Here is a 272,791-nt window from a genome sequence, read left to right on the forward strand (position 1 = left end):
AAAAACCTAAAAAACTCTTGCCATGAAAATACACTGTCCACAATCCAGCAGAATCTACTTTCTCATCTCTTCTGGAAGACTAACTTTGTAAAAAGCTCAGCTGCATTGTTTGGCTGGGCAGGCTTGTCCAGCCAAAGAGCTGCAAATGCCGACGTGTTTGTACTGCGTGGAAAACAGTGCTTTCATGTCCATTGCTATATAAAGATCCCAAACATTTGTAAAAAATCTACATCTGTTTTGCTATGTATGTAGTTCAGAAGCTTTTGTGAAGCTGCACAACGTGTGTCCAAAGCCGCCTTTGATTTTCTGAAAGATCACTTGATATTTCCTCGTTGCATTTCCAAATAATCTGAAGCAGAATAGGAAATATGCAGAAAACATCTTATTACTTTTTTTTTCCCTTTTGATACAGATTTAATAACAGAACCCAAACTTCAGAGCCATCTGAGTGCCCAGCTTCTTTTTTCACTTCTGCGCTTGCCGTCAGTGAGATCTCTCTCCATTAAGGTCCCAATACATGAGGTTTGAAGAGTCATGTAAGATGTGTCTGTTAAAAAATGAGTGACTTTTACAAAAATTAATTATTAACAGAGATCTCAACATTGGACTGTCTTGATGCTGGGCTATTTTGGCTGGGCTAGTAGACATGCTTCTGGAAGAATGGGCCCAAGAAGCAGAATTTTGTAAACGGAAAGACTGGGAAAAAAAAAAAAAAAACCACTAGAGGAAATACATACATCAATTCCAGAAAAGCTAAAACCTCTCAGGGAATGGCAACACACAAAACTCCATTATAGTGGGAGTGAAGGGAACCAAGGAAGGGTGGTGATTGCCCATGGGTTAATATGAAAAGTCCAGAAGAGGACATGGCATATAGCTATCCCCAAGGAAACTGGCCTCCCAACAGGGGCCTGTTAAACATGGGGCTTTTAGTGCCACTGCTGCTTTCATGCCTCTTATGCAAGGTAGAAATAACCTGCAGAAAAGACTGACATGAAGAAGCATGAAATGAGAACTGAATGGCAAAATCTTGTAGTTGGAGCAGTAGTCACATTGACTATTATACACTATTCCATCAATCTAAACAATTGCAAAACTGTCAAATAACAAAAATAAAACTCTGCCATCTGCTCACCCCAAAATCCTGGCTCAGCAGAAGGCCTCTGCACACAGCCCTGGGGACACCACCATGGGACAAAGCTCTCCCCCCAGCAGAGCCATGAAAGGCTTTGAGCTTAACCTCCAAAACTGCAAAGTGCTTGTTTTGTTGTCCATGGATAATGCTTTAATCTGCCGGGTGAAAGCTGGATGTTGCTCTCTTTTATTCTGGCCATACACAATTGCAACGCTCAAAAAGAAAAGCCCCTCGCCCCCCCCCCCATTCCCACTGCTCCTCGGAACTGCTGATGCCTGGATGGGCAGCCCCAAGGCGGGGCCACCGGGTTTTATTTAATTCACTGCTGCAGATGATGCCTTTAGTGCCACAAACTGCCCTGGAGTCAAGTCCTAATCATCTGGGGTGGGGTGTGATTATGTTCAGTTCTTCCTCCCAAAACCCCCCAGACATAATTCAGATCCAAACTGGAGAGACAGGCAGGCACGCAAGAGGGGAACCCAGCACTGCATACTCCCCCCAAAGCCATGTACAGGAGCAGCTTTCTGCGCGAGGTGCGCAAGGAGAAATATGAAAGGTCCGATGCCTACGATGAGCTGCGAGGCTCCCCCGAATTCGACAGCTTGGCCCAAGCCCGGGGTCTGGAGAACCTGCAGGAGCTCAACGAGCGTTTCGCCAGCTACATCAACCGGGCACGCGTCCTGGAGCAGCGCAACACCATCCTGCGGAAGCAGCTGGAGACCTTCCAGCGCATGGACGAGCTGGTGGGCTTGGACGAAGCCTTCGCCGGGCAGATTGAGTTCAACCGGCAGCGAATGCGGGAGCTGGCGTCTGACCGGGCCAAGCTGGAGCGGGAGGAGAAGGATGCCCAGCGCATGCTCGATGAATACCGCAACAAGTAAGGCTTGTGAATGGAGGAAGAGAGGCAGTATCATTTCCATAGCAAATCTTTGTAGTAAGGATGGGTTTGGTCTCACCAGCTGCTTCTCGTGCACAGGTGATGTCTCTCCATGTGCATCAGACTTGTAGCCAGGGATGGCCTGTAAACGCATTGTGAAAAGCAAGGTTCCAGGACTTAGGAAGCTCCAGTTCTGTGTTTCATGGTTTCACTGCTGCTACCCTTTTTCCTTGAAAATAAGAGAGGGTCTTATATTAATTTTTGCTCTAAAACTTATTAATTTTTTATATGTATAGCTGCCTGGACACTATTTAAATTGACTTTTTTATTAACTGTAACTAGGGCTTACTTTTAGAGTAGGGCTTATATTTTGAGCATTCTCAAAAATCCTGAAAAATTTTGCTAGGGCTTATTTTTAGGGTAGGTCTTATTTTTGGGGAAATAAGGTAGACAGGCAATTGCCCTTTCCCTTCCATGGCAGCAACTCCTTGGTGTGGCACCCATTGGTTGCTGTTGCTCATCAGCTCTAGGAGGATTTTGCTCTGAGCTGCAAAGAGGGAATAACCTAGTTAAAAAACAAACGGCTTGAAGCAAGTCTTATGCCTGAGCAGTAAAGTTACGCAATTCCAAATATCTCCTGGGATGTGTGGGAGATCTCTGATAAAGTCTTATTTACAGGCATTGTGAGGCACCTGGGCCAGTCTATGCCACCAACTACAGATGTGGAATGAAAAGAATGTAAATAATTTTTTTCCTGGTTTGTGAAATTTGCCTAATTATCCTCTTCTTCCTTGCATGTTACTATTTGCATCTTGTGTTACTAAAGCAATAGCTGTAAGAACAGGGTTTCCCCACCTTCACCTTTCTTTAACCTCCATGGCACCACGATTCAAAGAGCAAGAGCCTTAGAGGGTGAAGCACATCAGAGCCTCCGGACACATCTAATCTCTTCCCTCCAGCAACAGACAGTTTTGGCCATGTTGCTTAGTTGATTACACAATGAGACTTGGTGAGTATTGCTCTTGAAAGGTCTGCTCACAGGAGAGAAGGATCTTGGTTTCCTGTTATATATGGGTCAGGTTTCCCCCCCACCCCAAATGTATATTCGTCTGGTTCATTCAGGAAAATATGGCAGCAGCATGGAGGCTGAAGCAGAGCTTTTAATCCTGCCCACCAAAGTGTGAGGGGTGCACTCTGTATAATATGCTTTAGCTTAGTTAGAAACAATTCTCACTGATAGTGATGGGAAGGAAAACAGACAACACAGTCTTGATGGAAGTGCAGCCAGTCCCAGACAATGCTTGCCACAGCCACCAGAAATATTTTTAGTAAGGCAGCAAGTGAATCCTCTGGAGTGCTGTCTAGCTACTGCAGAAATACGTGTCCCTCAAGACTTCATCCCTTGTCTCCATCACTGACATTTTATCTGACCTTACCCAAATGATATGATTTTTTTTTGTCTGATCCTTTACTGATTTTCCCCTCATCTGGACTAGTAAGTGTAAGACATGATAATATTTTCCTTTTCTGTCTCTGATCATTTTTCAACTGGAAAGAGCCAGAAAACAGATACGTGATAATTGACATCGAGGGCATCTGTGTCTTTCGGCCATTGTCCCATGATGTGTTGCTATCAGCAGCCGTACAGTCCTAATGTACCCTCATCCTGTCCCCACCCCTGCATGCTGCTCGGCACACACCGCCCCATCTCCTGTCCTGCCACAGATATTTCTGGGGCAACCCTGAGATTTGAAGCAAGAAAATGAGCTGGGTGGAAAAAAACATCTTCAACCCAGTTTGGAGAGCTGCCACACAAACAGCCCATGGGGGCTGTGAGCTGTCACAGCTATAGAAATGCCAAGTCCTGATCTCTCTTTCTCATCTGACAGCAGAGAATCGCCCATCGGGATGCACTGAGGCTTAGTGCTGGAAATGGTCGGATGTCCACAATGCCCTGGCTCGGTGCCAGCAAGTAATAAGCACCTGATTAAGCAGTTTTGTATAGTGGTATTTATGAGCAGGAAATTCAGCCATGAGCCAATGCTGTAATTTAGCTGTTGGCACTGATGCTTGTTTGTGTGTTTTTATTACACGGTGTCTATGAGATTTTGACTAAACTCCAAGTTTAGTCAAAATTAAATACTTAAATGTCTAGCTGCATATTAGTAAAAAATTATCTACAAACTATATAGAAACATATAGCGTTATGATATACTTGGGCATGCTACATTATCTGTGTCTGGAATATTTCAGGCAGGGGAAGAGCCAGCACACTAAAATACACACCTCTCTCTTTGGTTTTGATAATTTTCAAGAAAAACTGTCCAGAAAACAATTAGAAAAACGTACCAGAAAATATTAGTTTGTACCAGCAATATTTTAACACATTCCTGCATCCACCTAAGCAGTTTATGGATTAACTGGCAGTATGGTTCCCCAGCAGCAGGGTTAGTGATCTCACACAGGATAATTTACTTTTTATTAGAGGTGCTTTATGCAATTTATAAATAGGTAGGGAAGAATACAAGACATTGAAACTCCTGGGGCAGGAAGCACCCAGAGAAGTGGGGTGTTCTTTTTTTGAAAGTGAGATTTTGGGGGTAGTTAGTGACTTGTTAGAAAAAATGGACGGTGTCTTGTCATACAATCCTGGGGTGGGTGCTCAGCAGCTGTAAACAAAAGTAAAAAGGAAACTATGACTATATCAAAGCCAACAACCTTGCAGTTTAAAAATCAAAGGTACACAGGGCCATTACAATGGAAGAGCAGTGGCTACCTTTGTGACAAATTCCCTTCAGTTTACATCAAAAAGTGAATATTGGTTTTATTTTTTCCTTTTGCGAGCTGCAGAATTTGACTTGAAGACAAACATGGAAGTTTTTTTAGCATCTGAAAAAAATGGATCGGGTTTTGACTTGCAGGCATTAAAATAAAGCCAGCGCTCTGACACCAGGTACTCTGCCTTCTCACCCTGTTTCTAGTTCAAAGCCATCCTGATGGCTATGATTTAGATAGTTAAACTTATAAGTAAAGCTCTCTAAACAAAATATAAAGGAGTAATCTTCTGTGCTGTGTTAGGGCCTTGCCATGTTGCTGAAACTAGAAGGATTCCTGTGCCGAAGAGCTGCTCTCCTACCTGGGCCTGCGCTACCCTTGCAGATGCCTTTCCCTGTACTACCAACATACAGGTTTCTTGCTTCGGTTTGAAACATAGAGGTGTCTGCTTTTGGCACACCAGGACTAACAAAATCTCTTAGAGTAGAGCATTGTGTACCAGTTAATTCTCAAATGTCTGTGCCTTTCACTAATGCAAAGAATTTTAGCTCTTAGAACCATTTTTTAATGCTCATAGTTTGGGAAATAGATTTATGCCTATAACTAGACCTTTTAAAGCTACATTTAAACACAGCAGGGCCTGGGACTGTGCAATTAAATGTGCATGAACCATTGAAAAGTAGGTCTTACATTAAAATTTATTTTTAAGTCCTCTATAGGCACATTCACAGCTTTTCATATCAACATGAATAATTCGGACTCTACCAATGGAGAATTCTTTCTCTTGAAGCTGGAAAAAAAAAGCATTACTAGGAATTGTTTGGATGCATCTCATAAAAAGACTAATTATGCTAATTTTATTGACCATCATTATTACAGCAATGTTGCATCTGGCTGTGGGAAAGGACTGTGTTTCTCTCTCCATGATATTGGGAAAGATGTAGAAACCCAGACTTTAGTACTCTTGACTGAACAGGATTAATTAATTTTAGAAATTAAAAGTCTTACTAACCGATTGTTTCATTTAAAATTCATTCACTAATCTTGTGGGTTTTATATATGCCATATGATTCTTTGGAAATAGCTAGACATAGAAATTTGCCCTGTGTTCTCCAAGCTGCACTGCGTGGTGATGCTCAGAGGAGCTGACACCCTTTGGGACCACAGTGGAGATCCAGCACCCATGAGGGGGAACAAAAACAAGTAGGAAAATGTGATAGCTGGGATCTGCAGAGCAGTAGAGACTCTGAGGCCAGTGAGCATCAGCAAAGCCATTTTTAAGAGCAGTGTGCAGGGGTTGTGTCCATGCTGCTTCTGTGGTGATATGGAGAGTTTAACCTGCTGCAGCACAGGTGAGGAGTTCCTCCCTGCCCTCCACCCGCTCCTCTTGCCCCACGGCTGTCAGCTGCTCAATAGCAGCTTTTTGATAACACAGGTAGCAATCACTTCATAAATCAGCAGAGCCCTCACGGGGCTCATCCTAGCTTCTGGTGTTTAACAAACCAAGCATTACTGGCTTGTCCATCATCGTTGTAGGACCAGCATTTTGCAGTTTGTGTTCTCTTTGGTATGCAAATTACTGTTGCCTCTATTGAGAAAAGGCTAGTGAAGTACCTCAGGGAAACTGAAAAGGAGGAAAGCAGCTTGAAAGTTTAACCTGGGCTTGCGGCAAGCCAGGTTTCATATCTTGCTGGAAGAGTTCAGCATGGTTCAACAGAGAGACAACATTTCCCTTAATATTAAGAGCACAGGCTTGACATGGAATAGAGTATCTGACCATTGAGCATCATGAGGATGTGTTATCACTGTTTTCTTTGGAGAGGAGCCAGCCCTTGCACTGCAGCAGAGACAGAGTCTGAATAAAAGGGCCTTGCCCTGAGGACCCCATCTCTTAAGAGCCCGTCTGTCAGCAAGAGACAGGAAGAGAGATGTACAGTGCTGCTGGAGCCGTCCTTTCCAGGTAGAGAAACCAGCCTGGCAGTGGGTTTCCCTCCTGCTCGCCTGTTACCATCACCAGCCTAGTGCCCTGAGCTATAGTGGAGTTCAAGGGGTTTAACAAACGTCTGTAAATCTGTTAGTGCCCCAACAGAGAGCTGCTAACCTAAGAGAGGTGAGGGAATGGGAACCTTTGAAGTGTAATGTACTTTCTTTGAGCCCAGCATCCCCCTCCACTCCATTTTTGTTTCCCCTCTGTGAAAAACAATATCTTTTTTTTTTTCCTTTATTATTTTTTGTTCCAAACAGTCAGAAAAGTTAAAAGCAGTCCTCCTTCAAAGAGTAAGCACACAATATTAACTCTCTCAAGGCTGCCAGGTGGATATATGGCCAGGTGACACAAGAGGTATTTGGGTGATTTGAGAGTGAAGGAAAACATAGCTGAATATTTTGGTCATTGAAATAATTGAGTGAGGATCTAGCAACTTGGCAGCTTTGAGCAGGTTGGAATGACATTAGGGCTGAGATTTAGAACCTGACTCTATTTGGGCATGTAAACCCAGCCTTTTATTGTAGCTATGTATTTGATTTTCACAAGCTGCTGCAGAAACCGAGTAAATGAAGTGTTTATTGTCCACTGCACGCAAAAAAATTTATAAGATAGAAAGAAAATTGGTTGGAGGTAAGCTACTTAATAAACGGGAGAAACAAAGGCAATCTCACTTTTAAAGCTGAATATTCTTGGTTATATCCTTGAAAGCAAAGCCTGTGTTACTACAATTTGGCAAAAACACATTGTTTTAGTTTTGTCAGAAAATAGCACTTCAGTTGAGGAGGCCCAATGATTTGTAGGAGTGATAATGAAATAAAATCTCATAATTTTCACTTGTTTCTTTGCTGTTCATGGTAAGAATTTAAAATAGGCCAGCGACCAACCCTGCTACTATGAGATTTCAAAAGAAGGGAAAGTTGGGAAACCAAAGCACTAAGTTGAGTCCATTTCTTTGTTCTGCCAAGTTCTTTCTTTGTGGTCCTGCTCAGTTCACAAGTGACCCCATCCCTTCAGCTTTCCAAGACATATTAAAAGAGATGAGAATAACATTGGCTGTTCGTCCTGCAAGAGATAAATGAAAGAAGTGGGGTTAACAAGACTATTATAATTTGATCCTTGATCTGTTCAGTCTAAGAACTGACACGTTCCCTGTTGACTGGAGCAAGTCCCCTGGGTGCCACTAGCATATGTGGGCTTAACTGATGGTTTCAGAAGACAGACAAGTGCTTATGTTCAATTCTGAATTTCAGCCAGGGTTCATGCTTATGTTGATGTCCATTGTTTGTACTGCAAATGAAGGATATTCACCACCAAAGCTGACTTGTCACCCACCGCGAGGGTTTCTTGTAGGGAGTAAGAAAGGAAAGCTTTTTATATTTCTGTATATCTATTATTTTAAGGAAAACAAAGGGATAAACAGGAATAGACTGTATTTATGTGCTTTGGCACTGGAAGGAGATGGAGTTTGATGAGCTGCTTGTTCAGTACTGATGGCAAAGCCTTGTACTATGAGATGCTTCTGGCTGTGTTTGTTTTTTTTTAATGGAGTCTCATTAAACTGTGTCTCCTATTTTATATATAGTTTATTTACGGAAAGGAATAAACGACAGTAATGAGCAATTAAGAAATTTTGTACTGTGCAACTAAAAGCATTTCCTAGAAGATAATTCTAGAGGGATTTTTTACAAGGTCCAGTAGTGACAGGATAAGGAGCAATGTCTTTAAACTGAGGGTGGGTTTAGATTGGATATAAGGAAGAAATTTTTATGATATGGGTGGTGAAACACTGGAGCGGGTTGCCCAGAGAAGCTGTGGATGCCTCATCCCTGGGAGTGTTCAAGGTCAGGTTGGACGGGGCTTTGAGCAACCTGGTCTAGTGGAAGGTGACACTACCCATGGCAGGGGGGTTTGACTAGATGAGCTTTAGGGTCCCTTCCAACCCAAATCGTTCTATGATTCTATGAAAATACAAATACAGAGCCATAATTCTTAAAAGAGTATGTGCTATTTCCTCAAATCAAAGGTACACAAAATATACATCCATTGTTCACTCAGTCCAGGAACATGGGCACAAGGCACGTGTGGACATTTTGTAAATGCATAAGAATATTTGACTGAATGTAATCCTTACTAAGAGTCACACATGATTTTTACCAAGCTGAAGTATTAATTGCTATTAAAGGGGACATAAAGCTTGATTTATTAAAGCACCCTAATATAGCATTATTCATACATAGTCAATATATGAAATTGCAACCTTTGAGTTTAATGTGTTTATCATGAAAATGCTTATTGAACAGAAAACCAAGTACAATGTAATTAAATGCTAATGTGCCAATGTAGCAAATACTCACATAGTAGCCACTGATGAATGGCTGTCACTATAGTCCAATGCCAGTCGAATATACTTTTATTGTCAATGATCTATTCTCGGGCTTTCTCTGAAAAAGTGATAGCAAATGTCTTCCATTGTCTTCTGCTACATAAGTTGAGGACAATTAGTAAATTCTGGAATTACTCTTAGCATCTGAGAGAAAAAAAAAACAGCTAATGCCTAAATAAATCTTTTAGGCCTTTTCAAGATTCATATTCTGCTTCAGTGTGAAGCATATGTTGTGTGTGATATTGCAGATGACAGTGCAGTTTGCAAAAGGATGAACCATTGACATTCATCTCCTTTCTTCTATTTGCAGGTATAGAAATGAACGTGAATATCAGCAGAGGCTAAAAGAAACCCTTGAACGTCTTAATAAGGTAAGCCTGGGAAAATGGAAAAGGAAAGGTCTTCATCATTTATTCCTCTGATTTAATTTACTACAGCAATCTTATTTGAAGAAGCAGTGGGAAGATAAAATGTCAGAGCAAGACATTTTTTGTCATCATACACCGATGAAAAGTTCTCTTTCCCCTCCAACCCCTTCCCTAAGCCTCGTGCAAAGGGCTGAACCTTGGCATGTGCAGTGCCCTGCTCTGGACAGCCCTGTTCATTTTGGTCATGTAGCACATGCCATCTGCAGCCCACAGCCTCAGCTGTGCTCAGGACCTCATTCATTTTTCAGTAAGACCGAGGACTAGGAGGATCTACTGCACAGCACTCCTTTAGAGCATCAGCAGATGGCTCCTGCATTCATTTCAGGACCGGGAGTTGACATATCTTTTCCTTCTTCCACATCCAATGTTAGCTTTGCTAATTCACCCTTGCTGAAGACCTGGCACACGTTTAGATGCCTTTAATCATTCTTTTTAACTCTTAACACTGTTTTTTTACACTCAGAAGACAATTTTTCCGAGTTAGAGTCTACACACAAAGGTAGGAAGAGTCCATTTATTAGTTGTAATGTGCAGTAAATTCATGTATTTAAGAGTCTGGAATATGACTGGAGAAAACATATTTTTTGCTAAATATTTCTTTTCCCCCTCTTTTCTTTTTTTTTTTTTTTTTTTTTAAATACAGTTATTGTGTTAAAGTATATTTAGAACTGATATCATGGCATGAGGAAATGATGATTGCATCCAGGTCTTGAAGTCTGTTGGATCTCAAAGCTCCTCAGTCCCTCACAGGATATGGTCAGTCCTTCCCAGGACAGACCCACAGCTTCCCACCAGACTTCCAAGCAAAAGAAAAGCTGCAAAACCCCCTGATTTGTTCCTTTCACAGTGAAACATGTGCAGTGTTTACATTGAGCTGCACTTTCCTGAATTAATGCTATGCGAATATCATAGCTTGAAGAAAGTGTAAAAGTTTACTAACATATTTAGGAAGTTTCCAAACCAGGTCTATGACAGTGAGAAAGCCTGAGTCATCTGCTTGCTACTTGCTTTCATCTGAGTGAAGAAAGTTGTATGGTATCTTTCCCCAGTTCTGTTTCTCACAGCTTATCCTTCATCTTCTGTTTTGGAAAACAATTGTGGGTGAATTAAATAGAGACTTTTATTTCCCCACTACAAATGGCAGGAGCCATTCTGCTTGAGCACTGTCATATCAATACTATGCATGTTTTATATTAAAAATAAGTGAGCTTTTCAGCATTTCTGTCTCCCGTGAGCTCTAGACATCCTGCATCGCTGCTGTTTTCCAGTGTACTGGCAGGGCTCTTGGACACCCTGCAAACTCTTAAAAAATATTTGTGGAGGCAAATATTTTTTAGGTGGTAGTTGGAGGTGGTGGGTCCAGCTTCACTGTTCTTCTCAGCCTATCTGTAGCTAGAGAAAAGTGAATTAATTTGACAACACCAGGCACATCTGACAAGATCTTGAACTGTGGGGGGTATTTTTATTCCAGGCTGCATCTGGGCTGCCCTTGTTGCAGCACCTCCTTGTGTTGGGGAACCAAATGCTGAAGAGAACACAGCTGATTTTCTGCACAGTGCCTAAGACGTAGCCCGAAACCTGCATGTCCAAATGTGATTTTGCATCTTTTCTGACAGATGGCGAATCAGTTTGGAAAATCAGCACACAGTGGTTCTAGAGGTAGCTGAGGGATTTGTCTTCCAAGGTAAATGAAAATGCTGCTTCAGCACATGAATCAGGGTTCTGGAATCAACACCTAAAGCAGAAAGGTTTTTCAGAAGTTGAGTGAATAACGAATACTGCAAAGTTCCGAAGAAAATGCGTAGGCGCTGCACTGTTCTAATAGAAAGCATCATCAATGAAGCTGGTGTATCTCAAAGCAGAGCATAAAAACAAATGTATTTTTCCCCTTTGAAGGAACATTTGGCAAGCCAAATGCTGCTTTTGCTTATTACATGCAGAAATATTTGCTTGTCTGTATTATCTAAGGACTTTGGGGCTTTTTTTGGCTCCCCCCCAAGCCTGGCAACATGACCATTGTCCTGTTGATCTTCCCCTCAATAGGAAGGCAGAAGAGCACAGAAAAGCAGCGGGCATTCCTGATGACTGGCTCGGAATGTGCTGGTCTGGATGTGTCTGAATCAGCTGCTGTCTCACAAAGCAGAGAGACCGCTGGAGAGGCTCAGCAGCATAATGAGACAGCTGACATCTACGCATTTTTGGAATAGCTTGTGCTGTGCATGTGCAGAAAGAAAAATCCCCTTCCACCAGTCATATGCTGCACCCATAGATTTCAGTCCTTTATTTGCAACCTGTGTTCCCCTCACCGACACACATTTACAGCTGGTAATTTTAATTTTAATGAAATCACAGCGCATAGGTAATTTTAAAGGGACACCTTTAAATTCTTCCCCCTCCCCCTTTTTTTACACACTTTAAGTTAAATGCAGAAATCAAGACTTTCTTGAGGCAAATCGCAAACTCTTGGAGGAACTTAAAAGTTTTGTAGAGTTGCAGGGAATAATCTGTTGACAACTTCCAAGATACTTTCTCAAAAGTGATATTTTACAGTATTAGTTAATGATAACCCTAACCAAGAAGACATGCATGAAGTAGAAGAATAAAGCTATTACTTTCACACTTACATATTTGTAAAATATATTGCCAAGTTCCATGGAAATTATTCTATATTCAAGGGCTTATATTAAGCAGCATAACACAGGAAAAAATCTAAATTAGACCTTTGAAAATGGAGATTTCGCTGGATTTAAGTACTAGTGCCACTCACACCTATGTACTTTGAGATCATGACTGCTAGTCATACACCTTGTCCTCTGATTAACTGGACGTTATGAACTTCCTTCCTCACAAACCCCAATATTAGGAATTTCTGCAGCAAACTGACCTTTAGTAGACTTGCTCATCTGTCATTTTTGTTCTTAGAAGTGGCTCCAAACGTGACAAACATTTGTGATACTGAAGAAGACACCAAAAGAAGAAGAGAAAATACTTTGGACCATCCTGTGTTTTTTTCAATAAGAGATTACTTACTGGGGATATTAAAAAGTTGTCAGGATACCTCAGGTCCTGCCATAAACCCTAGAGAAATCAACACCTTAGTCTGTTGATGTCTTCTGTTTAAGATTCATGCACCATTGCAAGCTTTTATTGTCAAAACCTGGTATTTCGTAGCATCTATTACTTGGTTCCCAGCATTCATAAATCATATGGTAAACATATTTTGACAGTGCCAGTGCCAACCTGTATCATACATTAGGTCTGTACAGAAAAGCAGCATGTATAATAAGAGAAGATGATGAATAAGGTGCCTGTTGTTTGTTGATTCCATAATACTTTCGTTTCTCTAGGCTTTAACTCTCCACACAGGTTTCTAAGCATGTGCAGTGATCCTTGCTATGGCCCAGTGGCTGCTGTGGTTTTGGTGCTCCAGCTGCACAGACTGACCGTACTGTGTGTCTCTGCGTTGCAGGAAGCTGATGAAGCACTGCTGTGCAATCTGGAGCTGCAGATCGAGTCCCAGTTCCTGCAGGATGACATTAATGCCACGAAGGACAGATACAAGAAGGTAACTGACTGAATTTGCCATTTTCGTTGTATCTTCCTTCTAGAGACGCCTGTGAAGCTTTCCTTTGTCCGCAATCTCTTCCAGTGGCAAATTAAAACAAATCCCGTTTGTGTTTTGGTGGGTAAATATAACACTGTATATTTTCAGTGGGCACAACAGTTGAAGTGTGGAGGTCAAGTCCAATGGCTGGCTGGTCGCAAATGTCTGAATTGACTCCTACAGGATCCAATGTCTACAGCTGTAGCCATGTCTTGAATTTGTTAACCTCTTATTATGATTTAACCTAACAGGCTGGTCAAACTGTCCTGTATTTCATGCTAAGCAGCTATTGCTTTCATCAGAGGAGGATACCCAGTTTTCTGGGACAGAGCATTCCAGTTAATCAGCAGACATGAGCCTGTGGCTGTATGATTAAGCTGCAGCCAATTAACATATGCAGCCCCCTTCTGCTTCCTAGGAGAGCTGTGAGGCCTGGTATCAGGCCACTGTCCCGTCTTTGCTGCTTTTGAAAGAAGAGGCTCACTTTTTTGCATCACATGGAAAGGTTTTGTGGTTCTCATTTTGAAAATCTCCTGTGAAATCAGAAATCACAAAATCCTTAATTAAGACTGTGAACTATGTCGTCACTTAGCCAAATGCCTGTAATGTACCATTAGCATGATGAACCTGTTAGCACACATGCACTCAAAATCAGGTCTAAAACCACACTCCAAAACCACATCTGAACAGGAACTGGACTTCTATGTACTGAAAGATATAAATATCTAGGAACAAGCCCCAGAAGTGGAGTACATTGAAGGGAGCACCTTGCTATGGCATTTTCTGATGAAGGTGTTTTCTACTTCTCCACAGAACCTTATGGAAATCCAGACCTATGTCAGTGTTTTGCAGCAGATTATCCAGACAACCCCTCGTGTGTCCCCTATAGCCACTGGCATATGTGAGGTAAGTGTTACTGTTGGTAAATACATGCTGCTCCAAGTAAGAAAGAGACAATGTTTACTCCTAAAGCATCCCAGATCCTCTAACTCCAACTCCAGGGTTAAATGAAAACTGCAACAGCTATGAGTAAGTACTGAATACTGAATATAAGAGAAAAAACTACCTGTAGTTTTGAAAAATGAAATTGATCAGGAGAAGAGAGATTGTGTTAGTCAGGTGTGCTCTGGCAAATGTGCTAGCCCCAAAAATGGCTAGTTCAAAGGCAGCAGAAGTGGTTGAGCTGCCTACCTGAGGAGGAGCTGGCAGGATATATCAGTATTTACAGAGAGAGAAAATCTTGTCCTGGAGGGGCAAGATGTGGTAAAAAGTTGTAAGTCAAATATATTGTTATAGAGTAGATGAAAATTTGGTGATTCCCACCAGTATGAATGGCTATGCAAAGAACATTTATTAGTTGGAAGAAGATATGAACAGCTACATCTACAGGGTCTAATTTCAACATAAGCTGTACTTCTACAGTCCTGCCATCTGAAAACCTTTATTCTTAAAGCCATGCCACAAGGGTTTACTTGAGGTTCAATACCCATCTTTGTCATTGTCTTTTGTAATTTTCTGTTTGTCTTTGCAGTTTATTTCCAGTAGTAGAATATCTTTTAGCTCTTTTTAAAAGAGTGAAACATACTTTCCTGTATTAACATTTTCTTCCAACCAGGAAAAACTGATAGCGGAGAGAAGGATCCCTGTTCTGCAGAGCCAGCTGGAGGAATACAAGAGCATCCTCTGCCAGCTACAGGCACAGAAATACAAACTGCAGACAGAGGTACTGCCATAACTAACCACAAACACCACTGTAGTGCTTGTGAACACTGCTCTTTTTATGGCCACATGGTCTTTAAGAGGGTCAGCTGGCTTGGAGACTTGGAGGTGTGTTTTCATTTTAGTTTTCCACCTTTGTCTTCAGCTGTTTCACTCCCTTTCTCTCGGTGGCCCAAATCATCAGGTTTAGATGGCCAGGGAGGGCTGTAGGTATCACAGCTACAGCGAAACTGTCCTGGCCTAATGGAGTGGCTGGTGGGAGAAGGTTTCCACTTTGCAACTAGATTCCTGCAGGATAGAGTCAGCAGGAGGCTGTGGACGGAGAAGTCACGTGGGGCTGGTCTTGCTTTCTTTCTCACTGAGCTTGGACTGGAAACTGGCGCCTTGAAAAATGATGGGGCACCTCCAGGGCTCCTTTCTGTCAGTGCTGAGCTTGCTGTGAGAAAGACTGGACAGACTTAGTAATCAAAAGTGAACATCCTTTGAAATAGGTGTTACGATACATTTGGCATCCTACGTTCATCCCTGTCACTACTAAGCACTAAGTCAATGCCAAAACCACTTACTTTTTGCCAATTCCTGATTTGCAGAAAATGACTGGTCAGGACTTTCGTATGTTGCTCCTGCCCATCTCTCAGCCAAAATTGCTGTAAATCAACCTTCCTCCTCCAGCCACTGTCTCCGAGCAAGCATTCAGTGCTGGGACAAGGGCTGCAGAGATGGAGGAGCAGCTAAAGGCTACAGTGAAGAGAGACCAGACCTGAATAACTGCCAATGGCAGGTCTGCCTCCATGCAGTTGAACATTTCTTAGTGGATCCAGGGTGTGAAAAATTATATACTGGCATAAAACGCCTTTTGGTGATACTTTGGACTCCTCTGGACAGCCATAGCAGTAGCTATGAGCATAACTTCTCTCAGTAGGGCACTCGGGGACAGTGCTAACCCCAGGTCTTTTTCCCTGGTTTCTTTCTCATGTGTGATGCTTTGGTGGAAAGGATGCATGTGCTCTGGGAAGGGCAAGAATCAATATACTGATAAGTGAGATAATGACTCAGTATAGGGACAAGGGGAGAAAATCAACCTCCTGCTGGCAGACGGAGAGAGGCGCTCTTTGGGGAATTAATCATGCTGCTTTCAAAATCAAATCTTCATGTCCCATTTAGAAAGAGTTTATTAATATATTAATTCTTATGCCTTGAGTTTAAAAGGGTGAAATAACTTTATGAGTGGAGGTCGATGGCATGGTTTCTTGTGATGGTGAAGGCTCAAGCTGATGACTGAGGTGTCCTGGAGCTCCTTTGCTGTCCTGTGTCTGAGTCTGATAACCATGTTGGTTATCGACCCCACTTCATGAGCACCAAACGCTAAAGGGGTTTGTGGAACCTGTCGGTCCCCTTGTGCTCTGCAGTATAGCCAAACTAATACCAAGGGACTTAACTCCTAAATTTAGGCCCTTAAAAGGTTTTTGAAATTCTTGCCTGTAACATATAGAAATAAATCAATTATTAAAGAATCCATTAGTCAGTTATTGCCCCATTAGCTTTTTGCGAGTGCATCTCTTTAAAAGCTGTTTGAAAAGGGAAAAAAAATCTTAAGTGATAAAGTAACTATAATAAATAGCTGAAGATAGCAGAAGAAAGTGAGAGCAGAATTACACTGCCAAAATATCCCACCTGTAATTCCTGGTCCTCGTTTTTGCAAGAGACTCATCGCCACCTCCTGGTCAATGTGCACTCCAGTGACTGGCATTGAGGCCTAACTGCACAGCACTTATTTTTATTGCTACAGTAAAAAAGCTGAGGAACTGAATGCACAAATGCAGTGAAATTGCTGCTGTGTTTCATCAGTGCAGCCTCACACATCATAATAAAATGTCTTGCCTTTAATTACCCTTGAAATGTGGGGATGCTGGATGCTTCAGAGCTGCTTCTTTCACCCACCAATTTTGTTTACCAGACAACCATGCTAGAGCAAGCAATTAAAAACACCCAGGAGAGTTACGACGATGAAATTCAGCTTTACAATGAGCAGATTGAAAACCTTAGGAAGGGGATAGAGGAGGCCGAGAGGACCTTGGAGAAGTACACGACCGACTGTCGCCAGCTGGTGATCTACCAGCAGTCCCTGGAGAACGAGCTGGAACGGTACAGGCGTATCATCGAGAACGAGGAGAGCCGGTAAGGCTGGATTTCTGGGCTCTCCCAAAGGGGCCGGTGATCTCTTTTGTCTCCTTTCAAAAATGTATGTTTCAGGACATTTGATCCACCCAAAACTATGTCCATTTCACACCTTTCACTGGTAGATATCCAGGGACAGGAATCTAAATAGATGCAAAATCTGGTCCAGCCTCTGCCAAGGAAAGGGTTAGAAACATTTTGAGCTGCTTCTTTCCATACAGCCCCATTTCCATAGGCTGTCCTGGTGTCAGTACATAGAGGTCAGGAGCACATGAAAGCAAACCGAATGCCCTCTCCACGGCCTGGGTGTCAGCGAAGCTGCTGGGATGTGACAGGCAGGTTGGTCTTGCAGTGCACAGACAGCGAAAATGTCCTGTAAAATGAAACAGTCTTCACAACAAGGAGGGGGGCGAGGGGGCGGAAGAGGAGACTGCAAGAAATTTACAATGATTTAGGTTGCGTTTAAACCTACATGAGGAGCACTGGCTCCCTCTAATGTCAGCCATCAGCCTCACACAGGGAAAGGAGCTGGGCTGTCACAGCAGTGCCCAGTGCTGCCTGCGCAGGCAGATGCAGCAGGACCAGGCTCCTGAACACCCAAACCACTGCTCTGGGTTGTCCAGAAGATGCAAGGGAAGGACATTCACTACTAATCAATCTCACACGTGGGGAACAGATCTTTCACCAACTTTCAGTGTCTCGTTTTGGACACTGCATTCTGGTTAGGAGCATCCCATCAGGGTAATTCTCAGCTCCAAAAATCAAAATGTGGATCTCTTGTATATCTACACAGAATATATATCCTTCCTAGAGGCCAAAATATCTGAAGTTCTGGCAGAACGGACTGGAAAGGCCACAGGTTTGCATATAGGCCAGCCTCTCAGTTATAATTTTTAACCCTTAATACCACTGACTCCTCAAATATTTACCAAGAAAGACTGCTCAGTTTTCTTCTTGCCCTTCTGAAGTCAGGCATATGCAGGTAACGTTGTAATGGCTACCAAATTTCTTATTTTACTGGCCAGCATTTACAGCTCTTGCTGACCTCTGGTAGGCATGGATTGACTGTTTGCCCATCCAAAATCTTTCCAAGTACTGTGCTAAATTACAAACCTGTTGCAATGGCTTTTAATTACTAGAGTAGTTTACCTAATGGAGCATCCCACATGTCCTGCTGGTGGAAACAGTTCAACTCCTGTGAAGGTGCTGTGGCTGTGTCTATTTTCCCCAGGCAAGAAACAGGCTCCCAGTGTTCTTCTTGACTCCTCACCACAAAGAAACACATTTCTTTAACCTCCATGCTTCATTTTGCACAATTTCACTTGCTCTTGATGGAAACGAGGGGGAGAGATCTGACCGATGCGCGTCTTCTCCGGCAGGTTAAACTCTGCTATAGCAGGAACGCCAGTCACACTCTTCACGCAGATCTATAGACCTGTCCAGCCTCAAGCTTCAAGGGGAAGAGGTAAACCTGTGACATATCTTCCTGTGTCTGTCAAGAGCAGCATCATTGTATTTTTAAGCTGTTTTTCCATTTGTCTTCCATGCAAACACCAGCCATGACAGCTTGACTCCAGGCTTGCTAAGTAAATGAAACAGTTTCAGCTTACCTCAGCTGGCTTTGGGACAAGTTGTCAAAGGCCAAACCCACAAACTAGTTTCTTTGTTAATTTTGATAACTTACTACTTAAGCCAATCAATAGAGTGAAGTCAGAAGGCACCTGAAACTGTGGCAAGACTGACTTGTTGGCCCACACTTCAGTTCTGTACAAGGAGCATCAGGGCATGTTGAGTGCTGCAGGCAGGCAGAGGACACTTTTTTGGGCCTGTTTACATGCCATGGCCTGGTTCCCTCTGAATGGTGTTTCTTCCGTGTTGTATGATTGCTTGTTAGAATGAGGATGCTTGTAAACCTGGTGACGAGGAAATGGCCAAGACTAAACAAGCAAGGCTCCTCTTAGCAAAGAGGGGAGCTGATTTATAGAGAGGTGCTCTAGGTACTAACATACTGGATGGCTTGCTATAGCTTGAATCCAAGGCTCACCAGGGTTTTACTAACAACAAACTGCCCCTGAGAATAGAGATAAGCTGTCAAATGAAGCTTTTCTTTGGGGTGCAGCTGTAATTTTTCGAACTGCTCTGTGAACTGCAGCATTTTTCTATTATATGGGTCCATAATGCCTGAGGCCAAATCCTCAGCAGCTGTAAGTAACTACTGTGCTGCAAAGTGTTGTTTTATACCCGCTGAGGATTCGGTCCGTCTCTTACCACACGTGCAAGGCAAACAGGGTGTTTTATGTGCATTACTGCACCTGTGACATGGGACAAAACAACTGCCTGTGGGAAAGCGTAGTAATAGCTATCTATATCTTTGTTCCCCTAATTCCCAGCACCACCCTCTGCCTCCTCTGCTCTAGCTGTTCATGCCATAGGAATCAGTAGCCTGCCTGTGTTCCTGCTGAGCTGTCATGGGGTCTGTGGTTGCTGACTGCCCAGGAGACCAGAGTCCCAGCCTGTGGGCTGGGATTTCCTCTGCACGGGCCTCCAGCTCCTCCATGTTTGAGTGATGCCAAAATGATGTTCCTCAGCACCGCACCGCTGGCGGGGCAGCTGCTTAGCTCTGAGCCTGCTGGCCGCTCGCTGTGACATGCCTCCCTGCATCTGCCCGTGCCCAAAACTGCTGGGAGAGGAGGTGCCTGGCTCACTCTTAACTCCCCTGGACACGAAGGCAAGGCGCCCCCATGCTGTGCCCATCTTCAGAAGCACTGGAAGAGCTGGGGATGACCCTTACCTTTCCCATCAGGCCTGCACTGCTCACGCAGCAAGGCTGCATTCAGAGGGAAGGTTTCAAATAGGGCTTTTGTTTTTTTTCCCTCCCTAAACCCTAGCAGGAGTTGTAAAAGCCAGAGAAGCTAGTTAGTCCTACTGCCGTGCCATGCAAGACTTTGGGCACCTGGCTTCAGTCTCTGCCTTAGGAGATGAGGTTTCTTGTCTAGTGAACAGGGCCAAACCCTGTCACGATGCCTGGGAGGAAGGTGCTTAGCCCAACTGCAGCAGCAGCCGGAGGTGAACGCTTCTGCTGAGCATTAATGCCGGCCTGAAAGGTGAACTTTTTGTGCAGCTGCTTCTCTTACACAAACAGTTGTTCTGTCCCCACGCTGCCTGTGGCAGTGGCGACCTCAGATGCAAATTGACTACTTGGCCAAGGGAGCTCAGGCAAAAGAGGAGGCTGTTTAATGTGCTAACAGAAGCTATGCTCACATGTGCTGCTGCATTCAGCTCTCTACATGCAGCAGGGCAAGCAAGAGGAGGCTCTAGCATTTGCAGCAATTGTGTTCAGCACTGTTTGTTGTTTGCTTTGTTTTGTTTTTTCCCTAGATATCACCCAGGCCATGCAAGATATTGCCAGTGTGAAGCCCAGACAAAAAGCTCTGACAAAGAAAATTGCCAGGAAAAAGGAGCTGATGTCTAGAGACATAACTGATGGTCTCTCGCCTGAAAGAATGTACGAAAGAACTCTGGAAGGTTTTGACCAAGACCAGCTGGAGTTTGTGCACGAAGGCTCAGTCACATGTGAACCTGGGCAGGAAGGATTAGAACTTGCTGAGAAAGAAATGGGCCCAGAGGATGTACCTGATGGAGCCCAGATAAGTAAAGCCTTTGACAAATTTTGTAACATTGTGAGGGAGAAAATAAGAGTCTGCAAGAAACCAGAGCCAAAACCTGAAGGCTATCCCAAAGGGCGTTATGTGCTGGTGACAGGGGAGGAAGGCTACGAGGAACCTTCCGTCTTGGCCCCCTCCATCCCACCTGTGGGAGGGATCACAGTTTCAATCAGCAACGGGAAGGTGATGAACGGTGGTGAAGTGGAGCCCATCCCAGAGCTGCCCGAACCTGGTGAACCAGCAGAAAAAGAGAAAGAGCTTATCTGTGAAAGAAGGGAAGAGTTTGAACTCCAAGAAGAAGAAAAAGAAGACGTGCTTGAATGGGGGAAAAAAGCGAGAGGAAAAATTGAGCAAATCATAAAGTATCCAGACATCTCTGAGCCTGAGACAGTTCCTTCCCCTGGTCTGGTAAGCCCAGCCGAGCCAGGAGTCCTTCGAGAGACAGAATATGACCGAGAAGATAAGCAGGGCCTTTTGTTCCGGGAAGCAGGCTTGCCTAGCTCCATGAGCTACGAGAAGGTGGAGGTGGTGGAGTCCATCGAGAAGTTTTCAGACGACAGAATCCAGTCATACGAAGAGACGGCGATGATTGTGGAGACAATGATAGAGAAGACAAGCAAGAAGAAACCAGGTGACAAAGGCTCTTAAGTGACACGCCCCCCCCTTGATAGTCAACTTGTCTGGCATAGTTATTAAACGACTGTTTTTTTTCCTGACCGAATGATACAGTAGTGAGATTTTTGCTGTTTGGTATGGAACAGATTGAAACCCTGATGGCAATTCTGTCTGATGTAGGCTCACCTTTGGTGCAACAACCGTTGGAGCACTCCAGGGCAACAAGTAATAGGCACATCCTATGCAACTGATTTTCATGATTAGGACAAGTTGAAAGTAATTATTATTATGGAGCTGCCTGGCTTTCCACCGTATCTGGAACAAATTTGTGTATTCCTCTACTGCTCCTATAGCTGCCGTACAATTCCCCATCTCTCAGACAGCTGCAAATGTTAACTTGTGACATCTGGTTCATTTAATAAAAGTTTTGCCTTCTACCGAATATCCCCGCTGTGGGTTCGTGTTGCCTTTACCATTGACTAATAGTCCCTGCTAGTAAAAGTCAACTGACTGGGTGTACAGGAGTTCTTCCAGGGGAAGGGATGGACACCTCTTAAATAACCTATTCCAGATCTCTTTGATTTACAGCCCTTAAATAGAGAGGAGCTTGGCAGACCTTTCTTTTTGGATCTAAAGACAAACTGTATTTGAATTAAGATCTTACTGTGTATCATCTTCTCAGAATAAAACCTGAAATTGCGGCAGACTGGAGGATAACTTGCAAAAGATACTAAAGTCATTGTACTTCACCAACACGACTATGATATTTATGAACGCCAACAACCTTTTGAGCAGACTGCAGCCAACTCAAAAGACTGTGTGTTTTGGTATTTTTTGTGAAGTAGCTCCTTGGCCCGTAGCAGTTTACAGAATCCAATGCTGCTGTGGGATCCTGCTGCAGCCCAGGCAACTGTGGTCCCCCATGGGATTGCTACAATGAGTGGTGCCTTTCCATGTCCCCATGCCCAGGGATGCAAAAAGCAATACTGCAACAGCCTCTTGCAGCTTCCAGAAAGCTTCGATTCAGGAAAAAAAAATCCTTCACCTCTCTATGCGCAAATACCAAGCACTATTTAAAGTGCTGGTGCATCATTTAGGCACCAACTTGACTTTAGATGTACCAATAATCCTACTTAAGGCAGGTACATACTGATGTACTTCCTTAGTTTGGGCTCTACATATTTCTTCTCCCATCCCAGTTCTCAAAGTTTGCTCTTCAGCTTTTGGCATTGTTATGCCTTTTCTTTCCTGCCTGATTACTCCTGTAAATAACATTTGAGCTGACAAGCCTGAGTGTCACGACTACCTTCTCATATCACCCAAGGCTTTCCTTTGATATTGTTGGTGTGTGTTTTCTTTTTTATTAGTGACATCCAGTGCAGGTGTAGTATTTAATCTGCTCTATCATATCTACTAAAGTGGCACCTTCTTTGAAGCAAGGACAGGTGACCCACAGTCACATTTTTACTTAGGATTGTTGACACTGTTTTATTGAAATGCTGTGGAAGTATACGCCAGACATGGCTTACTAGGGTGTATGCTGCTTTTCAGTTTAATTTATTAACAGTGTAAATAACTGCAGAGAAGGAATTTATCACTGCATATGCAGGCTGCAGCTTCAGTCAACGCCACGGAGGCAGCACTTCAGGAGAGCCTGGGTTGGGTGTCTGACGTGACTATCCCGTCACCTTTGGCTGTTCTCTGTGTGGAGTCACCACTCTCCACTGCTGACACAGAACATGTTTTTTTCTGATGCACATAAACCTTGTTCAGCAGCTGGACAGGATAAATATGTGGGTTTACTGGCACGTTTTCTTTAAGACATCTCTTACTGCATTGCATAGGCAGCAACTTGAGGTGCAAGCGGTGACTCGAGCTGGTGCTCAGCTGCACTACAGCCACCAACATCAGAAGTCAAGGACCATGAGGAACTGAAGCCTAAATTCTGCTGCAATCTCTGACCTGCTTTCCACAGACATGACGGTTGCCAGTAAGGCTGCAGATGATGGGCATCCAACCTCCAGCATTCTATTGTTCCTAATGCCAAGAAGTACAGTAAATGTTATGAGTTATGGGCTCACCTCGGCTTTAAATGCAGACTCTCAATGACGTGTTTAAATGCTGATGGTGGCGGTGAGATACTTGCAAGCATCGATTCAGGAGCACCTGGGACAAGACGTAGGTTACCCCAGACACATTCTTGCCTTTGTGGCAATCAGAACTAGATCAGGCGGTTCTCTGCCACCTTTTACACGGTAAGAAATTCTAAAATGCAATGTACCCTGTGTCATGCGATCATGTGAGATAAAAAAAGTACCTAAACGTGTGGGTGAGAAGTCAGGAGGAAGAGGGGAAACAGGGTTGTGTGGATCAAAGTGTTCCAAACAGTGGAAAAAAAAAACCCTGCTGTAGTATTTCCTTGGGGCCAGAACTGCTGATGAAGAGCAGTGCAAAAACATCACTGTCTCCTCGCATGTCCCCTTCCCCACCAAGAGCAGTGGCTCAGTACCCACATTGCCATGTCTCGGCAGAGCTGCCCTTGGACCTGGCGTGTTTTAACCACCCAGTTACAGCCAAGGCTCTTCCTCGCCCACGGCCTTCATCTTCTCTGTCCCACTGTATCACAGAGTTAGCGTAGAGCCTGTCAGGCTGCCTCTGTTGCTACCACCTCTTTTGGAGGACTGTGTTTATCTTCTCAGTATACATGGGCTACAAATGTATTTATTAGAGTAAAAAGCAGAGGCATAGGAACTCATCCCACATTCAGCAGCATAGCACTGCCTGTGCACCTTTGGGTTGGCAATGATGATAGGACCTGCCAGTTTGCAACAGCTCTTTATTTTACTCATATTATAAAACATCATCACAGGGCTTTAGTTAAACAGTGTTCACCTGTTTCAAATAATGAGCTTCAATTTTTCCCCTTTATTATAAATACCAATAAAATTAACTTTATTTTCCATCAGCAATACCATAAAAACTTAATCTAACTGGACATACTTTTGCAGTGATCTCCTGATGCAAAAATCCTGAAGAATCTGAAGTAGATCTCTATACTGTATATACACTTAGTTTTATATATACTTATATCAAAACTCACCATTTCTTTATATCACTCATTATCGTGATCTTTCACTTAATAAATTATGTCAGCATTATGAAAATATGAACAACCATCTAGTTATTTTGCTGCTTTATAAGATATTTAATGATTGAACAGAGAACTTCAGGATTACATTAATGCAATGGGGAGTCATGTACATGGTCATATAAGATTTCCACACGGACTTTTCTTATTCCAAAACTTTTCCCGCACTTTAGAAAAAAAATCTTCAAGTTACCTCTTTCTTTAACACGTACACACAAAAAGTAATGATGTGTGTATATGTAGAATACATTACATACCATATGTAATTCTATACATATTTATAAGCAAATACATGTAACATACTCTGAATATACATATTGTATGTAATATATATTGAGAGAGAAATACCAGAGGTGTGTCATAAGCATTTAGACATACAGGTGTATGCATATATATATATATGGTAAATTCTTCCCTCTGATATGTATGTGCTGCTCTTGCTGAGAACTGGGTGCGTTCCACGGAAACCCACCCGCACCAGTGTGATCCAAACAAAGACACAAACAAACCTGTCCCCAACCCCTTTAACTCCAGGAGTTTTGGCTCGTGCCGCATGAACTACAGTTCATGCTTTGAAATGGGCCCCTCTTGTCCTTGGGTTAAGTTTTAGATGACCAAATTAAACACAGTTGACACTATAATGTATTGAAACAAATAACAGAGCACTTAAAAATCACATGGGTCCTGATTCTTTTCCTGCCAATGCCTGTTTTATCCCAGCGTGACTCAATCATCTGAAGGGACTGCGGCACACACACCGAGGAACCTGTGAGTAGTGCGAGGCTTCTTGTCTTGGCTTTACAGTATAATTCACATAGACTTTGAGTAGGTTTAGCTGTTTATTATTTTGCATTTAGATTTGTAAAGGGAAGAACAGGCCTCATGGAAAGATAAAAGATGGATATTCACTAGAATAACAGCACGGATTATACATTCTTAAGTGAAACGTGTGCACTGTGTAACCTTTGGGTTACGTTTTTCATTTGTTAGATAAATACTGAATGTGTTTCTACTACTATACACCTGATCAACCAGGACAACTCTTATTAAAACATTTTAGATTAATACTTTGCATATTAAAAATACATAATACAATTCTAAAACTAGTCACTGCTAAAAAGTAGATCTTAGATCCTGCAAAGATCCGAAGCACGTGCTCATTTAGCATTCGAGTAGGTCCACTGATGGCCTTTACTGTGCCTAAATATTTGCAGAATCAAGACCTTTTATTATTCAAAGGTTAACTTTTGGATCTCACACCTGAGAACACAGTGGTTACTACCACGAGTAATCCCCACCAAGGAGAGTGTTATATCTTGCAGCAATAGCCGGCACATGCTCCAAGGGTGGGAGAGACTGACTTTACTCATGTATGAGTGAAGGTGGGACTGACTCTAAACAGCCAAGAGCAATGATTACCAACAAATCTTCCCAAACATACTACAGTTTATTTCCCAAGAAGGCCAACTTTGCATTACACATTAATAACTTAGGCAAATTCTTCTCCTTAAATATATTTGTATAACATAAAAATAACTAATCTCTTTTTAAAAAATGAAATTTGAATTAAAAATTGCCTTGCGACTGAAACTGCGTATTTCAAATTTCCCCCCCCGCCAGCAATTTACTGACAGCTTGTAAACCCCAGAAAACACGGGTCTGTGGTTGGAAATGCTGACGCTGCCTCATCTTACACCGCTGTAGCACATCTTGCTATAGAGACTTTTGCACACAGGTTGCCAGAAATCCTACAGCTCATTGCCCACGTGCTCATTCTGCTGTAAGACGGTAAATTGATTTAAATTGCCAAAATTGAAAAAAAACCCCAACAAAATAAACTGAAACTTGTGCTTCTAGAATGCCCTGACCCTGTTTGTAAAGCACTTCCCCTTGTCATCTGGCTTTGGCATTGCTTTGCCTTCATTATTGCGTGCCTGTCAACCCATTCTGTGGCTGAAGTGTTAGTGTGTGTGTTGTACAAGTGTATATTTTAAAGAAAACTCTCAAAATAATTGGATTTCTGCAAATCGGACTGATAAATTTTCTTCAACTCTGGATTATTTATTTTTGTAGGGTCTAGTGCTACTTTGGTTGAACCCAATGGGGAAAGTCCCACTGAAGTCAATGATTTAAAAGGAGCTGTTAGATGTTCAAAGGCCTCTCCAGCCAACCTCTTTGTGATTCCCTCTCTCACAATCATTTTTTAAAACGTGCCCATTATCACCAACTGCCAATGTTAAAATTCAGTCTTTTTTTTGTTGTTTTTTTTTAATACAAACAACATTTACCACAAAAATATGAAGGTAAAAGCTATCAACTTGTTTGCAGGTTATTACCTATTCGTATGACACAAAAGAAAAATCATTTACAGTCACAAACTGTACATAGTATTTGGTGGGGGGACTATATTGTGGTTTAGAGTAAAAAAATGATTGCTTCAGTGGTAATTAAAATAATTATTGATGAGATAGAAGACTTTAAAATCAAGAAAGTGTGATAATTTGGCTACAGAGACGATCATTGTAATATGTCTAACACAGAGGTTTGGATAGTAGAAAGGTGAGCAGAGGGATCTGGGGAAGGAAAGACACCGTCATGCAGAACAGCATTAGTTCTTGCTCAGTATACTCTTCAGGCTTCTCTCCACTGCTTCATCTAGTTCTTCTTCCAGCTCTTCCTTCTTGGACATGGCCAGTTTGGACTGATAATCTTTTACTATTTGGTCTATATATGGTGCGCTCTGGGTCCCGTGCAGCATCAGTGTCCACTCCTTCAGCACCCCCCGCTGCGGCAGGCTGCCCACAAACCCAATCTCTAGAGCCCAGGTGCCTCGGGGGTCTTCTCCCCAAGTGTGTGTGGTCATGAAAGGCCATTTGTCAAAACCCACCTTGGAGTCGTCATCCCTGGGACGCCGGCTCAGCAGAATGGACTTTGTTCCCATTGGCGAGGTCATGTTGATGTTGAGGTCTCCTCGCCTGGTAGAATTCACAGTTATAACTGCTTGGACGTGTTCAAGGTATCGGACAAAGTTTTCCTTCCCCTCACAAGCATCAGTTGTAAGTGTGAGGACCAGCTTGCCACTTGGTGGTATCTTTCTGCAGGTCAAAAGATAATTAAGCAAATTAAAAGAATAAGATGGCATGATATGCCTCAGTCTAAAACTACTGGGTTTTGGTGCCTCACAGAAAAACCTGTACTATATTAATTGTTAATACATGGAAATGTAAGAAAACAACAGGGGAAAACTTAGCCAGAAAAGAACATTCTGTTTTTAGAAAATGATATCAAAACCTTAATTTGAAATTACATTATGAAATGTACACCTACACAAAGAGAGAAAGAATACAATTAAGAAGTACATGCTGCTATTTAATAAATATTAACATATATTTAATAGCTGCCTTGTCCCTACTATATTGGGTAATTGCATAATAATGTGTACATTCAGTGGCAGAACCGTGAGCAGCCGTGTCAGACAGTCACCTTAACAGGCAGCAGTGAGCGGCTCGCTGGAGCCAGAGCAGCCAGTTGCTCAGAACTGGTGCAGTCACACTCAAGCCTACATCCTTGTTTTAATTTGGAAACCAGCACAACCACGAGATCCCAGTTTCACCTCATCTGAAAAATATTTTTCCACTAAAATTGCTATCCCTGAACTGCTCCCATACAGGAGGACACACAGAGAGGAAAGAAGTTGCACTTCACTGAGTTGCCAAAGTGCTACACCTCGAAGTCACAAGTTCCTTGGTGGTTGTAATTCAGTCCTTATGAAGATGAACTCACAGCAGCTGAAGGACATTTGTCCCAAGGCTCATCAGAAGGCTGGATCCACACATGGACACAGGCCCAAGGCTGCCGAGCGCCTATGAAACCCCTCGGGGGTCTGGATGACACTGCCAATTACCAGCTGCCTCAGAAACTGGCTGGCAAACTACACTGAAGTATAAACATCTTGATCAGCCTGCTGTGAGCAGTGTGATGCTTTCCTCTGTCTAGAATACTTGCAAGACAAGAATTACTGTGATCATTAAAAAAGGGAGTGAGTCACAAAAGACTGCAGTCAGCTTGTCGTTACCTCTTCCGGTGGCTTCTCCATGACCTACATTTTGCATTAACCACACTGTGGCAATGAATCCCTCCTTTTCAAAAGAAAAGAAATGAGCATCAGCCTTTCCCTTTGCTAATGAAATAGTGCATTCTTTGGAGACCAGTGAAAGCGTTTCATCCACGCCTAGCTTCCAGGAATTATTTTCTTCTTGAGATGAGCTCCAGGTATTACAGCTTAGTACATCACTAATTGGCTCAGGCCAGTCTCTTCCCCACCTTCATACAGTATTGCTTTCTTGGGAGTATTTGCAGAGTATAAAGACATTCAAGTCCAGGTCCTCATGGCATTTAAACACCTTAAATGAAAAACCTGAGTTGTTCTGAATCTTACAGGTGCCCTTAGAGCAGAAGCTGGTATAACATAAATATTGTATGGTTAAAATACCTGAACATGTGATACCCTCAATATTTATTTAGTGTGCCAAAGCACAAGGAAAATGCACTGTATGCAGCCAGAGGTGAAGGATCATAATCCCACAGTTGCCATACACTTGCAATTTCTCTACATGGGAAGCATCATCCTCAAAGCCACCTGAATTCATATCTCACAGCAACCTCACAGAGCGGACAAAAACATTTGCCAAAAAGTGTTTCATTCCCACAGTTGTGATAAGCGCTTCTACCTCCTCCAGTAAATGAGGGAGGACACCACAGCGTGAGCCTTTTCTGTCTAGCAACAGCAAAACCCAAAGAAATAAGAGCAGTGTTATCACTCCGTCTGCTTTGCAGACAGCCTGACAGCTGCAGCTTTTCTCTCCACCTTCGTAAGTGCTGCAGTGCAAAAGTTATCTCAGCTCTCAAACATATGAGAAAAGGTTTGCTCTGTTTCCCCCTCTCCTATTAATTAGAATCCAATACTCTCTGCCTTGCTAGACTAATTACTATAGTCCAGCTGAATTTCCCCAAAGAAATAAAAAGAACCAGGGGCGGTCGAAAAAAAGCCTGCAACGAGAGGAGCAGAAGAGGGTTTTCCACACCCTCACAGTGCAGCGCTGCCCAACTGCTATATATGTGTATAAAACATAGTCACTTTTGCATGAACTGCGGTACCCAGCTAGAGATGAGCAGGGGTTGCTCAGCGCTCCCTGGAAACACACTCTGGTGCTCCTGTTCCTCAGCTAATCAACTATCGTGTCCTAAATCATATCTCCCTGAAAAAGCCAGATTGAGACTTGTCCATTTTTTTTCTTTTTGCTGACGCAACAAAAATCCCTTTTCAGGGACAGTTGCTATTGCTAACGAGCGTCTCTACATGCAGCAGAGAAATGCTGCACTAAATACTGATTGCTTTCAGCACGCTGTCTATTCTAGGCTGTCAATGATTTCCTGGTCGGTTCCTGCTAATTGACAACACTGCTCTGGTACACACCTCTGGATCAACCTACCTAAATCAATATTGAATATGTATTTTACATATACCAATATCTATACTAACATAACCACATAGAGAATATATATAGAAAATGTTGCTCCAGCAAAGCCAAACCAGAAAAATACCCCAGTTATCCATGGCTGAAGTGCAGTGTAGTTTTAATTTCCAAGGAGTCTCTGGAGATGCTGGGACCGAGTTTTATTTACTATGTAATTCAAAAAATGTAGATATTGCAAGTCATTATGCTTATTATCTCCTGTCAGTGACATTTTCATTGGGGGATGTAAATATTACTGCAGTCCTATTAACATATAGATGTGTTAGGTAGTTCTGGGGGGCACCCATGAGGACCACACAATGAGATGACATTGCAGTCAAGTTAGGAGGTTGGCTGGTGACCGACTTGGTTGAACTTCACAAATCTGCATTAAAAAAAGGTTGTTCTGGGTGCTGCTCAAAAGATACCCATACAAGGCAGCGTACTTCTCAACCATGGAGCTTGTTGGGAAGCTTTACTGCAGTTCCAGATCCTTGAGCTGGAGGAAATACACCATCACCTCTGCTCTTCTATGTGTTCAACAGCAGAAATGGGACAGAAAAACAAAGGGAAAGGAGACAATACTATGGCAAAGCAGTTGCCCCGCTCTGGCTCAGTCTGCACAGTGTCTAATGCATGGAGCCAAGCCTGCAGAAAGAAATTTCCTCTCTTCTTCTAGGATGATCCTCTTTTCAATAACCAGGGCTGTCCTAAGATAAATGCGAACTTTTGACTGCATTTAAATTATGAATAAACTAGAAAGAGCTCAAAATTAGCTTCTGCAGTTTCTCATTTGGTTCCTACCTGTGCGCATGCGTAGGCCAGATAAATTAAAACTCAGATCTGTGCTGTGAAACCTTGGATCCTGCAAATATAAACCCATCTGGAAGGCTGGGAACAAACTTACACTTTGCCTGGCTGAGCTATGTGCCAGGATGGCATAATGGTTTGCTTTTCTTTTCCAATAGAATAATGATGCCTTCAAAAATGGCACGGAAAAGTCATATTTCAAATGGTATAGACATAAATTGGCCACTATTAGATTAGTGTTTCAAATAATTAAATTGAACTATAGCTGTTGTAGTCAATTAGTATTAATTCATTCACTTGTTGACTCATTCACTTTAGCACATGAAGGTAAATCAGAAAATAATTTGACTACCTAGCCTGCAATTAGAGATTTGAGGAACATAAACCAAACATAATTAAATGCTGTAGTCTTCAAACTGAATCACTGGTACCTATAGATGATTGTTTCAGTCTTCTGGAGATAAAACTGTCTGCTGGAATATGTCACAAGGAGATACGACCAGGCTGACAGATGCTTCATGTGGCAGCAGTTTATGTAATTTACAGTGCCAGCCTCCCAGATTTTCACTTGTGCACAGGCTCTTAATTCACAGGAACTTTGGCACAAACATACCTGTAAGCACCCAGGAGAAAGGGATGTTGCTGCTACCCCTAGTGATGATGAGCTGTGGAATGTACTCCTCCAGCAAACCGAGAGTTCAAAGACCATGTAGTTGATTTTACCGTACTGAAATAATTGGAATGCTACCGGTAATGTTAGGCTTTCTTAGAAAAAAAATCCTCGTTATGTTTCTTTGACTCTCTATGCCTTTGTCAATGTCTTTGCATGCCTGGAAGAAGCCAAACATATACTAAACCATCCACTTACTCAGGTTCCTGTATTGACCCTCCAACGCAATGGAATCTCTCGGGAACAGTCTTCCAGTCTTTCGCCATCTTAACCATCGCTCCTGCATCTAGGACACCGTAGCCAAACAAATGGTTGAATTCCAGCCCAACGCCATTTCTGCGCCATTGATGAACCTCATCGTGAAGCTGGTTCCTCTTGGAGGTGAGCACTGTCAGATGCTGCATGTCTCTCCATGTCAGATCCACACTGGGGAAGAGCAACATGGAAAACAGCACAGTATTTCCAAGCAGATATTAAAGAAAGTGTGTTTGAGTAAGTCTGCTTCTCTGAATCACACAGAAGTTTTATCTAGACATATCAATAATAAAGCTTCTGTTGATTTCAGCAGGAACAAGACTAGGTTTTAATTGTATAGTACTTCCCCAAAATATACTCCCCAAAATTGCAAAATAATTTCTTATTGTTTCTCTGTTCTTAAAAACAACTGCTTTTAATCACACATGACAGATCCACCATGCAATTTTTAAGATGATGAGTAGGATATTAAACCAGATCCTGAGAAGAATACAAAGAGGAAAGGATGATGACAGAACTTCACCCAGCCCTCTTCTTAAACTGCCCTCCTTCTCCTTGGCTGCTCATGTTTCCCATGGGCTTTCTAAGGTTCACCCAGAGGTGACCTGATGAAGCTGTTGAGCTATTATATAACAGCCAAGGTCTTAGTAATTCTGGTGGTCTGGTAATACAGATATACGGGTGTGGGTGGCTGTAGGTTTGCATTGTAAGGTATAGCCGAGGTTTATCACCTGTGATAAGCATGGATGGATGCAGTAAAGTAACATTTGTCTAGATTTGCTGGTTATTTTTCATCATCAGCTCTTGTCTTCCTAGATGTGCAGTGATTATGCTGACAGGAAGGACACTTGTAAGTTATTATTCTGGAAGCTTTAGAACTGACACTCTAAGGCTACATAACTAAAGCTATTCCAGTTGTTTCATGATGAACTCTTTCAACGTTACAATATGTCTGATTCAAACCATCAACATCAAAGGATCTGCTTTTCAGCTTTCTGTGCCCCAAGTAATAAGCATGTGTGCATGCTGAATGTACACCAGAATAGCCACTGTCATCTCTCCGCGGTGACACAAGATAGCTGAAAACCAGGTATCACTTGCATCATTCTTATTGAAACCTTTAAAGAGCTGCTACATATTTTAAACCCATACTTTCCATTTCACAGATTGATGTGGTTTTAGAGACATGTCAGACATATATTGTATATGAGCTGAGGGACATATGACAGACAGCAGTTGTCTGCATGGACAATGGTGAACCAATCCTATGAAGGCTCTTGCAACTCAGCCTGGGTAGTTCTGCACTCACATGGAGGTTTAACAGAGCCAGCCTAGAAGAAGAGGGGACACTAACGGTTCTTTCTGTCTTCCCCTCCCTGCCCCTGCCCATCTTCTCAGCAAAGGCTGGAAACCCAATGGCGAACCAGGGGTAATAGTCTGATTTCTACTCGTGATAGTTTGGCAAGAGTAATTCCAGTCTTCATGGGCAGTCCGAATGAAGAGGGATGGTAGTTACTACTGAGATATTAAGGTTGTAGTCCAGGTTAAACATGCAGTGGCCAGAAAACTATTTAAATCTTTACATTTTTATGGCCATGATTATTTATTACATCATGGCTGTCCCACTGAATGAATTCAATAGTAGAAGGATTAATCATCCAAAGTTAAACACTTGGCGTGTGTGTTTTATGTTTATAAAACCTGAAAAATGAAACCTGGTCCAAGTTTCACACAACAATCATTGCTCTGCTAATGACAGAAACTTTGTCTCCTCTGCCAAATCTTCATTCTTCTGCATACTGTTGAAGAAAACTATGTACACAGTGCTCTCTTCATGCTATGGTTACAGAACCTAAAGCTGTACACTTGAGGAAATGTTGTCTCACTTCATAAAATAATTTAACACAAAGTGAAGACATGGTATAGGTTATTGTAAGGAAAACTCTTCTGAATCATTAGAGAATAATGAAGCAAGATATACAAGAGGTCTCCAATGCCATGAATACCATGGAGATGATATGGATATTTACCCTTTCACATAACAGAGCAATTATGTAGCACAGAAGCAAATTACCAGGAACGGGTTAAGAAAAAAACAAAGGAAACATTCCCCACCACCATCACCAAAACCTATTATTACTGTAGAACTGATTGCCACTGGATGATATAGGTGCCAAATACAGACAAGCTGAAAAGAGTAAAATTCAAGGAATATAAATCTGCCTGTGACTATTAAGAAGAACAGGCTGACTGCTCTCTCTTCACACCACTGGTTGCCAAAGCTGTTGCTGAAAGACTGCTCCTAATCCCCGTTTGTTGTACTCTCCCCTCAGCATCACTGCAGACAGCATGTGGCACAAGATGAACTCCTGTTTGATACCACAGGTTTGGTTTATATTTTTGTAGGCTGGGCGTCCCACACTGGATATGTGAAGAAACGAAATCATCTCTCCATCCAAACAGTGCTGGGGAAGACAAACCCCTGGAAGCAGTGGATGGAGAGGACACAGAGAGAGCGAGTCAGCCAAAATCTATCTGCTCTATGGCTTTGGCGAGACTGTCACTGCATCGGTAAGATACCACACACATCACTAGGGCAGCAGGCAGCTTGTCAGCTGCTCCTTCTAGCCCCGTGCCACAGCCAGACAACTTGTCTGATGAACAACGTTAAAGAAACCGCAGGCGCTCTCCTCTCTAGAGCTCACAAGGCATTTCCCAACAGCATACTTAGCCTCCAGGGCCAAGGCGAACACTCCGGCTGCTTCAGGGGCGGCTGCAGATGTTCCTGAGTGACGCAGGGTGCAGTTGCCATACAGATCCGTTGTAGCCTGCAATAATATTAGACGTAATCAATGAAACCAGCTAGCCCATTTTTCTTGCAGCTCAGAAAAATACAGAAACTGGAGTTTGCGCCCTTGCTCTTCAGAGTAATTGTGTGTTTGTTCCTGGATCTGTTTTCTTTAGAATAGTGTATCAATTTAAAACCACGGTGAGACATAGCTACAGAAGGCATGAATGCAAGAATAAATTATTATGTAGTAAAAGAGTGTTTATTACCACTTAGAACTCAAACTTCTATAGATGTCATTCATGTTCCATAAACACAGTTTAAACAGAGGCCTTAAATTACCTTGTTGTTATCAGAAGGATTTGAAACTACAACTTTTAACAGTATTGAGCTTCCTAACATTTGTGCAACTCTAGGACCAACAGTAGTACCAGGCTGCTATCCTCTATGCAGATTAGTCACTAGAAGAGACTAGAAGGAAGCCTTAGAAGTACATTTTATGCTCATAATTACAAAGGTGCCACAGATCATCTTGGCTGACAGCAGCACAGAGCTGATATCAAGACAGAAATCGGTGTTTCTCCATCTGCTACTGCACAGGGTCATTTTGGATGCTAGGAGTTTGTCTTTGGGGTTTGAAACAGGGCAAAGGAAAATGTATAGAGGTGTTTAGCAAAGACTGACCTTGAATTACTACACCTGAACTTTCCACTCTGTGGACTAGACTGTCCTGGCTAGTCTGAAGGTGCTGAAGAGCAGCAATCAATACAGCGGACGAGAATCCCAGTTACACTCAAACAGAAACTGCCCATTTTCCAGGAGCAGGTACAGCCCTGTAGAGGACCTGAGGACAATGCTCTGCACTGCTCAAAATGAGACTGTGTGTCTGTGGGTAAATCTGAACCCCCACATTTCCTCCGTGGGTGACTGAATGTCTTTCTGCTCTGTGCGGTTTCTAGCACAGCAGAAGTCTGGTTCGCGACTGCTCTGCCTGTACCAGTAAGTGTCATCTCAGATATTGGCACCTTTCATTTCGATTTTTACAGAGACCTTTTGTCACACTGTCCTCTGGAAAGAGTGCAATCGAACTTCTAAATCTGATTTCTGGCAAAGGAAAGCATGAACTATATGAAGCTCCAAGAGATGGAAGATCATTGCTGTTCTCAATATGAACCCCACATCTCCTCAGCTGACAGTTTTGGCATGACCACGTACTGCAGATGAGAAAATATCCATCTCAACAAAGAACCATCTGCTGCTCCGAAGCAAAGAGAGTTGTAATAGGTCATGGGAGCGCACAAAGACAGCAGCGACAGCACAATAATATCTGGACTCACCACGCCAGCCTCCGGATTTCTCTTCCTCCCATTACTAAAGGTGGAGGCTAATGTTGAAGAGCAGCTTTCATCATATAGGGCTGTCCGTCCATCATTTATAGCAGAATTGATGGAGATCGTCCACATGCTCGATGCATAACCGTCGCAGTTACAGTCATCATAGCTACCCCCATCTCCAGAGGCCCACACGTAGATGCTTCCTTTGCCACCCCGGCCCTGTGAAAGGGGAAAATCGACTCTCTTGGGTTAAATTGCAAATAGGAGACAGCAGCTACTTTAAACTGTACATTTAATTGTAAAGCTAAGCACCTATAAAGGAGAACACTGGTCAAAACAAAACATACATCAACCTTAAGCTGAAATAACATGGACTTGTGCAGGTTATTAAATCTGGTTAACTGGCAGCCACAGGCAGTTCTGCAGCCTTAGGTACACAGCGTATTTCCATTTAGCTCCTGTTTTGCTTCATGCCCTGAAGGGTCCTGTGCCAGATGCAAAGACATTTTACGGATTCATTAGCGTTTATGTCAAGGTCTAAGTGGTAGGAGGAAAGCGTTCTTTCAAAAGGGATACAGGTCATCTCACACAATGCGTTTGTAAGATCCAATTAGGTTCAGCATTGGGTAAAACACTCTGTAAAACTGGCACCTTTTTCTCTCAATAGATTTTTCTCCAAAGGTATCAGTGACTCAGAGTTGTTTTTCTGACAAACCAGCTTCTACTATTAAGCAGAAAACTAAGTTATGAGACCATATAAGTCATCTACAGAAAGATGGTCTACCAGTTACACTGAGAAGGTGGGAGATGGATGGGAGAGACACAAGCTGAAGGGCAGCTAAAAAGGCTTCCCGCTAATTAAAGGAAAAATCTGTATCCCCTTCCAGAGAGGCAAGAAGTGGGAAGGGATCAACTCAGCTCCTCATCCCAGACCAAGGAAGAAGCAGAGGCTGCCTGGAAGAGGGTTAGACCTGAGAACCGTGGCACTCAGGGAAAGATCAGTGCTATGGAACCCAAAGCTCAGATCTCTAGTATTCCAGCACAGCCACCATTTCTCTCCGTGTTTAGCTTCACGTAACCCAACATTTACTTCTACAGCACCAGAAGGGCTCATGGTCCCAGTTTAACACACTGTTTATATGCACTGGGCAGAAAGTAAGAAAAAAATATCTCCTCTGGCCTCATCATTGTCCATCATTAACTGCAAGTTAAGGAATATATAAACACAGCAACCTGCAATGGTATTTTAATAGGGAACCTTTTCTGCCAGGAATTTAAATCAAATCTGAGTTCCCAGCAGTAGCTTCTATTTTTCATCATCCCCCACTGAACAGAGCAACCTCATTATTTCAGGCATGTTAGTGAGTTGCATTATAATCCACTGAATTGCACAGCAGGTTTGCTGCCACTGGAGTACGTAACATCTCAGGACATAAGATTTTCATAATAAAGATGATGGCTATGAAAAAGCTTATTGAAATCAGTCTAAGAACTCCCACAAAGATCTGAGCTCGATCATTTGAGTTTTAAGGGAGGAGGACACTGTTGCAAAAACACATACTCCAAGAACAAAATAATTCCAGGAAATTATTTTAAAAAAATTTAAAAGATCGGCATAACAAGAACAGTTATGTCTTTTTTCCCCTCGACTTTTTCCAAATCCCACCTTGTGCTCTTGCTGATAGCCCACAGGGCCCAACTCTGGGCTTTGGCCCCACTTCAGAGGCTACATCCCAAGCTTGACACCGTGCCCGCATCCACCTTCACGCCACCTTGCCACCATCTGTCTCCTTTGGACAGCCTTGGTGGCAGCTCGAGCACATCTCTCTGTCCCAAACAGGCAGGCTGCTGCCCAACGCAGACAGCAGGTGGCTGCTGGTGCCAGGAACAGGAACCCGTTTTTAAACAGCCTTTTCCTTACAGCCATTTTAAAGGGAGAGGAAACACTTCCTTTTCCTGTGATAGATTCACAAAAGTAGCTTGGTGCTTGCAAGCTGGCCTCTGCAGCATTCATCATGGGGAAGCAGACTTAGCCCTCCTTGGCAAATTGTTTCACGCAGCCAAAACTGGGTATTGCTGTGAAGCATTTCATTCAACCCACAGGTGAGATTTGTGGCAGAAAATGAATGTAACAGATTGCTGGTGGGGAACAGGAGAACCCATAGAGAAACTGAAATTTGGACTCGAGTCCGTAGGTGGAGTTTATCCTGCTGGGTGCTGCTCAGGACGGGCTTTCTGCATGTAATTACTGTAATGTGAGAATGGCCTGAGGATATCACTTCTAGGAGAGTCACATACCCAAGCATGGCTTAGTGTTAAAAACCTGTAATTCATACCTTAATACTTAATTTCAGTTGCCTTTCCCTCTTAGCTAGGACTGGAAAGAGGAGAAAACACCACTGGAATAAACTAATAGCAGCCCATTGTTTGCAATGATGCTCAGGACTTGCTGCTCACATTTCGCACAATCAGACCTGGAGCAGTAGGACAGTTTACACAGCAAACTACTATGCCTGTATAGTAGTGGTCTAAACCTGAAAAATCCCAGTTGGGTCACCTGAGTGTCATATTTAAAGTGAACTGAAAGCTCCTCTTTGCATCTCAAACTTACATGAACCAAAAAAATCTCAGCGGTGTCACTCAGCTTAGGCTGCTGTAAATTCAGGGCAAAATCTGGACTGGAGAGGGTGGTAGTAATACAAGCCTACAAACACCAGAGGGAGCCTGAAGGAAGACTCAGGAAGAAGAGAGAAGACTAGAACAATAATAAGATACATTTTAAAGAGTCTCTCTCCTCCGGAATCCTATTGAACCCTGCTCATTTACCCCAAAAGTGACACACCATGTGGCACACACACTTCTGAGCCATCTCAAGCTGTATCTTGCTAACAGCTGAAAATGGATCTTGACGCATTTAGTACTAGCCCTAGAGAGACCCACCTATCAATTCACGCTAAACCAGAACTGAATCTTGGGCAAGGCTACATGGACAAAGTCACAGATAGCAACCGAGAAGCTCTCTTTGCAGAAACGGCAGGTGTTCTATTTCCAGTGTTCTCCGTGGGATGTTGTGCTACCAGCAAAAAGTATTCCTGAGAAATTGCATTACCCCCTTTCTCATCTTCTGAAGAGCACAGTCCCAGAAAATTTCCACTGAACTACCTTGCAAAAGTGAGAATGCAGCCAAATTCACTTTATGTAACTTTAGGCACATCCTGAGCTCTTTTTTCCCTTGTTATTGTGTTCATTCATCACGCTTGCTGGGCTAGTACTTCTCAAAGTTTTCACTGCTTGATCACACTATCCAGATAAAAATGAGTGGTATTTAATAAACCCACTCCCGTCTGGGCATCGAGGTTGCTAAAGATGGATGGAAGGAAGATCACAGGCTTTACAGCATGTTCCTGATGCCCTTTGGCTCTGGCCTAATCCTGCAGTCATAGGTGAACAGTACAAGCTAAAAACAAAGAACAGGCTCCTGCCCTGAAAAGCCAAGTACCAGGGAACAACAGCATCAGGACAGCAGCACGCAGATGGGCCCAGAGTAACAGGAAAAAAAAGCAGCACCTGACTGTCAGGGGGTATTTCAAGATAAGGAGAGCCAAATGGCTTGCTGATGTTTATAGACTGTCCCATGTCTAAGGAAGAAAATGCACACAGAGCCCATTTGAAGAAAATATGAAGAATTACAGAACTGGAAAATGCTTTCTGTAACAAATTCGAAGCACATATTATTTTATAAGCTCCTTTCTTTTTGTGCAACATATGATAGCTATTTTGTAATTCTCCCCCTTAAGAAAACAGAAATGTTTCAGCACCCTCTATATAATTTAATAGCAATTTGTGTGCCTGCTATGCTAAGAGATAGGTTGGTGTTCCAGGAAAAGCAAAAAATTCTATAGCTTTTTCAAGTCTTTGCGACGGGTCCTACTGACTTATGAATAGGACTCGAGTTATTTTCCATCCCCTATTAATTCTGACTGTATTTTCATCTAAAACGAGTGTTTCTTTCTCTTCAGGACAGAATTATTTGAAAATCCTTATGTGTGTTGTAATTAAAAACCACATTCTTCAGTAATGATTGCTAATTCTCTCAGAAAGCCTAGTTTGCAGTCCAGGGTATGGTGTGCCCAGAACACACGGCTCTGCCTGGACACACTTTGCAACGCTGGCTCTGCAGGGAACATGAAATTGCCACCGTGCCCCCAGGATGGGCCGTGCCAAGGACAGACTGTGGAACAGCTGTGGGACCATTTGCCCGCTGTCATGACTTGGCCGGGGAGCATCAGGCTGGGTTCTCCAGACATCTAGGAGCCTATGCAGAGTCCTTGCTCTGCCTTGGTCTCCGCATCACTTGGGTACACGAGCGGTCTGGCGATGGGGTGTCAGCCAGCTGGAGGCAGCGAGTCCTTGGCACTGGTGTCCTGCTGCTCATCCTGTGCGCTGCCAGGGTTTTCTGGAGCCTGCCTGCGTGTTCCTGCATCCCTGACACGGTGCCAGCTGGACAGCCCATAGAGCCCTCGCTCTCCTGGCTCCTCCAGCTCCCTCTGCATCTGCCAGGCTGATCTGCTCAGAGCAATCTGGTAGCCCATGACTTGTCACGCACCGGAACAGGCTGCCCAGGGAAGTGGTGGAGTCTCCATCCCTGGAGGTGTTTAAAACACACATAGATGAGGTTCTTATGGACATGGTTTAATGCCAAAGTTAGGTTATGGTTGGACTCGATGATCTTGAGGGTCCCTTCCAACCAAAATGATTCTATGATTCTACGATTCCCGGATCCCTCTGCTCCTTTGCTGTACTGATTTCTTGTGGAGCGCTAAAATCTAAAGCCCAATCTGGGCAGAAACACATGCCTGACAGTAAGCTCACACATGCCAGTCAAGTAAGCTCACTTTAACCACACAGCCACCAAAGTTTAAAGCAGGAAACATATCTGGATTTCCAATTTTTGCCATGGCACACATTCCGGGGGACAGCTGCCTTGTTTGAGCTGAATGCCTTAACACTTCTCCCACCTCCACCACTTCCAAAAGCCTGGAGCTGCAGCACTGTACCCCTGGCGAAGTCCAGGATGTCCAGCACACTCCCAAGTTGTGGGGTTCAGCACAGAAGAAACAGCAGCTGGGTTATCACACTCAAATCCAGCACTGCTGAAGGTGCTGTCCCTTTGCTGTTGGCCTGCCCAGCTCTCACGGGTTCGATGGGGAAGGAGGAAAGTCTGTTTTGGCAGGAGCAAGAACTCAGCGGAACACTTGGCTGCTATGCAGAGGACAACGGTCCCTTGGAACCATGTTTCAGCCGTGCTTCTCCTGGTTTTGTCCCTTTCATATTCTGCTGCCTTCAATAACTGGCTTGTCTGGTTCCTCCTAGCAGATTTCTGAAAATATCTGGCTCAAGTAATAATCACCCAAGTACAAGAGATTGCTGCATACAAGGTTCTCAAAGAACTGAGCCCTATAATTGTTAAACCCTAACAAAAGGCTTTATGTAAGTTATTCTAGACCTGGCCAGAGAAGAGTACTGAACTCCCATCCACCCCCCCCCACTTAATTGTGTAACAATACCTCCTTTGGCTAAAAATACAGGGTGTCTCAAAAAGACGGACTCAATTCAAAGCAGCTGTGGGGTCACCATCTTGTGAATCACCAAGGCTGGGGCTGTTTGTGCCCTGGGAATCATTCAAAACTCTATTTCCCGCCCTTTCAGGTGCTAAGAGGTTCATCCATGGGCAGTTCATGGTTGCAGAGATACAGTGATTTCAAATTGGGTCCATCTTTTTGAAACACGCTGTAATGCTTGACCCATTTTCTACATTTAAATTACTGTCGAAGCTGGGTGGGCTTCTATTAACTGAGAGAAACAAATGGCAAGTTACACTTTTGGTGAAGAGGCGGCATTAGTTTTCAATTAGGGTTCAGTCCAGCACGGCAACGGGGCAGGAACTTTGAAAATGCTGAGATAAAACCGAGTAACTATCCATTCCTTTTTCTGTTGGACTCTCGGCTGCATACTGTACGTGATAATTTGTTACTGTATTCCAACAATTCTGCAGGTGTCATTCTGGTATTGATAATACTTGCAAAAATCCATCCTGTATTTCTGAGCTAGATTACCACTGAGAAAAAGATTCTAAACATCCGATTTACTTTTTGCCAGTGATGATGCTGGTTTCTGTCCCCAGAGCTCCCAATTGGCGTGATGAACCCTGGCCTCACAGTGTCACCTGTGGCTCTTGCAACACTGTGCAAAGGTCCCAGCTGGCAGCACCAGCCTTGCTGCTGAGTTGTGGCACAGAGATTGGGCAGAAACACTCTTGGGGTCAGACTGAAACAGCTAAATCTACATTTCGAGGCTACATTATTGTCTTGCCTCCTTAGAAAACAGTAATTTACATGTCAATAAAGGAAATATTTACATTTGGAGCCTACAAATATTGCCGTGTTGGCCCATGATAGAGCAGCTTTCTGCTCTTTATTGTAACAGTCATTTGAGTCTTTGTGAAGGGCACTATTTTACCATGTCACAGGCCCATGCAAAGCACAAACCTACAACAGCCAAGGTCCTCAGCTGACCAAAGCATCCCTGAGGAGGCCAGTATCACAACAGAAATCAGTGGCACTTGGATATTTGCCCCCATCCTGTCCTCATAGAATCATGGCATCATTTTGGTCAGAAGAGAGCCTTAAAATCATCAAGTCCAACCGTAACCTAGCTCAGGCACTAAAGCATGTCCCTAAGAATCTCATCTACATGTCTTTTAAACACCTCCAGGGATGGTGACTCCACCACTTGCCTGGACAGCCTGTTCCAGTGCTTCACAATCTTTTCCGTGAATAAACTTTCCTAATATCCAGTCTGAACCCCCCCTGGCACAACTTGAGGCCACGTCCATTTCCTGAGCTGTGGCAGGAAAGCAGACGGTCACAGACCGATCTCCAAACCTGGGTCATGTACTCAAAGGTTGTGTACCCCATCGTCAGGTTGGAAAAGCTGGTCGTGCTGTTTTACAAAAGCCTGAAAATATCCCGTGAGGTGAATGAGGTGACTTCAGAATTCCAAGCAGATGTAACATACTTGGTGTGAGGTTTTAACGAGGTTTGATTTTATCTTATATGAATAAGACAAGGCACGGAATTATAATGCATATTCCAGACACAATAGCAATACAATAGTAAAGAGCTCCCAGGTTCTAAAGAAGCTTGTAAGGCGTCCTCAGAAACTGAGTAATCAGATGGTCGCCAGACAGAACATAAAGCAATTTCCCTATCCTCATTTGGCTGTTGAGCAAATGAAACAATAGAACTGCATATACTTTATTAATGTGCTATCTTCAGCATATTTCAAAGAACAATAACACAATGTCTGTGGCCTTGGAGAGAGGTAAATGAAAAATATTTCTTTTCATTTTTAACACCGTCCTTCCTTCTCTCATTGGTAAGCCCAATTACAGACCCATGATGAGACTATAAATTCTTAATACTGCTCCCCTGGCAATTTGTACTTGTGCAGCATTTTCTTAGGTAGAACCATATTATATAAGCAATAACATTTTCACCAGCACAAGCACAAATGGATCGTGACTTATATATTTTGGCTTAGCTGGCAAAGTCTCAAGAAATTAATGCAGTCCAAAAGCAACTCTTCACAACCTACTAATATAAAAGCCTACATGGTAAAAATGCAACAGATAGAGACCAGCTTAGCTTGATTACTTCTTGTTACTGCCTTAAATTCCAATAACTGAAGCTGGAAAGAACTGGACTCACGAAACAGCAAGTAAGAAACATTTACTGGATATTGCATTAAAAACAGGATGTACCACAAAATGTGGGTGGAATTAGTTCTTGAGCTAGTTACCTTTTCCTGTTTAAGATGACTGCTGATACAATTCTGGACGCAAGGTACCAGAGAATAAAAAGTCTATATTTAAGAGAGTTGTGCTGTCTCAGGAATCCATCCCTACCTCCCCCCAGCGTGGCTCAGCACAGGTCATACAAGGGCTCTGTATATCACGCAGTATCACTTTGGCCATACTATATCTAAAACAATACCATCAGCTCATTCTCCTCTCAAATGAAAGTACTTCTCACTCAGATAAGACAGCTGGGTGTGCTCAACACCAACAGGCTGCTTGTTCCTAAGTCCACCGTCCTGGTTTCTTACTCTGCTCCGCATTTTAGTTTGTATTTCTGCACCTGCGGTAAAACCCCTCCACAGCTTACCAAAGAAAGATATCTGCAAATATGTGACAGTGTGATGAGGAGTGACGAAACTGAGCACATAAGCAGGGCCAAGATATCTCAGGACAGCTTAGAACCATGTTAGGTTGGTGATTTACTGAGACTGTGAAGAAACATACACCTTTCTCCCTAGACCCCAAGAACCTGCTGCTGATTATAGGTGAAGCTCAGACAGAGTCTAGAGGCCAGGTAACAAAATCAATTTTTTGCTCCCGACAAGTGTGTTTGAAGAAAGACCGAGCGTGACAGAGCACACTCCCTGGATCTCTCTTTCACCAAACGGAACAGCATTTGTCCCTTTGCCTGTTGGGGTGTCTCCAATGGACACCTGACTCTGCCTAGCACAGTCCTCTGTTACAGCTGGCACCCACCATCAGCTTCCTCACAGCCACGGGCGAGTGCAAGACCTCCTCATTAGGCAGGTACTGGATATGAGTTTCAACCTAGTGTTTAAATACCTGAAGTTTCATTAAGTCCTTTCCAACTGCGTCCCCAAATACGTGTTGTCTAGCAGCTGGAATTGGCATTAAGTGAGATTGTTCATTTGTGTCAAACCGACGCTGGTAATTGCCGAACTGCTCATGGATGTTTGTGTGCATGGAACTCTTTCAATCCCTGTCCTGAATCGGCTGCTAATTCAGCTGCGAGCTCATTTCTCTTTGCAGCCCAGCTACCACTATTCAGTGACCCAGTCATGCTGCTGACTGCTGCCCCGAACTAAAGTAATGAGATAACACAGCGAAGCACAGATTGAACTAAAAATGAGTGCAATTGTGGCTTAAGAAGAACAAGCAACTTGAGTCCCCTTCCCATACCTTCTGATTACAGGTATTACACTGACACCAAGTTCACACACACGCCATCCCCTTTGTTTTCAGCCTCAGAAAAGCAATTAGTAAAAGAGCCCATAAAGGGGTTGCCACTGTGATGGACAGATTCTGCTGTCCTTAATGACGCTGTTTTAGTGCTGCCTTTATTTATGCTGTTTACCTTACAAGCAAAGAGCTCACCGAGGTGAATGTATGATTAAAACAGAAGGTAAGAATTAGCTTAACAAATGTCAGGACTGGGAAACAGAGGAGGAAAGGTAAGAAGATGGGCTTAGTCCACCTGGTTATGACTGCACAGCTTCAACACATAAAAACAGACACACAAACCAGAAGTCTCACAGTTTCTGCAGTTGGCATCATCTTCTTGTTGTCAGTGACTCATTATCCCTGGCAGCTCTGGAAGGAGGACTTCAGAAGGGCATGACAGTAGAATTGAGTTTAGGGGAAGGATGAAACTCTTGCCAGTGGGTTTCTCCTTGGGCTGGGTTCCCAAGTATGGGGGCAACAAGGTAAATATTTGTCAACTCAGTTAACTGCATATTCCTTGTCAGAATTTTCTATCACTCCAACTTATTTATTTCTAGTTTACTGCATCAGAAGCAAGGATATTAACCTTGCTCTGTGCAAGAGATCTTCCATTTCCTTCTAGGATATTTGGAAGTATTGCTTTTAGTTTAATGACACGTTTTTATTCTCAGCATGTTGCTTCCTCCCAGCCAATATTTCAGCTTCATCACTAATTCATGAACCATCACTCTGGTGAGAATCAGCCCTAGACTAAGAAAAAGAATTTTCACATTTATTTGCCTCTCAGTTTATAGAAGATACTTTTCTCTTTAATAAGAGGGCCTTTTATTCAGAAAAATGATCATAAATTAGATTTACATTTGTACAGTCAATAGGAAATTTGATGCATATATTATAGACCTAAACTAGGTAAAAGGGTATTATATCAAAGGCTGGTTAGTCTTCCTTTACATGCAGGAAAGTGCAGTGTTTTTTATAAAGCACCACAGAGAGCACCCAGCATCTTGAAATACCTTTAGAAAATATGGCTCTCCACAAAAAGAAATTAGAACAAACTATACCCAAAAACCCCTTCTATGACAGGAAATGTAATGAGCAAAATAAGGGCAGATAAAGCTACCATCACCGTGCAAAGGGTGTTATCTGGGGTGGAATTGTCTCTTCATTCCCACACATACTGCCAGGAGACAGCTGGGATGCTGCCACTCTAAAATTACGTGTAATTGTCCCCAAACAACAATATCTTTCTTAGGTACAGTCCAGTATTATTCCTCCTGCTCTTTAATTCTGCAATGGCTGTTTGACCGAACATGTTTCCTAATGCAGGCTCTCCTGTTCATTTTATGCTTTCTGATCAAGTATCAGATCCCCATTCTCCCTCCTCAAGCATTCAACCTGAGAGACCTCAGGGCCCCTTCCAGCCTTAATATAGCAAATTATTTCTTAAAGAGAGTTACACACAGTTTTGAGGGGAAGGAATTAAAACAGTAATATGCCCAACACTCCCAAGTATGAGACTATGACCAGGCAATAAAACAGAAGAGAAAAATCCCTTCTCCTGCACTTAACATTCAAAGAGAAGGTTAATTCCAGTGTAAGTCCACAAACTCAACCATACGGTGATACAATAACAAGTTAATAGAAAGATCTTTTAAATACCAAACTGCAAAAAAACATGACTACAAATTAAAATCTGCTTTGTTTGAGAGGGTGAAATACCTCTATTTAGTTTAGTTTTCAATCACCTGTCAGGGTTAGTAGTGCATTTTCTGTTACTTTAGACAAGTTCTGCATGGGAGGAGAATAACACAAAAATTATACGGGAATTCTACATTCAGAGTTTAACTCTGCTCCAACCAACGTTAGTGGAAGATCAAGTATCCACTAACTGTAAGATATCAAGACGTGGCTAAAATATATCAACTGTGTGACATACCTAAGAAAGATTCTACCCAAGACAGGAGTATTAAGAAGGTCTTTATGGAAACTCTAGATAAATGAAAGAAAGTCATGAGAAGCTTATGTTAGATGGCTTCACAGCAACTTTGAGCTCATCAAAGGTTTGTAAAGTTTATACTACAAAACTGAGCAGACTCAGGAGAAGTTTGTGACAAGTCTTGCCAAGTTATTGCAGTACTTTTTGAGGGGTGAGAGCATGAAGGTGACTAATCCATCTATTATAGGCAAAACATTTGAGGTTCAGGATTCGAGAAACGTTAGATGCTTCACTACCTACCACAGCAGTAGATTTAATTATCATGTCACAAAACATGGTAAACTGAACGTGCTGCTCACAACGAGGTGGTGATGAGGAGTGGGAGAAACTGGCACAAGTAAGAGGAGGAAATAATTTGGATGGAAAAATGAGTAATTGCAGAGCTCCCACACAAAACCACCCCAGATGTGCTGGGGAATTTCAGATCTTTTCATGATGGATACCCATCTATGTTCAACCAAGGCAAGGAGGCTCATTCCCTACAGCACCAAGAGCAGCTGTGGTTGTCCTGGCTGCATGACACCAAATAGATGGAGACAGAGCCATGCAAGGTTGGTTTTGGACTGGTCTGTTTTGGTTTGTTTTTTTCTATTTGAGTCGTGGCACACATTTTACGCGACCTTCTAATAGAGTACAGCTTCAACAGATTCCAGGATGACACTGAGTGTCTTCAACAAAGACCACAGACTGTTCCTAGAGGGAGTTGGAAAGGTGGGAATAAACAAGGAGGCTTCTACTACTGGAGAATATATCGTTCCATGGACACCTGAGGAGTTGTGATTCAATCACAGCTATAGTAATGACCACACATGAGTGACCTGAAAGACACTACAAATTGAAAATTATAATTAAACTGGGGGCACACCAAAACAGCCAATGTGAGGTCAGTAGCACAGCTGGCATGTTTCAACCTGCGGAATATTTACAGCATCAGGCTCCTCCATTTTGACTGCATGGCATACGAAAAACATTTGTAAACTGACCAGAGATAAACACAGTTCCATGCAAGACAGCACTGTATCCTGAGACTACGCAATAAAAGCAATGCAGCAATATTGCTGAGAGAATATCAGTGGACCTGGAACATGCTGAAAATTGTGATAGTTTACATAATTGCATTGTGTTCTGCAACGTCTATGGAAGGCCCACGTATTCCCAAGTCACTGGTTTCAGCGCATGTACGTATCATTCTGCCCCAGTACCCAGCTTATTTAGTAAGACTGTTACCTTGTTCACACCATCTGCCATCGCTTGCAGTGTTAGCTCTCTAGGTCCATCCACAGTTTTCCCATTATCAGTTGGTCCCCAGCTGGCACTATATATGTCTATGACTTGAGGCATATGACTGATGGAGGAAGCCTCAATAATGTCTGTCATAAATGGCTGATCGAGCATTCGAATACCTGTAGATTTAATCAACGTAAACATGAATTATGCATTACCCACCACAAGATGAAATCTCAGCATCTGGAGAAGTCCCTCCGTTACAAGTATTTTAATTCACTGGCAGTTTAACCTGCTCAGTAATTCCGTGCTTGCCATTCCCATTTCACCAGGGTGTGCTTACCCAGCAGGACGGCAGCATTAAACACCCAGCCACAGCAATGCAGTGTGGCCCAGAAAGAGAAAGCACTCGTTAGCTTTACAATTACGTAGTATTTTCCATCTACTATTTGAAAACACTTTTAAAACAGTAGTATTCATCAATCTCAACATTTCATAGCATTTAAATAATATTAATAGTATTTAAAATATTATTTTGTAACAACTAGGGAAAAGAATTAAGGCCCCTCCCCAATCTAATTTATACTCAGTGATGTCCTGACACTTCATTAGTTTTTCAAGTAATTTTTCTGTTTATTTTGGTTCTACTCCAGAATTTAATCAGAGAGGGGAAACACACTACACAATTTCCTGGAAAAATATCATTGTGTCAACATGCAGACACAGTAGCAAAATATCACCAGTATTTGGAGAAAAAAGCAAACTAAAACCTGCTTCCTTTAACTCCTACTGCAATAGAAATTGAGTTAGAGTTTAAGCAATACAATCCTAGGACATGTCAACTTCATAAAACCCCAAAGTGTTGGCCCTAAGCAAGGCAGAGAGTGTGACAGAGCAGCGCAAGCCCTCACATCCATCATGTCCCACACACAGGACAGATCCACTGAAAGTCAGTCTCTCGGTGGCCTCTGGGTGAGGCCTGAGTAACCACGGACACATCCCACCTCTCTTTTGTAGCCCTGAGTTGAAGTTCAGTTTACCCCAACAGTTTTAGGACACAAATGGGACAGAAATTAATACCGCACAGTGTGAATGGCAGTGATGACCCTGATTTAGAAGCCACTGCTTTTTCTATATTCAATACAAAACCCATGTGCCAAATGTGAGGCTGGAAAAAGTGGTAGAAACTTTAAATAGAAACCAGATGAAAACTGGATATTCCTGATCTGCTCATTCAAGCTAGAAATTATGAAGTCAAATTCTATGAGAAATCCCTTCACATGATTATACAATAAAGATCTGCACTGTAAACACAGAATTAATTCCTGACCCCAGCGAGGTGGGGGAACAACAGGAGGAGCCTGGAGCAAAAAGCGAAATAACACGATACCCCAGATTGTTTGCTACCAACTTCCAGTTCCACCTGCACACATGGACCCTGCATCGTGTTAGCAGCATTCTCAGCTCTAATGGACCTCCAGAACCTCAGTGACCAGGTGGTGGTGCTACAGGTGCACACTGTCCCCAGGCAGGACCGGCTGGCACTTCCAAACACCTCTAGGGATGTTAGCACCAAGCAGACAAGTATGGAAGATTATTTGCAGGTCATCAGAACAGGCCTTTTGATTTTTAAGCAATCGGCTTGAAGTTGTAGAGTTATACCAATAATGCAGATGAGATCCATTCAAAATCCCACATCTCAATTCACACACCTCTGAAAGCAGTTATTGCTAGAATATAAACATTATATGTGCCATCTCTGGAGGGGACATCACTATTACTGAAGAAGGGGACATCACTAGACCTGCGTGGCCAGTTACTGGCTCTCAGTGATATCTCTTGGGGTAACAGCTTAGCAAACATTGCTTGCTGCCCTTCTAAGTGGAGATTCAGCTTTCGATCGTGCAGGTGGTAGGTGGAACGCAGTCTTCTCCTGACTCTCAACAGCACGTTGGCATCCACACTGGAATTTTAGTTGGACTGGGGAATGAAATGACATTCATAATCATCTATCTCTGCTTGCTGCACCTTGGTTCTCATCACGGAACAGTCTTAGTGTGGGAAAACTGGATTTCTTTAGATTAATTAAGTTGACACATGCTGTGCAAGAGCCTAACTCACTCCAATCCGTGCATTCAGTCTGTCAGTGCAGACATGAGATAGTTAGAAGTAAAAAAACCCAATACCCCCGAGGTGTGAATGCTGGGTACTAAGCACCACCCATTGCATCCTGTGCACCTGTTCCCACCACTCTGCATTGCTTATTAAAATAGAGGAAACCAGTGACTGCAGAGATTTACAGCACTGCAGGGCCTGCCCTGTGAGAGTCTAAAGAATAAAAGCAGCATGGAATTTGCCTTTTTAAGCACTGTTTCCAAGTGCAGCAGGAATTTATAGTTTACCCCCTGCAAAATGAGATTCACAAATGATTCTGCAACAACACAGGGAAGAAGCATTGAAAATCAGTATACAAACAGGAGTTGGCATAAGAAGGAGCATATCTGATCCTTTGCGATGTTATTAAGGAGCCTATATAAGGTCCTCAATTGAAAAGTCAAAGCCACGGCGAATTTCTTCTCCTCTGCTACTGCGAAAAGTAATAAACACATGGCCCAGTGCCAGCCTGTAGTCCTGTCCTGGGCAACACTCCCTGTCTCTGCAGAAGTTCTGCCTGAGGCGCAGTGCTGTAAGGACCTTATGCACCTTGAATGGCTACCATACCTGCCACCTTGGAGTTGTACGCGACTCCCACGCCGCAGATGTTGTTGTTGGCAGCTGCAGACACCTCTCCTGCACACCTCGTCCCATGGCTGCAAAAGAGAAGACAGAGATACCATATGAACCTCACCTAATGCATGTCCTGAACTGAGCTGGATCACCACGATCTTGGTTTTGCGTCACAATCGGCTTCCAGCACTGCCAAGGAAACCAGTTCCAAGGGAAACTGTTGGCTGCAGTACTCGGATATGTGGATGAGCAGGAGATAATCAACTTCCCCTCTGCGGTATGAGCGATGCTTGCTCTGAGGGTAACATGCATACTTATGCTTCATTTAGTCCTATAGTTATCCAGACCTTTTCTTTTTAACTCTGTCAAACAGGTTCTGCCTTGTTAACAACTATTAGTCAGTAGAAGCAGGCCCTTGACAGAACAGTGTAAAAATAACATCAATATTAATTCCTTCATTTTTGTGACTTGACAGTGTGACACCCACTTTTTTGAACCCCACAGAACAAAGTCTGATTGCCTTTTTGCTATTCAAACACGTAGCAGGAGCATACCCCTGTCCACAAGAGAAATGCTATGGTAAGAGGTGGGGTGGCAGAAGGGAGCAGAGCGGTGGGCTGGCTTGCCAGACCCACGGTATATGCGTTCCTGTCCTCCAGTGCCTCATTCCCAGGAGAATTCCCAGGTGCTCCAGCTGTCAGCTCACAGAGCTACAGCTTTCTACTCAGACGGGACATGCCTCTGCTCTGACACGGAGGTCCAAGTTCGGGCTCACACATGGCATCTCACAAACACCTGGCATCTCTGAATTGCTTTACAGTCCTGCAGGAAGGCAGATCACATTTTCCTTTCTCCTAATTCATCACAGAAATTAAAACACAGAGAACGTAAGTATGGACAGTATAATCTAGTTTTAAAAAATACCACAGCAGCAGAGAAACTAGTAAAACCCATACTGCTGTCAAGTTTAAGCTTAAGATGTTGAATCAATATCCTACTGCTCACATCAATCCACTCTGTGTATTAAAACTGGAACTGCTCCTATAGCATGCTAAGAATTCAGGCAATTAGCAGTGCTGTATTATAATATAAAGGCTATGCAGAATACCAAATGAAGCATCCCAGAAGGGATGTTTTGTTTTAATCATCTTTTTTCTCTCTCTCCCTTTAAGCATCTCTGGCAAAGGTGAGTGTAACATTAATAAGGGAGTGAGAAGCAACACATTATTTTTCCTGCTGTACCTTGGAAGTACCCGGATATTTTTAAAGGCAGCTCCATGAAAAAAAATGTCTGGCCTCAAATGTACACAGTGTCTTGATCATGAAAGGGTGAAGAACTCATGCAAGTTCCTTTTATAAAGGGGGCAGAGAGGAAAGCAATGCAGATTTCTTATTCAGCTGCTGGAGAAATTTCTTTCAGCAATCAAGCAGGTTTTCCCTCATGCCCTTGTTCAAGCAACTGTGAAAAAAATAGACTGTTGCCAGGCATTCATTATCTGCTCACCTGTGGGCTAGCTACAAGCCACAGAGCAGAATAAATGGCTTTGTTAAAAAATTGAAAAAAAATCTTGATTGATGCTGGGGTGCAAAAAATCAGTGACGCTGCCAGGTGAGCTCTTTCTCTCATAGAGGGAAAAACTGCATTAGGACCTTCCTGGTGAACAGGTTTTAGCAGAAGGTCGGCTCCCCCACCTCACCTGCCCACTGGCCCTCAGGAGGGAGACTGCAGGCAGACCTGTTCCAGCAGCTCTACATCTAGATACTGTGCTGCCGACTGGAGAAAATAAATCACATGTGAGTTAGTGGAAATGCATTTGGTCGAATTATTAATGGCAAACAGCAGACTTTTCCAATTTAGCCCTATTTGCTGTTCATGTGTCACCGATAAAAACATTGTAGTTTCTATGAAGTGACCCGTGTCATAGCACAAATCACAGCTTTTCTCTCTAACGTTCACCTCTTCGCTATTATTTCAATGCTTAAAACAAGGGGATAGAAAATAATTATTTTAACCTATGAACAAGTTACTTCAGAGGTAAACCATATAGTAGCGAGCAGGACAAGTTTTCTATAAACATTATATAAATACAAACATTTCACATGAACATTTGTGAAAACCTAAGGTGGGAGAGAAAGGGTAACTCAATTGAAAGTCAGTTTGCCTTCAGGTGTTTTAAATAACATATCTGTACTAGTTAAAAAAATGTCACTTTGCTCTGTCTTTGAAAACTATTTCTATTTCTAAAACCCACTGCCAATGTGACTGTGCACGTCTTTTTATTGACACATTTTTTAAAAGTGTCAGAGGTCGCACGGGTTTTCACTGAGGTTCCTTTTCATCTGCTTTGAAATGCGTCTGCAGAGAGCAAAGGACAGGATCCGTCCTTCCCAACTTCAGCTGTCAGCAGGGGAGGGCTGTACAGAGCTCAGTCTCAGTCACTGGACTGATGTGCCTGTCTTGACCACTTTAGTTGCTTGCACTGGGCAGCAGTGAAATATGCAAAGCTCAAACGGACACTTTTGTGGAGTAAAAGCCATCCCCTTTTTACTCACATCCATTGTCAGCTCCTGAGCATTTGGGTCTTTGTATAAGGGAAAGCGTTCCCCTGTTTTGGGGAAGGTGTCGCTACGCCTCCGCCCAAATACACGAAGAACCAGCACTAGTGCTGTGGCTCCTCCTTGACACTTACCTTGTAACACTGCAGGTAGAAAGAGCTGCTAAATCTGTTTATACACATTCTCAATGATTATGTTGTTTCCATTGTATTGATTGAAAAATTAGGAGGATGGGAGCAGGTGTTTACCCTGTTAATGAGCACTGTCTGGAAGCCAAGGGGCATTCTTTCCTTGGCTGAATAGTATTTTGTTTGGATCTATAATGAGTAAGGAACATTTTTACCCCTGAAGAATATGGGTTTCCATGATAGTGAATAATTTTTGCCCAGCTAACTCTTATCTGCGTGAGAGGATATACAGAATACAAAGGCTACAGGAGTGAAAAAAAAATACTGGTTATTTATATCATGGCAGAAATTTGTAATCTGCACGCTCTGAGATGGGGAACCCTGAGTTGTGCCTTCTGCCTGCTCACAACAAGAAACCAGAGGGCTGTGCAGAAAGGCCAAGCTATCTCTGACTCCTGTGGGTACCTCTGTACTATACAGCATAGTACACACCAAGATGCTGAATGTGGTTCAGGAGAGTGGGTGTAAAACAGAATCACAGAATCACAGAATCGACTGGGTTGGAAAAGACCTCAGAGATCATCGAGTCCAACCCTTGGTCCAACTCTAGTCCGTTTACTAGATCATGGCACTAAGTGCCATGTCCAATCTCAGTTTAAAAACCTCCAGGGACGGCGAGTCCAGCACCTCCCTGGGCAGCCATTCCAATGCCTGATCACTCTCTCTGTAAAGAATTTCTTTCTAATATCCAGCCTAAATTTCCCCTGGTAGAGTTTAAGCCCATGCCCCCTTGTCCTATTGCTAACTGCCTGGGAGAAGAGACCAATCCCCACCTGGCTATAACTTCCCTTCAGGTAGTTCTAGAGAGTGATGAGGTCACCTCTAAGCCTCCTCTTCTCCAGACTAAACAACCCCAGCTCCCTCAGCCTCTCCCCATAGGTCTTAAAACATCACAGGCAGTTCCCAAAGTGGCTCCTGAAAGCCACTGAGTGCTATGGAGCTACCTCTGCTTTTGGAAACACGGCTTGGCTGAGTTTCCTTCACCGCTCCCACTGCTCCTCAAGCTCAAACACAGCTCTGCCCCACATTGTACCCACTGTCCCCTGAAGTGGTTTGGTCCCCAAGCTGTGAGACTGAACACCGTCAGTATGGAAGCAGAGGAATAAATCCCTTGGCTGCCCTGTCACCTCTGTGCCTGTAACATCAGCCGAACTGCCCAACTGCAGTTCCCAACCCAAGCAACCACACTCTCTCTTTCCAAAACTCACCCGAAGGCCAGTGGCTGTTTGATGGAAAGGGCAAAGTGCTTCCAGCAGCCTTAAAAGCACAAAGCGGAAGGGGAATCTGTGCTTCTAAGCAGAGCAGCTGCGATTAATGAAATACTCCATGCAAAAACCTCTCCTGATTTTTCTTAAAGTCTAATGACACTTCACACATGCAGCTGGCAGCTCACAAAAGCTCCTTGGTTCATCTCTTTAAAAAACAGTCCTCTGCTTCTTGTTGCACAAATCACTTCAATTGCTCACACAGAAATGTATTCTTTATAGAAAAGGGATATTACGCTATCCTGTTTTGAGTCTGATCCTTCTGCATGCATAAAATTAAATGGGAGATACATCACTGACTGCAAACGGGGCAAAACGGAGCCTTTATTGCAGGTTTCTCTGAATGGCTTTTCTGTGTAACTGTTCCCTATTCAGACACACCTTTGCAGCTACACATATGGACAGAGAGACTGTCATAAGCAGACAGTTGTAACCTACCAGTAATAATAATCCAGGAGTCAGAAATTATGGCAAAGGCTTATATACGAGAACAACAGCTTGATTAAGAGTATATCCAAGAAATATGCAGAGAAAAACACAGTCAAAACTACTTCTGAACAGCTGGGTATGGTGTGTTGGTTTGCATCTGAGCCTGGAGAAAACATGAAATCTTGCACCTGAAAGCCTTCTGGAGTTGTGCAGGCGGGAAAGGGATGCTTTACTGAAGGTGTTGTTCCCATTATTTACCTTGCAAGGCAGAAAATTCCCTGTCTCACCAAAGAGACCTCAAGGTTCATCAAAAAGAATGCTACACTTTCTACATATCATTTTTTTCTGGAAAAAATAAAGACAGAAATCACCAAAGGAATTTCTGCATTGCTTTTCTCTTCCTGACTTGCTGAGCTGAGCTCCCCATCCCCTCAAGAAAAGAAACAGAGGAAAGTGTTGCAGTTCTCTGAAAACCGGAATCATGTTGTTCTCAAAAATTACAGATCGGCCACAGATGACCATGCTGCTCACCCTCGATTCCTCACCTGGGTGCCTGAAGTTGGAGACCAGAACTCTTGCCCAATCCAGGATGCTTGAGGCCCGTTTTAAGAGACTTTAGAGGTAACTCTGCCTCCAGGGCCACCTTGCAGAAGACGTGAGGACTACAAATTCTGCCCCACTATAAAATACTTAATAGCAGCATAATCAGTGTTAATGGGGCTTGGCAGAACACACTTAGTTTTATGAAGTTCCACACTGAAAATGGCACAAGCTACCATTAGCCACTAAAGCTAAATTTAATTTTCCTCCGTGCTGCCCCAAAGCTAAGTGATATCTTTCTCCTACAAAGATCCTTTGCATAAATAAAGTGAGAAAGGCAGCAGACCTTCACAAATTAGAGCCCTAGACTTTCTCCAACTTTCCATTCACTAATTGGATTCATCCTAATTTAAAAGTGTCCGATGTCCTTCTCTGAAATGAAGGAGAAATCTCATTGCCATCCTGCTTTGGCTGAAAAATAGCAGGACTACAAAGGAGGACATCACAGCTCCCAAATCTGTTTGATCCATTCCGGGAAGCTTGTGCCTGAGGTAGAAGCACAGCTGCTCCACTACTTTGTTGTGTCACTCTGACAGAACTAAAACTGATTTCTTTAGAAACAAAAACAAAAAACCCCATATGAAACTCAGAGGCCATCCACACCAGCCATACTAAGTTAGAGATGAAAACCACATCAAATAGGCCTGAAATACCTTTTGATAAGCGCTAAGACTGACCCCTGAAACCTTTAGAATTTTTCAAATCCTCAGGGGTGCTGCTACGCAAATGCTGGCAACTGCCATTATATTTGCATCTAGAAGACTTCTGGAAATTTCATTAAAAATATCCTGAAACAATTTTTACAAATGCAGAGACCATGAGCAGTGTGCCGCAGAGCCAGAGATGCTGGATGCTGAGATCACCAGGTAATAAACACACCTACGCGTGTGCCTTGCACTCTGCTCCCTTGATGCTGTTAAACCTTCCCAGGAGCAGTTAGCCTGACAGAAGAGGCTTTTTCATGGGACAGGTGTAGAATCCAGGGCATGGAGTTTTATTAAAAACTGTTGACGCACATGTCTGTTCCATTCTGACCAAAAACGAGCTTTGAGAAAAAAATCTGAAGACTTTCCCTTTGGGCCATTCTTATTTACACTATACCTTGAGGACTAGACCTTCTCCTGCTGGTAACTCTTCAGAACATACTAAAGGAGTGAGTCTTGGGCAATCATGGTCTGTTCAGGAGAAGTAACACAAGCAGCACAGCTGCGCTGTTCATTTCAGGTTTATGAACACAACAGAACAGGTTCCCAGTCCGTGTACGTGGTCTTTAATTCCTGCAGCAGCTAGAAATATCTCAGAATCAGGCCCGAAATGCTACTACTGTACACCATTCTTAAGGTGAAAAGACAGATTATAACATTTAATTGTTTTTAAACTGGTCATTCTACACCCTGCTGCTTTTCTGCCTTCTTAGTCTACAACTGGATGAAAAGACCTTTTCCTGTCTTGAGCTTACTCCCTCTAACATTACCTGGCCGTCAATACTGCTTCAGACACAGCAGATGGGAAACCAGTCTATACAGATTTACTGTAATGTCATAGGATACTGACTGAAAAAGGTATGTGGCCATCACCCGTTCAAACAACCTACATATAGACTCCTCTGAAGCAGCAACTCCATTTATAGACTATAAAATAGCCATCCAGTGCTAATTAGAGGTTACCTAAAAAAAAAAGTCAACAGTAACCTCTAATTTTCAAGCAGTAGTGTGACTGCATCTTCTCTTCTGGCAATGATTTAATTTAGGAGGAAACAGGCATTCCAGAAATACCAGCACGTACTTGTAATTTCTTAAGCAAAGCAAAGTGAAGAGCAGGCTGATCAAAATCCATTTACCTGTTAAACCAGTCATCTGTATAGCGAGGGTAGGGGTAGGGATCGTTACTGCTGAAGTCGTAGCTGGCTTTGGCATTCTGCAAAACACAAAGAAGTTCAGTAAGTCAGCAGAAAAACAGATGTGCAGGGCAAAGTGGAACACAAATGGAACGGGGAGCTGAGAATCGTTAGCAAACTTCATCCTCTTCGTTCTGCAAGATGTATCTGGATGCAAACCGGTCCCTCTTGTGCTGTGCAATTTCCCACACCAGCAAACCTGGGGAAAGATGCTTTCTAGAGGGCAAAGTCTCCTGCACATCCTTAGTATTTCTAAACACTGTGGGTAATTGTGAGGTGGTGAGAGCTCAGGTTATTACTGAGGAACTCTTCACCAACACTTACAAAGAGCATTTATGTGTTATGCTAATTGGTGTGGCAGGACAAAGGTTAAATCCTCTTTTCCAAACAGTGGTGGAAGTGACCAGACACTTGAGACTTGCATCTTATAATTACTCTTGAAAAACTCATTTGTGGTACTACAACAAACAGACTTCTAAAAGCATTTCAATGCCTAAGAATGTAAACTACTCTAAATTCAAATGTGAAAACTGCATTAAAGGTCAGTACATATGCCTGGAAATCCCTTTGCATAATTTCTTGGTCCTTTAGTTGTCAAACAGCTTCACAAATGCAGCTTTCAGGCACTTTTGAAAATGTTATCCCACGTCTCTGCTTTTCATATAAATCTAAATCATTCCTGATTTTGCCCGATCAGCAGAGTTAAGGACACTCAGCAACTTTTTGATGCTCTATCTGAGAAGCAACTGGAAAGTTTCAGAAGTCAAGTGCCATCTACTTTCTTCTCAATTAAAAAATAAAGGGTGACTGAAAATTGAGCTTTTAAATATATTTAAAGCTTCCTCTCAAGTGTACGTTCACAGAAATTATATTTTAATAAACACCATACTCAAGGAATAGAATTATGTTAATTCTTAATTAATGTGTGCTTGTATTCTTTTTTTTTAGATTTGGCTAAGCATGCTATTGAAGATAATTTGAGAGTCGTGTATGAATAGCTTTGCTCCTAAAAACATCTCCCTTCAGCAAATTCTCAGTTCCTGGGTTACAGGAACAAACAGTCCATTGGTAGCACCAAAGCCTTCAGGTTTTGCATTCAAAAACCCTAACTCTCAAAAACTCTCGTGCCAGAACAAAACAGGGACGACATTGTCCCTGAACCTTGAAGGGTAAAACTAAGTATCTTTCAAGCTACTGCACAGCAATTTTTGGGTGTTCAGAAAGCCTGGGTGTTTATATTCAGCAGGGATGATAAATATTTTGCAGCATTTGAATGGAGCAGAGATTTGTAGAATGTCTATCACACGGCTTGATGCTGTTCTCCAGCTCAGACACAGCTGAATCCCTCTGTATCTTTATTGATCCCTCCATATCTCTAAACTAAGATTTTCAGCCTGAAGGTGCCTTCCAATAATATCAGCTGTAGCCACAAATTCTCTGTGCTTTAAGTCTCTGCACCCAGGTGTATGTTTAATTTATCTCTTTTAATTACCGCAACTGCTTATACAGCACTTTGGATTGCATAATTTCTATGAGCTAAGAGTAAACAGAACATAACTTTTCAGCCAGGGAAAGAAGGAGAATTTGACAGTAGTTTGTAAATCATGAATAGCACAGAGAAGGTGGTCAGGCAGTTATTATTTACTACTTCTCATAATATAAGAACTAGTGGGAATCCATCGAAATTACTAGCAGCAGAAAACAAGAAGTACTTTTCTCCAGAACACATAATGAGTTACAAAATTCATTGCCTCCCAGCAATATAGAAGTTAAAAGCCTAAATGCAATCAAAAAGTGGTTAGACAAATTAACAGAAGATAAATCTGAAAGGGTATAAGGTGCTGTGCCTTCCTCTTGTTTATCAGCAGTCACCATCCACACAGAATTACTTATAAAGAATGTCTATTATATAATAAAAATTGTTGGTTTGCTATCAGAGAAAGAAACTGTTTTGTACTTTAAGGCATGTCTCTATTTTTGCCTCCTAGCATCCTGTACCTCTTCCCAAATAAGATGCTAAGAGAAAAGTACTGGATCAGATGATGACATTCTTTAAATCATTTATTAACTAATAGCTTGCATACCACGTACGAATGGATTACTTCTGCCTGTGTATAAAACAATGCTTTCCTTAAAAATAAGCTTAGACTGGCATTTTCCAAAGAATTGCCCTGTGCTTTCTAAAATACAGGCAATAAAATCTTCTTTGTAAAACATTCATTCTGTGAAATATGACAATAACAATAAATCAGTTGTCCCTTGTGTTGCTCAGATCTGTAATAAAATTATGTACCTTGAATAATGCAGCAAGCCCATAAATTTTTATATAGCTTTACAAGCCTCTGAAGAATAATTCACATACTCTTTTCCTCCCTAACACAAGAAATGTGCCTGTACTTCCACGCTAGTCCAGCAGACAACCAATTAAAGACACACGTCCCACTAGTCACAGGCTGATTCTTCATGATGTTAAAGCACCGATGAATTTACCCCAAAGATTTGTATCTTTTAAAAGAAGAGAAACATTTTTAACACGTGGTATCTGGTCTTATCCTCTTCAGGCAACAGCAAATCCTTAGAGATCTGAGGCAGAAAGATACCTTTTGCTTGTTTGATTTCTTTACTGATCCAAAGAATGAGCAAACCCCTGGGCTCATATTACAACATATAACATCTCGGAGAAACTGTACTAAAATAACACCGACCGTCATGTGGTGGAGAAATGAAATTCCGCTTTGTACACACAAGCTTAAGAAAATGGAATATGCTCACCAGGAGGCAAAGAAGGAGGCAACGTGATATTTTGTCTAGGAGGGATGCTATAAGGCTTAAAGGTCATTAATGAAAAACAGAGGCACTGTTTTTAAGTCAGCAGTCATACAGTAAGCCATCTCCTCCACCATGGGAAGCATGCTGCTCTATTTTGTTTTGGTTTGTGTTTTCTTTTCTTTTCTTTTCTTTTTTTTTTAAATGGAAATGAAGAAAAAACTGCAACTTCTCAAATAGTTCTGCCTCTACATGAACTAATTTACACATTCTGTTTTACTATCCAGCAAATTCAGAGCTGCATTCAAGACCCTGTCGACACCACGCATATATCCACAAAGTCATGGGCTGTGTTCAAAAATATTAACCTTAAAGAGCAAATTCACTGCCGGTGAATATTGTCGTCTCCCTCCAGAAACATGAGTCTCTCACCCAGTTCTTGCAGGTACATCACAAAAGTAAAAATACTCAGCCAGACAACACCAGACAGATCTTGAATAATGAATAAGACAGCAGCACACTTTTCTGCCATCCTTCTCTTGAAAACAGTCACCAAATAACACATCAGAGCATCATTTGTAACAGATGGAGTAAGGAAGTCTCCTGGGTCCTGAATAATACCTGAGGTGCACATAAGCCCTCCCAGTATTCTGCTTTCAGTTGTTTATTATACCAGCGGCCCTGCTTGGCCACAGAACAAGCAAGGACAGAGCACACCGGAACGGTGACTTCTTTTTGTGGGTATCACTGAAAAACCTCGTACTTCAATTTCCTTAACACTCAACATGCACCTGGGATTAGGTCAAAAGAAAAACCAGTGAAGTTATAGCCGAAAGAGGATAAACTGACTACAACCAACAGGTGACTACAGCTTAATTTTTACCAGTAAAATTATTTGAGGTAACAAGTGGTAACGATTCTAATAATCCAGCTATTAGAATTTATCGGAAGACACATTCACTGTCTCACTTCTGATGCAGCTGCTTATTTTGCAAAGCTGAAACCTTTTCCTACTGCTTAGGTTTAAACACATACAAACAAACAAAAAGTGCAGCCTAAAAAGACATGAGGTCTCCTGTTAACATTTATATTTATCTTCATTAAGGCAGCATTATTTTTAAAGTAACAGTTACGAAGAAAAATTGCATCACTGTGATCATCTTACATTGTGTTCTTTTTGTACATTAGACAGATTTCCTTTGTCAAGTAACTGATTATCTTCTCTACATAAGACTTGGTGCTACAACATCACACAACCTCTTATTTTACTTTTTCTCCTCTAATTTCTTTCCTATCTCCCTTGCAGACAAAACCAGAAAGGCGACATGAGTTACATGACTTCAGCATCTCCAAAAGGGAGGCTGCAGGGAAACAAACTATTTCACAGGGGGATAATGCACCTGGCTGCACAGCAGTGATGTTACCAGCGAGGTACATCTAAGTACTAACTTTTTCAAGCCTCAAAGAACAGAAGAAATTATCAATTCTGTTCTTAGACACCAAGACCATTGAACGTTTTCCCAGTAAACAAAATGAAAGTCCAGACGCATCCAGCTAAATGCCATCTAACGCACTGTGGCCGTTCGCTAATGCTTGGATCAGAGGTACATAGTCAAACAGGACAAAAAAAGAAGCAAAAAGACTAAAAGAAAATATAGGCTGGGCAGAATTTTTAAGAAATGGATAATTGCTTTTTTCCTAATAAGCTTTATAAATAAAACGAGCACATTGAAATATCCTCCATTTCTTCTTCCCTGCATCTTCACCTGATACTAGAAAACACATAGGAAATTGAGGCAGGCATGTGATTTTATTAAAAAGCAAGCAGCCAAATGAACTTGTGCTTATAACAATTCACCTCTTGGCATTCTTAGTCTGCTCCGCAATTTCCAGGTTGATGTGGAGGAAACCTGAAGCACGTCACCAGTTGTTAATTACTTAAGAGTCAGAGCTCTGAAGGCAAAAGCAAGTTAACCTACAAGAAAAGAAAACCTATTTGTGCACTGCCAAACACTCCTCAGTTTTCAGAGGGAGTGCACAAGAATCTTCAAGCTGTACCTGCAACATACTGAGGAGGTACTGAATGTCCACAGCGTGGCACGTTATTAAGACCATTAATTTCATAAAATAAAATAAGTAACTAGCTACTGATAAAGATTTTAATGGCAAGTAGCCAATTTAAAGCTTTAAAGCTTCAGACTATGGAATGAACTCCTTGATTTCTTTAAATGGGGGGGGAGAGGGAGGGAAAGAAAAAAACCTGGCATTTGAGTGGCTAGAGATATATGAGCCATTGGATTATTTTATCTTAATGGCAAATACAAAGAGTGCAATGTCTTTTTACTGAAATTGAATTTTACTGAAAAATACTGTGAACACACACCTCATCTAGCTTTAGTGTTCCATTTTATTAAAGACCTGGCCCGCATTCTCTTTCCAACACATGGATTTTTTTCCCCCTTCAGATACTTTGGTTATATATTAGTGTGACCTTCTGAAGTTGAGAGAGTAATAGAGGTATGAAGCTGGCAGCAGAGCAATGAGATCCAGGTCCATTATTCTTAGTTATGTTCCTGTAAGAAATAACTGAGAAGTTTATCAGTACATCAAACACATGTTGAGTGCTGAGCTGCAGCAAAGGTTGTGTTTGCAGAGCTTTGATGGCAGGCAGCACTTAAGAGCCTCTTGGCGGGATGAGCTTTAAGAGAAGGGGAGCCCTCGTTCCTCCCAAAGCCCACCAAAATCTGCCACGAGATCTCCCACCAAATACGATAGGCAGGATTCAGTATAAAGGTCTCTTTCTTACACATCATGGCATGGATAAAAGACAATTTTGGCCATCAGTGGAAGGAAACCTACACCTCAGAGTTTGCAGTATAAACTCAGCAGTCATTTAAACCCAGTTGTTTAGCATGACATGAGCAAGAAAGACACTGAGGTGCTGAGGAGAGTTCAGAGGAAGGTGATGAAGCTGGTGAGGGGTTTGGAGCACAAGTGTGATGAGGAGCAGCTGAGGGACCTGGGGCTGTTCAGCCTGGAGAACAGGAGGCTGAGGGGAGACTTTTTTGCTGTCTACAACTACCTGAAAGGAGGTTGTAGCATGGAGGGGCTTGGTCTCTTCTCCCAAGTAGCAAGGGAGAAGACAAGAGAAAATGGCTTCAAGTTGCACCAGGGGAGGTTCTGATTGGATATTAGGAAACACTTCTTCATGGAAAGGGTTGTCAGGCATTGGAAAAGGCTGCCCAGGGAAGTGGTGAAGTCACCATCCCTGGAGGTGTTAAAAAAGGTGTATAGACGAGTCTCTTACGGACATGGTTTAGTGCCAGAGTCAGGTTATGGTTGGACTCGATGATTTTGAGGGTCTCTTCCAACCGAAATGATTCTATGACATGGTCTGGGTGAAGAGTGGCCACCTGAGCTGGGAGAGCAAACACTTCCCCGCTGCTGTGAGTGCTCTGCAGGCACCAACACCCACATCGGTCTCTGCAACCGCAAAGGCATCACAGTCAGAGTCACTAAAAGTGGATCAATGATCAGCAGTGCTTACAGCAAAGTGCAGGGATACTGAGCACACGGTTATAATGGTGCTCATAAAACAAACTTGGCAGAATATTAAGGATGATGACCACTTGAACAGGTTAAATCAATCCTGTTGTTACAAAACAGGTAAATGGCAGCCTTGCAAAGAGGGAAATCAAAGTGAATTAGATGGTTTGGGAGCTGGCTACAACAGACAGACCTGGTCTGTGGTGGTTATGGAGAGGGGAGGACAGGGAGAGCTGTTCTAGTGATACAGAGGAACTGAAAGCAAGAACAGACGAGACAGAAAAGCGGTTGGGTATTTTCCTTCTTCTGAAAGGTTTCTCAGCTGACAAGAGAACATTAACAACTGCTAAACATGCGTTTCACCTAAGTTGCACAAATATGGAAGATGATGAATGGACACATGAAAGTGATACTGTAGGTGAATCAAAAGGAGGTGAACATTGCAGAGAAGAGAGTCAAAAAACATAATGCCATCTATTATCTACATTTCTTTTGTCACAAAAAGCAAACACAGGTTGATTTACAGGCCTCAGAGTTAAAAGATCTTGAAGATCTATGCTCTTTTATTCCAGTCGCATGCTGACCTCATTAGCATAGTGTGAGAGCATCCCAGAGGAGTATTAACAATGTGACTAATATATGTCAAGACATGCTGTGTTCTCAGGGATTTTAATGGACCAATTTATGTGCTTTTGCATTAATTAAAAAGTTTGCATCACTTACTCCATCTGGAATCAGCAAAAACAATGGACAACTAAACCCAAAATTTCAGGGAGAGAAAGTGGGACCTTCAGAACAGACATTCTCATGTAAACCCACACATCCTATATTTTGCAGCTGTTTATGATTTTAAATAGCACATGATCATTCCATGTTCTTCTCTTAAAGATTAGTATCTTTGATCACAGCTCATATTTTCACAGCAATTTACTGGATACGTAAATTTAAGAAATGTCCTAGACATCTTGAGCTGACAGAAAGATTCACCATTCCCTCCATCAGACATGGTATCGCTGTTCACTAATTCTGCAGCTGAGTTAAGCACCACTGAAATAAAGTGATTCAGTTTCCCACAAGGATTCTAAAGAACATGTGCTAGCATTGAAATTATTAACTCCCTGAACATGGCGCATCCTTTGTGCTCTTCTTGGTACGTATTCGAAGAGAGAATCACCTCCTTTCATAAAATCCAGACCACAACCTGTCTGCAGAACATTTCCAACAATCCCCAATCTACTTCAAGGCTTATGATTAAGGACGGCACAGGGAACGTGTGACTGAGGTATTCGCTACCGTATCTATTTAACTTTCACCAAACAGCTCCACAACACTGGAAGTGGCCAAAGTTTCATCAAATACAAGTTCCTCTCTACAGTAAAACATGTAACCAACATGGTTCTGTGATTCCATGTTATCCCAGGCAGTCATGTTTCCACAGCTCATTTGCTCAGTTGAAGCTATGAAGCCTATACCTGTTAATGTGGTGATTAAAATAAAAGGAATACACAGTAGAACAAACATTATAAACCTGTTATTTATATGATCTGCCAAATTTCTCATTGCTCTGAACTTAATGGTAAAAATACCAGTGATTTCAATGAGCCCAACATTTTATTAGACATTGTGCACTGCTATTCAGTTCCCCTGTAAAAGATGTTCATTATGCTTATTGCTTCTGTTGGGAACGCAACAGAAATGAAGACCATTATATTTAAATCAAAGCAATCTGAAATAGGGCAGGCGTTTAAAAATACCTTAACCACCTACATAGCTACTGAGAAGTAAAATATTAATATGAAGAATACAGATGCATACAACTAAAATCAAACCATGCAAAGTAAACACCCATGTGAAGATGAAATGCGAGGACAGAAAAAACGGAATTAACTTCAAATGAACCAAATTAATTTACAGGCATAGTGAAGGAGAGGTGTTTAAAGCACTGGAGATCATTTGCATCTTTACCTACTGTATTTATGCTATTATGGTTTTGCAGAAGAAAGCGAACTCCTTGTGCCTCCCTGCTCTCCTCTTCTGCAAGTCTAGCTTATTCAAAGGCTTGGCTGAAACTCCTTTTAAAACCAGTTGCATACTCACTAGTTAACAGTGGGTTTGAGACTCTCCTTGCCAAAATCATTGGCAGGACTGAAAGTATCTCCCTAACACCTGTCAAATTTTGATGAGGCTTTGTGAGGGACTAATGTTCCCCACACGCACCATCTAATTCAGGCTTCCCTGGGGACACCCTGGGTAGCCAAAATGTAACTACAGCATGTATTTCATAGTTAACTTCCATTTCAATGCTGATGGATATTCAGGGACGTCAACACTGCTTAGTGTCTTAAACAGCACGAGGAGTTAAAATAACTCATCTTTGAAAAACAGAAAAAATAAATAATCTTCCAAATAGAAAAATACTCAAAAATGATTTTGCCTTTTACAATCCAAAATGTGGCATTTTGGCTTTTAGGAAACAGAAGCTCTTTATTTGATTTTGTTGAAACTGGCTTTAAAATTAGATGGTGTGCTGCCTCCAGGGGACCGAGTATCTGACCCTGCTCTCCCAAGTGGACCATGCACCAGAGTGGGATTTTGTTGCTGCTATTTTAATTCAGTGTGTTCTAGAAGCCAAATATTTAAAATGAGGTTGAACTGATCAAAAATAAAAATATTTTGCTTTTATCTTCCCATAGACACTTTGATTTTCTAAAACACTCATATTTTCTAGCAAAATATTGTTCTAATGGAAGATTTCTGGCCAATTCCAAAAGCTAATTGGTCTGCAGGAAGGGAGGTAATAAAACACCAATACAAAGCAATACCAGATCCCTTCTAATAACGTTTCTCGACTTTTCTTGTCCAAATAGAAGAAGAAAATATTTCCAAAAACTCACTTGGAGATGCCCTGGGGAGAGGCACAAGCCAATTTCCAATGCACCATGTAGAACTGATGCAGATACGTCCTTATCTGCTCTCTTCCACCCCGTGCATTTCTCATTTCAACAATCTTAATTTACTTTCCACGGATGATGCCTTAAGTGAAAATTAATACCACCGCTTAATGATTAAAGCGATTAGCCACCTTGCACTTTCTCAGTGTGCAGCTGATTAATTAAGTACATTGATTATAGAGAAAAATAAATGCTGTGGACAACGTGTGGTCTTAAGCTTGCACAGCAAGTGTCTTTGGCACTATCTCACGTTGTTTGCACATCAGGAGTGCATTTAACTCGAAGATTTTTCCTTTCAGGTGGGTCTAATGTAGAATAAAGCTGGCAACCTTTTGCAGCATTCATTGCTCTGAAAACAATCTCAGGCAAATGTAACTACAATACGTATCTTTCTGATTCTAAAGGAACTGTACTCTGAGGATATTTTATAGCCAGTATAAATCAGTGCATCCCCCTGAAGAGGCCAATACCAGTGTCAGCTCCAGCTGTATAGATGGTGCTGAGCAGCAAGGCCCAGAACTTGCTGAGCATTCAGGGCCCAGATCTCTCATAATAGGTTTAACAAAGCAGTTATCATCCTTCAGTGGGAGAAATACAGTGTTCATGTGCAAACACAGCTCTGTATGTGAGACAAATCACATCTGCTTAAGGTAATCATACCTCCTTCACTAGTTGCAGCCTTCTTTGAAAGAAAAAGCCTCTTCCTACACACTTGGGCCACCTGAAGTGATCCAGAGGAGAAACAGCCTTCAAATTCTTTTTGTTTTTCCATCTCTTTAATTGAGTTGAAAGCTAGAAAGCTGTGATAACACCTATGATTACAAAACATGTCCTTTACATAGCACCATGGCCTCTCTCTCCTGTTAGCAGTGCTCATATTAAGTCACTATAAGGCAGAGGAGCTATACAATAATCTGATCTAAACTGGAGCACACGAGCTCCCCTGCAACAAGTACATGCAAAACCAGTTACTGGCAGGAGCAGGGGAGGAGGAGAAGACTGTTTGCAGGATCCCAATATGTTTTATAAGATGTGAAGCATTTTCTGTATGGTGAAGCCAGCGCAGCCCTCCAAGTACAGAGAGAACCTCATTTGCCTGGTTAATCTTATCAGAGACGGCATCATCTCTTTTTCAGCCTTTCCTATGTTCAGAGAAAAAAACAGATTGCATATAACAGAGAGATGAGCCCAGAAGCTGATCCTGCACAGAATGACAGAAAAAAATAGCCAAGTCTCAGACAGATAACTTCATTCTCTTCCCAGTAACTTCTAATTTATGCCAGTGAAACTTCATTGTCTTGCATGTCTTGAATGATCATCTTCTAAATGCTAAAACCAGCCTCCTAGCTGCCAGAAGCCATCTGAGCAGCATAAACAGCCCAGGAGAAGGCCATCAGTTCCGGTTGCTAAGGCATCAGTCAGCCTGGCATTTAAACACCCAATCCATCCTTCTATCCTGGCAAAAAAGAGGTTTCATTTTGTCTCAACAATTTCTTGATGAAATTTCTGCCACAATCTACTTCAACAGCATCCATCAAACAGTGTGCTTACCAGATTTTCAGTGTTAGCAGAAGGATGTTTGTGAATTTATCCCAGGCTTTGGTTGATAATTTTTAATTGTTATGCTAGTGTTTATATTAGAAAACCTATTAGCAAAAAATCCAACACCAAAACAACCCCAAACCAAATAATCTAAAATCCAATTAGTGTGGAAACATCTGAATCAGTTTATTTCATCCCTTGTTTTTAATCTGTGTTATTTCAATATCGCAATTAAAAACAGGTACTAGCATCAATGGCCAGCACGCAGAGTTTGCCCACAAAATACTTTTGATGTTATAGCACTAAAGCTTTTATTGACATTCAATGTCTAGTGCATGTGCTCATTAACCCTTTGAAATGCAGTAGAAAATGGCAGTGTAGCTGTCGCAGTCTCCTCAAAAATCACGCCATCAGAACCAGATCTCATAAAGTGAGCTGAAATCATTTGCTGACGCCAGGCAAGGATGAGCCCGACTCTGTTATGGTTTAGCTTTACACTCCCTGTGGATCCCCTGGGCCGATATTAATGACAGTGCAAAGACCCTGGGAGCTTTTCAAGGTCTTCAGAGGGTTTCCAACCAATTTCTGTCTTGGAAGGGCCACCAGTTACAGCTGAACTCTATTTGACTTGGGCAATTACCTCAGCTGGGATTCTAGTGGGGCAGATCGTCAGGGTCAAAGTAGAGGGTGTTTCAAAAAGACAGACCCAATGTGAAATCACTATCCCTTTGAAACAGGGTCCACCCTTCTGAAACACCCTGGAGCATGGTTCAATAGATGTCAATGGAGCTCTGTCAACTTAAAAACCCTGCAGTTAAGCCCCAGTGATTTTAGTGGAGATACTGATGATTTATACTAATAAATCATTAAGATCAGGCTCTCCACCTTCAGAACAATTTTCAGGCCTTTTTGGTAGCATGGAAGGAGGCCAAGACATATTCAGAAATTCAGATTAATGAAGGAAACACAAACTTTATAAAAGGAAGAAGATCCTTTATGCTGTTGCTAAGCTTCACTGCACATGTTGCAGTGTATAATTTATTGCCTGTACTATTTCTTATTTCTTTTGTGGCTCTAAAGATTATTCAATGATGGTTTTGTTTCTCTAGCCAACAATGGAAATTGCAGTTTGTAACAGAAGTAGAACATTTCCCTGCTTCGCTGCTTATGTGATAAGATAATTATTCCAAAAATATGCTCCAGCAAGGCGGGTGGAGCTGTTATCACATTAACTGGTGACAAGTTACTAAAAGTTGTGAGGGAGAGACTGCTTCGTGTTTCAAGATGATGCCAAAACTTGAAAGAGAAGACAGGTAAGACTACATGCTGTTCACATTTGAATAAGAAATGACAGATGACAGAAAACTTCAATTAACACTAGGGTAACTCCAGAAAGTCTTCCCTCATTCCTTCCCTTCCATATGGGATTTTTGCTCAGCAAATCCTTCCTCGCATACAGCTCGACTGAGAGCTGCTAAGGACCTTGGAAGATGGAACATAAGGTTGTATCATAAAGACACATTACAGAGAAGAAAAGTTAGGGGAAGGACAGCAATGAAGTGCTGCTAGGAGGAATGCATGTTTGTTTGTGCACGTTACATCTGTGTAATTACACAAATTCCAAAATATTTTCTCATCTGAATATGTTACATTACTATCTATTAATATTACTAAAAAGTTCTGCATGGTTCTCATTGTACAGGTATCAGTACTTTGTAAAAAAGTTACCTATTCAGACAGTCCCCTCCAGTTTTCCTACATTAAGTGTTTGTCTTGTTCTTTCACCCTCCCCACCTTTCTGCTTCAGGCAGAGTTCAGACACTGAAACCAACAGTTTTTACTCCTGGCCCAAGTCTCTTGGTGGGATCCTGATTTTTCTCACTACTGCTAATCATGGGCAAACCCACTTACGTGAGATGATCAGCTCCCTGCTGCTATAAGTGGGATAATGCAGCTACATTGACCTTCACCAGCAGACACCGGCCAAGTACAAAAGTCCTGCAATACAAACTGATACGAGAGAGATCAGCTTATGTTTTTGTTCATGGCAAAACAAAGCTCCATTTGCTCTCTTAGTTTTTTCTTTAAAACAATCTGCTAAAATTTGTAATGTACACCCCCCACAGCTGCTGTTCTCCTCTTTTATTAGGTATGTCTAATATGCAGCCCTTGTTACTTCACTCCTCTTTCTCACTCAGATGCTGTATCTTGGAGAAGTCAGCACTGAAAATTGCTGGCTTTGTATGTACAGTCTGAGTTGAAAGAAAACCACGGAGTACGTTAGGCTTCAGCTTTTTAATCATCAGTTCATAATGAAGAGTTCTCTTTGTGGGGAAAAAAAACAATTTCCTGAGGCTGAACCTCTGCAGGGTTTCCAAGGCTCAGAAGAAAATATCGATCATTTGACAACGAGTCCCTCTGCATTGACGGTGCAGAATGGAAAATTCCAGCTTTGCCATAACCCCCCAGTTGCAGAAAAGCAAGTAGCTGTACTGCACAGCAAGCTGGGAGCACGCATACTCCTTTCCATGTATATAAAGTGCCTTAAAAAGAGAAATGGATGATTTAAGCAGTGAAGCTCAGAAACTGCAAAGAAAAATATGGATAGAAGTGCACTCCATATGACAGGTCATAGTTCAGCAATTTTTAGGAGACAATACAATTTTTTTTTCTTTAAAAAGCTCTTTCTTTTCCCTGACTCTCCATTTTGTCTAAGTGCTAACCCCAATTAAACTGTTCAAGTGAGAAAACCAGCAAGTCAAAAACATAAAAGCCAAATTAAACTGAGTAACCAAGGCCAAGTTTTTATACTTGGAAATGCTCAAGTGCCAAAAACACCACCTCTGGGAGGCCTTCTAATTGCTCCCCATTTTCCAAGCAAGATGCACCGACATTGCCAGTGTACATAGATATTTGCAGACTTGAGAAAAATGAGGTGTAGGCTTTTAATTTCCTAACAATAACCAGTCTAACTTAAGAGAAACCTACCCGAAAGTGCAAATGTCGTGGAACGCCAAACGTGTGGTATAGGAACAGTACAAAGGTGACCGCAATTGCTATGTCAGCCCGAAGCGAGTTAACAACTCATTCCTTAAGACTCATTTCATCGCATTTTTACATCTCGACTGATGTTCCTTCAGCTGAATTTAAGTCTTTGTCTTTAGTTCATGCCCAAATTACTACCTATTGGGAAAAAAGGCCCCTGTGGTCTCTGAGACACAGCAGATGCTGTCAGATCAAGATCTCCAAGGACTCACGGCAGCTGTCGCAGCTTTGCGGTGAGAGCAGGAGGGGCCAAGTGCAGCTGAACCGAGCTCTGCAACCGCCCAGGCGAGGGAGGAGATGGCAGATTTGAGCAGCAGGAGCACGAGTTGCCCTTGCCCTTCAGCCAGCCGCCTCTCAGACACAGCAACCACAGCCAGCTCTGCACAAGCAGGTGCCAGCACCTTTTGCTGGTTACCTTGCATATAGGATGCTTATCTGTCAGCATGTTTCCTCCCTGTGTCCTCTGGTATATTCCAGCATGGAATTAAAAGTGAATCTTAGGGGAAAAAGATGAACTATGTATACTTTATGTTTGATTGGGTTTTTTTCCCGAGTGCTGTGACAGCCTAGAATCACAGATTTCATGTGATAGCTCATATTTCTGTATTTACTTATTAAAAGCATTGGGGTGGTATCTCCTTTAAGACTGTGATCTTTCAGATGGGGCTTCTGCTGCTCCTTTAATGACTGTCTTACCAGCCACTCGTTCCTCAGTCTAATCTCCCCTGTGTCTGGCTATTGATCTGCCCTGCACAAGCCAGGCCTAATTCTGCATTTTGCATTGGCCAGACAATCTTCTTTTGTCCCTCCGCAGCCTCATCATTGCTCCACTACTGCTCCTTGCTTGGACAAACTCATTCCTACACAAACTTTCCCAAGATTGTCATCTCAAGATCAGTCTCCTCACAAACATGACTGCCATTAAAGGTTTGTTGTCCCCATGCCCAGACAGCTTTTCTTCTCCAATTCTCATCCCAATATTTCCTTTTTTAACTCTAGGAGTTCTATCCAGCTCCACTATTTTCTGATTTCTAGCATCGTATCTGTGCATTGTCATTCTCTGTCATTTTCCATTAATTTCCAGAATACATACTGTTGCCAGTCTAAACCAAATACATTTCTGCCAAGCCTGACAAATATTTGTCCATCAAACAGAAAATATTTTTAGAATAAAAAGAGAAAACACTGTATTACTGAGAAATCTGTTTCTGGTTTCTGTGCATGATCCTAGGTCCACTGTTAACAACAGAAATGTTCCTATTTGACATTTTATCAGATGTGTTGTACAGAGTTTTTGTTTATTTGAAACATGGGGTTTAGAACCAGAATATTCCCACATACTTCGTCCACACCTGCTGCTGAAAAGTGAGTAAAGAGCATGTGTTGTTCCCAGATCATATGATAAAACCTATACCAAAAGCACAGTTCCTGCAAAGAAAAAGGCCTATCTTTGTTTCTGGAAAGATCCTTCTGCATTATTACTCTTGGTTGAAAGCTTTGCAGCTAGGGCACAGGGTTTAATAATCCGCTATCAATTTATTAAGCCAGTTAATAAGGAGTGAAACTGGCTATCCTGCACTTTACCTCTCTGGTCAGCTACTTCCCAAATTCCTCACCCAAAGTCAACCCCTTTGACTTTGAATTTATTCTCTACCAGAGGTGTTTTGCTACTTGCTACAACAAATAGGTTTTCATCCTGTATGTTAATATTTTCAAAACTGAAAATATGTAAAAATAATTGTCTTGCTCTTTCTCATCTCATGCTTTTATCAACATTTCCACTTGTTCTTTTCACTTCATTGCAATTTCAAACTAAACCACATTGCTCAGCTGAAGAAGCCTGGGCTTCCCTCGGGAAGCCACTGACTGCAGGAGAATAGCAAGACCTAAAGCAGAGACCCTGCAAACCCCCCAGGAAGGAGCCAGAGCTTCTTGACACCCATTACCCGATGGGCTGCCACAAGCAGGATGTGAGAGCAGCATCCCACAAAGGCAACCTACAGCCCTTGGTGCTGGGACCCCTTGTAGGCGCTTGGAAATAGGAGTGATAGTGCCAATGGGGTGTTGGGGAGCACCTGGAAAAATTAGGAAAGATAAAAAATCCTCTAGTCTGAAAGTCTGAAGCCTGAAGCAGGTTTGAAGAACAATCAATCATCACAGCGTGCAGTGAGAATACACAATCTGACCTGCACATGCTTTGAAGCACTGGATCAAATCACCTGTTATCAAGGAATTAAGCTGTTCCTGGAGGTTTCAAAGGCTAATATGTGTCTTGCCACAGCCCACAGCTCCATGGCCCTCCGAGTGACAGGTGCATTCTGCATCTTAATAGCAGGATTTAGAGCCAATTCCCAGGTTACACATTTTTGTCCTAAATCCAATATTGCAAACTGCAGCTTATTTAATGTGAGGCAGCACTGTCACTCCTTCACAAAGAACCCTGTCACCTTTCCATTCCTCGCACAGGCAGTCCCATTTTCAGTCTGGTTCTTCCAATGTGAAATGTATCATCTGTAAGATCAGCAGTTCAGCTGTACTGAATTCCACTCATTATTTTAAATATTAGAATCATAGAATATCCTGAGTTGGAAGGGAACCCCAAGGATCATCGAGTCCAACTCCTGTCCATGCATATGACAACCCCACAGTTCACACCATGTGTCTGAGAGTGTTGTCCAACTGCTTCTTGAACACTGTGAGGCTTGGGGCTCTGACACCTCCCTGGGGAGCCTGTCCCAGTGCTCCAGCACCCTCTGGGTGAAGAACCTTTTCCTAATGTCCAACCTGAACTTCCCCTGGCACATCTTCCTGCCATTCCCTCAGGTTGTGTCGTTGCTCACCAGAGAGAAGCGATTGGCTCCTACCCTTCCCTCTTCCCCTTGTGAGGAAGCTGTAGCCACCATGAGGTCCCCCCTCAGTCTCCTTCAAGCTGAACAAATCAAGCTGCTCCTCATACAGCTTCCCCTAGCTTCCCCTCTAAAACCTTCACCAACTTCATGGCCTCCTCTGGACACTCTCCAGTAGCTTCATATCCCTTTTATCCTGTGGTGCCCAGACCTGCACACAGTGCTCCAGGTGAGGCCGCACCAGTGCAGAGCTGAGCGGGACAATCCCCTCCCTGCCCAGCTGGCCATGCTGTGCTTGATGCACCCAGGACATGGTTGCCCTCTTGGCTGCCAGGACACACTGTTGGCTAACGCTGAACTTGCCGACGACCAGAACCCCCAGATCCCTCTCCGTGGAGCTGCTTTCCAGCATCTCGTTCCCCAGTCTGCATGTACAGCCAGGGTTGCCGTGGCCCAGGTGCAAAATCTGGCACTTGCTTTTCTTGAACTTCATATGGTTGGTGATGGCCCAGTTCTCAAGTTTTTCCAGATCCCTCTGCAGGGCGCCTCTGCCATCAAGAGTGTCAACAGCTACACCCAATTGTGTCATGGGCAAACCTGCTTAGTATTCCATCAAGTCCTGTGTCTAAGTAATTTATGAAGATATTAAAGAGTACTGGCCCTAAGATGGATCCCTGTGGAACTCCACCAGTGACTGGTCACCAGCCTGACATAACCCCATTTACTAGAACCCTTTGAGCTCATCACACTGGGTTTCACTTATGCAAATGTTACCATATCCCTGGGACTGGGCCAAAGCTTCTAGTTCATCTTGCTTTTCCCTCATGCTACCTGCATTAATGTAGAAGCACTTCAAGTGTGGTTCATTGTGTCCATCACTTCGTGGCGCAGTCTGAAGAATATCACTATCACACACAGCTCCTTGAGCTTTGGCGTGCCATCCTCTTGCTCATCGCTGACTAGCCTGGTGCTGCCCCATTCCGCCTTACAATCTAGTTTAAAACTCTATCTATTGTAGCAGAGAGACTATAACAATAAGAAAACTCACATTTTACAGAAAAAGTCAGCATGTACTTACATAGTTTGATGCAAGGTCAGGATGTAGATAGTCAATTCCTGCAATAACATAATGACAGAACAGAAGCCAAAGGTTACAAGTTTCAAAAGATTTTCTAATGATCACAGAACAAAACAAGATTCCTTTGCAACCACAGGAAAATTATTATGATGCTGCAAATGGCAGATGAGCAACAAAAGTTTCAATGAAGAACCATGTTATTTGGGTGCTCTCTTCCAGAGTTACTAGAAGTGAATATAAGCCAAATCACCTCCATGTCTAAAAGCTGTATCTGACAGGCGAATAGCTTTATTTGATGTGAAGTTCAAATAGTTTGTTGTCATGCCCATCACAGTCATGCCTAACTATTCTGAAAGCGAAGTTCTGCCTCTGTGGGATCAGTGAAATCAATATACAGATGTCTGAGGCTGCTTTCTTACTTCCACAAAACCCTTGTCTTAGGAGTAAGCAGATGAGGAACAGAAGTGAGGACAGACCTCATATGCGGATCCAGATATCTTATTTAGTTTCAATATTATTCAGTCAGCATAAAAGGGCAACATTAGAAATTTAGCCCAAAGAAAAGCATTGAGAGACTGCATAGAATTCCTGTACTTCAGCAAGGAACCCGTGGGTATAACAGCTCTGACTTCAACTGTACCTTTTATCTTCATCTTCCCTGAACTTAGCCTCAAATTAGCAATATTTTAATATGCAGGTCTTTATGGACATTCAGCATGAAAGTGTTTAATTATTTCAGCTGTCAAGTATGACTTTGAGAATAACATAACTCAGAAATCATTTTCTTAAGTACTTTTTGCACAGCAATTACATCCCCCAGTCAGCGCCTACAGAAGTCAAGGGGAGTCTTTCCTTTAGCTTAATGGCCATTATGGTGTGCCCTGGAAGATACCTGAGTGATAATTGCAAACTACTTTTAATGTTTGGATATCCATGCTTCAGTATCCCTACTGAAGACTTTATAACATATTTTCCCTGAAGACCTCAAAGTCCTTACAGAGGCTGGTAGTCTCCCCACTACGAGCAATCCATTACTGCTTTTTCATCTTTTTTTTTTTTTTACTTTGATTACATGGAAAAAGTAACTTTAATATTTTAAATTAGCACTCAAGTCTTCACTTACCATCGTCCATAATTCCTATGGTTACTCCCTTCCCTGTGTATCCCAGCTCCCATGCTTCAGCTACATTAAGGTCAAGTCCAGGAGTCCCATCTGCTTGACCAGTGTTAATCTAATATATTAGTGAAAAAGAAAAATAGCTTTTTTAACTTGACAGACATATTTCTACAGCCACTGAATTCTGCTTTATGTCTCTGCATGTATCTTTGGCATGGAAAATAGATCCCATTTGCTCCAGAGTGCGCATTTGTACATAATCGTATCTACTACAATAATATGCTAAAAACAAACAAAACAAAACCGTGGGTAAATTCACTTCTTTGTGGTCAACAAGATTTGGTTAAATACTGAATCTTTTGGACACAAAAAAGAACCTTTTTACTTAAGCATGTCAGAGCGGTGGGTCAATCCAGAAAAAAAGTTAGACTAATGGATTTTACAGAGGATATTGTGGTTTTTTGTTTTTATGAGCACTATATGTTTTTTCCTTGCAAGCAGGGATCTACTGAAAATCACAACCACTGGGGTTTAGTACCAGAATCAACCAAGTTAGCCCTTTGTTAAGAAGGGAAGTTCACTCCATGAACTTCAAGGGTCCTTTCCAGCCTTGTGTGTGTGCGATGCTGTGGTTCTACAGGACAGGCAATCCCTTGTATTTTCAGACATTACTCATGTTCACCAACCTCATTCCCAAATTTCTCAAGTTCCGTGGGAAAATTAAGGTGTTTTTTGCTGTTCCAGTTGTAAAAATTGTCCATTTTGTGTCAGACAAACTCTTCTCAAAACACATCTTAGTATACTTTATAATTTAAAAATTGTATAGCTTCATAATAATTCTGTTATTTTTATCACTGCGACATTTTGATTGAAGTACCAGAAAGAAGTGAATTAATATACACTTTAGTTTATCATCTCATCAAGGATGAAGTCCCATCCATGCTAATGTGCCCTTGTTCACCTGAAAACTTGTCTTAGAAAAAACCAAAACAACCATATTGGATGGGTTCAGAAAACATAAAAAATGGATTAAATGTCAAGAGAATAAGAAATACTATGCTTAAGCAAAAAGGCAGTACTGCATTTACCAATATTTCATCCTAAATACGCTGCAACATTAAAACTTACCAAAATAGAAAAATATCATTCTGGTTACTTTTATGTAAAAAATTGTTTTTTCTTTTATGATTAAAGACTTCTCCGTATAAAATATGACATGTTAAAAATGAAACAATTTAGCAAAATATTAATTTCTTTTGACATTCACTTAAGCCAACATTCATCAGCTTTCAGCTGTTCTGCTTTTGACAAGAGAAAATCAATTAATATTCAAATTTCCATAAGAAAAGAAAAACCGTGACTTTTTCTAGCCAATGCGCTAGAACTTTTTGTTGTAATTCTACAACAATGTTTTACCTGGCAACAGCTCAAAGACATGATTCATAGGCAGTTTTAGGGGTCACATCAGCACACCAGGAATGCCCACAGGACACCAATATAGTTCCCTTTCAAGCCTTCTAAGGATCTTTCCGTTGACTGAAATGAAATTCAGCTCTTGAAATGTGCTGGGTCTTCCCAGCATAAAAGAGCTACAGTTAAAAACAACAGGACAGAGCCTTGGATCCATTCCCAAGTTCTTGTCACATATTTGGAAAGAACTCTTGCAAAACATTGCAATAGCACTGAATGGCTTGAGTGCCAATTATTTAGTTATCACTTACCAGGTACCATTGCTTCGTAAATAAAGGATCATTCATGTTGATGTCAATGTCATTGATGTCCCTGTATCCTCGCTTCCATCTACTGAAGCCTTCTTGTTGCACAGCTTTCTTTACCTGGAAGGGTTAATTATTACATTTTTACCTCAACATTCTTAACCACAAAGATTCTTTCAGCCTTGTTCTCATGATGGATAAGGATTACGAAATCACAATTTTTGTGTCGGTGTCACTTATTTGCAACTTCTAAACTTGTGGCTGATTTCAGTCAAAATTTGTGAAAGTTCAGAGAGCCCAAGGACAACTACAATGGCTACATGGCGAAGACATACTCAGAAATGTCCTATCTGGGAGGGATGCTACAGCTTGAACGTGTTTAAGACACCTGATAGAAAGATATCATAGCGTCATAGCATAAGATAGATATCATTAGTGTCAGGGATCTTCTTGCCATACTTTATTACAGCCATCGATACCAAACCCACTGTTGTTATTAAAAGCTAAAATGATTTAATTAATTCCCAATATGTCACTGCTCCAAGCTGCAAGGATGCAGGTCTCAACCACACTTCTATTTTTCTTCAGAGCATTTTCAGAGCATCAGATTTCATTTCCTGCCAAAGAGAAAGCTGGGAGAAAAATACCTGGGATTGCGTGCTTTCATCATTCTCCTAAGGATCTCAGAAACACATCTTGTAGAGCAATCTACTTTCAGGTATTACCCTTGCAATAAATAAGTGATAAATAAATACAATGGCAAGAAAAAAATGGCAAAAAGGCCACTAAACTGATCAGATTGGCTAAAGTGTAAAATATGAAAATACTGGTGATGGAACACAAGTAGCCATAGTTTTTTAGAGATCCTTTCCTTTATGAACAGCAAATCCACAAAAACAATTAACTAAGTACGGTAGAGAACAAGAAAGGTTAGACACACAAATAACTTTGGAGACAGGAACTACAAATGTCAGACCATAATAATCTTATTTGTACCCGTTTAAAAGAGCACTCCTAGAGGAGATCACTGAATACGTGTAATTGTTGTATGTGCTAACATGTTCCCAGACCTTGCAGGAGTGCTGTCAATTTGGCGTGCTCTTCTTGTACTCTTTAGCCTGACACCTGGAACCAAGATGACATGAGTCCCAGCATTTAATTTAAAAAAGAAAAATAATTTTTACAAAATCTAATCCTCTTGTTCAAGGAGAAATGCTTAAAACCATGAATTAAATACATCTTGAGGTGCAGCAAGAAGGCAGCAAAACCCATAACACTTCCTTAAGCATTTTGGGTTTTTTTAAATGCATAGTTATTAAATAATTCTACTAACGCAGAGAACTGCTTCTACATGTGTGGTTTTGGCATTTCTGATTGAGAGGACATATACAGGAGTTGCACCAGTAACTCATGTAGCATCAGGTAAAAGCAACAAAGGAGAAAGTCATCCAAACGCTAAAGCTTATGTCAGTTGAGTCATTCTTTAATGTGTCCTTCTGTCTCCGTTAATTAAAGCTGGAGCCTCTAAAGAGGCTCGGTGAGGTGCCTAAGGCTGAGATGAAACTTGAATCTAACGGATGGGGGTTAAAAGCTATTTTCCTCACAGCTATATTGCTTCATTATAACCCTAAAAACCAAATAGCAATCCATAGGGAGCAGGATGGGGCAGTGTGTCCTGAAAAGGCAGTATCAAATGTTTCTAAAATTGCACTTGCGTGGATGCTAACTCTTTAACTAAAGGTACAAAAATATACTATTTTGAATTGGTAGGTTCTGTCATTTATATATGTGCTTCCATTAATTCTGCAAGTTCATTAAAAGTGGGGCAGGCTGAAAAGAAAGAAAAAACATAATACAAAATATGCTGGAAAGAGGACAGTGATTAAGTAGGACCTATACTAGTCTACTTAGTGGTGCCAGGTATCTGTACAGCATAAGCAGGTATAAGCACACTGATACCTCTAAGATAAGGCTCAGTGATGCCATGGAGACAACAGAGCAATCACCTGTCATTACGCCTTCCTCCATTACCACCCCTGCCTCTCTGCTTGCGACTGCGAACCCCGAGCTGTCACCACAGAAAATCATTATGAACAGAAGCCAAGTCTCACTCAGGGAGATGCCAGAGAAAAAGATTTCACGCGCCTGTGCTCCCACGCAGGCTCGCTGGCTCTGCAGGACCTGCTGCATTAAGGCATGGAATTAGGATTTAGTACAAAAGGATTTCTACTAATTAAAAAGCAACGCTGCAGAGCCCTGGCTTTTCTTTAAGACAACCTGGAGGAAGGGGCGGGGGGGGCAACAATTTGCAGAAATAGCACAGGCTGGTTTCCCTCTTCAGGATCATCTAATTTGTCTGATTTGTTCCATCTTCACAATAATTAATTTTTTGTATGATATTACATTATAATTTCCTGAGACAAGGAAATATAGCCCTTAAGGAGGTATAACCTTCTCTGAACTAAACCAACTCTGTAGGCTGTTTTCTGAATGTTTCACACAGATAAAAGGGTACAGGATGCTACAATCCATGGGTGTAACAGTTTCAGAAATTCTGAGGCATAGTGAAACAAGGGGTTTTTCCTTATGTTGGCTAATGATGGTAACTCACATAATTGCATTGAGAAAAGATGAGACATTTCTGTCATAAAATGAATTGCGAGGTTTGGGCAAGGCCAGGGTAGCTTCCTAATTACATAAGCTACAAATTGCCTTGTATAAGGAATCTCAGCCAGCATGAGGTAAGAACTTGCTTTTCTCCTCAGGAAAATGTGCGTAGAAAGCAATTATCCCAAGATCAGATAACACCCTTACAGTCCATAAAAAATCCCCCAACAAACAAATTTATCATTGGAAAAGGATGATCCAAATCCAATGACTTGAGTGGGGAACTGCCTGTTGAGGGCTCAGACAGCTGACTCAGGAGAATCTTCTTGCCAAATGAGTATCCGCATTAGAAAAATACTGGTTTTCCAATGCTAGAAACTTGTGCTTTCATATCTAGCTGAGATCAGGAGAGAGACCACATCTGATTCTGCTTCTATTTATGGTTTTCTTTTTATGGAAGAGTAGGCCTCCCTGTGGCATCAGTAACGTAAATGCATTAAGTACCACATTGCAGGTATTATGTTTCGAAAACACATACAAAAGAGAACATCTTCACTTCTGCAATGGTAGAAAATCATTGGCAAACATTCTGATCTTAAAACCACCATAATCCCACATACTGGTGGCAAGTTCAGACCTGGAATCCAGCCCTCAACCCAATGCACAAGGCAGCCTCATGCCATCTTTTAAATACTTGTTTCTCTAACTGAAGCAGGAAAAGTAGCCTTTGTAAGACTCAGGCTTTTGATAATAGCATCTCTAAATGATCTGAGTCTGCGAAGCATGATACTTATTAGAACCTTTTGAAGGAATGAGATTTTCTTACTAAAATAGCATGAATTCTACTGTTTCAAAATTAGCCTTGTTTATCAGCAGTAACAGCCTTTTGTTTATTTCATACTTAATTCATTTATTTCTTCTTCATTAGGGTACAGGATTAAGTGAGAGCAAAATCTGAGCATCTACTTTATCAGCATGTGACTAAATAATGTAAAAGTTACTAGGTGTCTTGCAATCAGAATGCAGGTCATGTATCAAAGAAGGTAGCCCACGGATGATAAGATCCTTACAAGGAAAAAAGGTTCAAGTATTGATTTTTAATATAGTTGTACTTATGCATGGCACATAAAGTCACTCGGATGATAATAAACCAGCAGGATACTGCTGCAGAACAAATTAACAAAATAATCAATTGACTGCAATACTGCTCCGGGAGGGCCAGAAACCACAGCACTCGAACTGTGCACTCTGAATGCCAAGATAATCAGCTCCTCGATTCGACAGAACAGGGTTAATTGTACTGGTGAGCTCCTGCAGTTAAATGACTCTGTTACATTGAGCATAAATGACAGATTTACTAAATTATACCAGTGGGTGCACAAAAGTGGAACAGTACACACAACCCCAACCTCGAGAATCCAAGAACTTCAGAACAGAAGAACTGGGGCCAAATTCCAGAAAGAAAGTCTCAATGATGACATCTAGTAGGCATGGCTTGCATGGCTTTTTTAGAAACAAAACATAACAGTGTGATGATCAACCAATGGGAGCAGTGGTTCTTTTTCCTCTAAAGCCTCATGGTCAGCACGGGTTTGCTCCTGAAGGTGAAGGGAGAAGTTGTAAACTGACAATTTGTATTTTTGAAGAAGTCAGGCTGCTGGTTGGACACAGGGCCTATGAAATGTATCGAAGATCAGTCTCCCATGAAGGTGTTTGGAACCGCCACAGGAACCACCTTCAGCCAGGGGAAAGCTGTCCTAGCTGTTGCTATCATTAATTTCTGAGATCCAAAGGAACGTGACAGCAACAAAAGATGGAGGCAGAAAAGTTTGAGTGAGGCAGTTATACACACACCTAATTCTCTTTAAAAATTAATGACAATGGGATATCACATATCCACAGCAGCTTTTCCAGGGCTTATCCATAAATGACAACATCTCTGTGCCTAAACACTATACAGAGTTAATGAGTGAGTGTGTCTCTTCAACCTCTGATTTCTGTATAAGTAAACAAAATGTACTTTATTTTTACCGTCCAGCCCATCCACAAAACATAAAAGAGAGATATCTATTAGGGAAATACTGATCCCATTAGCAGAGTACACACTCTTCACCTGTATTGTCCAACAGCTGCCTGTGGTAAGAAGCTCTGAGGATATCAGAGAGAAGCACCCGTCTCACATTCTTCTACATTTTTGTTAAAGCCCCAAAGTAATCCACTACAAAATAAAAAGAAAAATGCTGACCTTCCTCACAAGCAAAAAGAAAGTATAGACCTTCTTGAACTGTAACTGAAGTCACACAAACCAAATAAAACTGAATCACTTTTAAATGGCAATTTAAATTAATTTAAATGGCATTTCTGCTACTGAACCAGTAACCTGGGAGGGGAGGCTGTTAGACTCCATCCAGCCACAGCAATGCAGAAATGGATGCCTTTCGTCTTGACAAAGCAGGATCCATCTGCTTCATTTCAAACTTTCTGAGCCTGTTTCAAGGCCCAGAAAGAATGATGAGGGATGTCAGGGGGCTTGTGAGTGCTGGTTGAAACAGTATCATTAGATATCAAGGACCTGCTGATTTTTTTGGTTATTACACTTAGTTACATGTTCTGGACCAGTTCCAGTTTTTCATTTTCTCTAACCAGCCCCATTTGTTTCCACAACAATATTAACTTAATACAGACCACCAGCAGATACTAAAACCTCTTGACACACTGTCCCCAGTCATCCCTCTTGGGATGTCTTCTCAGTTTTCCTTGAATCCAGCCTGTGGTCTTCGAATGTCTTTCCCCTCTGTCTGGATATGATATTGCAAAAATGCAACATTCCTGGTGGAAAAAGACGGGGACAAAATACTGCAACCATCAAACTCTGACCGTGAGTGCCTTGCACAGCAAAACCTGGCATAGTTGGGGCTGCTCAGTAACTTCTCTGCAAAGATCACTGAAAATTGTAAGGTACATTTAGGAAACTACCTCAGAAGTTCAGCGTCCATCAGGCAACAGTAAAATAGAAAGGTGAACAGCCTGAGCTCAAAGGTTCCACTCAGGCAATCAACCTATTTCGACTGAAAGACAATTTAAAGAACTCATGTTTCAAACAAGTTCACATTTTTTTAAAAAAATATGCAGGAACTGACTTGCTTCTGCCTGATTTTATGACCTTTCATCTTTCTGATACTAGTTCAGCGCTTGGTAAATAAGGAGCTTTCAAAAATAAAAGAAGGGGAAAAGAAATCAATATTTTTGTCCATTTAGCAGGCTTCTCACAGTTCAGTGACATTCAGGAAGCGGTGAGTAAAGAGACAAGGAATCAATGTGTAAGAGGAGGCTGCAGATCATATTCAGCCTGCTCGACTCAGGGATCAATAGCGCTCCTCTGGCTTCTGCTTTGAAATGCGAGTTGTTCAGGCTGCAATGTGAAATGAATGCCAAGTATGGACGATCTGCAATGGAAAACGCTGATTTGTTAAAAAAGAAATTTTCATAGGATCATGCCCTCTTTGAAAAAGGCTCGGTGTTTGTTTTTTTTTTCTCTAGGGTAGAATTCAAGAGGAAAGTCTGAAACAGAGAAAAATCCTTGGTTAACTCGACATGCAGCCTACTGCTTGAAGAACAAGCAAACTGCTTCACACCTCTGCTCTCTCCCCAGTTTGGCGTGAGGGCCATATCCAGATCTTTACTATCACAGGTGTTGGCTATTCTAGGAACACTGTTCTTATTTCCATTTCTTTTCACTGCTTAGACAAGCCAAAAAGAGAGCAGGAGCATTTCTGAAATCTTAACAAGTTCCCAAAGGAATGAAAAACTGCTTCTTGTTCTGCACGGAGAAGCTGGCATTACACTTTATGGTACATTACAGAAAAGTCCAAGGAGTTTATATTTCAAAAAAATGTCTTATTGCAAGACAGCAGGACAGTCACTACAGCTACAAAATCAAAGATCTCAGTAAGAATGAAGTTCCCCAGAGGTGGGCTATAACTGCATGCATTACATTCTCCATTGGATCTGGAGACTGCAAACCACAGGGACACTTCATCAGCAGCTTGTGGGTAAATTTTGCACTTTGCTGTTTCACTAGTTACACCGGGCCACAAAAATAATCAGTCTCTCCAAATTAATCAGAATAATGATGTCTCAGCGCAAGTGTAAATAACAGTATGCCTGGTGACAGAAAAGAAAATTGGGCCCCATGCACGTAGGGCACTATTGACTGCAGATTCTCCCTTCTTAGCTGCAAAAATAGTTGCCACATGTCACAGTTTTCCCCTTTCTTACATCCCTTTGCCTAGCACTGCAGATATTATTTTCTTAAAACATCATGCTTGAAAAAAAAAAACCCAACAAACCAACTTCTTTTTCCTCGACAGTAAAAGTCTTTTCATGGAGTGATTTTCATTTATTACAAAGGCCACCATCACCCTTTGAGGTGATACCCAAAGGAGGTCTAGGTTTATATTTGCAGCCTCTCTGTAGTATAAAAGGGTTTTAGTTTAAATGGGAAGCAGGCCCAGTTCATCTTTAAGAGCACAAAGCTTCTGGCATTGAGACTAGCTTTTGGATACATCTACGCAGCACGAAGAAGAGAGGTGCTCACATGATGCTGAATCTTCTAATTTAATAATGCCTTTTTTGTCATCATTTGTTCATTTATAACTTTGGACTGTTTCTTATATTCCTGGGCAGTCTTCCAGAAAAGGACTTTTCTCTTGCTCCACAATAGCTTACTACAAGGAGAGAGCTACTACAGAGTCCGCCTTTACATAACCTTCTTTTTAGAGATTTTGTTAGTACGGCTGCTCCTTCTACACAAGGCATGAACATCTGATACATCCCAAGAGAACAGGAGGGCTCATGGGCTAAAGATTCCTCTAGCTGTTGATTTTAAGGCAATTTATTTCATGAAGCAAGTCTCCCAAATAAGTGGGGACTGTGAGAAAACATCACTTGGAGAAAAATCCGTTCAGTTTGGTTTGTATGGGAAGACTCAACTGACAGGTAAAGTTATTCTCTTTGTTGAAGCATACCCTTGACTCATCCTGATGCAGAAAAGACTTCTTTAAAATGTGTGAGTATTTGTGCTAATGCCAAAACACATTTACAGTCATAAAGCATCATTTGTAGCAGTTTCACCTCTAACGTCATGTATTTCCTTTCTAAAGACACCAATTTGCTTGACAGACATCAAGTGTACTCCATATGGACAGACTGGAAGAGCCTTGCAATATGCCTGTGTAGGTATGCATCGTCATTTAGAGAAAATGAGTCAGCACAAGATAAAACCTTAAAGTCAGTCTGCAGTATGTGCTGAAAATAAAGCCCCTGGTCTTTAAAGTGCTTCTGCACTTAAAAGGTGGCTCCTGACCTGTGCTACAACTCTTCATACTTCCACTTCATTCTCCACGGCCTACTTCCCACTCAGATTTCATCTTATACGTCATAATTGGCCTTGAAACATCTGCTTTGAAAAATAAAGTTCCGCATTTTCTGTCATGGAATTACTGGGATAGATTAGCCCCTTCCCACGTTAAGAAAAAAGTATGTCATAATGTCATACTCATTGAAGAACTGCATGCTGTCCCGTCCTTTATGTGATTTGCTTTGCTGTCCGTGTGGACTCCTTTTCTAAACCGTTTCTAAGTCAAAAAAACCCCAAGTATTTTTATATAGCTGCCCCAAGCCAAAGGCAGTGTTCAGTCATGGTAACAGTGGTGGGTTCCTCTCTCATGCACTGGGGCTTAGAGTAAAAGTTTACTTCAGCTTCCTCTGTCATTTAGGGCCCTTACAAGCAGGTGAGCCCCACTGGATCCAGTGGCAGTGACAAAATTTTCATACAAAAGTGTTGCCAGAATCTCAGCTGAAGAGCAGCTTCCCAGAATAAAAATGGTATCATGGCACTAGGAGGGAAGGCAGACTGACATCAAGTGCTGTTGTCCTACATGCAGTGCAGGAACCAAGCTGAAAATGAATTTTATTTCAATTCATTTAAGAAAGTCTGAATTAAAACAGTTACTTAAAACTGGATATGGGTCCTCAAAACCTGGACTCATGGGGTGACGGTGATGAAAAGTTTGGCTGCACCATATAGAATATAGGCTTTCTCAAACCTGGGTTCAGAAAGGGCACATGTGGCTTTCACTTTCTTCTTCCTGGCTGCAGCCGTGTGAGTGCCCCACAGAACACAATCCTTTCTCTTTTCTAACCTATTCTGCACTGTCTTTGCCCAAAACAATCCTTCCTTTCCCTTCTTCTGCTCTGTGAGCAAACGATGCAGTTTGAATGTGGGGAGAACACCTCCTGAAGAGGCATCTCTTGGAGTGGCCATGGAAGGGAGCACCTCTGTGCAGAACATTGCAAGTGGTCACATTATCTTCTTGCAGCAGCTCCTGCAGCCTCTGGTAGGACTGGGGTCCCCAGCACCGCCCATCGCCGACAATGCTTCCCCAGCCAGGTGGTAATGACATCTGCAGAAAGCCCATTTAGCTTTAATAAAAACCAAAGCCTATTTTTACAAAGCTGCCTGCCCGGAGTGATATAGTGACAACTGCCAAAAAGTCTAAGCTTACTGTAATATTTCAAACCTGCAATACTTAAACTTCAAGGTTTGCGTGAGTGGTAGTGATATATTACTGAGCCTTTCTTGACCATTTTTAACGCCTTCACATTTCTGCTGCTATCTCAGTGAAGATGAGATACAGAATTGCGAACCACCGATCTTGCTAAAGTGCTGCCTGGTGGGAATTACATGGGCTGTACAATGTCTTCTCTCAGGAAATTTCATAACTAGAAGCCAGACACAAAACAGAAGCCAATCTTATGACAGAGGGAAACCGCAATTGTTCTGCTGCTCACATTCACATATCTGTTCCTGCACCGAACAGCGGAGTGGTTGTTTATAGCATAGCTACTTCTTTATTCTATTACCGTGAATACATTGGATGGAAAAGACAAGCAAGCTTGCTCCTGTGCTTGCCTTCCCCAGCCCCGTAGGAAGCGACTGATGATTTTTATCGATCGGGCTGTACGCCGTAAAGGTTGCAATTGCACTTCTTCAGCTCCTAGATTCAGAGGTTTATGGATCCCCATCACAGAGCACATTAATAAAATCAGCAGACGTTTATGCATTACTGCTGTACAGCATTGGGTTAGCAGCGCATAGCTGCCAGGAACAGGCCATCTGCCACAGAGGAAGCATCAAAACAGAACTGTTCCTAGAGAACAATTTCTTTATCAAGAGGAAAGGTAGGAAAAGCTGGGAAATAAGAGATCGGTCTGCAAAAAGGGAAGAAACAGCCGATGTCGTATTGTTCTGGCCTATTCCCAAACCAGTTTTTAATTTGATATCTTCAAAGGACTGGCCTTGATCCTTGTCAAGACATGCTGTATATCAGAATCTTTTAATCTTCAGATGTTCTCCTCCAATTCCTGCCTCGGAGCCTGCGGAGAGCGCAGCTGCAGAGCTCCCTGGTGCCCGGCACCATGGCAGAGAGCACGGCCAGCGCAGGGAGATCTATGTCAGGGGACTTTACCCATCTCACCCCAGAATCTGGCTGCCATCAAGTGGCAGAAAACCACCCTTCTGCCCCTCAACTCCCAAACTGCCCAGCACCGGCTTGAGCAGCATCTTGAACCCACGTTCCTCCAGGCAAAGTCTACAGCTCTTGACAAAAAAGTCACCAGGACAAGAGCGATTTGGCAAAGGGATCACATCTAGTGTGAGACAGTAGATAGGAGACCTAACACAGAGTAGCAGCAAGGTCAGCAAAATGGGGAAAGAGATGCTGGGGCACAGCAGAGCCCACAGAGATTTAACAAGCAAGGACAAACCTGTGAAACTCAGACAAGTATTAATACACTCAGTGTTTATCCCAGCTGAAACTCTACTTAGCTCGTTACAGAGACAGAGCAGAACAAGGCACAGAAGCGTGGTCTGAATATTCTTGATGGGTTTTGTCCACAACCCCCTTAGAAGAGAGGCTTTTTCCATCACTGCCCCTGTTTCTCCAGCAGCCTGTCCTGCTGGCTGCTGGCCAAGCCTCTCTCCAAAGCACATCTGCACAATTAAAATTATTTTCAAAAATCTGAGAAACAAAGGAGGTTCTGCCTTGATTTCAAGGGTCCAGGACATCTGACTGGTTCACATTTGTCACAGGCCCCTCCATTTATCCAGTGCCTAGAGCAATGCAACCCAGTCCCCAAAGACTACAAAATTCATTGTTAATTGGAGTTGCTTGTGCATCAGCAGGGATTTTTGGAGCCAGAACTTTCCCTTGACCCTGCTGGGTCAGGGTACAGGCTGCTTTAAATGAAGTGATAAAATTATCATCCTGCTGCAAATTTTTTGAACTACTGCTGCTTTTTTAGCCAGAAATGAGGGAGTATCTTTTCAGCTCAGTTATTAGCATAAAATAATTAGACTTTGGAGTATATTTTCCTCCCAGTGCACATACATAATTTGCATCAATATTAATAGGAACCTCTCTGTTCAAACTCATTGAAAGGAGGCTGTACCCCATGGGACTGAGAAAGACTAAACCCTAAATATGCTTTTGCTTATCACCGAAGATTGCCACACACTCCTGCAAACTGCTATCCTCATTATATACTTCTTGCTCTTCCTAGTTTATTTCCATTGAGACAAATGTTTAGCAAATCATGGAACAAAATAATTTGCTCAGGCTTCACACAGCAGGCAATCAAAAATGATGCATGCAAATTCTATGGAAATCGCTCTTTGTGTCCAAACTTTGAGACCAAATTCACACTACGGTTTCCAAAGAATAAAAATTGAGGAGAAAAGCATCCCTGATGAAATAACATTTCTTAGGTATGAAAAGTGATCAATCTGTGGTTAATACTAACAGTGCCTGCTGGACGCATATTTAGAGGCTCTTCATATTTCCAATGAGCCAGCATTAACTTGTGTAACGGCAAGCACTGGAGAAGTGGCTTGAGATCACCAGTACTTCACAGAGTAACGAAAGGGACATCTGGGGAAATAACCTACCCCAGCAGAAGGACTGTCTTTAGGACAGTTCGAACCGATGCCTGGATGGGGATATAAAGTCCTGCGTGTCTTGGGCCACTGCAGTCTGAAGAAGCGTAAAACATCCAGCACTAAGTGACAGAATGATGGACTTGGTGAGCTGTTGGCAACGTAATGACGTCAGAGATGATGTCCCTTGTTCTGGGCCTCTCCTTTAAGAAGGAGAGCTGTACCTATGAATGAGCATCACGAAAGGAAAATGACAAACAGCCAAGCACTGCCAAAGGTACAGTGGAATTATGTAACAGATGAAGCTGGTTGTGGCTCAAAATGTCTTTTTATGAGACTTGGGGTAACAACAGTACTCTGCAAATTGGGAAACGTGAACAAAAAATAGAAAAGAAAAAACATCGCTGAGAAGGACTAAAAATTACTATTGTCCCACCTGGGTAGGGCCTGTCATCATTCCTAACTTCCTTCAGAGAAAGGGCCAACCCAGCTTAAGTTATTCCCTCATTTCACCTCACCACATGCCACTCTGGACTGAACCGCAAATGAGATCAGGGAAATGCTCTAGCTTAGAAACAATCTTTTTCTTTGCATGGTACTTTATAAATGCAATCACATTCCTCATCCCAGCACCAGCTACCTCTGCAACAATAAAAGTGGGAACGGTGTCAGAGGAACAAACAGTGAGAGCAGAGGCAAGAATACCAAAACTCAGGAACAGCACTGAGAAAAACATGAGGTGAAACCACCACAGTGGAACAACAGTGTGCATTTGGTATCAGCTTTTTGGCTGAGATTCAATTCTCCAGAAGTGCAAAGACCCAGGTTCCACCTCCTCTTGCCCAAGGGTAAATACAGACTCACTGCATTCATTTCAGGGAAATTACTTCACATTTTCACTGCTGCAAATTGGAGCAATGTCTATCTCTTGTGTTTAACACCATCCCTGTGAGGAGAAAAACTGTTAAAAGCCTCCCTCCGGTTGAACGCAAGTTCAAACTTGCTGGGCTGAACTTGTGAGGACAAATTATTATTCTTTGCTTCAGGGAAGAATGTCTGTATCTAAAGAAGGAACCAAATCAGAATATGCAACCCACTGGTGAGGAGGGACACTGAGTTACTGAGGAAGAATGAGTAAGTAGAGACGCCCAGAGGAGGTGCAAACTGCGAAGCCGGAGCAGGATGCAAAGCCTTGTGAATTGGCGCGTTCAGGTTCTTCAAGCAGCAATGGCACATGGACATGATCTGCAGACGTCCTAGTGCAGACACAGTGCTAGTGTGTCTTGTAAGCAGGGGCTCACAGGTGGCTCCTCTCCAGCATTTCCATCTTGGAGCTTGTGGAGGGGTCAGCATAAGCATCTGTGACCAGTTCCACAGAAATAGTGCAAAGAACCCAGTAGGATCCCCACCTGAGGCACATGTTGTCCCTTCATGTGCTTCTCCTCCCTCCCATTGAAGCCAGATACCCCCTTCCTCCACAGTTTCCTACAAGTGATGAAAACTGTCCAGGGGAATTTATCTTCCCTTTACTATAACTCAAATGTGGGCAACTTGTAGAGAGGAAGAAAGCACAAGATCCTCATACCTTACACAAGCATGTAACTGAGATTATGGTTTGGTCTGGGATGAAGGAAGAAGATGCTTATTTTGTTTGTTTTCCATTGACATCTGTTATGAAAACAGAGTCCTGGAAAGCTACTGCATTGTTCAGTAAAAATGTGTCGAAGGTCCTTATGGAAAATATAGCTGAAAAGAAAAAATCCCTTTCCTGTTGTCAACTTTCACAACAAAAAATAAAGGTAGTACTGAGAAAATTTCTCTCCTATTCCTCCCTCATGTGTCCCCTCTCAATTTAACTCAGAACTTGATTTAAAAAACCCACATAAATCTCAAGGAAATTATTCATCCTGTCTTTCATCAAAATCACTAGTTTCTCTAGTCACAGTGGGTAGATAGATGGCTGTGGTTTCAATCAGGCAAAACATATTAAAGGAGGTTTCAAATCACCTCACGAAGGGGACAAAAACTATTTATCATTTAATTCCACATCTTCATCCGAGGGAAATACACACAAAGACGACAGTGCCTTGGCCTGGAGGCAGTGCTGAGGTTTGGGATCAGTGCTAAGGAGATGCCTGGTCCTGGTGTTATAACATACACGATGCCCCGAGCACCTGGGGCAGAAGAACTGACAGGAGCTGAATTTCACTTTCCTACCTGCAGAGGCCCAAGAGAACTGTCATTTCCATGAGAAAATGTTATAATAAAAACTGTGCGACACCTACGCAACCCTAATTGCTAAGAAACCACTGATACGTCTCTCTGGCAAACCATCCTTTCCCCTGCCATCAACACAAATTTGGGGTCAGTAGCGTAGTCTAAAGTAGCACAAACACACACAATTCCCTGACTTTCTGCTTCTTTCCATCTGCAAATGCAAAGGTGGTGGGGAGCGGACTTTGCCTTTTGGGAAACACTAAACCTATATATTTCAAACGTATAATCTGCAGCACATCCAGCCAAGTAACTCGTGTATAGAGTATGCAAAAAATAATTAGTTGCTTGTTGGACAGCAAAGCATTAAACAGTAAATGAAAAAAATGTTACTTAGGTTACAGTCTCCTGAGCACAAAGACCTCTCACGCAGATCTCTGTTAATGCCAGAGAGGTAAATGTGTTTTCTCCATCTGCTGCTGGATGAGGAGGCGTCATCTGGGAAAAGCTGGAATGAGCCAAAGGGAAGCAAGGACAGGAGCAGAGGCAGGACCAGCAGTGCTGGACTATGCCCAGGGACAAATGCCTCCATACAATTCTGTTATTATTTTATGCTTAGATAGCCTCTAGCACAGTAATTTCCCCTGAGCCTCCAGATCATGCATGTGGAAACACTAGATGACAACAGTAATTACAGTTTAAGGTTACTGTCCTTAGTCTAAGTCCTTTGGGCTTCAGAGGATCTCTACTAATCTCATGGTTTTTATTTTTTCCCCACTATTCTCATCTCAGTTTTCTTACTGCCCAGGTGCTGTAAAGACCACAAATGGCTGTAATCCAACCTCCTTGGTTTTTTTCTTCCTTCCCTTTTTCCCAGAACAGGGCATCTGGAATCTACTCCTACTTTTGCTCTGCTTCACTTTATGATCTTTTGGAAAATTTAAAGGCCCCCCCCTCTATTTCTTTCCAGCAGTTGTGAAATGGGTATAATCCATGTTTCAAACATGCTCTGAAACCTACAGATTATTTCATTATACTGTAAAAGACCACAAATTATTTCAGATGGACAGATTATTCCAGTGGGAGATCTCAAGCACTATATCACCAAAGCAGTTCATTTCTCACTTTCATCTATTTTGTAGGCAGTCAGAAAGTATTTGGGTAGATTTATATGACTTTCTGTTTTACACTGAATTATTCATTGTTGGCAAGTCAGGTAGGTAATTCACCTTGCACATGCTTCTCAAGTACAGTGCTAATAGTGCTCAGAAGAAAAGCACAACAGGTAGATTTTTCTGACAAACAACATTCTCAGGCAAGCAGCTGTCTACCGAAATACGTCCTTTCTCTACGCAAAAATGTTCAGTATTCTACAGTGAATGGCAGGACACCAGTACACGTCAGTTTGACTCATACTCCTAAAAGCAACGTCCTTTTTCATACCTTCCCATTTCCACCCAGAATTTGCATTTCTTTCATATACTCAAACTTTCTTCCAAACCTCACCGTCACATGAAAGTGAAAACATTTCATAATTAAACTCCAAATTCCACTGAACTGAAATAAAACCAGTTTTTTTGCTATGGCAAGTTGCTTAAGCAGAAAAGGCTTCTTTAGACAGAGAGAACTAACCAAACTAACTAACCAGACTAACATTCATATCTTCTTTTTCAGGTTCTTCTCCAACTAGCTTCCTGGAAGTAAATAAATAAATAAATAAATAAATAAATAAATAAATCTCCATACCTCATCTGCTGGACATGTCAAGTTAACTATTGTTTGGGTTTGGGTTTTTTCTTGGGTTTTTGGTTGGTTGCTTTTGGTTGTTGTTTGTTTGTGATTCTGTGTGTGTGTTGTTGGGTTTTTTTTGGTTGGTTGGTTTTATTGTTGTGGTTTGGTTTTTGTTTTCAGTGAATTCTAGCGTAGTAGTTAATACAGCTTTCCTCATTTGGAGGACTGCATCATTCACCTCCCATTACCTCCTCAAAACGGAGAGGTTCTAAGAGAAATCTCAGCCTCCTTACATGTTTTTAGAAGAGGCAGGGTGAGTTGAGATCCCCTGGATTTGTTTGTGATAAACTCTTCTGGCAGTTTTGGATCAAAATGACTTCCTAGACTAACATCCAAACAGGGCTAAAAGAACCTTTTGATGCAGATGTTCAGCAAATTGTCATTGTTCAGCAAATTAGCAACAGAAACAGCTTGTATCAAGCCCCTTTCCTTCCATTTTTCAAACTGGCAATGAGGCAAACACCCAGGGGAGATTTACCAGAATTATTAAAAACTGGTATTAGAAAGCAAGGGGTCTGCACAGCTGAGAGAAGCTCCAGCCCTCACAGTGCCACCACTGCCTTTGAGTTCATTCTTAGCCATTTAGATTCAGTTAAGAAGAGCAGTGAAGTGAGCAGCGAGTTACCTATTTTTACAAGCAGAAGGCTGGAGTTCTGGCCAATAATCAGATGTTTGTTTCAGAGGTTGTCTCCCACCGGCTGGTTTTCCTTGCATGAAACACACTTTTCACATCGTTATGGAAAATGGAGTCAGACCTATGGGTGTCTGGAAATAGGATACTCATTTGGAAAGAAATAATGAAACTGCAGAAAACAGACAAAAATTATCATGAAACAAAACCTTACAAAGGTTCCAACCAGAAACACTGAAAAAAAATTAAACTTTTTAAAATAAAATTTGTTTGGTGCAATAAAATATTTTTGCCCCGAATCAAGTATTTTGAACATGAAAATGCAGATTCTGTCTCTGTTACTTTGCAATTGCATCATCAGAAATGAGTTGAAGTCTTAAAATAAATAATTCCTTTAGGAGAATATTCATTTTAGTTAGTTGATTGCCCAATGGACATAAGCTTTTCAACAACATGCCCTGCACAACTTGGGAAAGGACCCTTGAGATTTCTGACACAGGATTATGGGTAGACCACGAAACATGAAAAGTTTAACATGGGGGTTTCCCTTCCTCTTTTCAGAAAACAAATCGAAACAGAAATCCTCTTCCTAGAGCAATCAAGTGAATTATTCCAAGAAAAGCTCTTGTTCCTAAACAAATAAAATGGATTCTGATGAATGTTTTCCCAGGAGAGCATCCCAGTTGAGAAACTGAAATAAAGCAAACACCGTTCAATTATATCAGGATCTCCTGGCCTAAGAGAATCAGCATTTTTGTCCAAACTCTGGCAGAGATTGCTTGTTGCCCCACGGTATCAGATCAATAAGATGTGTGAGGCAGGTCATTACAAGAAGAGTTCAGCTGGTTCTGAGTTGGTTAAGAAAAATGTTACAATAGTACCTGTACAGTTTATAAAAGGTATCTCACATTTTTAAGACACACTGCAGACACTGACTAGAACACAGCTTCTCCAAAGAGCAGAGGGGCTGGGATAGCAGCTGCCAGCTGGAGAGAAAATGTCCCCAGGCATCATAATGGTGAGTCTGGTGGAACCACAGGTAGGACAAAAGGGATCCAGAAGCTCTGCAGAAGAAGGCTGGATGAGCACCAGGGAAATCAGTGGCCTAGCACACCGGCTCAGGATTGAGTTTATCATATTTGCCAGATGATAAAGTCAAATTAGATGGTGTCCTGGTTTCAGCTGGGATAATTTTCTTCCTAGTAGCCAGTATACTGCTGTGTTTTGGATTTAGTACGAGAAGAATGTTGGTAATACACTGTTGTTGCTAAGCGGTCAAGGAGCTTCTCATAGTGGCCTGCCAACAAGGAGGCGAGGAGTGCACAAAATGTTGGGAGGAGACCAGGCAGGACAGCTGACCTCAACTGACCAAATGGATGTTCCACACCATATGATGTTGTGCTCAGCATATAGAGCTAGGGGAAGAAGAAGAAAGGTGGGGACACTGGTAGTGATGGTGTTTATCTTCCCAAGTAACTGTTAGGCGTGATGGAGCCCAGCTTTCCTGGAGATGGCCAAACACCTGCCTGCTACTGGGAAGTGGTGACTGAATTCCTTGTTTTCCTTTCCTTGTGCGTGCAGCTTTTGCTTTACCTATTAAACAGTCTTTATCTCAACCTATGGGTTTTCTCACTTTTACTCTTCTGATTCTCTCCCCCATCCCAGCGGGAGGGAGTGAGGGAGCGGCTGCGTGGTGCCGAGCTGCCAGCTGGAGTTAAACCTCAACAGATGGAACTGCAGTCAATGGCTTAGCCTCGGACTCCAAGACAAAACACAGGGCATCTCCTTGCCCCAGTGGCTCATTTTATTTTTCAGGTTCTTGGTGAGGATGCAACAAATGCATCTGGACTTCCTCCAAAGAAAAGAAATAAGAAAGAGTGTGCAGAGGTGGTGAGGAAGAGGAGAACCAGCTTTCTATGTTCAGCGGAGCACTGCAGTCTTACATAAGCTAGAGTAGAGCAGTAATCAGCTTAGTGATACTCTGTGAGACCAGGAGCATAAAAATAATAATTAGATCAGGCAATTCTGGTCCTTCTGTGAAGACTTCACATTTGCAAGGCTCATGGATCCCTTACTGTGTATTCCTCTGTATGAAAGAATAATGCTTGGAGTCAATAAAAATAAAATGGAGACTGACTATTTACATTCATAAAATATTAAATCTGTAGACATAATAGCATATTTCTTTTCAGCGCTCAGACAGTAGATGGCTATCAATATAAAACATAAAGCTGGATCTTCACAGAAATGTGGCCATTCAGTTTTCACTTCCTATAAGTAAAATCGTAATATTGACCCAACTCCATTTGTCATAGTATGGAACAGATACTAACCAACTCATTGGGAAAAATATGCACCATGAAGATGTTAAGGTATTCTTAATCTTTCCACAATGTCTTATTCTACTTAGTCCTGTTCTCCGCCTCAGTATGGAAGTTTACAAGCCCAAGAGAAGCATTATTCAACTTCACCAACCCCTGACATACATATTAGCATTTTAATTACTATTGGCTATTCTCAGCTGTTAAAGGCACACATTTTGCTGAAAAGCCATGTTCCAATGCAGCACCAAATAATTACTGCAGTAAACTATTCAGAAACAATTTAAATCTAAACCCTTAATTCATTTCCATTGTATCTTCAAATACTGCAATCAACTTTCTCTGACCTTTGTGAACCCCTTTTTGTAGTCATGGAACACGTCATGCATGCAAGCAATGATTTCACAGATGTATTTGTAACTTCTTGTTGGCTTTTGGACTGTTGAGTTGGTGGCAAAAAAACAATACTATACTTAAGACATTGCATACATACTTTAAAGATCTGGAAGTACAGAATGCTTGTAGCAACAGTGTTTTGGAACAAATTGCAATAAACCAATAGATTGAAATGCTGTTCACAATGAAAACACTTATCAAATTTTAAACAACAGTAAAGCACATTAAATGGGATGTGTAGATGCACTACATAATGCATTTATTAGGTGATATAGTAACATGTCATTATATAGATTCTTTGAGTTTGCATCTGCTAGTAGAAAGGTGGTTTGTTTTTAACGTCACAGCCTTGTGATAAGAGCCCTGGCCAGATACCCCAGAAAACTGCACCAAAAAGAAGTTCCAGTCCTATGTTCTTCTTGATTTCACTGTACATATTCAGCTGCACCACCTTTTATTTACTGCCCATGTCATATACAGTGCACACAAGAAACAGAGTCACTGTTTCAACAGTGCATTTTTCTGAAGTCAAGAAATAATAGAAATAAACCGCCACAAATCTATTTTGTTTTATTTTAAATCTATCACATCAGAGTCTAAAATACATGGGCATCATATATTATCAGGTACATTATTTTAACTAATTCTATATTCTTCCCAAAGCATTTGTCAATCAACATATTTCCAGTCTTTCAAAAGGGTTTAACTCAAAGGCAGTTTTCCAGTCTCTAAATTTTCTGTTAGGCTTAGAGAATTGCCAAAAAAAAATAGACTCCAAATGTCTTGAATAGCTCCTGAGGAAGTTTTTCTAGCATACAATTTACTCATATTGAAAACAAGAAGGTAGAGCTGAATACACACACTTTCTATAATGAAAGTGAAGTTAACCCCAAAGATGGGCTTACACATCCGAGTCTGGATCCTGTCACAGCTCTGTGAACAGCAAAAAGCTTTGTTGTTGTATTGGTATTTTCTAAAGTGTTGGCAGCTTGGGAAGGGACAGTATTTTGAAGCCCCACATTTTGTGCCATCACTGGATTCCTGGATCCAGTGAATGGTGAAATGTCCATGACCTTCAATGTCTGTCAGCTCAGCACACCAGAGCCCTGCATTTCTTATTCAAAACCAAACCAAGCTTGTCGCAAACAAATGCAAACCTGTGTAGCACACCAGGTTCCATGTTAATCCAAAGTCACTGGCTCACACTGGCCATTCCTCTCAACATCCTACTAACAAAAAACCTCAACAATACATTCTCACTACTGCCACTGCTTGTGTTGTAATATTAAACAGACCCCACTCAAGATTTAAGGCCGGAAATTGCACAGACAAATAACAAAGGCAAGGCCGGCTCCACAAAACAGAGACTTTTCTTCAGGCAGGGAACAAGAGGGAGACAGGAAAAAGCAGAGAGAGACCAGGGAGTGATGATGCAGTCAAGAGAACAGACGTCAGTGATAAAGCAGAAACTTCACTAATGCCAGTTCAGCAGTTCGTGGGCAGCAGAGTGAAGGCTGGACATGGTGAGCTGTCTCAACAGGTTTTTGTAAACTTACTGAACTTCCATGTGGTTACAAGTATTTTTGAGGAATAAAAGCTCATTTTATTGCCTTACCCCAACCTTACCCCGCATACCATGCTCAGCAATATGAAAATGATATGTGAGTGGAAACAACTTCAAGAAGAGGAATCAGCCACCCCCAAGCCAGTTACGATCACTGTCCAACCTTGTCTCAGACCCACTGACCACGTGGCCTCCACAGCCCCCAGTGGCACCAGGACAGCAGAGCACCAGCGCTTTTATTTTTGGAAAATTCTGTGTGAATTTGCAGAGCGCTGTATTATCAGTCTATTATCTTGCAGTGCATTCATTTGTATTTCCTCTAACAGAAATACTTTCAGCTTACCCTGTAATTTTAGTTATACACTATTTCTATAAAAGACACATGAATGTTTGAGTTTTATGTCACTTTGATAGTCTGTTACTTTATTACGTGCAGCTAATGGTGCTTTTTCATATAATACACCTATACAAAACTTCCAATAGTCTCTAATGTTGATGGATCTTTTTCTTCCTCCCTGAAGCCGTCTTTCTAGTTACTAATAGAAACAATAGATCAATTCCGCTTAGCTTTTACATCATGCTGGATAGAACGGCATTTGCTCCAGTAGCAAACTGTTTGAAATATTTACTATTCCATACTCAATAGCGTTGTGATATTTTACATTTGAACTCTATTGCACATCACAAATACAATATACATGCACAGTCCAAATATAAGCCAGCAACAGCACACTTACTATTATGAATTTAAACTCAGAAACTGGGAAATTCTTCAGCATATGTTTAATATATTCTGCAGTGAAGGGGACTACTGTGTCAAACTAACTGACAGCTTAAGTATCTGAGTGACTCCAGGCCTCATTATTTTTTTATATCAGAGAATTCTTTTTATTATAGAAACTAACTCCTACACAAAAGTCATGATATCTCAAAGATCAGCTCAGTGCTTTACAGTTGGAGTCACTGCTGGTCAGCTATGCAAAACCCAGCTGAACAGGGCTTTTTGTGAGCAGCACATCTCCATCAACCCTTGCTGCGCACACAGAGAGTCTACAAAGGCCAGGGACAACAAGAAACAGGCCTCCCCCAGATTCAGATTCCAAAAAGTAATCACAGGGAATTTAGCAATCATTACTTGCAGTGACAACAACCACGCTATCTGTACAGTAGAGTCATGAATCAAATTTGCTGCTTCACTGAATTTCCAGTTTTTTTCTTTTGACATTATCACAAACACAATGTCATGGCCTGAAGAAGAGTTTATCCCCTATGCTCCGGATGCACAGCATTACCCCCTTACTTCTGTCAGCAGCGCAAGAGTGGCAAAATAATTCCTTAAGTAGTGGGTAAACATTTTTTCCTCACTTATCAAACACCTAAATCTCCGCTTTGCAGCCCTGTTGATTTCTTCTTTGGAATGATGGAGATGATACAACACACATATCATATTTCCTCCAATTACTTACTCTTGTCCTACCAGCTGTGTGACCCTTTCTCTTTGCACAGGTAAACTGTAGGTTCAATTCCACCTTCTGATGAACTGACTCTAACTGCATCTGATTTTTTTAACAGCGTGCTGTGATCCACGCTGCTTCTTCCTTTTCATTTTCTCAGATAACCCTACTCATGAACTTGTACATTTAAATAACCATCCACCACCCTGCAGAAGGTCTAAATATCATAAAAGCAAAATGCTTCATTTAAGGGTTGAATTCTCCCAATAGGACAACATATATCGGATCAATTATCACAAGATCTAACACATACAGCTGACTAAAGCTTCCTCAATAATTTTCTTATAATGCTTGCCAACTGGCTTAATTATTAATTTAAAAATACAAATTATTAGGAGAGGGTCCTGAGCTGTATCTTAAAGCAAAACAAATATAGTTCAAGATGATATCCACCTGTTATTCATACAAGAAACCAGCCTCTCTCTGTGAACTGGAACAGATTCTTGGAAACCCTTCCTCAGATCCACTGGATCAAGTGTAAGGTGACTTAACACCAGAAAGAGATAAACCAGGGATCCATTCATTGAAAACGCTGCTTGTTTTCTGCACAATATGCTTCACTTTGTCAGGATGATTTATGACAAAATGTCTCTGGTTCTTGTTTGGTGAACAAGCTGGCAATGCAGCTTCATTCATCAGTGTGTAGGTTTGAGGGTGGTTGGGTTTTTTTCTGCATTGGAAAGAAGATATTTCCCCTAATGAGTTTTCCTTGGCTGTTCAATATTTATTACAGGTACTTAAGCAGAGCTTTTATTACTTAATGTTCCATTTCCTTCTAAAAGCATAACACCGATGCTCATGTAATGCTGCCCAATAGCCTCATAAAATTTTTGGCAGCTCCAAACTTTTTCTGGGCATAATCCTACCAGCATGCAAGCCCCACAATAGCATATATTAGGGCAAAATGCTAAACAGGCTTTGCAGAGAAGTTTGTCACCTCTATCATCTACAGCATGAATTTACATAAAAGCCCTGAAAACATGAAGGGCTTTTTATCCTGCTATTTCCTCTTGTCTCTCTGTCCTACCAAGCACATCCAAACATCCCTGCATAGCAAAGAACTAAACAGGGGACCTGAAGCCTCCCCCCAGAATTGAAACTGCATGGCAAGTTTTGGGTATTACAGTCACTTTATATAAGGTTTATCCCCACAGAAGTTGAAAGCTCTGTATAGATCTGGGGTCACTGCTGTGGAGAACTGCATGGAAATTTGCAGATGACACCAAGCTGACACACACGAGGAATGGGATGCCATCCAGAGGGAGCTGGACAAGCTCGAGAAGTGGGCCCATGCGAACATCATGAGGTTCAACAAGGCCAAGTGCAAGGTCCTGCACCTGGGTCGAGGCAACCCCCAGTATCAATACAGGCTGGGGATGAAGGGATGGAGAGCAGCCCTGCAGACTTAGGGGTGCTGGTGGATAAAACATTGGACATGAGCCGGCAATGTGCACTTGCATCCCAGAAGGCCAATCATATCCTGGGCTGCACCAAAAGAAGCGTGGCCAGCAGGTCAAGGGAGGTGATTCTGCCCCTCTGCTCTGGTGAGACTCACCTGGAGTCCTGTGTCCAGCTCTGGAGCCCTCGGTACATGGACTTGCTGGAGACGAGCCACAGGAGGCCACAGAAACGATCAGAGGGCTGGAACAGCTCTGCTGTGAGGACAGGCTGAGACAGTTGGGGTTGTTTGGCCTGGAGGCTCAACCTTTAACCCACCTCAGACCTGTCTGCCAGAAAGGGCATGAAAAGTTTGCATCCATGACACCACCGTTGCTAAGGGCTGCTGATTGTGATGCGGCGGCGCTCTTCCCAAGCTGCTGGCCCTGTCCCCCGTTAAAGGTGACCATGGATGAAGCTTGGCAACCCCCTGCCTGGCATCACAGGGCACATCTGTTTTCACAGGTCACAAGCCAGTCACATTAAGGAGGTATGGGAGGGATCTGAGGCAAAGATGGATATGGAAGATTTTGATTGATTAAAAGCGTAGATCCTCTGCATTTACAGCCCTCTTTTTTTCCCCTTGTCCCATGGCACAAGCAGTTGGGGAGTACCATTAACCAGGGGCACCTAGAGACTGTATGTTGAAGCAGCTACGCATCTGCCCTCCCAGAGCTCTTGTACCAGCACAGACATCAGCCAAGTCTCCCTTTCTAATCCCTTTCAGCAACATAACAATTGCCATCACTGGGATGTTTATTTCAAAGAAGTCATCATCTAAGTGCCAAGCTCGCTCACTCTCAGTGGAAGATTTTCACTTCACCTCCCCCCCTCCACACAGATATATATTTATTCCCCCAACATCAACAGAGATGCACTCACATACAGATATCAGTAACGGGACTCAGCTCTTCTCTGTATATTAGAGCTTCTTCCTTGAGTGGGATTAATCTTGGCAGCTGTCTGACAGGAGAGACTGTGTGGGAGGAAAATGGTTTTATCTAAAACTTGAAAGAAAGCAAAATAATCTTCGAGAGAACAAACTGTGTTTCAACTCTTGCTCCTTCAGTGGAAGACTATTTACTAACAGAAAACACCCAACAACGGCAAAAATACAAAAGCATTGCTCTGAAAGGTAACATAACAACCATGCATTTTTTCTTTTCTTTTACTTATGTGGCCACTTTTCAAAACATTTATTAATAATACAGCCGAGTCTCTCCACAGGAGGCCAGAATCTGAGTCAGTTCGGGAAAATTAAAATGAAGCAAATGCCATGGTTTTCTTCCAGCTGTGGTGGAGCAGGAAAGGACTCTGCTTCCAAACCTGCCTCTGCTGTTCTTTCAGAGACAGGACACCTAACAACCAAGGCAGTATGAAGTATCTCCATATTTCTGATTTACTTTTTCCAGATCAATTACACTCATGAAACATACCACTGTTCCACATAATTAAAACCAAACTTTGCTCTTACAGAAGCTTTATTTCCCCTTGTTCACAGGAAAGCCTCCCTTGGAAAAGGTCACCTAGATCTAAGGTTGCGTTGTGACCTGCACTTAGATGTCAACATGAACACCCTGTTTCCAGTCTCTCCAGTCCATCCTGGTGCTTCTGCACGGCCTCTTCACCTCACAGGCTGGCTTGATGCCCAAATCACTCCACCTCTTTTCTGACTCTGGGCTCTTGCTTCAGCCTGTCCCACTTATCTCTCCGCACTTTCACGCGATGTCTGGTCCCATCCTACCATAGTTCCTCTATGGATTTCTGTCACCCAGGGCCCTTGTCCCCACTGTCACCTCCTCCCAGCTGCCTGTGACCATGGGCCATGGCAAGGACTGTCTCCCTGCCTGCAGCTCCAGGGCAAAGTCGAGCAGCCACTTGAGTTTCCCAATTCAGACCACGCCTGACCATCTGGTCTCAGAAATTTCAGGTGAAACCATTAACAAAAAAGGCAGATGAAAATGCAATTTCGCATGTAGTATTGCTGAATATCTTCCTGCTCTGTCTCACCTCATTAAAAATTCCAGCTTTAATGTGTAAAATGTTAAAGGGGCTTTATTTCCTCTCCAAAATTCTGCCTGGCACCAAAGGTACATATTGTAAAGTAACAAAATACAAGTGCACCCGAAAATCATGGACACACACACATTTCTGTGCAAACGTCTCCTGGAAGGTTCTCTGTACCTCAGAGAATGTAGTTTAAATAACTAAACAGTTCCCGTTTGAAGCAGATCAATTCACTATGGCATTTGCCATCCTGATGGTGAGGAGCCCAGGGAGTACGGTACTGTCAGCAAAAGCCACGGTGCTTCCTGCGCCTGCATGTTTTTCTGGAATGGTTCAATCGCACAACAAACTGTGTGACACTGTTACACACCTGTTCACCTTCACACTGTTCACCTGCTGCCAGCACTGCTGCAGGCTTCAGCAATGCTCATGTCTTAAATTATGTCAAATCAATCATATTTGAGGCTGTTCATCAGCACAAAGATTCAGTTCTTGCTGGATCTCTAGGAAGGCATCTCAATAACACTCCATTCCCAGCCTCTTGACAGTGGATGGTGTTTATCACACAGCCACTATATGTTTAGCATATCTTCAAATTACTTTGGTGAAAACATCCAGTAAATTTTACACAGCAAAGCTTTTTCGAGCATTTTAAAAGACATGCAGAGCATGAAGATGATGCAGTAACCTATTTGCGTAGTGTTCTGCCATCTATCTCCACGGACTCTTGAAAAACTGACATGGTTCCTCAAGGGACTTAATTGATTAAAGAACATTAATTAATTGAGTGAACATCTGTGCTGGTTTTCAACTAATAATTAAAATTAGCTAGGAATTGTAATCTCCTTAAAAGTGAAAAGTAACTGCAGCTCACTTTCTCACAACATTCGGGTAGGGCTAAGAAAAACAGCATTTACTGTAAAGGTTCCTGAGAGATTTGTAGGGCCCTGTGGTGGAAGTTTTCTCCCTGGTTCGCCTGACAACAGGAAGATTTTATTCTTGGCTTCATGTGTTTACATATTAACCATGACAGCGCTGACATTTGTTGCTAAGTAAAATCGAATGTAAATGGCCTAGAAAGCTGCCATTAAATGTAGAAATTATTTTCGGAGTTTGAAATTAAGTACTGTCAACACAACTCATGTTTCCACTTATAAGCAAATATGACTGGAATTTTAATGACTTCCCCAAATCCCACATATAAAAGAAAGAAGGCAAGTAAGAGTAACATTTTAATTGCTTTCAAACTGTATTACAAAAGGCAACTGGCCTACATGGTATCGTAAGAGCTCAAGGACTATCCAACAGGACAGAGTAAGTAGGAGGGCTAGATAAGAAAATGTCATGTTACATGCGGAAATGAAATGTCGTAACCCATGAGACCAGCATACACCCAGGATCATCCTTTTCCTCACATGGAAGATATTCTTTCTTACTTAAACACAGGACTTTATTCCCTGGGATCAGAGGAGGGTGCCAAGGAGAGTCATGTCATTGCTGTGCAGCACCAGGAAGAACTGGGGATTAACAGCAAAAATGAGATTTAATTGCATGTGACAGAAGCCAACTAAGAGCATAGAGACCACAAATATCAGATGACTGCAAAAGAGAGCACCTCTGAACAAGAAGGTAGATTCATTTAAGCTGTTCTTAATAGCACTGCAGACAGTCTAGAGGGAATCAATGCAAGAGTCAGTCTGGAATTAGTGCAGGAGTGCTCAGCCATGTGATGCTGAGGCTACAACGAGAACTGGTGGATTCATACAAATATCACAGATATTTGTAAAATGTTCAGAGGCTTACAGAAATATTTCTTTCCGGTACAGAGTCACTTGCACAATGACTGGACTTAGTCCCTAGTTTGCAATGTGCTCACCCAGTTGTATGTTCTTCCTGAAATGGCTTTTAACAAGATTGGGTGGTTCATGGAAATGAAAGTCACCTCTCTCAGGACACGTGCTCCATATCCCACTAATTGTAAACAGTTTCTAAAAGGTTTACTTTCCGATCCCTGCTTGGTAAACAACATGAGGGAAGCCTGAGAATTTCTATCCAAGGCAGGTTGAACGGGTCTCTTCCTCACAGCCCCTCACCTGTAGCTGGTACCAGCTTTAGAGAAGGGGGCGAGGAAGAGGGACCTCAGACCAGCAGCAGCCCCAGGGAACCTGCCAGCACTCCGTTCTCAGCATCTCAGGATGAAGTGATGGGGGAAGGCAGCACCGGGAACCTGTGTGGTTGACTCACATGGCTCCCAGCCACAGGAGTGACCTGCCACAGGCATCCCAGCTGGACCTGGGCCCAGCACCACTTGAGATTTCTGCAGAAGTGGGAAAATTAAGCTGGGAATTCATCAGACCTTGCTTGCTCTGGTGTCACAACAATAATTACGATCTTATTTAACCTATTTTTTTATTCCTACTCCATTTTTCATTTTCATACGTGTTCCAATACAATATCTGGCAATAAAATTCTATCTGGAATAAAACTGTTCCCTCCCGCTCTTTTTTGCTCACAGTGCAGAGAGTTTAAAGCCTACTGAAGGATTAAAAAATAATCTGTTTGCTGTCATTATATCATTCCTATCTACTTTGGGCAGCAAATACTCTTTTTGTGCTACCTGGCCCCACTCCAGCCCAGTATTACACTATTGTAAGACCTCTCCCTCCTGTCCGAGGGATTTATGCTTCTGAAAACTGAGCACAACATTTGCAGACTGTGAGCATCAGCCTCTAAAAGAAATACTGAGGTTTGACAGCATACATTCTCAGCATCTGGGGTGTATGCCATTCCCTGAGAAAAAGTGCCGTTGTGACTGCAGAGAAAACCACAAGGTGTTCTGACCTGCATGACCCATGGACTTGAAGAACATTTTGAGGGGACAACTGCAGGATGAATCCTGGACAGCCCCTCCCCACATAAGAGAGAGAGTACACTGAGATGTCCTGGAGAATATGGCACTGCTGAGCCTTACTGGAGAGAGGACACATCTTAGAGAATGCAAGAATATTTGTAGTAGTGAAAAACAATAAAAGCTGAGGCTGTCTGAGAGATCTGTGCACACAGCACAAGCACCAGCACCAAGCTTGAAAAGAGCACGGGGAAAAAGAAGTAGTCGTAACCACAGACTTGCTCATCACCCTGATCTCATAAAAATAGTCTATGTGACAAAGAAAACATGAGACAGGAACATAATGATGAAACACTTACCCTGGAATCCTTTTCCAGATGAAGCTTGTGTTGAAGACTGCGTCTCCTCCTGGCCTTGGCAATGCCATTGTGATAAAAGAAGTAGCCAGTATCTAAAAAAGGGAGCTGAGGAAGAGAGAGAAAAAAACCATCATGGAGCTATTGGCTATTAATAAGGATGACACAGAAAACTTCTGCCTGTGAAGTGACTCAGGCAACTAGAACAAGACTTGTGAACAGTTACGCCAAAGGGCCCAAATCATTCTTGATAATGTCACTTCTAAGTTACTTTTGAAAAGTGTGCCCAGCAGCACTGAAGTTATTTCCTACAGGTTTACAATGTGTAACTTCACTTGTACATACTCAGTACAATTTTCACCTTATGTTTAAGGTCAACAGTGCACATTTTTCTGAAGGGCTTCCTAAATCACATCAGGATTATTTCCAACTTCCTGACAAAGCCAGAATAAAATAACAAAATGAACTGCTAACGATTTGAAGCTACCTCAAACCATCCTTCAGCAATAAGGCGTTACAGAAGCGCTTTCCTGAGCTATTACAACGCACCCAAGCCGATGCCGTAAGCAGTAAGGCAGAAAGCCGATTGATTTCCACTTTCCAAAAAATACAGCATTTGGAATTTCTTCTGAGTGCCAGGAAATGGAACATAAGAATAATATTAAGCAAACAGACAGTTCACAGTGTGTGGGTGGGAACAGTCTTGTACGGCTTTATTGTCTAAGGCATTTTGGCAGCAAGCAAACACCTCCCAAAGGCTTTCCAGCCCCACCTCAGGCAGGTGCCAGGGAAGGAAGATCCACATCCATCAGTAAATGCATTTCTGTCCCCTGGATCAGCAGAGAGTGACTGGAAGGCCAGTTGACATTTAGCTTTGAGAAGGCTAAAAAACATATGGTGTTAGAACTGCATCCCACTTCCAGCAGGCAGTTAGAAAGTGCCATTTGCATCTCAAATTCAACAGGTTTTTCCCCAATCCAAACTAATAGGGAGATTCTGGTTGGACGTTCAAATCTAAGCAAGTAACTGTATTTTTAAATTCAGCTTTTCTTTGTAAAAGTTGGGAAAAAAAAAAAAAATATGGGCTTTCATTGGGAATTTATAGGTTAATTCTGTGAACATTTCAACTTCAAAGGTTAGACTACCCTGCATGTAAAATAACTACTTAAAAGAGATATTCCAGAACAGCCGTGACAGCCCTGTTCCTCTCCTTTTTATTACCTTTACTTCATGATAACATAAACCTCTTAGCAGGAGTTCAAGCTTCTTTACTGAAAAACTGAGACTGACATCTAGACAGAATGTTCACTGTGAAAACCTGGGTTGAATAAGGGTAGCAGGATCTTGCTGCTATAAATAAGAGATTCTTTACCTGCTCACAGGTATACACAGTTCACAAATATAATTTTCCTTCTATGAAATTATCTCCTGTTTCATTAGATCTATCACTGTATCTGGTGCAGTTCTGCAAATGTATTTTGGCATACATGTGCAGTGGGAATGGAAGATTCACGGTGAGTTCTGAAAATTCAAAATTTGGTTACATTTCATAAAGAAGTATGTGAGCGGTTTGTTGGGGTTTTTTTGTTGTTTGTTTGTCTTTCTACAAAGCCCTTTTTAATGTTAATTGAAGCATTTAATATCAATGAAATCAAAGCATTTTGTATTCTCTTTTAAAATGCCATTGCGTATGATAGATAATACATAAATGCAAAGTAACTTAAAAAAAATCAAAGCATTTTGTTTTGATAAAAAGGCCTCTTTTGAAGTGTATATAAAAGGTTAAAGAGATTTCATCAAAATCATCATGGTCCGTTGGAGCTGATTTGCAGGACTAACTGGAGAGCTCTTCTGGGCAAGTAATGAGAATATTTTGCATGGACTCCACATACACAAGAGCTGAGGCAGAAGGAGAAATGAGGTTACAAAAGCTCATGGCAGCGGCCACCAAAGTCTCCTGTGCTTCACATCCATCCTCAGAGCCACAGCTCTTAAGACTGAAATTCTGTCATCTTTACCAACTAGATAATAAGGTATTTCCATAATCCAGAAACAGCCCTTCCCCTATATTGGATACATTACTCTAAGCCTCAAAATATGCAGAAAAAAAATATCTAAATAGCCAGATCAGTTATAGCTTGAAATCCATTTCACCATGCTAACCACTACCATTCATCGCAAGCTGTGGTCCAATTACCCCTCTGATTCAGCAAAATCAGTCTATTTTTCTTCTTTTAATTTCAGTATTAACCATTCAAATCAATTCCAGTCAAATATTGATCTTGATACTCTTGCATTAAGGAAGACTCAGCAATTTTAAGGCTATCTGGCAACATATAACATGTATTCACTGTTTATTTCCTGTGTAGCATTAGTTTCTAGGGCCACTTAAAATGAAGCAATATATTATATAGGAAACTTTTAAAGCTGGTGTATTCAAGTCTAACTGTAATCAAAAGCAATATAAGTTAGTCCAACCAGATTTATTGACAAAATAATGACGAAGTTTGACCGAGACTATTCCATTCTTTCCACAGCTATCCCAGGAATCTCTGAGGAACTCAGATATTTCACAGTTCGCAGTGAAATGAGACGGGAAGGCAGCTAAGTGAGGAAATACCTGAAATATGTCATGATCAAATGCCATGGACTGTGAACAACAAATAGTAGAAAACAGGCAACCTGCAGGACCTAAACCCTTCAGTAAATCCTTAAAAATTAATGAACGTACATGCAGGAGAAGTCAGACAGCAGCAAAGGGCCTAAAATGTCACATGCTTTTCTGAGGATTTTGCACTGAGATCTGTGAATGCCACAAGCAACCACTGAAGTGCTCCGGTTCTGATGAACTCCTGCTATTGAGTCAATAAGTGCTCGGCAGCAAGCGACGGGCAGGACGCAGGGAGCGCCCAGCAGGGCTGATGTTCCCGCTATTGGCTTCTTTGACTTGGAACCAGAGCAAAACAGCAAAATGAACAGTGCATGTAATGAAGGGAAATGAAAACAGAAGGGCTCCTGTACATAAAAACAACTCCAAAGTGTCACCAGCAATTGCTACTCGTAACACCCCCATTGTAAAGCTGGAATTGTATTTGAGTAAAATTCCTATTTCAGCAGCAGCAGGCTCTGCTTGTGTAATAACGTGGAGAAATAACACACTCAGCCTGGTGGTTCAGGTTCTTTCTGTAGGATAGATGCAAAGCTTCCTGCCCTCAGAGAAAAATTAACAGTTACGTAAGACAACTGATTACTGGAAAGCACTTGAATATTCAAGTGAGGAAGATTACTTAGAGATAGAAAATGGTCTAGCATTGCCTTGATGTTTAAACATGGTTCAATACAAAGTAGGACTCCGAGAATCTGAGGAATTACAGGCACTTTGTTACTTGCAATATTTGTATAAAATTAAACACATAAACACAACACAGCAAGTAGAAAACCTTATATATCCACCTGTCTCCTTCAGATTTGCAGCCTCCTTGTGGTTATTAACAATACTATCTAAAGTAAAGATGAAATCCTGTTTAACCACCTTCCTGAAAAGGATGTGGACCAGAAAATAGCTTAAAAATTCAGTGTTCAACTAAACCGAGGGGAAAAACTAACACTTTAAATGGAAGAGGTCTATTTAGAAAGCAAAATGACAGGGATGTACCATTCGGTATAGAAGGGAGCAGGGAACACTCCATATGGTGCACAGTTTTAGCACCGATACCTCCAACTCTGAGGTAGCTTGGCTGTTCTCAGGCTACTGCTCCACCAGAGAAGTCCAGGTGTAATTACCATTGAAATAAAAATAAGTTAAATCCATGGCTCCCAGTCTTTCTGCACTCTTCTTCTTACATCTGACTATCTTTCCCCAGCAAGAGAAAATAGCAAGAAGTTTACTCTCTGCTACCGTAGGTGCCGCCTCCTGGAAGAAGGGCTGTAAATAGGCAGCTCCAATTCTCCCCTGCCAGGTGTTGCTTCCGGGCGGTCATTCTGTTGTGTTGGAAAGGGAGAGGGAAGGAAAAATAACTAAAAGGACACGGTCCACTGCTGAGCCCTCAACCACTGATCTGCTCCAGGAAACAAAGATCAGGCATAAGGCAGCCTGGATGAGGCAGCACACAAGGCTCCCATCCCATTCCATCTACTTGGCAGAGAAAAATCAAACTGCACTTCTTATTTGGTCTTGCCTTGGACAATATACATGGTGGTACCAGATGTAGTTTTACCTGTCTGAAAGCAAAGGACAAAGTGCAAAGTGTTGCAGGGTTTAAAGAAAAGAAGCCACAAAAAGACTAAATTCAGACACTGTTCCTCATTCTAAAACAGCACCACTGGGGCCACCTTCAGCAGAGCTAACACGAAAGCAACCATAAAAGCATCAGTGTCATTTGATCAGGAGAGCCCATCTGTAGCAAAAGTATAACAAAGCAGAAATAAATGCTAAAATAAATAAAGTATTAATAATAATCAAAATAATAAAGGTTGAACCAAGCTGCCAGTGGCATCAGTACTTCACCTGGCTCACAGTGCGAGGTCCAGCATTTTCGGTCTGTCACTGGTTTTAAAAGGTAACAAATACAACACAAAAATAAAGAGGAACCTTGGTTCCCAGGCTGATCTTTAACATTAAATGTTCCTGACTCCTTACCTTTAATATTAAATTTTCCTGACTTGCTTCAGGGCTCTACCTGTTCCACATACATCTCACAAGCAAATTAAGGTGCCCACAGAAAACTTCAGCACAGATCGATTTGCCCCCTCCTTTTTTAACACGATTGATCTCTGCCCAATCAGCCTGCCATGCTGTATCATGTAACACAGCATCCGTACACTACACTGCTTTCTTTTGTGCAGGATTTCCAATGGTTTCTACCTGATACTGTAATATTCCAAAACCAGCTTACTTGAACTTATTGTTAAGGTTCCTCTCCCAAGTTACCAAAGACAATAGTCCATAACAACCTTCTTTTGAGCAAAGCCATTTTAAAATACAAGCAAAGGGTGATTTATAACAAGTTACCCCAGGGTCAACTTCTTTGACCACCACCAAAATCAGCATAAATGGATCTGTCAGCAAACAATTCACAGAAATGAGATTCATCCAGCCAGGCTGATAAAGACCCTCTTCAGGGCTCCTCGCTTGCCATAGCGTGAATGTGTGGTCAGGCACACAAGGGTTCAAACAAACATTAGTGCTAAAGAAACCCTTTGTCTGCTCTGAGGAAAAGAAACCAATACCCAGCCCCCAAACTAAAAACAAACAAACAAACAAGTAAAAAATTATTTAAATATAACACAAAGCATCTCTCCCCCACAGAGCACAGCTCCTGACTTTAAAAGGGGCCATAAATCTGCACAGGTGAGCTCTTTCATCCCATTACTGCTCAGTAATTACACCAACAAAATATACGACCTAAACCTGGCACGAGTAAATGTATTTGGAGCCTTCACAGGCCCCACAAGCCTTGCTCCTTCAGTCACCATTATAGCTGAAGCACAACAAAGTGCCTCCCAGCAGAAATTAGAAACCTTTTAGAAACCTTTTCATACCAGTTTCACCAAATGCACTGAAGATGCTTATAAATATTCAATATGAATTTTTAAACTCTCTCTCATTTTCCCTCACCCCAATTAGCATTAGAAATCGTTTTACTTTTAAATACACAGATGGGAGCCAAGTCTGAAGTCAAAGGCGCTCACTCACTATAGCGATGAGGGCCATGTAAGAGTAGAGCCAGCTAGAAACACAGGCAGCCCCAGGCCTCCAAATAACACAGAACAAAGCACCAATAAGAAAGAATTAATTCAACTGTTGGTGGAGAAATGTGAAATAGCACAGAGGACTAAAGCTGTGCCAGAGCTTACCCAACATGCAATCCAATCCACTGCGTCCTCACAACCCTAGGCAAGGATTTCACACTTTCTCATTAGTGTGCTATAATTACTCTGAAGGCTCAGCAGAAGGATCTCAGGTGGAGCGAAGGATCTGCACAAGCTCCAAGCAGCCCTGAAGACTCACACAGCCTGATCCAGGTCTGACTGTTATGACTCACTCTTCCTGGCTCGTTTCTCATTGCACCTGTGTCTTATTTAGCTGCCTCCACCAAAGCCTAATCTGCTTATCTTGGCAAACCTGGCAGGTGGAGGTGTTAGACACAGCTTTAACTGTCCCAAAATGTAAATGTCACATTAAAACATCATTAGAAGATGATCCTTGTGAAATCAACTGACTAACAAACAGTACAACATTTTTCCTACCAAATAATTCAGAAATGCCTGACTTAGATGCTTACATATGTTTTCAGCTCTGTTTCATATGCATATCCAACCACCTTTTAAGGGAATCAGCAACAGGTGGTGGTAACAAGAACTGTGACAACTTGGCTGAGAGCTCATTGATCTGCTTGTTCTTCCTTTCTTCCAGAAGCCAATGGAAATATTGTCATACGCATGGCAAAAAGTCTACCTATTATTGTTTTTTAGGATATAGGTTAGCCTGTAAGAAGATTACAACCCTGCTTTAAAAGTTCTAATTAGTCTTTCTCAAGACAGCAGAAGTAGCTTCCAACAGTTTCTGAAGGGTTCTCTCACCTCCACAGTGAAATGTCTTTTTGTCTACAAACAGTAAAACATCAATGTGTCAACCGAAGACTTTGCCTAATATATACCTTTGGATATTAATTTATCCAAAAAGATAAAATAAAGCCTTTTGTCTAGTCCCTCTTGCATGCAGCACCACAAGGCTAAACAGTCTTGCCAACACGAGAGGTTTAGTAAATACAAGGAATCAACAGAACCAGATGTGGGCTGCTGTTACACTTAAGTCTCCAGTCTGTCCATGTGGAATTCGTCTGAGCTCCACATACAATTCATGACCAAAAAAAGAGGCACTCTGAGACCATTATTCATCTGACCTATTTTCAGTGACCATGTTAAAGTGAGCAGAGCTGAGCACCTGGGAAGAGGAGCACAGCTGTCCACAGTCAGGTGGATCAATTCCAATGTTAAATGCCTATCTCTTATCTTCTCATCAGTTTTGTTCTTACATTATCACACATAGTGCTTCCAGTTGTTTACTAAACACTGGTCCATTGGTTTGGTTTCAAGTTTGCAATATTTGTAATTTGATTTGCGAGTGAATGAATCATAAAGGCTTAACGTTCTACTGTATTTATATCACTATTAAGTTTGTCATTGAAGAGCTTCATCCTGCAAGCATGGAACAGTCATATATCAGCGACAAGATTGTGGATTTGCTGATAGGTTTCTCAGTGAACTGAAGAAGCCATTTGAGGCTCTTAAAAGGATTATTCTAGTTTATGTGAATGGATCTGTGCGTTTCAGACAGTTTTACTTGTTACTCCCCAGTAACTATAAAACCCACTATTGATTCTACCAGGTGCCCTGTTGAAAGCACTATACTTTCTAGATTTGGAGAAGAGAATGAACTTGCATTGGACTGCCTGGATTAATCCAGATCATCATTACCTAGAGTAGATGATTGCTACTGTTTGGCCTACAGCCTTAAGTGAAGGCTTAGCAATCATCATGATGTCCTCTTACATAGATGTGGAGGATCCTGCAAGAAGAGCACATCAGCCAAGCCCCAGGCACCACGACGAACCCTGGAGCTCAGCACCCAGAAAGTCACTGGGAGCATCTCATAGTTGTGTTGTCACTTTGAGCAGCAACAAATGGCCACTGAGAAAATGAGACGGCCCCTTCCAGTCATTCAGCTGTGCAGCTCCGTAACAACCACACACATAACAGATAAACATACACATCATTTAGAATAATGAAGTAAATAAGATTCCATCAGAAGCTGAATCAACTACATTTTCTTAAAACAGGTGTCAGTAGCACAAAATGCATTTTTTTCACAATTCGGGAGAATTTAACTCATCCTGTTTAAAAAAAAACAAAACCAAAACAGCACAAATAATAACAACCACCAACCGAAAACCAACACACACCACTCCTCTCCAAAAAAACCCCAAACAACAAAACCCACAAACAAACAACCAAAACAAAACAAAACGACAAACAGAAATTAGACTCCAGACATGAGACATGCTCTAGGCACACTTCCTCCTAGGCTTAAATTTCCTAACTTGTTCATGTTAGTAGTGACCTCAAGGAATTATTGGCCCTTAACAGTGCAATGTAAATAACATCACAGCCAAAAAGCCAGTCAGTGCTTGACCCAGTTAACTAACTTATGTAGTGATTTAGACCGTGACAGTCAGTGCTTTAAGAATACAAGGAAAAAAAGAATGGTGCCCCAAAAGTGGTTTTGCCAATTCTACATTTTATGACCAAAGGCAAACAAAACTCTTGCTATTCATGCCTGTCTCGTGCTTGGAGCAACGGGGCTCTTCTGGGTATCCTGCCACTCTTTCAAGTCTCTTCTGTGTTCTCAAAGCATCTCCCAAGATGATAATACTCTGTGAAAGTTTATACATCTCAGGCTTCTCCCCGAGATGATTCTATCCAGGACCATTTAATTTGTGCTTTGCCTCTCTGCGGTAGGACAGAGCCAGGACTAAAAGTCACAAGACATGAGTTTCAGCTGTATTCTAAATAATCCTTGTAGCTTAGCCCTGGCCAACGCACTAGAGTCTGTTCTTCAGAAATGCTGGGTAACTCCAGCGCCTACTAATATTAGGAGAATCTCAGGCAATTACAGCCGTAATATTATTGTTTCAGTTGCCTCACATGTAAAATGGCATAGTATAATAAGTACTTGTTTACTGATTTTATTGATAGGATTAATTTAATCAACATTTGCACAGCACTATAGACTGTGCTATAAAACAATAACTGCCATTGTCAACATATATTAATGGGTATATCTATACCCGCAATATATACATATGTAATCAGGTATCTCCTTAGCAATAGATATTTGGTAAACATTTTAATATGTTTAAATACAACATGATGGATATTTCTTCATATTAGTATATCTGCCTTAGGAAAACTCATAAGAAACAGCTTGATTTAGTTATAGTTTGCAAATGGAAGTGACCATGGTATGCATCTAACTAAGCTGGATCGATACTGCTGACAGCAATTAGCGTTGCTAACAACGGCTGCTTGGCCTCATTCCTGATCTACAACCCAGCTCTCCTCTTCAGCACATAAGCAAACAAGTTGACTGCTATTGTCACACTGGAACCTGGTGTCACATCAGCTCTAAAGACAGCGAGACAAAAGCTGTGAGATGAAGTTTGCTGGTTTTAAAACAGCAATAAGATGGGGTGTGCCCCAGCCAAAAATTACTAGTATTTATATCTTAAGGATGGAGAGAAGGCAAGACATGGCTACTCACTGATGTTTCAGCAGAGCAGTTCAGCATTATTTTTAAACCTACGTCCAAGTAGCGAAGCGTGTAGGATATATAAACATGTGTGCAAGTGCGCAGCTAATGTAGCACCAAAACGTAACGTCATGAACTCAAGCTCTAATGAAGTAGTGCTATAAAAGCAGCTCAGACCAAAATTACTCGCATACTGACAAGAGCTACTCAAGAAAGCAAAGGTGAATTGCACTAATGCAAGGATGCGAGTCCTTACCAACACTTAAAGATGATTTGTAGCTCTCTTTCTAGTAAAAAAAAATTATTCTTCCCTTTTGTCTCCATGTCTGTTTAATGCTAAGCTGCCAAGCAATAGCCGATTGACAGAAAGTGCCTCACAGAGAGGTTTCTGTTGTTAGACCACAGTGAACAAGTCTTCCAGTTCCCAGAGAAACAGTCAATTCCTGGAGAAAAATATGTGCTTTATGGGACAGAAGCTCCCATAAACTGTGACATTAAAGTAATCGGGGTTGGGGATGGAGGGCACACTGTTGCTGCTTCTTTTTTAAAAAAACCACCTTAAGATAGTAAGCTTGAGAAGAGCAGGGCAAGGAAACTTTAAGGAAAACATTTTCAGTGGAGCCAAGGAAAAGAGAAATTTTGGGACACTGCTGTTTTCCTTACTTTTATAAAGCTGCTTGAATCTGCTAAGAGAAAGTCACAGACACTGATCCCCACTATTACAGGACCAGGTCAGAGGCAAATTCTTCCATTATTTACGCCATCAGGAACTGGAGAGATCTCCTCTCGCCTCCAGTACACACCAGTACAGTCATCACTTCACAACAGGGATCAACCGCTCTGACTGGGTTCAAGAGCTGAGTATTAGACGCAAGAAAAAGAATAACCCACATCCGCCTCAATGCCAGCAATAATGATGTGAAAGGAAAGAAAAAAGCACCATCACCTCTCCCTCCCAGGACCTGCCTCACTGACCTTTCAGGCAGCTGTGAAATACACCTTTTTACTGTTTGTTACCATCAATTAATAAATGATAGAAGTTTATTGCCAGCAGAAACTGTGGTCAATCCAGCATGTGACAATATGTTATCTGGCTTTTATTACATCGGTCACACAAGGCAAACGTAGGTTCTTACTTAATCACTCAGTGTGTTTCAGCCTTTAGAGCCTGGAATACTGGTTTCTCTACCAAGGTACAACATACAAGGTGTTTCAAAAGATGGACCCAATTCGGAATCACTATATCTCTGCAACCACAAACCACCCATGAATGAAACTCTTACCACTTGAAAGGGCAGGGTATAGTTTAAAATGATTACTGCTTAACTTGATAACTCATTAAACAGTTTGTAATTTTTGTGTAATTGTAACATGTTGCCATCGTGAATTATACTGCTTTGAAATAGGGTCCATCATTCTGAAACGCCCTGTATTTAACATGAATAAAATACATCTAGTTAGAAGGGGAAAAAATGGGATTTCTACAGAATGAAACTGAGTGTTTTAATCTCCATCAGAAGAAAGAGGAAAAAAAACTCCACTTGCTGTTCTGAGTTTTATTCTGCACTATATCTAAATTGTAGAAGAAATGGGACAGTTTTCCTTTCAAGAGTAGAAAAGTACATTTGCCTGTTTTGCCTGTGAAGTTTAATTGGTAATGTAAAAATTAACAGACATAAATGCTCTGAAGACCAGACTTCACATGATGTCCTGATCTACAACTGTCATTCCACCAATGCTAACAACCGAATTTTCCAAACCTGCTAATGACTTCAGTTCTGATTTTTGATACTTCTTCACTCAAATTCAGAATTGACAGTTCCACTTTACAATTGGTTCAGAGTAACTTCTAAATCACTCAATTCACTTGAAACAGTTCTAAAATGAATTGACACAGAGAGGTGTAAGATCCCTGTGGGACTGACTGGAATCCAGTGTCCAGTTCTGGGCCCCTCAGTTCCAGAAGGACAGGGAACTGCTGGAGAGAGTCCAGCACAGGGCAACAAAGATGATGAAGGGAGTGGAGCATCTCCCTTGTGAAGAAAGGCTAAGGGAGATGGGTCTCTTTAGTTTGGAGAAGAGGAGACTGAGGGGTGACCTTATTAATGCTTATAAATATATAAAGGGTGAGTGCCACGAGGACGGAGCCAGGCTCTTCTCGGTGGCAAACAATGACAGGACAAGGGGTAATGGGATCAAGCTGGAACACAAGAGGTTCCACTTAAATTTCAGAAGAAACTTCTTCTCAGTGAGGGTGACAGACACTGGAACAGGCTGCCCAGGGGGGTTGTTGAGTCTCCTTCTTCTCTGGAGACATTCAAAACCCGCCTGGACATGTTCCTGTGCGACCTCACCTGGGTGTTCCTGCTCCAGCAGGGGGATTGGACTAGATGATCTTTTGAGGTCCCTTCCAATCCCAAACATACTGTGATACTGTAATCTACCAGTCATGGTAGAGTGGATTTCAGAACCACACTCATTTGTTTCACTCGTGTTTCATAAAGAGTGAACAGGCAGACAGAAGCATCCTCTGGCATCAGGAGAGGGGGGATATATCCCACCTCTTTTGCTGCCCAGACAAGGAAGAGATTGATCTGTTTGGCTCCAGTTTGATATCCAACACCCATCTTATAACACTGCCCATTTCTCTAGCTAATAATAATAACTAAATACATGTTTGTTGGGTTTCAGGTTTTCACAGTTTGGTTCTATACTCTAGGAGAAAGCAGTTCTGACATATTACCCTTTTACTCGTCAGGTAAGCAAATAATGTAATTCAGTCATGAGTACCCGGGACACACTCGACGACTGGCTTGATGTAAACACTGAGGTCACTCTTTCCATTTGCTTTCTGTGGACAAAGAAGTTAAGGATGTAACATTTACACTGAAGTTTTGTTTGAGAAGGTAGGTAATACATGACAAAGAACATTAAGTCCCAGCTCTCTCCTTGAGAGAGTAAACTAGAGCTATCGCTACCTAATTTATTTATGATCCCAGCGTATAAATGGTAAGACTGGGCTAGCTTCTAATTTCCCTTTTTAAGTCCAAGCTCCCGCTAGTTGCTGAACACAGCCAGCGTTCAGCTGAGTCGGTCTTTTGAGCTACCGTCATAAACCCATGACCAAAGTGGATTTCACGCCAGCAGATAAACCGTGTGTGGTGGTCACGCAGAATTTCACACAACACAAGACCAAATCCAGCTCTCTCTGGGACAGCGCTGTCTGTCCCAAAGCACGGCCTGGGATGGCTGAGTTGAAATTAAATCAGGGTTAGCTTTTCCAGTGAACTTCTGAGAGTTAAATGTAGAGCTCATGTTGATTTACAGCAAGAGCGACACACCAGACTCCTTCAGGTTACTTAGAGAAACCCTGTCTTTGACAAATAGTCGAGCTGCTCGGCTTCCTCCCACCAGAGGCCGGTGATGGATGGAAGCTCTGGGCTGCTCACTGCAATATTTATAGCTACCGTGCAGGCAGCATCCTGTAGAGACCTGACCCATTTAATTATCTGAAAAAGTTGAAAGAAAAAGAAATAAAGAACAGGGTTTCTGATGACCAGGGTACCATTACAAGACAAAGGTAAATTTTAGATGTATTAACCACAGCACTGAATTTGTTCCTACAGCTCTCACAGAAAGCAGCCACCCAGGCTAAGGACTGGAACTGCACAGGAGGGTTTCCCAGGTTTAATATTTTCATAAGAGCTGGCAGAATTTATCATTCATTTTAGCGCTTTGTCTTCATTTCCAGCTCACAGAATTTTCCATGAGCACAGACATTTCTCAGGACTTATTAATTGAAATTATCTGCCAAATAAATTCTACACACATTTCAGCAACTATTTTGTACTTTGTTGCAAGCATTTGAAACTTGAGTTGCATTGATTAATTTTAATTGGAATAATTCCATAGATGGATGAGGGAAAGGGCCACATGCAAACGTCTCCTGAGCTACACTACAAAGAATAACCAGTACAACTATTTCATGAAGCCTGATGATTTTTTTTCCTTCTTGTTGTTGGTTTTGCTTGTTCGTTTGTTTTTCTTTTAAAATCAACATGGTCTAACTGGTAAAATCTGTAGTTTAAACTAAATTGCTGCTAATAGTGTTCTGATGTTCAATGAGTTAAAGATGTTATCACTCCTACACTGATAGTAACAGCACTGCAATTGGGTTTGTTCTTCTATTTTAACTACATCAGTACAGTTACAGCAGTAAAAGTTTTCAAAGAGTGGGTAGGGTGTCACATCTTGTCACCTGTCATATTTTCTGAGAAGGATAGAAGGTGATCTTCCACCTTCACACAAAGGTTGGTTCTTCTAAAAGGTAATGAATTCAAGCGTCCCACGACACACCTCAGTGCTTTTCTGAAGGAGCCAAACCCAGCATGCTCAGTCTGTGGGACCATTTGCCTGCTAATAAACAAATGCCAAGGATGACACAGGTTCTCAAATGGAAGAACTTCAACCTGAGAGTCAAACAATTTATTTTGGTCTAGAGTTTTAACTGGATTTGAACTCCCAAGCCAGAAACCAAACACCTCACTCGCAGTAACCTAAACCATCTGGGTCTGGTTGTAGACACAGCAATAGGATCTGTCCATCTGGCCTGATACCAAAACCCAAGTCTTCAAGACAGAGTATTGTTAAAAAAAAACAGTTATCCTTTTGCTGCACAGCTCTGCAACCTCAGGTGTGGGGACAGTTATAACTTTGGTGTATGTAATGGCAACAGATACCCATATTGGCTCTTAGAAATGGCTCTCAGACTGCTCTCAACACATGGAAAACCTACTCAGAGGAATAAGAGCTTCAAATGCAGCCCCAGACAGCATCACAGCATATGGGATTCCAAAGTTCAAACACATAGAAGCAATGAATATACCTGTATGTCACATAGTCCAGAAATGGCCTGAAAGTCAACTACAAGAAAGTTATCTGGGCAGAAGGATGGAGTTCCCAGACTGACAGCAGGACAGTGAACCCATACTAATGATCTTTGTTTATCTAGTGCTGATATCAAAATAACACTTTGGACTATAAATTTCATAGCAAAGGTCCAGAACAGCTATAAGGATATCTATATCCTTATATCTATAAGAAACTGGCAGGTTTGATATGTGAAGGAAACAAAGTCAGAGATCAGTTTCCTATATATTAATCCTGTTTCTCCCAGTGCAAACCCTGAACCTCATTTGTACAGCACAGAAATCTCCACACACCACTGTGATTCTTTCAAACAGGGGCATACAAAGGAGAGAAATAAACTGGGGAGCTAGAGTCACTACCAGCAATACTTTGAAGGGATTTCACGAGAGTAATAAAAGAAGCATCATCAGGGTTAGGAGACGGCTCCAACACTTCGGCAAGGGGGGGAAAGGAGCCAGTGGCACCTCCCAGCATCCACACTTTGAGCACTGATGCTCCTCAGCTGCTTCAGACCCCCAGACCTGGAGCTACTTCTTGGAGCAGAAACCTGTCTCTGGAGGGTGGTGGTCTCTTTTCCCAAGTAGCAAGTGATACGATGAGAAGAAATGGCCTCAAATTGCACGAGGGAAGGTTCAGATTGGATATTAAGAAAAATCTCTTCATGGAAAGGGGTTTCAGGCATTGAAACAGGCTGCCCAAGGAAGCGATGGAGTCACCATCCCTGGAGGTGTTTAAAAAGCATTTAGATGAGGTTCTTAGGGACATGGGTTAGTGTCAGAGTGAGGTTATGGTTGGACTCGAGGATCTTGAGGGTCTCTTCCAACCAAAATGATTCTGTGATTCTTCACACCACAACCACAACAAGCTTTCTGATACACACCATGGGCAGTTCTGCTGTGCTGGGATCACAGCATTCTGGAAATACTATTCACTTCTTTGTATTTCTCTTTCTATTTTTCTCCTTGACACTAGCAAAACTAAATATAATTTAAATGAAAACAAATAACTGCACATCCCCAGTTGGGCTGCAGCATCAAAAAAAAGAGTGAAAAAATAATTACTCGCAGCACATTTCCTGGGTCTCTACCACATGTTCAGTTTCACCAATGAGCTCAGGCAATATGGAATAAACAAAATTATAAATGCAGGCAGCTTTATAAATAGCCAGAATTTTGTATCTTTGTGTTTACTGAGCTGTAGCTCAGCAAACAAACAAAACTTATCTGTAAAGGTAGCGTTTAATGTGCATGTTTTGCCAAGAAACAGAACTACTACACCGTGTATTCAAAACAGTAATAGAGCAATTACAGCAGGGCTCTATAGTATGGGAGTCTGACCTTCTTGTTTTACACTCAAATAATAAATGCTATGAAAATTTGACAGGGTAATTATTTCATACCTCAAACAGAACACTCACCACCAACAAGTAGTCGGTCTGAGTTTCCAGCAGAGTAGGAGCTCTACAGAAACTGGGTGAGGGATGTACCTGAGCCTGTAGCTTACAACCTTCTTGTTGATACTTTACAGCTTTCACATGCGTTAGTACATTTAAGTAGAGGGGGAATTTTTTTTGTTTTAAGTTAGCCAGTTACAGTGTTTTCTCCTGGGGCTGCTTTTGCATCCAAGGCAGAATGCAAAATAAAATTTAAAACCCCAAACAACAACAACAAAGCAACAAACAAACAACAACAAATTTTCAAAGAAATACAGTTATTTCCACGTGAGATAAACTCCCTCCTAGCACACCAAAACCCTTACTTGAGTCCACTAACATTTCTCCCAAGGTTAAATAGAAGCCAACAGGACTTCCCAGTCTGTGCTCAGTGATCGGTCGGGATTTCACCTGCGAGGAGCTGACAAAGGTCCCTCCAAACACAGATGGCTGCTCTCCCTGCATCTCCTCAGTCACATTCTTCCAGGGTTTTTCTGGAAAAGGGCACTCTGCATAACCACCCAGCACTGTGCCTTCCCACAGCAGGATCAAACTTGCTGTGCTAGTTAATTGCTCCTTCTCCCTAATTTAAACACATCAGCTCAAACTACCTCTTAGAAACTGACGCAATCGCTGTTATGGGGAGATGACCTATTGAAATCTCAGTAGCTGTGCAATTAGCACTTGCATGGAATTTACTTTTTCTTATCTTAGTAATACAAAATTGCAATAGTGAAATCTAGGAAATTAAAGCTCTTAGTTTCCTCAAAAAAATTACATTATACCTTATATTTCTAAGAGGTTTTCTGTTTCTATAATAAAGGATTATCTTTCCAAGCATCCCTTCCTCTAGGCCGGCATAAAACACAAAGCTAATTAATTATTAAGCACATATGAGCACACAGAAACACGGCAGTCCGTGCCTCAATCTCAAATCCTTGGCCTGGGCTCTCTGCCTCCTCTTTGCACGGGATGCTCCATCGCTTCGGCATCTGTTCCCACACCGGAGCATGTCTGCACCCTCCGTGTTGCCTACACCAAGTCAAAACTAATGCTTTTATGAGCACTCAGGTTAGCAGCACGTGTGATGGCAACACAGGAATGTTTATCTGTAAAGTATGGACCACCACATATATGTGGATAAATCAATATACATGCACAAATGGTCAGCCAGAATCATAGCTAAGAATCTACCCTTCTTCCCTCCATGCATAGGTATTAGGGGAATAGAAACAAGAAACACACGTATGTATATAAACACACATATCTATAAACACACATACATGCCCACATCTACAACAACTTTTTACACATACAGAATCCCATCTGTCCATCACAGCGCATTCTGGGCATGCAGAACCATAGCCTGGCACCTTAAATATCAAGCCAGGCAAATACCTCCAGATTTCAGGGCTGTTCTACACAATAGGGAATTTTCAGGGCTCTAAGTGTGAGGACCCAGGATGAAATTCTCAGGATCCCAGCAAAGAGCTGCCGAAGCTGCAAACGCATTATTTTGCCTCCTGGTCTGCCTTCCACACCACATCTCCCAGCTCACAGCTCCCCAGTCTAGGTGCAGAAGTGGGCGGCCACAGCAAGAAAACTGGCTTCTATATCTGTTAAGATTTTCTTCACCATTAAATCCACACTTATGCAATGTAAAAAAAAACCTCCAAGATTCCAATATTTCATCCAGAAATTCCTGGCCAACTCCGAAAAGCTTGGTCCTCAACCAGCAGCCTCCTAAGGAAAAATGGGAAGCAGAAAAGCCACAGCTGTGAGTGGTAGCTTGGGTTCTGCAAGATTTAGAGGCAGACGTGACCAGGTGATAGATCCATCAAGGGAAAAACAGACCAGCTCTATGAAACATAAAATTCTCCATGTTTTAAAATCTATGTTTGGTTCTTATTTTAAAATCTGAGATTACTAAATGCTAATTGTTTAAAACCCTTCACTTCAATGCTACCAGAAGTGGAATATTTAGCTATGGTGGCATTTTGGAGTTTGTCTCAGTGTTGTTGATGAAATGGGAAGAGATATCTAACCTCAGATCACCAATCAGGAGACCTTCCCAAATGCTTCTTCCAACGCCCCTTGTTAGAAACTGAGAATTGCAAAGCAAGGTCAGAAAGCAGCTTTTTTTCCCACCTGCAATAAGAAATATATTCTGGTGGCAACCATACCAAGAGGCAAATAAAACTAATAGGAAAAAATTAATTTTAAGAAGTTGTTCCTTTTGCAGTTCTCACGATTTCACATGTAGCTATTGGGGGGCATCCTCATGACTCCTGAATGCTCAAAGATGGTAAGGTTAACCATTTTAAGAAAATAATATGCCTTATCACTGTATCTGTTTCACCATTAATACAAAGAATCAATTTTGGCTGGTACACCTGAACTGAAAAATTGCAATCGCTACAAAATAATCAAAGAGCACAATCAGAGTTACAAAGAGGTCTGCATTCAGGATTAATTCCGGGAAGGATAAAGAAAAATTGACCACTGTTTTTGAGTCTCTCTCAGGATCCTAGATCTAAACGTAGGCACCTGTTTACGTGTAAGTACCAAGCCCTTCTTCATCAATTCATCAAGCACTGAATTTAAAGTACACATTTTAGCCCACCTGAAGTCTTGTAGTGTTTTCAGAATGCTGGTAGGAAGCACGGCCAAAGGATCAATTAGAAAGTGCATCACACAGTTCATAACATTAATCTTCAAGGCAATACTTTCTGTTGTACTTGTGCAGAAATCTGCTGTTAGGTAAATGTAACATGCAGTTGCTTGGAGATTGTTTGTTATCAGGAAAAAACCACATGTACTAGAAATTTGTCATTTAAAAATCAGCTCCCATAAAGTCTGTTAAAAGAGGTCTGTGATACATAGCACAAACAGAAGAAATCCCTCTCCTATACATTTTAAATCCACACACACACACAAAAGTTGAATCTGCCCTTGTGCTCCCACTGGGAAAATCCCTGAACTGAAATAAAGGTGATTATTTTCAGACAGCTCTTCACTAATACAGGGAAAGATAACTCTATTGTGTTTAAGTAAATAACTCATTTTATCACCAAACGCTATGTATGCTTGAAGTACGCAAAGATCACTTCTCCTTGTGGTATAATTTGATTTCTTTCTGGCATTTTTTTTAGTATTGCATTCGACAGCATATCTACACATGGTACTTTCCCCTGAGAGTTTACCACTAACAGCTCGGTTTCCATACACACATATGGCCACGTTCAACTTTCTGCACTGTCTTTATCGCCATGAAAGCTGAGTCTGCGGACTGTAAGCAGAGACGCTAGACAGGCCTGATGATAGCAAAACAGATTAGGAGTCTCTTCAGTTCAACAATACTGAAGAGACGCTGGAGTAGGTGGCACAAGCTTTTATTAACGGCTGACTATCGCTACCCAAGCAGGGTTACCGATTTCCCCTGCAGAACAGAGACTGCTGCCAGCCTCTCAGGGATTATCCTCCGACACAGCTAAATGCCAAACCCTATGAACTTCTCCTATTCCCTAAAATTACCGCCTTGCAGTCACGCCTCTTGCATTTGTGGAGGAGGGGTGGGAGGCTTTCTAGCTTTTCAGGGTCTGGGATGATGTAACCTAGAAACCTCTCGGGACAGCATGTGCTCAGTACAGGAGCCACCGCCACCATCCACCCCCCACCCTGCCAGCACATGCACGTCACGCCACAGCTCTGCGAGGCTTCGTTCCTAGAGGCACCCGCGTCCATGGGAAACAGCCCCCCTGCAGCACGTCCTGGAAAGTAGGTACTCTGCACACCCCAGGGACTACCCTCCAGCCCTCTGCCGACATGAGCTACAAAATTGATTTCCATGAAGAATCTGTATGTCTTCTAATGTGCTCAAGGCACCCTGGGGAGAGGCATGCTGGAGGGGAGAGGACTGTAACAGCCCAGAAGCTGCACTACTTCATCCCACAAAATCCCCCACCCTCCCTGTTTCTTCCCCGTGTGGGACACAGGATCATTTGAAAGCATCTATCAAAAGTAATAATTCAGCTCTGCACAAAGATACTCTTCCCTCCCCCTAAGGCCTTATCAGTCAGATATCCCCGTGATAAGAGGGAGGGAGTACGAACAGGAGGGGAATATAAAGGGAAAACTGTTGACCAAAGAGTCATATCTAAGGAGTTTCATGTAACAAGATCTAATCCCCACAACGGATCCTTTCCCAAGGGCATCAGCAGCCCAGCTCTGTCACCATCAGGAGGAGGCTGTGAGCCCAAAACAAAAGCATCTTATCAGCAGCAGGAGTTGGCTGTGGTCAAAGCAACAACGATCTTGTTCTCATTTCTTTAAGAAGCCCCCATTGGAGTTGAGACAAGGCAACCCAAGGGAGGGAGTCTCACTTGATATGCTTTTTTAATTTTATTTTTTAATCAAGGTCTTAAACCATTTCACTCATCCATGTTCAGGGTACCATTCTCATTCATTCCCTTGGAAGTAGGATTGGGCTTTCATTGCATAACTACCAGTGAAAGAAAAAAAAGGAAAAAACAAACCCAACACAAGCAGCAGCAAGGCTCACACAGCTTGCTTTCCCTCGAAGCCAAGTGCTGCCTGGGCATTAAACCTGTCAGGAATTGCAATAACCAGGGTACTGAATTAGCCTCTCCCTGTATTCACCCTAGATCTGACTGTATCCTAGAATATTTAGAGGTCTAATTATTATTTGAATAGGAGACATTTCCAGTGGAGCTGGGCTCCCCAGGAGTGGAAAGAGACTCCCTGCCACTGTAGCTACCTCAGATTTCTTGGGACTTCAGCAGAGAAAAAAATCTCCAATGGCACTTGAAGTTTCCCAACTTAAGTTCATTAGTGCTAAGCACTGATTGCTTATCATCCTTACTATTAAGCAGTTTCATCAGCCTAGGGGTATCAACAAGCCACCAGCCTCACACACTTGACTGTCAAAACCCCTATGAAATCTTCCACTTAAATTGTGTGCAAGCTTCTCCATGAAGATATAGCTTTAATTATTTTTTAAGCGCTCCGAGCAGTTTCAAGTGCAGCCGTGCAGCGGAAGTCCTGGGCGGCCCCAGCCGCTCCTGGACCCAGCCCCAGCTCCCGACCCCGCAGGATGGGAGCTCAATTGGAGGATGTTTACATAGTAAGTCAAAAAGCACCGAGCTACCATGTGGGAAACTCCTCTGCTTTCCAGTCCAAGAAAATCACCCTTCAGGGCCGCTGCTGAGGAACACTTGCAAAGGCTCTTGGCACCGCTACTCCTAAAAATCCCCTAGGAAAGAAGGGGGATTAACGCGGGGACAGCCGGGACGCACCCCGCTCCTCTCCCGCGGTAAAGTCGCGGGCAGGACCGTGCCAGGGGCCACCCCCGCGCCGCCGGGATGCTCACGGGAGGACAACGCCCGCCCTCAGCCCAACGTGAAGGGCACCGCACCTCCCCACCGGCCCGAGCCTGCGCTGCGCGGGGGCTTACCTTCCGCACCCCGCCGAAGCCGTGCTCCGCCGCCACCCGCTCGGCCTCCGCCTGGCCCCCGCCGTGCAGCTCCACCAAGAAATGGTTGGTGTAGACGGTTCCCCGGGCCGGGGCGCCGAGGAAGAGCAGCAGGAGGACGAGGAGGGCGGCCGGCAGCAGCGGCGGCCCCGCCGGCATGGCCCCGCGCTGCGCGCCCGCAGCCCGCCGCGGAGAGGGCGCCGGGCGGGCGAGGCGGGGAAGCGCCCAAAAGATGGGAGGGGAAGAGGGGGTGGAAATAAATCAAGATTTAAAATAATAAAATAAAGCGGCAGAGGCAGGACGGGAGCTGCGCGGCGGGGGGCTGCTGTGGGGGGCTGCTCCGGGGTGCCCGGGTGTGTGTGCCAGGGAGCGGGTGTGTGTGTGTGCGCGCTGCCGGCTCCGCATTCCCAGCCCCTCCTCGGCTCTAATTCAGCGGCGGCCGGAGGGAAAGCACCAGCCGGGAGGGGGGAACTGCCGCGCTGCCAATCATGGGCGAGGAGGATCGCCCCTGCCCCCCCCCAGCACGCATCTCACACACGCCCCCCCGCACACCCCACGGCCCTCCCAACACCACCAGTGCACCTCTCACACCCCCCTCTCCATACTCCACCCACCCACACCTCACACCCACCAAACCACCTCACACACCCGTCACAATCCCCCCTACAGAGCTCTGCCCCCGCACAAATGACACCCCCACACCACACACTGGCCCCAGTGCAGCACCCACAGCTGCCCCTCAATACCCCGGCCCAGCCCCAGACCCTCCAGCTCTTCCACCCGTGGGTCTTGAGGTGCCAAGAACTGACAGGCAAGTGGCTATAGGGCAGGGGTGTGAAACTCATTTTCACCAGGGCCGCATCAGCCTCACGGTTGCCTTCGAAGGGCCAAACATAATTTAGGGCTGTATACATGTAACTACTCATTTATACGGTCCTGAAATTACGTTTGGCCCTTCGAAGGCAACCGCGAGGCTGATGTGGTCTCCAGTGAAAATGAGTTTGACACCTTGGCTGTAGGGTCAGACGAACCAAACACTTTGGCAAAACCCAGATGACCATGGCCAGCACCAGCTTCTATTTTGAGCCCAGTGAACACAACACAGCTGGGGGTGCCACCTACACACTCACCTCCAGCTTGCACCCCACACCAGCTCCTCATGGGACAATCAGCCCCGTGTCGCCATCCCTCATTTTTGCAGAAGGCCCAGGGAAGTGGCTGGACAGTCCTAGCACAGCCAGGGGAAAGCCTCAGGCCCAGGGCTCTGAACCCGGGTCTGCCAAGCTGTGCAAGGACACATAGGGTCTGGGCTCACCGGGCGATCCCCACTTGATTTCACATGGAAATCACAGCAGGAGAGCACCTGGGCATTCCCTGGTGTGAGACAGCCAGGGAATGCCAGAGAAGTGGCAGCACCCGAGGGGATGGCAACTCAGTTCTGTAAAAAATCATCTGCCATTTGCAAAACTCCAAGCAGAAATGAACAGTACAGAATATGCAAGCTTACGATAGGGTATAGTTTAGGTTGTTCCTACAGATATGTTTGTTAATTTGTTGCGGAAAAAGTTAATCCTTTGATGGATCCCTGAATGGTCCCTTGGGAAAGACTGAGGGCATAGAAAGCATGGAAAGTTAGTACTGCCTTTAAAACAAACAAAATGACAGATTTACTGTAATCCATCCTACAAATGGTCAAATAGAGTACAGAACTTAAATCAATCTAGGAAAACAATGGAAAATGGCGAAGATCACAAGTGAGACTCTTCTTCCATTATCCTAAAATGCTTTAGAATATGACAGAAGAGCTTACTGCGTGATTATGAATCCAAATGAGCATCGGTTTGTCATGACAAACTATTGATTTCTTTCCTCTGGATAAAATGAAATCCCTAATCAAACAGAAGGGAAATGGTAACTTGGAGCCTGATCCAAAGCCCATTAAAATCAACAGAAGTGCTGTAAATGAATGACTGATGTTGAAAAAAAATCAAACATGAAGGAAAGGTAAAACATTAGAAATGGCATAGTAGAAAAGGAAAACATCTTTGTAGCCTCATTAAGAGACTATGTCAATAGAATTCAGCTTTTAGATGCCTGTTCTAAGCATAGACAGTTATTAAAAACAACTTTGTTTTATTTCTTTAAGCCAAGTTGTTTGTTTTCATCACTATTAAGCAACACTTCTTACATCATCCCTCCCAGTATTAAAGCAGATCCTGCTGCATGACACGTTTCCAGGTGACTTGGGGCCACTAAGACCTGCTGGTGATTGCTTGACAGCTGATGGAGGCCCTACTGGTTTCCATCCATAGCTGTTCCCTGGGAACAGAAACTAAAGGAAAATAAAAAAGCAGCAAGCAAAAAGGATTTTTCTCTATTTCAAATTCCTCTCCGTGAAAATATAGATAAAAGCCTTTCTTGCCCCAGACATCTTCCCTTTTTTGACATGTCTCTTTCCACTTTGTTGCCAGTCCACAGAAATAACATCAATAGCAAAGGCAATGGAACAGCTCTCCTGACTCCCTCAAATTAGCAAGACAAGATCCTGCACACATTCAGAAACCAGGACCATATCACATGTCTGGGTGAGCAGCCTAAGTCAGTGAGTGCATAACCCTGACTGCCAGCTGACAGAAATGCAAGTTGGTGCCACTGAAGAACTGTATGGCGAGGACACTGCAATGCTGAGGAGGCAGCACCAGCTGGCTCTAGCTTATACACCTCACAAAGTTGAGCTTTGATTGTTTTGTATATGTGATTATGTTTAAAATTTAAAAGACATTAGATTAGAAAAGACTTGAGTTAAAAAGTCAGATCTGAATAACACCAAGAAGAGAAAACTCAAAGTGGCCATTTAAAGAAAAATGGTCATTAAGAGTTGATGACTACAGAAGTTTAAGACCAGACAGAACTACTGGGATTTCTAACCTAGTGCTTTATGTATCTGTAGGGCTTATTGGTATTCATTCTTGCTTCTGGTCTGTAGTCCTTTTTTTCCTTAATGTACCAACCTTGAGTTAAAAATCAAGACTAAAAATCAAGATGTATTACAGCCATTGTGGAAATGTTTCAATGATTGCTTACAGCCATTTGTAAAAAGTTGTAGCTCTGTCTCTCTAAAATATTCATTGGTCCTGCATTGACTTCTAGGTGTTGTTTTTATTTTGAATTTGTCCATGGAACAGCTTGACTATTATTATCCCCAGATAGTAGCTTTAAGGTTGTGATGATGAAGACATCTAGACAGCACTCCATGAGTCTTTTTATGTAAGGCATATTTTCCATCCCTTCAAACATTCCCATTAAGTCTTTTTTCTCCTTGAATTGTGAACCATAGCTGCATCAGATGTTTTCTCTGCAGAGGTCAGGGCAGTGCTAAATAGATGTTACATCACATTTCTATTCTTACTGGGTACCCAGAGCTTCATCAGCCAAGGATTCAATTCAGTCTCCTTACCACCAAGTCTCCCTGATGTGCAGGACTGCTGCTCTCTAGGACAGCTTACTGCATCCTACATGGCCAATGATCTTTGTCCCTAGATATATATTACCCTACTTTATTGAAATACACATTGTTTACTTGCATGCAGCTTTCCAAACAATCCAGATCACTCAGCACTCCTCTCTTTTATGGTTTACAACCTCCTTCTTTTACCTACAGACCTTATCAGTAATGAATTTACATTGATGTACTGGATTTAGCAAGATCTTACAGAGATCATTTCTTGGCCCCAGTCCTCTGGAACCTCTCCAGAAACAAATCAACTTCAGCAATGACTCCCACTTTGTAATTATACTTAAGAACCTAGCATTTAATCAGTTTTTAGCCTGTTTCATAAAGGCCATTTTGATTTTGTATCTAATTTTTTCACTCACATGCCATGCAGTATCAAGGGTCTCTCAGACACAAGCAATGTCATAGACATGATGGATCTAAAACCTGTGGGGTTTTTCCAACTACGTCAGTTGGCCCAGTAAAAGAGACTGAGGTTCTCCATAAACTTGGGCTCATCTAACAGAAGTAAACAACACTACTAGTTTCACCAATCAAAACTACCGGTGTTTTAAATATTATATAATACTAGTTTAACACTTTCAGTTCCCAGAAAGATTGCTGACTGCATCTTTAAACAACCATTAAATTACTACGATGCTTTTACAACAAGTAGTTGGCTTTCAGTCTAAGGTCACAAAGTACTAACATTTACAGGAGGTGTTTCTTTCCCTGGGGACCGCAGGGGATGGTGCCACTCCACAAGAGGCCAGTATGTCAGAGGAAGTTGTAAGAACTCATTTTCTCGCTGTGGAGTCAACTTAAGTACAAGATTTACATTGCTTTTATCTTTAATCATTCATCCTAGCAGATGTGTGAGCAGTAGCGTTCTGAAGAGCTGGTAACAGAATATTGCAATAATCAAATTTCACATGTTATGAGAGAGAAAAACACAGGAGCATCCTTTTGCACAAGTCTGAGTCTCCCTTAAACATATCTTTCTGAAGCTGTGAAGGGAGCGTACAACCACATTTTGAATGGACTCTGGAGCAGGCTCGAAGATAACACCTACATGTGGAGCAACAGAAATGGGACTAAAAAGGAATGAGAAGAGATTTCAAAGGAAATAATTGGATGCATATTTTAAAAGCCCACACCATGGTGGCAAGAAAGTGAAACACTATTGTTTAACAATCTTGTTTAGAAGTTACTAGGTCAGGGTATGAACAGACCTATTTGAAGAACAGCAAGAAATTGAGCCTTATAATCTCTGCATATCAAGAACACCAGAGAACCTGTGTAATTCAATGTACAGTATGAAAAGAATGGAGGGAAATACTATCAGGAATCATCACAGCAGCTGAGTGGACCAGCCCACCGCTATGAGTTGACCCACGGCAGCTACAGGATAAAAGACACTTCAGAAAGATTCCAGAACAAGCACTCTAAATATACATGTACTTATCAGCCTTGCTGTGGATGACCTTAAGACAGTGTATAAGACCCAGCTTTAAACTGGTTTGGTTTAGTACTGAGCAGCACAGGTATGAGGAAAGCAAAGCAGAAAGCATACTAAATGAGTTCAGAGAGAGCACAGCTACTATTGCTCCACTTTGGGCTGATTGCCAAGTCAGCTGTGACTCTGAAAAAGGGTTTTCATACAACACACCTGGGCCATTTGAGTACAATGACAAGGAGATGGATGCATGAGTTATCATAGTAAACTGATGAAGCCCAGCAAAACCAGTATTTCTGTGCAGAGGTTTTAGATGAAATAGCTTGGGATACAGTTATCTTAAATGATTTCAAGATCATTTGCCCTACCCTGTTTCCCTGAAAATAAGACAGGGTCTTATATTACTTTTTGCTCCAAAACTTATTACTTTTTACATGTATATCTGCCTGGACACTATTTAAATTAACTTTTACATGAACTGTAACTAGGGCTTATTTTTGGAGTAGGGCTTATATTTCAAGCATCCTCAAAAATCCTGAAGTATCATGCTAGGGCTTATTTTTTGGGTATGTCTTACTTTCAGGGAGACAGGGTATTTCAAAATAGTCACCTGAACATTTTCATTGTTTTATACTATCGGAATATTTTATTACTGTTACAAATGTATGAATGATGACAGCATTAGTTACAGGCACATGGCTCCTGATCTGCTATATATGTTGAATGCTGCTGGGGGAGAGGGGTACAGCAGGCACCACTTTGTATCTAAGGTGTGTGAACCCAGGAAGACCAGCAATTACCAGGCACAGGAATTAAGAACTAAAATGAAATATTTCATGCCATCACTGTGTGGGACTGCATGGACCTCTCAAGCTCAAAGGACATTTGACAAACAGAGGCCTAATCCACAGTTTCCAGCTGCATGTTTAACTATACAAGTGTTACACTGCCAAGCGTCAGGGTGAACAAAAACTGTATATACTCATTTAGTGACATGATAATGCAAACAGTAAAGAAGAAGAGTATAAGAATTGGTTTTCAGCATCCATTGACTGCAGGCTGGCTGGGCTGAGCAAAGAGGATGGGAAAAGGGTAATTTCATCCTCAAGCAGATTTGGTTTTCTTTCATTTATTACCTCCAGACACAAGGAGGGGCTGGTAAGCACCATGGTGTCTGACAGGCAGAAGGTGAAAACAGTTACTATAAACAGTGAAAGCAATCTCCCATGCTTACTTTACCAGTTTACAATCCAAAATGGACAGAGAGAAATAGCTTACATGTAAAACGTATGTTCAGAAGCCAGAAAAATAAATCCCTTGAAAGAAGAGAGTGTTCAACTGAGCATTTGAGTCTGCTTAAGTTTAGGACTGTGCCCAAAGCCTCACGGATTTCACTGGGACTACAGCATGTACGTGTCTGTTTGCTAAATGGGGATATGATTTCCCATGTGCTGAAGTAGTTTCCTGAACCTGACTCTTAGCCACTGCTTAATGTCCACCTAGACAGATGTTCAGCTTAGGCAGCCATGGCAGGGAGGTACTGCAAGTAATGAAAATATGTGGTTCATTTATAATAAAAGGATATGCTTGTCACATTTCCCAGGCTTGTCTGGGTTTTATGCTACTGAGCTTTGCTGGAGACCAAGTCTGTCTGGAAAAGAGGTCTGTGCAAATGGTATTAGAGAACTAGAATTGCTCAGCAGAGTCAATCTGGAGCTGGTGATGTCAGTGACATTTCAGAAGATAACAATGGGTGAAAGAAAGCTCCTAAGTGGGACTTGGAAGTAAAAACAACAACAATACAAAACTAAAACCCATCAACAGCAGCAGACTCAAGGGAAATGAGCCCAAAAAAAGCCAAGGTAAAAAGACACCCATGAACAATGGAAATTAGTGGGCAGAGGAAGATGGCTGGATAGGTAGAGTGAGGGATAGAAGAAAGACTGAAAGTGAAACTCCAAAGGGAAAAATCAAAAGATCCAGCAAGATGGTCTCCAAGGAATCCACTCACATGGGTGATAAAACTTTTTGGCATTACTAACAAATCTGTTTGCTTCAGAAGCTCCCAACTGTGTCCTGAATTCATTTCGGAAAGGCCCAGGGAGGGTGAGGAAGAGAGAGCAGTAACAGCACTTCACTCAACTTTCTGAGCCCTTGTTATTGTTCATCTCTTTGATAAAGAGAAATGGGTGAGAACATACAGGTGTAGCACAACTAGTAATGAGCTCATCGACTTTGGTGAAGCACTAATTGTGAACGCGTTTGGCTGAAACACGGAATAGAACAGCTGTATACCAAAAATGCAGTTCATTGTCTTCAAAACCCATATGCAGTGTTGACAGTTTCCATGACGATTTTGTTGGGTTAAAACCAGATGTTTGATTCCTAATGAAACAATGTTGAAAAAGCTTTGGTTTACTGTTGTCCATTTCATTTTCACTTTCATTCAAACCTATTAAACATGATATGGGGAGCATAATAATTTTTGTCTTAATAGTTAACAATCATCAATATAAAACGAAGATATGCTTTCAGAGTATTTTTTTTTCATTTCCATGTATTAAAATTTCAGGCTTTGTTTCCAATCAAGAACATGAATTAGAAAAGCTATGATTTTTATTTTTTTTTTAATTCAAGTGCTTAAGAAAGAGGTATGATCACAGAACAATAATTTATAAAGGTTAAGACTGAAAATAAGATGAAAGAAGATGCTCCTATGTGAGCTGAAAGCTCTCTATGGGCAGGCTTAAGTTTGCTTGTAAACTGGAGAAGTGTCACTATATATACAGATAAATGTAGGCTTCTTTCAAGTATATCTTTGAGATCCCAAGTTTCTAAAAGGTGAATGAAACTCTTCCACTACTAACTTTGTTCTCTTGTTGACAGAAAAACAACTATTCCAAGACTTCATTCTATAAATATCCTTTCTGATGGAACTTACAAAATGTCTGTATTTTCCATTTCAAATTAAAGCCTTGAAGCTCCTTGAAAAGTAGAGGCAAAGACGGAAAAAAAATATCTCCACTATCTCTGCTGGGCTGCTTCGATCACTTTTCTCGTAATTCAGCTGCCAAGTACTGCCACAGTTAAGTAGCTTGGTACATAACTGAGGTGAATTTGTCTGTGCTCTTTCTTGTACCAATTTCACAGCCTGCAGTTCAACCCTGTCCCTGGAAAAGGCTGAAAACCAGCAGTTTTTCCTTCATGTCATCATGAATTTTTACACGTCTTAATCATCACTATAAAAAAAAATAGAAGAGAAACCCCCGATGTAGCTTAAAGCATCATACCAGCATAACAGTTTTAAGTTAATAGCAATTTACCCCTGTTAAGGTTCATTTCCTTCAGGATTCCTGCATAGCTGCCTTTAGATTTTGTCACATTTTGGCGTCTCATTCCAAGGACCTGCCTAAGAACCTTTCCTCTTGCAATCAGTGACCTTCCAACACTCCTGGTACACGGGCACCGGAGCTGGCACGGGGACACAAAGCTCCGAGGATGCTGCAGACAGTCCTCTGCACATCAAGCCTGGACATTGGGAGGGTCAGAATGTGCCACATCCCGACATGGTGGCACGGAGAGCAGCTGCCACCACCCACCAGCCCAGCCCCTTTTCACCAGTTGTACCACGAAGAGCTGTTTGGTAGAGGCCACAGCTGGTGTGGAGGAGACAGGTTTGCAATGGGAAATGCACAGGGAGAAACGACAACTTGAATTTTTCCATCCATCTCCCATGCACCTCGTGTAGTGATTACTAAGACTGTTCGCACAATGAAACCTCATTCCAGTCTGAGGTTCAGAAGTGCTGTGCTGCAGACAACAACTACAAACAGCCTTTTGTAGAGAAAAATGGAGGATTTTCTAAAAGGCAGGCCATACAAAGCCTCCTGAAATTCAGTGAGAGATGGATGACAAAGCCTATTTGTTCTTCGAAATTCTCCCCTGGCAGAAATAATTTTGTCTGGATTTTTGGCATGAAAACAAACACATCTATTCCTACACCTTTTCCGTAGTGCTATTTCCAAATCATTATAAAGCGTATATACACATATTGTCACACTAAACAGTATCATGGCTTCCTCAACAATGCACCAAAAAGCCACTGCACATCCATAATTGAAAAAGAAAAAGTCAAATCTGACAGTGTAATACAAAACAGAAATATATATGAGCAAATAAATAATTAGAAAAAACACATCACTTGTCCCCTGAACTTCTCTAGTATCATAATTCTCTTCATAAAGAAATGCATTACCTGTTATTACTTCTGCTGTGAGATAACTATAATGAACATCACAAAAATATGTGGAGGCTCTGCTCAAGAGTTTGCTTCTAAACCACTGCAAAAAAAGTGGCATTTGGCTATGTCTTAATTTTACTTGGAGAAAATAAAGAAGCCATGAAGAGCAGATGAGAGTTCAAGTCTTTCATAAGCATCTTGATACGACAAAACTGAAATTTAGTGTATTTGGTATGACAAAACTGAAATTTAGTGTATTTGGAGTTTTGTTTTGGGTCTGATTCTGGTTTTCTTCTTACTTTGCTACATAATCAGATTTTAAGAAATGAGAACCTATTTTCCATCAGAACTACCATGCTGGCTTCAAGGTGGGGAGCCCTTCAAGAGACTTCTCAGTAATTTTTAGCTCTTGCAATCCTCACCTTTCAATGGGAGCCAAGCTGCATCAGCATCCCAAGGAAAGGCTTGGGATTCAGCAAGTTTTCTGTTTGAATTTCACTTTAGAGAAGAGAGTATAAGAATCCCAAAGAAAGAGGAAAGACTGACACTTCACTTGAAATCAACAGTTTCCAATCCAAGACAAAAGAGTTTAGATGAGAAAGGAAACAAAAGGCCTGGCCTTTGAGACAGGTTTGCCTTTGTACATGTTTCTCACCTAATCTATATGAGAGGACACTGGTCTCAGTGAAGCCATGGAGCACTGTTTTAAAAACACCAAAAAAAGAAAAGGCATCTGGCTCCCCAAACGTGCATTGCTGCTTTGCACAAGGGTTTGTTTTGGCAGGTTCTTTTAGCCACATTGCATCCAGGTTACTCTCAGGAGCCATCCTTTTGAGCCATGGAGACACCTGGATGAGCAACAGAATCACCAACATCATGAAGGGCATCACAAGACAGAAATAATCTCAGTGGGAAATGTATTGATTCAATCTTCTTATGGAAGTGTGTAACACAGAACAGTCCAAATAATTTTTGATATTGAAAGGTCACAGTAACATATTGTAGATACTGAATAACTGTTTGTGTTACTAGGAAAGACAATAAGGAAAATAAATATGAAGAACTGAAAAACAATAGAAAAGTGGAAGAAAAGCCTTCAGTGTGTTATTTGCTATGCAACAATCATGGATCTTATAAAATCACACCATCGTATCTTTGTATAGACTCCTCTGTGTGATTATTGCTGAAATGTAGGACAAAGTACACCCTATATTCAATTTATATAGGCTGCAGAATATTAAGCACTGAATAAAGGATTTTTTTTTGTAATAAAGAACAGATGGTCACCTTATTCAAGCAGCTGTTAGGGAAAAGAAAAATGATTCACTATCAGGCATCAAAGGCTAAAAATGAACAGATTCAGATTCACCCCCTCCTGCGAAGCAGTGGTATCAGCATCCAGCCACGAACTGGTATAAGGCAGGAGAAAATAAGTGATGGAAGAGGGCTCCTCATGGTCAGCCCTGCCCGCTGCTCTCCATGGGATATAAGCCATACCTAGCAAGTCTAAGCTTCTGCTGAGCAAAAGCTCTAACAGTGCCTCAAGGCATTTTTGATGTCCAAGTTCAATGATAACAAATGGAATCGCCAAAGGGTACAGTAAAGGAATAAACATCTTAAAGCCTGTAAAATTAAAATTGAGTTACATCAGGAGATCATATTTTATCACTAGGTGGCATTGCTCTAAATCTTTCAGTGCCTCAGTTCTGAGCTCTTTACTGTACGGGTAATACTCTTACAGCTAATGAAACACGCAGGTTTCACTGAGGCAGCACCAGCCATGCTGCTGAAAATACGTGTACACCACTTCACTAAATCTGTATGGTAAGTGTTTTATTCTAACTTTGGCCTTCAACAATTCTGTTCACTACTACAGAAATAAACACAGTCCGTAATCAGATGTTCACATACTCCAACCGAGAGCCTCAGCCTACTCAGAAGCATTTGTAAAACAACCCCAGCCCCTCCATGGCTTCCCCCTTCATGCTCACAAATCTTGCCACCAGGGACAGCAGAGCTGGTTACATCCCATGTATCTGTCTTGTACAACAGCTATAAAACCAGGGCTGTTTGCCCACCACTGCACCACCGGGTTGGCTCACTGGCCTATGGAATTTGAAAAAAAAAAAGTTTAAAAGTTATTTTCAATTTTTTTTTTTGCTTGAAGTGTTAAATTGTCTGTGAGAGCCGTTAATGAAAAGTACAACAGCGCAAAATAGAGAAGTAAAAAAGCACAAACATTTGTATTATCTCTAAACCGGAGTAAGGTTTTCAACAGCGTAGAAATGATGCAAGAACTCAAACCTCCATTTTGAAACAACCTTAACAAAACATGTGTCCAATTCAATTTTGGAAACTACTGAAATCTCATTGTGACTTCAGTAACTAAATCCTATGTGTTGTATTTAGGGCTTATGACCCAGTGTGCAATGGTACAATATTCCAAAGAGTGTTTAAAGCTTAAAGGAAGTTAAGCCATGTCCAAAATGCAATCCTGAAATCCCCTAGCCTGTAATTACCTAAAGCACAGACATGGCAAAAAGACTGTTTATGTGTTTTTTATTCAGGAGGCACTGGATAAGAAACAGAGCAAGGTCTTGTAAAAGGGACTAGAGCCTATAATTCCTCACTTTTAGCCGAGGACCCCAGGCACCAGCTAAGAAATCATGCTCCTTACACATCTACATTTTTTGAGAGACAACAAGTAAGGACATCCAGCCTCTCACACAGGAAATCCCTGCACATTTGCCACCTTAACAACTACAGCCTCAGTTCCATTGCTCCATTTTCTCTCCCTTTCTAAAACAGACCCTTTAATGAAATGTACAGTACGGCCTGGATGGCACTATCTGCTTTACTGGTTTGATGAGTTGATTTGTATTTGCCTCTGTTTCAACAAATCAACTTCATTAAGTCAGCAGCAATGACCCTTCCCATTTTCCTAAGCCCAGATCAAGACAGGGGTCAGAAGAGCAGTGCTCCTGTTCAACAGAATGCTTTTTAGTAGAGGAAATCAAGTCAGTCAAAGGAACAAATAGTTATTTCCACTTTCAGTCTCACACAGATTTAATTTCCGAAAGTCAAGAATTGTTATTAAAAAACCCTTATTTCCCTTACACTCCTCCTTATACACCTTCTTACTCTGATAAACATAGAGATGACCATCTTCCAGCTCTGAGAAGTGAGAAAGCCTCACAGAAGCGGGTCAAGGAAGCTTTCTCCCCTTTCTGAGCCTGTACAGCCCGAGTTTCATTCACAAGGTTCTTCAACAATTGTTTCAAGTCTTTGTAATTGGGCACGTGTAAATCAGACCGATAACACTTACTCATCCTTGCAAAGCACTTTAGCTCCAGGGATTGAAGTACCTTAGCCCTAATGGCAACTATTGGCTTTAGCCTACGAGAGCCTTGAATACACACTGGGGAAAAATAAAATAATAGGGAAAAAAAAAAGTTTTAGCAGTGTAAATGAATCAGTTTAGAAACAGTTTAGCTAAAATCAGTGAATCTCCCTTATTTGTGTGCTGTGCTCTCAGCCCAAGGCACAGGGCACAATGCTGGTGTGCCCAAGAGACACCACTGCTGTCCTCATACAACACCCCTCCTCCATCTCTCCCTTCCTCTCTGAAATTAATTCCATGGCAAGGTACTGCCAGAAAACAGCCCCTCTTTCATGAAGGATGCAGGAAGTTTTGCTTGTTTTGTTTTGTTTTTTTCTCTTTCATTCAATCCAGTGAATGCCAGCCACTGATTAACATCTCATTTCCACTCCTGCTACATTGCAAGTACCATTTCTTCCTGAAATAGCCCAGTGCAGATCATACAATCATAGACCACTATCTTTTTGTACGTGCTTTCAGAATCACATGTTAAATCACTGTGGTTAACCAGTGACTACCTCAGCTTGACACTGCTGTGCAGATATGGGCTGAGTGTACATGTTATACCATTGAAGAATAATTAAGTAGTCTGTTAATAATCTTTAAAATGAAAAGTGATTGCTATTAATATATTAGTCATCTTAATAAAACTACCCACATATGCATGATAGATGGTGATGCTGACAATAGGATTTCAAAAGGAAAGACTGTGTGATGACTGATAGCACAACCTCTGTGATTCAAATATGTGAATTCAGAGGCTAAATCCCTTCTCAAGTCTGCCACTCACTTCCAGTGTTGCACTCACCTACAAAATGGAGACATTTATATGAATTAGGCATATCTAATTTAATCAGGCATGCTGTATTGAAACATTTGCATGAAAGATTATGAGGAAATGCAAAAACCCACATTTGCTCTGTCCAGAAGCAACTGACTGAAGTCTGCAGGGACTCAAACTTTTTGGCAGAGAAACAAGCTTCTCTTTCTCAAGAGCAGACAATCCGTAGAGTCATTTACTCCTTGCTCTCCCAAGCTGCTCTCCCAAGGTCTGGCATTTCTCTGCTCAGGAAGCGATTCCGTTCATTTCTGTAGCATCCCTTGTGAGACTCTCAACGGGGCTGAGCACTGAAACAAAAGGTCACCAGGAAATCAAACCAGGAGTGGGGCTGTGAGCTGGTGCTCACGACAACAGGACAGAAGGATGGCTTTGTGGTACAGGGGCTAATTGTAGGTTTCTTGACCTCTGAGGATTTGGCTAAGATATCAGATCTGAATTGGTTTTATTGAACATACAAAGTAAAGTCAGGCAAGTGTTAGAAGCAAGAATGCCTTCTGGAAATAAGACATAATTATAACATCATAGGAACTGCTCACGCATATCTAAAAGAAATTGTGTCTTAAAATCAGTCTGCTGCAAGGTTAAAGTGAAAGAGCATCTGAGATTGAAGTATTTATTAGCTATCTTTCTGCTGATTTTCACTGGTAATTATTAGCTGCCTAACATTTCCTACAAAAGCAGGGTTTCTTGTCAATAATTTGATAAGTTGCACTGCAGATATTTGGAATAATGTGAACAATTTTGGTCACTCAGATTCAAGAAAGATGGAAACCCCTGGAAGTATTGTAAGAAACAATGAGAGCAGTCATGACAACCGAGAGTCAGCCCAAAGGTTGCAAAGTCCATCTGGCTTTTCTCAACCAATCAAAGCAGCAGAAGAGAAGGGAAAGGGATGCTCAGAAAATCACAATTCTAGAACCATGGAAAACACAACTAGGGGGAAGCACTGACAAGGAAGGGACACTGAAGACCAGGTGCAGTATTGTTAGAAGAATGATTATTAATAATCCATACTGAGGCAGGATTACACAGAAAATTAAAAGATTAAGCATTAAAAGAGTGAGGTCTTATAGCTGGGAGACAGATTTTAAGATATAGCTTGCTAAGCTTCTGAAAAAGGCTGTGATGTGGTGCACTCAGCAAGAAGGAACTGGAATTGCTAACCTGGTAGAACTCTCCCAGTTCTTTGTACCAATGTTTCTTTTAAAATTAAAAAAAAAGCCATGCTCATATAAGGTATTTTATTTCAAGAAACACAAACATGAAATAATTTGCATAGAAGTTTCATTTCCCCATAAGGATTTGGAGGGAAAAAAAAAAAAAAAGAGTTAAACTTTGTTTTTCCCCTATTACAACTAAAACATCTGCTGTGGCTACAGAGTGAAGAAAGGCAAACAGCTAGGATGGAGCATTTTATCAAAGGGTGACAGATTTCTGAAAAATCTATCAGCAGGGCTTGGCAGCTAATAGATAAATTACAAGCCCATGATAGATAATAACTAAGTTCTGTGGGTTGAGCAAATGCCAAACATTGCAGCTGATGTTTTTAGATCATAGAAAATCTCCATAGGTAGGGAGAGTTTCTAACACAATGTACTACCCTGCTGGTCACTAGGCATGTTCTGTAGTATTATATATATCCCTCTAGTAGGATAACACCTGTACCTTTTGGAATTAATTTTACCAGTTCTGACTACATTAGACTGAGGATGATTGGGGCAAAAATACCAAAATACATGGTATGTCTTGACCTGACCTTCTCTACAAAATGGTACAGGAGATGTAAGTGTTCCTAGGTGAGGATTTGATCCCAAAATGACAGCTCAGGTCCTTCTTGTACCTTGAGGGCCTCATTGGGAAGGGATGGCAGCCTCAAAGTCTCCCTGAAAAAGAAACTGAGCTGCAGTTCCCCTTCTGAGCTGCCCTGCACAACACTACCTGGATCAGTTCGTGTGGAAGGAAACATGTGCTCGTCCTCTCCTCTCTCACAGCCAAGGGGTACCTGGAGGATGCAATGGTTTGAAGGTCTCAAGAAGCTGCAGAACAGGTCCCATTTGGATACAACCAGGGTGACTACAGCTACCAGCTGGCCCTTGCATGCTGCCCAGGAAAAATGTGGAGATGTAAGTAACACATGGAGAGTGGCAAAGGGGGTGGAAGAGAAGGAGTGTGTAAGACTGAAAGGAAAAGTAAGGAGAGTAGGCAATGGGAATGCAGAGGAGGATGGAGGAGGGAAAGAAGTGAAAGATGGATAAACCAAAGAACATATATTAATACAAAAGAAAGATGGCATGAAAGAAGAGACAGATAGAGCCAAAATATATGCAAAGCCCAAACAGAACAGGGTGAGAAACTGCTATGGGAAATAAGAAAGCTGAGAGGATGTGTGAACGAAATGTACTTCTCTTTGTCATGGCAAACCCACTGCCTCCCGTCTGCCTCCTTCCAGGCTGCTTCCCTACAACAGCTTGCACTTCCAGCACAACTGCCCAGTAGCCTAAATACTCATCTCCATATCTATTGAGTCTAATATTTAATCTACTATCTTGCAAAGCACCCAAAAACAGCTCTAAATAATCATCTAGTACAGTCTCTGCACATCTGTAAGGGCTGGGATGCAGCACCTTTTCAGTACAGCACCATTACAATATGTCTTTAAGCCTCTGCAAATAAATTCAACTGGTGAACAGTTGTTGGTTTATCATGCAGTTCCCTAGAGCCACAATAGGTTGAATCTGCCTCCTAGATTCACCGCACAAATTCCTGAGAGATGACTTGAATTACATTTAGTCTTTGTTGCAATATGAAGATGTTGTGGCAGTGAGAGATGCATCCATCCCTTAAAATGAACTAATCACCTCATTCCAGGAAAAGGTAAGATGCTGCTTCAGCATCATCAAGCATAACTACTGAGGTCAACAGGAATTTCACCAGTACAACAGATGCAGAATGGATTGAAATTCTGCACTCTTTTTATTTGCTTACTGGCCTCTAAAGCAGGCTGTGACCCAAATTATGCTTTCACACAAACCTGGTGTTCCCCAGCAGGACTGTTTATGTGGATAGAATTTGGCACTAGCGGTCTTAGGTATAAAGTTGTAAATTTACTGCTCACAAGCCTGTGTTATTTCTCCAACACTTATTCACTCCTGGCTTCCAAAAGTTGCCATAAAACAGGAAGAAGGCTTTTTAGTGAAATGACAGAGAAGTGGCAGTCTTCCCAGCTGCAGAGCTGTGAAAAGATGATGGCTCTTAGGTGTATCCTTTCTGAGTGTATTTTTACAGGATGAAATCCGTGTGGGTATGCACAATCCACAGGCACTTCCTGGAAGATGGCACTTGAAAGCAGTTTTTGTTGGAAAATACACAGGAAAATCCTCAGAACAACAGAACTTCTTCTCTAAGAGAATCATCCTATCTCACAAAAAGCCCATGAGAGTCACTTCCACAAACCCGATCATTCCTGGGGTGTCTGCAGCCACCCATTCGAAAATACTGTGCTTCTTTCCAGCACTCATCCCTCACTCATGCTGGTCCATGGCTAAGGGACCACAACCAAAACTCAGGTATCTGTTCGTAGGAAGCCTTTCATCCAGCGTGGCTATAGATTCTGTTATGTGACACTGATCTGTTTGTCCTTTGTTAATTCTTTTTCCCCAAGATTGCAGGGATCCCCCAGCTCTAACTATGCCGGACACACTCTACTGCTTGTATTGAAGAGCTTCTAGAACATGTTTCAGGAGCAGCCTACTGAACCTGCCAGAGCACTTGGACATATCTGAATACACTAGTGACACTGGATTCCTTGGCTCTTCCTTGGGCTGAGGTAGCATCAATGATGTTTTTATTTAAGAATGTAATGAAAGGAGACTTAACGACTTTTGACATTTGGCTTGATATTTTAGCAATACAACTAATGCAATGACAAAATTCAGGCATGTACCTTATTTAAAAAAAATCAAATACCTAAAAATTGTAAAAATTACATAGTGAGTTTCTGTCCTTATCAGTTTGTTAATCTCAACCACAAAAAAAGCTACAGTTTTACGTACTTCCTAAAATCAGGTTGCCAAATGCACTAGGGCTCATAAGCAGCTTGTCTTTCAAAAGGACCAAGGATGTCAGTGAAAGCAGAAATTCTCTCCACATTCTGAAATTATTTTATGAGCTAATATGGTTGAACCAATAATTTTAATTTAAAAAACAGAGTACATGCTTTTGCAAAGGTGGAATAGATGTGGAGTGGGCAGGTAAAGCCTTTTCACCTTGAAACACACCACGTTCTCATTTCTAAGCCATCTTTCAGTCTTATAGTTAATTGCTTCTCCCCTCTGGTGCTTTTGAGCAAAGAGCAGGTTTTTAATACCACTGTGTGTCCTAATGTTAGTACAAAAAGCATCCATGGGCATGAGACAGGATGCAGATTGTAAGCGTTCAAATCTGGTTTTAGGGTCCCAGAGCCAAAATTTGCTACTGCTTTTGGTTATGTGCCCTTAAATAGGCAACTAAAAGAGGTTTTGGGAACATTTCTCAGAAGTCCCATGTGTAAGGAGGAAAACTGACTCCAGAGCTCAGGGCACTGTCCAAGACATTACATCTGGGTGAGAGCTGGGACCACCAGTGGCTCCAATGCAGGGTGAGAAATGACAACATTACAGTGTAAGTCTCTTCATAGCACCTACCACCATTAAGGCACCATGTATGTGGGAATGGTTAATGACAGAAGGATAGAAAAAGTAAGAAGCATTGGGCAAAGGAAAAAGGTGAACAATTTAGGTAGCCTTTAATGGCTGATGCCACACAATTTGAGTCCTTGCACACAGCAGGAGGTATTTGATATTTTCCTCTTCAGAGATTAGCACTTGCAGGTATTGATTTAAACTAGGATTTATACCATGCGTGTCATTTTTACAAGGGGTACAATAAAAGAGATTAGCAAGAAATTGCCAGGCGCACCATCTTTAATCAGCTGCAAACTGTTTTCATCCTAAATCTGCAGGTTTGTCAGAAAAAACAAAATGCACATAACTAAGTGGAGCAGCAGTCAAAGAGCATTCAGCTCGACAGAATAAAAATAGTCACCAAGGAAGGGTGCCATAAGAGAGCTTTTTGGTTTTTATTTTTGGTCTGGAACAGATTCGCAATTCATGCCACATCTTTTTAAATCTTATTATCTGGTTTGGATTAGAATTAATGCTCCTTCTCAAACACCAAGCCCTTTACAGGCCATGGGTTCCACCAGAGCATGTCAGAAGGCTGCCAAGTCAACTTCTCATTACCCAAGTCCCTTGCTGGATGCAGTCCCAAGCAATGAGCATCCTTTTTTCAACCCAGAAGTCTTCCTTCGGAATAAGTAGATTTAAAAACACAACACAAGGACAAAATCCACCCAAGTTCACTGTCTGAATGTATCCCCAAAGTTGTGCCTGTGTTTATGTAAGCAGCCACCTTTGGATCTAGTTTTCCTCTCATCATGTGGTGAAAGTTTACTGAGGCCAGGCTGTGCAAGGCTAATCCTGTCACAGGAATTGAATAGCAAGAGAAAAGAGGAATGGCTGGGACAGAGACATTGAGCCTTCAGGGGCTGCTTCAAAGGAAATTAGAGAGGTGAAGTTAGAGAGGTGAGGTGCAGTCACAGCCATCTCCCACCCCAAACAGCAATTTTGCACCTGGGAGCAGCATGAACCAGCCTCACTTCCCAGGCTTCGAGCCTAAAAACAATTAGGTAGGACATTTTGCTGGTTTGTTTTAGTTTGGTTTTTCATCTGCAGCCAACAGTGTGGAAAAGCTGCTTTCCTCATCTGCACCTGTCCAGTGGGAAGCTCTCAAAGGAACAATGTCAAAATGCAACGCGCCACCATGGCCCAATGGGGCCAATTTATGATGGCTGAGGATCTGACCCGGGGTTGCTTCTCTCATTTCTCTGCTATTCAATCTGTATTCAAAATGTTTTGCTGTCAGAGGTTTATCTTATGAAACAGTAACGCCATTCTGGCTGAATGCCAAGGCTGGGCTAAGGGACAGCAACACATTAATGCTCCAGGCAATCAGCTCAGCAACTTTCAGCCGTCAGTCACAGCTCTCTGAAAGTATCCTGGCAATAATAAATGTTTTTATATATGCTCCAGAAAATGTGAGACTTTCCTCTCCGTGTACACAATGGGTCTAACAAAATTGCAATGAAAATCAACCAGTCAGAAAATAATTTTAGTTCTTGTATAAAAGTCTATGTTTTAAGCAGGGATACACAACCTGCTTTGGGGAGAACTCAATGAATGTTTTTAACATTAAACAAAACATAACATAATTACCAAAGTAGAAAACCAAGTCTACTGTGCCCAAGGAAAACAAAAAGCTTCTGGAAGGGAAAAATAAAATATTTTATTGTTATTTTACTCGGAATGTACTTTGAGTTAGAGCATATTTAAATTACAAGACTGGATTTCGAAGAGAGGATAATATAGCAAACCATCCAGACCACATAACCCTCTGTAGGCTGAATCTGCAGAGAGCTCAAGGTTTCGTTTCCTGCATGAAGAGATAGGTCAGATCTAATTCTTGCATTATTGCATTCTCTGTTTCAGTACAGCTTTAGAAGAAGAAAATTCCTGCATTACCAAGCCTCCCTCTATGGCATATTGAACAGTTCCTTGATCTCTTCCTACTACCAAATAATTTATGGGATTCACTGTGTGTTAGTCCATAGAAGCTTCTTGTAGTAGAAATGCACTAGGCCTTGTGATGGAGGAGAGACCAAGATAAACAAGAAAAAAATTGTTCACTGATTTCTTTTTTGTTTTTTTTCCCTTCATACATGTTTATCCAGTTACCAGTATTTGGCATGTTTTCATATTCTGACTTAAATCTAAATTTTTACATCACAGAAATTTAATTCACATAAATAATAATTTGCAAAGAATTACCACCAAGAGCATCGTGCTCCTTCAGCAATTGTCTCCCTCCTGAAGGACTGTCTCCCTTTGTAAGGTCGCTTTCCAAGTAAACAATCTCACCTGACACTTTATTCATCATCTACTAATGGTGGAGAATGCGAACGTGCCTGCACTCCTGATTTGTTACTCTCTTCAGACAGCATAAAGAGACAGAAAACAACAGTTTTGAAGGGCCAAATGCAAGCAAAATGGTTAGTCCTGAGTGATTTCCATTCTCAGTGACAACCAACGGTAGGACAAAGGGCAATGGGTTCAAACTGCAACACAAGAGTTTCCACTTAAATCTGAGAAGAACCTTCTTCTCAGTGAGGGTGACAGACACTGGAACAGGCTGCCCAGGGGGGTTGTGGAGTCTCCTACTCTGGAAACATTCAAACCCACCTTGACACAATCCTGTGTAGCCTCATCTAAGTGTTCCTGCTCCGGCAGGGGGATTGGACTGGATGAGCTTTTGAGGTCCCTTCCAATCCCTGACATTCTGTGATTCTGTAAGTTAGAAAGCGTCCTGCCTTTGCATTATCCACTGCCAGAACAGCTGCCTGACACCTGTGATCAGCTACACCACCTTTTTACTCCCTTAACAGTAGCATTGATTTAGAATTAAACACAAAAAAAACCCAAGCTATGAAAGTTCAGAGTCTAGCTGGGGAAGGGAGAAGGTGAAGTCTAGTTTTAGTTAGAAAACAAAACAAAACAACAACAACAACAAAACCCAACACTCCACAACAACCACAAACCAAAAAACCACCCCACAACACAACATTACTCACAAAATTGGAAGACCAAACAAGTTTGGTTTGGGGAGGTTTTCTTCCCCCCCTATAAACACCAACATGCAGTATTTCCAAAAGGAAACAATTCCCATTGACCCAATAGCCCATGAAAGGAAAACTGGACAGTCTACTGAGCAACTGCAGGAAAGTCCCAGAAGGATCCCAGGAAGACCTGTTCCTTGGGGCTCACACAGTCCCGACTCTCTAAAAGGCAATTAGTAGTACCGACACCAATTAACTCTCCCCAACCAGAACACATCAAAACTTTCTGATCCTCAGCCTTGGGCCAAATCTCTTCCAGAACCAGCAGTTCTTTCCTGAAATCAGAGGGGCTGAAAAAGCTATCCTGTCCTGAAGCTCCGTATCTAGAAGGCATCCTTTAACCACATGATTCCCCAGCTGCTGGACCATCCCTATATAGCCAGAATTCACAGATGTTAACACTGCATTCAGCCAAAAATTGTCAAACCCCAAATACAGGGGCATATCTCTCTTTACTTGGGAAAGAAACATAATCAACATTTTCCTTATGCCCTATTTCTGGGCCTGAGGAAGGCGCTGAGTGGCACCGTTTCTACATGCTTCCTGAAGCATTCTTCTGCCTTTTTCCAATCTACAGGGTGTTTCAAAAAGATGGACCCAATCTGAAATCACTATATCTCTGCAACCACAAACTATCAACTACCGTCTCCATGTTGTCCATACAGCAGGTGGAAGGAACATAGAGCATTTATAAATAATTACTAAAACTTGATAACTCATTAAACAGCTTGTAAATGTTTGTGTAATCGTAACATATTAGGTCCATCTTTTTGAGACACGCTGTAGTCTGAAATGTCCTTAGGTTAGAGTAAGACTTACATACATTCCTCCCAGGAGTGGATGACTGTACTTTAGTGTTTAAGTTTCAATTACTGGCCTCCAACATCAACTCTGCAAGCTCTCTGACACTCAGTGAAAACGTACTTGTTTTCCAGTTGACATGTGCAACAGCTTTTAGTTAATACACCCCAAGACCAAAGAAGCCATCAGTGAAATACTATTTTGTTGTGCTGCTTGAATTACAGTTCCTGCCTGGGCAAACTAAGAGGTCCTGTCACAGGAATGGGTTGGTTACATTTAATTGTGTATCTTACTCTCTTTCTGAGTCATCAAAACGTTTGAGTTTTCTGCATAACTTAAAAATATCCGAATCAAGCATGAAACGCTAACAAGAAAAGCAAAGCAAAGAACTGAATGCTGTCTCACACTGCCCAATATGATTAAAGAGAATTAGAGAATGAGCAGAAAAGCCCTAAAGTCAAATGACATGATACTGGGCAGGAATGAATGTCTTGGGAGCTGCTGAAACTGCTAGCACTTGGGAATCTTCTGCAGTTTCCCACTGTGGAAGATGAAATAATTAACCTACAAGCCTGTGTGTCTCAGTCAGCCCAAGTAAGGAGAGAAGGGATGAGCAGAAGTCAGTCAGACCTGAAATTTATGACATCTGGCATATCTCAAGGGAGCTGATTCCAGCAGAGCAGGTTTTGAGGCAGAACACAGTGCTGGGATTCAAGACAATGGGATTTTGCTTCTGTCTCTGTCCCCATAGAGAAAAAAAACATTTTTACCTTCCTGTTTGCTTTCCTGTCCCCTTGTCTGCTCTATCAACTTCGAGCAAAATGTTTTGTGTGCTTGCAAATTGGCACCCTGTTCCCAAGCAAGACTAAAAAGTGTGGCATGCTATAAATAAGCATCACATTATCAAACTGACCACTCTGCACACTGGGTCAGAGCCATCGTTCCCACCATAGCCACAACACGGGCAGGCTCCCTCCTTGCTGTGTTGGCCAAAGCAGACCTGATTGAAAAGAGATCAGGTGCAGTAGGAATCAAAGCCCATTCCACAATTTGGACCCATTTTTTAATTTAAAACAGAGGACCAAACTGCCTATAAAATACCCCATTAAAGCACATTCAATCTAAATGAAATGTTCTATTATTCCTGCACAAGCTCACAAGCTATCCACTTTGAACATCAGATTTGGTGTATTCCAAACAAAAAGGATCTCTTCAAACAATATAATGAGAAATTTCTGAAGGAGAAGGGATGGGCAGATCTCCAAATAGGTTTTTGCACTTGGCAAGTTCTTCCCAAAATAAGGCCTACATAGGAACAAAAAAGTCCTCCCATAAAGTTAAATTTTTCATTTTTTTTCTTCAATATGGGCAGTAATGACTCTTCAAGGTGAAGGAATGAAAAGAAGCAAAGGACTAACTCCTCACGCTGTCTGTCAAGGCAGGACCAGTGCAGCCAGGCAGCAACCTGCAGCCCCTCAGGTGAGCACAAAACATATTTAGAAACACTTTGCCTCTCTCCTGAAGTTCCCCAGGGGAAATAGAGCTCAGCAAACCCTTTTATTTAATGAAAACCTTTATCTAGAAAGTAGCGCACTGTCCGAGCCCACATATCATGTATCATTTCCGAGTACTGAGAAGCTGAGATGAACACTTTGCCTTACACAGCCATTGGAAATCTCTTGGAATAGGGAAAATAATTAAGAAAAGGCCTCTGTTATGCAGACGCCAGGAAAGATGCATATTAGGTTATTGTATGCATCTGTATATCTGTGTCTCTGTATCTATCTAAAAATATACACTATTGGTACTTATTTTAATAGCTTGCTGAGAATGCCAATGCAAAAAGAATGTGGCACATCTTCATTTAATATGTTAATCACAGGAGAATGTCTGTGTTAAACACACCATCAAAGCAACTACACTTCTTTTATACGGAAAAGCCACGGGATACATTTTGGTGATGCGCTGCAGAAAACAGCAGGAAGGCTCAACTCTGTGCAGCTCCAGTTAATTTGTAAATAATCTTTGTTCAACAAGATTAAGGTATTTACATTTTATGTTTTAGTGAGGGAAAAATTAGTTTTCAATAGTATTGGGGGCTTGTATAGAGACTGAGAAATGTAATTCAGATGGTCATTTTAATTTCCATCTCCTGTTTTTATTTCCAGGCCCCTCCATTCACTTTTTTTTACAAAACATACATCTTTTTAAAAATCTGGCTCATTTCTTGAGATGACACAAAAAGTGAAGTCAATGTATTTTAGGGGAAATTCAGTGCCTACATTAGTGCAGCTGGTTCAGTAGTTATTCATTAATCTATTAAGAAAGATCTACTAAAAGATATGGGGTGAGAAATATGCAAATGTATATTAAACGATTTACCCAGATCACTAACAATCATGCAAGATTAATAGACCTCATTAATGTTTATAAATATACAAAGGGTGAGTGCCATGAGGATGGAGCCAGGCTCTTCTCGGTGGCAAACAATGATAGGACAAGGGGTAATGGGATCAAGCTGGAACACAAGAGGTTCCGCTTAAATTTGAGAAAAAACTTCTTGTCAGTGAGGGTGACAGACACTGGAACAGGCTGCCCAGGGGGGTTGTGGAGTCTCCTACTCTGGAAACATTCAAAACCCACCTGGACATGTTCCTGTGCGACCTCACCTAGGCGTTCCTGCTCCAGCAGGGGGATTGGACTGGATGATCTTTTGAGGTCCCTTCCAATCCCAAACATACTGTGATACTGTGATACTGTGAAAACTGACTTAGAGAATCAATATCCATTCCCACTCTCAACTCTAAGCCTGGATATATCACAAGAGCAAGCCATATTAAATTTAAAGCTAACCTGATCTAGGCTGTGCTGTCCCTCTATAAAGGCAAAGAATTCTCTGACATTTGGAAATGGCAGCTAGTTACACACTATGCATTTTTCAATAGCATCCATTTCAAAGTGAAACCATCACAGGCATGAGCTCTGCCCACTGCTTGTGGAGAGATTTGCCTAGTGTGGTTTCGTTTCTTTTTTTTTTTCTTCACAAATCACTCTACAGCATAAAGCTCTGAATAGGATGAGTTTATGAACCTGTCTATAACTGTACTGCTATTTTCACAGGAAAGCTGTCATTATAAAAGCACCCAGCACAGGGCCTCACGGCACTTCCCGTCGGAAGACAATTGGTAGCTGCATTATCAAATAACCTCAAGGCCGTGCTGGGTGAATAATAAAAAATGGATCTCTGTGTGGGATGCAGGAGATGGAAAGAAATTAATCTTTGGAGCTCATCTTGAGAACATCAAATAATATACTCGACCAATGAAAACCCAAACTGAAGATCTTATTATAGCTGCACAGACAGCACTTGCTTTATGAGACAATGTAAATGCAGCCAAAAGCACTAGAAGACAGATCTTACCTTGTAGTTTATAGAAGCTGGTATTTAGCCCAAAATCTTTTAAAAGACTGCCCAAATTTCTTCCATCAGATGTAGAGTCATCTGCAGAGAGAAAAAGAAAACAGATGATTGTAAACATACTGAAACCCAATAAAAATGCAGTATCTCCAACTGTATATGTGTTAAGCAACACGAAAACCTCTTTTCAATGCATGCTGTAAAAGATGTTTCAGTTCCTTGTTCTATCATGAGTATTCAGCCTAAATTGCTGCCCTCTCTAGAAGTTTTAAGCTCTGAAGAGTGGAAGAATACCTCAGAAGACGAATAACTGATTATCTCAAGGTATCAAGATAGGTAATAGTGACCTTGCCTCTTTGTTCAGTGTGAACTCATCTGTTCTGCCAATGGTTCATTTTAGCCTATTGGTAACTTGTTAACCATCAATTCTGCTTAATTATTTCTAGCTAAAAAACAAACAAAACGTTGATTTTGCATTAAACAAATTCATCTAACAAAGTTTCCATGAAATTAAATATATTTATCTCTTTGTCTGCTAACTGAACCATCAGTGATGCTCTTTTCATATACTGCAGAAGACTTCAGCTATTATTCTAAGCAAATGAATTCAGGACAAAAATAGAAACAGCCATTAAAAGATAATGCTACTGGATAATTCTTGCTTCCAGTTCTGTCTACATATATAAGCTTTAGATTTTCATGATACTCCAATCAAGCTGAATTGAAATGCTTTCCAAGTATAATTTTGTGCTATAAAAACTTGTCTCATTAAAAATTGGGGATGGGGGAAAAGCCAACATTGTGACAATGGACTAAAAAAAGTGCTGGTACTGCTTCTTGAGAATAAGGCAGACTTTTTGTGCTCTTGTGTTCCTTGTTTTCACAAATGAAAGAAAACCTAATCAGGGTTTCGTACATTTATCTGGAACCTCCAAAGCAAAACTTACAAGAAATAATAAGATGTCAAGCTGGCCTTGCAGAAGTCTCTCCAGCCCCAAACACAGCAGCACTGCAGGTAGTTCAAGGTGTCAAAGCAGCAGAAAGTGACCTTTCTTCTGCACAATAGCTGCCTAATAGGACTGTTTTGACAAGAGCACCTAAGGCCTTATAAATAACTATCATCTCCAGGAAGATTTTTCTTACATGTCTCCCACTTAACCTGAACCTAATTATGAGGACATAGTGGTTTGGCAAACTTGGTGATTTGAAACCCTGCTCTGTACAGGTTTTCACTTCCCAGCTAGGAGAGGCTGGTACACAGTTACTCAGAGGCTCCTTTTCATCCCTGTGTTGGTATAGTGAGGTTGCAAAGATTCTTTGACAGTATCCAGCTATGTAAGGTTCATGCCAGGAAGGGTTTTGCATGCAGGGCTGCTAGTGGTAATCACTTGATGGTTATAGATGGAAAGGCATATCCTACCCTGACAGGAAGGACCATCCTGAGCTGCAAAGATGGTCAAGAACATCATGGATTTGCACAAGACTACTTGAAACGACAGCCTGAGAAAAGGAATCACAGGTTGCTATTATTTCAAATTACAGAAGAACTATGACCCAGCAAAGCTACCCTTGATCGACATGACCACAGCAGACCACTTGCACTCACTCTCTATGGGGAAAATTTTCTTCTTCAATCAGTTACACCAAGAAAAAAGGGAAGAAAAGCAGAGCAGCTGGTAAGGCAGTAAACCAGGGCTTTGAGTGAGCAGGAACACTTGATCCTCTCCTCTTCTAATTAGCTGTAACACAAGAGTAACACAACAACATACTGACTTCTTCCAACCCTCTTTGTACCCTATCTAAAGTGGTTATGGCTGCCACTCTGTCTCAGGATTTTCTGGTTCTCTATTTTAAATGTCACAGCTGAGTCAAGAGCCAGTGTCAAGAGAATGAATACGCAGTCACCTGTAGAAGAGTTTGCACTGACAGATACTCTCTGCCTCTTCTCTTATCAAAACCATTTCTCTTTTCATCATTTAGCCCTCAGGGATAACGTGACCTACAAAACTGTCAGTTACATAGCAAAATATTTTTTATATAATGTTCTGCCCAAATTCAACAAACTCCATCAACCTATGATGCAATGGTGACAGATTTGGTAGGTGATGAGCAATGTTCTATTTGTTGAGGACTTTGTTACGCACAAATTGTTATCCACAACTTAAACCAGCTGCTCGTAAGGTGGTTTCAAGTTTGCTTGCCTTCTTCAAAAATCTGTGTTTATAATTGGCAATCCATTTGAAGAGCCAGAAAATTATAGGGAAGGAAATGACTCTTCATCAGAAATGGTGTCAGATGAACAGTGGCAGATTAAACGGCAACCACGCTCATTTCTGTTTGTTCAGCAGGACAACAGACAAATTTAATGAAATATAACAAGGGCAAGTGTAGAGTCTCACATCTGGGCAGGAACAACACCAGGTTCCAGTGTAAGTTGGGGAACAACCCATTAGAGAGCAGTGTAGGGGAAAGGGACCTGGGGGTCCTGGTGGACAACAGGATGACCATGAGCCAGCACTGTGCCCTTGTGGCCAGGAAGGCCAATGGCATCCTGGGGTGTATTACAAGGGGGGTGGTTAGTAGGTCCAGAGAGGTTCTCCTTCCCCTCTATTCCGCCCTGGTGAGACCACATCTGGAATATTGTGTCCAGTTCTGGGCCCCTCAGTTCCAGAAGGACAGGGAACTGCTGGAGAGAGTCCAGCGCAGGGCAACAAAGATGATGAAGGGAGTGGAGCATCTCCCTTATGAAGAAAGGCTGAGGGAGCTGGGGCTCTTGAGCTTGGAGGAGACTGAGGGTGACCTCCTTAATGTTTACAGATATCTAAAGGGTGAGTGTCACGAGGATGGAGCCAGGCTCTTCTCGGTGACAACCAATGATAGGACAAGGGATAATGGGTTCAAACTGCAACACAAGAGTTTCCACTTAAATTTGAGAAGAAACTTCTTCTCAGTAAGGGTGACAGACACTGGAATAGGCTGACCAGTGGGGTTGTGGAGTCTCCTTCTCTGGAGACATTCAAAACCCACCTGGACGCCTTTCTGTGTAACCTCATCTGAGTGTTCCTGCTCCGGCAGGGGGATTGGACTAGATGATCTTTTGAGGTCCCTTCCAATCCCTGACATTCTGTGATTCTAAGGAACTGGAGCCAAAGGACTGAGGTCTATGTTGATATCAGTTTGATGGCCAACTGAAATATCTGTATACTGACACACAGCTGGCTCCAAATCAGTCTGTCCTTTCCTCTCTTTCTACTTGTCCTGATTTCTCTGGTCCAGGCAGGGAGGCACATATAGGCTACCTGGATTTCGGAGAACAATAACTGAAGTGAAATAACAGTGCTCTCATTCAACCGCACAGGTAGGTGTGGGTCAGCAGACTAAGAGACATTCAGAGCACTCTCCCTTTACAATCTTTCTCCTCTTAATGCTTGCTGGTTTATCTGTGCATACACATCTTTGTTATGGCCTCTAAGTCACTTCTCACAAATTCTCCCCTGAAGAAAAACAGAGTAGAGTAAAACATGAAAAAAATGCCCCAAAAAGGATGGCAGAGAGCTGGGCTTTTCACTCTGCCCAGTGTGGCTGAGTGCTCTCAACCCCAGGCACCAACCTTGAGCAGTTATGGTGGCCACTTGTGGTTGCCACTGCCACATCTGGTTGCCACTGCCACATCTGGTTGCCGCTTTTCTGCATACAGAGGCAGTTACAAGCAAGATCCCATGCTGTAACAAGGAATAGACAGATGCCCACTCCATCACACCATCACCGTAGAGCTGATCACCTCAGTCAGCCATCCAGGCTCCTCTCCTTGTCATGGTCTCTGTATTTGCCCTACACCAATAACAGTAAGCTCAACTTTTAAGCAGCTGTGTTTAATTGAACAGCATTTTAAAATCTCCTTTACTATCAGATACAGAAAACACTAAGAGGCAGGACAACAGGTTATTGAAAGTAGGGTTTCAACTCTCCATGCTGAACCTTGGGGTAGATTTAGCCTGTTTTGTGGAACTGCAGCATTTAAACCTGCTGAAGGCCTGGTCCAATTTTTGTGACTGTTGCTTGGTCTCACTGTAATTCCCAGAGCTACACTGGGCTGGTAGCATCTAAGGATGTGTCTCTCATGTTTGTTTTTAGGGACACGAGGGCATGTCCCTATGACCACACTGATGCTAATGTCACCTGTAATAACAGCATGATTAAGCAGGGGAAGGCAGGGTAGTTTCCTGGCAAGCCGACTCCTCTTTCCTCATGAAAGCCAAGCATTTGCTTCAGCCATTTGTCACGGTTGAGACGGACAAACGACATGGACCAAGTTCTTTCAAGATGAAAGTAGTAGATGCCATTTATTGCTACAAGTGCATTTTTATACAATTCTACCAGTTCATGTGTCCCCTCACTATTGGTTACAAGTTACAGCACTAACATCTCATTGGTTAATTTTTCCATCATCCATGTTATTCTTCTATCCCCTTCTTTCTCGCGGGTACATCTCTCCTCTCTCCGGATACTCCTTTACTCCCATCCTTCTCAAGGGTAAATCTTAATATCTCAAGGCTGATCTCTACTCTCATATTTTCTGTCAAGGATTCCACAGACCCGCTGCAGTTTCCCACAGCCATTATGTTCAACAAGGAAATAGTTGCTTATCCCATGGTTTTCAATTTTCTTGACATTTACAAACAAAAACACCTTTAGTCTTACTAACTCTCCCCCACCGATGGCACCTGATGTACAGCTTTGCTGACTGGGCATTTGACCTTCTGCTCCTTTGAAATTAAATGAAGGCTCAGAGCTTTCGTTACCAAGGCAACCCCTGCTAATATTTGTAGGCAGTTACATGCTTTGGAGGGAGCATGCAAAGCTGTGAGTCCCATAGGAGGGACACCTGTGGCTCACTCTTTTACGCTGATGTACAAAGGACCAAGGCCAACACAGGCTGAAGCTCTAACAAAGTCCTGGATAAATCTGTCTAAAACAAGAGGAGCTCAGCTGTGTGAAAGCAGCAGCAGGTTGCATATTGCTAGAGAGGATGAGAAATCGTTGCTGAACACCATGCCTTCAGAGATACTTAGCAAAAACGACATCATGACCAATATTTCTAGAGCTCAAATGAGAGCACTACTTGCAGAAACACAGAATAGGAACAGAATAGCTCTATGAGAGAGCAATAAATCTGAAGTAAGCAAATATCTCTTGGATGCGGCATATCAGGGATCCCACTGGGAGAGAAGGTTTATTGGACACAATTCCAGAGGGTAGTGTATGTGTTAGTGAGAGCATCTTTTAATTTTCCATGGAGAAAAACCAAAGGTAACATGAATAAATTACACTGAAATGACTGAGAGTGCTAGAGTGCTCAGGACTTCAAAAGAAAAAATTCCCAACTAAAGAAAGGCCAAGTTGAGCAATGCTGGAAACTCCCTGGCACAGCAAAGAGAATGAGCCTGCCCAGCACAAGTCAGAAAGCAGCTATATAAAACATTGCAGTAGGTTACAGAGGTCATGAAAACGAGGGAAGGGTAAGATTGCCATTTCTGGTGTTCAGTCCTTGCATGAACTCCATGGGCTAACATAATTCACAAAGCCAGCAGGATTTTTCTATCACTATAAAAATAAACCATTGTAGATTTGTTCTTCAATCCCATAACTGTTATTATTACAAGGAACTGTATATGAACCAGTTTATAATGAATGAAACTCAAATTCACCAGCATTTCCCATTATAAAATCCTGTTTTCAGTTGCTCACAACTTTTTCAAACTATCAAAATTGTAAAAGCAGCTTTATTTTGGCATTTTAAAATCGACAATTTCAACTTAGAGCCTTAATACCTGCATTTTCTAAGAGAAAGCTGGGCTTGGGTTTGTCAGAGAAAAATGGCACTTAAGAGTATAAAATAAGCAAACTGAAGGTGCAAGGAGAAGTTTCTAGTTCATTCAAGGTTTCATTCCTAATTCTGCAGCAGGACTTATCTACAGTTCTGCATGGGGGGGAAGGCCAGGCTTGCATGCATTCCCAAGGTAAAATGGGGCTATAATGATTTTTACTTTACAAGTTTTTTGTCTGGCTAAAACTAAATGAAATCTTTTTGGCTTCTCTCTTTATGAAGTTGTGAATCCTTACAGCTGACAAGGGTGAAACAGGCAGTGGTTTGCGAAATGCCATGTCAGCCATAGATGGACTTCCACAGTGAACACCGAGGTCCTGCTCAGGACCATGAAATTGTCCATTTGGTGGTGAACAGCTCGTCCTATCATGAAATAAAAGCTTTGTGAATTATACAGTCTTGACAATGCTACAAGCAGCAAGAAGGTCACATGAACTCCCTGAAATCTATTAGTTTGAGTGCTAGGACTGCCAGTTTGAGTGCTAGGACTGATTGTTGTTATACCCTTGTCTACCTAATTATGGCAGACATGAAATAGCACATCTCTGACAAGTCACAAACAGCAGAGACAGCTCAGAACATACACACCTTGCTGCTGTATTTGCTCAGTAACAAGACACATTGTCCTACTTCTTAAAATATAGAGTTGCCTGACTTTCCAAAATAATCACCAGCATGATCCAAACAGATAGCTCTACTCCATGCTGAAAAGTACTTCAGTCATACTGAGACCTGCCCATCCCTCTTGAAATAAAATAAGCCATCCTGGGAAGACAATGCTCTGAATAAATTCTTGCTTAGCAAATAGAGTGTTGATTAAAAAATATCAGTAAGAAAGTGGATAAACAAATGTAAATATCTGCATCTGTGTGAACTGTATCAAGACCTCAATTCAGATAAGTACATAAATATATATTTACAGAAAAGAATGTATTGTTATTCCTTATTAGAGGTTTCTGACTTCAAGGGCATCTAGAAACAACAGAACTGAACCATCCCAAGTTACTGTGAAGTTTGCTGCATGTGGGTTTTGTTGTTGTTGTTGCTCGTTTTTCAGTAGTAGCATACTTGCTCTATTCCTATAGAGTCATTTGGAGTTAAGGTAAAATGGATCTGTAATTCTAAAGTAAACTGTCAAGAAAATTTAAACTGAATTGAGCTTATCAATCCCCTGCTGCTGTTAGCAACCTTCAGTTGTGCTTTCTTTTCCTCTTGTTTCCTCTCCTTAAAGGAACACAGCCAACATCTCTTGCCACTGAGGGAAAATATTCAGTAAATGCAGTAGCCTCCAGCCCAACTAAATCCTGCTGTAAGTTCACCCCAGCAGTACACAAAGACCATCATCACTGCTCCTGGTGGACTGTTAATTGGGTTCTCTGTCTTATTATACTCTATTACAGTAGCGACAATAATCAAATGGCTCTGTACAAAGAATACATCACTGACCTACTGTATGCAGCAATTCCCGAGACATGCTTTTGTTTTTCACCACCAGCCACCATTCCCTAGAGAAAAATACACAGGATCTGTACAATCTATCAGACAGCACCTGAGAGACCAGGCTAATCCCCTCCCACGATTTTTTTTAAGATATATATATATATATATATATATATATATATATATGTATATATATATATATATATAAACCAGAGTAGATATTTCTGAGGAAGGGAGGTAGAACTGGCTAAGGAAAAGATGATGCAAAATTTAACAGTGATACCTGCATAATGGATGGTATGACTTATTAGAAATCTTTAATTGTGTTTGATCATTTGGAGCAAGTATTTTCAGACACACAGCAAACCTCCTAAAGATTTCCCTCAAGAACTGCACAGCAGAGCACAGGATCCCTCTGCCACCACAGCAGATACTCTGCTTTACAAAAGCAAGTATATTTACAATGCCAAAGCTAATTCGCAAAAACAAACGCAATATTTAAAGCATGGATACAGGCCCTAGGTTTACACATCAACAGCTACTGGTACTACTGAAAGAAAACCAGTTTTTAGCCCTTTATAACCATATGTGAATCTTTAGCATTAGGAAAGTGGCAGATTCAGCCCAAGCATCAAATGGTTTTTGAGAGGCTTACATTTCTTGTGCTTGGACTCAAAATTACTTGGCAGCATGCTGAAAACAAACAAACAAACAAGATCTTTTTCTCCTAAACACAATGCTTAGTTTAATTCCAGAGCTCTCCACAACAGAATGTTGTGGAAGCCAAATTATAAATAGGTTGAAGAAGAAATTAGACTCGTTCATCATTGGTGGATATTAATCACGATGGCCCAGCCACAGTCACCCAGTCTGGAAAACAGTACTTGGCACATTACCGAGAGCTAAAAAGAAATACATGCGGAAAAATATTTTAGTCTCACATTGTTTCATATACTTTTTTCCTGAGTTTTTCCTGAGTAGATACTTGTTGAGACAATTTACTAGGTTGGATGAATTTTTGGACTGATCTGGAAGAGCAAACAGAGTTCTTAATGCCTCTAATGTAAAAGAACTAAGGTAACTCCAGTTTTGTTTGGTTTCCCAAGTTTAAGCAGAGAAAGTGATCTGGAGTTCAGTTAAATTGTACTAACTTTTGTGATGTTTGCACTGAAAATATCTAGATATTTTACAACAGAATCCCAACAAACAGATCATCCTCATTTCAGTTATCCTGCTGTTTGTAACAGTCTTTCCTGATCTAATGAAAGCCAAAAGCGAACATGAAGACAGGTGGGGAATATAAAGAAAAATAACTATCATAAATTCATATGCAGAGCAGAAATGCTGCAAGGTTTGCAGTGAAGCAGCAAACCCAAAACTACACACATTTTTTCAGCAGTCCTTTCAGGACTTGGATCACTGTCTTTGGAAAGAGCAAAAACAGGCATCCCAGAGTCCACCTCACATTATGAAATACAGCCCCATACTCTTGTTTTTCATCTAGTTGGACAGACTGCAAAATTTCCAGCTTATCTTGAAGGTGTGAAATGTCCTGTCCATTTACCTCCAGGCAGTGCCTCATGGGGTGAGGAACAAATCCCCACAGCAAGTTTACATGGAAAATACTTTATGCCCCAAAACCAAAGCCATAAAGAACGCCAACAAACCATTTTTAAATAATTGAGTTTGACTTTTTTCGCAGTTGATTTGACTTTTCAAACAAAATTCAGACTCTCTTCAGAATTATTTTTCTTTTTTCTATGTTTCAAAGCTCACTTTCTGCTAGGAAAAGTACAGTGACAAAAGAATGGCCTGTTTCTTCTAGAGCTGTGCGTATAGCACAGACCTTCTCTACACTCAGGTGGACTTGCTCTGATTCAGCAAACAAGCAAATGAGAAACAGCCATAAGGGAACACCAGAAAAAGCACAGATTATGAAAAAAAAGGAGGCAAATATCAAGAAAATATAAGGCAAATCATCTAAAAAGCAGTGATACATCTAAAGACATTCAAGGCAAATATTAGGTGGGTTTAATGCAAGCTGGATGAGTCAGGTAAATATTCAGAAGAGTGTAGTAAGAACATCTCATGCCTTTGCTCCATGGAGGATGAAGACGACCACCCCTCGGAGCTCAAGCTTTTCTGCATCAGTTCTCAACTCAGCAAGAAAGAGGATGAAGAGTACTTGTTGACAATAATTCTGCCAAACAGAATCCAGTAAACAAGAGCAATATCAACAGAAGGCCTTGCTAAAAAGCCAAATGGCTTCTTTAATGAAGTGTCTAGAGGACAATAAAATTTACAAAGCGAAATTACAGTGGTATTAAAAAGAAAGTTGTTACGCAAATTGAAAACCAATGAAGGCGGGAAGGGCGGGGGGAGAAGGAGAGGAAATCAAAATTGCAGGGAAAAGGCCTGAATGGAAGTCACAACACACAAGCTTTATAAGAAATACAATTCATTCCCACAGTGAGTATTGCTATATTCCTCAAGAGATGAAACAGGCAGTGGCAAATCAAGCTAACCCATGTAGACAGAGATGAAGTATGTTGACTGTTTTGTTTACAAAGTTTCATCATACAGATGATCGATGAAAATTCATTACAGCATGTACACTGTAGATATGAGCCTTTAATATCATCAGATTTCAACTTTCCCTAGTTTGAAAACTTGAATTGACATATTTTTTTTCTTTTTTAATTAAAAGGAACTGATCACCCATGCAGCCTCCCAAAGAGCACTTCTATGTATATATTTCGGCAATTCTGCTTGGAAATCTCCCGGGTAAAACTAAGACAAAACCTGAGCCTTTTATTATGTTACATTAAGCAGCCCAAACCAAGACAGTAAAAGTCTTATCACAGCCACACAGCTTGTGTACAACAGAACATACAGCTTGTGCACCATAAATTGATGGGCACCATTAGAACACAATTTAAACATTCATACACCTCATTTTTTGTGATCATAAGGAATTATGTTCTTTATTGTTTACCTCAAAACTATTACTGCCATCAAGCATACTGACCCACTGTAAGACTTTGCGGAAGATATTGCTATTTACAAATCATCACTTCTCCTCCAGCCGTACATTTTTGATTGGCTTGGACCAAAGTTGTCTGATGCCATGAGGAAGCATCTCCATGTTCAGATCTCCTGTGGCAGGTTCAGCTTTGACCCAGTTTCCAGGCTGATGTGACTGGGAAGGTGAGGGAAGGACTACAGCCTCCAGAAGGACCATACTGCACCATGGGTCACTTTGGGTTTCTTCTGCTTGCTCTACCAGGGTGTCTCTTAGTGTCACTGCCGCTATTATATTTTGGTAATTGGAGACCACAAGACCTCACACTTTTATTCTTCTTGGTGGGTGATACGGGTATTTCTGGACCAGAGAAAGCAGATATCTCTTGTTTCTTTGTTGCAACAATAATAAACGAAGAGGTTAGAGGCAGAGACACAATCCCTGACATTCAGTTTGCAATATATATATAGGAACTGTCCGTTCTTCCCACATTCTCATTTATCTCCTCTACCTTAAGTTCATGCAGCAGCAAATGGATACACATCATTCAAAGTGCTAATAAATAACTGCTTTGTCTACATTTAAGTGGAAAACACCAAACCTCAGCTAGAGAAGGTTTTGGCTCAAATAGGGGTTGAAAGAGGCACCCTCTCTCCTAGCTCAACTCTCCTAAACTCTCAACCATTTCACCAAAAATTTGGGTTATAAAGAGCTATGATGATACAAACAAAACACTCACGCTGTCCCAGGTATACACCAGTGACAGGTTTCCAGCTCACTCATGTTGGGTGGCTTTGCTCTTGAATCACACAGCACTGATGGCTATAAATTAATGGAATTCTGTATCATTCAAAATAATGAGTAATTATTGCCTGGAGCTTAGAGTTAAACTGGTAACAAAGTTTAAACATTAGTCATCGACTTAATTCTGATCATTGACTTGATGGAATTCTATCATTTTCCAATACCACTTTACAAAATGTTCTTTAAACAATATCTTTGTAATATACTATAATATGAAAACATTCAAAGATGACTGGCAGCTTAAGCAGATGTGCAAACCTCAAACATCAAAAGACTGAACTAAGTGTCCAAAGATTGGGCTATTGGAAAAAAGACTGAAAGATTCCCAAGCCTCATTTTTTCTGTTTCCTGAACGACTTCTGTGGCACTTATATCTTCTGATATTTTTATCCTGATCCAAGTCAAACCTCAGAAATTCTGAAAGAAAGAGAAATAAGGCATATACTCTATCTAGCATGACATTAATAGCAAAAGCCATGGAAAAGCTACATGCTGCCCTTGACAAGAAAGTTCTGTAGACCAGAAGTAGGTCTGTAAAAGAGAAAAAACATGTACAATGTGATACACTTTCTTGGGAATCAAACTCTGAAAAGTTTTCTCACAACTGACTGTCTTGGAAGAGCAGGAGAACACAATTACCCCATTCCTCAGAGAAACTCTACCGTCAGAATGCTTCACACTCTCTATATTTGCACTTAAAGTATTAGCTGAATTCAAAGGAAACTGTCAGCAGCACCAAATGCCTTATTGCACTCCATTCCCTCGTGGCTTGCGATTAGGGTCCTACTGAGAGGTAGGTTTTCCCTTGTCCTGAGAAGGTACCACAGCTACCAAAATAACCCTAACCCAAAGAGACAGGCTGGACTTTTTGTGTGTATTTTTACCCTGTCTGACATTTATTGCCAGTAGCTACCATATCCTAGATGGAGAGAAGCCCTGTCTGCGTGCTTACTGAGCTCATGCTCTCTTTGGAAGAAGCAAAATCATTAACGATTCCTAAAATAGCTGGAGCCATTTCCAAAATAATAAGAGAACAGAACAAAGCAAGGGCAGCCAAACTGCTCTAATAAAACCAGCTTGATAAAAGGTAGACAGAAAAGCATAACACAAAATATAAAACCTCAGACTATTGCGATGGGAGTAAGGGAATGAATATAAGTTAGTTGCCTGCCCCACCTCGAGTTCTGGGTTAACTTAGACATCCCTTCTCAAAAAAACACATATGACATTCAGAGACTACCATGAAGAATAATTAGAATCTTGCAAAAATCTTACAAAGAGTTATGAAAGAAAGATGTGGGTTTACTGCTGGGTTGGGAAATGTGCACAGAATATAAAATAAGTAGTCAGCTGCTTCAAAGAAAGAAAGTGAAAAAGTAAAGAGCATATCTTCCTTAAGTAGAAATTAATTGTTGAAAAATATAAGGCAACACATTTACAGTTGCTACAAGTGCGAATATATTTATATATGGCTTGATGATACTTCATTTTACAAATCACTGTAAAATTACTCAAGAAAAACAATTTAATTCAGTGGAGAACTGAGACTTTCCACGAACAAAAAGTTTTGCATTTACAACTTCTGGAATAAAAAAGAACAAGTCAACTGTTACCAGTCTGAGGTTAAAAAAGATACTTATGAATATGCAACTTTGCATCTGAAACATCTCAGAGGCCAGGGACGATACAGGTGAAGCTGAACAGACTGTCCACCAAGTTAGCGTGCATCCCTGTATTCATCAGGGATTGATTCGAGCATGGTAACAATAAGTCAGATTAAAGGTAACTAAAGAGTAATTCCAAGTTCTCCTTTCTCTGTCTGAAGCCTTTGCACAAGCAGGCTTGGTGAACATCTTTGAAGTGTGTAATGCATTGGCAAATAGAGGGGGATCTATACCTGCAAGTCAGACATTTATGAAAGATGAAGGAAGCAGCAAAGAATTCTATCAGTGTCTCCTTTAAGAAAGTAACATTAATAAATTCCCAGAAAGTAAAATAATGCAGGGGTAAAGATAACAAACATTAGCTAGGCAAGTATAACCTGTGTTCTTCAATCAAGATCAAGATGTATTTCCCTTTCTGTGGGGAACACATCAACATGTTCTTTGTAGATGTCCAGCTCCTCATCTATTTCCATCAAATGTAGCTGAAGCTGACTCAAAAATCATCAGGGAGAAAGGAGGACAGACTACAACATCCACACACACAGTCACTGCGTGACTGCAAGTGCCAGATGCCTTGGGAAACCAAATGAGACTTCAGAAAATGGCTTCAAAAAAACCCCAGGAACTGAAGGCGCCATCTGAACTAACACATGATAAGAGTAGAGGGAGTAATGAAGGACGGAAACTTTAATGATCAAGGCTGATTATCAAGAAAAGCAAAGTGCATCTATGCAAAGCAAACAAAGACAATTAAACTCGTCCTAATTCAAAGATAGGTGGGTGCCCAAGCAATGACAAAGGAGTAAAAAAACCCCAAGAAACTGCCACCACAGAGGGGAACCCACCTGGGGAGGAGAAAGAAAGTGAAGAGGTGGCGGAGGCAAGTAATCTACACTGAAGTCTTTGTGTCCCAAACTTCCTGTGCAGTATGGACACTCAAATAGTCCAGCTGAGAGGGACTGAGGACTAATGTACTGGAACAGGCTGCCGAGAGAGGCTGTGGAGTCTCCTTCTCTGGAGACATTCAAACCCATCTGGACTGTGTGATCTGCTCTGGTGAAGCTGCTTTAGCAGGTGGGTTGGACTGGATGATCTCCAGAGGTCCCTTCCAACCCCAACCATTCTGTGAACTGGGAAGATAAAGAGAGGTAAAGATAATCAGATAAAAACACTGAAATTTAGTGATAGTAAATGTTAGTGAAGTAAATGTTGAGGAAAATAGGTGTGGTTTTGTAGCAATCAGGATTAGAAACTTAAGGACGTCAATTAACAATTGAGGAGCTGATTCTAAAGACTCAGAAGTATAATACTACCCTGCATAGTTTTCTTTTGTTTTCTGAACTGTGTCTCCTTACCATGAAATAAATTTTTTCACGGGTTTGGTAGACTACACAGACTTTGTATACAACCTACTGATAGCTACAGTATAAGGAAATTCTAAAAAAAGTCAGGATAAAGAATCAGTTCTATCACTTGAAATGCCCCCTGGGGAAGTAGAGACATACAAGTACCGAGGCTGATTTTGTATTCCAATTTATGTTTCAGAGTATCAAAGCCAAAAATCATACCACCCCCTGCTTAGATCACCTAGCTGGCACAGAACAAGATGAATTTCCTACTGATACTGTGTTTGAGGAAATTGCTCATTGCACGTTCCCTCGGACTGGATGCCAAAAGGAAATTAAAGATATATTGGCAAACTCAGCTGCTATGCAGCAACAGCATCTGAAAAATACAGCCCGTGATCTTTGCCATGTCAGGGCAACCTCTCTGCAAATGAAAGCTAAAGAATATTTGGATTGAAAGGAGTCTGGGAAAGACTCAGCTGCTGGGACAGCTGTAAGAGTCAGAACAGAATACTTGCTGAGGACCCACAAAATTGCCAGATCTATTACTCTCTTTCCTTCCAACTGCTTTGTAACAGGGAAAGAAAATGCTGCAGCTTGCTGAGAAGCAAGATTCTGTCAGCACTCAGAACTATGTTGATATTTTCCAACTTGCACCAAGGCAGAGTTTTCTGACTGCTGGTTTCATTTTGGCAGGGGAAGGAAAGGGGTTGAAGAGGAAGATTGTATTTTCTTCTGTAATCCTTCTTAAAAAGATCCCTCTGAGATACATACGACTGGACAATCGGTACACAGCTCTAAAAAATACCACCTTAAACCAGTCAGCTGTTGAGAAAGCAGCACAGCAACAAACCAATAAATTAGGCAGCCACTTAGAACAAGGACACCTCACTCCAACTGCTTTCACCTCACTGCGTTCCTCCCAGAGGCAAAGCTCACTCAGTCACACAGATATTCTGTGAGATACCTGTTCTCTAAGATCCTGAACATCCTATCGACTCATTCACATCCCACATATTCTCAATGATCAATGACAGAGCACACCACAACATCCAGGATTGATCCCACATCCAAATTGTCTGTTTTCTACATCACTCCATCCTTCCCATTGTTTCACCAACTGAGAGCCACAGACTTTCATGTGTTTCTTCTCAATACTCCTGCAAAGAACAGCAAAGCTGCTTTGGTGAAAGGGGAACACGGTCCCCAACACGTATTTGGGCTCCCTTGGATTCAGCTAGACTTACCTTTCTTTGAATTTTGCAGTCATTTGATTTTCCCTTTTAAATATTTATTTGTCCAGTGTCCATGAGCAAGTGCAATTTTCAGTATTAGCCCACATATGATTGCAGCATACCTATAAGATACTTTCAAGGCTCTGCCCATTGCAACACAGAAATCTAACAAATATTTACTCAAAGGAATCTTAGGAAACTAAGCAGGAGTTAGACATGTAGGTATTGTTATGTATACAAACATTCACCCATCTGGAGACTCACAGAACGTCCCTCACAACGAAATACATAAAAATGTGAAAAGGAGGTGGGTTTTTAATCAATCACCTTCTCCTATTATAGCCACAATACTAAATGCATTGCAATGCGCTGTCATACAGTGACACTCATATGTTGGACATGCCACTTGCAGGAACACATCACTTAGTTGACAGCAGGGTAGGGAAGCACAAGCTTTTCTTTTTATGTAAGAGCATCCCTTAAAAAACTGGAGGGACTGGCTGGAATGTGTTTAAGAAAACCCCTTTGCCTAGCCAAAAAAAAAGAAAAGGTAAAAAGGTCATTCATTTTCAGCATAAGTTAAAGATTACTGCAAGCATTGTCACAGCTCACTAACAATAGCCTCAGTCACAACAAGAATGGGTCTCAGACACAGAGGAGATGTATAAATATTCTCCATGGTTACAGATTTCAAGCATAGCCATCTGAAGAGCAAGTGCGTTCATGTCCCATTTAGTTCAATAAGAACAGAAGCATCTTCAAGAGCAAGTCACAGATCATGTCTAAATCACTGACAAAAATCCTGATTATGCTATCTGTAACAGAACGTGCTTTCCAGAAAACACAGCATGTTAATAATGAGATCAATAAGATGTAAGTGGGACAGAAAAAAGGTAAATATCAGCATGGGTGAAGCTTGGCTGAGGTAATACAGCCAGTGTAAGAAATTATGCTGTTAGGAAGGCATAGCTCAATTACAAAATGATCAGAAGTCTAGAATACATGATCTATGAGAAAAGATGCAATGAACGTTCAGTCTAAAGAGGAGTCATCTGGAAAAGGATAAGATGTATAAGTACTCAAAAATACAAAAAAAACCCCAAACCTGTCACAAAGTGAGAAAGATGTAAATGGAGAACTTGGAAGAGCAATCTCCTGCAAGTTACTAAGCAGAGACGTCACAACAGGGTCCGAAAATCCTGTGACCAAAATGGACCTGGCTGTGCTTTTGCAAGATGACAGATCACGTGTGCTTATCCTGTTCATACTCCTTCTCAGCCATCCTGCTGTCACTGCTGTTGGAGGTGGACTGCACTGTTAGACATTTGTTCTGGACCACAAGAGCAGCTCTTGCAATCCTGCATGTTCTCCATGAGCATCGTAAGTAGAAGACAGAATGATTAGGCTTAAATCTATATAAAGGAAAATTCAGGTTATTTGTGAAGAAAGAGAGAACCAAATGCTTCCCTGCCAATAAGGACAGTGGTTCTTCTAACTGACTGTTCAGAGAAAAGGCAGGATCTCCATCACAGGAAGATTTTAGAAAGAAACTCTTGCCAGAGGTGACACAAGTCCTGCCTTTGGAGACAGGAATGGACTGGATGATCATCAAGCCTTCTCTCATTTTACAATACAAGGATTTAATACTGAAAGGTTTTAAGTCTACCACCCTCCCTGTGTAACAGGTCTCTGGACTGGTTTCAGAGACCCAGGCTAGCTAGAAAACATCTGGTTGGGGTACACCTATCATGTGACAATTTTATTTCCTAAGATAGACTGCTAATTAAAATAAGGTGAGAAAGGCAGCCTACCTGAGACTGCAGCTGGGACAGTTAGTGAGCACTGAGGAAAGTAGATCTGCCAACAGGCTCCACAAACCTTCTTTGCATGATGAAAATATCTTGCAAACTGGTTGCTAGGTGCTCTGCTCCTTGACATTTACATGCTTGAACAAAAACACATCTGCTGCTTAGCAAAACGTCATAATAAATGTCATTTTTAAACATCGTCTGCTGCAGTTCTGATTAGGTCGTAAGCAAAACATGGGTATCATTCCACTTCTTAGAGGGAAGTCCTGTTAATGTGACAGCCAAATGCAGGCCACCTCTTAAAATGCTGGGGGCTGGTACAACCACTTGCAGAAAGCAAGTTCCAAAAGATTAAAAAACAATAAAAATTTGCTGGCAGTAATATCTCAATTTAAAATCTTAACCAAAATTAATGTTTTTGTAGGGAAATTCCTATATAATTCATCACATCTCCATATCGTAAGCTAGACAGAATGCGAGAGGGTTCATGCAGTCAATTACACAACCTAAAAAGAGAGTATAACCTTTAGTAGATATTAGACTGGACCTCAAAAAAGAATAAATCTGTGTTTGAGCTCTGGTTCTGACAGATGCACAGCATCTAGATTAGCAGCTTATTCTCCCTGTATGGATTTCCCAGGTATTAAAGGAGAACAATGCTACTTCAGTCTAGTTTAGTTGTTGCAGGGGCTGTCTATTGCCTTTGGTAAATGTTCTGGGGGACCGGTATATCAATATGGAGGCCAACTGGGAAACAAGCACTACTAGGTGGCTTTCCAATTGGAATCCTGTGGTTCTGCTGGACCAATAAAACTCATGACAGAATGCTGCAAAATGGTTTCCTCTTGACATCTTTACATCAGCTTTGACTGGTTAAAGACATCGCTTGCTGAGCATGTCAGGGACTCACCACCATTTTGGCTGGTGGCAGCAGTGTGAGAGTGTTCACTGCAGCACCGCTCCAGGGGGCAGCCGGACTGACAACAGGTAGTCCACATCCCACCAACTACTGCTGAGCTGCAAGAAGCTGGCAGAAGGCCAAACAAAAAAGCATGTCCTTGTTTCAACCCTGCTGCTATTATACTAATAAATCAATAGAGGGGAGAGGCTTCCAACCTCTAGACCCAAGCCAAAGTGACAGTGATCAAAAGCCTTTGCTGGGCTGGCTGTTCAGTGACAAGACACCAGGGAAGGAGTTTGAGTGGTGTGACACAGGCTCCCAGGGAGTGGATGTCAGCATTGCAAGAGAATGACAGCCTCAAAGTAACAGCCAAGGAGCAAGCAACGATTACACAATGTTATAGGAGGTCTGGGTACCTCACACATCCACGGCTTCTGCAGCATCGCTCTGAGAACAGCACACTTGGGCTAGGCTTGCAACTTTCAGCTGCTACTTCAGATACAGAGTAAGAGAGCAGAAAAGGTCTTGGCTGATCTGTCTTCTGAGACAGCAAGGTGATGCCAAGCAGCCCATCACAGTCTGACATGACAAACTCCCAAAGGCTGTTAAATAATGCATTCCACGCTAGTCCAGCTAAACTTGAATAATCAAAAATCTTCTGTGTGTCACTGGGTGCATTAAACTACCCATTAGCTGATCAGATCTGAATTTAGCAACATTGAACAAACCCAGTGCAAAGTCCAAATTTGTCACAGTACAATGGTTAAGGAAGCTGAAGAATCCTGCTACATATCAAAGTGTATGAACCTACAGCTATTGCATAGAATATAAGGCTAGAAAACTTAGGAGGGAAAAATGGTCCTGAGTAAAGTATGAACTTGGGTTAAAAGCAAAGAAAGAAAAAAATACATTTCTGTAAATTAGGGATTCTGGGAGACAGAGATGGCTACAAATTAACATAAAGCTGATGTAAATATGAAGGAACATATAAAAGTTACTTACTTGCCACTGCAGGCTTTGGGTTTTTTACTATATATCTTGCAATACTTGGTGCTTGATTTCAAGATCAAGCTCCTTGTCACATGAGACAGAGTAAGAACTTCAATTTGTTTCTTGCAAAGAAAAGCTCGAAATTTGGGCAAACCCCAAGGGTAACCTGTGAACCCAAACAAAAAGAACCATCTGTAACCTGCAGGACAGATAAAAGGAACCATAAACATTAAACTATCATGACAGACCACCAGTGTCAGGATGCTGCAGACTCCATTGGTCTTGGTACCATGCTTCTGGCTCAGATATTCTCCAGAAGCAAAGTCAATGTTACTGGTACAACACAAAAAAACAGTTTTGCCTGGTCAATGTCAAGTCCAAGGCAGAGAGACTCAAACATCTTTGATTCATCCTTCAGACACTGTGCATGGGCCCCATCCACATGCTCAAAGACAAGACGGTCTCTCTGACTTCTTGCGAAATACGTACTTCTGCAAGAGGGAAGAGTAACAATAAAATCCATTGCCCTGCTCTGCATATTCAGTGAATTTATCTTTGAAAAAGATAAATTAATTTGCTGAAGGATTCCCCATCATCTCGGGACTAAAAGAGCTCTATTCTGGTGTTAGTAAACAGGCACACCACCAGTTATTGTTAAAAGTGATGTATTTGCGCTGAAACTCTTCGGCTCGATCTGCTGTAACTAATTTAACAGTCACAGTAATGAAAACTTCCACTTCTGTCATAGTAAATAAAAAAGAAGAAATGCTGATGCTATGAGAAAAAGGTTTATCAATATACATCTGACACCACACATTTCTAAACAATACAGATACCAGCAGGCATTGAAATGCCCTAACCATGTAAATCTGTGTTAATTAGAGCTACAAATGGTTAGCAGGGGAGGTCTGTTCCACAGCATCTGATGTTAATGCATGTTTTGGGGGCTATTTTTAAAAAGCTGAAGGCAGAGTAAGATCATTTCATGAACATTTCAGTGTGCTGTTTCTCACAAAACCTACGTGATTAGTGCTGAGGGTAATTTGCGTGGAGGCGTTTAGCACCTTTGTGCTAGTATTTTTTACTACAGTTTTTCTATTAATTCAGCAGTTTGATACCCGGCTGACACACTGAGGGCTGATACAATGGAAAAGCAGATAGAAAACTATAAATAAAGACTAGCTTAGTGTGGGGGCATTTGACAGACACTGGGAGCCTACTCTACTGAGCAAGGTTGGTTTTTCTGACTGCTGTCCAGAAAAACAACAGCAGACAGCTATGTAAAAACAAGCTGAACTAAGCATACAAAAAATAAGTTAAATTTCTACAAGTTATTCAAGGCCATGTCTTTAATAACTGGATCTGAGAGGAAGGAAAAATTGAGATTCAGGATCCTACCTTACAGCATATTTTCTTCCTATAGCTTTCAAAATCCATATGAATAAGATTTAGTCAGTTATACAATTGAAGATTGATAGTTTTGTCTATGCAGTAATAGACTAGAAATCCAGTTCATGTTTAAATATTAAGAAATGTACAACCCATTTGGAAGGAGAATCCTGTGTAAATTTTTGCTGGAGTGATCCCAAAGATTTCCTTATTTATGGGGAAAGGAGGATAGGGAAATGATACTAGCTAGTATGAGATACAGAGTAACCTACAAATTAGGACTCCAACCTGAGAGAACTACATTAAAGTTCTAAATTGTACAATAGCCTTCTATGAATGAAGATCCCTTTTAAGCACTCCTCGGAGTTAATGGCAACCATATTAATCAACACGTTTTAATTCATTGTAAAGATGATTATAATAAACCTTTCAGACTCATGTCAAAATACCCTATTCAGATTAAGCCATTAAGGAGCTGAACTACACAAGAAGTTAACATTTGGATCACAGTAAAAAAAAAACACACAAAACAAACGTTCACCCCAATGCAGTTTTCTCGGAGATATTTGAAAATTACCTGTGTCATTTACAGTAAGATATATATATATATCTATATATATATATATTTTAGAAAGCTGAGCCCCGTGGAGTGCTGGTCTAGTTACCATAACAAGCATTAAGCTTGTAATGCATTACTTCACAGCCCAAAATCTCATGGAAGGTCGACACAGCCTTCATTCCACCTATTGTAGTAAAAACTGAATTAACTACTGTTGACTTTGTGGTCACATTTCTGTTTTATACTGCAGACCACACAGTTTTAGAAATTGGGAATATGTTACTCAAGTGTTTATGTTTAAAGCAAAAGCCCTTCATTCTGAAGTTAATTTAGCACACATGCTGGCAAATTCCACTCTGCACTTGCTGATGCAAGAGATCTGGCATCTCTGATTTTGTGTGAAAACAGATCTTCATAAAGCATAGAGTTCCTCAGACAGAATTCCAGAGGCAACTACCAGACTGGGTTGCAACTCCCTGACATGTGTAGAATAATGATTAACAAGAAATTTATTGCATCAAAACACTGTCTCTTATCTACTCTGTGAAAAAAACAATAAACAAAAAAAAAACCAAAAAACCACACAACCACCAACCAACCAACCCCCAAAAAACACCAACCACAAAACCCAAAACTGTGACTGAGGGAGATTTATTATGACAAAGGAAATGAAAGTGAAAGAAAATAAAGGCCCCCAAAGCTTTTAATATAAAAACATCACCTTTAAAAATATTCTAGATGAGCTTGCCTATCCTGAATAAACAGGGACATGAGGGTGATTGTTATCATTTAAAACAAACATTTCACAAAGTGTTACAAAAATCTTTTAAGTGTTCCGCCCTGGCAATTTATTTTTCTAATTCACTAAATTAAAACAGAGAATAGGTCAAATTATCAAAACCTAATTTGTAGTGCAGAGATGAGAGTGAGTAATCTCACTTAATGAAGCTGTAATCAATGCCTGAGCAACTCCATTATTAGTATCATTACGTAATTTATTTATGCTCTGTATTGCTAAACTCTTCACCATAAACAGCCTTCAAAGGCAAAATTTGCATAAGCTGAAGTGTGTTACTCCAGAGCGCTGCAAACAACCTCTTGTACAAGTGCAGTAGCTCTCACGCAAGAAACAACATGAGATCTACAAGGTCAGGTTCAGACATTGGTTTAAGTCAATCTGCGTAAGAAAATGTTAGTTTTGCCTTAACAAAAAAAGCAGCTAAAATGGGGTAGAAAATATTCCAGCAGTAGTTGGAGTTGTGATGGGAGCTAATGCTTCCTAGTGGCAATTACGGCATCTTTTTCCAGGAGCATCTCTGCCTGGATCGTTTCATATTGACTATGAGACCATAGATCCAGCCAATCTATTCTCCCTTTAGAAGGGATTCCACTTGTGAACAGCAGCATGTTCTTGGCTGAAATATTTCCCCTAAAACTCCACTGAGAGCAACACAGGAAATTTCAATGTCAGCAGTTGAAACATTGCCCCCCACCTGCCCCCCCAAAAAAACCCAACACCAATAAAGTTACTAAACATTTGAGAAGGTCTCAGGGCAAGTGTCCCCACTGCCACCCACTGAAACAGCTCTTCCATTTTTGTGAGCCTGCTATGGCGCATAAGCCACAGCTTTAAGTGTTCACCCAGGACACTGGCACAGTCTCTGAGCTAGTGAAGGAATTTCTCAGATATTAAATAAGTGGTATCAGCTCAGTGTACTAAGAAAACCTAAACTGACTTTTTTCCTAGTAGCAGAAAGGGGGCAGATCTCTCACTGTTCTTTACCAAGTACCTATTACATTAGTCCCACCCAGTGGCACCTGTAAGGACTTAGGACAATGACACACAGAACACCTGAAGACCCAAGATCCCCCCAGCACTAGCAACAAAATATGAAGATGAGGGATGCAGACATTGCTTTGCGCCAAAACCTCTAGAACCACCAAACCATTGCCATAAGCTTGTAAACCCCTAAGAGTCTGTCTTTACCATAACAAAGGTTCTTTCATATATTCAAACAGAATTTTTTTATTTTCTTGAAAGAAAAAAGGTATGGCTGTCATCAGCTTTGTTACCAAAGTATTTAATAAGCTGGTCAAGGCCTAAAAAAGGCACAACAGTCCTACAGATGTATGAAAAGTAGTTAAGTGTCTTCCTTAATTAACCTCAAGCACAAGGGGTAGTGCTTATTTCATGAGACTCACTTTAGCTGGTGATGTAGGGGCAGAGCAATATTTCATAATCTCCAACAAGATCTCATTATTCCAATATCAGAAGCTATATCCTGTCTAGTGATACAAAAGTTGAATGTTATCCTAGAGATATATGCTTCTTAATATCACTAGTCTATGTCTAGACAAATATTAAGCAAAGGCTGACCAGATATGAAAAGCTATTAAAAAGCCAGATCCTCCTACACACCGCTGAAATAAATTTGCTGTTTTCAGGTAAAGAATGCCACATAGACATCTGTGAGGGAGAAACAAATGTATAGACTGAATTTCACTTATGGAAGAATTAAAAAAAAATAAATCAACTTCCATTGCTACCTAAAAGTAACTTAGAGCAATTGCCCTTACGTGTACAACTGTATGACCACAAAGCTTTATGAGAGCACACACATTCAACATGTTTTGAAATGATAACCAGTGATGCCTTTATGAATTCATGATGTGAAGTTTGGATATCTATCACCATAAGATCCCGTGTTGCTGCAGAATTGAGTCTGTAAGGCGATTATCTGGTTAGTCAGTCTGTGGCATATACACAATGTTCATGCACAGGCCACTGAGACATGTTCTGGCTCCTTCAGATTCAGGTGAAAGCAATTAATTATAAATGGAAAATGAAGGCTTTAAAACCGAAGCAGAAGGTCAGTTCTTCAACTGGCCTGGCAGAACTCAGCTCTGGTGATACAGTTTAGCTGTCTCCAGTTAAGCAACCTTTTAAGTCCACATAAAAACAACAAATCTGAAAGGGAGGGGCTGGGGAGAGGGCAGGGAAATCAGCTCCCCTTATATTCCAAACAATGCCATAAGTAAAATTTGTGTTCATGTATGTGATAGAAAAATTACATATGTATTTACTTCAAAATTACTGCTAGTGTTATATAGTGGAATCCAATTATAGCGATGCAAAGTTTATACCAACCACTTTCATTTTTCAATGTTTTATGTGGGAAGTAATAAACTGTGATAAAAAGATCTAAGTACGGACAAATGGAGATATTTTGGCAAACCCTATTTTATTTATGAAAAATCAGTACTTTATAAATTATACAGCTCAACCAGCGATTAATTGCCTAGAGCTTTGCCTTAATACACACTGCCAGTCCTGTTCTACACTATGTTAAAGGAGTAAGAGATAATATGAAAGTGGTCAGCATTGCCTGTATGCAGCGGATTGGTCTCTGCCAAGAGAAGTTTCCTGAAGTTATTGCTGGCAGCAGTCTCTTATGGGAACAACATCAAGATGGATGAAAAGATACCTCAACTAGTTTAGCCAAATTGAAAATGAAGACACTGGAAACATGGCAGAAAATGATCAGATGACACCACTGGCACATCCATCCAGCTGCCATGATCATTACAAACAAGCATCATATAGCAGGACTTTTATCAGAAAGATTCTTTCTAACAAAATAGGACATAATTCCTCAGCAGTTGGCCTAGAAAAAATAAGCATTTGATATCCCAGTTTCGTTGCCAGTGCTGTTTCGTATCCTTTAGAGTCTTCTACTGCACCTCTAGTTAGGTGATCGTTTACTCACACAGGAAGACGACCACACAGGATGAAGCACTCAAGTTTCTTAGAGCTGATGACTGTCAGAAAAGCAAAGGCAGAGCCAAAGAAAACTCCAAATCAAACCAGAATGCAGTTGTGCAAAGGAACACTGTTTCTTTTAAGAGGTATAGAACTGCTTTGCAACTGCCTTTTTAGGTGGAAACTGCACTCCTGCAAAGTGACAGAACCGTTACATAAATTAAGCCTATTTAATGCAATATTGTTGTATACTTTGTGTGTTGATGCCAGTAACTATAACTGGCCCAAACACGTTGCAGTGAAATGTTAACCTAGCGCAGTAGAAAATTATTTTTAAATCACATTATTACAACAGATGATGCTCACAACAAATGCAGCGGTAAATAAGCGCCCTCTTAAGGGCACTTGGTACAAATAATGTTCCTTCAATGCACTTATATAATTGTGAAGGTCAATACTGAATATTTCTCTCAGCTAAAATGGCAGCTTCTAACATCTCCCCCTGTCAATCACCAGTCTCTGGGGGTACTTAGTTTGCAAAAAGTTATAAAAAGTTATATAAAAATATTAATTGCAGTGTATGATACTCACCTGTTCCATTCCTCTAACAGGAATTAATATTAGGATGTCTTCACTCATCTGGATATGGGGAGGAATAAGTAGAGGGAGAACAAGCAGATTTAGTCTTTGGCTGAAGGAAGCCAAGAGAAAAAGAGAGATCTTCCTAATTATGTATATTGCAGACACTGTTGTGTTTTCATGATCATATAAATACATACCAGCCTCAGGAAGATAAAAATTCAAAGTGCCATTTTGTGTTATTAATCAATACAAAAGAAGCATGAAATTGACTTCAGAAACCATAGCGAGAGACCTGTAGGTAAAGTCATACCCACGGTTCCAAAAACAGCTTAGCCATGCCACGCGGGATCCTTGGAAAGAGCACCCACAAATTTAGGGTGCTGTGACAGTAACATGGAGCACACTAATCCCACTTGTTCCCTTACACATGGGTATTGCAGAACTGGTTGTAGAAAACAGGTTTACCAGAAGCTGAAGCTTGCTCAGTATGGTCTGTAATACAGTCTTTGCCATTTAAGAGCTCTCACAAGATCACAGAGTGGCAATTTTAGGCTCTGCAGATGATTTGCATAAGTTGAAAAAACTTCTTCAACAAGATATCCTAGTGCTCATTTTTGTATCTTAGGTGGGTGAAGCTAGCATCTCAACTTAAAGCAGATGTGTTCCTGCTTACAACAATACTGCAGAAGCAGACACTTAGGATAATGCCAGATTTGGCTGTCATACCCATTCAGCTGCAAAACCAGATCCAAACAAAGAAAGTAACTAACTTCTTCAGAGAGTTTTCCGTTTAGCAAGTCCCAAGATTCAGGTCAACTCTATACTTTAAAGCTGTTTATCAGGTCAGCTAATGTTATGTGGGCATTGAGAATCTGCCTGGCTGGTGGGTTTTTTGGTGTATGTTTAGGGTTTTGTTTGTGTGGTGTTTTCGTTTTCTCCCAACCCTCTTTTTCTTAACAGGCTGGGTCCTCCTGTTCCTTTTAGTACATTTCTTAAACACAGCCTGATTGACAGACTTTCTACTTTCAGAGAAGCTATAACAGTCATTGCTTCAGCAGCTAGACCAGCCTATAAGGAAAGCTATTTCAAGAACTCCAAAATTTGAAGAAAGTCTACTTTTGAACACCACAGCTCCGTATTTTCTCTCCTATAATCTTATATTTTAGATATTGCTTATGGAGGAAATTTGAATGCTTCTCAAAATAAAATGTGAAATTTGCTTTGTATATTTATAGACAAAAGCTTGCTTTTGGAATGTACAGCATCAGGCAGCAGAGAGAAGCAGTCCCAGGAAGAACCATTACCAGCTATGGCCAAAAGAGAGGCGGACCCGTAAACCTTTCTGAGCCTGTTTTTGGAAAAGATTGTTTGGAATTTTTTTTCACTTCTACAGAGAGTATAAGAGAAATGAGGGGTGAGGGGGCAGAAGAGGAAACTGAAAGGAGCCCGTCTTAAGGTTGACAGTTGTCCCACTGAGTTTTCTCTTGCCCCTTTTCTCGTGTCTTTTTAAGACATTAACACCAGTTCCATAGGGTAGGATGCATCAGTTGCTGTGACCACATTATACTTTCAAATCAACACTCCAGGCTCTCTGCTATTTCAGTGGGCCAAGTAGAAAAACAACTAGAATATTGCTCCCATTTTTCACTGCTCAAGTCTCTTCAGGAGAGACCTGGCAGCAACCAGAGACTGGTATGAGAGCATAAAATCCCCAAACAGCGTGCCCAGCCGTACCTGCCACACCTACACACATCACATTCCATTGACAGCTGCCTGCAGCTCCTCAGACTCTGTGTACTGGAAAAGCACCTCCCAAGTGTGTTACATAACGTGCGTTAAATTCTTTGATGAATTATTTTTCTTGGGAACATACCTGTTCTAAGGAACCCATGGTGATCAGATGACTCATCATCAACAATGACATCGCAGTGGAAATTGATGTTTTACAGATTTAAACTATTAGGTTATAGAATCACCAGGGAAATACTAGAAATTATCTTCCCATAGCTGTTTTCATTTGTGAGAACAAACGTTTCTCAAAATAGCCTTTGAACAATTGTCCTACTTTAGCATAGCCAGTCATCACAGATGCATTCACAATACAGTATGTAACCAGCAAGCCCTGCAATATGGTATTGCCATGGCGAGTAATAGCACATAAGCTTTGTACTGAGTTTGCAGGGCCTTAGGACTGAAACTTATCAGGCTTGCTCTAACTGAACTTATCTTGACCTGCCTGCAACTCTAGTTTTAGCTTCATTTAGCTGTAAGGGGAATTATTTTCCAATTGACTAGGTGTCTATGACTGATTTGTTTTACTTCAGTGTATCTTTGTACGGTACTGCACCATGGTTCTATGACTAACATAATGTAGTGCAGTGAAACACAGCCTGACATGACATCAGAGGTCTGGGGAATACAGATATAGGTTGCAGAACAGAAGAACAGGCATGGGATGATAAGACATGGGGCACAGGTTTGGCACTGGGAACCCCACAGCTATGAACACCTCACTGAGTCAAAGAAATGCAAAGCTAAACCTGGACAAAGCTTGTTTGAGGAGTAGCAAAAAGAACAGAGAAACAGTATCTAATATAAATGAAAACCATATGTACTATTTTGTTTGTTGTTTTTTTTTTTTTCCAGTCAGAATAGTTTCACACACATACAGGGCTCATCTTACTCAGGCATACTGCAGTCTTGGTATAGCCAGGAGGATAAAGAGGCGGGGGGAAAAAAGGTGGTTTTCTCTCCATCATACGGTCTCAGTCATGTAGATGTTGGGCAGTGCTAGCAGCAGAGGGGACACTGCCAGCTTTGCACCCTTTGTCGCAGGAGTCTGCTTGTCACAGCTCCTAAATTACACTGCCATGGAAACGCTAGTTTGATTTGCTATTGTTCTTCCCAGTATCTTAGGCTGGAAAACACAAGTTCTTTACAAGTCTTTTTCAGTTATACTAACATAAATCACGTTACATAATTCTAAAAAAAATTGGACTCTACACTTCATTTCTTTCCCTGTGAAGAGCTTGAGCTGGAAAGGTCTTCAGGAAGACGAACATCACTCTGTTTCTCAATAAAAGAGGACTTTAAGAGCTAATTATATCTAAAGTGTGCCCCTTGTGCCTTCACAAGATAAACCAGTACAGTTTTGTTAAGTGTCTCTGAACAACAATGGATCCGCTACTGCACAGTTATGTCCCTTTCTCAGTTGGGAAGACAGCACATTTATTGCTTCCTCTTCCCTTTCTTTTAGAATCATGGATTAATTTTGATTAAGTCTTTTTCTTTTCAACAGGGCATCACTGATAGCCCAAGTTTAGCCTTTTTATAATTACATACATAAGGAGAAAATGTTTAGGAAACGCAAGTGAAGAGATGAAAGGTAGCTGGAAAAGCAATAGGGGTAAGTGACTAATGGACAAGTTTGCTCTGAATATATTCTCTGTGGAAACTTTCTATTCCTGTTCAAATTTGCTCTATGAGATGACATTCTCACTCCCCCACACGCCCATTTGCATTTCACACACAGGTCTGACCAACAGTAACTGAGGAAGAAAAATACTGTTATAGACAGTAAATGTGCAAACCTGACCTTTTCTCTAATTGGATAATGTCTCCTAAGACATTCAGAGACTGATTTTGTTCTCAGTTACATGGATGTAAATCAGGATGAGTTTCTTCCGAGACCAGAAGAATTATATTCTTAGCCTTTATGCCTTCTGGTAGTCTATTACACAAAAGCACGTATGTCCTTCTCCGTAGATAGCTGAGACACTTGTCTGTCTGTAGCACATTATCACTGGATCCAAGATGAAACAGCCTCTTTGATTAAGATACAGCACAAGACGGCAGTGGATATTGACAGTAATTATTGATTTGTCCAGCCTCTGCATCACTAGCACGATAACCAACCATCTAAACTATGGCTTGGTCATAGGTGACACAGCACATAACAACACTGCTGTGTAAGGAAACCTATCAACAAGCATTTGCACTCTTCAGGACAGCTTTTAAAGACTAGGTCCCAAGGGCAGTTGGAAATTAAAAGGCTTTGTAAACTGATGGCAATTAGCCTGTAAGTCATCAGTACTGCTTAACATGGAAGTTTATCTTTATAATCACTAACTATAGAAATAAAACTGGCCATGATAGTTTCAAACAGAATTCCCAGAGTTATTATAGGAGGAGGCTACCTTCTGGCTGTAAAACTGACAGCCCACTAATGAGAGGCTTAGGAACATCATGTAATAATGTGAAAGAAACTCTCTTGCCAGAATTCAGAAGTTCTTACCTTAATATCTGTTTTAATCTGGGGGGGGAGTGGAAAAAAGAGTTTTGCAAAAAGTGTTCCAATTAATTTTAAGAAATCCACCAAAAGAGCATTTTTGATCAAACAGATAATGAACCCTGACATAGAGGGAACCAATTTTCTTAGTCAGTCACTTCTAATGAGTGAAAAATAAAAGACTGTGAGTGCAGATATAAATCATTGAAAAAATGCAACATGGCTGAAATACTGGTCCATAAGCCTATGGAAGAATAAACATCAAAGCATTTTTGGGCACTAGCAAGTGAAGATGGATTTAATCAAAAGAATATTTACATATGAATAATATAACTTGTTACACATTTATAGCCATCCGTGGAAAATTACATTAATTTGCAATGCAAATGAACTGGGTCAGCTAACATACGCCAATGACTGATGAACACTGCTAATGACAGAACTACATTTAAGTAGTTTCCAAAAACCTTATTTTTTTTCCAAAGTGCTTATTGTACACTACAGAAAATTCCTAGTGTCACTGTGCAACTAGTAAAGATATCAGTACAGGGGTTGTGGGGGGAACCCATCAGAGCAGGTTATGATCTTTGTATTTCCCTTTACAGAAATAAGGATCAGCTTAACCAACAAATAAGAAAAGCTTAGAAAACGTGGTTTAAAAGATGTGGAAACTGGGCAAAATGCACTACGGTCAGTTGCAGCTTGTTCATACCTATTTAAAGACAGATAGCATTGTGTGAAGGAAAGTGCCTAGTGGCATTTCAGTACAGTAAGAGGCAGGCCAATGATGACTGAAAGACAAAAACTGACTCTCACCTTCCTTTCTCCACCTTCCTGTCCTTGCCCATTCATATGTTTAATGTATCTGAGAGCACCTTAATGAGGTTTTTTCCACTGGCCTGTCATGAAGGACAAAGCACAAGGTACAAGTTGGCAGCATGAAGTAGGAGGTATCTCAGTGGAGACAGATATGTGGGGGACAGAGAAGCAAAAAACCAACTGAGTAAGCAACCAGATAAACAGCTTACCATACAAATATCTAAGTGCAAATACTTCAATAAGAGAACACACTAAGAATTAGGAACACCATCAGGATTAATCACCTTCTCATCTTCCCCCTGCAACAATCATCCACAGATACTGAACACTTGATAAATACCAGTTGAGAATATTGGCACCAAATTTTGCCTTGAATGCCACTGCTCCCACCTCGGGCCTGCAGAACTGCCCAGAACCCTAAAGAGCACAAGGGCAATAGCAACAAAACCTTGAAAAAAAGCTCAGGGACTGCATTTTCAAGCCTCACTGGTACAGAAGAGTGTGAATCCATGACTGACCTTTCGGTCAGCTTTGAAGCCCATTTAATGCTGGCACTCAGTCCAGAAGGCCAGCCTAAACCCAGTCCCAGACAAAGCTGACAAGCAGCACACAAGGTACATCGAAGGGCCACAGTACCAACTGTTTTCATCTACTGGTTCACTGCTCATGTACCAAGTTACTAACATATAGAGATACAGCCTAAGACCAATAGGCAAAGAAAACGAGTTCTCTCAGGGCTGCCTGCAGATTGAAATTATACACAAAAGTCACATAGAAGCTGATTATTGAGACCAGTGCCAGTAATTGCCTGCTAGCTGCAAAAGCCAATGTAGAAGCTAAAAAAATATATATATGAAATAAAGAGCAGGCAAATATCTTCAGATACATTTGCTTAGATTAGCAGCAATTTTTTTAATTAAACCGAACATCACCATGCCCTTCAAATCCCAAACACACACAAATATTGCCTCGAACACTACAACTGCAAACTGTGTTTCAAGCAATGTGCAATGAAGGCAGCCCAGGATTACCCTTTCACTGAGATATATGTTAAGACTAATATAATAAAAATCAATTTATTTACTCAACATCAGGATGTAGTTTACATTTTTTATATCACAGAAGCAGATACTGCCCAAGATCCATTGTAGTAAGCAACTAATTAGTACAAAGATTAGGATTTCCAGTCACAACCTTCTGGGACTGCCACATCTGAAATGCTGTTTCAAAGAAATCCATCTTGAAGAATGTTTTCCAAACAAAGTTAAAGGCACAACTCAGTATAAAGTGTTACCAAGATGTGACAAGTTTTGATCATGGCTGATGTTTATTCATGAGGTGCTTTCTAGCCATTTTAATAAATTACTGGTATTTTCAGAGCAATAAAATCGAAGATTTGAGGCACAATTAAGGAAAATAACAGAACACACCTAGCACTTGAACAGAACTGTGCATAAGTTTCTACTCTATCTGCCCAGAAAATACTTCACAAGGCAACTTGAGTTAACGTGTCCAACTAATGAAATAGCACTCGAAGAAATAAAAAACATCTTCACCCTGCTAAATAATTATACCTTTCATTCATCAGTGACACGCAGTGGTTAGGATTCATAAGAGCAGATCATGAAGCTGTCTTTTCCATATTCTGCCATCTGGAAGCTTGTAATATCACACACCTACATTCCTCTTGGTTAGGAGACCCAATAACACTTTACTGCCATCTGTTATTTTGGGACTCCTCATGACTATTTTATGATCCTGTCAGAGAGCCACTTTGCTGTTATTGTTTATTGTGGGGGATGAAGAGGTAACTGATACCGCTGCATGTAGCTGCACATTCTGTCATATCTGAGATATCTCCTCTCTCCACAGGCTCTTGTTAGAGGAACGCAGGAGCTTATAAATAGTGTGTGCAAAAGTAAAATTAAATACAAACCTTTGTAGTAAATCACGTGTGAACTTGGTGAAACTGGTTCCACTCATCCATGATTATAGAAGTTACAAGGAGGTTACTGTGGATGCCTCTGTGTCCAGCTCTAGGACATGAAAGAGGAAATATGACATCGCATTTTTAAAATAAAAGTTGTGTTAAAAAAAACAGTACTTAACAGCAGATATGACTTTGTCCTCTTTGAGCAAGTGAAGTTCTGCTCAAAATTATGATTAAATTCCTTCTGGTTAAAACAAAACAAAAAAACCCACGCAACTCAACAATATATGAATTTAAGCGTCTTGAGTGTGTCAGAACAGGTAAAAGTGCAAGGAGGGTTTAGTAGTTCACATTAATCTCTTGATAGAAACACTGTTGCCATAACAACAGCATATTAGAAAGATGGGTGAGAAATGCCAGAAACACGTAACTTTAATAAAGAAAATATCTAGTTTCAGGTATTCTCTATTATATGCTACAGCTCATTTAGCACAGCTAAATAAGCACAGACTGTACACAATAAATTTCAAACCAGCATCTATTTTCTTCGCTACTCCTCACCTTTATCATACCTAATACTTCAGAAAGCATTAGTCATTATGGTACCCTTGTGAGGAAAGTGGCGTTATTACTGCTGTTTGGCATTAGGGAAAGTCAATCGAAGAGCACCAATTAACCTGCCTCAAGTCATATTAGAAACCTACCACAGAAGCAGAACTGCATTCCAGACTGACAGAACTGTACATGACCTCGCCTTCAGCATCTCTCTCTTCCCACCACTGCCGAGCAGATGCTCAGCCCCTTCCCCAAGATTCAGACAAGGTCAAACATGATATTTTAGTAACAGAGAAAGCACTGTACTGAATAATTGGTGTAGTGAGCATTAGGGATTCCCTCCTGCATTTGTTCCAATTACAAAACAGGCTCCCCAGGTTCTACTAAAACAAAGGAAAGATTTCCTCATTTGCACAAGCTGTACTTATGTGGAACAAAATGCCCAGAAGGGGATCTCTCTTTAAAGGGACAACGGTCCCCAGAACAATTTGCAAAGTACAAATCTATCATCTGCATGACATTGCCTGGAAGAATTGCCCCTCAGGACAAAAGATATTCAGCTACTAGTAAATGTCATATTTTTCTTTTCTTACTTCCCACCCCCCTTTTTTGTATCCCACTGGGGGCTGAATTACTGTAGTTCTTTATTTCCCCAGAGTTCCTAAATGCTCTTATCATTCCTTGGATGCATCTGACTCAGATCCCTACAACTTGCTTCCTGACAGGTTTCAGCCTAGCCCTTCCGACACGGGACAAATTCTTATAAAGGCTTTTAAATTGATTTTTAAGAGTTTGAGGTGTTGCATGGAAGGTTGCTTTTTAGCCATGACCCACTGCACTTTATCAGTCTTCTTACCTCAAATACATTTAGGATGTCACAAGGATTCTAGCAAGCTATTCATTGGGCTTCTGTCAAATATTCCTTACAGCCACAGAAGCTTTATCTTCTGCATATCTGCCTTGTGGTCATGAAACTAGCCCCCAGATGGTGTTTAAGTCAACTCCGTCATGCATTTCTGTTGTTAACACAGTTCAGTAATGGGACACTGGCAGGCAGTAAAATCTGGGGTAAATAGTGCCTTTTGCCTATAACACACTACAAAGTTGCTGCTTTACAGTGCCATTAGAGAGAAGTATTAGTCAGTGACACAGCACGTAGCAGCCAGGTGCGTGTCTGCTCAGGTTCCCTGCTCCTGTTCGTCAGAGCCATGGGCAGCCTGAGTTCAACCCCCTGCTCCTCCTGGGGAGGTTTGACTCTGTGTCTCTTCTCTTCACATACATGTCACCCTGCAAGGCTTTACAGGTGGAGAGGGAGACCACAGGACCTTTGCTAAGAGGACTTAGGTTGTGGTCCCTCACTCCAAAAACATTCTGTGTGACCAACTATTCTCCCCCTGGAGCACAAATTAAGGTCTCTTAAGAATGCCCAGCCCTACCTCTTGACTAACACAGAATCAGTACAGCAGTGCCAAAATAATCACTGCACCCACCTTCATTTACAGGAGCAGATAATTCCCAGAGTCTCCCTCTCTGCACAACAGCCAAAGGGAGCTCCACAAAATAATGTGGCCCTTCCCTGCATTCAGCTCACCCTATTCACATGCTCCATCACTGGAATGAAAGGTTCATACTACAGTGTGAAGATAACATCATAAAAATCAGCTGGAAAATACTGTGTTCTGGATTAGCACAAGCCTTCAGATCATAGCCTTGAATTCAGATAACAGGAATAAGTACTTCGTCTCTCAGAAAAATCTTTCCTGACTTGGGAGAAATTCTACCAAAGAGAAAACAATTGCTGAACATTTTCTTATGTAAATGATACTAGCCTCATAATCTCCCATGTCATTTATGTGGTTGATCTATTCACTCTCCATAGGCAACACTTCAGAGAACCAAGCTCTAGCATTATTTTACTAGTAATATCTCTGCAAAATACAGGAGCACTAAATCCTGTTTTTCCTTAGGTGAGAGAGCAATGGGAATCTCTAAAGGTAGGTATAACCATCTAATATCTTTGAAAATCAGAGTGATCCAAATGCCTTTGCAATTTTTTAAAATTCATTAAGACTCAAGGTCACAGAACACTTTATGTTCAGAGCCAGCATGGTTTCCTTTTTCTAGACCCCTACTCTAAAGACTTTAAAGTACTAGCTTCAATACTTCTCTTTGTTACTTCAAATAGTACAGTATTTTTGCTCATATGTTTTTCTTCCATGTAAAATTGGTCCCAGTGTAGTGTCTTAGCTATTACTACCACACTTGAACTTACATAATTTGCATTCCTTTTTTCTTAATAATGACAAATATCACAAAGTGCCTGTGGCAGAGTAGGTGCGACGCCACAGCTCAGGTTTTTGGTGTATCTAGATTTACAATTAATGAAATTTATTAAGAACTAAGGTGTTTCCTCACAATCACAGACTGTCTAGAATTCTTAAGCAAATAACCTACATATTGCTTCAGCATCATTATTTATATGTATTTGTCAGTGTGCTGAGGTAAACAAGTTGCACTGGGAGGACAGACCTTTGTGCAATTAAATGGTCTCTTTCAGATCTCTTTCAGCAGGAACCCAAGCTTCAAAAGCAGTAAATTGTTGATCCATTCTTCCCATTTCTTATGCAGCATTGTCCTGGAAGAACACTCATATATTGGCTGGTAATGTCCCCCTTGGCGCTCGGGCACAGCATGTTCCCACTGCAGAGAACACCCTTCTCCTGACCCTGATGAATGATTACAGAGTAGCTCTGATTCAGCACTACCTTTCCTGCACTGCATCATTACGCTGGAACACAATAAAACTGCTTCTGCCATTGTCCACAACCCTCAGCAACATCCACCCTCATAAAAAATAGTTGTCTGCTTCCTCCATTAAAAAACATCTCTGCATTTCACAATGGTAGCTGCTCCATTCTCCTTGGCAGATTCACTGTTACATAACAACCTTCTCTCTCCCAGACAATGAAAATCTTGGTGTTAAATATCCAGTCTTGCAAGCTTTATACTTTTCCACAACAAACAATTATCTAACCTTGTTTCAAGCAGCAATGACTGAAGTTCCATCTGAACCTATCACGACTCCGGAACAATTAAGTCAACACATGCTAATTACAGTTTTGTACCCTCACTACCATGCATTTATCTAAAATACTAGCTTTCTGAAAGATTTTCTACAATGATCTAAGTTGCCCGAGGGCAAGCCATAAATAGTATGATGCCTATTCAAGGAATACACAGGTCCTAAATTTCCACACACAGACACTCTGAATTTACATACACAGCCCCACTTTTGAATATAAATTCAACTAGAAGATTTCATAACAGTTTTCATACAGATCACAGAAGGGTGTCAACAGACTAGACTATCTCACAGTCCCCACATCTTCCTCATCTACACCTGCTCTGAGCTGGGAGAACTTTTAAGACCTGTGTATTTGGGCTTATTGTAAATGTCAGTCACCAAACTGCCCTGCTCTGTTCTCGGAGCAATTTGAGTCTTTAAAATATCAATGGATTTTGGTCTCTTGTTTTCCCTTGTATCTTTAAATGCAATAAAGTATTATAATAACTGCAGAAGGTAAATAAGGAAGCACACAAAGTCCAAAAACAAACAAACAGAAAAGGATGGTTCTAAACTATTGCTGCATCATTAACATTTGAAAGCAGCACTAGCATGAAGCAAACAGTAATTAGAAACAGCCTTTCCTTATCCTGCCAAGAGACTGACTGCCTCTAGAGTGATGACAGAAAGGCACGAGATCTCCATTTCATAAACACAGGGAGCAGAGACCAAGAAATACATTCCACAAGGAGTGATTCTCTGTAACAGTTGTAAAGATTTGTGCAGATCCGACGCACTAACAAAATCTGCATCCAAGAGCCAAAGTTTCTCCTGGAATTCCAGCTCTTGAAGTCCAATTCTTCTCTCAGACTCACAGCTTCCATTTTTTCTACAGAATAAAGGTCCTTAAAAGGGAGAACTCTGAAGGCTCAATAAACATAGAAAGTAAAGGACAATCACAACACTTAATCATGTTTTCAGGCTGTTTTTTTAACCTGCATTAGGTTAAAACAAAGGAGGCATGTCACACACCATTAGAAAGGCCTAAGTGCTATTCCAGACAGAAACATGGATATCTTCTCTAACAGAGGAGAATGAGCAAGATTTAAGCCTCAACCAGAAAAAGTGATCAATCATTTTAAAAGATTCAAAGACTAATTCAGGAAAGCAAAATATAAAGGTAGCATATCATACTGTGTAGATAGAACAAACAAACCCCAGAAGAACTGAGAGACTTTTCAGGTACATTTACATGCATGAACCAAACAGACATCAGTTCATAAATACAGAACACCTTCCAGCCCCTACAAAATTAACAAAGTAGCAACTGAAAATCTGATCAAAGTCCTATAGGTATAATATTAATCACTTACACCTCAGTGTATGTGTCCCGTGGGACACACAATGTGAACTCAAGTCCCCCTGAGGTGGGGTACAGGTCCTCTCTGCCCAGCTCTGTGCCACACTGCCTTGCCCTGCCACAAGGCCTGAACAACTCCAGGATCCATTTTTATGATGGGCAATTCACCCAGAGGCTCCTTAGCTCAGCTTCCAGTGCCTTCTTACACACTGCAACCCTCACTATGTGTCCTGTGTCCCAGAGTTACAAGACCAATAAGAAAAAAATCAAACCATTTGCACAGAATGGGTATGTAGGAATTTTAAGATTTCTTTGGCAAATAACCTAGCACTTAGGTTACAAGGAAGAATCCTGCCATGCAAACCCTCCTTGACTGCAGGGGAACAGAAAGAGGTACCAGATGCCTCTTCAGTATATATAGCAACTTTAAGTTTTGTGTCTTTTCTTTGCCTAATTTAAAGAGCTTTTTATGGAGGATTTCTTATCAGTTTGGATCACACATCATGTTGGCCTGATCTTTTTGTAATTGAAGAAAAAAAGATCTATGCTATTTTACAGGAGGATAAATCAAGGCACAAAAGAGGACTCATGTCCAGGGTTTAGAACGGGATACAGATTCCCTGTCCCATGGGGCTCGGTCATGCTTTCAAGGCATCAGAGCAGGCCTGACAAGGCACCACACTTGCTCCCTCTCTCAGGAAGCCACAAGAGCTCAGATATTGATGAGGCGGCCAAACTGCAGGCCAGCTCCTGAGCTGCAGCATTGGAAGCAGCTCTACCCAGGCAGCCCTGAGCTCCTGCAGGCACAGCCCCAGCGACCTCTGAGGCACTTCTGCACCACAGCTCTGAGATACAAGCTTCACTTCACAAGAGGTGAGCATCCAACATACCTCTGCACACACAGAGGAAAGGAGGTGGTTTCCACGGCAACGGACATCGTAATAGAGCTTTCAATCCATCCAACTTGCTCCTTTCTGCCCCGTATCCCAGCACACACCTCTCCCCGTGCTCAGCAGCATGCTCACAGCAGCACAGCTTTCTGCCTCCCTTCTGTGTGCAGGGCTCCCATGGGCACCTGAGAGGGCAGAGAGACCTTTGGGGACATGCTGGAATTTTTCAGACACTATGAACAATTAGGTGATGAAAGCCTCAGTGGGCTCAACAGGATGGGGATATTTGAACTGTGAAGAGTTCCAGCTTCAATTGCCATATCACAATATGAAAACACAATGGTCTTAATATCCAGGCTGAGTTCCCGCTGATAAAGCAAAACTCAAAGCAAGATTCAATCATTGGTTTAGAAAATCTAAAAGCATATCTCCACATGCCATTTGTTCACTCATACTAGTGACTAACTTATCATTCCTCTTTTCTTGTACTGATGAGGCGTCCTAGCTGTGCGAAAAGGTAAACAGGAAAACCATCCAGTGTCTTTTTCTGTAAAGTACCTTAAGCTGTCATACATAGTACATGTTTACACATGTAGATCTGCATGGACAGGCGGAAAAGGACAGAGCCCTGCCCTGGGGTCCAACATGCAGAGCAGGTCCTGGGTCATGACACCTTTTGCAAGTTATTGATATGACACCATTGCTCTGCTTCCACAAAGCCAGGTGTATGGGGATGAAGAGTTGGTCCACCCATCCTCTTCAAAGTACATTGAGACCTACTGATGGAAATAATGCTAAATATTATAAAGCTGATACCTTTCGCATAACATCCTGCAAACTTAATATTTGTACAAATCAATGCTTCACTTTCACATAAGAAGTATGTATGCCCCAAACAGGAATTTACGACTTATTCACTGTACCCAGAGTTATCATATTTCACTGCATGAAGTTGCAGTGTATTTCTTAAATTGTCTTCGCTTTGCTGCTGCTGGGTTGCAGGCAAGTAAAGTTTATGTCACAGCCCCCTTTCTTCCTACAACTCTCCTACCCTCACTCTCTCTCCTTTTCTCTAATAGAAGCACCTCCTGGTCTGCTCCATCCCCAACTCCCAATGACTCTCTTACCATTATTTCTAGTTATGTCAGGAATAACTGAGCTCTTTTTTCGATGATACCTGTATTTTTAAAGGAGGCGAAGTGCCTGGGTGTGCAGGTGGGTAGACAGTAGATTGAAAATGCAGTAATGCCCCTGCCCAGTCGCAGTGACTTTGATTACCCAGTACAAGGCAACATCATGTAGCATCCAGGTACAAGCACGATCAGCAGCACCGTACACAGGCACCTGCTGCTGCCCCCACCTGCCGCATGTCTGGGGATATTGGTGCTCACAACAAAATGGCAAAGTCTGGCAAAGCTCACATGCCATGCAGCAATATCCCTGGAGAGGGCACGGCCCTGTTTACACAAAATTCAACTGTGAATTTCCAGTCTTACAGTGCTGAGCTCTGAATACTGATGCTGTAGTGTGGGAAAAAGAAGGGGAGGTGACTGTCCTGCGCACATAAACAAACACATGGTAATATGTATTATTCTTCACACAGACAAGTATAGTCTAACAAAATAACCAACAACAAATCACAGCTGAAAGCAAATGCTTTGTTTCAAGAACTTGCCTTCCAAAATCAAAGCAATGCATCTTGCAAACACAAGTTGTACCTGAGCTGACAAAGCTAAGGTACCAGATTGTGGTATGTAATAATCTATACTGGTAGATAACGCTGAGTAATTTCACAATTAGCTACAAAGGTGGTGTTTAAAATTGGAAAAAATGAATATCTTCTCCCAAATCAGTGCATTAGATGTCAAAGTTACTGTAAATCATTAAAATCCCAAACCATAAAATCCTTCTGCCATTTTACTTCTTCCTACTCATCTTATGGCACTACAGCTCGCATCCAGATTTGATCTTTCAGACAGCCTAACCACAGCTATTCTGGAAAATGTCAAAAACATTTCATACCTCCTTAACTTCAGTAAGAATAATACAGTATTTGCATGCTGTGTCATAATGACCTGTAGCTTCAGTCTTGCAAAAGAAGAACCATAAATGGAAAGTTGAATGCTATGAAGATGAACTTTGTCTTTCATTTGCTTTAAAGTTAAGGGAGTATTTGTTGCATTAATAAGTTTAAGATGTCACAGTTAAGGGCTAGAGGGACAAAATGTCTGATCTATATTTACACTGAAATAAAAAAGTAAAATAGATCAGATGCGGACTTTTATTGAAGTGAGTGTTCAGCTTTTTTTGATACCTCAGTTCTACCTTTCGCTTTTCAAAAGTTTTACCATACAATCTAAAACTGAAATGAAAAATAGACAAAGAATAGTTTTCATAAGTAATACTAACTATCCTTATTACCACATTTTGAGATTCAAGATTCCTCTAAAGATACTTACGCAGAGAAATTAAATGTGTGTATTCAGCAGGAAAATGTTTTTCTAGACAACACATATCTGCCACAAGAAAAAAATCTACACTTCCCTCAACCCTCTCCCACTCACATAGAGGTCTCCCAACCAAAACACCCTGTATGAATATCAGAGACTCTCATACACAGGCAAATTTCAAGTATTTTGCAGGAAAAGGCTACAGGTTTACACCACAGCGTACACTCCTTCACTGAGGAGCATCAGCTGAGTAGGACAGGAAGGGGCAGAGATGATGCATCTCATTACAGAATTTTTCATGACATGACACTCAAAAAAGTGTACAGAGAAATGTCTGTAAATGCCAAGTTTGGGGAAACTTGCACACTGTTGTTTGCCCTCAGTTTCTGCAGTGTAGTGTGAAAAGAGAGCTACTTACATGCAGCTTCATGACAAACATCTATTTGCAAAATAAGAGCCCCATGCAAGATAGGATATGAATTACAGGGAAGAAACAGCAGCAAGAAGAACATTAATAATCTGTGCAGGTGCAAAACGGTACATTGCATTATCCTGTGCAAAACGGTACATTGCATTATCCTGTTACTTTGATATTTTGGAACTGTTCTACCAATGCTCAGCACAGACTCTCCTAGAGCAGTACAGACCCTGCTACATCAACTTACAGTCTGAGAACTCGAGTTTCAAGAATATAACTTTACTTCTTGCAATAGCTTGAATGACAGATTTACAGTGTCCTCAACCAGTTCCACATTACAAATTCACATTGCATTTTGCTGAACTAAGTTACATTGAATTTGACAACTCTGGCACAAGAGCTCCTAATGTCATACTAACACAAGCTTTTTTATACTAGGTCAGATTCTCCTGTGGTAAGAATTTGACACAGTCCACAAAGAAGGTCAGAACAGGAGTTAAATTGATTTATATTAGCAATGGACTACGGTCTAACATTTTTCATGCTAGAACTGAAAGTAACTTAGGGTGCCAAACAACATCTGTTGCCTCGACTCGCTTCATATTCCTGTTTCTGCTAGTTTTCTCTCGTTCTTCCTTACTGGTTTAGGTGTAAGGTAGTGCTTTCTACAGAAGGGGGAAAAATTGCAGCCTTTACAGTTCCATTTGACTTTCTCCTCTTTCAGAAACCGCCACAATTTCTAATTATGATTGTGCACGTATCAGCATGTTTTCATCAGAACATTTTCTGTGTAAAGAGATAAGCCAGCTCCCTAACCTCATGTACTCGCCTGCACTCCAGCTCCATTATGAAAGCAAACACACATTTTTCAAAGCAGCTGACGAAAGTCTTGGGTCCTATTCCCTGGCAGCCACACTGATAAATTACCAAATCATACAAGCTTCACCTAGTCCGTTTGCTTTACTGAAAGTAGTTTATTTTTAATATTAGGGAAGGAAAAAACTAAAATTAAAAAGTCTGATTAAATAAATGTAATCTAAAACTAGATTATCTGTATTTCAGGTTAGACACACATTGGTTCATATCATTTTGACTGCTAACATTCAGTCTCATGTCAGGTCATTCGGGGAGAAATGGACTTTGGTACAGTCAACAAAAATATTCACTTAAAACAGCTATTTTCTGCATCTATTCTCAGTGCAAATTCTGATTATGGTAATATCTTCCAGATCTAAGCAAGGATAAAATAATACTTAATGTAATGTGAAAAAAATAAAATAAAAATAAATAAAACGGGGGGGGGGGGAGTAGGGAGAGGGAAAGAACACACCACAAAACACTCAGTGCTGGGAGAAAACATCCAGAGGACAACTGCTGGTGGTGGTGGGGAGAAATCAGAAATCTCAAGTGGTTTGAAAGAATCTAGTGTGCGATACCATATATGTGTGCAACCACTTTCAACCTAAACCTTTCTTTTTGCTCCAATTTTGCACTCAGACAGAAGGATATAAAAATATAAGCTATCATTGGAAAGGGCACTTATAAATACAGGCCTGTGCACAAATATATAGCTAGTGAATTAAAGTGTAAGACTTCCTGAACCAAATCCAAGGCAGGAAGATTCATTCCTTCTGCTGCCATGAGGCAGAGCTCACTGAAGTTCAAGGGAGCTCATCAGTTTCCTTGGGCACCAGGCTGGACCTACAATCTGATAATCACAGTAGTACAATATTTGCCATCATTGATGTGCATCATTTTCTTCCAGGCTTCAAATGCATCTTTCACTTGAGAAATGATGGTTACAGGGGTTACCAAAGCAGGTTACAGGGGTTGCCAAAGCAAGCAGAAAAAAGCAAAAACTAAACCAAAAGCCAGGTTCAAGTCTTGACCTCCTCTTGAAAGTGCTTTTCTGCACATACCTGAGTTTTCTCACTGAATTACTGGCAAACATTGACTTTTCAGAAGTTGTCTCTATTTGCAGCCTTCACAACAGCACCTTAGGGACTGACTCACAAGTTCTCTGGGCCATTTACACCTTCCTCCCACTCTGCAAATAAGACTGTTCTTTGTAAGGCCACTCCCCCAAGTATTTTCCTCTGAAGATATGGAACGGATTGGATTACAAATACTGTCACCAGGGGTCTGTCAATACAAGGTAAAGCCCTAGCAGATCTCAATTCCTCTCCTTTATTTTCTTCTAATAGCAAAGACAGACACAAGCTAATACTTGCTATGACACCCACTTACCTGGAATCTTCTGTTTCCTCAAACCAGTGCTAAGGGTGCTCATCTGAATACATTCCTCCAGAAGGTGCTAAAACCCAGGGGTTTACATCTTGGAACATGTGAACGGCAGGTCACATTTCTGATCAGAAGAGCTGAAAGCAAAGGATGTATTCTCTCTTGGAAGCTTACAAGTGATAAAGAAACACTTTTGTACTTGACCTTCAACAACTTTCAAATGAAATTCTAAAAACAAATTTAAAATATCACAGTCTACAAACCAGGATGAGTTCAGCTGTCTGTGAAACACTTTGATGACACACAAATCTAAATCATCTATTTCACTTCTAAGAGCAATAGTCTAGTTTCCTACAATTTTAAGACATAAGACTTGGCAGACAATGCTGTTTACCAAGTTGTCAAAATGCAACATGATGCTGGCCGAATAGAGAAATCCAATTATTTTGCTTATCAAAAGGAGACTGGATTGTAGTCTTTTTATTTGATAAAGCATCCATCAGTGCAGAAGTCTGCACCCCTACATAAGACTGTGGAATATGATAAATGAATAGACAAACCAAAACGCACCTTCACTTCCAAGCTTCTTTAAGGAACTTGGCTTCATTGAGTGTGTTTAGAGGGCAAAAAGAACCTGTAGTTTTTCCACTGTCTCATCTCAGCACAATGGAGACAAGGTTGTATGAAATGAGTACATACTCCAACTAGTGGTTTTCCTTGTATTTCCAATGAGGCATCTAAATCCTGATCAAGAACACACTGTTGAGTCTTTGTTCTCATACTCATCTCTTCTCAATTTATTCTTACTTATACTTACTAATTATATATTAGTATATATAATACTAATATATACAATATATACAACAATATATATTAATGTCACTCGATTGGAATAGACTGAGAGTAAGAAAGTGATAGACATACAGGAAAAGAGCAACTGATGGCAGAAAGTGGAGAAGATGGGGCAGGAGGAGACTGTGACAGTAGTAAATCCAGAACAATAACAAGGTAAGGTGCTGGACTGGTTTCAAACACCACCTGGGGTAACTGCAGCTGACATGGCTGGCTGTGCCAGGGTGAGCTGGCAGAAAGACACCCTCCTACAGAGCGGGCTGTTACAGCAGTTATGAAATCTCTACCAGGTCACAAATCAAAAAGCCGCACTTGTCCCTACACATCTGGGCACTGAAGCCCAGCTGGCACCAACCAGCTTCTCAGACTGTGAATGCAGCAGCCCGTGATGTGCATATCCAGGGAATCAACCCAGCAGCCTGGGTGGGAAGACGGGGTAGAGAAGGAAAGGGAGGGAAATCTAATTGATGATATTTCAATAGCTAGAGGCTGGCACAATATTCTCTACTTAACTGCTTTCTTTGTAGAAGAAAAGCCATCTGTCAGTTTGCTTGATAGCCTAATTCAATCCTGTTAAATTCTGTGTTAAAATTCTACTGAAGGTATTTTTGGTGTTGCAGTTGGCGGGAAGAGAGGGTTGTTTTGTTTTGACATGGAAAGACTATAGATACAGCTTTTTTTTTTTTTAAGCTGCCATCATAGCAACACTAGTAGAAAAATAGATTTTGTACCTTAGCCTGTATTATTCTACAGTTTTCCTGCGTAAGCTACTCAGATTTCTTAGTATCTTAGAAGAGAGGAACTAAAACTGCAGCCCTCTGGCCTATTACAGCCTCTAAAGGTTTTTTACATAGTCAACAAAGAGGCTTTTAACGCATGTGGAACTCCTTCAGTGGTACCAGCTGATCTTTGCTATCCCCATTGTGGTAGTAACTGCCACAGGATTTCCCCAAGGGGTATCGGATCTGTTCTGCAGGGGGCGATGCAGAGAGGGCTCCAGGCATCCCCTGGAAGTGTTTGAGGTGAGGGCTGGGAAGGTCAAGCCCTAGAAGATCTGCTGGGTCATCCCAATAGCTGGTCTGCAAAGGCTACACGTCACCCTTCAGCTGAGGACATTTGAGACATCCCAAAAGAGATTACTCTTTACTTAGAGAGAAAAATAAAATAAAATAAAAATCACACCACCACACACACAAAACCCAAAACCACCCACAAAAACATCCCCTGATGTAAGGCACACAGGCATGGGATGACAGAGCTAACACTGGGGATCCCCAGGTTATAAAGAACTTGCCAATGGGCAGATAAAAGTAAATGCAAAGCCAGGAGCTGGGTAAAAATAATTGTAAGGGTAATAGCATACAAAGTACAGTTATCCGGCAAATTAAATATACACCATATATATAGTAAATTTGGATGTAATGGGGAGATACAAGACAGTCAAGAAAAAGGCATAAGATTGTTAGAAAACATATTTTAAAAACTACACCACGTTCCTCCCAGTGATGATTATTTGGGACAGTCATATAACTCACTGTAAACCCTTTACCCTCACCTGAGCCAACATTAGGACCCAGAGAGACTATGGAAGGGCAAACATAGCACCAGAGCTGGGGTAGGCGCTAGGAAGTATCAGTGAGATCTTCCTGCCAGTTGTTAAGCCACAACATCACCAATGTTATTGGGCTTCAATACTGCTTTGAGAAGAGGCAACACAGAAGCCTTCTATATATTCTGGATTTAAAATATTAATTCCTCAACCAGCATGCAGCAGAGTTGAGGGGAAAAAAATTCAATTTGGGAAAAAAACAAACAAACAAACAAAACAAAACAACACTTTAGAAACCAGAGGAAGAGAAGTTGAAAGGAAGCTTTGAAAATAACTTCTTCCAGATGAAAACAACACCAACAATAAGATGTGATGAATGGAAGGACATAAGGTCAAGTGCTAAAGGAAACCTGCAGCCCTTTCTCTCAGCCCAGCAGTCGAAGAGCTCACAAGACAGGCTGTAAACAAACTGTCCAGTGCAAGGCTATTTCATCCTTTAAAAAAGAAAATGAAAAAGGGTATCATACTTTGAACTCATGGGTAGATATCTGCAGAAAAAGGGATTAACAGCTGAATGACAATTATAATAAAAATCCTTTAAATGCTATACTGCTCTTTACTTTATCCATGCCAGTAAGCTTCTCATTCTTACAGGCTCAAGCAAGTTTCATATACATTTTCTGCTGAGCAACAGCATGTTAGCTGAGCCAGTAAGCTCATCTAGATTGATTTCCCAGTTTGGGATCACAATTTTCTGTTATTGGTAAGACATAGGGAAGCACAAGACCAATGTGAGAAGGGTTCATAAAACCACAAACAGATATAAATGAAATCTGAATTCTGTGGCACTGTAAACATTGAGCTCCTTAAAAGAAAGGGAAAAAAAAAACCAACAGCATATGCCTTGACTACAGGAAAAACCCAAGTGACAGAAAACTGGTCCGCTTGTCAGCCATCCTTACTAAGTGGCCACACAGCACTTTTGAAGATAGAGTGAGAATAGCTGTGAATACATGCAGCGCTGTAATTCAGTTTACTTATGGCACTGAAGAAACCTCTGAAAATCAGAGACCTAGACAACCATGAATGTGTAGTTTCTCTCCAGCGGGCTCTATCAGTACCAATTTCTGCACCCCCCTAATAGTCTCAGCAGAAGTCAACCTAATATTTTGACAGTGCCTTTCTAAAAGTAAAAACTAGGAACAAACACAACCTTCAAAAACTCTACTACTACACAGATAAATACAGTGTTTGCAGTACCTAATGTGCTGTATTTAATATAGGAAAAATACTGAAACCTCACCTTAGATGAATAGTAGATTCACCACTTTGCAGCCCACATACCCATTTTATGGCTGTTACTGTATTACTTTATAAATTGACCATTGCCAGGGCATGAACAACATTTTAGCATCCTCTTTGTAAAAAACAACTTAACATCTGCGAGTGAAAACTTGCAGGTCAAATTCAAATATAAAAGAACTCATTTAAGTGTCATGGTGCCCTCTCAACAGGTACTTTACTAATTCCTTAATGTATTTCTAAGCAGTTTTATGTTGTGATTTGATTAGTTGATAACAACATCTCCCAATATCTTCATTCCTCAGAACTAAAGACAGTAAGTGTTTTCATTTACAGCAGTATCTCTCTTGCCCTTTACTCACCACTGTACTGAAAGAGACAAATTAGCCAAAACATAATCACAAAACTTTGGTTTGTAAGCACGATGGAAGTGATGCCTAATAAAGCCTGGTGTGAATCCATTAGACTTCACTGAACTACAAATCTTGAAAACTGATGGATGTTCTACCTCATACTTTTCAAAAGAGCAGCAATAGGAGATTTAGGAAACCTGGATAACAAGAGTGAGGGTCAACACATCTTCCTGGACATACTTGTTTTTCCTCTGAACATACTATTCTTCCACTCACAGAAGCATCTGTGATTCAGCTTAATCTTCAAAAATGTAGAAATTGCCTGCATGAAATGAAATGACAATGCTTCTCTGTCAATTAGATCTCATTTTTCTGAGCACACTGATCAGAACAAGTGGCCAGGTGTTTACATGAGCCCCATCTGGTTTGGATTCACTGGCCAAAGAGAAGTAATGCAGGTAGAATAGTATTTCCTTTCATTAAGTATAAAGAGCATTATTCATCCAAAATATCTGCCTAATATTTCTCTCAATGTATTTTCTTCATTTTGCTAAAACCTTCTTATATTAGTTTGACGTCACACAGCCTGTCATCATCGCAATTTTTACCATAGCAACCCATTATCCTACATAGTCAGATGAACTAAAGCCGAATGTGCCACTGTCCCTATGCATATGAAGTTTTAATTTAGGTCAGTATTCAATACTGGCAGCTAACAAAGTGAAGTCTCAAGCTGCCTCTTATATCCAGAGCACAAGGAGATGTGTACAGTGTGTACCAAAGCAATTTATATGAGGAGGTGTTTTTGCAGTGACACAGGGTTGGAAAAACATTAGTTATAACTCTCAAGAAAAAAAGTAATCAGATGTTTAACTGTTGCAATCATAATGCCATTTATAACAGAAGGATTTGTGGATGAGCCTCATATGGATACCAAGGACTTATGTAGGTACAAGTGGTGCCTCCTCTCTATGCACCTGAACAAAAGGACACTAACAAAGCCTTAAAATACATTGTTGAAAACTCAGCTGCTTTATTCTATTGCTCATGAAAAGCAGATTAGTTTTAGTCTATAGATCAAATCAAACTCATATCTTGCATTGTAAATATTAATCTCAGTAGTATAAAGGTTAGCGTAAAGTTTTAGAACAAAACTCTGAGAACGGAAAAAAGACAGACAATAAACAAGACTATGCGTAATAGAAGATAATTAAGAGGTGACCACATTTCCAGAGGGTCATTTGAAGCATCAGAAACAGAAATCTAAAGTACATGATCCCTGGAGAGCATCTCTCTCAGCCTCGACATTCCTCATCACTCCCAGGGCAATGAAATCATTTAATTATCTTTCCTATGCCCCCGAGTGGACAGCAGAACATTGATTCTAGTTTTGGGGCAAATTCTCAAAAAGCAGTCTGGCACTAGAAAATTGTAAATCCCTGTTGCTAGGGAACCCTATGGGCTTTTTGTCATTGTTTTGTTTTTAAGCTTCATTTCCTTTCCAATTTCTGCTTCTCAGTCCTTTTAATCACAGTACAGTCTACAATTAGCAAAGTGGTGCAGATGAGTGCTCTCCATTTACAGAAAACAATCCCAACTCTAAAAAGTTCAGCAGATATTTCCAACCCCCTGTAACAGTGCCACCCTACTCAGAGCACTCAGGGTGTCAAGGGAGCTTTAGCTGAACTCCACATAAACCAGAGATGCAAAACTAGTAATATCCAGCTCAGAGCATGTGCACTGGGTAAAAGACAAGATTTAAAAGTTGAGACACACTCAATAAAGGTATGATAAGAGCTAAATGCAGCATTGAGCTACACATAGTGTATGGGAGCAAAGTCAGAAACACTTCAGTCTATTAAAAATGAATGTAAATAAATCAAAGCTCCCAGGAAATGTCCTGCTATTTCTTATGTGCCTCCATAATCTTCCAGGAAACTACAGCTAATGCAGTTAAACCCATATTTTTCTACTGAACCTCCTCATTTCCTATTCCAGGACCCTTTTATAGGTGACCATGTGTAGAGAAACATAGTTAATTTATTGGGTTTATTTTCAGCTATCTTTGATACTGGCCATAACCAGATTCTGACCCAGCATTCTAAGTGGTGTAGCCCTCAGCTGGGATCAAAATTGGAATACTCTACCATTTCCAGTTTTGCCCAAAAGCTGTATCCAACAAGTCTCTTAAAAATCCATAGGAGTCTTTAAAAACTGGTTTCCCAGAAAAAACAAACAAGCTCTTTACAGGTTGGTTGTACCCTCATCAGAGCCTGCTGGTCATGACACTAAGCCAGAAACTGCTGGTACTGAAACTTAAGATCAGACTTTCCAGTTTAGAGGACTAAATGTCACCATAACTTTCTAAAAGCATCCCTGTAATGATGAATAAACTGTATGACTTGTTCTGTAGGTGACTACTGTGCAAAAAAGAAAACCAAAATCCACCCTTCTGGTTAGCCACTTTTACAGAATTAGCGTGTATGGGGAATTCTTCTATGGAATGAATGCTGAAAGTTCAACTCCAAAGCAGACTCTTAGCTTTGACTAATGATGACATCTCTCTCAAAGTAACAAAGACAAGCCCTTTTAAATCTTTTTAAAGGCTCACACCTTGCCACAAATTTAATAAGACAACAAGGTCAAAGTGCTCTTAATAAGCCATTTATGGCTTTTGAGGATAAGAAGTTTTGTACTTCTGTAACAGGCATCATGTCTGTGCTGCAGAGAAATGTCCCAGCATTTCCCTGGTCAGAGGTTCCTTGTTTAAGAAGTATTAATGTAATTCCAACACATCTATCCTGAAAAGACACCATAAAGGTAATTTATAAAGCGTTGTGTTTATAGACATCAAAAACTTATTCTACATAGCAATTATGCTAATGAGTTTCAATCTCTTTGTTTAGTCTGAAATCTCCCAAGCTACCACACAAGGTCAATAGCTTCTGGAAAATTAGGATTCCTACCTAGACTTCACGGTAAGACACTGCATGGTACAGAACCTCTGTGAGACCACAAAAAGCACTATCAACTGTACAACCTTCAAAGCTCATCTAGTCCAACCCCCTGCCACGAGCAGGGACATCTTCACCCATATCAGGTTGCTCAGAGCCTCATTCAGCCTGGCCTGGGATGTCTCCAGGGATGGGGCATCCACCACCTCTCTGGGAAACATGTTCCTGTATTTTACCACTCTCTTTGTCACTAGCGTCCATCCAGACATTGTGCCATTGACCACTAACTACTGTCTGGGTGCAACCACCCAGCCAGTTCCTCATCCACTGAACAGTCCACCCATCAAATCTATAACTCTCCAATTTAGAGAGAAGGATGTTACGGGAGACCATGTCAATGGTTTTACAGAAGTCCAGATAGTTGACATCCATAGCCCTTCCTTTGTCCACTGATGTAGTTACTCCATTTTAGAAGGCCACTAGGTTGGTCAGGTAAATGACCTAATTGACAGCTCTTAATTGACTACTTCCTGGCCATCAATGTTAGACTTATGAAGGCAAAAATAAGATAAACTGTCATGTCTCTTTGGAAGTTTACTGCAAAGATTTATTTGCTCTCCAGTTTCCTGACCCTTTTGTTCACTGTCAGGAAGGTGCCTTTGTTTCACAATGCGTCATACTCATCTCTAAAATGCTTCCTGTTTCACCAGTATTTTCCTTCATTTCTCTGAATTCAGTTTCTGTGTTTCTTTCTGTTTGGTACCTTTCCTAATTGCAGAATGACAGGCCATATTTAATCATAGAACATAGCTACAGCTTAAATACTAGTACCAGATTTTTGTTCTCATAGAGAAAAGAAGAAACACAAATCACAATTTATTTTATTTATAGTACGTCATTCAATATTAAATAAGGGCCAGAAAATTGCCTGCTGGAAGCAGAAACTCCATTTCCTTTGGGCTTTGATTTTTCTTCTATTTCCAAAATTACACCAAATACAGAGAGATGTACAGAGGACACAAAGTTTTAATTTTTCTAGAAATGATAGGAAATCTCATACTAGTATATTGTGAGACAAAATAAACAAAAATCAGAAGGAAGGATCTCTAATGGTGACCTCTTTTTTTCCTCTCTCTCTCAAAAGAAGATATTCAAATTTGCACTAGCATTAGATAAAGGATGAACCTGAAGCCAGATTAGCTATGCAGACATCTATTTTCATTGTTTCTTCAAATGTTTCTACATTGGCCTGTGCTCTCAAAAGTCAAAGCTACTACATCTGCATGAAACAAAACACAAACCTAACAACACACCCTGTATTAGAAGTCTTACTCCCGAGTACTCAATCTTTCAGCCTAATCTACTCAGCATTAGACCAAAAAAGGAGGATGCTCTTAGTTCCAGCACAAGGTTAGATGGCCCCATCTGTTGCTCTACATTTAACCAACTACGATGACCCTTAATGCTTTACTACATGGCAAGACTTTACTCACCTAAAGGTTCTGGGGACACCAACCATCAAAAAGATCTCCCTATCTATCTGGAATGAAGTTTTCACAGATAGCCTACAGTGGGTTTTGAGGAGTGCGGTTTTGTTTGTTTGGGTGTTGTGGGTATGGGTTTTTGTTTGTTTGTTTTCAATGTATTGATACTAAGGATGTAGGTGACATGAACTGTTTTCTCAGCAGAACTGCTGTAAATTATCACCAACATTAGATGACAGTTCTTTTCTCAGCATTGTCTTTGCACCCTACCAAGACATACCACATTGGCAGATCTGCCATGAGAAGCATAAAGCTGATTTTTAAACCATATCTACCAGTTCTTGTTTATATGTGGATTTTATATGAATATATATATGGCATATACATAATGAAAAACAAATCAAAACTGTCTTCTGATAGGTTTTCTTTGGAATAGGGAGGGGAACATTTGCTTGGTTTGATTTTTTTTTTAAGCCTGATCATTTCTCAGATTATGTTTCAGGAAGGGCTCATGTTTGAATCAGTGTAACCAAGGAAATAGTAACCTTTGTGAGGACAGAATGAGTGACTGGCATTACTCAGATCTCTTCTCGACAGAGCAATCCTATATAAACACAATGGTTTTTTCCCCCAGTTTCACAGCAACTGTTCAATTAATAAACATGCTTTATCACACACTCACACGTGTTGTCGCTGCAGTAATACCTCATCTTTGCTTAAGACACTGTGATGACAGCAATGTCATACATTTTCCAGACTAATAAGTCACCAAAAGATATCAAAAATACTATTCTCACCTTTATGTGGTATTTGGTTTTCCCCAAAGGTATAACTTAACAGCTGAAGGATTACAAATAGATACATGAAAGACATACGTGTTTGCCAATCTTAAAATAAGCATGGTTAAGATCACCGATGGAAACATAAACCCCGGATTTTCTGTGGCTTTTAATTCACTTGTTTATGACCCCTTCAGAGTTTTACATCAAAATCCGGAAGTACAGAAGCTGACAATAAGTTTTGGCAGTTTTACACAAGGCAAATCCAAGCTACCAGGAATGCCCAGTTTATTACTACATACAATCAGCGATCAAATTATTATTTCTTTCCACAGCTTGTGGTAACCAATACAGCACAGAGCCCAGATGCAAGTCTTAGCCGAATACAGTGCAGAGGTCTGAAAACATTTGATTTCCAAGCACATGAGCAGAAACTTGTAATTAAGTTACATACTAAAACTACCCATATAGCAGTCTACAGTCTGCCACTTGGATTAATAGATGATATTTGTATTCCATCGCAGGCAAAGAATGTATTCAACAGTTTCTTCCTTTAGGAGTTACATGTTTGAACTGAACGTTATTAAAAGGAATCATCCTTCAGGAGCACTGGGAAAAAGGGGGTACAGGACAGTGTAAACAGGATTAGCTATTTTTGTGTATCATTTGATCTGCCACTCATGTACTAGAGACAACAAGTTCTCTATATTGTTGCAAAGTTAAGTGCACAAAACTGCTATCATCCCCCGAACAACAAAGATGTTACCCTTTTATGAAATACCACTTCACTGCTGCCTGCAAAGCTAGTTACAGAAAGTAAGAGCTCTGGAAGAAAACAATTTTGTGCTCAAGTTGTAAATGTCATAGGAAAGCTCCACTCAAAAAATGGTGCATTACTTATTACAGTAGAGATGTTTTCTGTTCTAGACTGGTGGTAGAGGAATGAAGCAGAGGTCTGTTCCTAAATAAAGGAAATTGCTCTGTTGGAAAGGCTGCACAGGCCTTACAACAGTGACTCAAATCAAGTGATAGCATCTCCTGCCCCCATTCCCCTCCTCACCACCCTACAAGGGACAGTATTTACAACAGGGTGTAGACAGCATGGCAGAGCCAACCTCTACATAAGAGCTCGTAAAGTCCTGATCTACCAGTAACTAGTCATGCCAAAAAGCATAACTCCCAGAAGAGATCTAAATGTATTTAATTTTGCTCTGCAAACTACTCTCTGCTTTTAAGAGGTTCCACTTAAGAGGTTTTGGAGTCTCCTTCTCTGGAGACATTCAAAACCCGCCTGGACATGTTCCTGCGTGACCTCACTTAGGTGTTCCTGCTCCAGCAGGGGGATTGGACTAGATGATCTTTTGAGGTCCCTTCCAATCCCAAACATACTGTGATACTGTGAAGAGAGTGTGGGCAATCTCACAAAAAACATCTGGGCTTCACAGATCATATTGGATGAGGCTGCTGTTACAGACAGTATTAAACAGCACGGGATGAGGAATTTGTAACATTAACTACAATAACAGTGACAGTAAACCCCCTGCTAAATAGCTTAATATCAGCCATAACTACAAGTCAAAGCAGGGTAGCCAGGGTAGACACAGTATAGATTTAATGCCCAACCATTTATATGTTCTCCCCCCGAGATTTGCACAGGATTTTTTTTTTCCATGGTAATGATCAGTAGTGTCACTTCAATTACTCAGAAGACATACAATGGCTTTTTGGCTGCAAGTGAAACACCATTGCTGGAGCTAGCCTTGTGTTAGACGCCCTGCCTTCTCATTAATAAAAATATAATACCAGTGTACTCTCTATACTTAAACACTTATCCTATTTTAAAAATAAGGTAGGGCTGCCATTAGGTAGTACTTTGTTTCTACCGACTGGTTTTAACTGATGGCAAGGACAATACTGATCATCAGCCTCTCTTTCCCTCTCTACTTACAATAACTAAGCTCCAGTCAAATACCATGCTACCATTTCTGAGAGTGCTCATTCACTAGAAGATTCTCAGCCCCAGCAAGGGCTGCAGAAGATATCTGGTGATCTTGTTTCATATTCTTTATTTGAGCCTTTAACATATCTAATATATACTTACATGGTGACCATTATTCTCTCCTCTGAGCTCATTTAATGAGCACACCTTCAAGATAACTCTGCAATATATATAAAGAAAGGCTATTGTACTTCTTTAAAGGTGGGAAACCAGTATGGGTCCCTGCCCCTCCAGGGGTGCAGGCATGTGTAGGCCCCAAAAGAGGGGTACTCAGCCCATGGTTACATTCCCTTGCTTTACAATGTACATAGGAGTCAAGGTGCTCCACAAGAGCCAGCACACGAGGTCAGCACAGACTGCAAGGAAAATTGATTAAATACCCTAAATAATATCTCTTTCTGGAAAAGATTCACCTTTTGGGGAGCTGCAAAGCCACATCCGCTTCACCTGGCATTCGTATTTGCACAGATATCTAAGAAGCATTCAGGCTCCACCCTCCTCCAACTTGGGGCAGGAATCTGGTGGTGTGGAGAGACTTCACCCATCTTTTATCATTGTATATATTTCTGTTCAGACTCACCAGGACGTCAAGGGAGGTGATCCTTCTCTCTTCAGCACTGGTGAAACATCTTCAATGCCAGGTCTAGTTCTGAGAGGCATGGACACCCTGTAGTGAGGCCAGCAAATGGCTACAAACATGAGGGGCTTGAAGCATCAGACACATGAGCAGAGGCTGAGAAAGCTGGGCTTGTTCAGCCTGGAAAAAAGGCCGCTCAGGGGGATCAGTGTGTACAGAGAAACAGGACAGGGGGGGCAGCGGTGCCCAGTGACAGGACAAGATGGCCACCAACTGAAATACAGGACATTCTATACTAAACAAGAAAGACTGAAGAAAGCTCTAAGGGTGACAGAACACTGGAACAGGTTGCCTAGTGAGGCTGTAGAATCTTCACCCTTGGAGATGGACAATACCCAACTGTCCTGCACCTGGTGAGGAATAACCCCAGGCACCAGTACAGGTTAGGGGTGGACCTGCTGGAAAGCAGCACTGCAGAGGACTTGGGAGTTCTGGTTGATGTCAACCATGAGCCAACAATGTGCCTTTGTGACCAAGAAGGCCAACGGTATCCTGGGATGCATTAAGAAGCATGTGACCAGCAAGTCGAGGGAGGTTTACCCGCCCTTCTACTCCGCCCTGGTGAGGACACATATGGAGTACTGCGTGCAGTTCTGGGCTCTCCAATTTATGGACAAAATTACTGGAGGGAGTCCAGTGGTAGGCTAGGAAGATGATTAGGGGCCTAAAGCACCTTTCTTATGAGGAGAGACTGAGAGACCTGGGTCTGCTGAACCTGGAAAAGAGAAGCTGAGAGGGGATCTCATCAGTGTTTATAAATATCTCAAGGGTGGATGTCAAGAGGATGGGAGGAGACTCTTTTCAATAGTGCCGAACAACAGGATGAGGGGCAATGGGCACAGACTGAAGCACAGGAGGTTCCTTCTGAATATGAAGAAAAACTTCTTTACTTTGAGGTGCCAGAGCCCTGGAACAGGCTGCCCAGAGAGGTTGTGGAGTCTCCTCCTCTAGAGACATTCAGACCCACCTGGACACATTCCTGTGCGATCTGCTCTGGGGAAGCTGTTTTAGAAGGTGAGTCAGACTAGATCTCCACAGGTCCCTTCCAATCTCAACCATTCTGCAATTCTGTGATGCAGCACTGAAAAAATCTCTAATTGACCTTGTTTGGAGGGAGGGGTTTGGACCAGATGATATATAGAGGTGCCTTCCAACCTCAGCTGCTCCATGATTTCTGTTGCAATCAGTGGGAAGTTACAACTCCCATGTTCTAAGCCACCTTCTCCTTTAAATCAGGAGTCTCGGCTCCTGGATTGAATGATACAATGCCTTTTCCACCCACTCCTCAATCCATCTGTATTTAATAGCACGGAGGCAACCCACCTGCTTTAAAATCCATTTTGCACTTCTACTTCACAGACTCAGATTTTCCTTATTAATGGTGGAGGCCTCTGTGGTTATTTAAAAAAGCAAACACAACACCAAACACCACATCAACTGATTCTTCATAAAATCTTGTTTCCAAGAAACAGAGCAGCACAACAGCACAGCATGGTCTCACAAGCAGACTGAAAATAGATTTCTGTAAATTACAAAGTTTCTTAATGCTCTATGTGTAAAACCTTATATAAAATAATTAACTAGGCAACATGCATCATTTGAAGCACCTTACCCACAACAGTAATTTTCAGCTTTTAATTCAGTAGCCCACCCTTTTAGAGAGATTGCTTAAAACTTCTGCAAAACTGGTAGGTGGGAACAATCAGCTCTTTCAGAGCTGCAGAGAATGAATCTGGGACTAATTATGTTTTTCTTTCCTTTATCTTTTTCACATGGCCCTATTCTTATTTATCATTTTCTCCCATTCACTGCAGCTCTGCAAAAAGGTAACAGAAAGGCCATTACTTTCTTTTTAGATACTTGACAATTTCTGGAGACTAAGAAGAATAACTGTTGGGCTTTCTTATGCCCTAAATATATGCATTCAAGACAGCAGTCTCACCTGGGCTGCCAAACAACAAGTGTAAGATGCTTGGACTCTCTTAAAAAGAAAAAAGCAGGGAGAAAGGGTGGCAATAGAAGAGATTTCTGAAATTTAATGGGACCTTGCTCACCTAAACTAAAAATGTCATTCCTGCATTGTTTGCCATCTCTTCAGGGAAAATGTCCTCAGCTCCTTCCCTGTCTCCTGACTCCAGGGAGATCTGGATCTCCCAGACAAGCCCCTCAAGCCAATTTCTGCTTGCTTGCTTCTAACATCTGCTACCTGTTTGCAACTGCATCTGTCCATTCTAGTTCACTGGAAAAGATCTATTTTCCAGCATGAAGCAATGCGAAGCAGAGTTACTGTATCTGAATTAAAGCTCTGATGCACTTCGAGCTAAGAGACATACGTAAGCTGCAGAGAGAACAGAATATTTTCTGTGACATGCTAGCTGCCCTCATGACCCAAGTCATGATAAGCACTCATCACAAACAAGCTTATCTTCCTCCTGCAAACATTTACCCATCCTGTATTCCTGCTCTGTTGCTCTCTGCTGGAAAACCAGCACCTCTAAGCAAATTGCTGCTCACCAGCTTGCAAGTATACACCTGGAAATCTTTAATTTGTTTACGTTCTGATGTTGCATAATCCCCATATGTGCCAAGGCTGAAATCCTACTCAAGTCATAGATGAGTCTTATCTATCTTTTGAAATTAACAGTTTTTTGAAGAGCCGTTCATTCTTGCATACTAAGCCAGGACACCTTTTGTGCCATTTAAAACACTTTACCAAAAGTAGAGTCCAGGAAACAATGCAGAAAAATTATCATTACCCTTCGCTGGTCATGCTGAAAAGAAAGGTGAGATGACTTTTGCAAAAAATTCTAAATTTAGACATCCAGACAAAGGCCAACACACCTGCAAATGACCTGCCACTTGCCTGCAGCCAGTAGAAATGCCCACAACCTGCTCCAAGGAGTTTAACTCATGATCTGTGTGACCAAAAGGATGAACATACGCATGGGTAAAACAAATCGTGCTCTCTGGACTCCCTTGACTTTATCCACTAAAAAGGCAAAAAGATGACAGCTTAAGGTGACTAGCAGGGAGACAGACACCTACACAGTGAGCAGGTAGTCCATATTTAGTCAACTGAAACTCAGGCTAAACTGAGGATTATTTGGAGTCTGGCATGTGTAAGCAGCTTCTATTCCTAGTGCAGCCAGGTACACAGAACAATACATTTCAGGGAAAATGCTCATAGGAAGAAAGGCAATGTGATTTTAAATCACCCCACCTGCCATGCTGTTAATACACCTTGTTTGAAACACATTGCCCCTCACTCCTTTGAAGCTTTGTGCTAATATGCAGTTGCCAGTTTCCCCCCCAACCTGTAAAATCTTGTACATATTTGCCATCATAGTATTTGATAAACATTGTCGTACATTACCTTAGAGCTTTGTCCATGCAGGACTCACTCATGATCTCCAATTCATTAGCGCTTTTGCCTAATGTTACAAAGTTTATATTCAGGTCTGCCAGGTGCAGTAAGCAGCTCATGCAGAGACTTTGTTCCAAAGAGGGCACCGTGTCACAAAAAGCAACAGAATAAAATCATGCCACTGTAAAGGTGTAACAGGGTCCCTCAAACAAAACACTTGTTATGATATTTACAGAAAGTTACCCTTGCCCTGAAAGGAGCAGCAGAGGCCAAGCCCCCTCCGTTCCCCAGTCACTCAAACCCATCTGCCAGGTTCCACATGCTGTTTCAGACCCCAAATTTGACAATCTCCTCCATTCACTTGAGTCTTCTCTGAACTGGTTGCTGTTTGTATTCAGTGGAGGACCAACATTATCACTGTTTGCAAAGGCATTAAAGCTGCTTTCACTCTTCTTAACTATGCCCAGTTTTGAAAAACAATATTTGCCCCAAGCAGGAGCTCCTACTATGCGTTGCTAAGTCCATGGTCCTGGACTAGGCAGAGGTTTGTTTTCAAGGTTTCAGGACAATCCAAGACCCCTTCTCTGCAATGACACTTTTTGGTTTGTTTAACTTTGTCACTAAAAGGCTTAATTTGTATAGTCTGTCTTCTTGCAGGATTTCTCCTACAGAAATAGATTTCTTAAAACAAACAACAGTAGAAAATTCTGAAGGGTTTTTCTCTTTCCTGGTTCTGTCTTCCCCTCCTCCACGTAAGACTTCTTGTAATAACCTCTTATATTTCCTTTCTCATGTGGCACTGTACAAATCTAACTGATATTGAGACAAATGTGAATTTAACTAAAACATAAAAGAGGAGGTAGTGTGTTATGGAACAACCTCCACTTTCATTATCCAGACCGTTTTTACCCTCATTTCCCATTTGTGCATCATCCTGCTATTATATTATCCCCCAAATTCAACCTCAGCAGCACAAACCTGCCATCAACCCAGAGAAGTTAGCTCTCATTGTGACAGTATTTCCTACAAGCTAATAATGAGTTACAGACATTACTCATACATACATATACAGACTACATGTATCTGCAACATGTAGCATCACAGCATCTCAAGTATAAAAAAGGCTGTCCTGTAAGGTGAAAATCTATAGAGTAAGGGCTGCACAGAATCCTTTTACTCCCTTTCCAAGCCCTCTCACCCTCACACACTCTGCTCCAGGGAAAGGCAGCACTTATTTCAAAATGAGCTATTTGTTTTTCTCCAAGTTCTATACCAGAGCAATCATTAACACTTCATTAACACTTTTGTTTACCATCTAGACAGGAGATGGCTTCAACAAACCATGCCCAGGGGAAATTAACATTTCTAAGAGTTTACGTGGTAAACCAAACATCTTAATTAAGCTTTAGGTCACAAGAAACATCAGGCAGAAAGAGATCTGAATCTACACCAGAATTTCAGCAAACCTCTGGATATGTCAGGAAACACACATCCCAAAACAGTACCATCCTTCTGTTAACTCTCCACCTAGTGTGAAATTTTCTGCTGGAAGGATGTACTCACGCCTCCCTAACAGCTGAATGATACAGAAAGAGAAAAATAAACAAGTATCTCAGAGATCCACCGGCCTGTATTGATACTGGGTGTTGCCCCAACCCAGGTACAGGACCTTGCATTAACATTGTTGAACCTCATGAGGTTCGAAAAGGCCCCACTTCTCGAGCTTGTCCAGGTCCCTCTGGATGGCATCTCATCCCTCAGGTGTGTCAACTGCACCACTCAGCTTGGTGTCATCTGCAAACCCGCTGAGGGTGCACTCGATCCCACTGTCTATGTCATTGATTAAGATGTTTAGTAGTACTGATCCCACTACAAACCCCTCAAGAACACCACTTGTCACTGGTGTCCATCCAGACATTGACCACTACTCTCTGCATGTGATGACCCAGCCAGTTCCTCATCCACAAAGCTTTCTTCTCAGTATTTCCCATCAAATAGTAATAACTCATTTAAAAACTAACAAAAACAACCACACAAACACAACCACAACACACATAGCAAAGCAAGACATCTTTCAACAAGAAGTCAGGTTGATCCAAAATCCTGAAAATTTTGTCATCAGATTAAAAAAAACCAAAATCATTGCTAGAGCACAGGTTGGTTGAGCTGCAGCTCAGGGAAGTATGATTTTAAAATGTTTACACTGACAGCAATATTTGGATTTTCACTCTGTGGGGTAGGATTGTTTTCTACATCTTTATTCCTGATGAAGGACCCCTGCTGCATACCTGGAGACAGTTTCATGGGATTTCTTTGTGTCATGACTCATAAAACGAAGATACAGATGACACTGTAGAGAAATAGTTTTGCCTCCTTCTCTCAAACTTTATCCACTGCCTGAATGCATGACTCATTTACCATCAAGTCCAAGTATAATAAGAACTTTTATTCACTGAAAACTAGTTCTATTTCATAGCTGCCTTTAACACCAATAGAAAGGGGAAAAATCTGGACTGGTAATTAGGTTATTTACGTAGTTATCTAGAAATGGTGCACACATTTCTGTGTTCGTGACATTTTTAATAGTCCGACCAGTAAAAACAAGTTCAACCTCAGCTGAGGCATAAAAACAGTTGTTGCATAAAACCACGTTTTATTCACGGAGAACGCACCAGCACTGTATTCTGTCCACACTCAGTTTTTCAGAGCCTAATCAGCACTGTTTGCACTGAAGGAAGTGGGAATACCCACTATCCTGAAAGAAACCAAACCTTTAGGCCCACTGATGATTGATTTATGTTTGTGAATCTTGCCATTTATCCTAGCTTGTGGGGTTCGTGAGTCAGCCTCTCATGAGCCAAATAACAGGGCCTTCACAGACAGATCCACCTCTACAGCACAACATGGGAGAATTCAAAAGAGGGGTGTAACAGTACATGGGGCCAGCACAACATGTTCACTTGGACTGTTTCCTACAACCTGCTCTGACCGACAGAGAGACAGTGCAGCTTCGACTCATTTAAGGCACTTGAACATCTATCTATTCAGCTCCTGGTAGAAAGGGATCCCATAAGTTTTGCAGTATCCACTCTTTGTAACGTGATGCAGGAGCTCAGTATGGCTGAGCATCAGAGACTTTAAATCCAACCAAGAACTAGAGGCACTAAAAGAAAATAAATTTTAAAAATTATCGAAAATTAGATAGTGGTACAGCTGCCCATAGTGCAGTAAAGCAAGCAAAACATGTTACTGCAAAAGAGAAGCAATTTTAAACAACCTGTCAGATTTTGATCTACCACAAAAGCCATCCACAAACCTCTCTACTACTACTAAAAAAAAAAAAAAAAGAGAGTTGCTCTCCCAGACAAGTTTGAACCTGAATCATCATTGGAGGAGCTCTCATAATCTGGGTTACTATTCCAAGCAAAACTCTGCATAAGCAAAGAAGCAACCCTTTGCTTCATTTAGCATCTACACCTTCCTGGAAAGTTTCCCCTCCCAACGGGAAACCCACATTGCTGTAGCTCACCACAAAGAATGGAAAGTCCCAGCACAAAAGCACAGAAAAGGGCAGCCATGCTTTGTTTAGTGATGGGCTATGATACAAACAAAACTGGCTTCCAAGAATGGCTCTTAAAAGTGCATTTACTTCGCCACACACTTCATTTCTCTGTATTATAGAAATATTCTTCAGCCAAGCTACAGCAAAGTGTCATGTTTGCTTGAATCACTACCAGTGACAAGCAGAATACTTGCGTTAACATTCACCCTAATGGTTTTTCACTGCCTACCCTTTCGCAATCATTCTGCTGTTAGGCTTTTTTTAACCTTCCAAGATTAATTCTGTAAAGTGATCAGTGACATTTGTAATGTTTAAACAAGAACGAAAAAGTGCCTTGATGCTTCTTTGTTTGTTTGTACTTTTGCAGCTCCAATGGAAAGTCTACAAGCTGGCTTCTGTTTGCTAATTACTTTAATTTGCAGCATGGAGAGAAGAAGGGTTAGCACATGGCAGATAAGCTTTACTCTAAACATGAAAGAAAGCACATGGCAGAGCATTCAGGCCCTAGGTGAATTATTTCCATGCTCTTTATGAATCAGAGAACAGCCTCAATCATAAATTACATTTCCAGAACAAGTAGAATGTACGCATGTCCCAGGCTCTGTTTGCAAAGGAGAACAGAAGTTCATTGACACTGTCCACCACTTGCTTGCTTTAGAAAAGAAGTTTACATTGGAAATAGTTCCAAAATAGGAAGCAAACAATTACTTTGTAACACCCTCCTTTTTCAGTGACTAGTGATGCCTGTGGTTTCCCTGTTATTCGATTTCCATATGCTGTCATCCAGAAATTGTGTGGTCTTAAAAACAGTGTTATTCCTGCCAAACCTGCAAAGCCTGAAGTCTCCAGGCAGCTGTTTTTAACCAGCCACACAGGCCCCATACTTCAGTTTTAGCCAAGTAACAGTATTCCTCAATGTAGTGGGAAATTAGATTATTCATTGATACTAGGAAGTGAATAACTGGACGTTATTACTGACAAGCCGTCTGCTGCTCACCTACCAGATGCTGCTCTGGGCTTTTTTTTTTTTATGCTAGCAGGTACATTTTCACAGAGGATGTGCAGAAAAGGTTCATCATTAGTTAAAGGGGCAGCTTTCACACAACTCCAAGGTGGTATGACGCGTGCCCCAGTCCACCCCATGGCACACAGGGAGCGCAAGAGAGGAGACAAAGCTGCTCCTTCAACATGTGGCCTTCATCCAGGTCCCTCCAGGGCTGTGACCACATACTTCATCTCCCTGCTTCATGGCTGGCACCTGAGCTGCCAGCTGGGAATTTGCTGGCACTAAACTGGTGCAGAAACCTCAAGTAATGAACTGCAGAGTCAGCTGCAGCACAAATATCACTGACTATAAATCAAGGAAAATCTAATTGAAACCAATCTAGTAAACTAAGAACAAGGTGAATGCAGAACCGTTTTGTCAGAGGAAACGCCCTGCTACAACTTGGAAAATTTAATTTTTCACTTTCTTTAAAGCTATAATCCTGAAGTGCCTGTGTAACCTTATCACAGATAGAACAGTGAGTGGAGAAGCAGTAGAGTTCAGGGCATAAGAGACGCCCCTCACCCCCAACAAGCAAATGGGAATATGCTACTATCCTACTGAAGAAAACTACCAATATTTAATTTTTCAGTACACCAGAGAAGGGAAAATAATCAGAGAGCTTTTTCCCATTTCACCTTCTTTAAAACAGCCAATAATTTATCTTTTGTATAAGAAGCAAATAGAAAAAAAGGACAACGGTAAAAACATATGTTGCTTTTGGACACAGATGTTATTCAAAACCCACCTCATAACTGTGCAATCTGATTATGTTGACTCTCCATGGAATTCTAGTGCAGCGAGTCAAGCTGGTCTGCAGAGTTCTTAGGTCTATTACTAGGTGTACAGTAATCTTTACCCTTCTCTGCCTTTCCAGTTCCTGACAGGAGTAATTACATTTATACAGTCCTAAAATTACATTCAGCCCTTTGAAGGCAATGGCGAGGCTGATGTGGCCCCCAGTGAAAAAGAGTTGGACACTCCTGCACTAGAAAATATCAGCAAGGAGCTGAGGCACATTTTGTCTGATCCCTTTCCCTGTACTTGTGAACAGAAGATGTAGAGCCACTCACTGTGCTGTTGCATGGTTTAGTCTCCTCTGCCACCTGATGGCTTCTGCTTGTTCTGCAGCCTGTCAGCGCTCGGTTTCTCCTTCAGTGAAGCTCTGCAGAGTAAAGATATTTTTGCTAGACATTAGGGTCACATCAATGGAGCACAATGACAGCAGAAAGCCAAAGCCTGGTACACTTGAAATCAAGCCAAAAAGCACTTTCGGTTTTTTTTCCTGATGTTTCTTCACTCAATACAAAGCTTTTCTCCAAAACAATTAAGTTCCAATGAAAACTCCTCTCATATTCAGGATGGAAGTTAAAGTCTGAGGGGATATAAATGGCCTTCACCATAACCACCTAGACTGTTTCCCCCAATATTTCATTCTCAAGCATTTTCCAGTGTGGCAAGAGTCCCAAACTACAGAAGTCTTGAGCACTTGGGGTTTTTTGTTTTGTTGGGTTTTAGGGTTTTTTGTGCTGTATTTTTTTCTCTTGTCAACAAAAGTATTTAAAAGTGTTACTTGCCTACAGAGTGACTGAAGTCAGTGAGATTTGAGTTACAACAACTTTGAAAGAAAATTGCTGTTGTCCTTTCCTACCAGAAAATTCCCAACCAGTACCTGAAGCAGCACCTTTGTACCAGACTTAACTCATACTGCATTCTGACCATCTTAACTAAGGTTCTATAGATATGCATCATATTAATTTTATTTTTATTTGATTGGGTTATATTCTTTTTGACCCCTCTCCGACCACAACAGATAACACCTCCTGTCAGGGAAGTGCTTTTGCAAGCAGAAAAACTCCTGCTCTAAGTAACCAATTGTTAGGACCATCTGTACAGACGACCTTGACTTAGGTAGCTTGTTTGGTGAGCATACCTTTCGACAGAAAACAGTACTCTGGCCTGTACCTTTAACGCATTGCAGTAAACACTTGCACAGATGTGTAACAGCAGCACATCTGTCCAACACATTCTTGTTCTACAGGTTTGTTTGTAAACTCAACATTTTAAAATTCCCTTAAGTTCCATCCTTTCCTCTCTTTCCCCCTCCAAATAAAAACCATCCTTCCTGAAATGCTATCAGGAAAGCTTTGTGTACCTGACCTTTCACATTGTATCTTAAATGCTTTGTGCTAACGAAGTAGCTGCATTTATATAGACACAGAGAGAGTTTAATAGAACTCCGAGGTCCTTGAAAATGGAAATTCAGGAAAAGACTCCACTCTAAATTAGCATGTTGCAAACTGCCATTAAGATTAAAATACATACGTAGTGCTGAAAACTAAATTACTGCTTCACGGCTGAAAAGCCAGTCTACCTAAAATCCAATGAGTAGCAAAGAGACAAGGGAGAAATAAGGAGCTGGCAATTTTGTTGAGCAAAAGCTACCCTGACTCTTGGATCTGCAAGTGACATGAGCTGCTGCATTTCACAAAATAACGAGGCAGAGAAGAGCTAGCGTATTAAGTCATCTGCCACCATCTAATCCATACGCATGAACTCCCATGTTAGAAAGACAATTCACTGCATATTAGTGAATTTTCTATATAACAGCTGCTTTTCTACTGCAAACTAGGTTTTATAAACCAGCCCACAGGAAAAAAAACAACAAACATGTCAGGTACTCTACAAATATTTTCATGGAGTTTTTAAAGTCCGTATTTTTAAAGCAGAGATGAGTTGCAGTTATATAGAAATTAGCACATATCAGCTGTGCTAACAAGCCAAGTTCCAACAGAAGAAACTTATATGAGCACAAAGTAGCTGTAATAGGTATACTGACCTCATTAACACCACGCTTTCCACACGTGTAATGCATGTACCCATGTTTAGCAGACAAGCTCAGTGTGTACAGCTACTGAAAAACGGTCTAAGTTCAGTGTGAGATCAATTGCTCAGTTTTATACACAGAAGATTGTAGGGGGATGTTCCTATCCTCATGGACACAGCAACAATACTCTGATGGCAAAGTGCAAGTGAAAATTAATTTTTCTCATTTTCTGTACATCTCCCCTTCCTAATTTTTGCTACTTTCAGAAGGCACAAGATACTGATGCTGAATAGAGTGAGCTTGGCTTCAAGAGCAAGAATACTAAAGGTCAAGAATATGGCTACCACTGTGCCACAGAGACAGGCTGTTTCAAGATTGTTATTTTCTTAACTCATCAAAGCAACAGCAAACTAGTATCTGTGATGTAGAACTAGGATGTATGAGAAACTCTATGAAGACAATGCATTTAGTGATAATGGACACAGCTGATTTGTGTTCCAGAAGGCCACAGCTGATTTGTGTTCCAGAAGGCCTTGGTCTCTCTGCCAAAATAATGAGTTTAACACTGAAATAAAAATAGCTTAATTGCTTCTGCCATTGAGACATTGCTTGACTTTGCTCTACATTGCTATGAATGCAGTAAAGCTAAGCTATTTGTTCAAACTCTAATAAAATCAAACCCTACACCTTCCAAGTGAAAATGGTTTTGTTTCCACAAAGATTTTCATGGCCACTGAACTAAAAATGGAAATTAGTCTGTAACAGAAGCATTTTTGCAAACGTAATTTTCCGTCATCCTTGATTAGCATTCCCCTTCCCCATGAAAGGAGACAGAGATCCCTTTCTGACAGAGCTAACACCTTCCGCAGCCTCCCCACGTCACAGGTTGTGCCAGGGCTCAGGAATCCCCATCTCTTCTCCAGGCAATGCCACAGTGACACACAGCAAGGATCTTAAGAGACTAGCAAGGGCAATTCTCCCAGATGGCTGTGCTTCTGAAAACACTTGTTGTGTTGCTCCTAATATCTGTCCACAGTAGCAAAAAAGAAATGAAACTCACTCATTTAGGCCACACAGTGCAATTTGTTTCTCGGTAACAAGTTAAATGTAGCTACTACAGAGACTGAAAGTTCTATACAAACAGCTCTGACCAAATATAATTCCTCCCACTTCTATCCTGTTGTGATCACTTCTACTTTCAGCCATTTTTCCCCTCACAGGCTTTGACTCCACGTGATCAACACCAATGCTTTGCCTTACCAGCCAACAATTTTATTCCCTCTTCATGATAAACCCAGATACCACACACCATTGTCACTGCGTCTTCCTCTTCTCTCACATTTCAGTCTAGATTTCAGCTTTCCAACCCCACCACAAAATCCAAATCTTGTTATTTTTCCACTCAGCTTCCAAATAATAATTTTCCTCCCTTAACTAACAAAACAAAAGCCACACTGACTTTTTTTTTTTCCCTAGTTACACTGAACACTGAATCTTCTCCACCAGCTTCCTCATCCCCCATTTTCAAAAATCTTATCTCCCACAGACACACTGACATGCTTTTGGTTAATAGTGGTTGAACTGCTTACATGTCCCCAGCTGTTCAGGTCCACTGAAAAGATGTAAGTAGTAATCTCCTAGTGAGTTTCTAGGTTTCATTCTGGGGAGGGCCAAATCACTAGAAAATGGGCTTTTTCATGGACTGCAATTCATCTGGAGTAGCTACAGTGTAAGCTTGAAGAACCATATTTTGAAACCTCAGGGAACTATTTGTATAAGACACATAACAGTGACTGGGTGACCTGGGCTCTGTGGTCAGCTGTGTTCCCCAACTACTGTAGCATTATGTATTGTCTTTTGTCATGTCTTGCTTTGCCCTCTTGATTTTCAGCTGTAAAGTATAAGCAAGTACAAGGAATTTTTAATCTCCCCTGAAGTCTGCTGGCATTCTATAGCATAATCTTGTTTTTTCCTGGTCAGCTGAAAAACTGTACATCGTACCGAATTTTAGGCACCATTCACAACTAAACCCTCCCCTTTCTCCCTTCCTAACTGTTCAGCTCATTAAACAGTTAAGATGGTGCTGCTCAGAATCTGTGGTCATACCTGCACCTTAAAAATGAGTGCATACTTATGTGAGAGGAGGAAAAAATATAAAAATCAATCCTGAAACAAAGAGGACTGGCCCATTAACCAGGTTGTCAGGGAAGTAAGAATTCCTTGCCTCATAATTACTGCTTTAGCCTCTCTGTTTAGAAGAGGTTAGAATACAGACCCACTTCCAGAAAAAGAATTCATGTTAGGAAACTTGTTTCAAACTTTAGAAAACCAAAACTTCAGAAAAGCCACAATGTGTTTCTTTCAATTAGATCAATAAGCACATTTTACTTGTCAGGTTTGTTTACACAAAACTTTACGAGCTGTCAAGGCCCATCAAAACTAGATGGAAAGCAACTAGCCACCCACAGCATTGCTTTGTCTAACAAGCCTCAATAGCCCTGAAGGCAGGAGCTTTTTTCCCCTACATGCAAGAGGTAGCTCAGAGGAAAAAACAAACCCAACAACAACAAAACACCACAAAACAAACAAAAAACCCACAACAACAACAACCCCACAACAACAACCAAAAAACACAACACAACCCCCCCCACAAACCACAAACAGAAACAAACAAACCAAACCCACAAACAAACCACAACCTCAAACCAAGCAGCAGCATTTCACATCGTCTCCTCAGTTTTATGTTTCTGCCCATGAAGAACATTTTAACTGTCTGTGTAGAAAATGAGACTGTCCAATGCTGCCTTCCCCCTCAAATGTCTATGAAGTTTTATTCACAACTATTGACATTGCCCATTTTTAAACCCCTATGACTGGTACAACATTAAGTCCAAGATAAATCACTCCCTTTCAGCAAAGGCTTCTGTGCACATGGCTGAGGTATTTCACCAAAGGGCAGCAGCTTGCAATGTTACATGGAAAATACCTCTGGAGGTACAAGACAAAGCAGCTTTTCCAATACCACATTAGATACTCCACAGCTGCAGGAGAAAATTCTTCCCCCAGATACAATTACCAGTTTCAGCTGAGTCACTGTAGAGGTGAACCTGAGTTTGTTATAAGGCCTCTTCTGTCTAGTGCACTACTGGTAAGTGATGAATTACACTGAGCAAAACAAGCTCTTCCCTGAAAATGAGTCCAGCATTCTAGAAACACAGCAATTAATCGTATCAAAGCCAGACAGCAAATCCTTGTTAAGTCATCAAGACAGGAGCACGCAGTGACTAAGTGCATGTCCAACCCACAGCTCCAGGAACCTTCTCTCCATAGAACCCTGAGCACACTTCTGCTCAGAAGAGGGATCAGGCAGAGCCCAGACTTTCTTCCCTCACTCAGGTGCTGAAGTCAGAGCCAGAAACTCCCTACATTCCTGCCTTTTTGATTTTTCCCCTTCACTGGTGCTGTTACAAGAAATTGGAGGGGAATGACGGTGCAAACAAACCCTTTTCACATGGAGAAGAGGGGAAAGTAAGGTACAAGGAGGCTCTCCACACTGAGAGTATTCCATCTATTCAAAGCACTTGCCTTTCTATTTACTGTTGCAAACAGTTCAGCTGCATTCCACATTTTGGGTGAATTTGTAGGATTTTCTTTGGTTAAAAGAGACTTTTTTGTAACAATGTCTGTAGTCCACTCATGGAAGAAAATTGAAACCAGTAACTTTACTAAAAAAAGCTTTTAAAAGCGCGTAGCAGAAAAATAAAAGGCACTGTAACCAGCATGCTTCAAGTGACGAGCACAAAATGTTATGCTCACACATTCACAGGGATACTGGTTTTGGCAAATAAATCAAGCAGAACTTCTCCCAAAGGAGTCCATAAAGGCAGTCAAGCAACAAAAACAAAAAAAAAGCTCTATGAAGATGAGCTGTATCTCAGGCTCTGAAGTTGACCAAAATAAGGATGAGAGGCACTGGAAAGCCTCGTAACATAGCTGTCATCCTTTCACTGTATCTTGTTATCTACAAATCATGACTGCCCATTGAAAATGACAACTTGTAGCATGAGTCCATGACAGCAGTTCCCACATGAAAAACAGCGACCAACTACAATAGCTACCAAACTTAAGAATAGGCGTCAGGCAAAACAAATCTAAAGCCTAGCTTTAGATTTAAAACAAACAAACAAACAAAAGCAAACACCCCCAAAACAAACAAATAAACAAACAAACAACATACACACACAACCACACCCTTTCACTCTGCCCTGCTGTTTAATACTTTTAAAAATAGGTAAATAAACATCAGCATACTGCAATCAAGTGTACTTGAGTTTCTTCAGTGTCGTAAAATGAAAAATTTGCCATTTTCACTCATATAATTGCAGAATTAGTCTTCTATACACAGGCATTCTAACGGAACTGCCGTTCTTTTTGGAAATAATAATGCCATTAAGCTTGCATTTAAGAGCAAGTGATACTGCTTGGGGATGCTGCTACGTACAGTTAAAAGAGAGTCTGAAGAACTCGAGTTTTAATAAAGCCAAGGACATCCAGGACTTAGAAGATTTGCATTTTGTGGCATGCCTAGTATGGCTAGAGATGTCTTGTAAGTCTTGCACTTCTTGACACCCGTGTAACTTCAAACAGGGCCACCTGAGACTTGATACAACAGCTCTACCCACAGTGATTCTTTCCAGACTACAACATCCTCAAGCCAGCATATCCAGTGCCAGCAGCACCACTGCGGCTGCTTCGGCAGCTCAAACGCTCCAGCAGCACAAGTGCTTGTCAGAATATTGTAATAATCTGGCCAAGGTGTTCTCAGAAAACAGCCTACAATCAACCAAATTCTTAGAATTATTTCCCTTCATTTAACTGTAAATATTTTGTACTAAGCAAAATAAAAAACCCAACCCTCTCAATGATGTGTTACTCCAAATTATAGTTTAGATTACAAACCAACCAGCCAGCCCTAGAACTACCATGAAAGAAATACTGTTTTCTCTGCCTACGTTCATAGGACTCTGACAACACCAAGATCAATCTGTTTTTCTACAGAACTACAGTGCAGTGTCACTCCTCCAGATGAAATTGCTATGTGTTTTGAAAAGCACAACTTTAAAGTCTGTTTGGGAATTTCAAGCTCCAGCCTTAAAAAAGAAAAAAAGAAAAAGGCAAAGGGAGGGTTAGCTTTTGTAACACATTCTTCTTTTCTTCATGGTACCCGCTAATCCAGAAGAATCTATTATTTTTCTATTTGTCAATCTGCTTTCATTATCTTCAATCTTGTTTCCTTGCATTTCTCTGACCCTACAAACTTGCTTCTGTGTTTCCCTTTTACGGCACCTTCCCCTGAGCCAGGCTTAATAATTGCCCTCTTTCTTACAAGCAATCCTTTTTTCCCCCTTAAAAGTGCTAAATGAGCACTTTTAATCTGCTGTTACCCAGATTCATTTTAAACAGGAAGGGCAGGTAAATACATAGTTCTTTCAATCATTGTAGCTGGTACAAAGTAACGCATGAAAATCTTGATTTTTTTAAAATAAATCTGAATACAATCTAATCTAGGATTAAATGTATATATGAAGAGCTGTAAGTATAAGCTATCCTTTACAGAATTTTAAATTAGAGCCTTCTAAAAACAGGATTGTAGCAATTTGTAAAATTACTTCAGTGATTTTTTCATCATTCACTTTAGCACCTCAACAGCTACAGACTATCCCTTTGAGAAAACAAGTCCCATTTAACTGACACGCAACCACAGCAACAAAAATGTCAGCTGCATATGCAGAAACAAACAACTACAAATGAAATAGAAAAGGATATTGATATACAACCCCCAACTCTCAGATAAAACCCTCATCAAAAGCATTGCATAAAAATGACACAACAAATGCAGATAATTGCAAAGAATGATTTAATAAGATGATATATATTATCAAAAAAGCAGCAGGCTTTTCATCCTCCAATAACTTATTGTCTTCCTAAATCAAATGCAAATAGCCTTTTGTTTTACAAAAGGGTGCCCAAATGGATCCAGCTATTATTTCACTGTATCACCCAGCAGACTTCCCTTCCTCTTTATCACGTATTTGATGGAAATATTTTAAGAGATCTTACCCTCTATAAGAAGCTTATTGGCACATAATACCGCAGAGCCCAAATTATTTTCTTTGAATTAAATCAATACTGCTGAGACTGATGCTATGACATAATTCATGCAGGCTGAAAGGGAAGTAGAGGCTGAAAAAGGGGAAGAAAAACACCACAAACACAAACCCAAAAGACCCACATAAGCCAATTACAGCCAGAATATGAAAGTTGCAGATATACGAAGCCTAATTCCTTTAAACTGAAGATCTCCAGGCACACGCCCCCTTTTACCTGCCTGTTACACTGGAGGAAGCAGACCTGCACATGCATGAAACACACTTGAGTTTTACAAGCAGTAAACTAGTGCATCAGATGCTAAGAATTATGGATCCATTAACAACAGCCTGCAAAGTGTCCTTCTTGAGCACCCACAGGTTAAAGCAAAATAACTATGAATCTTCAGCAGCCTGCCTGCTGTAAGGGGAAAACAAACAGACAAGCAAATACAAACCACCACAAAACCACACACCCCACCAACAAAAAACCCCACCACACACAACAAAAAAACCCACATCACACACAACAAACAACACCACTTTGCTAGTAGGGTGTTTGTGTCCAAAGAGATCTTGTCTCTGTTCTCAAATACTTGTTCAAACAGAAATCTGTTCCATTGTCTCAAAAGCTTCAGCAACAGCTGCTTCTGATTTCTCAGAGAAAATTGTCTCTTCAGCTCCATGAAACTCTATGGAACATAGGAACTATATAAGCCTAATGGGGAGGAAGCTAAGGGGAAGCCTCCAGGAAGAGATTTTAAGATGCACATACCAACAACTCACTGATTCAGATTACCGACACAGCTCTGCGATGCTGCTGCAGGCCTTTCTGTTGCAGCTCTTGCCAGCACATCTCCTGGGAAAATGTGGTTACCCTTAATATTGCCATCCTTTGACAGACCTTTGAATGTCAGACCAACAGCAAGAAAGATGAAGATAGAGATAACATTCAGGTGGCCTGGGTCTGGTCTTGTCTAACACACAGAAAGACCAAAAGATGATCAGTTGCCCTGCATTTGCAGATTCCCAGTCTTTGCAATCAGGAACCCATGAGTCAACAATCCCAGTGAACCCCCAGTTGCGGCACAAACTCTTTCCCCATGCTCGGGACATACTTAAATTCATGAACTGTAGCTTCAAAAGTTCACATAATCAATTCTGGCTCCTGAAGAATTTAAAATAGGAATGGCCCTAAGGTGCAGCTCTGTCAGTAAAAGCATCACTTGGATTAACAAAACTAAACCAGACTTCTGTCAACATTTTCCAAAAGTGTTTGAGTGTTTCCCCACTGCCAGGTGGGGAAAGTAAGTTTACAGGGCTCAGATCTTCATTTGTACCATGGAAGGTACTTAAGCCTCTAAAAGTTTTCATCTGAGCAAAATGAAGCTTTATTTTCTAGCTAGGTAGCTTGTGACAGCGTGAAACCTAGAACATCCCTGTGTTCAGGTACTCAAAGAAAATCAGGCTCACACAAGTTTTACTAGAATGGCCTCTGCAGCCACACGAGGCAGCAACTCATGAACTGCCACATCAAGAACCACAGAAACAAAAAGAGCCCACAAAAATCTATCTTTAATACACCTCATGTCACAATTCAGAGAAACAAACAGCATGTTAAATAAATTTCATGACCCTCCAGCACAAAAAGGATAACACTAGATGTGCAAAACAGAACTTAACCATTGATCTAACAGCCTAATTCTATGCCTTGGAGAAGCCCTTAAGCTCACAGCAGGATAGTGGTGATAGAATGTGTGACAGAACAGATCACCAGGGTTTGTTTTTTTTTAGTTTGGTTTGTTTTTTTTAGAATACATTCCTCAACGGACTTTCCCTCAAAACTGAGGCCTCCAAAACAACACACTTTAGTCATCAGCAACCAAAAATCTTCTCCTAATTATATATTGGTCACAACCTTTTGTGGTAGCTGAGAGACTGAGCAGGAGGTTTGTGCAGGATAGGGTCTCTACTCATTTTCCCCAGACAAGATGAGATGCTGCCTGAGATGCACATCCTGTACCCTACAGAGACTAAGGCTACTTTTTCCTCCTGAAGGATTAATAGCTTTTATCTTCAAACAGTTTTTCTTCCTTCATCAGTTAAGATCAGAAACAAGAGAAAGTACAATTTATTTTTAAAAAGGTGCCTGCCAGGATTAAAACAAAAGCATTCTCCCCAAAAATTAGAGGGGGTGGCTGACACTACCTGCTAAAGCTTGCTAACATTTGGGCTTGCAGCCAGCTTTGTGAAGGCATTTAGTTTCCTGTTTGGTGGTACAATCCCTTTGAATATTTTCCCTGCAGTGGTTTGTGAGAAGAGTGGAAGAGGTCAGCTTGTGTACAGATCCATCTTGGCACTTCTAGTTTGGATAGTGCCAGCTGTAGAAGAAGTTAAATCTATTTAAGGATACATTTGGGGTTAGAAAATGTGGCTGATTGTATTTCCGTAGGCTTTACAGCCTGAACTCCTGTGGGATGCCAGTAAACCCATGCTGACAAAGAAGGGGTTGGTAGGGAAACTGTTCATGGTATGCGTGGAACAAGCTATACTTTGAATAAAACCAGTTCTTTGCATGGTAAGGGGACTGAGGACAGTTCTGTGAATCTCAGTAGTGCTTCAGTGAAGAAACTGTTGTTGCATATGACAAGAGGGCAACATCCTTTACTTGCCTGTAGATCTCCAAGGACATCTTGCAGGTTCTCTAAGACTAGAACAATAAAGGATTCTCTTACATGACCATTTTTAACATCATGGGAGAAGGAATTTGGTGGTGGTGTTAAAAATATAAGAGGGGTACAAATTAAATTCTTAAAAGCATAAGCTAGTAGAACTATTTAGGGCTACCACCATTTATGTTAGTGGTTGAATCCTAATTTTTTTTTTCCTAGCTAGAGACAGAGTAGCAATCGTCATTCATTCTGAGTGCATCACAGCAACCCCAACATAGGAGTAGATGCAAAGTGTTATTCCCACCCCCAAGAAGACTGTGCCAAAAATAACAGGGCATGATTTTTGCATGTTTGTGCTCTAGGCTGTCAATGGGAATGGATGGCTGTAAGTAGCTTCATCTTGTTTATAAAAGCAAATGTTACCTGAGGAAAGAGAAAAATTAAAAGAAGTTGACTTCAGAACTTTTGAGAAAACAGATCAGGTTGTGCCTGCAAGCAGATGAAGAAACCAACAAGGCTGGCTTATGAGTGGGAGCCTCATGATGGTCACACCAAGATGACCATGGTGTCACACTTTAAATATACAGAACTCTGCTGCTTTAAGTTGCATTGCAACACCAACTGAAGACCAGAGTAATAAGCTCCATTACATCACGGAGACATCTAATCCATGCTGCACTGTGCTTCCCACAAAGAGAAATGCTTTAAAATCCACCAGTTTTCCCAATCACACCAGCTGCTCTTCACACACAACCAGCCATCAGCAGGTACAAAACTGAAGAGAATGAAAAAGCCACTGCCTGCAGGGAGGGGCCTTGCTGCTGCCAGATTTAAGTTGCAGCACAGCTAGAGCCATAGTGCCACAATCAGCTCAAGGTAGAATAGAGCAGAGCTGCAGAACTGTCAGTGTGAGGAATACTTCAAGAAGCATATCCATCACTCACTGTACTACAGTTTCCTGTTGGAAAGCATGGCACTTCGGCCACAACACTCTGACCTTTTCTTCCAAGTTACAGCAAGATCCACAAGTCTGTCCACCCTGCAAAAAGCAGCGTAAGGATGAGAGCCTTGAGCTGGCTAAAAACAAGCTGTGAGCATTGGAGTTAAAACACTGTGGTGTGCTATGGAAGCTATTTATCGAGTTGAAAGACAGGGATAATTTACACCAGATACAATGTCAAACTCACCTGGCCAAGAAGCTTTGAAGAGCCACATCCATAGCTTGGAACATGATTCTGGGCTGTGTAAATGTAGCCAAGTCTGATGCATATTGAGTATCCTTGCAACACAGAAAGTGGAACAAGGCAGGCACACCAAGTAGATTAAGCTACGGTGACTGGAATGAGGTTCACAGAGCAACTAAGCAAAACTTTGAAAGAAGAATCCATCCAGAGTTACTAACTGCAAAGACATCACATGTAGTCCCAGGAGTGTAGAGATGAATCTCTCATCTAACACAGGATGGCTGCATTCTTGAATGCACAACCTGCAACATCTGTGCCCTGTTCCCCCTACTTGGGCTATTTCCAATGTCAGGTCTGCGCATCTCGGCTCTTTCGAGGTTCCAGGCATCTCTCTACCCCAGCACTCTACCCCATCTCTCACTGCTTCCTTTCAGTTCACAGTTGTTTCATTCCCATTGGTATAATTCAAGCCAGGAGACTTTACCTATTGGTACACTCTTACATTTACAATACCGTTCTTGCTTTGAGTTACAGCAGTGATCTCACAGAGAGCTTTTCTCAGACCGTGACCATGGTGGATAGAGTAACCTTCAGGACTGTGAATTATTTCAAGGATTTATATCATATCTTTGCAACCAAATGTCAAATGTCCCCTGAAAACTGAGCCCAGGGTCTAACATTCACTGTCTCCTCCCACAAAACCGAGGCTAAAATACTAATTTTAGCAAGATGAGTTATATGCCAAGGAGAAAGGGCAACATGATAGTAAGAGGCCAGATTTGCTATACAGAGAGAGATACAAGAAACGGGTCTATAGCAGAAATGGAAAATGATCACAGATCTCAGCTACTTGGGTAAGGTCTGCTCCTCCAGGCATTGCTTAAGCTCTCTACTTGCACAGCCTTGAGAAGGAGCTACAGCCCATATGAAGTTTTGCTAACTCTCTACAATTCCTCGTTATACAGTGTAGTGGGATAACACACTGAGGATCTCATAGTGACTTTGCATCTTCTGCTTCTCCTATTATTTTGCATACTGCTACAGTCCTTTACTCCAAACTTCCCCCGGGAATTATTACTTCACCCCTTTTCTCAGAACTGCCTTCCCATTCAAATCACTGACAATTCTGTTTTTAAGGGGCAACACAGAATTATAACAATATTTAAAGATATCCTTAAAGCAGTCAGCCTATCATTTCTCTATTACATCTTCTAGATATTTCCAGGCACAGCATGTGGAATATCACAGAAAGCCATCTGCATATCAAAGATGATGCAAGGCAGTTTAATACTTTTGCTAGCATCATGATCAATACATGCTATACAGCCCATTAAACCAGTCTGACTCTACATTAGACCACTGCTAGCAATTTTACCTTTTGCAGCTTAAAGTGCCGGAGACTGCCTAAAAAAACAACCCAGGCATCTCTTTCTTACAGAGGAATTTCTCTATTCTGCACCAGAACTGGGAACCATCCCCTTCTGCCACCAATAACTGCCCTTGTAACCTTAAAAAATGAGAAGTGGTAGGATGCAGTTAGTCAGAGTTTCAAATACTAGGATTTAGAAAGAGCACCTCCCTGTATCACAGCTGAATGTCCAGCACCCTGACTTTTTAAGCATGAAGAGGGATTTCTCCACCTCTGGCTTCCAGAAAGCCTGCCTGGGACTTGAGGAACCTTCAGCCAACAAAACATCACTGAAAAAAACAGATTTTAGATAAAGTAATTGTCACTATGAGAATAAACGAGGAATAAGCCTCCTGGCTGGGGTGTCCCTGTGATGCTGCTCACCAGCTGATCCTTTCTGTGGCCTCAAATGGTAGGCCATAAGGGAAGAAAAAAAAAATCCAATCTGATTAAGGGCTGGGTACTACACCCCCAAACTTAATCCTCCCCTTAAGCAAATTTACACAATCCTGTAACAAAATTACAGCAGTGGAGCCCAGTTTCCTTTTATGGGAATTTTCCCCCATCTGGTAAAAAACCCAAACCAAACCAAAAACAAAAAATACCACAAACTTTGGTGAAACCCTCTAACAAATCTTAACCTCACTGCCACTGTTTAAGGACCTTGCAATTGGCAGTGCTTTGCTATAGCATATATAAAAACAAACATTACAATACAGACAGGTGAGCCATCTTTAAGCTGCATTCTCACTGCACTATGATATAATACAAGCTTTACAGTTTGTGTACTTCTTCAAGACTAAGTGTTCTTTCGCATTTTACACTCTTCAAGGACATTCACACCTTTGTTTAAGCCATGCCAAGGAACTCAATTATTACATGCATATACATTCAATGCTATTTGCTCATGCAGTTTTACCTAATACCCTATATTTCGAGCTCCCGCTTTTTTTGGCTGGCAGTATAATTTCAGTCTGAACAGGAAAAATTATCAGCCTCACACTGGTTCCTTATGATTTGTATTGACGTAACACTATTCATCCATCCCAAAGCAGTTTTTTTTTCCACACACCTCTGAAAAAACAGCAATTTTTAAGCCTGAAAGCCACTTTGTTCCACAAACCCATCAGTCACCTGAGGGCTGGTGATACAGCCGTACCATGCCAGTTCAAGAACACCAAGCAGTAGTGGGATGCTGTAAGATAAAAAAATCCATGCAGACAGGTCAATGTCAGCCAACAGAAGACAAAGCATCTCTCCTTTGCCAGAGAAAAGAAAGATGACCTACCTTTAAGCTTAACTCAGATATTTCCAGTAAATAATCATAAATCAGGAATAGTTTAATAGCAAGCACTATTTTAAGAGTCAACTCAGGCCCCAAGGTTAGCATTAATATTTTCCAGTTATTCTTTGCTTTCCCTGGCCACTCCTTAACAAGGGTTCCTAAATCTCAAGGTCACAAGACACTTCAGATTCATATTAGAAGGTATCTTCTTGCAATAACCAGCTCAAACAAAGTACTCTGGGTGACAGAGAACAAGACAGTTCAGACCATTAAATTTCAGATGAGAGGTCACCCCATCTCATCCTCTCATGCAACTGCCTTACCTGCCAGCCCAACTTCAGGAACACACAGCATTCTTCTTGTCAGGGTGCATTGGTATGACAAAGTTGTGGTGGCAAGGACACGTTTTCTGTAGAAGAAACACATTACAGAAAAGCCCTGAGTCAACTCCGTCACCTTTCATAAGTCCTGAGGCATGTTTATTGTTAGTAGAACAGATAACAGTATGCTTACATCAGCGTATGTAATTAGGAAAAAATCTCTAGTGTAAAATGTTAGTGCCATCACAAGTAAGAATTAGATAACCATCTGTGAATCCTTTATAAACTCAGTCATCCTTACTGTTAGCAACAAGCCAAATGTGAAAGTTGACCTGCTGCTGTGCAATTTGAGCATGTTCTGCGCAGAGATCGGCAGGGGCACCAAACCCAAGAGGGGAGGCTGTGCAAGCTGGACTTGTTAGGCCTGGGGAGGAAACAGCTTCAGGGGGACCCAAAACCAACCCCCCAGTAATTACAAGAGGTTTATTAAGAAGACTGATCTGAGATCTTTATTGAGGTGCTCTGTGGAGGAAAAGGGACAATGGACATAAGTTGAAAAAAAACAGATTTTAGATAAAGTAGTTGTCACTATGAAAATAATTAAGGAATGAGCTTCCCAGCTGGAGTGTCCCTGTGATGCTGCTCGCCAGCCGATCCTTCCCATGGCCAGGCAGAAGCCAACCACTGGATGTCAGCCTGCGCCCGCCAAACAGCACTGCTCGTACCCGCAAACAAAGGATCACATCCCACTGCAGCAGGAAGGCTTGCTTAATTACAAGCTTTTTACTTCAGGTAATAACTTCGGAGTATTACACTCCTTCAAAACCAACCTTGCTGAAAAATACACAATAGTTTAGTTTAAAAGCTTCTGAATCTGCACCTAAGGTTGAAAACTTAAGGCTAATTTCAGCGAAATAGATACCATGAGGTCACAAGTTCAGACTGCAGTACAAGGGCACATCAAGAGTCCTCTACAGTCTTGTTTAAATGCAAAACTGAAATACACATCAAGCTGGGTGTGTATTTCCCCTATGCTGGGATAAAGTGAATAGAAACAGACCAGTAGATGTTGTCATATAAATAGCACACCCTGCATGGAAGATATTGTGTGTGTATTACTAAAACAGCAACAGTGAAACTGCTATAATTTCTATAAAGAAACTGCAAGGACAATAATCACTGTAGGGGAAAAAGAAACTAGAAATTCAAAACCATCCTCCACTGCCTCCTAGCATAATATTGATTCTACTCTCCTCCTGAAAGTCAGTTCCTGTTTATTTCAGCCAGGTACACTACAGCATGAACACTTAGAGGTCTGAATGGCAAGCTGTGGTGTTCTGAAACGAGCTTCACCTAAGAATGTGAAATGCAGAAAGCAGATCTGTGTTCAGCGTCAAAACTATTGATCTTTAACTGTCAACTTCACACTAATAGTGCTGCCAACTGCAAGCACTCAAAAGTTTTCTACAGACATTCTGTGTTCCCCTGCCACTTCTGCCTTCCCCACTTCCCCCAGATTTCACCATACAAGGCTGGGATAATTTTGTTTACCTTTGGTGCTAGTACTGTTAAGATTAAGGCTGTCTTGCTTCCCTACATTTGTAAATGGTATAAACTTAAGCTTTTCCTCTAAAAATAAGAGATTCTCAAGTAATAATCAAGCCTCAGCAATGGGAGTTTTAATTAAACATTGTGAAACAACAAAATAATGACAATTGAGGCACATTGTGCTGCTTCTCTAGAGTGAGAAGACCACGTCAGACTGCAATTTCTCCACTCTTCCGAGCACACACATCATCTTTTGCGGTGAATCTACCCAACACACCTTCTCAGTGCAGAATTCACATAGTGAAGAGACTGACCTCAGAGAGACAACAGCCATAGAAATCAGGAATTGTTGCACTCATTGTATCACATCCCTGGTGACTGACAAATGAAGTCACAATTCTCTTTTGGACAACTCAAGAAAGGATCCTGCCAATAAGTCACATGATGAAGCTATAAATTTATCTAGTCTATCACACCAGCAGTCAGGTTATAGCATAGGTCACTAGTGCTTGTGAGATGACGGTTTTACACAATGTGGGCATATGAAACAAGCACCTATGACATTGTGCAGACTAAAGGTGCTATAAAGCTTCATTAGATTGGACACCATCCAACAGCTGCACATTAGAGACTGAATTCAGTCGACTAGTGGCTTTGCCAGTACAATGCTTCTTCACAGCCAGATGCTTTATGAATACCACAAAGTGCACCCTTATCTTACTTTCCTCGGAATTACATTTTCAAGTAGCAAAGACAGACTTTGATGCCTCTTGAAAGCCTGCTGAGTTTTTTTTCAGCACAGAAGAGACAACTGCAGAACAGGGTCTCTGATGGCAGCCAGGGCAAAAGCAAAGAGAAATAAACACATGCTGGCCATTCTGCCACGATGGCCCCAGACTGGCCCCAACTGCCTGAGGAAGTCATAGCAGGCTGTTTTTCACCGATATGCCAAATGCTGCCCATCGTACAAGCACCAAAAGGAAAGTAAACGCGTACCTATGCTCTGTCGTATGCAGCTGCACTGAAAGTATTCTCCTCTTAGTTGTTCTGCTGTCCTGAAATATCCATAGCTCACAGAAGCTGGTTAGAGAGCAAACAGGAGCTGGAACCAGTTATGCCCGCAAGCTTTTTGGATTAATTGCAACGTCAAGGACTACAAACACTGGTCTCACTTTATACCACAAAATGTCCGTTCTTGCCTGGAGCTCTTGCACTGTATGGGAAGAGAATAGGATAGTATCTTTGTGGAGAAATTTATATAACACTTTTTACATTTGCCTCCTATACACCCATGTAGAACTGGGTATGTTAATAACTTTAAGCAATGATGTGATGATTTGAGGCAAAACTTGTATTTTCCAATAGCAAGTGCTAAATATCACAATTTTTATTCAAATCCACAGGACAATTTAATGTATTTTGTGGCTACACATACTATTCTGGTACTCACCGCTCCTAGCGTGTGCCAAGGTGTAGGATGCATTTCCACCAAGTAGCAGGACTATCCAAAATGAATGCATCCAATTGCAGACACCTCATCTTGGAATACTGTACTGAGTAGGAACCACCCAGCTAAAATATTACACTTTGTTAGTTAAAAAGTAACTGTTTGCTCACAGACAACACCGCCAGAGGCCTTTGACAAGTTCCAAGTACTGCTAGTCCTAAAACGTTGTCATTCAAACCCCTTCAAACACAAAACTTCACTTGAAGAACCTGCTATTTGAGGCTGAACTGACAGCGCAGGGGCTTAATACCACCACCTTCAGCCACAGACACTTTTGAGTAACACACCGGGGGGGGGGGGGGAGGTGGGGGTGGGATGCTCAGCCCCACACCTCTCCACACGTCCCCGCGTCCCGAGTGGAGGCAGCAGAGAGCCCAAGGGGCGATAACCAGCCCAGCGGGCACTGACAGCAGCAGAACCACCACCCCCGCGGCCATTTTACCTCAGGAGGCCCTTCCCCTCACAGACGCAGGCGCGGGCAAACGCGCGGTTCCGATTGGCTGCCGCGCTCGGCCCCGCCCTTCTGGAAGGTTCTGCGCCGGCTGAGGCGCCCGGAGCCGCGCTGCCGCAAGGGGGCACTCGGCACCCAGCAGAGCTTGACCATCTTCACTACCAGCACTCCGGGGGGAAACTAGGCGCCGTGGTGCCCCGAAGCCGGGGAGGGAGCCCCTAAGCAGGCACCGTCCTCAGCCTCACCCCGTCCTCCTGCTTCAGCCACAGGTTCAGCTTGAACATGCCCCGTACCAGCACACACGAGGGGTGAGATACCGTGCTGACACATGGCTGAGGCCCATAATTAGTTAATCAGTGATTTCTGAATTGTTGGCACTCTCTTGCAACAAAAGTTATTTATTCCAGCGAGTCACACATGGCTCACCCAAGGAAATTATTTTCAATGTCTAATGTGGTGTGAGGTTATGGCAGGGAAGTGCAAATCAAGATTGCACATCTAATCCCAGACGTGACATTTATACCACACAAGACTTAAAGCAATTCAAAGGCTATTAGCTTTATTACCAAGTAATGAAGTACACACAGGTAAAAAATGTCTAAAAACAAATCTTGCGTGGGACTATTTCCCCATCGCAAATCACTCCCTTTAAATGAAAACTTTATTGATGTGAAGACAGATGACTTGTTTCACAAACGCCCATTACAGACAAGGCTGTGTGTCGAGGGAGGGTGTCCAGGTTTCCTCCTGCCAGCTTTCCCGAGTAGCAGCCAAGAGATTACCTGGCTGCTTCCAGCATTATTCGCAGAAGAAATCGATGTCCTGAAAAAGAGAGAAGGAAAGATGCTTTGGGATTATGAAGGATTAACATTCCTTTATCACCCCCAAAGGTACATAAGTAGATGTAAACACCAAATACGCTATAATATACCCCAAACACATCATAATATACTCTGTAAACAAACTAACTTCACACAATTTTGGAAAAGCAAAAGGTCGTCTTTCAACTCCTTTTGCACAGCTGCAATGATTTGTTCCTGCTATATATATTTAAAGTGAACTAGACAATACCACCTTCTCTCTTTATTTGAAATGCTTCTTTTATCTCTCTTTTTGTTTTTTTCCTGTATTCCCACATCCATATCTGGAGTTATTAGTCATATGTAACCCTTTATCCTTAAACAGCTCCTAATCACTCATGAAAAGATGCCTTAAACAGACTGAGGCTATGCAATACACTTGCTATGGAGAAACGTGACTAGAAAATGAATGCCAGTATTTTTGCTCGAAAACTTCCAGCATGGGCCAGACGTTCACAGCAGATTGCTTTCATCTAACTTCCCACTATTATCTCATACAGCTATGTAGATCTCGATTCTGCTGCAGGGAATTATCACGCTGTGGTGCTCAAACTGTACAATATTTACATTAGCCCAGCGTATTGCATATAGTTGTCCACTGGAAGGAGAAGCCAGGGAGCTGTTTCAGAGCAGGTGCTTGCTGGTAATGAAAGTGCTCTCATCTTAGCCAGCAAATGGCCAATTTTAAGTGATGGAGGGAAGGCAGGCAAGTCCAACACCACTTTGTAGTACACAGTCTATTGTGTGGAGTCTATTGTATTTAGTGTGAATCAGAAGTAGCAGCGCTGGGGGGAAAAAAAAAATCTCCTAAAATGTATTGCTCAAACAGCAACCAACAGGCATGGATTACCCAGTGCTGCACAAAAGGATGCTCAGAGAAGTTCACAGGCAAAAGTGTTTATTAGCAGGGTCTGTAGCTGATGGCATTGTCTCCAAAAGAGAAAGTTACTTTTTGGAAAAAGAACAAAATAAAAAATGAGAAAAAAAAAATAAGAGGAGGCTCAGAGACACAGAGGCCCCCAGACTAATGTCCTCTTTCAGCCTTCTCTCCAGTGCAGCATGTGCCCCCCCGCTAATACTTTTGCCCATCAGGTTCCTCTGAGCAATGCCATTTGTGTGTGCCACCCAGTGCTTCCATCAGTCCTGCATGCTGATTAATTGTTAACCTTGGGGCATCGGCACGACGCCTCATATAAATGAAACACCACAGCTCAGGGGTAGGTGGAGAAGGCTGGTTCTCACACCCTTCCCAAGAGAATTCTGTCAGTGTGCAACACTGGCTCTGTATTAAAAAAAGCATCTTTAAGGGACATTGCTGGAGCAAACAAGCAGGCCCATCCACAGATGGGTCCAGATGTGCTGCAGTTTTAAATAGGAACTTACAGTCATATCCTTAAGGTCACATTTGCAACATACAGCTGAGAGCAGCACAACAAGGAAAAGAACATACTTGTATCACCCTTCATTTTTGTTATGAGAATGTGAAACAAGGATAAAAAAACCCTGTGAAAGTCTACGTTGCTAGTTTTGCCAAAGAAAATTACCTTCCAATTAAAGTTCTGCATTGCAGCCTGGCAACAGCCCATTCTGGGCCCCGAGTCAGCCTACAGGCTACAACATTGCTTTAACCTACCTCTGCTTCCAGTTCAGCTTGCCATGCAGCAGAATGGCTGTCATATTGTTGAGAAAGAGCTTAGAAACATATTACCAATTCTTTCATGTTCTGTGATTAATTAATTGCTGCAATGCCTCTAGGCCAAATTCAGAATAACTGAATATAGTGTCAGGAAAAGCATTTCCTCAAATAAAGCTTGTCTGACAATGCAAATCCTAGCGATTATTAACATGAAACAAAATTCTTTCTTTCACTTGCTTCCTCTATGTTAATGAAACCCTTCTAATAATCTGGACCTAGGATTAAAAACTCTATATAGAATTTCAAGATCAACACACTAATTGTATTTTGCCATACGCTTCAAAATGGCATATAGCTAAATATTCAACATTGATGAAGGTAGTTATTGGAAACATAGGACTCAAGTTAAGCACAGAAATAAGCTACCAGTAAGCGTTAATTGTAAACTAAACCATACCAGCCTCTGAGAAAGGACCCCCCTTTTGCACTGCTCTGTGAAGTGTTTCAGATCTTCAGTTAAATTAAGAGTTGTCTGGTGTATGAGACACTACTGTACTTCGTTGGGGACAATTACTCTTTCAGAAATACAACCTGCTCACTCACAGAACACTAGCATGTTTCCCATTCACATTTTAATTCAGCTTTTTGATAGCCGTACCAATACCTTTGAAAGAGTGCTTGCTTTCTCATAAAGGACTGTAAATCAGAAGTTCTCTATGACAGTGTCAATCTATAAACACAATTAAGAGAAAGTGTGTTTATGTGCGTTGCTGAAGTTCGCACCACAATATCCAGACTCTAAAAAAGAAAGCTTCTTGCAATGTACTGCAAATGGTTTGGATAAAACTTCTTGAAGGAATACTATTCAAATACAATAGGAACTCTGGTAAGATCAAGCCCTTAATGCAGTATTCGCAATGCTTGCAATGTCAGAGCTTACGTTAGGGATTTTATTGAGGCTATTTGCCTGTATAAAGGCCCAAAGATTGGATCCCTAAGCACCTGTGATATGCTACAATCAACTGCCACTATTATGATTTGTTTTTACAGCAAATTAGCATTACGCAGCCAAGTATAATTATGTAGCCAGCTGGGCTTTTGCAAATTCCTTACCGTTGTAGGAACAGTCTTATTTGCTTCTTGATAGACGTGTTGTTCTGAGACTAAACTGCTAGGGAAATAACCAACTGTCCCCATATGGTCTTCATACTGCTCTCCATAAACCTTCAAGCAAGGAGATGTATAATTAGGTCCCTGAAAACAGTTCTCATCTGGTTGGAGCTAGTTTGTAATTTAGTCAAAAGCAGTGATTAATAGTGTTTTTTACCCTGGTGTTAGATTTCCTAGTTTCCAATTAGCTGGCACATGAAACGAACCATTAGCACAAGTTCTGATCCAGGCATACATTTTTGGAGTAAATTAATACTGCCTATAGTTTATTTGGAAATCTTTTATAAATACAGCTAATGTTTATCTTTGCTTCCCTTAATTTTAAGGGGTTTATGACAAACTGTGGTAAAAGCTTTTTCCTCCAGTTTCAGCAAACAGGCACAGAAAAAACTGTCAAGCCCTTCCATTAATAATTACCATATAGTTATTCCATTACAGAAAAAAAGCTTAAAACCCTCAAGACTCCTAAATCAGTTTAAGTTTAAACATTCACTTTGAAAACTAAGTAGCTTCTTTAAAACCCACAATAGCTCAGCATTAGCATCCATTTCTTGACAGAAATGTGTGTTAATCTACTTCTGGTTTTCTCATATACACAAGAATCTCCTCTTACACTTCCAGCCCAGAATTCTCCAGAGTCTTTTTCTTTCACTAGTTTTGAGTAAACATAAATCAACTGCCCTTTTTTAATATTAATGAATCTGCAGTCTGGAGCGTTGTAATCCTCTTCTGCTCTGGCAAGGGAAATGGTGTCTAGAAAAAAAAAACAAAACAAAACAATAAAAATACATGAATGAGGTAGACAAACTCATATTTCTCTCTGCCAAAGGATATATGAATTTATGTGTGCACACATGTAAAACTGTATCTACAGAGAAAGTAGGTTATCCTGAAATAAATAAGAGTTTTCAAGAGTTTGTTCTGCTCATTTTTATATTCTCCAGTAAGCAAAGTTAACAGCTTAAGAATGTTCGCGGTGGAAGTTACAATCCTCTCTGCACCTACTTTTCATTGGAATGAAAAATGTCCATTACAAAAACTTTTTTTGCAGTAAAACTGCACGTGACATTCCACACGAACTCTACCAGTCTGCTTTTAAAATTGACAAACCAATGCAAATATAACTGAGCTAAATAAGCAGAGTAGTTTTCCCTCACACTACAGCATCCAAACACCGCAGTCACTCTTAAGACCACATTCTCAAAATTAGAATTACTTACAGACACAGTTGTCATCAGCACACAGCTTCTTGCTAGCAAGCTTGTCCATGAAAATTCCAGTTACAAGAGGACACATTAATCCGACACACAAAACAACCAAATAAGCAGGTTGTGTCATTTTTTTTGCTTTGCTGCAGTGATTGCTGAATGTGTCGGGTCCAGCGATCCCCATCCTTTATGGAAGAGGCAGACACCTGGACAAACATGCCGGGCCAATGGGAAATAGTCAGGGCGACATTCCACCCCACCAGAGGAGCTGCGGGCGGAAGACCTCAGGGTTCGCTCACGAAACTCAATCCCTTCCCAAAGCTGTTCTGCATTAACATTTCAGTCAGTAACTGTATTATTTAAATGTTCTAAGCCTTCCTGTAGTTGTCCATAATCTTAATCTTACATCAAGAAAAGTTCAAGAATGAAAATTAAGTCAGACCCTGGTAAGCAGCAAAGGAAATTACATCCTTCCAAATCCTCGAGTTCTTTATTTTAACAAATGCTGACTGACAAGTGTAATCTTGGACCGTCAGCCCTCTGTGGCAGAGATTCTCCTGTTATGGTCTACAGAAAGGACCTACTAGGACCCTAACACATGGATGCCAATGTAAACAAACCATTAGGGAGTTGAAACCCAGTAAAAAGGTTTTGCAAGTCAGCAATTTAAATTTGAAGTCTAAAAGGTTCAAGCACTGCACAGCCATATAGACAAGATCCCTTCCACAGGGAGATGCTGTGGAGAGCAAAACACACAGGTTACACTAGGACAGTGACCACTTTTATTGACATAGCTGAGTTCAGCTGAGTTTGCAGATGCAAGACACTGAGCAACATACAGTGCCACAGGCTGAATTAAATGTTCCTCTTTAAAACTTGGAGAGAACATCTAGAATTCATCTAACTTCCCCAAATCTTGTCCTAGCATACATGAGGCAAGACTCACAGGAAGTATTTTAATTAAAATAGGTGCACAGACATGCACAAAAGGAACAGCCACTGGAGTTACCGCACTGTAAGCAATATGCATCCCAGCTGTCAGGCTGCAGAAGGCTGCTCTGGATCAGCCCTTAAAAATGACCAAGTGCAGGTTTGGGAATTCCCAAAATGTCACTCCAGATAACCTACCTGATTCATGAGAAGGCCTGAAGAGCTGCTGGCTGCACCAACTTTCAGTCCACAAGCAGAACAGAGGAAGCTGTCAACCGTCATAAAAAATCCCATGCTCTATTTTAAAGAAAGAGCATCTTGCAATTTCTAGCATCACCCTCCTGTAACAACTGACTTCACTGTATTCTCCTCTCCTCTTCCAGCCCATTATTCATTCCTCCAGCCTCCCATATGAAGTGTCTAACTTCTTTCATACACAGCTCTATGCAAACCCTTCAAGTGAAGGTGAAGAGCTGTGGTATGCAATGGTATCATGTACACAGACTACTGGGATGCAAAGACAGCATATCTAATACCTATTATTAGGTATTGTGACTGCAGAAGAAAAAGCATAAGGTTCATGAGAAAATAATATAGTCACTTTTGCTCCCTTACGGGCACATTGAAATGGTTCTCACTTGCAAGTATATTCATGAAATCACAGGAAAAAAAAACACTAAAAAGAACAAAAAAATACGTGTATGGAGGTATGACAGTAGTCGAGATGGCACTAAAACGGGAATAATCTTGCAATGTACTCTGGGAGAAGAAGATAAAAGATTTTTTAGTTCTTGTGCAAAAGAAGTGGTTTACATAGCTAGTTTTATGCATAACTTTTTCTCAGAAATTGAGTGGACGTGCCAAAACTACTAAGCATACCAAGATTTTATACAAAACAATTATGCTTCCCTGAAGGTGCAGCACTTTGTCCAAAGGGCAGGTTTAAGTCAGATCTCAAGTGTTTCAGAACACAAGCTGGGGGAATCATGCTCTGCAGCTACAGCCGAGCCCACACAACACAGGATGGGCTGCACCAAGCCACAGCCACTACTGAAAGGCTACAGCTTCCAGCATCCCACCCCCATTGACCAAATTACTCTGGAAACAAAAAGCCTCAACACTTGCAATGTAGCCAGTCTGCAAAACATCTTCCTTGTAACACCAGCTACTCTAATACTTGCCTGATCTACTTCTAAAGGAAACCATGCTAACTCTGTCCCATTACTTCTTCGTCTGAAAGGGTCGTTAGTGGCCTCACAGAGAAAGTGGCCTCACAGAGAAAGTGTCCAAGTGAGGAATGGTGCAACATGAGCATGCGGTGCGACCGCTTCCTCTCAAACAAGATTCTGCAAGAGTCTGAATGCAATCCTAGGCAACACCATCGAACAGATACTGTGAGATTCACAATATAGTAATATTTTAAGTAAATTTCGTTATTCTCTTAACCTAAAATATCATTCTAGGTCTTCCATCACTGGAACAAAACACTTCAGCTTTTGAAGTGATTGTTGCACCCAAATATTTAGAACAGTTGCAACTCACAGAATTACCTTCATGTACTTCAGTGTATTTCATGTCACACAAGACCTGTAAAGCTTTATGACAAATCAAAAAAAATAAAACACCAAAAACAAAATAAAGAAAAAAAACTACACAAAAAACCCCACAAGCAAAAATCAAACAACCACAACCAAACCAACAACAAATCATATCCAGAAGCACTAGGACATGTATTTTAGAAAATCTGGCCTAAAACCAGATCATCGGGCTCATCTACGCTGTCTTTGTAAAGGGCCAGAAAGCTCTTCCTAAACCATGTATTAAAATCATTGGTAATAGGGCTGGAAAGAGCAGAAGACAAAAGATAAACTTTTATGTTTCTTCTGTGGACCTGCTTCTGCTACCAGCCACCATTATATGAAGACAAAACCAAGTTGAACAATAGTGCTGTCAAACTCTCATCAATTTCTACCCACATCTGGAAAAAACACTACTGATGATAAGCCATTTTTCTTAAGTGACAAAATTATTTTTGCTGAAAAGTGACTGTCCCTTTGATAATGAAGCTGAAGATTGAGTGTTGTCTTTATTCTAAATATGATAACATTTAGCATCCCTGCTCAAGCTTTTTGCTCTGGAAAAACAACTAATTTTCTAGTACTCACTTCTAAGAAATGAAAGACACCTAAAATGTAGTTAAACTAATATAGTGGATAAGGCCTGCAAGCCTAACAGGTCAAGTAAGAGAGATTCAAAGAAAAACATGGCTTGAAAACACCATAAACCAAATTTATTTTATAAAAATTAGTATTTCAACACAAAAAATTACTATCCAGTAGATCTGTGGAAATCCTACTTCTGTCCCAGCCATACTGGCAATCTTACACAAGTCTTAAGTTTTCTGCAGAGAACAGCAAACACAGTAGCTGATCAAAGTATCATCCATCGTATTAGAAAAAAACAACCCCTATCCACAGAAGTCCTTTATAGGAGCATATGGTTATTTCTTCGCGTAAGTGATTTTCATTGCATGAGACGGAGTAATCTTGAATCCTTGGAGGGCATCTCGAGCAGCTCCTGCTTGATTCTCATTTTCAAACTCCACAAATGCAATATCATGGCGCCCAGGCACTAAGCGCACTTCTTTGAATCCAGGAAACCTTTAAAATAAAGTGAAAGAGTCAGATAGTACTTCCTAGTTTGATAATACATCTCTCTTCAGTAGCCATAAGACCTTATCATAAGCATCTACTAGTATAGTAGTTACTACTAATGAAAGATTTAAATTGAAGGGTTTTAGATGTCCAGTCCTGAGAACCATGCCTCAATTAGGGATCATGACATAGAAGCAATTTAATCAGTCTTGCGCACATATAGAAGCAACTAAAGCTAGTTTAAAAACTGCTCCTGCTGTCGTAAAGTCTTTAATATTACAGTCACCAGCTTTAATCTGGTGCAGATTGATAGCACATAACTTAAATAATCAAACCAGCTATGAATAAAATATTATTTGCTTTCTGCACCAAGTCATGAGAACTGACATCTGCAATCTTGGCAGTAAGACAACTGAAATACCTTCAGAAGAAACTCTCATTTCTAAAAAGTCAGCTTGCCAAGAAAGAAAAAGCATACAGGTCACAGAAGAATTCAAAGGAGAAGTCCTTTCTATTCAAAACTTACTGATTGAATAACATGGACAGCATCATCTCATTTGTTTCCTCAGGCAAGTTATTAAGGAAAAGGATATAGTTTGGTGGGTTATCAGGCACCTGCAACAACAGAAGATCAAAGCTCAGAAGATTATACGCAGCTATCTGTTCCTCTGCATCTGCCTGCATGATTATTTGAACCAAGACTCATGTATCCTTAGCTTTGTTTGCAACACTGCTAGCTGGACTTCAGTGCACCCTCATGCAATATGCACACATAGCCCCTTGATTCTTTTACAATGATGCATTGATTTTCACCAAAAATAAATAAATAAATATCACAGTAACGTATTGTCTTAGGTGTCATTTAAACTGGACATCTCAGCAGTTGATGCTGCAGTATTCTTGGTAGTGCTGCCCAAGACACACACATGCCAGCAGAAGAACCTAGGAAAGCCTTGCACCCTTCTAGAAGAGCAGCTGGAGGCCAAGATAAATACCCTGTGCATCTGGAGTAGTACCACAACACTGAATATCTTTGGGCAACTGAAACCCATAAAACACACACGGTTTTATTACAGTGTTCTACTCAAATGTATTAATCAGAAATTCCACTAGATTTTAAACTTTAGAGTCTTTATCTAACAGATTTGTCTGCTAATATGAATTTGCAGCAACCTGCAAAGCTGAGCAGTCGGTTTGCTGACAATGGACTGAAAGGCTGGAACCTTCCTAAGTCATCAAGGAAATTACAAAAATAAACAGAAACTGGACACTACTTCAAATGTCCTAATAACGGTGCCAAGTAAGTTACTGCTTCAGCAGAACAATTTCCTTGAGCTGATGGAAATATTCCAGGCAGTGCCATGAGAAAATAAACTTCCAAAGTTCAAACAAATATCTAAATACTCTGTGTTGTGCTTCGATGCAAACTGACATACACATATTGTGCTGTGTTACAAATGGCAGCTGAAAGAAAATGCAGACTGGGAGCAAGACATTTTCCCTATGGATTACATATGCTATTTCCAATGATAGTACTCAAGAAAGAAATACAGGGCAGGCAAAGAGATTCTTCTGCATTATTTGCCCTCCTGCAAATTCTGGCTCTTTAATACTGCATTTCCACACAGTCCTCTGGAAAATAAGACAATTATGGGGAAAAAAGTGAGCAGAGGAACCCAAAACTCCTGAAAGGAAGCTTTAAGGCAGATATTCCAGCACCCTATGTACATTTCCTTCTCCACTTCCACTACTAGAACAAAGCAAGTTAAAAGGAATCTGTTAACAATGAAAAATTAAAAATCCTTCAACCAATACTAAACATAGTCCAAATTTAAGAATTAAGTGGGATTTGTTAGTAGTGCAGTTTTCTGTATAATTCTGAGAAACTTCAGATTTTCATTTCATGCCAACCAGATATAAGAGAAGTGGGACTTCTTTTATATGTTTACTATAATTTCACTGTTAGACAAATGTCCCATAAAACAAAAAGGAAGTTGTAAAGTATGCCCTCGAGTGTCCATGTGTAACAAACTATTATTCCTGGAGAATCATTTTAAACATCGGTGCTTTTAGTCACAAAAAAAAAGCATTACCTGTTGATTCTGTGCTGCAGTCCCTGGGGCACTGGCTGAATTTGGTGTTGCTCCCTATCAAATAAGTACAAAGTAGTTTTATAGAGGTGTTCTGTCAGAAATACATAAACACGTATCACCATGTTTCTATACAACTCAAGAAGTATGCTAAAGTTTTTTTAAGCTACAATCAGACAAACATTTGTTGCTTATAAGATACCTCCCAAAGGGAAACATAAAGCACATGAATTTTGCTGAACTCCAAAACCAGGCAAAGATAATACATTAGTAGTATCTGATCTCACTAATGGTCAAGTCAGCAGATCCAACAAATCACTATTTCTCCACATTATAGAATTTGGTTTAATAGACAGGAAGGAAGCAGGTCTGAAAATGAAGGCCTTAGACAGGACACACATAATAGCAGAAAAAAAGCCACTGCCATTATAGCTAGTAGCAATTATTTCTTCCTAAGAGGTTTGTATATAGTGATTGATTTTCCAACTCCTTTTCATCCACCTGTGAAAGAATTATCTTGTTCCCATGTACCACTCTTCAGTGCTTAGAGCAAATAGGGCATTAAAACGCTGAAGGGAAAAACTGTTTGAGCACTGAAAGCTGGTAAAGCACACATGCTTCCATTTTTTCCTTTTTAAAAAGAGGTTAGTTTCTGCTTTGATTTATTGTATCTTTGCCCTACATCTTATTTTCATCTGGTAATAGGAAAGGAGGGAAAAAAAACTGAAGGAACAGCAAGGACTATGTAACCATCCCCCTCTTTCAACTTACAGTGAGTGCTCAAGAGCACTAGATATAGACTACAGTTTAAGGAATTGAGAAGTTGCAAAATACAACACTTGATTCTTTAAAAAATTATTTAAAATAGCTTTTGTGTAAACAGAGAAGCAACTTACCTGGATAACCTTTTTATTTGCCGCATTTGCTGACTGCTCCAGAGACTTGGCCTTCTTCTTTTCCTTCCTTTTTTCCTTATCGGCAAAAGTACCACGCATTTTAGAGATTATGTCAGAGTCTGTTTTTGCATACTGAATACGCTTTTTAAAAGGAAAAAAGAAAATTTGCGGTAATAATACTGAACATTTTGCACCACCTTCCTTAACTTTACATTTACACATTGTTTTGCAGAAACTTCTTGTATTAATAATATTGCTATAAACTGTAGTTATAGTTACAGCATATCTATTCCTCGTAATTCTGAACACAACTATGGAACTCTAAAAAGCCCTAAGATGGAAATTAGTAATTTTAATTCACTAACATTGGAGCTCTGTTGACCCAACAGCACCTTTGTAACATCTGTCATTGTAAAAGATGTACAAAGCTACAAAATGACATTTGACAAAATTGGCACTAGCTTCTGTTAGAAAACCTGAGAGGGTTTTTTAACCCCATTTTAAGGAGAGTTTAAAATTTTAGTGATTTCCGAGATCTCTGCAGAAAACAGAGTTCAGCAAAACTCAGACTTCTTCAAAAGAAAGGAAGATACCTGCCTTAGCCCCAACTGGATTGCGTAAATCATGTCAGCAGCAGAACTAAGACGACAGAACTAAGCTGGCACAATTCCTTGTTAAGGATTTCATTAGAGAATCTGAAAGTGTTAATGAAAAAAGTTTGTGGCTCAGCAACACAAGAACAGTCTGTGCTCTCCTGAATGCTAAAAGCCAGTGTTAATCCATCATTGAAGTCAAGCAGCCCATTTGCATGTATCATTACACCTCACAAATAGTTGCAGAATCAAGAGACACGTAATTATTCAAGCAGGCAACAACGTGTCAATTGTTGTGCTATTCCACACATTATCAAGTACATTATTAAATGATGTTCTATCAACCAGCAGTATATTTGCTCCACTGAAGGTACACTAAAATTCAGTTATTTGGTTTGGTGATCTGATGCATGCACAAAACAGAACTAGCCATTGATTCAAAAAATAAATCACTGGTCACATCTGTTGATTTCTGCCATGGGAAGCAACAGAGATCTTCACCATACTCACTGTTACCTCACAAAGGAAGCATCATATTCCAGCTGTTTATCATTAACATAATAGTAATTAAGGCTACTCTAGATAAATTAACTGAAAGCAACTAATTTCAATAATATTACAGAATGAATTTAATCAGTTCAATAGAAGATATGATGACGAAAATGAGAGTATTTAAGATCTTAAAAACTATAGTCCAGCATACAAAAACATAAAGCAATCACTTAGAAAATCTAAATGAAAAGTTCAAACTCCATGTGTGTTTTAACTACAGTCTCTCCAGCATCCCTCTAGCTTGCATAAATACATATATTTATCAATACGTGATACGACCAAATAACAGTACAAGTACACAATACACTGTATTGTACCATGGCAATATTTTTTTGCTTTAAAAAGAGAACAGAATAACTTACCATTGGTTTCCCATAAAATGGAAAGCCTTGTAATTGTCTCAAAGCATTGGTAGATGAACCAAGTTCTTTAAATATAACAAAGGCCTGTCCTCTCATCTTCATAGTCTTTAAAGCCACAATGTCAACCACATGACCAAACTGTGAGAATAACGCATACAGGGACCTCTTCAGTTCTGTTGACAATATGAAAAAATAGATTACAACAGGTTACAGGCAAATGTCCACTTTCATGGAGTTTGCTGCTCTCCAGGGACAATGTTTTTTGCCAGCTTTAGCTCTCACAGTGTGACGTTACATGAGTTTAGTCAAAACTCGTATGCACGTGTACGAGTTTATTTGCCCAGTTTTTCTAAGTCTGTGTATAACACTCGGTTTCACAACTTGAGTATTCAGGTAGTGGAAACAGTTGTACCATCATCCATTCTAAGAGGGTAACAATTACACATGGGTATGTATACACATTTCTTCAAATGCATATATATGCAGACACACGCACACTCAAGTATGATGTATGACAGCCAAAGACTGACCAGAAAATCCCCATTTTAACATGCAATAGTAGAGAGGTATGACTTAAAGCAAGAACATGGCAAAATAGTAACTACTGAAAGGCTAATTAAATGTCAACATTTTGTTTGTAACTTTTATCAATTCTGTCACACACTATGTTTTTTTTATATTCTGGATCTGATTATGTTTTTGTATGATCACACTGTACCTTACAACTGCAGTGGATTTGTTTTCATTATTTAAAAACACCTGACTACAAGCCAACCTAAACCTGAATTTTATCCAACCAAGCTAAATAAACCCTCTCTATTGTGTAATCATTCTACCTCACAAATCGTAAGAGCACTGCCTCTTGTTTCTCACTCAGACTCGGTGATACCAGCCCACTGTCATTTTCTCCAGCTGTGCTTGAGCAGGCACAGTGCTATATATTTTTTTAAAGTTTTAACAAAACACTTTCCTTAAAAATAACTTTAAAATCTGTATTTTTTAAAAATCTCATTTGTGGACTTCACAGGTAATTTGAAATTCTACATTTAAAAATTATACCCACACAATTTCATAACGGAGACTTACTAGCTTATAGTGCACTTAACAAGCTATAAACAAAGCCCCACGTTAAATTTATTCAGTAGAACCATCTTGATAAGTTAATAAATAATTCCTCAGCAAAGCTGTTCCCACTTTCAGATCTCTCTCTGAAGCACCCTGAAGAAACATTCAATTAGTACTAGTCAGATCCAGTCACTCGATTCACAAACAATAACAAATAAATTACAATGATTACTTCAGAATACAAGCAAAGCATGAGTTTTAAGTGGATGGTTTCATGCAGACATTGAATACACAGCAGATAAGGGCAAGAGATTTTGTTTTCGGCACACTTTGAGGATCTATAATTCCCAACACAAAGTCATCTATCTCTAGTGAGAGCTGTTGTAACTGCAAGGCAGCATCTAACAGGATGATGCAAAGCAGGCTGGCTTGTGTCACACTCACAACTTTTGCACGGTGCTAAAACAAATGAGAAGCGTACAAGTGCCCCCACGTTTTAGTGAGAAGGGACAGCTGGCCACTGAAATCTATACCAACATGCCTGTTAGCATCCATTGGATATCCTCCTTACTCCTATCGTTACAGTTATTCACTCATGAGCAAGTCTAAGCTATGCAGTCAGCTACAGAACCACAGGAGAGAGGCAATAAGAAGCTTCCTTAGACACAAAAGCCCTGCTTTACAAAAAGACATTGTGCTACTCTTGCTGATTTTAATTGCTGCAATTCAGAGAATTTAAAGATAGAACGGAATTATGAGTTCATCTTGTGTGTTCCATAATTTATCCTAAAGAACTAAAACCAACAGTTTACATAATAAGGCTATAACTTATGATATGTCTGTAACACATATATTACTATTCAGCCATAGTTTAAAGATTTCAAGTGATAGACATGTGTCATAATTATAAGTAAGCTGTGATAAAAGTTAATTATAAATTAGTATGACACAAAACATTGTTGGTTATGTTTGCGAGACAGCCTGGAGAAGAGAAGGATCCAAGAAAACCTTATTGTGGCCTTCCAGTGCTTAAAAGGGGTCTGTAAGAAAAATGGGGACAGACTTTTTAGCAAGGCCTGTTAAAATAGGCCAAGGGGTGATGATTGTAAACTAAAATAGAGGAGATTCAGGCCAAACATGAGGAAAAATTTATTTACACTGAGGATGGTAAAACCCAGCTTGCCCAGAGAGGTGGTGGATGCCCCATCCCTGGAGACATCCCAGGCCAGGCTGGACGGGGCTCTGAGCAACCTGATCTGGTGAAGATGTTCCTGCTCATGGCAGGGGTGGCACTGGATGGGCTTTGAAGGTCCCTTCCAACTCAAACTATTTTGTGATTCATGACAAGCAGCCGGTTGCTGAGCTGGGTGCACGGTCCCCTCGTCTGGCACCTCAGAGCAGTCCCGGGGACCCCTCACACCCCGACACTGCCAAACACCCAGCCCTATGGGAGAGCCCATGCCCAGGCGTGGAGCCAGCCCGGTGTGACACCATCCGTCCTTCTCACGGCGAGTCACAGGCACCGGTACCTTCTTTCTTAATCTTGTCGTTGATGTTGTTGATGTAGATGGTGTGGTTCGGCCTGATGTCCATCCTCGGCGGCGGCTGCAGGCCTGCCTGCGGGCAGAGAACACGTGGGAGCTGTTAGCAGCGCTCAAGGCGCGGCCAGAGCCCCACCGGACAGCTCCTACCGCCGGCAACACCCCAACCCCCGGCAACACCATCCATCCTGGGCCCCAGCCCCACACTACCCGCCTCACCTCACCTCAGCTCAGCTCCTCCCGCCGTGATGGCGGCCGCCCCTTCCCGCCCTGCCCCGCGCGCGCGAGGACGCAGCGCAAGCAGCAGAGCCGCTCCCGCAGCAATCGATATGCCGAGCGCCGGCGCATCGATGCGGCGCGGCGCATGCGCAGAGCCGGCTGCCGCCCGGCGCGGGGTTTGCTCTGCGGGCGCCATGTTGGTTCGGGCCGCTCAGGCCCTGGCGCGGCTGTTGGCTCAAATAAATGGTTCTTTTCCCTGCGTGCTCCCAACCGGCCGAATTTACACACAGAGGCGAGATATCGCTTATTGCAGAGTTGCACAGGTCTGGATGCTGGAATAAAGCCAGCACGCCAGGAAGAAAACCAACAGCCACTGTGTACAGAATCTTACCACACTCAGGGCAGTCCCGAAGACCCAGCGGGTTACACATTTGCATACTGGTTACATCATAATTTTAGCGTATGAGCAATGTTCAGGTAGAGGACACTGCATCCAAGAGTCTCAACATCTTAAGGCTCAACTAATTGTGCAGGTTTCAAAGTGTCCAAAGCTGCAAGGTCAGCATGATGTATAGTTTCTGATGAGCTGTTCTGCAAGTCACTCACTTTTGTTAGAGGACAGACTGACCTAAAACTGAAAGGATTTATGTAACTTCTTCCCCCCAAAATAAGACCTACCCTGAAAATATGCCCTAGCATGATTTTTCAGTATTTTTGAGGATGCTTGAAATATAAGCCTTACTCCAAAAATAAGCCCTAGTTACAGATCATTTAAAAAGTCAATTTAAATTGTGTCCAGGCAGCTATACGTGTAAAAAAGTACTGGAAAAAAGTACATGTAAAAAAGTTTTGGAGCAAAAATTAACATGAGACCCTGTCTTATTTTTGGAGAAACAGGGTATCTTTAGGTTAGCAATTGCCAACAGGATTCATTCTTTGAAGTGGTAATGACTACACGCTCTGGGCAGCAAGATAAAAGGGGAAATGGGTTATGAAGCCATTCTGCAAGCATCTAGATTTCAATACCATGGGGTAGCAAACTATATTGGTTATTTGTCCCAGAGGCCCAGCAGCCTGCAGTGCAGTACGGTGAACCCTGCAGAAACGCCTTGGGGCTCGGTCCGTCTTTCCATCAGCCCTGAGGTGGAAGGGGGTCATAGCTGGGCAGAGAGGCTTGACAGTGATTGAAATGAGGATTTCCAGCCCCAGGCTTAAGCTCTGCTTGGTGCCAGGACAGTGATAAGCAGTTAGTTGCGATTTTTGTCTCTTCACATTTAACACTTGACACAGCATTGTGGAGATTGAAGATCAGAGGGCTGGAACAGCTCTGCTGGGAGGACAGGCTGAGAGAGCTGGGGTTGTTCAGCCTGGAGAAGGCTCCATGGGGACCTTATTGCACCTTTCAGTGCTTAAAAGCGGCCTGTAAGAAAGATGGGGACAGACTTTTTAACAGGGCCTGTTACAATAGGACAAGAGGTGATGGTTTTAAACTAAAGGAGAGGAGATTCAGGCTAGACAGGAAGAAGAAATTTTTCACACTGGGGGTGGTAAAACCCTGGCCCAGGTTGCCCGGAGAGGTGGTGGATGCCCCATCCCTGGAGACATCCCAGGCCAGGCTGGATGGGGCTCTGAGCAACCTGATCTGGTGAAGATGTCCCTGCTCATGGCAGGGGTGGCACTGGATGGGCTTTGAAGGTCCCTTCCAACCCAAACCATTCTATGGTTCTTTAAGAGAAGAAGTAACTCAAAAATGCCTGTAGACAGTCATTAGCTAACTTTTTTTTTTTTTCTTTTTTAGTTTTGATATGAAAAAAGGCAATGTATTTGAGCATGTAATTTCTTGAAGGTACTTTGAAAATCCGAGGGGTAGGGGTTGCTCAGGATAAATAAACAAAGTAGAGATTGAGGCTGCAGCCTTTGAATTTTTGAAATAATTTTGCAGGCTGCATACCTTCATTTCTATGAATAATTATGCAGGCCTTTACAGAAACAATTTTAAGTTGCAAAGGTTTGACCTGGTTACATATTAAAAAGAAGTTCTTGGGGCAGGGGGGAATATAATCAATAAGATAGCTCTCAGTTAAACTATAAATTATGTTTGGACAGGCCATCCCTTTGTGAAGAGGCAGGAATGTTAGGTAGAGAGTTCTTGGTTCAGTTACATTTCAGACAAAAAAACCCATTACTTCCAGATTCTAAAGTTCACTTGAGTAAAATGAAACATGGTATTTAGGAAGCCTGTAAAGAACAATGTGGATCACATTGAGTTGGATATAAAAGCAAATTAAAAAAAAAGCACCATTGATTGAGATGTTACCTAGTGGTTGAAGAGAATAGTGTCTGCTTCAGTTGTTTATAGCATTGCATTGTATGGGAAATAGTGTGCTGGTACAGTGCCATATGCAATGCATACATGCTACCAATTCAATACATGATATGTACAGCTTGGTCAAGTTTTCACATCCTATTTATTTTTCTTGTTTCTTTTGTTTATTGTCTTAGAAGTAGTTGTTAAGCCAAAGCATAACTTTGAAATCCAAGTATACACTAAACCGTGATATTTCAAAAAAGGCTGACTGCTATTTTATGCGTTCATCACCAGTAGAGTCCACGTAACTTTATAATGCAGTAACAATGTTCAAAACTACTTCTTATTTAGTCAACATAGCTAAGGGAATTTGTCTTGTGGAATCAAAGATACTGACATATTATAAATGATTTTTGAAATAAATTCCTTAAACGGTTCATAGAGAAGACACTCTAAAGAAAACAAACACATGAAAAAACTCAATCTGACACAAAGTAAGGATGAATTCATGGCTTCTATAATTCTTCCAGCGCATCGTGCCACACTAGTGCTTGCTCAAAGTCATTTTAAGCACAGCTGATTTATTCTTGCAGAATTTGAATGCAATAAAGCAGAAAAGCTGTGTCTGTCTTGCTCCTCAGGTGGGATTTCACAGTCTGCCTGCCGGTTCGATAGAAGTGACATTCATTCCTCAGGCTGGCTTCCCCTCCTTCTCCCCAAGGTTTATTTGGATTACTTTTGTTTTCTTAATCCCCAAACAGAGAGCTACAGTGCTCTCATACTCAATACAACAGTCATTTGTTTAGAAGTCCGTGAAAGCTTGAAGTATTGTAAAAAATATTTCAAGTTTCTCAGCAAAAATGCCTGTAGCAACTTAGTAAGCCGTTATAATTCATCACCAACAGGGTTCCAGTTCCAACAGGTAGCTGCTTCCTCAGAGACTGTCGAACAGTGTTGGAGAAGCAAAGCAGAGAGCAGAGGGTTCTTGAAAATATCTTTGTAGCTACTGCTCTTCCCCCTTCCTGCCCTTTGCTCAAGGTCAAGGTCACCTAGCGTTTCATTATTGCTGTTGTTTGTTACGAAACCTGTAACAAAAATATTTTTGTTTATTTTTTTTTTCTTTGCCTTCCTTTTCTAAATTCAGTGCAATTCTCTGAACTAAAGCAGAACAAGAGCCAAGAGCTGCACATAGTGTAAGCTGCACATCATCATCCGATCCTCACAGCTTTGATTTGGTCCAGATACACATAACGAAGCTTCACACTTTTCACAGTTGTTACCTTCCTGTATGAAGACTGTGGAATAAGTCACTCTAATTTATCAGTATGGAAATACTTTCATCTCACCTATGTGTGTGTTATCATGCTAGAAAGACACATGTGTGAATGCTTTGTGATACGGCTGGATTCGTCTATGCTACTTTGTTTGTAGCCTTTGACCGATGTGTTCTGCTGCATCAAGAAGTATGATAACACAACACACCACTCACCATCGGAATATGGACAGGGGCAGTGAACAGAATTATGGGAAATCAGGAAATTCCCTCGCAAGTGCAAACAGTGGTGCTGTGGGCACTTACAAAGTCGATATACATGACACCTCACATTTAAGACAGAAAAGGTTCTTTGAAGGGTGAACAACTTAGGGATCTATATTCAATTGGAAGGTGTAGAATAGAAAGAATTGGGTCCTATAAATCAGTGGTTGCTGGGCAGCTTTCCTGACTGACATCCCCCAGTGTGAACTGCCAGGAGCTGAGGAGGCCGCAGTGATTTACAGATTATTGTTCGCAGGCTGAGGATACCTGATCTCCGCAAACTAACAAAGCAAAGTGGATGGACAATGTGATGGCAGGAGAAAGTCAGTATTGGCAAATGTGTGGCAAAGCACTTGGAAAAGCATCATTTGAAGTGCCTGAATTAACTGTAGCCATTTGGGAAGAGGAGCTGGCTGATGCCCTTTGGGGGACAATAAAACACCCATTGGTAGGGAGTGAGGCAAACAAAAACACCACGTGGAAGATGAAAAGTGTACTGCAGTTCCTTTAATAAGACTGTTTCATAATCTCTTAAAAAGATGCTTGAGTGTATTACTACTTGATCTAGAAGAAAAGAACAACCACACATTTGTCTAACATTTATTTTTGGCAGTTTATACTTTCAGTTATTAAATACACTGCTTGGCAGACCTTTCAGGTAGACAATGTAATTTAGTCAAGAGAGCCTCACCAACCGGGGGAAGTGTGAACCACCGCAACCATGTCACCCAGAGAGGTGGTGGATGCCCCATCCCTGTAGACATCCCAGGCCAGGCTGGACGGGGCTCTGAGCAACCTGATCTGGTGAAGGTGTCCCTGCTCATGGCAGGGGTGGCACTGGATGGGCTTTGAAGGTCCCTTCCAACCCAAACTATTCTGTGATTCTACGAGGAGGGAGGTCTCCTCAGCTGAGGGTTCCCACAGCGCTGGCAGCTTGCCGTCAGCATGAAGCGTGAGGCTCCGTGAACGATAAGGTCCTCTCAAAAACCTCTTAGATTTCTAAATGCTTCCTTCTCAAGCCAGCTCAATCTTGAAATTGCCAAGACCCATGCTAGCATCAAGCTATGAAGCCATAAATAACCTTGTTTATTACTAGTCTTATGGTTAATAACTCCTGCAGTTTGAGCAAACAGCAGTAGGAAGCCCCTCTAGTGAGTTCTGCCTGGGCTTGTGCTGTATGGATACTAATATAGCTTGTGAGTTATTTTGATTGTTTCATTCCTTCAAACATTTATTGTTTTAAATCATTTAGTTCTCAGTCACAGCAGACACTGGGGAGCTGATGGTAAATCATGCCATCTCTGGTGCTTGAGTTCACTGTAAATTTGCCATATCTGGTAGACTCGAGCTGACCATAAATTCTTTTAGCACTCCTAAAGCTTGGCTGGCTGTGGAAAGGACCGTCTCTGTTGTGCTACCTTATGTTTGCAGCCATGCTGGGAGCCGGAGAGCCTTTCAGTGCTTATTTCTCATTTAGCCACAGTGTAATAGAGCCCCTTCCAAGCGTTTGGTTTCTCCTGTGCCATCCCATTAAGAAAAAACCTTACATCAACAAATAGTGTAGGTCAAAAGCAACATCAAACGTGGCTTCAATCTCCTTGCCATCAGAATTCCACCACGGATCAGCTCTGTGCGTGTTGGCTTTCTGAAAGACTCGGTTCAGAGAATGATTTACACCATCTTGCCTTTAGTAACATAAAAATAAATCTTGGCTCTGTGAGATGAGATCTTACCTCCGCATGAATAAATTTCCCACCTCCAGAGAGTGAAATGAGAACAGGTGCTTGGATATATGAATGTATGAATCTGTTGGCTTAAAATTAAGTGCACAGGTGGATTAAGACAATCCTTTCCACCACACTTCTAGTTACAAAGTAAGTCTATACAATATTAAGCAGTCAGCATCCTAAATCAAAAAGAAATATCCTGTTTTCAGCCTGAAAGGTAATTATTTCACATACAACTGGTTGTAATTTTTCAAGAGAAAAGTAGTGGTGACAAAAAAACTTCCGCTTAAGAGTATTTTTATAAATTACAGTAATTTTTTTATAAAAGGTTTTGTTATTTGTAAAATGGATAAAACACTTGGACATTTTCAAGCACTGAAAAATTTTATTAAAAAAGGAATTTTGTTCTTTTCTTGCAAGACAGAGAAACTATGAAGTCTGCCCATACTCCTCCTTCTGCCTCCTTAAATCTGTGTGATAGTTTATCCCGGAGAATCCCACTGAACTGATACAACTTCATTATCTTGAGGTTAGTCATTTCCAGATAAATGTGCAGATGTGATCTTGTGGTTGCTATCCGAAGGTAAGTCTACGTCACTGCCAAAGATGTGATTTCCAGAACAGCGAGACATTTCTGCTCAGACAGTAGTTTAGCAAGCTCATGAAGCAATAACATCAGGGTGACAAAAGCACAGAAGGATGACTTCTGCAAAACCGCTGATGGTCTCAGGTACTTGGATGGCAGCATTTCACCACTCTTCACTCCTCTGCTTGATTCAGGTAGGTATGGAAACCATCTAAGAAGGCGTGGAGAAGTCATAAGACAGATGAGAAAAGTGATCTTCCCAGATCTCCTCCATCCACAGGACAGGACCAGGAGGGCAGAGCAAGCTTGAATGAGTTTGTCAGTGAAGATGCACCTGTTGGGTAGCATTGCCTCAAAATACAGCGCTGCCTTCTAAACTCCACTCTCCTAAACCTGCACTGAAGTGTTAGAAATCCAATACTACCTTTTCCAAATTATACGGGATCTCAGCTAAACAATAAAAAAGAATGTGTAGTCTCTTTCTGTTTGCTGAATGTAAAATATTTTTAGGGTTTGAGGCTTTTTGGTCTATGTTTTAACTAGCTTATCAGTCGCTGTGAATATTTAGCCCTTCCTAACACTGCATTAAGAATAAAGTGGTGTTAACCATTCACAAGTAACAACAAATCGAAATTCGAATGCATTTTCTGTGACAGAGATGAAATCTCAGTAGCCTGTTCCATGCAATATTATTAATATTAAATAAAGGTACAAACCTATTTCTGATCCTGTTCTCTTATACTGGATTTGGGTCTGTGTCCAAGCACAAGCTGCTGATCTGCTGATCAGCCCTGTGAGGTACAGCCTGAAGCTTTGCAGCTCTGGTAAATCAGCCTCTAATCTCCTGAAAACAGGACCTGTGAGGGGGAACTGACATCTAAAACCGTGTCTGAGAGAGAGTCAGCTAATCAGTTGCATTTGGACTTTATCATGCTGCATCCATGCCTGCTTGTTATAGCTGAGCAATGAACAAGGCTTGGGACTGACATTGCCCCTTTGGACCTCAGTAAACTTTGAACTCTCAATTTCGGGTGACAGTTGAAGGAAGAAATCCATACCCTGAGGAGGGAGTAGCCTGTCCTTTAGCTTAAGTGGGTCTATCAGTGAGGAGAGGATCAATATTGTTTATTGTGCTTGGTGCTCACATCTCTGCACCCTGTGTGACTTTCCCCAGTCCATTTTGGCCATAACGGTGTCTTGCCCCTGTGTACCGAGACCACATGTATGTATAAATGTCCACAGCGGTGGGTTGTGTCAAGGCTCATCTGTCAGAGGTTGAATTTCCCTTCTCCAGTGAGTCCTTCAGAAATGTTATTTGTTTTTGTGGGACATCTGCTTGTACACAGGGAACTTCCCCATGCTGATTTTGTTCGACAATCAAAGCCTTTGAGTGAGTCGGCTGGGGATGCTGTCACCCTAAGAAATACTGCTCAGCAGCCAGATGATATGCCATGAACCATTTCTGCAGGGAATCCATCTTAAACTCATTTTAGGCTAACACAGCCCCGGCCGTATATTACAAAAAGGGGCAGCTAACCCTTTAGATCTGCTAAGTGTGATTGAAACACATTACTCACTTTCTCACTACTTAGTTTTCTCCAAGAAAACAATCACTGAGGGGGGAAAACTCACTATGCAGACAATCACAGAGCTATGTTAATAACAAGGTTTCTTTGCTCTGACTTCAAACCAGAGCCAGCTGCCAGAGGGAAAAGCACAGAAAATTTACTGTTTCAGGGTACGCTCAGACCTTTTTCAAGTCAAACAAACTTTGCCTTAAGACACTGAAGTATTAAGAATATTGACAACACCAGTACAAGCACATGTATTAATTATTTGTAAATAAAGTGTTTTTTCTTGATGATGAGGCCAGGCAATGTATCTTCTCTGTATGCTGTGGAGCTGACAGCGTTTCGGCATGAGCAAGCCCTTGGGCAAGGCAGGCACAGTGTGTAAGGGTCTGTTCATTTGTTAGAACACCACAACATTAACTAAAGCCTTACCAGGGCTGAGGAGGGAAGTTGTGAGGAGTGAGAGTAAAATGAGATGTTCATCAGAGGACTGCAGATACCCTGCATAATCTAATATAACCAGCGTAATGGAAATGAAAGAGAGAAGCTTCCTGGTATCAGAATCCTGGTGGAAGTTCTCTGTAACGAAGAACAGGGAATAATTATCTTTTCATTTATCTTTCCATATATTTCAAAACTTCCCCTTCCCTTCCCTTCCCTTCCCTTCCCTTCCCTTCCCTTCCCTTCCCTTCCCTTCCCTTCCCTTCCCTTCCCTTCCCTTCCCTTCCCTTCCCTTCCCTTCCCTTCCCTTCCCTTCCCTTCCCTTCCCTTCCCTTCCCTTCCCTTCCCTTCCCTTCCCTTCCCTTTCCCTTTCCCTTTCCCTTCCCCTACCCCTTCCCCTACCCCTTCCCCTACCCCTTCCCCTACCCCTTCCCTTCCTTTTCCCTTCATCTCTGTTTTAAAATGGAAATGCTAATTATTTTCCTTTTTAAAATAAAGACCTGTTACATGCCCAGCAGTACATTTGTCACATTGCCACACATTGATCCTGCAAACTGTAAAAAAATTACCCCAGCCATCAAACCACCCAGCTGATAAAGCCAAACTTCCTGATAAAAACAGGGGATTGTTATGTCTTTGGGGTGAAATAATATGGGATGACTCAAAAAAGAAATCCCTAGAAAGAAAAATATAAGTGATTTTTAGATAAAAAAGTCACATTAATAATGCTTTCTCTGTGTAGAGAGAAAAAAAAGAGAAGATTTTGTGTTTGAGTCTGGTATTGCAGGAGCTGATACCGCCGATCCGCTCATTCATTTCAGCAGGGCTCTCTGGAAAGGTCTGCCGGCGGGATGAATACGGATTGTTAGCATTCATAAAAGTGCCTCGGCGCTTTGTTGCCAGGAAACGGTAATGAAAGTATAGGGATGCCAGCTTGATGATAGGGCTACGGGGCGGTGGCATTAATCCTGTGCTTTGCAGACATGAGATCTCTATCATTTGCAAACATGAATGCCTGCACAGACTGATGGAAATTTCGGAAGGTCATTTTGCTAATGGTTTTCTAGAAATGTGGAACATCAGAAAAGCTTAAGCCAACAACAGCATCATGCAAGGGCTCTGAAAAAAGTCTCCTCTACCCTGTAGAATACAGTTTTATGGGATATACTAGTGAATAAAGTGTTTGTGCTGTTTGCTTTTGACATAAGGAGAGCGTAACTAAGGTGACTTGCCTCTGCAAGGATCAGGGACCATCAGGTGTTATTGTTAGTTAACAAGCAGAGGGATGCTCATGTTTTACTGCAAAAGGCAAAGAAAAAACCTGGTAAACTGTGACTGGGCTTTTCTAGATAGGCTTGCCTGTGAGCAGAATTAAGACAAGACCATGGTAAGTTCCAGGGATGCAGATGGAGTGGTCAGGATTTCACCTAAATTTGAGGGCTTTTATTTTTGTTTCTCATGTGTAATATTTTCTAGTGGGAAAGACATAAGGTTCATATTTGTGCATTCATAATATGGTAGAGTTTCTTAAAGGTTTGTTCTGTACAGGGCACTTTATGTTGTCCTGCTGCCTCTCAAGGGATTAGCGTCAGTTCCTAGCTAGGGCAATGAAATCTTGTAAAGTTTTATGAGTCTGCTTCTTTGGTTTTTACCACTCCTTCAGAATAATTTGTTTATATGTGTCTAAAAGGAATACATTGAACAATCTCAGTGTCCTTGAGCTCTGCTGGACTCTCATACAGGAGACTCCTTGCAAGGCAGAGGGCTGATTATAATGAAAGTCCTAGCCTGCTTTTAGTCCTTCTGTTCTTTAATCTTCAAGAAAAGCAATCTTCGTGTGCATGGCTCTTGTAAAATGACTCCATACATCTTTTATAAATGCTCAGTGGAAAGTATAGCTCAGCTGAAGCAACGCTGGGGATAAGGACGTAGGGGTGAGCAGCAGCAGCACTTGCCATTATCCGTGCCTGTCACCCTGGAAAGCTCGCTCGTCTTCTGACAGCTGGCCTGCCATTTATGTGTCTTCAATTGCAATCATCCTGAAAGCAGCAAACCTACATCTGGTTCTTAATTATTCAAATAGCGCTCCTTGAGAAGTGTTTAAATTAATAATAATACTCAAAACTTCCCATGATGGAAAGTGATACAGACCTCCTGAGCACTGCTCTGGGGTCGCATGCAGAGAGGCTGTTTTGTACCATCACTTTGGAAATTAGGCACCGTGATATGACATTTCCTTTTAGCAATCTTGGGAAGCTCTTCCAGTGCTGATAGCAATCATCTCCAAAGAAAAAAAAAAGTGCACTAACCTCTGGTAAATATCTCTTGAGAGAAGCAAAAACAATCTTGTGAAAGGTATTACCAGGCTTCTGAAGGAAGAAGCCTCGGTAAATGTGCCTGTGGTTTTGACCTTTCCAGCCAATGGGATGTGGAAATGGGGAGATTAAAGAGGCAGAGCTCATTCCTTGGAGGGGAGCTTCTGAGAAAAGACAAAGCAGAACAAAAGAGAGCCCCAAAGTGTCGAGTTTGCTTTTGTGTTAGAGGCCTCATCTAAACAGCTTCAGAAAGTGGGAAGTAAGATGGTTCCCTGGAAGACCTAAGGCTGTGTGAAACCACTGCAATGGGTACAGCCTCTCTAATGGCAAGTGCCTACTGCCCTGCCTTCAGGAGGATGCCTTTCCTCAGCAAGATGAACGCCAGCTTTGGCCTGCTTGGTGGTGGGTGGACAGCTGGAAGATGTCCATGATGATGTGACCAAGCAAGATGCTCTTAGTCAAAGGGACGTCTTTTGGGACTTGTATTAGTTGACAGCTGATTTAGGGCTACGTTACAAACATAATGGCTGAAAACTGTGATCTGGATTTAGCCTTTACTGTCCAGGGCTTCTCCTTCGCTGTCAAGTGTGCAGGAACAGACTGATTACCGCTGCTTTTCCACATGGGATTAGCAATGCGCCTTCTGACTAAACACTGTTATGAGGTGTTTTATTTCAGCCTTTGAATGGTAAATACACCTTAAAATTGCACCGACTTAAATTTCACGACTTTATTGATTTACTAGACTCAATTTCATACATGAGCAAGTTGGCTTTTGTTTAGAGGCAGGGCCTATTTCTCCGTGGCATGCCAGACTGGGCAGGTACACGAGATAAAACATGTGCATAACATTATATCCTTAGTCTTTTGCTTCTTTTTAAGCAGTGGAAGGGTTAGTTAGGGGGACACAGGGGGCTGTTCCTTGGTTTTCTAACATGACATACACTGAGCTCTGGCTCTGCCCTTTCCATCAGGTCTGTGTGACCCTGATGTTGGGCTGTGAGCACATGGTCCCTAAAACCTTTGTTCATAAAACCTCTGTTCTTAGGTGCTCATTGACTGCTTGTGTGACTCTGTGTGTCTCCTTTCCCTTCTTTCTTCCCATGCTCTTTTACCTGTCTTCCCTGTTCAGGTTGCGCATTCCTGGCACGGAAAGAACTCTGCTGCAGCATATCTGCTGCCATGGGCTTTCTGGCTTGACTGAGTGGGTACTCCAGACATTTTATATAGCAATATAAATTGTTATTGCCGATAATAATATTACCATGTTTATCCCAAGGCAAGGAGGGGAAACATAAATTCTCTCTGGCAACGCTTATCATCTGAAAGTATGTGTGCAACAATATCCCATGTAAATTTTCTAAATATGCCATCGTCATTATAGCAGCGATGATGCTTCTCACAGCCAACAAATGCTATCAGGTTTTTTTATGCAGTCAAGTATCAGTAAAATACTGTATTAGTGTTTTATGTGTTTATACGCACAACTTCTTGCCAATAAGAAAGTCATATTACTTTGAATAATTGTAATACTGGTTATACCTCATATCAAATATAGGAAGCTGTATCAATTGAAGTACTTAGCAAAAACACGTTCGTAACTTAGTGTTTCTTCTATTTTGAACTGTAGCGAAGAGGGGCAACTTTTTAATGTAATCATTATATGGCAGATTAGAAATGGGGTTTGTGCTTTTTTTGCTGGATGAGTAATTCAGCAACTGAAAGGCAGCTGGCCCCTCGCCAACGAAATAATTTTGGATGTGGTTTTAAACCAGATGATTCTTGCTGTAGCTGATGCAGGAGGATGTGCAAGATCTCGGTGTCCTGCCCTTGACCAGCAGCATTAGATCTGTTAGTGAGACATTGCTGACCAGAATAGTAGACACTTGAAATGTGAAAAGCAGTTTCGGGTGTTTTTCACTCGTTCTTTCTTTTCCAGCGTGGTGTGATTTACCTCCATGCCTTTTATTTTATATTTTTTAAGGAGCAACATCTACCACTAGAGGGAGAATAGGTTCTGCATTTGTTTTGGACGTGCATACTTTTTATTCGTGTTAAATACATCTTCTATATGCAGTTACTGACACATAAAACCTGTTTTTCTTGTTCTGGTTTGTGTGATCCTAATCTAATTCTATCTTGTTGAAGAAGCACAATGAAGTAAGAATGACAAGCTGTAGTTTTATTAAAATACTTTGCTTAGCTTGATTTGTGCGTAAATTGCAGCGAGCATTGCCTAAGCCCTTTGCGGATGTCATTATAAAGGAAATAATTTTTGCAAGTTGAAAGACTACTTAATAATAAATGAGTAGTTTCTTATTATTGAAGGTTGTTTCTGAAAGGAACCGGGAGCAGGTAACACTGGCAACTTGGAAGGAAGAAGTGTTTCTGATGATGTTAGTTTCTTGCTAAATTCTCCCCCAAACACTTTTAAAAATATATACCACTCCCCAAATCTGTTTTTTTGTTTATTTGTTTGAGTTTTGTTTTGTTTGAGTGGGCTGTTTAATGACTATCTGAACAACTTTTCTGCTCATGAACAGTATACGAAATCCTTTTTGCATCACTGAATGAAGTCATCTAAAGCTGTCTGCTGAGGGCCGTGTTTGGGAGTGTGTTTCATGGGCTTGGTACCCTGGCAGGCCCTAAAGGGATGCCCTCATCGTGGAGGCTGCTCTGCAGCTGGAGCAACACCGACAGCGATTTTGGAGAGCGCACCAACTCTACCCATCCACCTGCCTTTCAAAAGAGGCCAAGTCCTGCAGTTATTACTCCTTATTCAGGGAAAACTGGCTTTTGAAGCCAATTTATCTTTTGGACAACAAAAGTGGAGTCTGTTCAGTGGATCTCCAGGGGATGTGCAGGAAGTGCAGGGATGGACGTGAGCAGTGGGCTTCTCGGGATGTTCCCCCAAAAGGCTGAATCCTCCCTTGCCCACCCTGTGCAAAAACACAGCTTGTATTCATCAGTCAGTCATTCTCTTTCTCCTGGTGCTTCCCATGGGCTCTTTTCTTCAGCAGGAGCCCCCCTGCCCTCCCCAGCCCCATCTCTCCTCGCACCTTCACTTCTGTTTGCTGTTTCTTCTCTTGCCTTTTCTTTCACCCCTTGAAATTCTCAGCAGGACTTGCACGCTGCCACGCTGGGTGGTAGACTTGGCTTACTAGCCTGATTAGAATGAAGGTTATGTTTATTTTCATGAGCGAGTAACAGGAAAACTGCTTTCCAGACTGCCTAAATATTTCATTCCAGCCAAGAGGAACCTGTAGATCCTTTGAAGATGTGTGTGCCGCCTTTCAAGTACCTCCTCAAATAGTTTTCTTATGGATATTACCATATTCAGCAGCTCAGTCCTATACCGTCTCTTTCCCTGGGGATTACAGATAAAGACTTATCTTATTAAGAAGGCTGACCCATACTCCAGTCTATTTTTCCACTGATCCTAATCTTAATGTTAAATACAACAAGATTTCATGTAGAAGCAGTGTATTAGGACATAAATGTGCTCTGTACTAACTCAGAATAATCTCTTTATTTCTCTCCAAATTTGGTTTATCCAAATCCTCTAACTGTTTTCTCAGGGAACATTATTCCAAGAACGTATTTGTCTGCTTTTCCCTGTAGATATTGATCAAATTGCACTGAAGTCAGTACAAGACTTCTCAATGATTTTCAGTGTTTTACTTTCAGCTTTGCATCAATTTATATTTTCCCAGGTTGTTCTTATTTTATTCTGAGCTTGGCTATAATGCTAACCTTCATTTCCGTTAGAAATCCAGTAACTGCTGAAGATCAAGGAACAAACTTAGTGTGAAACACACACAGAGATACTTTTTGTGCCTGTGACCTTCCAGTGTCCAGCCTCAAGCTGTCATTCATTATCAGTTGCCCTAAACCCACAGTATAAATTGCTCACTAATTTCCTCCCTGAACCAATCTAGGCAAAAGAAAATGGACTTTGCCATGAGAAGGAATAGAAATAACATTGGAAATACAGAAAGCAAGCTTAATTATTATTCCTTTCCCGTATGCTATCAACCAAACCTTTTTGGCCTCTAGGAAAGCTGCTCTTGCTTTTTAATTTCTTCCATGCAACTCATGGTTTCTGTCTGCAGCCTGATGTCCTCCAAGGTGGATACCTGAAGGACCCTTTCCTGCCTTAAACCTCAATATCCTGACAGCAACCATAGCTGAGATCCTGGGTTTAAGATGCTAGACAGATGCTTTTTACAACCTTTATGTCTTGCTTGGTGAGGATGTTGGCATCAGCATCATCTACTTCGCTTCTCAGGATGCAGAGTGAAGAAAGAGTTCTTACTCCTAAACTCTTTAGTCCCTCCAGCTCTGTGGCTCGTTGAGGTGCAGCATGGCTGGGGATGCGAGATGGCAACAGGTCCTCAGTCTTGTGTCTCACTGGAAAGTCTGGAAGAGACTTTGCAGCCCCAAACCTCCTCCATCTTTAATACAAATAAAGGCGATAAAAGGGGTCTCAGAGGAAAGAGCAAGGGGGAATGCAGTGCTTGAGTTTTAAAAAGCCAGGAATAAATGGCAGTGCTGTGTGCAAGGAACTCCCTTAGCCTTGTGGATAAAACTGCACTGGTGTACACAAGAACTTGGCCCTGACATAGCCTTGATGTATACAGCTGTTCTTGATCCCAAGTAGTGACACATTGATGTGTTGTGTAAATCCCAGGGTGCTGCTGAGACAACGTCTCAAACACGGCACTGCAATAATTCATTAAACGTTATTAGATCTTTCTGTGGCTTGCTTGCTTATCAAGCCCTGTCATATTACCTTTTGGACATAACATATTGCCTCTATGTTAATTGAAAGATACACCAGAAAACAGAGCAAATGAGAGAGCTCGGAGGCTGGCACCATCCATGAACTGTAAATAATAAGAACTTGATATGGAGAAATTATCAGAACATCTCCTTATTATATTTAATAAAGAAACAACAAATTGCTCCATTCTTGGGTGGCTGAGAAAAATAATGAGTTGAACAATAGACAATCTCACTTCTGTTTCCGACTGTGCAGAAATTAAATGTCAACTACAACCACTTATTCTTCATTTCCACTTCTCTGTACCATACTTTTCCTTGTCAGGCTCCTTAACTGCAAGTTAAGCAGGAGAGGGGACGAAAACAACCTCATTTTTAAGAAGCCAACAGCATATTTAAAATGCTAGAGCATAGTCTGTGAAACTCATGAGTGCTCTTTGTAATGAGAAAAGTTTCTGTGTAGAGCAAACTTCTATTGTGCAAAGCCATCTGTCATTAATATTTTGAAATAGAATTTAAGTGTCTGCGTTTCCCCTGTTAGAGATCAAAGTGACAATTATGTGTCAAAGGAGAAAGTTGTCTCCTATAGAATATACATAAGGATATAAGCAGTAAACTTGTTTCTCCATTGTTGTGTACCTTATTTGCTTATTCCCACATGAAGTATGTTTAAAACACTTTGAAACTAAATGGAGGTGGAAAGCAAAGCAAAAGGAAACTCAGCTCAAGGAAGAATTAATTAACCCATTAGCAGTGGATCAAAGCAGCACAGAGTCAGGCTGGTGACTTTGTGGTTCAGTTCTAACTAAGCTTTGGCTGAAGCTGTTCTGGTTCAATTCAGGATCAAGTTTAACACAACAACTTGAAAATGATGATGTATACCCAGCAGTTTGAATCTTTGATTAATTCCCCCGGATGATCAAACTCAAAGGGTATTTGCAAACTTTATTCTTTTGTGTGGTCCAGCAGACCACAGGAAACTTTTTGTGCAAATTTGATGTTTCCTCATCCTGCCACAGCTACACCACTGTGGCTTCTTGGGTCCCTCTGTGGTGGGACCAGGGGCTGTGTCTGCTTCCCCAAACCAACAAGAGAGCCAGGGTGGCCTTAACCCCTTTGCACCTGCCCTGTGGCTAAAACAAAGGTCTGGGTGATGGGGTGCCAGCTTCAACCCAGCTAGCCATCTCCCTATTGCACTGTTTTAACTGAAAATGAGTTAATTTTCCCTCGTGCAGTTAGAAACCTTTCTTTTTTCTTTTTTTTAGCTAGTACAGCCATCATTTGGATTTAGTTTAAGAACAAGAAGATAACACCTCGGACAGAGTTAATGTTTTTAATTGTTGTTGTCCAGGAGCCAAGGATGGTCCTGAGCTCTCTGCCCAGAGGTGTGAGGCATCCAGACCGATCAGAAAGAATATTCTGTGCCATTAGCATTATGCTTCATATTTAAGGAGAGTCGGGACCTTCTGGCTAGGGACGGAGTCAGATTGAATTCAGGATGGAGACCTGTTCTAGTTTGGCCTTTTGCCATTCTGCTGTTTTGCAGATGCCTCTGGGCCTTTCTGCCTTTTTTTCTTTTCCTTTATTCTCTCTTCGCGATCAGCTGTTTGGGACCAGGTGCTGCTTCCTGGGACTGGCTGCTCGGTGCGGATGGAGTTTGTGAGGAATTACATGATCTTGTTTTATATTCTATTTCCATTATATATATGGACATATATATAATCATTAGTAGTAATTTTATTATTTTGTTAAACAGTGTTTATCTCAATCCATGAGTTTCTCCCTTCCTTTCAATTCTCTCCCCTGTTTAGGGGTGGGGTCTGGGGGGAGTGAGCAAGCAGCTATTATGGTTATATTGCTGGCTTGGGTTAAACCATGACACCTATATACTTCAGCCAGGAGTTTGGAGAATCCTTGTACATGTGCTGTCTGCACTGGAAACAGGCCACTGTGTCAGGTACCAACCTCTCATGATGCAGCCTCCAAACATTTGTGATGGACACAGGGCTCTCCAGGAAGGGATGCACCTGGAAAGACAGGCAGTGTTCACCATCCATGACATCCATCTGCCAGATGAGCTGCTGGTGGTCCCTCCACCAAGCGTGAAAGGAATGGCCACCTTCTGGTTTATATTATCACCATTATGACCACAGAATCATACAATAGTTTGGTTTGGAAGGGACCTTCAAAGCTCGTCTAGTCCGGCCCCTGCCATGAGCAGGGACATCTTCACCAGATCAGGTTGCTCAGAGTCCCATCCAGCCTGGTCTGGGATGTCTCCAGGGATGGGGCATCCACCACCTCTCTGGGCAACCTGGGACAGTGTTTCATCATCCTCAGTGTAAAAAATTTCTTCGTCATGTCCAGCCTGAATCTCCACTCCTTTAGTTTAAAACCATCAGCCCTTGTCCTGTTGTAACACGTTCTGCTAAAAAGTCTGTCCATGTCTTTCTTACAGGCCCCTTTTAAGTACTGAAAGGCCACAATAAGGTCCCCATGGAGCCTTCTCTTCTCCAGGCTGAACAACCCCAACCATGAAGGTCAGTGAGAGGGATGGATGCAGATGACAAAGATGCGAGGGAAACGGACGCTCGCTACCGTTCAGTTTAAGCCAGTTTCCCCAGTTGTGGCAAGCAGAGTGCTGGCACACAGCCCAGCACAGCAGCAGCCGCTGCCAATGCTGCTAAAGGCACCAGGTCCTGCGTGTCTTCTGCAGTGGCTGCTGCTGCTCTCCCCGAGCCACTGCTGAGGATGGTGCTGGCAGTGCGAGCTCTGGGGCTGCCCCAAATTCATTGCTCCCACCCTGAGCTGCTGGCAGCACCCTGGCCGATGGTCTAGCTCCATGTCCATGGCATTTCTTTAAAAAGAAAAAGGCAACCGTAGGAAGGAGCGAAGGGGGAAATACCAAAACCTGGCACCAGTAGTAGCTCATTAAAACTGCACAGCTCCCGAGGAGAATTTCAAGCTGACATCTTGATTGTTTTTTACTTGATACTGCATGCTGAGACCTGCTGGAAATTGGATAATTCTCCTTGTTTAGTGTGGATTCATGCAGCACTTGGTTTAATTCTTAATACAGTGACATCCTTTATTTTTCACCCATCAGGCGGCTCCGTTTGGACCTTCCATCAGGAAGCTGTAGTGAAGCCCTGGTACTCGCTGGGGCTAGCAGCGGGGCACTTGTCCCCTTGATAAGTTATCCATCTGAATTCAAGTGTGAGTTCAAATTGGAGATGTACAAACACATTCCATGCAAAGTGGGTATGAATATTGACACAAAACTTGGCTTGGGCATGAACTCAGGAAAGGAAATTGTGTATATGAATCAAAAGGACAGTGCTTGTGTGCTGCTGGGAATGGGCAATGCTGTTTATTCCTTGTGATTTTGACAGATTGGAAAATCAGAGGAGCCCGAGGAAAAGGACAATTCCCCTGGCTGAGATAAAGGAGTTCACAATGCGCTGCAGAAGTAACATCTGACTCTGCATGGCACATCAGTTGAGAAAAGCCCCACAGAAACAGGCTGGAGGATGATGCTGAGCAAGTGTTGTCCCCAAAGGATTCTGAGGAGTGGAGAGATGGATAACTTTCCTGATGGATCGATCTGTGACAAGATAATACCTTCTCCCAAGTATTGGCCATGGAGGACCCTCTTAATCTCTTTAGCAGCAAGTGTTGAGCTTTCTGCATTGAATTAGCAAATACTGATTTGCTTATCAGCAAACTGAACCAGGGCTGATGACGAGCTCCATCTCGATGGTGAGTCCTGCGTGATGGGGAGGTACCTGTGCATCTGTCCCATCCACCATCTGTCCCCTCCACCATCTGTCCCCTCCACTGTCTGCCCGCCTGGAGGGTATCTCAGCACACTGAGGTAGAGGTCCTGGTTGATGTGTCCCTCGAGCTCCATCTCCATGGTGAGTCCTGCGGGATGGGGAGGTACCTGTGCATCTGTCCCATCCACCATCTGTCCCCTCCACTGTCTGCCCGCCTGGAGGGTATCTCAGCACACTGAGGTAGAGGTCCTGGTCGATGTGTCCCTCATTTGGCACAATGGAAACATATTTCAAACTAGTGATGGGAAGAAAGGATTATAGCAGATAAGATGTAACCTTTGGCCGAGGCGTTAATTCTTGCCCTTTCAGGCTATTTGCATGTGACCGTAAGGAAAGGGAACTGGTCATCATCATGGGGAAGTGTGCATTAAAGGGCCTGAATGAAAGACTTTGTACCACTTGTTATTAGTAAGGTCCAGCCTGTCATCTCGTGGGCTTGGGACCTGTTTTGCCGCCCCAGGAAGTGATGGTATGTGTCTGAAGGTGTTTCTGAATGAGCAGGTCCATTGCAATTAGGAGTAAGAGGGAAGTGCAGAAGGCGGTGGTCAGGAGCTGGTCAGCTGCAGTGCTGCTACTCTTGCCAGCAGGCTGGAGATTCACAGAAGCTTCAGAGATGCCACCTCTAAGACCCGCGGATAATTTCTGCTGCAGGTGGAACTGGCTTTCCCAGCTCCAAGTGAAGGGCAGCAGAGGGGCGCTTTGTGATAATGCAAGAAAAAACCTTGGAAATGCTTCGTTAACTGTATCTGAACCGTGTGTTCATCAAAGACATTTATATCACAGGAGTAGAGGAGTATTCAGGAATGTGTGTGCTTTGGGTCTGGTGTGGATTTGGGTTTACAAACTTTGCCAGGTGTTTCTGAGTGTAAAATATTTAGTATTTAGAAACTGACGCTATATTTTCTACCAGATTTTTAGAGAAAAGCAGTTGAGGTGTTGTTGTGGATAAGCATATTCACATACCTTTAGATTTGCTTTTTTGGTTTGATGTCTACACACTGTGATCTGTGTATGAAAGTCTCAAAAATATCCCTTTCTGGCAAGTTTTGCAGAAGTCAGGCTGAGAATAGAGTGGCTTTCCTAAAGCCTCAACCCTTCCAACATCCACTGAGCGGCTTAGCTACAGGACACAGCCCTAAGAAGGCAGGTTCCTCCCGGGTCCTCCTCTTGTAGAACTTACTTGTTCCTCACTGAAATTGCAGATGTTACATGTAGAGTGTAGTAATTTAATGGGGCCGACTGAACCGATGAGAGTTTCAAGCAAAGTATGATTTAACTCATTGCTGAAACAAATGGCAGACGAGAGAGGTGTGTGTATGCACAGGGGTGTGTAGATATATAAGGAGAGATACATATGGGGTGTATATAGGGGTATATATACAGGTCTATATGTATATAGCCATCCCCACCTACAACTGTGTATATATCCCTATAGATAATGGGGAGATACATATCAATAGGGGGTGTTTGTGTGTATATACATATATATGTATGCATAGGCAGATACACACACCTCTAAATATATAAATGTATACATGTATATTATAGATAATATATATAATATATAA

General features: G+C 41.5%; 4 protein-coding genes and 2 long non-coding RNA genes across 10 annotated transcripts; 2 read left to right on the top strand and 4 right to left on the bottom strand.

Annotated features, from left to right (window-relative positions):
* Positions 1–1,373: 1,373 nt before the first annotated feature.
* On the top strand, positions 1,374–21,805 carry BFSP1 (beaded filament structural protein 1). The gene is made up of 8 exons (XM_005504990.3): positions 1,374–2,012; positions 9,468–9,528; positions 13,055–13,150; positions 14,003–14,095; positions 14,805–14,912; positions 16,866–17,086; positions 18,466–18,551; positions 20,465–21,805. The coding sequence occupies exons 1-8, from the start codon at positions 1,642–1,644 to the stop codon at positions 21,397–21,399; spliced, it is 1,971 nt and encodes a 656-aa protein (XP_005505047.2). The 5' UTR covers positions 1,374–1,641; the 3' UTR covers positions 21,400–21,805.
* Positions 21,806–24,184: 2,379 nt separating this feature from the next.
* PCSK2 (proprotein convertase subtilisin/kexin type 2) lies at positions 24,185–153,793 on the bottom strand. 2 transcript variants are annotated; one of them, XM_065059275.1, is made up of 12 exons: positions 153,718–153,793; positions 107,160–107,264; positions 78,482–78,595; positions 76,767–76,875; positions 75,644–75,681; positions 57,813–57,889; positions 50,929–51,017; positions 48,211–48,386; positions 35,891–36,106; positions 34,493–34,593; positions 31,709–31,936; positions 24,185–27,609 (listed from the first exon to the last, which is right to left on the bottom strand). In XM_065059275.1, the coding sequence occupies exons 3-12, from the start codon at positions 78,515–78,517 to the stop codon at positions 27,123–27,125; spliced, it is 1,557 nt and encodes a 518-aa protein (XP_064915347.1). In that variant the 5' UTR covers positions 78,518–78,595; positions 107,160–107,264; positions 153,718–153,793; the 3' UTR covers positions 24,185–27,122. The 2 variants fall into 2 exon arrangements, with proteins under 2 accessions (XP_064915347.1, XP_021146666.2); XM_021290991.2 differs by lacking the exon at positions 153,718–153,793 and adding an exon at positions 128,301–128,756.
* On the top strand, positions 51,030–52,693 carry LOC110360534 (uncharacterized). 2 transcript variants are annotated; one of them, XR_010471766.1, is made up of 4 exons: positions 51,030–51,211; positions 51,439–51,513; positions 51,594–51,821; positions 52,564–52,693. It is a non-coding gene; the product is annotated as an uncharacterized LOC110360534 (long non-coding RNA). The 2 variants fall into 2 exon arrangements; XR_002416480.2 differs by lacking the exon at positions 52,564–52,693 and having other exon boundaries at positions 51,594–51,940.
* Positions 153,794–218,069: 64,276 nt separating the features above from the next.
* Positions 218,070–236,367, bottom strand: LOC135579177 (uncharacterized). Its single transcript, XR_010471768.1, has 4 exons — positions 236,336–236,367; positions 235,383–235,599; positions 232,842–232,927; positions 218,070–218,161 (listed from the first exon to the last, which is right to left on the bottom strand). It is a non-coding gene; the product is annotated as an uncharacterized LOC135579177 (long non-coding RNA).
* Positions 236,368–236,877: 510 nt separating this feature from the next.
* OTOR (otoraplin) lies at positions 236,878–241,443 on the bottom strand. Its single transcript, XM_005504991.3, has 4 exons — positions 241,231–241,443; positions 240,624–240,763; positions 239,954–240,064; positions 236,878–237,166 (listed from the first exon to the last, which is right to left on the bottom strand). The coding sequence occupies exons 1-4, from the start codon at positions 241,400–241,402 to the stop codon at positions 237,143–237,145; spliced, it is 447 nt and encodes a 148-aa protein (XP_005505048.2). The 5' UTR covers positions 241,403–241,443; the 3' UTR covers positions 236,878–237,142.
* A 2,973-nt stretch (positions 241,444–244,416) lies between these two features.
* SNRPB2 (small nuclear ribonucleoprotein polypeptide B2) lies at positions 244,417–252,234 on the bottom strand. 3 transcript variants are annotated; one of them, XM_065059316.1, is made up of 7 exons: positions 252,126–252,234; positions 251,890–251,977; positions 249,296–249,468; positions 247,789–247,929; positions 246,896–246,949; positions 245,329–245,417; positions 244,417–244,808 (listed from the first exon to the last, which is right to left on the bottom strand). In XM_065059316.1, the coding sequence occupies exons 2-7, from the start codon at positions 251,951–251,953 to the stop codon at positions 244,649–244,651; spliced, it is 681 nt and encodes a 226-aa protein (XP_064915388.1). In that variant the 5' UTR covers positions 251,954–251,977; positions 252,126–252,234; the 3' UTR covers positions 244,417–244,648. The 3 variants fall into 3 exon arrangements, with proteins under 3 accessions (XP_064915388.1, XP_064915389.1, XP_064915391.1); XM_065059317.1 differs by having other exon boundaries at positions 252,121–252,187; XM_065059319.1 differs by having other exon boundaries at positions 251,890–251,973; positions 252,112–252,183.
* Positions 252,235–272,791: the final 20,557 nt, after the last annotated feature.

This window comes from Columba livia, chromosome 3 (genome assembly GCF_036013475.1).
Source record: "Columba livia isolate bColLiv1 breed racing homer chromosome 3, bColLiv1.pat.W.v2, whole genome shotgun sequence".
Classification (NCBI taxonomy): Eukaryota; Metazoa; Chordata; class Aves; order Columbiformes; family Columbidae; genus Columba; species Columba livia.

Excerpts from the sequence above, each read along its gene's own strand:
- BFSP1 (XM_005504990.3), top strand. The coding sequence starts at position 1,642 with ATGTACAGGAGCAGCTTTCTGCGCGAGGTGCGCAAGGAGAAATATGAA. Across the intron at positions 9,529-13,054 it reads CCCTTGAACGTCTTAATAAG|GAAGCTGATGAAGCACTGCT; the intron begins GTAAGCCTGGGA and ends TCTGCGTTGCAG. Across the intron at positions 14,913-16,865 it reads AATACAAACTGCAGACAGAG|ACAACCATGCTAGAGCAAGC; the intron begins GTACTGCCATAA and ends TTTGTTTACCAG.
- PCSK2 (XM_021290991.2), bottom strand. The coding sequence starts at position 128,477 with ATGCCGGCGGGGCCGCCGCTGCTGCCGGCCGCCCTCCTCGTCCTCCTG. Across the intron at positions 57,890-75,643 it reads CTGACCTTGCATCAAACTAT|AATGCCAAAGCCAGCTACGA; the intron begins GTAAGTACATGC and ends TGTGTTTTGCAG. Across the intron at positions 51,018-57,812 it reads ACAGATGACTGGTTTAACAG|CCATGGGACGAGGTGTGCAG; the intron begins GTAAATGGATTT and ends TCTCTTTTGCAG.
- OTOR (XM_005504991.3), bottom strand. The coding sequence starts at position 241,402 with ATGGGGATCGCTGGACCCGACACATTCAGCAATCACTGCAGCAAAGCA. Across the intron at positions 240,764-241,230 it reads TGCTGATGACAACTGTGTCT|ACACCATTTCCCTTGCCAGA; the intron begins GTAAGTAATTCT and ends TTTTTTTTCTAG. Across the intron at positions 237,167-239,953 it reads ATAAGACTGTTCCTACAACG|GACATCGATTTCTTCTGCGA; the intron begins GTAAGGAATTTG and ends TCTCTTTTTCAG.
- SNRPB2 (XM_065059316.1), bottom strand. The coding sequence starts at position 251,953 with ATGGACATCAGGCCGAACCACACCATCTACATCAACAACATCAACGAC. Across the intron at positions 249,469-251,889 it reads CGACAAGATTAAGAAAGAAG|AACTGAAGAGGTCCCTGTAT; the intron begins GTACCGGTGCCT and ends TATTGTCAACAG. Across the intron at positions 244,809-245,328 it reads CTGTCCATGTTATTCAATCA|GTTTCCTGGATTCAAAGAAG; the intron begins GTAAGTTTTGAA and ends TTTATTTTAAAG.